The sequence below is a fragment of the Gymnogyps californianus genome, chromosome 2 (genome assembly GCF_018139145.2).
Source record: "Gymnogyps californianus isolate 813 chromosome 2, ASM1813914v2, whole genome shotgun sequence".
In the NCBI taxonomy this organism is placed as follows: Eukaryota; Metazoa; Chordata; class Aves; order Accipitriformes; family Cathartidae; genus Gymnogyps; species Gymnogyps californianus.
In genome coordinates, this window is record NC_059472.1 from 36,523,459 (window position 1) to 36,811,816 (window position 288,358).

A 288,358-nucleotide genomic window follows, 5' to 3' on the forward strand; every position below is an offset into this window, starting at 1 on the left:
AGGTTAAATGGGTAGGCATGTTTTGCTGGGTATTTTCCAAAGCAGCAATACCATTCTTTGAATCAAATGAAACAATCTTTGAAGCCAACCATCCAAGTTCCTCCTTTAGGTAACTTACATCTAGTCTCAGTTCCATACTCTCAGTTGCTATTTAAACAATTTGCTGCATCAAGAGGTTTTACTATTGCCAATGACACTGACTTTTTGGATTCATTTAATTTTTGTTCTGAATGAAATGGAAAATCCCATACAGATATGTTTATGCCCTTTATGTAAATTTATATGGGCTTGCACATGGAGTTTTAACAGAAAGTGTTGGTCAGCCTTAGCTGGAAGGGTTTGTTGCTAATGCTGTCAATACGAGTGTGTAACATACATACTGATAGGACAGGATTCAGCCCCAGCGGTGACTGTGGAGATGCTCAGCTGTGGTAGTCTGCCCAGGACTTTGCATATACCATGCTACGTAATAGTAATAGGAGGGGCTACAACTACACCTTCTTTCCAGCCTAATTCCTCATACAAATGATTTTAACTTCAGTGGAACAAAAAATCCACCCGTGTAATATAATTAACTAGTAAGCAGAACTTCATACTCTTTTTGAGGCAATGATTCACATATATTGTTCCATATCTGGCTCCAGATTTACCACTTTCCTTTTTGTTCAAGAGGTCTTACAATGAACATAGTTTCCACTATCCTGATTATCATTTCTCTGAGACTCAAAGCAGAGTGCCACTGTGATGGGAAAGCCCAGTGGGTGAAGCTCAGGCAAACCTTATATGTTTTCTGATGTTCCATAACAAAATAAAGACCTCTAGTTAATGAATTAAAGAAGCACAATGAAGTATCAAGAATCCTTTGCCAGCACTTATATTAGAGGCTAAGCATTACTCAGACTGCCTGATCTAGGAGGAAAACTTTGCTCCATTTCCATTCCTATTAACACACACAACAAATTCCCTGAGTAGAAGAGCAGGGAAGGAAGAAGACAGAAACGAAGCTAGACTGCAGTCCTATCCCCAAAGGACCAGGAGGATTTTGAGATTTATTTTCACACTTTTTTGTACTCATTGTGTTCCGAAGTTAGGAGGAATACAAAATAAAGGACCAAAATCAAGGAACTTGCTGACCAGGGATCTGTCCACTACCATGACTGTGGCTTGCCAAGGGCCAGAGATGAAGCCAATATATTAGCTAGAAATTCGTAATCCATTTGATTGCTTGACCTCTTTATAACTTGCCATCCAGTTTTACAGCCCAGCCCTTAACCTATTGCTTTAATAGAATAAGTTTGATTTAGTCTGTTCCTAGAATAACATCTAGCAATTAAGATGTTCTCAAAGTAATGTAACAAACATGATAGGAGCAGCAAATCTACAGCCAAGCTGGCCTATCCTAAACTTCCTGCCATCTAGCCTGGGGCAGAGAGAGGGACACAGCAAAACACTCTTTTTTGCATGGATGGGGGAATAACCTTATTTGTGTTCTGACAGTCACTGTGCTGCTTTTCTGGAGGGGCTGATTGCCTCTTGGTAGAGAGGCACTAAGGTCAGCAAATAACTACATTTAAATATATAGTTATTTTACATTTAAAATAATCAACATACATGTGGACAAAGCAGGCACAACAGAGGCAGTTAGCTAGCCTTAACTCTGCCCTGTTGTAATACTACACAGTAACCACAAAATCCTGACGATTGCATGGATGGATTTTTTATAATCAGTTCCTTGATTCTCAGTTTCCCGGTTTATATTGCCTGAGCTTTGGATAATTACAGTAGTCCCTTAATGTATTTTACCCTTGAATTATTGACAAGTGCTTTCAACCTTAAATCCACTTAAATGTAGAATAGATTCCTGAAGTGATCATTATACTGTCTTGTGTGTCTCTTCTATTACCCTTCAGAGACTACATAATATTTGTATATTTACATTTATATGTGAAGGAAGTGCCTGAAAAACCCCTTGGCTATGGACACATGACAAAGTATCTGAATGGGATTGTTACCCAGTCTCCTCCTCCATTTCTTCTTTTTTCTTACTCATTATATCACATCTAAACTCGTCCTGCTTTTTTCTTCCTTTTTTAATTGAAGTTTCTCTTAAGAAGGAATTTTGCACATATTTAATATGACACACCAGACATGCCATAGTAACAGGTACATAAATAAACTTGACAATTTTTATTTAGAGAGATATTTGATAGCAATACAATCATCATATTTTTCTGGCTGACAAGGGCAGGATGATTCCTCCCACAGTCTCAGGCTGGATGATTTAGTTGATTTTGATATGAGTTGTGGTCACACTAAATTTTTCCTAACCCTGTATTAATTTTAATATGGTTTTGATCTGATTTAGAAGTACTGGAAATTATTCTAAGTATCTATATTAGAGGTCTATCTGAGTCATCTCTTGGAAAAGTCACTCTCCTGCTTTGGACTATCAGGAATTTAAGATTTTACTGCTAGATATTTATAGGTAAAAAATGAGAATAACCCCAGTATTTTTGGTGCGATGACCTGTACTGCCCTGTCACTGTAAGAAAGCACCAAATAAGCACAGTGTGCTTCTTCCAGGCACAGCTACTGCCTGAGTCCTGGGGCCCCAGGAAAGGACATTTCCCTCCTCTCCTCCACAAGCTTGGAAGATGCACCTTGGCTGACCAAGCAGAGCCTTCAAGGTTTACAGCCAGGTGTGCTCCTGGGACTGACATCACGGTGCATAAAATACACTTTAGAGCTATAAATGTTCTGGACTTGCCTTCATTCAGAGGAGGGAAGCAGAGCCAGACGTGGGAGTGAGCTGAGCCCCCGCAGCCCAGCTGAGGTCCATGGATGCTCTGCCTGCTCGGCCGTGGCTCCCCGCTTATTGAGGTCTCCATGTGCAAAGAGGTCTCATCCACACATCTGGCATCCACACATCTCATCCACCCACGTCTGGCATATGCAGCCCAGGGAATACCCTACACACGTCTTGCTGTTTCCAGTATTATGTGTGAATGTAATTCCCAAAGCACTGTTTTTAAACTTAGTCCTGTGTATTTGATGCTTCAGCAGAAGCCTTTTATAGAAGTGCAGAAAATGATTTTGATGAGTGTGCTGGTTTTGGCTGGGGTAGAGTTAATTATTTTCTTCATAGCAGCTAGTATGAGGCTATGTTTTGGATTTGTGCTGGAAACAGTGTTGATAACACAGGGATGTGTTAGTTACTGCTGAGCAGTGCTTACACAGAGTCAAGGCCTCTTCTGCTTCTCGCCCCACCCCACCAGCGAGGAGGCTGGGGGTGCACAAGAAGTTGGGAGGGGACACAGCCGGGACAGCTGACCCCAACTGACCAAAGGCATGTTCCATGCCATATGACATCATGCTTGGCATATAAAGCTGGGGGAAGAAGAAGGAAGGGGGACAAATTTGGAGTGATGGCGTTTGTCTTCCCAAGTAGCCGTTACACGTGATGGAGCCCTGCTTTCCTGGAGATGGCTGAACACCTGCCTGCCGATGGGAAGGAGTGAATGAATTCCTTGTTTTGCTTTGCTTGCGCACATGGCTTTTGCTTTACCTATTAAACTGTCTTTATCTCAACCCATGAGTTTTCTCACTTTTACTCTTCTGATTGTCTCCCTCATCCTGACGCAGGGGGAGTGAGCGAGCGGCTGTGTGGTGCTTAGTTGCTGGCTGGGGTTAAACCATGACAATGGGAATAAACAGTGTTCTGTATTTTCAAGCTTAGAAGAATCTGGATTTAGACCTGGGATCATCAAATGGGTAAAACTCTTCATGTTTAGAAGCGTGCGAGTACACTTATAAAGTGGTTAATCTCCATGTCAGCTGAGTTGTTTGCTGGGAATCCTTTGACAAAGGCCTGAGGGCCATCGTGTCTCATGTTTATGCTCCTCCATAAATTGTTTTCCTCACTGTAAATGTGAGATTACATAAACCTCTGCCATTGATAACTGATTGCACCTACTCTGGGAATGCTTTTAAGGGTACATCAGGTTTTCCAAAGTTGCCTATAATGAGTGATACTTGGAAAGGAAAAGAATATTTTCTGATATCAACTACTGCAAATGATTGTTCTGAGATGTTACCTCCCAATTCACTCTTCTCCCTCCCTGCTTCCCTCCCTCCCAAAAGACCCCCAAATCATTTAAATTGCTGTGCTGGCGACCGATCCATTTGGACTACTACTTCATCTGCTTCTTTCTTCTCCCTTCCCAAGCAGTGTCAGTATCTGGATTTAGGCCTATGTTCCTTAAATGGATAAAACTCTGCACATTCAGCCACAGGCAAAAATGCATTTATAAATGGGTTAATCTCTTTGCCAGCTGAGTTTATTTTCGGGGAATCTCAGCCCTTTCCCCTCTCCTGGATTTCAATATACACAGGCCCACATAAAGCTAGTGATATAAATCAGGTCAGCTCTGAGATTAGAGGTGTGGGAGCGAGGCAGAGAGAACATAATCAGTGCCTGCACGCTGCTATGATGCTAATGTCACGGTTACAAGGAGTAACTTTAATCCCAAATGTCCTATGTATTCTGCAAAAATGTGTCAAGCCAACCTGCCAGGATTTAAGATAATTCCGCTGAAATGAAGTGAACCGTGGCCTTTGCCTTTTTTTTTAAGTGGCAGATGTGAGTTTAAAAAAAACCCAAAACTTCATTCAAACAGAGATTTAAAAATAGAAGCTAAAACAGTTTCAACTTTCTGGCTGGATGGCAGATCATCTGGCTGTAAAAAATAATAAAAAAACTATGGCCAGAATATATTTTAGAAAACAGAAAAAGTTTCATTATAGCAGTGAAGAATGAAAGCTAGAGGAAACCCATAATATTTCTGCAGTATGATCAGCATCACACAGGTTCTGGCCTTAATTGTAATTAACTATTCTAATCCAACTATTGTAATTCAGCACATGCAAAACTGTGAGCTGGCTAGCTGTGCAGTTCCATGCTGTAATTATTACAAACATGAATAATTAATATTTGGGGAGAGTATTCTTGATAAAAAGGTCTTTTTTTTAATTCTTTCCCAAGGTGCTTTGTTATGTAAGTGCACAAATCTCAGATTGGTACTTCTAATTAAATCAGAGGTTTCTTCTGAGGTGAGCATGTTAGATAACAGGGACAGAAAGCAGAGTGGCCAAGCACACAACTCTTTGAACTTATTTTTAACCTTTTCATCATATTTGGTCCACCTTTCCTCAAGTAGATCAGCTACTAATAGTAACAGTATCTCCTACTGTTTTGGGGGCTTGTTTTTGTAGGATCAGTTTGGATCAGATTGTCAGCCAGTTTACATGGGGAGTCCAAAATTTTAACACTGATGGAGGATTTGGCTTGAAAATGCCAAAGAGGCATTTAAGAGGACCAGGATTTAATCAAGTACAGTAGACAGCACAGCACAACTAACAAGCTCCCACTAGGTATTTGAACCTTACTGGATACTACCAATGTTTGGGTCCTGCTAGCTCCACCTTTCACCAGGTGCTTTTGTACTTTTGCACTTAAATTGATAGTGTATTTCTGGGTTTTACTAACAGTGTTTTACTGACTTAACATAGCAACGTAATGCAAAATTGTATTGATGGTTGTTCTCATGCTTATGGAGTTCGTGGCTTTGGATAATAACAAGATCTGTGAAACAACCTGATGTTTCACCGAAACAGGTAAACTGAAGAAACGATTTCTTAATGGGGAGAAAAAACCCCAGACAACCAGGATGCCCCTGGGGAGGAAGATTGCATGACAAGAAAACATTTAAAGAATTCACTCCTTTTATTTAGTGGCAGATTTCAGGATGGGATCCAGAGTGCACACAGCTGCCTGGGTCCTGCCTGCCTCCGGCTCTGGCCCTCTACCAAATGGGTACAAAATGGCTGGGGAGCACCAGGGGGACCACTCTGCTGCTGCAAGGTGAGAGCTGTGCTTTCGGGTCGAGACCCTGTTGCTGGTGGGGCAGTGGTTGTGGTGGTCCTAGCTGGGAGGAAGGCAGTAGGGAGTGGGGCCAGGATGCACCTCTGGGGTCAGGAGGGATCAGGAGCCGTGGGGAGAAGGTGAGTTGTGGGTCAGGCCCCTGTACCACAGTGGCAATGAGCTGGAAAGCAAAAGGCATACTGTGAAAGGAGATGATTGGAAAAGAGAAGGAATTGAGAAGGGCAAGGGAGAGGAGGACAGATATTTAGAGTTGACCGCATAACCAGGAGGTCAACAGAGGAGGGAGGAACTGTTGAAAGGTGTAGGTTAGAGGAGTGAGGTGACAAAAATTGTCTTTAGATTGATGTGTGCTTTTAGTACAGGGATACATAGGTGTAACAGTCAAGACATTCAAAAAAGGACGGCCAGTGTCCTCTACCCATTATACAGGAGGAAAGACAAAGTCCAAAGAGCTGGAACAGAGCTGCCTACTTCAATCTATAAAATAGTCAGAGGTGTAACACTTAATGCAAATGCAGATGCACTGGAAAGTACTGACTGACAGCTCCTCTTTCTTCACACTTGATGAGGATGAAGCACTCTTCCTGGGGCCAGTCTGCATTGGTTCTGCAGGGCGAAAGGAGGCAACAGGGTGGTGGAGTCTCCTGTGGAGATACACAGCCCATTTACATTACAGAACTGTGAGTCTCCTTCCAAGTCTGAGCAGGAGAATTTGGGCAAAAACACGCTGGGGAGCATACCGACAAGGTGAGCAGATCAGCATTTTCTTGTAATTTCAGTAGAAATATCAGCAAAACTTCTGGACAAATAATTTATTAATTGAAAATGCATTTGGCACACATTGTTCAGCTGAATGTAGAAAAATGATGGTGGCTGGAGAAATGAGCCCAAATTAAGCTAAGCTTGGCTTTAGTTTAAAAAGCAACTGAAATAACCACACCTTTGATTTGGAAAGGTTGACATTTTTGTTAAGTTGTTTTACTAAGGAATGGAATTTTTTTTTTTAACATGAAATAAAATATCTCTACTTGAATTTTGCCAGCTCCCCCCCCCCAAATGCTAAGCTAATTACACAGATCCTGAAAGAGTAAATCAGGCCTAAGACCTCAAACATGTCTACAGAACCTACTCAAGAAAAAGATCCTTCCAGCTCCAATAAGGAGCCATACTTACGTTAGATAACAAGACCAGTTTATTTTTTTTTTTAAAGAGGTTAAAAACCTAATATTTTCTTCTTTGCCATGTATTTTATACCAGAAATTTGTTCTTCCATGAGAACATGACCATTTATTTTTGTAATCTTTCATTTCAGCCCTGGGAGTGAAGAGATCTGAGTTTTATCTAAGTTCACAGTAGTGAAATTCTGGGAGAACTGAGAATAAATGAACATTTTTATTACAAAGTCCCCATTGGCTATAGAAGCATCCAATAGTCAAATGCTTCTTTATGCCCATAGAGTTGTTTGTAAAAGCCTATTTCTTAGCTTCCAAAAAGCACAAAAAACTCTTGGGAAGATGTTTCCTATCTCTTTTGCCCATCAGTTATGGTCTGCAAGCTTCTTAAAATTAAATTCAACTTCAAATACTCCTTACTCAAAGACATGTGCCTGAATTACATGTGCACTGCAGAACTAAGGCCATGCACGTGAAAAGAAAACCCCTGTGTTGCTTAGGCAAAGGCAATTTCACCAGCTGACGTATGTCAGCAAACTGGCAGCTACTGTGAGCGCTTGAGCGTGATGACAATGTGATTTCGTATTTATCTTATGTTTGTGCTCAGAAATCCACTTAGCTGAATTTAATTTTTTTCATGTTTCCACTGAGGTTGTGCACAGTAGGCAGGACTTGCAAAGCCTTGTGCATGAGCACGAGATTTAATGTAGGACATCATGTGTATATAGACGGAGCTTGAGTCCTGAATCAGCAGACCTGTTGAGCACATCCTAAATTCCCAGAATATGCTACAATGCTTCATTGAATAAAGACAAAACTTGTTGCATGCTTAATGGTAAATACTTTGCTGGAGGGGGACCTTACCCATCAACCTATTCCAGGCGGTATCTAATTCTGGAAATTGCTATTCCCTGAAACATCAGTGTTATGTGCTGCACAGCACATTTGACTCCTGTCTCTTCAATTCCCAATAACTTTGTGTTCTTATCTGCACACCCATGGTGAGATTCAGCACCAGATCACAGACACCTACATTTAGGTACCTAAATGTAGGTAACGACATGGGAACTAGGTGTCTAAACTTTGTTACACTCAGTGGAAACCTAACCGATGCAGCTAACAGACTGCTCACTGCTGTGAGCTCTTCAAGTCACCCTTAAACAGCAGTCTACATGAGGAGCTCCAAACTCTATTGATGGAGGAATCTAATGCCCTTTGGGTGTCCTGCCTGCTTTCCTGCTGAAGTTTGGAAAGGCATGGGTCTCCTCTGTAACTTGTGCCACATCTGCCACCGTTGTGCAGTGCTCCCAGGTGTCCTGTGACATCTCTGATGGCACTTGACATCTATACTTGGCAAATGAGTCAAGTATTTTATCTTCAGTGATTAGAGCAGGAACATCTACATTTAGATTATACATAGACACCTACATTTAGACACTAAAATGTCCTACAGGATGGAAAGTATCAACTTTTTTTAAAGTATTCTCATGTTATCCATACAAAATCTATTCCAAAATATTTATATTCTTTAATGCTAAAAGCAACAACAGAGTCTTGCCTGAGTTTTAACACAGCTGATTAAAAATCTGTGCTTCCTTACCACTCACTGAATTGGCAGCAGAGCACCGACCGTATGGTCTTCTTTCAGGGAAGATTAAGGGCTCTGTATAGCTAAGAGGTATCTGAAATTCTTCTCTGTCTACAGTGCTTTGAAGCTCTCCCTATAAGCTCTTGACTGCAACTCTTGACTGCACAGATTTTATTTTGCAGGCAAGATAGAATAAGTGACTGTAGAAAATCTCTTTCTCCCAGGGCCAGCAAGTCTGATCAAAAGAACCCAATGTATGGCCTTCTGCAAAACTAGCAAAAGATATGAGTTTTCAATACTGATGTGCCATGCATATCCTGAGCTTTAAGAAAGAGCTTCTTGCAGCTGAAGAGTGGGGGGAAAAAAAAAGAAGGAAAAAAAAAAAGATTTCTAAGCACCTTGCCCCAAATGTAAGCTTGTCTAAGGTAGGTCAGTCTGTGAAACATTCATACTATTCCCATAGTCTTAACTGGTTGTAACTTTTCATGCTTTTATTTGAATGTGCTAGGATATGGCAGCCTTCAGTCATTTCTGTTATTTTAGAGCATTGTAGATAGTGTTTTACAGCCATTAACCTCTCAGCTATTAAAGCTATTAAACTTAAGGAATTTGAAGCGTCTAAGTGCTGGGAATACTTTCTAACTTGTGCATTTCTCTTGTGTCCTGAGGTACAAGAAAGGATATAACAGAACTTGCATGTTTATCAGGTCTGTCTGTATTAAAAAAAAAAAAAAAAAAGGATGAAGAGCTCACTAATGCATTTGCTGTATCAGATGCAATACTTTGTTACATCATGATGCCTCTTTGATGACCTGACACAAGCTCTGCTTGTGTAATGTAGTTTTGCTCCAAAAGCTAGATTCAGGCCAGCTTGTTTGGCTGAACAAGATGAGGAGAGTACAAAGCTGTGCCATCACGCCAAAGTGAAGCTGGTAGGAACAATTCATCCATCTGTGGTCTGCACCCTCTCCCTTGTGATGCAGAGACCATGTGCTGCAAGAGCTGGATGTCGTCCTGCACACCTACTAGGTGACTTCCAGCATAGCTGGCAGAGTAATGGGACAGACCTTTTTGGAAGGCTGGATGAGGAAGGGGATGGGGATGGATAGGAGGAATGGAGAATATAAGCAAGTCTGACACTAATCATTGTACTTCTTTATCATTTTCTTTAGGATTTCTGACTAAATAAGAGTAGGAAAATATATAAGATGTACAAATTTTGGTTTTTTTTTTTCCCTAATAACTAAAAACTTAAGGACTTTAAAATCTCATGTATGAGAAATGTATCAACCAAGCACTAACACTGAAGGGTACAGAGATAGATGTAACGTGTCTAGATAATACAAAACAGATGACCAAAGTCTTAAGTCCTCACTCGTTTTAGTTTTGTGTAAAATCCTGCTGACACTAAGCAAAACTGTTCAGAGCTACTTCATTGTACAGATGTTCTAAGCATTTTCACACTGGAGTAACTAACTCTTCACTGTATGTACATACAGTAAAGAGCAAAAGATATCTAGAGGACAACCACTGACTTCCCTCTGTATTTGTTGAATATGGAGCCTAGTCCATGAACCCATGGATGAGTATGGATGGCCACATACTAGACAACTACAGTTAGGTGAGTTGGATCCCACTCACTGCTTTTAAAATCTCTTGGCCTGATAACGGGGAAATGAACAGAGTTGAAACATGAAACACAACATGAAACTATAATTTATCAGAGATAAACTGGTAATTTTCCTCTATGTACTTACATTTTCTGTGTCTTCTACAGCTGCAAAAAGAGTAACTAGCAAATAAGAAAAATACCACAGACTGATATCATGTGAATGATGACAGCTTCAGCTGATGAGTCTACTAATAGATAAGTTTCAAAAGAAAGAAATGAAGAAAGAAGGACAAATTTAAACAACGACCTGGCTCAACACTTGATTATATTCTATATTCTGCTTAAAATTGGGCTGAAAAGGTGTCCATTTAATGAGACAATGGACTTCCTTGCTATGCAGTGTCTGCTCCAATCTTCTCTAAATCAGTGGAGCTACATCTCTGTAACCTCATTTGGTGACAAAACACAGTGTTTATACCAGTAATATTACAAAGATGAGTATAGTGAAACTGGCAACTCAACACGAACAGTGCTGAAGGCCTTAATATGGAAATCTTCTGTTTTTCAGTATCCACAGTTTTAATTTTGCATTTTGAGGTTTTAATTCATCAGACTATTCCTTGCCTTATTCATCTGAGTCATTCTTCAATCTCCTTCCAGCATTCTGTTTCTGATTAATAGTTATTAAGTAGTAACAGCAATCATGGGAAAATTACTATTTTGTCCTGGAAAATTTAGCAGTTCTAATAACTGTTAGTATTTCCACAGTTGAATGTGAACATATAGAATACAATCTGAAGCAATGCCACCCTTTTAAAATCTCTCTCTAAAGAATATTGTGTTTCTTTTGCGTTTTCATTACAATCACGAGCTACTATGTTTTCTCAATAGTTTATTTTAATAAAGCTGATATTTCCTTATGTATGTGTAGCAAACAATAAAGCTGATCTTTCTACTGCAGAAACAATCTATGCTGTAGAAATAATTAAAGCTATAACTGTGCAATATACCAAAAAGAAGGGTAAATTGGATAATCCAAACATCTGGTTTTGTTCACAAATGCAATGCAGAGATACATAAACCCCTTCCAGGGTAAATACAGACTGCTTTGTATTTAAATTCAAATTAACTACCTACAGAAGAGAATGTCTATTTTTTTATTAGAATGGTTGGGTTTCAAGGTTCTTAACAATGAGGCTCAGTATATATTTCAGGTGAAACCATGGAAACAGCGGGAGTCATTTTACTCAAAATAGAAATACCACAAATGACCTTGACATTTAAAAGCTGATGCTGCACGTTGTCATTTAGATTGTGAACGATGGGCATATTATCATGTCCTCTGTTCCAAAATTGTTCTTGGTCTTCCATGAAGGAGTATTTGAAAGCTGGGGACTTCTCTCGTCCTCCCTTTTTATGGGTGCAAGGTAGGAAAGTAGGAAATATGCAGGAAGACATGACAAATTGTAAATGATGGCAGTGGAGCTTGAGAGAGCAGCACTGGGAGGAATTCATTTGCACCTGAAGACTGTAGTTTGAATTCTGTCTGAAGACCCAACAGGCAAAACTTCTCCCCTCAGGTAGCTGAGCATGAATGGCTTCTTGCTGTCTATGTGCATGTCTGAACAATACCAAACATTTCAAAATACTGATGAATTTAAGGATTTCATCTTTTCAAGGATTGCTGGACAATGTGATTTCTTAGTCTACAACCGCTGCATAAAAACCTAACTTATACCATCATTAAACAGTTGAAAATTGCAAAGGTATTTTGGCTTTTTGCTGTCAAGCCATCCTTCTGGGAGCCATATTTCTCTTCCTGTTTGAATGATATGCTTGTTGCTGAAACATAATTGCTGACCCAAGGCTGGCGGGGGGACAGGGGTGTCAAACTTCTCAGCACAGGGCCCTTCTTAACAGGGTCCTGCTGGAAACACATCTTCTGAGAGGGGCTGTCCACCATCACTTGTCCCTCTTGTAGGACCTGCTGCCAGGGACAGGCACTTTGAGTGGTGGTTAGCACATATGCTCTGGCATCAGTACCCTGTGCCCTGGCCCTCACCAGCGGGGAAGAGGGAGGCAATGCCGTGTTCGAGTGGGGTTGATGGTTTGAGACTGTTGAGTTAAGTTCTTTGCTGGCACTAACTTCTTCAGAGGCGTTAACTGGAGGTCATGTTTGGGAGGATGGGACTGGCACTCCCAGTTCCCCAGCCTGTTCTCCTTTGAGAAGACTGGACCATATGTTTTTTTGGCAGGTATTCAGGATCCCACAGTTATAGAGTCAAAGACGCTCCTAAAGAGGTTTCAGATGCATGTAGGTTCTTTGTTTGTCAGAAGACAATAAATGGGTTGAAGGTGGCAATAACCTGGAGGAATAAGTGCCTGGCAATGGAAATTTTACCATTGACTTTTGTGGGGCCAGGATTTTATCCTTTGACTCTGGACAGCATTTCATCTATTGGGTGTAGCTAACACTTAAAAAAAGCCCTTGTTGAATTCACCACTGCCCCCATCTACTAATTCACAGAATACAAACCAACATATGCCAGTGGGAATTTCTGTTTACACGATGAGCAGTAAAAGAGCTAGCAGTGGGCACCATATAAGGAGAGAGTTGACATGCCTACTGCAGCTTGGATTGCCTTCTCCAGTGGTTTTATAGAGGTCCATTGAATTCACACCCTTTCTTTCAGTTATCAGTTCAACTCTTTCCCTTTATTTATTACTAGTATGAGCGTAGTCTTTGTGTGCGTGTGCCTGTGTGCATGCATGTGTGCACGTAAGTAATAACAGTTTTTACTGGTCTTCCCTTTCACTTTGTTGAGTAATATTTGTACTTCTAAATAAGATTTTTAATACTTAAAGAAGCCCACTACACTGCCCTTGAAGATTTACTTACTTTGTCTTGTCCTCATGCTGGGAGCAACTCTTTCTTTAGGTGACAGATAGGAAGCCTATGTTCTGACATTTCAGATCCAACAATGTCATGGCATGAAAGGCAAAATAATAGCTGCAGGGGCAACAATGACAGACTAAAAACATCTGAGTGAAAATCTGCTTTATGAGCATCATTCTAGTCAGGACTTCCTTTTAAAACTATTTAGGATTAATTTTACATAGCAATTTTTTATGTAAAATCATTTAATTCCATTCACTACAGGTAATGTTGCATGTTGAAAGTGAATGTACCACAGCATTTCTTGTACAAACACAAGCTCTGTCCCTGTGGACCAGAAAGGTTTCTGAAGAATAGTAAAGACAATAAAAAATTCAAGGTTTGCTCCTGCTGCCAATGGGAGCAGCAGTCCCACTGATGCCGCATATGACTTCAAGCCTACCATGAGGGCCTTGAGGTCACACGCCACAGTGTGTCCTTGAGCACTACACAACACCCAGGTCTTAATGGTCCCACAGACATCTAATTATAAGTTAACAATTAATACAAAACATTTTTTAAAATAAGAAAAGAAAAGATTACCATCTGGGTGAAATGAGGGCTATAGTGCCTGGGTTTGGCTCGTGCTCCAGGGCATACTTATGTTAACAGCTTTCACACACTGCTCCACCTCTAACTTTTTTGCAAGTTGTATTATTGATCACAGATATAACAGACAAAATAACATTTAGAATAGAATAGAATAGAATAGAACAGAACAGAACAGAACAGAATTGTTGGAAGGGACCTACAATGACCATCTAGTCCAACTGCCTGACCACTTGAGGGCTGACCAAAAGTTAAAGCATATTATTAAGGGCATTGTCCAAATGCCTCTTAAACACTGACAGGCTTGGGGCATCAACCACCTCTCTAGGAAGCCTGTTCCAGTGTTTGACCACCCTCTTGGTAAAGAAATGCTTCCTTACTCAGTATCCAAGCCAGGACCCAGTTTCCAGGTGAGGTGAGTGGAGGAAGGGAGCAGACAGAGCCTCCTCCCTCCACAGCAGAGTGGAAACTGCATTTGCAGAAGAGGGAACTGCAGTCCCTCAGCCCCTCTTGCAATTCCACTCCTGGCAATGCCTTGTTCTGTATTTCTAATGAAAATCTCCCATATTCCTCCTATGATTTAATCTGCTAACTAAAGCTAAAACGAGAATAGGCCTTCCCCAAAATGTCACGACAATAAGTATCTTACAAGTATCAGTGACCCTAAGCTGAAGAGCTGCACAGGCTAGTGACTTAGCTGATAGAGAATATTATCATTTAAAGAAGCACTGCAACAGTCACTTTCCTCTTCTTGACAGCAACGAGGTAGCTGGATCATATCTGGAGGCAGCAGTAGGGCCTGCAGGAGGAGACTGAAGGCAGGAAAATCACTGGAGAAAAAAAGGGGCTGGCTTGCTTTTCCTCCTTTGAGAAGGTGTCCTCCCAGCCCAACGTAACTCCACCTGTCTCTGGTGACACCCAGGAAACGCTAGAAGCACCAACCCCGCTGCGTGCAGGACCCATCAGCTCAATGGTCACCACATCTCTGCTCTGCTGCCTCTCACTTCAGCTCCGCTGCAGCAAGTTTCCCCAGTCCCTGCCCAGCTGATGAATATTGGATTAAATTCAGTGTTCGTCCTCAGTGGCATCTGGGCAGCTGATCTCAGTCCCATGGGTAGAACAAACCCAATGGTATTTTCCTGAACCCAGGGGAATCGCTTTGTCCTATAACTCAGATGAGAATTTGGGCCACAGAAAGCTCAGGGCAATAGTAGGATGGTCCTTAACATGGAGCGGGAGGCTACAACAGTTTAAATTTACCATTGGATTTCATATATAAACCTCCCTGATTGCCATGCCTGAAAGCTTTCTCGGGTCAGCAGCTGCCAAGGCTACTGCTTGCTGAAATAAGCCTTCAGAGTGCCCACATTAAAAACTTGTTTTCAAAGATAAAAGGTGAATAATGTTTCAGCAGATGGTTCCTCTTAGACCATTTCCGTTGGTTCTTTTTTCAGCCTTATAATAATAAATACATAACTTCAGGATAATTTTGCATGCATTCCTCTAAGAGATCTGCGAGTTTTATTTGTATAGGGACCCTAAGGCCGTAAAATATGCCCTGCTGGGCAAAATATTCTTCCTAAAAAACAACAAAACCCTGCTTTCATATCTGGCTTAAATCTGTTTTGAACATTGATGCATATTTACAAGCTGCTTTCCTGGCTACTTTTTTGTATCTCTGCTTTTTACACTGTATTGCTTCAGACCAGATAATTGTAAATAGCTCACTACATTCTCTTCTGGTTTTCATATCCTAGGTAGAGAATTTGGTTTAAGTGCTGGAGATGTACAGTAGCCCCAGGGCTTTGAAATGGCTTTACTCCAGAGGTAGGGAGTAGAAGTCTTATGGAGTTATCTCAGAGTATAATTCTCCTCATTTCAGCAGTTTTCTCCCTTTTCAGGTCTACTGAAACAGGAGGAAGCTAGCTTCTGTACAGGCAATTGAAGAACGTTTTTAATATTCTCAGATTTACTGAACTGATTATATTAAATCACATTTTAGATGGCAATGTGTTTCATGAGAGTCTATTTCATCACTCCTTCTTGTGTTAGTCTTATTTTGTGCTACCTTTCTCTATATTCATCAATGTTCAATTACTTTATTGCTACTCACTAATTAAACTCGCTCATGATTTTATTTAAAGGTATTGGTTCTGAATGACATGCACTTTCCCTGGACAAATGCTCTTTCCCTTTGTGTGAAGGCACAAGTGCTGATTCCAGGTGGCACATTGCTGACTGGCTGAGATGACTGGCTGGGGTGACACCTTGGAGCACCAATTCAGACACTGGCATGGTCCAGAAAGATGTATTTGATGTGTCTACCTCTAGACACACAGTAGATTTACTTAGAAGCTGGCAATGAGATAGATTGATGTTTTTCTTGCTCTCTGTTTAATGGTGCGTTATAGATTTTGTGGGTTTTTTGGTGTTTTGTACTAAAACCCCCACATTTTGCAGTTAGTGATGTTTGTGGTCAGGCCACACTGTGGCCCACAGTAGACTAAAAGCCTATCGTGTCATGGTATCTGGAATCAGGGGATGATGACCCAGGAGTTCCCAGACATTTTTATGTTCCTGTGTACTGACTTTCGGAGAGGATATTTTTACTCGGTGGCATTTTTCCATGTTTCTTCTATTGTGGTGCTGATATTTTGTGATTTTGCCAGCGTGTTTCCCCTGAGAGAAACTAATGATCAGGTGGGGGAAAAAACAATGAGCAAATGTTCTATTTTAATATGGAATTTCGAATTTGGATATGGGCAAAGAATTCAAACAGATTCAAACTGTTATTTCAAAGTATTTTGACTTTGTCACTTAACATTTAAAACTAGCACACTTAAAGGCATGTAAGCGTAGAGAGGAGAATAATGTTTAAAGATGGTTAAGGTCACAATGCATATATTAACCAAATATAAATGCATTAGCTTATACATGAATACAGAATTCTTGCCAAAAGGCCACTGAAAGGTGACATTGAAATAAAGTGGCAGATGCTGAGAAACGAGATCTCTGTGAATGAGAGTGAGAGGGAAATCTGGTTTAGTCTTTGTTCATGGCTTTGATCCTGGGTTCAGACGATGCTTCCATAGTTTCAGATGAATGCTTATATCATTTTAAAAGCAGGATGTAGTAGAAGAACTGGGACTTTCGGGGAAAAAATGTGAACATAAAGAATGAAATGGCATAGAAAGGCACAGTACAACTCCCTTCTTCCTCTCCCATGTAGACTGTGTGAGTATCTCGTGTCTCCTTAATGCCTGATACTGCTGTGGCAGTAGGAAAAAAAAGGCTTAAAACCAGAGGTATAGATCTTAGGAAAAAATTACAGGCACTAAATGTGCCTTTGCATTCGAGGCATATAACATATCTCATCTTATTGTTTCTAGGCTACCACAGCCCTGTATACATTCCTAACAAATTATGCTGGTGTTTAATCATCTGGTATACCTTACTTGTAAATAACTTGGAAAAAAGATATCTTTGATGATTAGCTGGTGGATTATCTGCCTTTAGATATTCCTTGCTAGGGGCTAGAGTGCAGCACTTACAGCACTGCGTTGCACGATGAGCTGTGGCTCAAAGCTGCCCAGAGCCTCAGCACCCTGCGGTGCTTGAGTGAGGGGCGCCAGCCCGGCTCCAAAGTGGAGGAAAGGATCTGCTCCTCTCCTCAGTGCAGGGACAGAGGAAGCCCTCACGGCTCTCCTCAGACCTGAGAGACTGCCCATACAGAGGTCCTGTGCTGACTCTGAAAGCTTCCTGCATCCTCCCCCTTCCCTCTGCCCCGTTAGACAAATTCCTAGCACAGTCTGACATGTTGCAGGATTGGGAATTAGAGCCCCTGCCTCCTAGTTTGTCACTTAGCATTTATCAATATGATCTCCAGAGGTTAATGGTATGTAGAAAAAGAAAACACGCTTTAGTTTCTCCTTGTTTCTTCTATGCTTTCTCTTTTAGTTTTTTAAAAATTTTATTTTATTCTTTATACTCCTTATGTCTAAAAACAACTGAGACTTTTTACACTCATATTTATTTGTCAAAGTAAGAGTTTTTATGTGTGTACTTGCATAGGAGACAAACATAAATAATTGACAGTCAGTCCCATTTTTAAGATGCTCGACTAGCTTTTTCAGGCAAACGCACTTAAACATTGGGCTTTTGCTTGAGAAGGAAGGTTTAATTTTGAACACAACTGTTAAAATTATCCCAAGTAGATTCACCACAACTTACCGCCTGAGACTTGGCATCTTCTAAAACAAAACAGTAACCCCTACAGAATCATTACTATGACTCATATAGGTGGCATGGGCTTTATCCTGCTACTAGGCACTCAAAGGGGAGCCCATGTTTAGAGTCATGGTGCCAGATTCAGCCCTGTGATGGGCAAGGCATGTCAGAGCCTTCCCTGCGCTACCCTTTGCAGGCAGCCTTATCACCTGCTGCTTCCGACTGGGCCCCCTGCACTGATGCAAGCCCACCTCACCACCTCTCTGTGCCTGATGATCACTGGATGGCCAACTGAACCCATCGCTCCCACCGCCCTGGCCCTCCTGTGAATCGTAAGGCTGCTCCCCGGATGGGAGGGCATGGCACAAGGCAGACTATAATGTAGAAGAATGACCTCAGTGAGAAAAGGTAGCTCTTTCTTCTCTGATATGTACAGTTTTAATGCTGATAGCTGTCACCCCTAAGCTTAACCATTATTTCTGAGACTGTCTTTCTCTTTTCTTCCATTCTCCTATTGCTTTGCACCTCCCTTGCATTCATGGTTTCTTGATTTCACTCACGAAACTGTAGGTAGCTCTTCTCTGGAGACCGACAAACGTTAAGGTGGATTTATCTGAACGGTATCTGCGTGTCGTTAAGTTCTTTTCTTGTACTAAATGAGGTCTTTAGTTTAAGATCTGCTATTAGAAGCACTCTCTCTGACATCCCAAATAAAAATAATGAGCTGCTTTCTCCCAGCAGCGAGCTGCCCTTGGGAGTTCATTAGGACACTAGCTTGGTGAGGGTCCCTGAGGAGCTAAGTTACTTGTCCTTTCGCTTTATGCTTCCCACTGCTCACGCTCCAGGAGGACCTAAAGCCCATTAGCCTCCTAATGCACATCCTGTTTTGCTTATTGCTTTATTAGTATTGGGCTGGGAATGAAAAGCAGATGTTGCCCAAAAATGGCAGCAGTGTTAGGGAACAGGGGAAGGAAGACAAGTGTGTTGATTTGTTGCATTTGTGGCATAGCGTCAAGTGGAAAACATGGCTGGAAATGCGAAATATTGAAGGGAAAGCAGAGCCATCAACTCAGGCCACCCTTCAGCTGAGTTCTTCCCTCTCTTCATGGCCTGGAATAGACCAGGCTGAGGTACCTCATTGGGCGTCAGCAGCTCCCTGGACTAGCAAGTACATGTAAAGCCCCAAATCCATCACAACTAAAGTGTGACTTTAAAAAGATGGTGCCTTTGTAGCTCTGTTACCTTCTCCTCAGAAACTGATACAGCTCATGAGACTAAGCCAGCCTGAGCTAAGGTACAGCTCTCCCCATCCACTGATGGTTACCATCTCTCTGACAAGAGGTCGTGTCCCTCAAAGAACAGCAGTCGAGAGCACCGTCCGAGTGCTCACCACCACGGCAGCACCAGCCCACAATGGAAGGAGGTTGTCAGCTGGGAATTTAGGCAGGTGCTGTTAAGATGAAGGGCCTGTGTGCCACTAGTCCTGACTTAATGTCTTTCACTAACACAGATAAATCAAAAGCAGGATGTCAGCCCATGTCCTTAATCCAGCAAAATGGGAACTATGTTCTTTTGCAGCTGTAGCCATGAACAGACTGTTCTGCAACACCAATTGATTGCTTTGTGCTTGAGGGATACCGTATATTTTAAATTCACTATGGTGAAACTTTAAAAGCAGGAAGTTTGCATAATAAGTCTTGTACATTTATTTTTTATTCTGAACTTGGGTACCATCATTGCACCTTCTGTAATCAACCTGTCAAGTGAAGAGAGTAATATTGATTTCCCATTCATCACTTGGCACTGGATGCTCATACCCACTGCAGACTGCAAATGTTCTCTTTGCTCAGCTAACCTGTTATTTAAGTATTCAGAGCCAAAAGTAAGCTGGGAAGTCAGGCATTTTGACTGTCAGTCAGCTGGAGTAACTTCCTAAAACAAACATCTTCACCTAGTCCTAAGGACAATTTTATCTCTTGATAGGTTTGCCACTGCGGAAAGAATTGAAATTGTACCTGTTTGCAGGCTGTACTGTTTGCAACTGCTGTGACGACTGGGAATGCTGCACCCTTATATTTTCCTGTGGGACTGGAGAATGCTTTTGTGACATCTACTGTTATTCTGTGATCTCATGAAAATTATTGTTGGTTTTATACAATAATGGCTAGGAATCCTGGTCACAGAACAAGATCCCAAAGCTGATGTATAAATACATGATCCGCACAGCTCACAAACTGCAGTTATTGGTTCTTCACATACTAGTTCAAGTGCAATGAAGTTTCTGAAGTTTAAGGAGCTACTGCCTACCAGCTGAATTATATGTATGTTCTCAGGGATGGCTCAATGAGATGACCGAGTTGAATTAAGAGCTTGTCCTTCTTGAAATGGGCTATCCTGTCTTCCTCTTTCCCCATGGACCTCCCCTTTCCTTTTTTTTGCAAGCTCTTGTCCTTCCATCCTTGGTGAAGTGATCCAGCTCATAAAACCAGAAAAAAAATGTTTCTTTCTCTTGGATTGGTTTCCTGCTGAACCAGCTCGCTGAGGGCTGAGCTGAGTGCCGAGCTGAGTGCCAGAGCCGGCACGAAGGAAGCGGTGGCCATGAGGGGCTGACAGCGGAAGAGGAACAAGAAGAGAGGAGCTGCAGTAAAACACAAGCGGTGGGATGAGGAAATAGAAGAAACGGTGTTAGGGACCTTACGTAAAAAGAAAGAATCATTGACACGAGTTTTTCAGAAATCCTTGAAAACCTATCTGAATCAAAGAGAATACTAAAACTACAGGCCTAGACAACACTGAACCTGGGGTACCTTATCAACAGGAGAAATATGGTGAAAACCTAGGAAAAAAAAAAGTATTGTTTCGGCTGTGTTGAGTTTGAGCTGTTTGAGTGCTAAGCAAGCACAAAGAGGTATCAAGCACAAGCTTGATAAAAATTGAAAATGGTATCCTATGAAACTCTTATCGATCAAGATAAGCAAACAAATGTGGTGAGTCAGCCTTAAACACTTTTTTTTTTTAAAGGAGGGGAAACAAATCAAAGGTAAATCCTCTATCCTGCCAGAAAAACGCTAGCTATTCAGAAATGTGTAGGATATTATACTTCTTTGGTGTATTCCTTGGCATCATTTTATGGTAAAACTTAGGGCAAAAAGAGGAATACCTCATCAGTTCACCGCCTATCAAACCACAACAAATGTAACAATTGGCAGGACTATACTTATCTTAGTACCAGGGCTTTAAAAAACAGAGACTTGAGAGGAAAACAAACCAGTGCGATTCAAGACACTACACAAACTGGGGGAAGGGGATTAGGAGGAAACTCTGTGAGGAATAAACTCCAAACTACTTTTCCCAGGTTTTGTGCATGTTTCCCACTTCTGGAGGTGGCTCACGTTTGAGACAAGAGCCTGGACAAAACGGATCACCAAGTGGCCTGGCTTTCTAGTCTCCTAAAAAAAAAATAATTAAAATAATAAATCCCTTTGTTCTTTCTTTTCACTTTTCAGCAGACGCTGTAATTGAGGTCTCGCCTTCCGAATATTTCATTACCTTTTACAAAACACGGTGCAACACCACGGAGCATCCCAAACGCCGCCTGGGGCGGACAACCGTGCCTACATTTGGCGGGGCGCTCCGCCGACTTTCTCAGCGACGGGCGCGAAACTGCAGCCCTCGGCAGCTCCAGCGGAGAGCCAAGGCACCGGCCAGCCCCTCGCAAAGCCTGCCCCGCCGCCGGGCTCACCCTCCCGCGGGGGGTTCCGCAGGCTCTTGCGAGGGGAGGTAAACTTGGCTTATCGCGGGCTGCCGCTCTGCCCTCTCGGTGCAGGTCGTGGGGGCCTCGGGAGCCGCTCCCTGCTCGGCGGCGAGGGGACGCCGGAGGGGACGCGAGTGCCAGCCCCTATCGCCCGGCCCGGCCCGGCGGCGCCCCGGCCCGCAGGCAGCGGCGGGCGGCGGCGGGGGCGCCTGCGCTCTGCCGCGCCGCCCCGGGAGGCGGCCGAGGGGGACCTGGCGTTGGGTGACAAGCGGGACAAGGGCGCAGAGCCCGGCTGGCTCCCCGGCTCGGCCGCCGGCCAACCCCCCCCCCCGGCCCCGCAGGCACGGTGAGTAGCCCCGTCTTTCTTCTCCGCGGCGGCCGGGAGAAGGGAGCCCGGTGCGCCCCGCCGGCTCCCCCGCCCTGCTCGCTGCCCACCCTCCGGGGGTGGGGAGAGAGCCGCCGCTGGGGCGCGGTTGCCCGGGCTGCCGCTACCTCCCTCGCCCGCCCCTCCCTCTGCGGGGCCGCACCGAGCAGGCGGCGGCGGGGAAACAAAAGCGGACAAAGGAGGCAAAACGCGTGTTTCGCTGCCGGGGTAGGCAAGGCTGGGCATCGCTCGTCGCTCGGCGGTCCCGCGTGTCCGCGGGCACGGGGAGCACCCGGGCGAGCTGGGGCGGCGAGGTCGGCCCCGGGGTACCGGCTCCCGCGGTGCCCGCCGCCGCTGCTGCCTGGCATCGGCTTTGTTCCCTTCTTCTCCGCCCGCTGCCGCTCCCCGGGCCGCCGAGTTGTAGCGGAGTATTTATTTCGGCGCGTTTATTTTTAGGCTGGAAAATAAAAGGCTTGGCACGGCGACCTTTGGCTGTCGCATCCGGCGCCAAATAAAAGGGTCGCGCTCTGGCCGAGGCCCACGGACGCGTATGTCCGCCCCTGCTCTTACGTAAATCCACGTGCTGTCCCCAAGGACGCGGTCCCCGGGGCGCTCCCGCGACCCTCCCCCCCGTGGGGGCGGCGGGCGCTCCCCGGAGCTCAACGCAGACCCCGGCGTCGGGCGGGCAGAGGCCGGGGCGGCGGGGAGAGGGGCGCTGGGGCCGGCGCCGCTGACCTCCCGTGCTTGCTCTCCGCCCCGCAGATCGGCAGCAAACCCCCCCCCCTCACCCGGAGCTCTGTCACCGGCGTCGGCGGCGCGGAGAGAGGAGGATGCGGGCGGCGGAGCGGCAGCAGCAGCAGCAGCGGCGGCGGGCGGCGCTCCCCCGCGGCGGGCGGGCTGGCCGCGGGGCCCCGGCGGGCGGCTGCTGAGCGCGGCGCCGCGGGCATGCGGCGGCCGGGAGCAGGAGCCGCCGGCATCGGGGGCCGCCGGGCCGCCCCTTGAGCGAGACTGAGGGAGGATGGAGCCACAAAGGACTTTGGCTGACACGTACGGCGGGGCGGCCGGCGGCCGCGGCTAGGGCCACCCCCCTCCCCTCCCTCCTCCCCTCCCCGCTATGCTGCGCTCCCGCCGGGCCCCTCAGCGCGCTCGACGCACGGCGGCGATGGAGCCTGCCGGGCTCCTCTGAGGCCGCGGCCGGACCCAGCATGGCCTCGGCGGGGACCCCGGCGCAGCGGCGCCCCGGGGCGGAGCGGCCGGCGGCGGCGGCGGGGGCCGGGCGGAGGCGCCGCGGTGCCGCAGCCTGCCCGCGCTCGGCGGGGCGGCGCCGCGGGGCCGCGGGGCCGCGCTCGGCTCCCCCCTGGCGGCCGGGGGGGGCGGCGGCGGCGGCGCCCCGCGGAGCCCCGCCGCGGGACCGGCTGCTGAGGACGAACGGGGCGGGGGCGCCGCCGCCGCCGCCGGGGCTGCCCGGCCGCCCGCCGCCACCGCCGGCGGCGGGAGCTTCCCCCGGAGGACGGAGCGCGGCCAGCCGGCGGCGCCCGGCCGAGGGGTGTCCCCGGGCCCCCCGCTGCCGCCGCCACCGCTGCTGCTGGCGGGCCCCCCGGGCAGAGCGTGCCTGCGGGCCGTGCTGGCGGACTCGCGCTTCTTCTTGGTGTGCATGTGCTTCCTGACCTTCATCCAGTCCCTCATGGTCTCCGGCTACCTGAGCAGCGTCATCACCACCATCGAGCGGAGATACAGCCTCAAGAGCTCGGAGTCGGGGCTGCTGGTCAGCTGCTTCGACATCGGGAGCCTGGTGGTGGTGGTCTTCATCAGCTACTTCGGGGGGCGCGGACGGAGGCCGCTCTGGCTGGCTGTAGGGGGGTTTTTCATCGCCCTAGGGGCTGCGCTCTTCTCCTTACCTCATTTCATCTCTCCGCCGTACCAGATCCAGGAATTGAACTCCTCCGTCAGTAACGAGGGCTTGTGCGTGACTGGCAATGGCACCGCCAAAGAGCCGTGGGACTCGCCGGCCTGTGTCAAGGACTCCGGTGGAAACGACCACTCTCTCTATGTAGCTTTATTCATTTGTGCCCAAATCCTCATTGGCATGGGCTCGACACCCATCTATACCTTGGGACCAACCTACCTAGACGACAATGTCAAGAAAGAAAACGCCTCGCTTTACCTAGGTAAGGCATCTAAGTACCAGGGTGCTTTGAAGGCTGAACCCCCGACCTCTCTGAGGGACCAGTTACAGGTACTTCTGCCCTGTTCCTTCTGAACAACATCTGTGCTAAGCTTTCCTTCTGAAGTGAACTTTTGAAGTAAAATTGCCATGCTTTCCTATTTTAAAATGTTTTGTGGAGTGGTGAACAGCAGTAACAGGTGAAGCTAAGGTAGTGTGCGTAAAAGCGGCTGTACTCACACCCTCCTGCACGGGGAACGGGACAGCAGAGAAGGTCGGCTTCTCTAATGCTTTTCAGCACTTGGCATTAGCCAGTGACTTTTTCAGAAAGCAATGTTAAAGTTTGCCGTGCCCCTTTAAGTTTCTTCTTGCTAATACAGAAGCTATATATTTCTAAATTTTGGTCAGCATGCCTTTAGCCTAGAATCTCTATCTATAATGTTAATGTTTTATAAGCACTTTGAGAGATTTTGACATGCTTCGTTTTACTTTTCCAGCATTCATTTATCTTTAACTAGCAATAAATTTTGGCTGGCATTGATAAATCATCTGGCAATTCAAAAAGAGTTAAAGAAAAGTTGATAAAACAGCAGGTAAAACCTTCAGGGTTAAGCTCGGTTGAGCTAAATTGAGCTCGGTTACGGGAGCTCAAGGGACACAACAAAAGGGGAGTCCGATCTGGCACCTGGCTTTCAGCAGGTACAGACAGGTCTTCCTGATAGTCGTTCTTGTGGTGGGAGAAAGGGGTTTCTCAGATAACTGGGTACTAAACTTTTTTGGAGTTTGAACATGATAATGAACACCATACATTTTTGATAGTTTGTGTAACGCGTAAGAGGATTGACTGTTCTCTGACTTTGCGTTAGTATCTTACGTGATTCTGTAAGAAATGAACCTCGTGTACTCCTTCAAATTCTTTTCAAATAAGGAGAGGCACTTACGGGGCTGAGAGAGCTGCCAAGCGGTTTTGGATGCTCAGCATTACCATTTGCAGTTCAATTTACTTTGGCTTTACGATAACCGTGGAGATAATCATTCCATGTAAAATAGCCATGCATGAAAGGAATACACTCGGGCTGTGTGTGTAATTACTTCATTAAGCAAAAGTAGTGATCCGGATCAGTATTTTTATTCCTTTTGAACTGTTCTTCAGCAATTTGACTGTTCCCTGAACCGTTTAAAGCCATGCACAGTCTATGTTGCAGTGTCTTGAGAAAGCCTGAGGGACTGTTGGTTTTCAGAAGGAGGGAGAGGTATTATCTGTGTTTTTTTCTGTTGTTTTCACAGCATTGCTAATCTGCCTGATGAAATATTTGACAAAGTGTTTTCCCTCTCTTCCTCCCCTCTGAGAAAGGTCAGGTGGTATGGAAGTTCAGATTAACCTAGAATCAACTTTATTGGCAGTATAAAAAAGCAAAGCATCTTGTTGCTGAGGTTAGTAATTGTAGTTTGGAGCAGCAGAGAGGGGGCTGGAACTTTTGCAAACAGGTGATTTCATACAGTCCTCAAAAACATGGGGAAAAAAGGAAATGGAAAAGCTGTAGGTGAGGAATGAAGGATAAAAGGGACGAAGGGTACAAGAGGAGGAAGAAGTCTTCACCAAAGGGGGAAGCGAGGTCAGTGGTCGGAAATCCTCGTGGTGCGAAAGAAACGATGGCTGCCACTGAAGCGCTTCTAGCACGGGAAATCGTAATAAAGTGACTCAGGTAACTTTTAGTTGCAGCAAAGATCAGCCTTAAAGTTAACAAAGGTAAAAGACACCAGCAGCTGTTGGAAGACTGTATGTGACCCTGTACATGCCAGGCACTGAAGGCAGCTTTGATCTATACTGGGAGTACCCTCGTAGAGTTGAAGTTCATATGTAGTGATTCAGAAGAGTGAGGATGAGGTACCCAGCTACAGTGTACAAGAAAAATTTATGCCAGTGATCCGATTGTGTCCACAGGGAGAAGAATTAAAATGAACACAAAGCATGTTTAAACATCGAGTAAAATGTACCATCACCTCCTTTCAGTCTTTAAGCTACTCAGGGCTAGAAGCAATGTTGCTTGCCACTGGAAATCTTCATATTATCTTTTTTAAATAGTGTGAAATTCTGAGGAAGCTTCTGACTTATTCAGGTTTGAATATTTACCTCACTTTAGACTTAGGCTAATGACTTTTTGAGGGGCAGGAGTAAAATCGGAGTTCTGTGGAAGAAAAGAAAAAGAGCATTGTTTGGCATGTTGATGCGAGCAAACATGTTTTTTTGGAGCTTCTCAGTGGTTTGGAATGTTTCATGTCCTCGAGGAGAGGGATTTGTGGGCGGCGGGCAGCCCAGCTGGGCATGAGGATGGGATCGAGGTGGCCGGGGCATGGCTCTGCAGGCCAGCCACTGCACATCTTGCGTTACGCAATGCCTGTTTCTCAAGGCAGTATAATTTTATTACTGGGGCAAGCTATGCAAATGATGTCAAAATGTAAAATGTACGTATGCATGTAGGCATGAGCTAAGAAAAAGGCTTGGAGTGGGCCATGGGAGTTGAAGTTTTGAAAAGAGAAAGCCCGGTGAAACAGGTCTCGGTCACGCAGATACATGTGTCTGAGTGAGGACAGTTAATTTAAAAAAAAGTATCCTCTAACACAAAGTGGAAGGTCACTAAGGTGTTTGTTCGTAATCATGCTAGTATTGCATTCTATGGTTTTTTTCCCCAAAGAAAAGTAACATGTATAAAGATGTGTCCAGATGAGAAACATTTGTTTACAAACATGCACATGATAGAAGTTCCACCGAGCTGCAGAACTGAAGAGCTCTTCAACCCTGCGAGTGTGCCCACTAATAGTAGGTCAGTAAAGCCCCCCTGAGTATCACTAATCCTGATTCTGCAAAAACTCACCTTATGTGGCTGTGAAAGCTATTTTATTTATTTTCCAAGTTAATCCAGCTCACAGCTCGAGTGGCAATAGCATATCCTCTTAAGTGTAGGCATGCAAGCTCAATGTGGACAGCTGTTTTAACATTCCTGGCTGGAAGTCCTGCTCTCAAAAAACATATTTGATGCTTATACATAGTCTCTTGGCTGCCTACACTTAAGTCCATCTGTCAGGGTGGCATGGCGCCAGTTTACAAGGTGGTATGTCGTTTTTAGTAGGACAAAGGTGCCAAGAAGGGATGTGTATTTGGGCCGCCTGCATAGCGATGTGCGAGCTCATTCTTCTGCGGGATGTTTCTTCCTTGTGAAGGCAGTGCCACCTCCGGGTCCTCCTGTTCCTTAAACCTGGCGGTACTTTGATGCCCTGATGCTAACTTTGAGAAAATGTATGACATCAGGCTTGGAAACAAGTCATGATTGTAACAGGTGCCTAGGAAATATAAGAACCGGCTCCCTTAATCACAGATAATCCAAAATGGAAGTTAAACGCTTTCTGTAAAAACTGGGCAATCACTGAGTTGTCTTTGTCCTCTCTTAAAGTCTCTCCCTTCTGGGCTCAGCTGTACCGTAGCATGTCTGTCGTCAGCTGCCCAATGTGTGCAGGTTCTCCTTTTAATTAATTAATTAAATTAATTGCAGTTTAATTTGGAGTCGAACTGGACTTCACGAGTCTTGTTTTGTACTGTTGATGGTGTTTCTGCTACTTGTCAAATTCTAGCACTTAGAACACAGTGTGTTTTTTCTAAACACCGTGGGTTTTTTGTAGGGATCCAATAGTTTGTCTTGAATGTGAGTTTACCTTGTGATTGTATCATGAATTTTAAAAGCAGTTCCTTAAAATTAACTGTGGCACTTGGAAAGGGAAGTTTTATTAGTGGCATTACAGTGCCTGAATATTTTTTGTATTATTTATTGTAATAAAAAAGGAATTTACTTTGAAAATTCACACATAGAAATGCAATATTAGGTTTTACAGAAATATTGCATTAATGAAAATATTTTAGCATTCAGGAATGGCTTTCACCAGTACCCCCAAAAATGACTAGTGGATGAATTAGTCATTGTGCTAAGGATGTTTTATTTCAGTTTCCAGAATGCTATAGGCTAGTTAGGATATGATATGAGAAAAGGGTCTAAGTCAGTTTAATTTCGTGCAGACTCTCCATAGTTTTGGGAACAAACCATAATTACAAAATGCAAAGATAAAGCTTTTATGAGATAAGAGGTGAAAAATTGGATAAACCTGTGTAAATGGGGTTGTTACAGATAAAGGCTTGAGAGCCAGGGAAGTAAAATCCTTTCCTAACCTGGAAAAAGAATAAATATTTAGACTAGTTTCAAAAATATTTTTGACTGTGGCTTTGTTTTCATGAGGATCATTTGTGGGTTGCTGTTTCTAGCGTTAGGTAAACCATTTCACTGCGACTATATTCTGCTTGGAAATCACCTTCTTACAGTGTTTTACAGCTGGATGCTCTCTGTACCCCTCGTGTCTTTTACAGACTTCCCCAAAGCCTGTATGGAATCGACTGTATGTCGATTATATTTATTGTATTTCTAGTTAAATCTACTCCTATATCCACGTCCCACCTGGAAGGAGAGGGCAGGAGGAGTAGCTTCACATACTCCATCAGAAACCCACCACCTCTGCCCACTGGGTCCCGGGGCAGAGTCCAGCTGCCGAACGAGCTGGGCATCCATAACACACCGTTGCCTGGATGTTGGCACGGGAAGCACTGGATTTTTGTGTTGCTTTGATTGATTCGTTTTGGTGTGGCTACGTCTGGGGTTACGGATGCCACTGGAGGACAGGAGCTGGAGCCTGCTGAGGGCATCAGGTCCGCTGTATGGATGCTGCAGGATCACTGAGGTTTTCCAAGGCAGGATCAACTTTCTAGCTGAACAGGAGGGACCATCTGGAAGCAATGAAACGGCTGACCAGCATTTCATTTTAGTGTCATCATTCAGCCTATGACCACTTGTGGTTTACATTGAATACACTTCCTGCTACCCGATATCCAAAAAGGCTAGTTTCCTACAGGGTTTTCTCAGCATTGATGCCTGTAGTTGGTAAACACTACAGACGTAGTACATTTATTTTTACAGCATACCTGTGAGGAGGCAAGATTTTATGAATCAAAAATTGAAGCAAAAGGGCATGTTCACCAGCATTTTTTATTGCTTGCTGTATTGCCCTTGTAAAAGAGCAGCGTGCTGTATTCCTCAAATACAGGATTTTAGTTTATCTGAGTGAAAGCCACATCTTGGTTTATCCATAGGCTAACACTAAGACTTGGCCCATCAGCAGTCTTTTTTGTACAAACACGTGCTTGCTTTGTTTGCACACTCAGCTGGGCAGAGCTAGCTGCAGGCTGAGCGCATTGTGCTCTCGGCTGGGTGTAGAGAGCATCTTGGGATGCAGGTGAAGTGACTGCGGGTCTGTTTGTGCATATGGATTACACTGTTTTCCCACGCAGATGATTTAGCACTCAGGGGGTTCAGTATTGTGCTTCTCTGGCATTTCTATAACATCTTTTTTGTTAAAACGCTGATCAGGCAGCAGGCACGGTTCCTAATAATTAAAGTAGCACTGTGCAGTTTTATTGCCCTTTTCTATAGCTGAGGAAATAGATAAATTTTACTTTTCTTCTCCACTTTAGTCTCCTGCTCCATAGGTGGACTGATACTTTTTTTTTTCATAGTATAATCCTAGATATCATTTGCTTAGGCATTTAGAGGAGGTGGGGTTCTTTGTCCGTGTAAGCAGTCTGTGCATACAGTGAGTTCAATGAAAGGTGGGGGCAGCCTTTCTGAAGTTTTCTGCCTGCAGGATTTAATGTCATGAGTGATATACCTTCACTTGCCTTGCCAGTGTCATGTCCCTTAGGGATGCTTTCTGCATCTCTCCCGTTGTGTCCTTGCCATGAGCTATGTCATTGTTCACAAGCAGCTGTATTGACAAAGCATCGCTTGAAGTAACTGGCAAAATGTGCTTTGCTCTTCTTACGAGCAAGGAGCAAGCAGAGACTTATGCACATACTTTCCTGATTGTCTCTTTCCTTTTATATTAAAGGAGAAAAACTGGGTTGGATCCAGGGGTCTGAAACTCACTGAAGTCCCAGGCCCAGTTGTTTTCCTTGCTTAGCATTTGTCAAAATGCTTGGCATTTTGTTTCTGAGGCCGACAGTGCCCTTTTCACCTGCTCAAGCTTGGGAATGGTGTTTTCTTGGAGAGCAGCTCCTTTCTTCGCTGGCTAGCTCTGCTGCAGGGCTGATTTGGGCAGAGAAGTGTCTGAACCTGCTGTGATCCCTGGAGAAGCTTGGAAACTTAGACATGAAAGTGGCCTTTAAGTAACAGCTTGTTTGTACCTTCTCCCAGGAACTGAAGGCTTGGGATCTAGTGTCTGATTACCCGGGGGCTGGAAACTTTAGCTGTCTGCTGGATACCCTGGCTATTTTGTAAAGGGTCACCGTAACTACTCCTGTTGCAAGTGGATTAGAGATGCTTTGTGTTTCATGCATTTTCCCTTTCATTCAGTGGCCGCCTCACCTGGAAGGACTTAATTGCTGTGAAAGTGCTTATGCAGTCAAGAGAGAGGAGACCGGATTTCTCTCTACCATCATTCAAAGATACATAGATTTGTGTCTTGGCTGTGCAGGGAACACGAGCAATTATATAAATGAGGCTCGACCTGCTGTTTCATCCTGAAGGCCAGCATCTAAAAATTCTGATTTTTAAAGTAGGTGAATGGATTTCATCCATGGATTTTAAAAGAGCAGAAAAGTAACTCAATCATATTAAACTCTTTAGTCTCACGCTCTCTTTTTAATCCTACTTTAAGTCTTTTTCACCTTAATAGCACTTTAAAAACCCTTGTTACTTGGGAAGCATGAACTCAGTTTTCCTTTTTTGTTGTTTTTATATGCCTTTCCCATTTCTTTTGGAAACAGTTGAGAAGTTACCATGCAAAAATGGCACATACTTCAACTGGTCTCCTCTGGCAGTTGTTGCCTCTGTTGACTGTAGGGGTCAAAGTAAGTGTTATGCTGCTGATGGATGGGACAGTGCCACATGGACTCTGAGGGCAGGGCAAGCCGATCGCCTGCCTTCCTGTGAATTGTCGGCAGAGCTGTCAAAATTGCAGCTGCAAGTCCAAGGGTGCCTCTGCAGCCCCCGTCGGCAGCTACGGGAGATGCTGGGAGTCGTTAGGGCTGTAATCTGAAAGTGCTGAAGTGGCACAGTTGGAAGAGGGAAATGTTTTCCCTGGGGAACCTCTAGAAGTGAGGGCTCTGCACAAGGAGCAAACAACTCTGTTGGCCTTCTGCGTCCTGGTGTCCATGCTTTTATTCAAGCACCGTGGTGCTTTTACCATGTCTCAGTTGGACTATCTGGGCTCTATGGGCTGGAGCTAGCAGAGTTACGACAGCAGACAACGCTGCAGTGTGCATGCAAGCTAATTTCACTTGAGTCAGCCAGATCCGTACCCCAACTCCTTCCAAGTGCCCAGAAAAAAATAGGACATTTCCCGTGATGGGAAAGAATATGTCAGTGTCCGGCAGCACGGAGAAGTATGGGCTGTGTCCCGCTTTGCCGCTGAACAGTTGGGAGTTTGGGCATCTGTTGTGCTGTCACAAGGCCAGAAATTCAGACACACTGCACGGCGCTAACAGGAGAGCTAACGAACCCAGGTCTTTCCTCTTCCCTTCTCTTCTGCCACAGGGAATTTGTTCTTACTTGAAAAATCGGGAAGTGTGAACACAGAAACTCGAGTGCTATTTTATGCTGCCATTAGACCTGATAGTCTAATCCGAAAGCACTAATTCTCATGTAGGTAAACAGCTTACTTGGCAGCAGAGACAAATTACACCAGTGAAAAACATTGTACTCTGGTATGAATTACGTTTTATGGTGAGTTTGGAGGAGATGCAGTTGGAAGAAAACATGTATATTTTTACCTGTAATTTGAGCAAGCGGATACAAAAATTATTCAAAGAAAATGAAGATTAACTGTATCATGTGAAGTATTTGCAAAGCAGTACTGCATGTCTACTAATTGCATGCTCCTGTGCTGTTCCTCTTTGGTTCTCTTCTCCATTTTCAATATAGGTTCCTTTTCAGCAGCTTGCTTTCTTTTCGTTAGCTTGCCGGGATATTTTTTGGGTGCTCCCATTTTTTTCCTTGCATATATTGATGTTAACCCTTTCTTTGCATTGCACCATGCACAGTAGGACCTCAATCCGACGGTTACCCTCTGCGCCTTTTATCTTTGGTGCTTACAGGATTAGAATGAAAGCCTGAAGAGTGTCTCAGCATTGATTTTCTTAAAATCCAGTGCTGCTCTGAAACCAGCTACCAGCTCTTCATTTTTTTGAATTTAGTAAGCTTTTGTAAATTAGCAACTACTTTCCATATTTATCTGTCTGTTTTCAATCAGCTTCTTCTAAATGATAAAAAATAGATCCTGGATGGATTCTCCTGTGGTTGTATCCTTTCCTTTCTGGATTAATTGAGCTATCCTCTAGAGTCAGAATATTTCAGATAATCCATATATTAGCTAAGTGTCTCTTCTGATATCTTCTGATTTACTGTTTCATACGCAAGTTGTGGTTTACCCCGGTGTTTGTCACAGATTTGTTCACAGTGGTTGACTGCAGGTGTCATGTAGGCACTCAGAGGTGCCGGTGCGCTCCTGAAGTCAAGTGCTCTCAATCACACCTTGGTTCCCACATCTCCTTTTTTTCAGTCCCTGGTTAGATTAAAATCTGAATACTCGACCTCCCCAGAAGTCATTTTAAGTAATGCGTTTTTGTAGATAAACCAAAGTAGATAGGGAAATAGTTGTGAGCATGCTGTGGTGGCTGCTAACCTGTAATTACTCAAACAGAATGTGTCAAGCAAGCCTCATTTGCATCTAAAAATATCTAAAGGAAATACTTGTAAGATACTATCTGATGTTGCTGTGTGTTAAGCTTTCCCTATACTTAAAGAGAAATTGCTGTATTCAGCTGAGCTGTTGACTCTGTACATTTTACTATGTGTAGGACAACTGAAAACACCTTTTCCATCAAAGGTCCCAAAGGAATCGGCTCATAGGCTCAGAGTTCAAAACCACATGAAATTCATGACCAGAATACCCTGAGGGTGCTGGTTAGGTCGGTTTTTTCAGCTGAAGAAAAACCAGGAAGGTTGAAGGAGAAGGGGAGGTTTAGTGCCGGCGGCGTGGGACCGGCAGTGCCTCTCTGGTGCGGTCCGAGGCGGTGGGGGGGCAGAGCCAGAAGGGGCACCTGCTGGGGCTGGTTCCAGGTGGAGTCCATGGGAAGGGCTGAAGATGCTGCTGTAAGTGTCTGTGGAGTCCAGGAAAGCCCCTGGCAAGGCCGGGGAGTTTTGGAGATGGAGAGAACAGAGAAGCTTTGCTTCTGCTCACACTTTTCTTCCCCCCAGCCCAGCATTTCCCGCTTTTGCTCAACATGCCTCTCCACGCCGTTCATCAGCCCCTGCCATTTCAGTAGCTGGAGTTTAAAAAATAATAACAAGATAGTTTGCAACTTTGTGATTTTTAATCTGAATTTACATTTCCGTTTGTTACTTCATCCCAGTGAGTGACAGAGATGTTTAATAGGGAGTGTAACCTTCTGGAGTGCAAATAGCTTCAGTAATAGCCCTCCCATTTCAAAAAGTAAAAAATTCACAGAAGACCACTACATAATATTAGAGTCTGTAATTTCTGTAAACATGATGGGCAATTTATATGAACTGGATTTAATACAGCTGTCTAGTGACAGAAATAGTGAGGGTATCCCTAGGGAAATTCTATAGTCATGGGGGAATATAGATAACACATGAGCTTTTGAGTCTGCAATATGGTAGTGCTGATGCACACAAATTCAGGCATTTATCTGGTAAGTTATATAATTGGCCTAAAATAGGAATTTCAGAAAGCTATGTTTCTTCTGCTAATAGCATGACTGAGGGAAGGAAGTGGGATTTTGGTGTTGTCTGAAACAAGTAGGTGTTAGTTTGTTACAACACCTGCATTGTGTTATTGGAGGAATATTAGTGCCGTTACACAAGGAGAGTAAAAAGGCTCTGAACTCAGTACTACATCACTGTAATGTAATGCCATACTGTAAATGATTTTTCAAAAGCATAACTCAGGACTGAATTGATGCTTGAAGGAAGAGCTGTACTCTAAATTATAGTTCCTAAGTAGCAATTGCACTCTTTTGATATGTGGAAGCTCTGTATATTCAGTGACCTCAGTGACTGAACGTTTTAATGGGACAGTGATTATAATGGCAAAGATATAGCTGGCAGGTGTGAATTCCTTTGGCTGCAGAAGCAAAGTAGGCAATAGTATCCATATGTTTACTCCCATGGCTTCTCCAGAAGCTCTGGGAGGAGAAAGATGAGCACTTGTAAAAGAGTACCCTCTGCATTTAGGAGTACCTCTGCGACTGAGCCTATGCAGAAGTATAAAAAAAGACCTTTCCTCATTAGCTTTTGCTCGTTGCCTTACTTGATATTTGTTAGCAATTGATTTTTGCTTAGATGTGGACATTTATTGTGCTTATTGAATTTATGTGTAATTGCACTAGCTTTGGACACTCAGAAGCAAGTAGGACACAGACAGCAAGTAGGGAGGCATTTCGCCTTGAAAGGCAAAATAAAAAGAGTGGGTAAGGCTACTGCACCCATGCATTTGTGACAATTAAAAGAAGATCAGCCTTCTATGAGAAATGAGGTAAAACGGATTGACTAGTATTTGTCAGGCCAGCTAATGGGAAAGGAGTTGAAAAAAGCTTTTAAACCTGGTGAGTCAGAAGCCTTGGGTACATATGTGCCTTCTCAGCCTACAATAAGGATAAGAGATTCAATTTACCAGAGAAAAATAGAGGAATATATGAACTAATATAATTTTAAAAGTTCCGACACTGATGTCGTTAGAGCAGCTAATACTTCGTTGGGTAAGTAGTAATATTTTAAGTATTTGGATAAGGTAGAAGTGAGCTGTTTATGAACTGATAGATCTATAATTAACTTCCCTTCGTCCTTATTCCCCTCTTCATCCTCCCCTGCATTCCCACACTCCAAATTTAAATCCTACAAAAAGAAGAGCTTACAGTGGGTCTGATGCAGTGCAACGCTTTCGAGAAAGCCCCATGTTTTAATTCTCAGAGTTGTAGTGTGTATTTATACCTATCCTGAGTATTACAAAGACTGAAGAAGGGACCTACCATATGTCACAGTTTCAGGGTATGTGAGAAATGACATCTCATTGTTTGCCCAAGTTGGCATACTGAAGTCTTTTACTAACTGTTGGGTCAAGGTTGACCACTTTCCTGTGGGAGAAGATGTAACTGGTCCAGACAGTGAGAGGACTGCTGAATGGTCGTTTGACATTAGAAAGAGTTTGACAGCCATGAGGTTTATATTAGCAGATAGGCATCCTACACTATGAGCCAGCTGCTTTTTGTTTGAATTGTGCCTGACAGGAAAAAAATGTAGTGTATTAGGAATGTAGTGAATTTCCCTTGTCTAGTTTAATAAGATGCTCAGATCAGTTATTTTGTGGTCTGAGCATTAGGATTTCTCCAAAGTACAACTGCTGGGCTAAGCAACTCTTCTAGTGCTGGATTAATCCCAGTTTGCATGGCCTGTCTGGAGATATTAGAAGAATTAGTAGCATAGCATTAGAAGAGACGGTAGCGTAACCCTTGTGACTGTGTCAGAGAGTCCCTGGATGCTCTTAGGACTGCTGTCTGCTGCTTTTCTACTGAATCAGGATACGGAGTGTGAGGAGCAGCGTGGTTATTTTTGTATGCAGAGGACTGAAAAATAATACAACAATTCTGCCCTTAATTTAGACTGTATTGCACTCCTGTTAAATTGAAAACAAAAGACTTCTTGACTTTTTTGCTTTTTTCCCCTCATTTTCTTGAGTAACAAAATGGTGTGGAGCTCAGGGAACTGACAGCTGGTGGTTTTCTGATGTGGGAGATTTGACTTGAAGAATACATGTGTGGGTGTGATGATACGAGGCAGCCTCTGTACAACCCCTTGGTGATATGCTGTATACTGTTGTTATACATAGTGCCAAAATAGACAGTAATCCTCTTACGTGGGATTGTGAAGCAAGTAATAATAGAGCACAAGTCAGTGTCATCAGTTCAGAGCTGTTTTTTTGATAAACATATTTGTCATTTGTATCTCCTAGATTCTTTAGTACTTCTTAATCTTTATATTAACTAAGTCCTTCTCTCCAGCTGCAAATGTTAATGTTTCACAATTGTAATGTCAGCTGCAATCAAGACCTTTCTATTCATCTTTCTAATTGATGCACTTGCTTTAAAAAGGCCACAGAGATTTTGAGTTTTGCAATTCAGCTCATTTCCTAATATGAAAAATTCAGATGAAGAAAAAGTGTAAGATCACTTAAGTCTGCATAAAACATTTCAACTGTCTTACGAGGCACCCTGAAAAGATCTGAAGCAATCAGAGTTACTATCTGCAGGCTGTTCATCCCATTTAGAAAACATGAAGTTGGCCGCTATGCAGCAGGGCAGGCACGATAAGCGTGTGCTGGAGGAGAGAAGCAATTAGCTCTACAGCAAGTGCAGTCAGAGCAGAAAGGAAGGTCTGGAGGCGTTTAATTAATACTAATGCTTTTGTGCTTGTGGAGGCCAGAGTCATGATAGGTTACTGCTGCCTTGGTCTTGCGGTTCTCAAGTCTGGCATCTAATGAACATTAGATTCAGAAAAGATTTCCAGAAAAGTTAATAAATCACGACTAACTATGGCTCATTCATATTCCCCCTGAAGATAAAGAGGTACACCTTATATTGAATGGGAGCGGGATGAGATCTGTAAAGCTTTTTCATTTTTAAACAGATAACAAGTCCCCTTGGGATTTTTGTACCAAATTTATTCATGTAATCTGAAATAATGAAAATGCATGTCTTCTATTAAACATTTCTCAAGTCACCAAACGAATTAGGGAAAAATAAAACAGGATTTCCTCTCCATTGTGAAACCAGTTTGGGAATAGGTGTCATTTTTATTAATCTGAGTTTGATGGCAAAAGTACTTTTGATGGAAAAATGTTTAGCCATCAGTGTATATTTACTTCCATAGCTTGACATTTTGAGATGCATTTCTGCTCTTTAATTGTCAATTCTTATTATTCATATCAACTTCCATTCATTCTTGGGTGGAAAATACAAGTAATGTCCCATTTGGTTTGAAGACCACTCTCTGTGTAACTCCTCTTGCTCCTGTTTTCATCCAGTACACTGTTCAAGACATATTTAGACTCCAGGAGGCTGGAGGGTACGAATTTTTCCATTTGTTCCCACTGAGAATACCAGCTCTGTGGCTTCAGGCTTACCTATTTTGACATTTTATAAGTCTTTCCCTGATGGGTTTCAGCAGTGCGCATTAATAAAAAGATGATCTCTGTGATGATTTACTGTTATATTCGTGCAGGAGCATGAATATAATCCAGTTTGAGGCATACTTGTAATCACAGACAATTTGGGTAACTGTAAGGGGCCATCCACAGACTTTGCAGTTTTGTTTAGAGATTGCCTGTGTTTAGGTAACCCTATGTCTCCTCTTCTACTGATGGTTATCTGTACAAACAGCTTTATTGTTCCATTTTGGGGGCAAGCTTCTGTATCACATTGCATTTAATATATTGTTGTATTGCGCTGATTGCCTGTTACTACATATATTCAGATTTTGCAGGTATTGTGTGATTAAGGTATTCTTACCGTGCATTACTGCATGGTCCAGGAGTTACATGTCAAGGTAATTAGTCTATACTTTCTCCAAGGAATAAATCAAAAGCACTGGATTATAGTCACAACATTTAATGATTATTTATGTCACAAGAAAAAAGCTGAACAAAAGCATTTTGATTTCCTATTCTGATGGATTTTTAAGTGTATAGCACTTTGTTTCCTTAGTCATCTGGGACTCTCCAGCTGAACATTGTTAGTACTGTGGTAATAGCTTACAGGTCTGGTAAATGAACAGAAGGAGTTGAATTCTGAATTATGGGCTTCTGAATACCCTTAATAGCATCGATATGCTGTTAATATAATGGAGAAAAAAGGGTTAGTGTTAACTTGAATCGGATCTGGAGGCCGTTTTCCCTGAAGGCTGTCCCTCAGTTTTTGTCAGCCAGCAGATGTGTTTTCATGTCGGCGTGGCGTGCCGCCTGGAGGGAGGTCTTGCACCGCACCGCTCCTTTCCCTTCACTGTGGATGTGTGCTGCTGCCGCTTCCCTGGCGCTGGGTTCAAGGATTTTGTGACTACAGCGTGGGTCAGGCTGCTCTGACAGAAAACTCTCTCACCACTACTGGCGGGGCCAGATTCATCCCGCGTTGGCTCCCTCCCGTAGCTTGCCCGCGGCTGCCGGCCCTCGTGGGAAGGAGGGGGACAGCTGGAGCACCCAGGGAGCGAGTGAGAGGGGGACAGCCGGGGCACCCGGGGAGCGGGTGGCTCTCAGGAGCACCTGGGGTGGCAGCCTGCAGACACACGGGTGAAACCACACGCGGCGGCTGAACCGCAGGCTGCCTGCGGTGGTTTCTCTGGCAGCCTGAAGAGAGGCAGCTGCAACAAACGTCTGAATTTCTAACAACTGCCTGAAACCTTCACTCCTGTAGTCATAGACTTTCTTGAAATGAGGGGTGTTTAGCTGAATAGCTCATGTATTTTTAGTATTTTGGAAGAGTGGATTTTTCTTTAATATCATATTTGGAATTATGACTTCCTCATTGCACATCTTTCAGTGGAGTATTTTCTCTGCAGGTTTTTTCCTTCTATTATTGTGAACGTCTGAAGCTCCCACACTGTAGGTAACAGTACGTTATCCATTGATATGCTTCTTACACACTTGTAAATACAAATTTTCAAGGTAATATTGTAATTACTAATAATACCTTATTCATTAATGTGGTGCTTGTGTAGAATAGCAGCCAAATATAAAACCTATGTAGTTTTATGCAATATTGGATGTTGAAAATAAAAGATAAAATGGTAAATGAAAAAAAGATGATAGGGATTGATCACCCCCCATAATAGACATACTCCCTTTCTTGCCTCTGCAGTAGGAGTTTTTCTCCCAGCGTCTTGCACAGACAAGCAGACATCTCCCCAGGACACTGCCAAACTCACCTTGTTCTCCCTTACCTCAAACATTTCATTTTTGTTTCTGAAAACAAGGAGAAATTAAATTTGTGCTGAAGTGTCCATACTGTAATCTGCTTTCAGATACTGCGATGATGAATCTGATCTAAAAAAATAATACAATAGTGTAGAATAACCTTTGAAATTAAGTGCTGTCCTTTCACTGAGTAGCACATAGGGAGATGGATGTTACAGCTTAATAAGGTATTTCTTTTGATTCCAAATACATTATTCTTACAATGGAACGTCAAAGAATTTTCATTTAAAAATTAGTAAAATAGGAAGATAGAGAAAATACAGTAATGTATTACATTTTTTAGAAATGGCAGTAAGTGGAAGTAGGTGGTCCTGCAGAAGTGTTAGCTGGTAAAGTTGTGTGAAGGCACAAGGCAGGACACCACACACCCCTCTGCCAAAGGGAACCTCTGTTGAACCCCACCAGTGGGGAAGGACTCGGTTTCAAGCCTGACTTTTCTCTTTCCTCTCACAAACAAAACAAAATTGGTCTCTGCAGAGATCAATATCTCCAGTGTCACAGGGCGAGCTGTGAACATTTATGCATGTGCTTTTGGCTTGGTTTTATTTAATTTAATTTATTTATTTATTTATGTATTTGAAGTGCAGGAGGGGGAATAGCTTCCATTCTTTAAGGTTAAAACTTGATTGTTTGGCCTTCCTTTACATCTTGCCCAACGCAGATATCCGAAGTTGTATTGATTACATGATGACAGCCACAGCCTGAGGCACAGGAGAACCATTGTATGGGTGACTGGCAGGAGGACCTCTGGGAAGGCTGGGCAGGAGGACCTCTGGGAAGGCTGTGCAGTGATGCCCTGCTAGTGGACGACTTTGGAGAGGAAATTAAACAGACCTTTCAATAGTAATAACTACAATATTTTAGAATTGTTGCAGAAGTTTGTTTCCTAGAACAAAATCTCTGCAGAAATGAAAGCCTTCTATTTTTCTTTTGTTTTGAGTGGAATAAAGTATCAACAGTAAAGACTGCACATAAAATGTATGACTCAGGTGAGCTTACTGAATAACTAGGTGGTAAATAGTTGCTTCCCAAATCAGCGCTTCTGTTTTCCACCCGTGAGTCTTCAGGATATTCCTGAAACTGGGCAATAAGGAGAGAAAGCTGTTTTCTAATTTTGTTTCTTCCTGTGACAATCTGAAGATATTTCATTGACTTCTGTGGATTTTTTTTTTTCTGTATCATATCAATGTAAAGGAGAACATGGTGTGATCTAAGCTTTTTACGTTTTGTTTTCTTTTCGAGGCCTATACACAGTTTATTTTTTAGTTCATCTCTTGAACCAGTTCTTCTATGATTGAAACATTACATATTATCTGTGATTATATGAAAACAAAACAAAAAAACCCCTCTGTTAAATAAAAGATTTTCTTTCTGGACACTTATAAAGGTACAACTGAAATGAAGGGCTGGATTCATAAAAGTGGCTAGGGAAGACAGTGTCCATCAGCCATGTGCTAAATATCCCGAAGATAAGAGCCTGGGGTGGTACTTCTGCATTGTTCCTCCTCTGAAAAAGGAGATGCATGCTGTTAGAGGTTTCTACACATTGTTTCACACATGTGAAACTGAGAAGTAACATTTTAGTTTGATTTTTCGGCTATATTTGCTAAGAACAAGTGTCTGATTCTGCTGCCGTATCTCTGCTGGTGTTGTCACTGCAGTGTTTTGATCTTTTAGTTGCTAAGTTTTTCCCAACAGTTTTAGTGTTTGAAAAGCATAATGCTGTGTTACTATCATTTGTCTGTTTTGAAAGAAACATTTGCCTGAGTGGTTTATTATACGAGTTAGCAGATGGCGATTTAACTGCGCTTGATCCAGCAAGAGTCTTGGCTCTGTAAGTACGTCTCTGGCTCAGAAGATCTCCGCAAAGCACTTAGAAAGCGGTGAGCAAAGTAGTAGTAGCTGTGCTGTTTGGGAGCACAAATGGAGCAGCCGTGACGTGTTTGACAAGGGTTTATGCAGTTTTGGGGGTTAGAATCGGCCTCTAGACAAGGATGTGTCACTCCAGTATAACATACGGTGACCTCAGTGATGCAATGGGTGAGCTTGATTGAGGAGGAAATTACAGCAAGAGATATCTCAAAGTTGAATTTACTGTGTGATGTTTGATTCCTGTATTCTGTGTATGAGTGTTACCGTGATATACTTTATAAAACAGCTGAAGAACTTCACCTGTATAAGAGGTTACAGTAGATGAAGGTCTACATTTCTCAGAAGTTCTGCAAAGACCCTTTTTTAACTTGTTCTCTTTTGTCTGAGCCATTTGTGGTCTGAGTGCAGTGTCAGCACTGATGGCAGAAGTAGACTTGTAATCTTTGGATGTTTTTTAAAATCTATTATAGATGTGCAATTTAGATTAGGGATAGGAGTGTGTCAAATATAGTTATCTGTGTAATGATACAAAAATATGGATCTAAGCATGTTATATTAACTTATAAATAATTTGCATAACATTTTTAGTTCAAGGGAATGTGATAACCAGAAAGATTTTTGTTCTTAAGGCAAATGTTTTATTGTAGATTGTGTTTTTATTTATGGAGTTTATTAGAAGCAAGTATGATTTAAACAGTGATTGAAAATTTAGGAGTTTTATTGCTAGTGTTCTCACATTTGATTATTTTAACTTTCACATTATAACTTTAGTTGTTTTACAAGAGACAAAACTAAGGCTTACACCGCATCTTCAAATATATGTGTTTAATAAATATTTGTGAGTGCTGTATTGAAACTCAATCTATACTGTCATAAATTAATCTCATGACAATATAGTTTGTTAAAATTATCAGTACAATGGATTACAATTGCAGTTAAGTATAACATGCAATATAGAAATGTATTGCATGCTTTATATTTGCTCTTTGAAGGAGTACTAGATGTTTATGTTTTTTGGTTTTACTCTTCTTCTCTGCCTGTGAGCTGCGTGCTTCCACTTGTTTTGTTGGCAAATTTATCAGTATGAATCTCAAAATGTAGTTAAGGGTCCAGCAGCGTGTGAAGATATCTCTCTTCTGTCACATGTTGTAAAAAACTCCCATAGAGTGGAAAGATGCCAGATCGATTTTCATTAGACTTGGAAAAGCTCTGACAGCAGCAGAGACCACTGGTAACACTTGGAATCATGGTTATTCCAAGCAACTCCAGTATCATTCTTTGAGGACCTCCCTGTCAATCCCTCTCTCTCTGTCAGAATAATTTAATAGCTGAGGTTAAGATTTCCCAAGGAGCCTAAGGAAGTCAAGGGACCCGACTTTAAATGAATTTCAGTGGGATTTAGGGCTCAAATTTAATTTTCTTTACAAACATAAGCCTAAAGTTTCAACAAATAACTTGCTTGTGGTAAACTGATCGAAAGCTGTGATAGTTTGCGGATTGTGTACGTAAGTGTAATCTTCCAATTGAATCTTCCTAATGTAAATAACCAAAACCATGTTCCCTATGAGAAGGGATGCAAATGGACAAAGATATTAGAAAAAAAAGGTCACTGAATTGCTTGAGTAAGCAAAATCCAAGTCATGAAATATATTTTATTTTCATTGGTACTTAATACCTTATTTCCTAAGCCTGGCTGAGCAGTTTCTATGTGTTCAGGCATCAGTACCAGCTCCCATTTTTCTGGAGCGTTCTTGCTCTTTGGTGCTCTCAGATTCAGCCTGGCAGAGAGGGATGCCCCAGGGTGGCTCAGGACAGCCTGGAGGTTCGCTGGCTGCCGCAGCTGATACCGAGGCCACCCATTCTGGGGCTACCTCTGCTAAATGCTCAACTGATACACCAGTGAAATATGTAAAGGGCATGGGGCCAGCTCTGGTCCTTCCCTTATCTGGGTAAGGACTTTGGAGATGTTTCGAGGCAGCGTGGCCAGGAAGGAAAAGTGAAGAGGTTTCTTGTCTCTTGGCGTCCTTCTTTGCAAAGGATGATGACTCTTTCTGCAAGATCTACTGTGTTAGAGATGAAAAGAGAATTTGAGGGATAATTTAATGCTTTATTAGACCAGAAAGGACTGTTATGTTCATTTACTCTGACAGCTGTGTTGAATCAGATTTCATTACAGTGTTATCCCTATGCAAAGCTCTATTTATATAAAACCATTTAGCTTAAAATGAGCCACTCACAGTTACAGAGTCTGTCACATCCCTAGGAATATAATATAGTTAATTATCTTGTTAAAAAAGTTACTGCTATGAAAGTGTGCCTAAAGTTGGCTGAAAGTCATTTGTATATAGCCTCTAGCCACCACGTTTTTCATGTCTGTCTGCTAAATGTGAAAGCATCTTTTACTATTGGAGAATAACAATATGCTTAATAATCTGCTAATCTAAGTAGTTGAGAAACAAAGCTGTCATGTCTAATTCTACTCACAGAAGAGAGAAAGAAACAAAATGAACAGTCTTTATTTAAAACAATTGCAGACTAAATAAAAGGATATTGGCCAATTTTCTCCAAAACGTGTCAGCTGAATGATTAAATTACCTAAGTAGTGGAAGTAACTATAGCTGATTTTAAATTTTTTAGTTTTTGTAAATCAGCCATGTATGGTGTTTTGAAATATCTTGGAAGGATCCCTGTAATATAAATAATTTTCTCTTGGAAATGCTAACACTGCAAGTTAATAATACTTCTATATTTTATTATCATATTAACATATCTTACTGTGACTGGGAATGAGCTGCAAATTATGTATAAATAATGTCAAACCAAAATATTTTCATAATTTTTATTTGATTATTGACTTTGCATGTCAAAATGTACTTTTCCCTGTGAGACGTACATTCGTTTCTTTCAGGACCCTAACTAAAGCTGTCTAAGCAATCATATGTATTTATAGAATCAGTTTGTTACTAACAAATGGTGTCTGTGGTGGTTTTCTGTCCAAAGCAAAAATATGAATGAATTTCCTTCCTTTTGGTTTCTTACAAAACTGTATTCCCCTCTTTTCTCCATGACTCTCTGAGATGTCCATTTCTTTTTCTCTAAATTTCTTGTATATTTCTGACAATTCACATCCCTTGATCTGTCAGGTTTAGCAGAGCCTTTTCAGGGATCAACAGCAGCAGCTCTGTGCTTCTCTGTCCTATTTCATGGGACTGTGTCAAGAGTGCCAGGTCCTTTGGGAACAATTTGTTTCTCCATAGGACACCCGTTAGCTCCTTAACTATGGGGAAAGAAGGAAGTGCTGGGGCATTTCTTGCCGGCAGTTCGCCATAGGCTGGGATGTCTACACAAGGTGAAGATAACCCTTTCCCTAACTCAGGGTTATTTCTTCTTTAATTCAAGATATTAAATCCCAGGAGACTTTTAGTTCAGTGAATCCAAGTCAGGGCCCAGAAGCTTGCAGTGGTCCTAGTATTTGATGTTGCCACAGGGATATACAGAAGTTTCTTCTGCTTTGCTGATACTAAGGCCATGTGGGCCATGGTCAGGCATGCCATGGCCTGGGTTCCTTGCAAGACCTGTTATTTAGACAATATCCATCTAAGATCTAAGACCTGGCTATCTAGACCTGGCTATTGAAGATCTGGCTAAGCACTGTTTCCTTCCAGGTGGTTTACTTCTCCTGCCCTAATTCTATTAGATGTTGTGATTAGAGCCATTAAGAACATTTTGCTGTTGCATCAAAACCAAAAGCTTTTTTGTTGTGGGCAGTGGTAGAGAAGACAAGGCAAGCTTGTAATTTTCATCATCCGTCTGTTATTGATAAGGAGACTGTGCTTGAATGGTGAAGAAACTCATTTTGGTGCTGCAGCAAAAAACTCTGCTGTCTCCAAGCAGAACATGGAGTTGAATGAGCTCTCATGTCTGTCTTATGATCCCTCTATGGAGACACAGAGAAGGAGAGACCCCTACGCAGAAGCCAAAGCTCAAGTTTTTTTCCAGAAACAAACATTTCAGGATAATTCCAATTTCGTGAAAATACCCAAACAATGTTTGTTCCTATGAGAATAAAGAGCAAATTTTGAAACTTTGGAGATTTCCATAAAATGGTGCTGTTGTCCTATAGCCAAAATAAATAGCCTCTGCTCTTTATAACTGTTGCACATGGATGGAAGTGTTTTTCAGACTCTGACCTGTAATAGTATTTTCAGTATGGTTTCAAATATGGCTATACGGCTCTGCATTTCACTTTACCAATTGTTATTTAATATTTTTTTTTTATTGAGGCTATTGCAGCTTTCAGCCTTTCTGAATGTAGAAAAACAGCTTCTTTAGCAACACAATAAATGTTAATAAAACTAACAGGGTCATCTGCAAATTACTGGAATAATGTGCTTTTGCTTACAGGCAGATTTTCAGTCAGATATGAGTAATGAGCTGTAATTCCTGTTGTTTCGGTTGAAAGATGAAAATGTAAGTGCAATTTACAAAGAAAACAAGAAGAAATGCTATTTGGCTTGCCCTTCTTTGCAATCTGTTAGCGAGAGGTAGTCAAGGGAAATACGATCACCAACATTTTCAATAATTAACCTGTGCCTCCTAGGCAGAAACCAATTTTTAAAAGGAAATTAATTCTGAGAGAACATGATTGAAATAATTTCCCCCTTTACTTCTATGTTCTGTTGTCTTGCTGGTGGGACAAAGGAAAAGTGAATACATATAGAAATCCTTTGACTATCAGCACCTAACCTTCCCTTTCAGTAGATACTTGGTCTATCTCCGTTTCTTCCTCACAGTTTCTTTCCTAGGCACAAAGGGACTGGTTTTGGATACTGATGAAGGATACAAAATGAGCATCAAACCTGCCTCTGACAATCAGATATTTATGTGTGCCATTACCTGCTTTGTGCACAATAACCAGTAGAGCCCAGATCCATAGACATTGGATATTTAACATACGTAGATTTTGCTAAGGAGTTGGTACTTATTCCTGGTTCTTCCCGTAGTGCGTGATGGCACACTCAAATCTGGTCCTGTGCCTGATAAATCTCACCAGGCTCTTCCCTGCTTTTCCTCCGGGAGTGGGTGCGTTCTCCCAGCTCAAAGAAGTGAGAGGACCTGAACGATATATTCCTGTCTGCTTACGCTGTTAGACTGCCTGAACATGATATAAAACTAGGACAGATACAAGTATTCTCAAATACTCCTCTGGCCTAGGTTCTGCTGGTCTTGTAGCTGTGGACCTGAGCTTTCTCACTGCAATTTTAAAATCACAGAATTTAAAAATACTTCCGTCTCTTTCTTACATTTGATTATTAGTGGTCTACCTGGTGAGGTCTGCTTGCAGGCCAAATTTCAGCTTTCAGTTATGATAACCTAAGGAAAAGGGGATGAGATGCAAATGAACAACCCAGTCTTACTCCAGTTAAGTTAGAAGTAATACTAAAGAAATGAAAATTAGTTTTAAGAAGTTGAGATCACCAGTCTGTAAGCACGTGCCTAGGGATAGTCCCTAATGAAAATTAAATGTGTATGTGTAGCCTCAACTGCCAAACCATTAAAAAAAACAAAGCCAAGCAATTAAAAGGCAGAGATGAGATATTCCCATTTGACATGACTTAACGAAAAGAATGACTGAGTCAAAAGGTGGCTCCAGTATCTCTTAAAGACAACCAACAGCTTCAGTGTCCTCTTATTAGGAACACCACCAAGTAATAGGACAGAAGTGCCAAATCCTGCCTGCCTTGTGAGAGTAGCCCCACTAACTTGAAGGATCCTACTAGTGTGAGCGATGAATTTACTACTGTGGGTTTAGCTTTCAGTGTTTGAATGAATGGGAAATACGACAATGAAATTCTCTAACAAGTTATTTCTTGGATTTTGGATGTTAAGGCTTTTAAAATAATTTGGAATAGTAGTTTGCTTATGATTTAGGTTAGTGATTATATACAGTAGATAATTTTCTGTATGGAAATGAACATTACATTTATGACGTTTCATTGAAGGTAACTTTGGGATGCTGACAGATCAAGAATTCAGAAGGGACTGAGGAGTCACTTAGTAGGTATTTACATGAAGGGTCAATGTCTCTGCCTGATACCGCTATTTAAGGGTATTCGCAGAAGAAAACATCTTTAAGAAACACGCTTTTTTAAAAAGTTAGAGTCTGGAAACTCACAGACCTTCTTGGGATGTGTTAAGTTGTCTTGTGTATATAGTGCAATGTACTGACAGAGACTTGAAAAACTTGAAGGTAAGATGTGGAGCTTTGTTGAGAACTGATTTCCAGAAAATAACAGCCAAAAGCAAAGTTTTGCCTTTTGGTGCATCTTTGGACATTTTCACTGCGTTCAGCACAAGTAGTGTGTGCATCTGTCTGAGAGCTAAATTTCATAACAGTGCCTTTCCAAATCAAAATTCCCTACTTGTGGAAAAACACCTCGGAGGTTTAGGAAAGACAATTTGATTGTTTTCTTATTCGTGCATTTAAGTAGTTGTTGACACTTCTCTTTTTAAAAAAGCCAGTTCTTTAAAGGACCAATGCCTCAGTCCATGGAAAGAATGTCAGAGCATCTTTGTTTTCAGTTTAGATTCTGACCATGCAAGTATAGACAAGCTTATCTTTGGTCACATGAACGATTCACATCAGTGGGGACTTTCCAAATGCTTCAAGTCAGAGATAGCTGTATGTGCTTTTGCAGTACCATCACCAGAAGGTTCTTGCCTTCGAATTGGTTTAAGAACAGATAAAGCCGATAAAGCCTGATTTGCTTAATTATCCGATCTAAGAATTTCCTCATGCATGGTATCTAAATTCAGTTAACCACACTGATATGGAAACTGCACTCGGAAATTGCAGCTGTTTTCACTAAACTCTTACAGTAGATGTGTCTTTTTCATTTTACTTACTAACCACAAGTCATGCTTGGTAATATTATCAGCAAATGTTTATTTATAGGTGAATATAAAGAGAGAAAAGACAGATTTTGAAGAAAAAAAAGAAGTAATATTTGTGTTTCCAAATGAAACAGTTGTCTCTAAAGATTGGGACAGTCTCCGGTTGCCCCTTGGGTTTCTACTTGCACAGTTCTCAGGTTTTAGGAATAAAGAAAAGAAGACTCCATTTTAAGCACTGGAGTAGTTTATCTTGGGCCAATCTTTTCTTAAGACGAGTATCTCTAAGGCTGAAATAACATGGTACAAGTGCAAGCCTTTCTTCTTTGATATTTTCAGTGTTTTCAGATTCTGGATTGGATGCCCACATCTGTTGATAGTGTAACCTAAAGACAAGTGCTGAGTCTGTGAAATTTTGATTTAAGATGAATTGCTTTGTAGGCACTGTGGCTCCACAGCATAGCAAGGGACTTGGAGCGGCATTGCAGTGACAGTGTATATGAGACATACACTTTGGGATAGGCAGCCTATTTTAGCTTGTTTTGTTTGGGCTTATTTTCCTGTTTTTTTATGATATTAGAATTGGATACTGTGAAAATGATTGTAATGTTTTAGAATATGACCACAAATGGAGAATACAAAGTGTAAAGCAGCTTAGCTGTTTAAGCCAGGGAATGATACCTGTTTTGATACAAATGATATCTTAGTAATAAATCTTTAAGATAAAAGTAAAAATGTAATGCTTTTCATCTGGCATTGGCAAGTCACTGGACATACTTGTATTTAATTTAACTTTCAGCATTGTTTAATGGAGTAGTAAGCTGGAACATTTGTTTTAGTATGCATGGTAGGCATGTAAAATTATGCTTTGGCTATGCTTCTCTATAAATTTGTCTCCTAGATCTGTGGAATCTGCCTGTGAAAATAGTGACAAATATATTCTATACAAAGATCAAGGGAGGCTACTGGAGTAGTTTTGTTGCTCTGTTTATTGTTTTGAGTGGAGCACTGGATCTGAGAGGCTTTAAAGTCATGGTAATGCTAATACATTTTGAAAGGAAATGATTTAAAGATTTGATCTGTACATTGTTATCTGAACTGCAGTAGTGCTCAAAGCATTGTTTTTTCCTGAGCAAATAACCACATTAAAGAAGAAATCCTAAAGCATGTATAGATAGACTTGGTTGTGTGTTCATGAAGAAAAGAAGGAAGTGAACTGATTTCCTGACTTAAAAGCATTGGAGAAGTCTGCCTGGCTTCTGCTCACAACTCCTCTCAGTTTTGTGTCCTCAGGCTCAAAAGAGTGGTTAAACCTTACGTTTTTTTGGGTAGCTTCTGTGTGCGTGCGTTTAGACAGGGTGAGGTAAATACGCCTTTATGAATGGGAGCGATGTTTCTTTGGAAGCTGCTGTATGCTTGCTTGTCCCTTGTTACTGCATCACGGTGGTGGGACATGAGAGGAATGGGGGAGAGCTGAGACATGTTCCCCATTGAAACCTCTGCCTGTCAGCTTTGTTCTGTGCGGAAATTAAAACCTGCTCAGTACCTTAGAGAAATATCCTGCTGCTTATTCTCCAGTGACAGCATAGCTCAGCTTTCCAAGGAGATGTGGTGCCAGTAGGACTAGAGAGGATGCTATGGTGCCATAGCATGATGATGCTTCTCTTGCTTGCAGAATCCCAGGTGGTAACCCTGTGACTATCTTTTTTTTTTTCCTGTAGCCCCCTAAATTTCCTGACACATAGAGACACAGTCAGGATTATATAAAGTTCATCTTGCCATTTCTGTTAAAGCTCACTCCTCAGGTTGTAGACAGGTAGCCTATAAATATGGGGCTTTTCTTGCAAATTCACGTGAATGTTTTCTTTTTTTGTTGTTTTTATTCTCTCTTGTGCTGTTCTTTAAGGATGAGTATTGTTCAGCAGGTTATTGCTTTGATGAAGTAAGTTATACTCTTGGACTTCCCACTCTACTCCATGACTATGGGAGATTCATTTTATCTTTTGTATCTCTTTTTCCCAATCAATACCCTCATGGTAATGACAGTGAAGTTTTTGGAGTAAAAATTTGAAATCTACATATATAAAAGGATTATACTTCTATGTCACTAAAAAGTATCCTGCAAAATCTACTAAAAATGCCATACTATTCTGACAGGAAAAAACATGCATAAACACGCATAAACACACACACACATACACACACACACAAAAACCTCCAGAATGCTTTTGCAGGATTCTGCAAATTCTAAACTTTCATTGAAAATAGAATAAAGGTCAAATTCTGCTTGCCTTACACATGTGTGAAATGAACAGTTGTACTACGGTGACATGCTGCCAAGATTTGAACAATGGGGTCTTTCAGAAATGTTCCTCCTCATCCAGTGATAAAGTCCGTGTGGTGACATGTGTGTGGACATAGAGGAGATGAGAGGGACTGAGCAATATATGCCTTTGTTATTACTTTTTAAACCGATGTGGATTTTTTAGAACCCAGAAGCCAGACAGCCTGTTGTAGCCCGCTAATTTTGTGTACTTCCTGTTCATCTAGGCACAATATGATGCTTGCGACTTTAATTGGTACTAGCGTTACTGATAGAAAAAGGCACAGTCGGAGGGTTAACATTGTATGCATTTAAGGATGCTATAGGGACATATGTTATATATTCCCATATGCAAAACATATTGAAGTTGTCATTTGGTGTGATTAGAGGAGGAAAAGGACATTCAAAGTATTTTTATGACCTCTGTCTCAGTATATTTTTATAGTGTGGGTAGATTACAAAAAATAAAATCTTTGGCAACAAAGTTATTTTATGCATGTGGTGTGAACACAGGGATTTTCGGACCCGTAGAGGATTCAGTCCATCTTCTTGTAGTCATAGAGACTTTGCTGCAATAGGGTCTATCTAAAGCTTTCTTCTGTTGAAGAAGAATCTTCTATGAATAGAAGCAATAGACAATATTATCATTTTGTCAAATGTTGTCAAAATGGCAGCATTCATTACAACATGTCCAAAGATAAACTTTTCAGTGGAGAAGAATGACATTGCTTAATCTTGTTTCGCGTTGGTAGGTAAATTCCATGTGTAATTCAATTACTGTTGCTTTGACTCCCTTTCTCTCTCCCATCCAACATCTTCGCTGTGATGGACGTTTGTGGCTAAGCCTGGCTAGCCATAGCCAGCTGCAGTTTCGAAACTGGACAGCCTTGCTAGTATGGTATTATGCCTGAGATAATATGCCGTGCTGAGGGCATACTCAGTGAGGCAGAGAAGCTCCTCAGGTACAAAACTTCAAAGGAATGAAAATAACCATGGCTGGGTATCATGGGGGCAAATGGGCACTTAACTAACTGTGTCTGAACCAGGATATTTTTACTTATCTACAGTCTATGTCAGAGGTAGAACTACGATCTGAAAGACCAGGTTTGGGAGGGCTGGGAAAGGCTGTCCTTCGTCGCTGAAGGGAAGGTGCACCCAGAGCAAGAGGTATGCTTGCTAATGCAAACTCCTCCCCACAACACTGAGTTCTTCAGAGAAAAGGGAAACTTTAAAGAATCTGCAAGGTCTTTGGTCTTTGAAATTGTCTAGTTTAAATACCATGTAATTTTAGTAGACTAACCTGTGCTTTGGTTTGAAGACTTTAAGATGCTACATCACAGCAGCAGCAAGCTACGACAGGCTTCTGGGGAAAAACTTTTGCAAGGTCCAGCCTGAGCTGGTTGTGTTGAATGTCATGAGCAGTTCTCAGATGGCTCTAATTCAGCTAGGAGGGGGTGACCTGCAGATGCTCTTTCCTAGAGAGACCCATGTTTCCAGAGAAATGTACTCAGTGACTTGCCAGCATTGAACATGCATGGCTAATGCAGGAACTCTGAGAGGTACAATTTTTCATTTCAATGAAAACCAACCAAAAGAGAATCAAATGAATGTTGTAGCCCATATGTCTATATTAACAATAGTTTCCTCATTTTATCTTTTGAAGATGATTTATTGTTTGGAGTAGAGCTATAACTTGTAGAATGTACATCATCTCTATTTTATCATGGCAAAGGAGATATTACTGCTATTTTATAGCATAGTTTTTTATGACTTAAGAAATTTGAAGGCAACTTGCAAATCTAAGCACAGTCAAGGTTATGGCTAGGAGGTTAGAAGACAAATCCTGGATTTCCTTAAGTGCAGTTTAAAAAATCATCTGGATACCATGTGGCCTGCCTCTGCATCACAGTACTCCAGCATGTCCCCTGATAAAAATGTTTGTTAATTCTGTTGTTGAAACTTCTTAGCTATTGAATCAGTGCAACTCCCTAGATCAAGATCCCAGATCATGGCCCTAAGAGGGAGGACCAAAAAGAGCTAGCTGAAATGCCAGGTAGGAGGCTGAAAGAAACGTGCTCCTACATCATCTACGTGTTTCAGAACCTTTTTCGTCCAGAAGCTGGAGACCTTCTAATGACCCGAGTGGAAAAAATTATGGAACAGTTCTCCATAGAATTTTTTATTTGTGAAGTGGGTTCAGTTTTGATGATATCCTGATTGAATCTGTTTCCAGTTTAGTTTCCTTTCCATGTCATCCAGTAATCTTGATGGCCTGTTTGGGAAGCAGGAACCTCTTTATTCCTAGACATTGGGGTGCATAGCTGTGAGGGCTGTGACCAGAATTTCAGTGGTCCAGGACCCTGGAGCAGCCTGCTAAGGTGACTCTTAGAGATGGCTCTCCCTTTACTTCCACAGCAAGGTTTGGAGGTTTGGGGCAGATTTTTTCAAGTACCTCATTTTGAAATATCAAAATCTTTTACTTGCCATGCTCTATCTTTAGTCCTATTTAGAAGTCCAAATCAGTTTGTTGCACTTGGTGTCCAGTTTCTGATAGTGGCCATTAAGCGGTGCTGAGGGAGATGCTGCAAAGTGTCTTAAAATGGCAGTCGTGGAACTGGTGTGCTCACAGGTTTCCTCCTGCCCTGGACCAGGCACGTGGGGGCTCTCTGTTTTCTGAAAGATCCAGAAAGTTACATGTTGCCTGTAAGTTATATTAAAAAAAATCTTGAAGCCCGATTTAATTTAAAAAATTTAAAAATACTTTTGAAATGATTGACAGCATTCCCTCCTCTCATGAAGCACAATGTACACTGTTATTTTTATCTTTACTCTACAGTATTTCTGCTGATGAAGAAAAACCTCTGAAGTTACCAGGTGTACAAAATACACCGTCTGGGTAGTGCTTCTAAGGCTAAGCAGTTGCTGTATTTTGTCTATTTCAGTGGTGGAATTGAAGCTGAATAAATACGGCATAAGTATTTTTTCTGAATACTGAAATGAATGGATTAGGTCACTCTTTTACTCCCTTTATGTTTCCTCTGTAAACTTTTTAGAGACCTGAATTTGCTGTAGTTGTGTGAATCAATTTTCCAAGCAAACATTTATTGAACAGAATTTATTATAGTGGATGGAGTTTGGGATTTTTTTTCTCCTCCTCATGATGTGGATTTTGCAAATAACAGTTACTGTGGGGTTTATCTAACCACTTACTGCTAAGGAGCAGTCTTACAATGTCTGATGGAGCATTTTAGGCATACAGAGAATTGTTTACAATCAATCCAGAAGGGAACATGGCTGGAATAAATTTAAATAGTGAACACAGTTCTGGAAACCATTATGCAAAAAGGACTTCAGCAAAATCTAATTATTTGAAATTGCAGTTCCATGAAAACTAAAAATGGGTTGAAGAAAGAGTAACTTAAAAGTGATAAATCTGTTTAATCAATTTGTAGTCTGGAAGCATTTTTTACTATAGGCAGTTTACTTTTTGTGGTAGCTTCTGTGATTTTTTTTTTTTCCCTGCAATATAGCTCTCAGATAGCAGCCCCTTTTTACTCAGGAGAATGTTCTCTTTCTTCTTTCTCTTCTTTCAAAACATAAGATGAAAATATACAAGTTATTTTGGTTTGATCAGGCAGATTTAGTGATTTCTTTTTGCTTATTTTGTCCATGAGATATAATTTACTATAATTGGTAACGCAGAAACCCAAGCTCTGACAACTCAGTTATGCTTCCTCAGCTGCTGCAGTCTAGGATGCAGCATGTCTGATTGAGGATGGGACCAAAAAGGATGGAGTCTGCATACTGCCATGGAGAGTGGCTGGTCCACAGAAACCATGCGGAGATAGAGATTTTGCGGTGAAGATGATGTTTTCAGAGAATCAGATAATCAGTTGTTTTTTCATGTGCTACATAGTGAGTCTGCAGCAGCTGAGCGAGTGGTAGTGTGCTGCTGGAGCTTGGGTTTTGGTGGTACCGGACATGTGAGTGGATGGCAGAGACCATCCCTTACCACCCCTCTTGCCTTTCGTGCTTACAGCCAGACGGTATGGGAAGCAGGGCAGAAGCATCTTAGAAGGGATGAGTACTGCGGGATGCAGTAGGGGAATAAGAGAAAAATCTTTGGAAGATGGCTGTGGTCTTGATGGTGTGCTCAAGATCATATAGATCTTGTAAAAGGTGTCCGAATTTAAGGTTGTGATAACTGACCTTGGCTTAGTTCAAAAATTGATTTGGGATTGGCAGAAGCAGAAAAGGAAAGGAGTGGAATTAACAAGATTTAAGGGCAAGACAAATGACAGCCTTTAAATTATCCACCTTTCAAAACCTGGAAATGAGACCAGGATTCCTAAATCTCAGAACTCAATTCTTGTCAGCAAGAACTGAGTTCTGTCTGCTCCTGCTGGTGTCTTACAACTATACCTCTACTGGGAGATGCAGAAAGGTTTCCTGGGTCCCAGGTCCAGTTCTGTCTTGGCCCCACGCTGAGATGTAGTCTCTCTTTGCATCTGTCTCTCCCTTGCTCCTGATAGCACTGACACGCAAGCCCAAGGGGAGCTGCGATGTTTTCTCACACATACCCTGGTGTGGATGGCTGAAGGACCAGGACTGGAGACTGCACTCTGAAGAGTATCTTGTAGAAGACACAGCAGACAGGAGCCTTCTATTGGTGTCTCCTACTCTGTTATTCCAAGTGATAAGGATTGTGCTGTCACCCAATGTTCAGACAGTGATGATGATGTAAAATGTGTGTCTGTATGGTTGCACAAGAGAAACTCATTTTCATTTTAATCACTTTTTAAATTAGGAAATTTCTTTTAAAATAGCATTAAAATTTTAAATTTAAAAGATCAAATGTTCTGAACAAGGCAGGAGTCTCGCAGGAAATACAGTATATATGGTCTGCTGGTATCAGTATGTAAAACAGGGGCAAGTCCATGGCTACACAGATAAAAACATAATTCTGTCAATCTCCAGAATAGGAATATTTGATTTCTTTGATGGTTCTTTTAAATCCAGTATTAGTCTGATAGTAACTAAGCTGGAATATTGCACTTTGTTCTTTGGAGTCTTACACGATTTTTATCCTTTGCTTTTCTGTTTGCTTACCATTAATTATATTTTTTCTATTTATGTATTAAATTTTGTTTCGATTCAAAGGAAATGTTACCAAATATGAAAAATATTGTCGAAGTCAAGTATGGTTTCCATCCAAAATACCAAAGTAGTATATACTTCCATCCATGATTTGACTGAAAACGTACAGAAAGCAGTAATTTTCTTACCAATTTGTTACTTATGCAGAAGTTGCTGCCTTTGAAGGTTGCAAAAAAGGGCTCTGAAGGTTTTGCGGTATGAAACTCCCTGCTTTAAGAGGCATCTTTTACTTTTGGATTTTACGTGTAAATAACTAATGACCTTTTATTTCCTCAGCCATCATGTACGTAATGGGAGCACTTGGTCCTGCAGCTGGATACTTACTAGGAGGACTTCTTATTGGTTTCTATGTTGATCCTAGGACAACTGTTTATATTGACCAGAGTGATCCCCGATTCATTGGAAACTGGTAAGGGTCAACCATTTTTCAAAACTACTCTCTAAATTGCTGGTAGGGAATTGAGACAAGTTGTGCAATTGTATCCCTTGAGGGCTAGTTTAAGGTTGTAGAAGGAGGCCAAGGAAGGGGAGGTTTCTGTTGATTACTACACACTAGCCTCTGACAGAGAAGGAACGCTTCCGCAGATGCGCGTGGGCACATTGCATGGAAAACCTCCTGCTTTTGGCTGCTCCAGGACTCGCTCTGACCACTGTGGGCGCTGACTGACAGCGCTCAGCACGGGGATGGTAGGACAGAATAGCCATGTTGCAGGAGGCTATCAAGGATTACAGCTGCCCAGGGCTGAGCCCTTCCTGCTGGAAGGTGGATTAATCCCTTCTTTGGTTTTCCAAAGCAGGCACCACGAAATGCTGAGCTCTGCTGCCCAGATGAGAAATGGTAGACTTCATTTACCCTGGTCTAGGAGAAGGAGATAGAATGGGGTCAGAACATGGCCTTTCCAGTCTTGATTCTCAGGGTGATGGCTCGTATTTAGGCGGCAGATGATGTAAACCATCACATTATTCTCTAGTAAATAGTAGGCTTCCAGCAGCGCTGAGATGTAATGGCCATAATTGTTAGCTGATACCTTTGGGCAGTTTGATATGTGGCCTCCTTGGAAAATACCTCTTTGAGGAAGCAGGTCTTGAGGAGGCTTTAACTGGCTTTTCTCAGATAATTCATAAATCTGCCTTGAAATTTTCATGCAAGCCCAGAAAAGACTTAAGTTCATTATCCCAGGAGGAGACCTCTGCTTCGTAGGTGTAGGGTGCAGTGTCAGTTCTTGTGCGCTGAATTAGTGTTTGTCACTGCACCATTGCAGTCAGATCGTATCCATTTCTACTTATCCTGCAGTGATCTCTCCTGGCAGTTTGATGTGAAAAATTCTCCCTTTCGAGTGTTCTTAAACCTTTGGAGATTTATTTCTGCTTTATTTGTCTTACTCAGTCCAAAAGCATTGCTGCACAGGACTGTCTAGCCGAATTTTCATCGAGAAAAAGGCAAACCTGAGTGCTCATTTAACCTTGGGGTTAAAGACTGTGCTCTCATTGATATACTGACTTATCTCACAGAAAAGATTTGTCATGTGAATGTGCGGCAGTGTTAAAAACGTGCTTTGACTATTCTTGAATAAAAGATTTGAAATCAAAGCAAAATATTATACGTTCTTCATAAAACTCTTATGTGTCGTGTTTTTAAGGACATCAGAACTGGTAGTCAGCATCTGCTCAGTACTTTTCAACCGAAATCTTGAACAGGCCCATAAATATATTTGTTAATTGAAATCAGTGGGGCTATATGAATGTGGGGTGAGCTTTACTTTTGACTTTATCTATAATGGAACCACTGATGTAGCTGCCTTGTAATGTGCGCATATCTGTGTGAGTTTTAACTTAAACAGCTCAGGTGAAGGTAAAATAACCAAAGCAGCATGAACACATCAGTTTGCTGCTTCTCAGGCCGTTTGCACCATGCTCTGTGCTGCAGCAGATGGATGGCCACGACTGCTCGTTTAAAGCTGGCTTGGATACATGTGCAAGGTTGTTATAGCCAAATGTGTAAGGGAGATCAGGCAAAAAAAAGCCTGTCCTTGCTCATGAATTATAAGTTTAACTAGCCTCTCTCAAAAGAGTGAGTGGCAGGGCTGGATGCCCAGTGCCAGGGATGGATCCTCAGCATCCTGTGTGAATGCTGTAACCGCTGAGCTCCATGGCAAAAGTGGTGAGAAGTCACCTATTAGAACCATTTCTGTGGGCAGGCTTTGAGGACATCTACTGTACCAAGCCTTGCAAGCAAAATTGGGAAAAGAGCCTAGTTTGGGCATCCAGAAGACTTTATGTTAAATTGCTAAATGCATTTTATGTGTCATCTCCAGTGTTTAATGTCACCTGAACAAAGTATCTTGGTGATTTCAATTTTGCACAGGGATGCCAGCAGAAGTGATGCATATATGACTGAAGCAAGGGCAGGAAATCAGCTGTTGTAGGATCTCAGCTGGCAAGTCGTGTTCTAGCCGGCATAGAAAAGTCATTCAAAGTTTCCTTTTTCCATCATGTTGATTAAATCTGTAGAGATTGGCTTTCCCTGAAGGATGTTCCAGGTCCTTGTATTACTCTTTCATTTTTGTCTCTCTCAATTTTTTCTCTCTTTGCTTTCTAAAGGGAAAAATACCCTGCTATCTGATATCTGGTAATTTGTTTCACAATCTATCTGTGGTGGCCTCTCATAAAAGTTTGGTGGTGTTCATAGCATCTGCGCCTCATTCTCTTTTCTCTTTCTGAAGCTTTATCTACCCATTAAAATGAAGACTCTCACGATGTGAGGATTGATCCTTTGTCCCTTGCTACTCACTGAGTGCCCGGTTGCAGAGAGCTCTGGAAGTGTAGACTTTCATTCCAATGGAATCTATTTTCTGGGACCATGACATTTTCTCCTTGCAGGGAAGTGCCACGTAGCCAAGTTTATTTTTATTTATGTAATCTAACAATTTGAAATATAAGAGTAGTCTAGCACTTACTTCAGCTGACAGGCTTTTTAAAAGTAGGGTGCAGTTGAGATAAGTTAATGGGCAGTCATATTTGAGATTTCTCAGCCTTGTCTCCTTTGAAGTGAATTAGTGTCTTTGATTCCCATCTTTCCTTTATTATAGTTGTAACGTTTCTAACTTAACTTATCACAGGGACCCTGTGAAAAAATTCCATTATTAAAGGAGGTAATGATTATAGACAAAATAGTGAGTTCAGCAACTATGATATATGGCAACAAAAATTGCAGTAAAGCCTATTTTTTACTTAAGCTGTTCCTTTCTAAGGGGTATATTACATATATGCAGGACAGGTAACTTGGTTTCTCTCTTGTGAAACCTGATAAACAAGGTAAGTGGTTATTTCTCAGGGTTTTTTCTGATCTGGTTCTTCCTTCAGTTTCACAGAACTTGGGTTTGTGCTCCTGGGTTTTGCACACCTGGGCTTTCTGTAGGTGCTCTGGGCTAAATTACAGGCCAGCTGTCTATGCCAGTCCATCAAATGTTTAAAACTGCTTTTTATTCAAATGTGGTAACTGTAGGGATATCTGTTAGAAATCATCCATCATGTTGTTGTCTTTGAGAACTGTTAATGTGCTATATAGGGATCTCATTAGTTGTGGAGTAGCCCTTGGCGGTCTGTCAGGTGCTTTGAATCAAATTTTCTTTTGCTGACACTTTTCTCAGTGTTTGCCTAGTTCTGAATCTGTTTAATACTTGGATCATCCCATATAGCCTTTCATCGGCATTCCACACAAGAAGTTTAAAGGAATTCCTCCAGCACTGTCTGGTCCTTCCTTAGCTCTAATTGCTTTTATTTGAGGTCCTAGGGCTTGTGCAGATGCCTTTGAGGTATTTTCCTGCATATATTCTTTGACTTTAGAAGACAGAAAATCAAAGGCTATTTAATTAATACAGATCCTGTTCTGACCTCTCATTTCCCATTGTAGGTGTCCTTATTATTTTTTGTATCGTCTTTTGTCTGTTTTCCAATTCTTTGATATTTCTCCAGGAAGACGTGAAGTGTAGATGGTGCAGATAATTGCATCCAGTGCTGCATTTGTGACATCTCCAGCACTCGGTATGCTGCCGTAATGGTCCCTTTGGATTTCAGTTTCATCTCATGCTATATCACAGGCCCTGTCTCCTTTGCTATTTCCCACTGAGTGGGTGGTTTCAGATTTCTGCGTATTATTGCCACAGATAGTTTCTTTGATCAGTGCCTTTTCAGCTTCTGCCTTTGAGATCCTAAAAGGGATGTTACTACATTTTTATACAGCCTGCCGATTTATTCCCTGTCTGGTAGTGCTGACTAATCCTCCTAAAAGTCTGGTTTCTAATCCATGTATGTTATCAGCTAAAATGAATGAACAGAGGATTTTCTGTTTACATAATATCAAAACCAGTCAAAACTTTCAGTCACTTAGATTTGCCTCACAGAAGCTTCCCGCACAATCTTTCTAACAAAAATGGTGTTACGCGTGGCTTTTTGTTTGGTGTTTGCCTTTGCATAAGCATTTACCACACAAACCATTACACATGCATATGAATTTGTCTTCATTTAAAAATGCAATTTGCAATATCTTTGCATTACAAATATGAGGCCAAATGTTTTTGTTTCTTGTGCGGGTAATCCTGTCTACTCAATACTTTTAAATGTGTAAATTTTGAACAAATATATAATTAGTAGCTTCCTGTTGTAGCTTCCTTTTCTAAGTGTAAAGGACATACAAAAAATGTAAAAATTGTTCTGTAAACTGTGATTTGAAAGCAAAGAGCTTCAGTCTTTCATTGTCATGGTTTGATATTGCAGTAACATAATTGACTTCACTGAAACTTCCAAACTCTAGTGTAGTGTGATGGGTTGACCTAGGCGGCTGCCAGGTGCCCACCCAGCTGCTCTCTCAATCCCCCTCCTCAGCAGGACAGGGGGAGAAAATATGATGAAAAGCTTGTGGGTCGAGATAAGGACAGGGAGAACACTCACCAATTACCATCATGCACAAAACAGACTTGACTTAGGGAAATTAATTTAATTTATTGCCAATTAATAACAGAGTAGGATAGTAGGAATTAAAAACAAAACTACAAACACTTTCTGCCCACCCCTCCGTTCTTCCAAGGCTCGAATTCACTTCCAACTCTTCTACCTCCTCTGCCCCAAGTGGTGCAGGGGGACGGGGAATGGGGATTGCGGTCAGTTCATAACACTTCCTCTCTGCCACTCCTTCCTTCTCACATTCTTCCCTTGCTTCAGTGTGGGGCCCCTCCCATGGGAGACAGTCTTTCATTAACTGCTCCAGCGTGGGTCCCTTCCACAGGGTGCAGTCCTTCAGGAACAGACTGCTCCAGCACGGGTCCCCCGTGGGGTCACAAGTCCTGCCAGAAAACCTGCTCCAGCATGGGCTCCTCTCTCCACAGGTCCACAGGTCCTGCCAGGAGCCTGCTCCAGCATGGGCTCTCCACAGGCTGCAGGGTGGATAGCTGCTCCACTGTGGTCCTCCATGGGCTGCAGGGGAACAACCTGCTTTACCATGGTCTTATCCTGGGCCTGCAGGGGACTTTCTGCTCCGGCACCTGGAGCACCTCCTCCCCCTCCTTCTTCTCTCACCTTGGTGTCTGAAGGGCTGTTTCTCTCATGTTTTCTCACTCCCTCACACAGCTGCTGTGCAGCGTTTTTTATCCTTTCTTAAATAAGTTACCACAGAGGTGCCACCAGCATCACTGATGGGCTCAGCTTTGGGCAGTGGTGGATCTGTTTTGGAGCTGGCTGGAGCTGGCTCTGTCCGACATGGGGGCAGCTCATGGTGTCTTCTCACAGAAGCACCGCTGCAGCCCCCACCCTGCTACCAAAGCCTTGCCACATAAACCCAGTACAATTAGATAAGTATATAGTGAGAATTGCACTTTCAGTACATAGGAAGAACTCTGTGGGTGAATTCTGAGGTTGTCCTTCTTTATGGAAGCATCTATGTGAGTTTATTCATGTTTCCCTGTGGTCTTTCATTGCAGGATGAACTTAGAGGAGAAATTATGTTATCTAATACTCTACTGTCAGCCTTCTGACTGGAGAAGGTTAACTCTAGAGTACTTTCTAGTAAGGCCCCTTTGCCCATCTGTGTTGCTGTGGTAAAGTTCATTAAGCTTCTTAGCCTCAGGGAGGATAACTGTATGCCTGCAGCCTGAAGGGCACTTTTCTGCCATCCCATACATTGCCCCGTTTGTGGGTGTGTCCCAAGTCATTCCGTGTGAGCCAAGGGATCATTGCAGGGTTGTTTATGTTCTGTTCTTATAAGACAGAGGAAGAGAAGAGGGAATTCTTTGTGAAGGGATATTTCAGGTTGTGGTCACAGAACAGAGCTGTAAAGTTTTAGGCATAAACCCTGTCATGAACTGCAACACATCAGTTGTTTACAATCAGGCTTTGGGAACTCTTCATTGGGAAGGGAGAGAATTGGACAGTCAGGGCAGTGAGAGGTAGGCACTGGAAAGCAGAACAGATTTAGCCCTGATGTATCCATCTGGACATTTTATCTTCTCACGCTGTGGATAACTTTTTTCATGTTCTCCAGACGAATACTGTATTGCTTTACTGGGAATTATCCAAGAAAGGCAAAGTAAAAGTGAGTACCTTTTTCTCAGCACTCAGTACTGAATAATTACCAAAAGTGAAAATTTATGGGAACTCAAAGCTGGCACTGTTTCATAATATTTGGTGGGTTCTGGATAAATACCTTTATCAGTAGACAAGCGAAGAGAAACATCTCCTAATTAAGGGGTTTAGTGCAGCGAAGGCTCTCCCCCACTCCAATCCTTTACTTTTAATGTCAGTGTTCCATATTTTGCAAATATGCCTTTCCAGCCAGTACAGCCTGTAATAATCACTTTGGTTTTTTTATTCAATGTAATGTGTTAGCTTTCATTTCTGTTCCTGTCTCCTGGCATTAGGTGGAGTGGATTTCTCCTTTGTGCCATTGCAATGCTCCTTGTGATATTTCCCATGTTTACCTTTCCGAAAAAGCTCCCTCCTCGACATAAAAAAAGGAAAAAGAAAAAGAAGATGAACTCTGATGATGTTTCAAGTGATGATGAAGTGATGAAAGAGAAAACAAATAGCAAAATACAAGCAGACAGTGCAGTTCCTGCCTCCATGGGATTTGGAAAGAATGTTAAAGGTGAAGTTTGTTTTTAATTTTTAAATGCTTTAAATTTTGTATACAAGGTCATCTAGGATTGTATGAGTGTAATTGAAGGCAGAGTTTTGACATCCTGTATTTAATATTATGTTTTGCTATTGGGTTTTTAATAGATGGTAGTCCTCTAAAATTACAAAATGCAGTGATGAGTGTAAGAAGACAGACATCCATTTACTTAAATTATTGAAGTGTTTATTGTGCACCTGTAACAAACAGGTGGCCAATTTCCTATAGTTATAGGACCTCTATTACCAGACATATTTGTGCACCTTACAGTTTGTAACTGTCATACTTGGTTTAAGCTGTCCTTCATAGAATAAAGTGCTCTTCTAAAATATAAGTGAAACAAGTAAAAGAATTCTAGTATGTGAGTTCAATTACATTCATGCATTTGCATAAGTTAATTGAGAAAGATTGTTTGTTTCATGTGCCTTTCCTGGCTATTTTGTACTGCAAGCTATTTATTTTCAGAAGATTAGGACAAATGAAACCGTGCTAATTTTGAAACAAGAAGAGATCAAAAGATTGACAAGTAATAGGGATTTTTATTTTATTCAAGAGGTAAACCATTAATGTGAAATCTAACAGCGAGTAGTAATCATTGATAAAATGCCGTGGGAAGAAGGGCAGTGTTGTTAAAAATGAATTGGTGTGAAGCATATATATTTGGAGTTGACAGTATAGGCTTAACAGTGTCATGATACTGAATAGTATAGGACAAGAATGAATGTGCCTTAATGCTATTGTGTTGTCAATGCTGTTGTGTCCTCCTTGGATTCCATGATATGAATGCTGGTTGTGCATTTTGTGGTAGCCTGATGAATGCAATGGGACTAGGAGAAACCATGAAACATTATTTGTACCATTAGATGTAATTTGAACTCAAAAGTTTAAGTGTTTGTTTGTTGACATGAACATTAGTGTTACTTTTTCATTGGATATCAGTCCAAGATATAATGATTGGCAGCTTTTTTTAATGACACATTTATGATCACTCTTTATATTTAGTAGGCAAGGCTTAGCAAAACCAGTGTGCTGGTTTTAGACTAAAACCAGTGTAATTCTAAGTAATGTTTGCCCACAGGCATATTGATTTGCTCTGCATTGCGTTTACATCTGTACTCTCAGGGTATCTAAAGTTACTGTTAATTTCTATGGAAGTAAAAAAAACCCAGGAGACCAGAATTTGCTTGTGGTGATTTTATTAGCTTACAAAACAGCATCTTAATGAAGACACAAAGTAAGCAAGGTAAACCTGCAATATCAGGTCTTTCAGAACCATGTTCTCCCTTTGTTTGCGAAGTAGCTAAAAAAGTGATGGAGAAGCAAGAAAAGCATGTTGTCTACTTCCTTCTTTGAAGACTCTCTATTCCCCATATTTGTAAGTCCTCGTACATAATGTTTTCACCTAAATCCTTAAAGCTAGTTGTGGGTTTTTTTGGCCTTCAAACCTGTTGGCCTCTGATTAGCAAAAGTAGTTCAGGGCTACTCCTCTCAAGATTTTCTCACTAACTTAGGGCAGTGGGAAAGGGGAGTTCAGTCTTTGCTGGGCTCCTTCCTAATCATAGCAGGCAATGTCACAGCAGAGGGACTGCTTCATCCTGTAGGTGTGCCTGGAAAAGATACAGGTGTTCAGACAAACTCTGCATCTGGATGAGTTTGCTGATGCTGGTTCTCTGTTTCTGTACATAATTTCACCTTCCAGGTCATGCTGTGTCACTACAGGCACAGCAGATGATACACAGAAAACAAGTATTCTCTTAGGAGAATGTTTCCTAGTACTTTTTTTCGCAGAAATGAAAACCTCTGTATATCTCATTTTAGCATGTGTTTCTTTGATATGTATCTGACTAAATGTGTACCATACCTTCTACAAAATCCTATATTAATATATTAATGGAGCTGCCGAATTAGAGCTTTTCTTGTAAAAAACTTTTCATTTTCTCTGGAGGAGAAACTTCACCATGTGGAACAGTGAAAAGCAGCATTGTATTCCACATGTCAGAAAGATACCAAGCGAGTCAAGATAACGCAGAGAAAAGTATTTTGCTCTAAGCTGATAATAGCTTTCCCATTAGGTGTCATTTACCCTAGTAAAGAGGGCCTGCAGCAGGAATGCACTATCATTTAATTATTTTTCAAGTTTAAGTGGGCTTTATGGAATGAGATCATGCCTCAAGCTTCTCAGTTGAGGTAATTTTGTTTATAATGGGAAGGAAAAAAGGATCACATGTGTCTAAGTCATTTAGCATTGCTTCTTCTGAGATGCAATGTACATTTTATACTTCCCATTGAATTTCAGGGCTTCATCTTTTTATAGCACGATGGGCAGAAACTCCACTTAGGCAGTAGCCGGGAGACTGATGATTTAGTAGGTCATGTCTTCTGTTCGGTACTAATAAATATCAGTGATGTCATAGTCTGCCATGACAGAGGTTAGTGCCATTAAATCTGTAAAATCCATGCAGCTTTGGTAAGGAAAGTCTTAGGAAAGAAACTGTTTTGATCTTCTGATATGATGTTGTCTTACCTGGGAAGCCTGGCAAAATGATTCTTGTCCTGCTGTAACTTGTCCTAATTTCACCTAAGTTACTTCTCTAGATGAATGAAAAGGAATCAAAAAGGCATGATGGGAGAGGGCCGGGATCCCTTTTCCTGCAATGGCTGCCAGTATAGGCTGAAGAAATAAACCAAAACGGGCTCCATCTGCAAGTAGCCTCCAACTTCAGTGACCCGAGTTTTATTTTGGCCCACAGTAGAGCTGAGATCAGATAAAAATACAGATACATCTTTGCTGTTTCTCATGTTTTGAGATGCAAAGGCTTGGAATTCAGTCTTTTCTTATTTATGTTGCAAGTAAAAAACGTGAGAGGGAGAATGCTTCTGAGGCAGGTATCAAAAGTACTAAATAAAACATTAAATAGGTCACAGGAGGAAGAAAATTGGATGTAGTTTATTGGGAGAAATAGAGGTAGTGTAGATAACATGAGCTAGAGGAAATTTGTAATGAAGAAGCCATGGTTCAATCCTATAGAAGCAGATAAATCATGAACCTGAGCAGACAAAACCACTGTTTTAATTTATTACATGGATACCCTTAGGGTTTTGTACCATGGAAATAGTATCTGTAGTCCCTTTCACTTACCACTATAATGAAACTTGCTGTGCAATTGAAGAAAGGAGCAGTGTAAAGAAAGCAAATGTATGTATTACCTAAAATGTACTGATCTAATCTGAAGGATGTTAATTAATTACATGTATTTTGTAGTCTTTGGGTTTTTTTTTAATGTTTTGAGTTTTGTCCCTATGTGCAGCCCTTTCTTAAATGTGGAGTATTCCTGTCTGCCTTTTCATGTCTACCACCTGTCATGTGCCCTTCCCAGTCAGTCCCTGCCGGGGATGGAGACAGGATAATAACGCTTGTCAGGGCATCAGCAGAGGTAAAAGAAACTCCTGAGGGGCTCGTGGCTGTAGGGTAAGCCCACTGCAGTACTTCCCCAGGGATCCGAATTGGAGTTTCTGCAGTACCCGCAGATTAGTTGGCAGGGATCAGAAGAGGAGGAGGAGACAGTGGTCTGGGGGGGGGGGAGCACTTGGTGAGCACTGTAAATGTCAGAGAGTTCAGCAGACCGTGGGCTGGAGATCCGGCTGTGCTGCTGACCTTGAGCGAGTTGCTCCCCCCTCGTCCTTTCTTAGGCCATCTTGAAGAGCTCAAAATAGAAAAGGTTGGCATGGCCCTGTGCAGTGATAAGCTGTGTTAGCTGGAGCCTTGAGGAGCTGCTCTAAATCAAGTTAAAAAAAGCAATAATCAAATCAAACTTGCTCTGAACCTCCCTACTCTTGATGGGATATTAGGGGCTGTTCAGTGATCTGGCCACCACCCAGGTACTTAAGGCATGTCCTGAAAATGCTTGAGGAATCAAGTTGAATGAAGCTGTTTAAATGGTATGTGAGTAGATAATGAAATGAAATACATGGCAAAATACTAGTCTAGAATTTAATGATTAGCTCCATGCAGAACATATTTGAAGTCGTTGTGTGTGACTGAAAATGCTCATTTCTCATTTCTGATAAACCAGAAATTCTGTCTCAAATCTTGGCTCTGCTTTGTACTGCATGAGAGCAGAAGCTGCCTCTGAGACCGCGGTGTGGAGGCAGACTCCTTCAAAGCTGCAGACTTGGATAGTGCTGTCCAGGCTTGGAGCACCAGCAGAAAGGAGGTCCTTTAGCTAGTATCTGCACCACCCTTACAAGGGGCTTCGCTGATGGACTGCAAGAGGACAGTGCTATAGACTGGGATGGTTTATTCCCCTAGTTGTATTCATTGCATTGCCTTGGGCTAAATGCACAGGAACAGGGATAAAAGAAAATATATTAAATGATGAAAAAGGAGGTGAAGTCAGAAATATTTGAGTTTTTATTGAAATTCTGTTTACAGTGCTTTAAGAGTTTTGCTTAGAGCAGTATTTACGAATATTTGTATTGCTTGCAGATTTTTCTTATGCTTTTCCCTTACCATGAATCAAGCAGTGGTCCAGCACACGAGTGAAAGAAAATGAATACTGACTAGAGAAAAAATACTCTCAAAGACCATGAAGGGAAGAAAATTGCCAGTAGACTAGCAAACCACTCCAGCAAGGCAGGTTTCAATTTACTCTTAGTTACTGCTAAAATTTCAGTTTTAGGAATGTAATCAACAGAGATTTATTTGTTCAAATGACAGAATGAGGGAAACTGCAAGTTCTCATAGGTTTGTTTCTGATGCACACTTGCAAAAAACAAGAGGTGTTTTTTGAAGACCTCCTAAAAATCAGAACCTGACAGATTTAATAATGGCCTTGAAATCAAAGCCTAGGCCTATGGCTAGTCAAACAACAATAATATGACATTGAAACGTTTTAAATGCATGATTGATTATGTAGTACAAAGGATCCTTAAAGTTTTTAGAATTCTTGCTTTTTACTAGAATTAATGTGGTTGAAAGATATGAGATACTTATAGTGCCTTTTTATTATAGGTTTTTAAATTCAGAAGTGCAATACAAAGTCTATCACACAGGATTTGACTATAATCATAGGAGGAAATCAGGCAAAACCTAATTCTGAATATATATTTTTATTTGCAAATTTCTTACTATGTAGCAACTTTTCCTTGTATGCCAGACAGTTGCTCTTTATAAATCACAAAGAGCTTCAACCCTCAACTGCTCCAGGTGGTATGTATTAGTGCAGCATGCAGGAATAATCTCTGTTTTATTTCATGCCAAAAATTACAGTAATCAGCAGAGCTGTTCCCTGAAGAGTCCTTCACATGGGTGTAAGAGAACTTGTGCTTATTCCAAGACACTGAGTTTTATCTATTTATCAGTAGAAATCCAATTTCAAAATACTAATTAGTTTTGAAATTAATGACCTTTAGACTGAGTGCTCAGATGAGATGCAAGTAGGAGTCAACAGAAAGTACAGCTCTGCATCCAAACACCAGAGCAAAATGTTCATTATCTCTGCAGTTCTTTACCTAATTAGTTCTTCAGTATCTTTAGATCAAAAATTTTTAACCAGACATTTTCCTGAAGCTCAGTTTTACCAGGAAGAGCTGAACTTTACGAGGTATTATGATATTTGGACCAGGCCCTTTAAAATAATGGATTTAGGAAAGATCTTGGACTCAGCCCTTGGCCAAGGACTTCCAGTTCATTTCTACAAAGAGCAGATTAGTTCATCATCCTAATAGAATATTTCTCTCTGTGATGTCCAGTCTTCTGAAAGTTACTGTCTTACTATTTTCTTCCACATGTTTTCAGCACAGGTGAGCAGCTGCCACCAAATAGCTCAGATTGCAGCAGGACCAGTCCTCGCACCCGCTCTTTCTGTTTCCTGAATCCTTTCTCACAGCAGCAGCAGCACGGTCATAACCGCTTGCTCTTGTTGCAGGGGGAGAAGCACTCAATCCTGCACCTTGTCCCCGGGGAAGTCCTGCTACAGCTGCCTCGCTGCAGCCCTGCAGCAGATGTTTTCTTAAACTGCATCATCTAGCCCCATGAGAGGCTTTGCAAAAGCTGGGTTAGAGTGTCTTGGCTCTTGCCCTTTGGTTTCTTTTTGCATCTAAGCCGCCATCGGCTAACCCAACCCAAGCCAACCCAAAAATAGACACAGAGCCAAAGGTGATGAGGTTTGAGGGCTGACAGCTGATGGTATTGTAGATCTTTCATTTTTTTCTCTCTTTCATTTCCTTTTGAACAATGAGATAAATTTTGATCAGCTGTGCATTAAACATGCAGCATATTTGCCACTAAACACTGATACTATTTTATCTTTGTACTTGCTACTGTAATGTAGTTTCTGAAGGTGTACAGTTGCATTACAGTTTCCATATATTCATGTTGATATTATATTGTCTCATACTCCTGTTACCTTGTTTCTTTCTGTCCTTCTGCTGCAAACAGTGCCACATTTTTTTAAAAAAAGCTGTAGGTGGTAAAAACCATTAAGATTCAAATATATGAGTGCTTCTTAATATGATTTATTTATTAATTATTTCCACCAAATTTTGTATTTAACATTTAATATGTTTCTTCATAGAAGCAGCGAGAAAGCATTTGACTACATTAAAATTAGAAACCCTGTACTCATAATAAATTCAGTATAAATTTTGACGACTGGCATAAGCTAAGACTAGATGCAGTCAGACAACTTAGGTGCTAATTTGCAACCTGACAAGTTTTGACGTGACAAGAGTCTAAATTCTGTTTGCTTTTATACAGATAACCTATTAGAGTCAATGCAGAAAGTGAGACAGATTGCTGACTTGATAGCTTTTTAACATCAATAAAATTCTCACTCAGGAGTTCTTACTCAACACGTATTTCGAATGGGTACTCTTGTCATTGAATTCAATGAGCTTTGATTCAAGCAGCATTCAATTTCTATATGAAGTGAAAAGCAAATGAAACAACCCAAACCATAGTAGGTTAGATATAATACTTGAACAGAAAATCTGATCTTGGTAGAAGCCCCAAGGAAAAAAGAACATATTTAAAATCACACGGTCTAATTTGAAAAAATTAAGTCTTGAATAGAGTTATCATCATCTTGTGATGATAATTTGACATCACTACAGGACTGAATTAAAAGTATTTAAGTGTTTCTTTTAACTACAGTGCTGAATTTCATGGGGTTTTGATATTTGAGGATAATTGCAACATCTATGAGTACTTTTTCAATTTAAGTTAATGATGTGCTCTCATTTTTAATTGATTGTTTTATCGCTTCTGAGAACAGTAAATGAGTTGTATGTAAGGTATGTTGAGATTCATTCATATCATTGACATAATTTTTTCAGTATGCTTTGTCTGCATCTATTGTAAATACTTTTAAATCATGTAGAAAAATGTTTAATTAAAAATCTTTTAGTTCCCTTTTCAAATTATAGTATTATTATCCCAGCTTTCCAAGCGTGGTCCTTGAAGCAGAGAGTTACAGGGGGAGTATGTGATCTGTTTTCCTCCTGTGGAGTGCAAAACTCAGTACTGCTCGTTCAGCAGTGTGATATGTGTTACCTCATAGAAAATTTCAAAATAAGACATCAGAATAATTCCAAGATCGCTACAATTTATTGCTGTTTTTCTTTCCTTTATAGTGTTACTACGTAGACCCTGTTTCTTCAGTTGGTTTTGTTAAAACAGACCTCAGTTGTGTTTGTGCAAAGTGGGACTGCAGCCCCAGGGCGATGCAGTGAGATAGGGTAAGAGTAGACAGCGAAGACTGCAATCCCAAATATACACTCTCCCTTCCACTTAGCAAATGTAACCAGATGCTAGCAAGCCATTATTACCAGTCCATCTCAAAGAAAATCAATTTGTTTTGCTTCAGTTTACTTTTGTTTCTCGCTCATTATTTATAACATTCGTTTGTCATTTTTGTCATTTTATAGAGCTTCCAAGAGCAGCTGTCAGGATCTTAAGCAACATGACATTCCTTTTTGTGAGTTTGTCATACACAGCTGAGAGTGCCATTGTCACAGCTTTTATTACCTTCATTCCCAAGTTCATCGAGTCACAGTTTGGCATCCCAGCTTCCAATGCCAGCATCTACACTGGTAAGGCATTGCCACATAGTGTAACCTTGCAAGGGTTGGCGTTCTTTGACTGATGAAATGAATCAATGTAGGAATGAACCAAAAACGTGCTTGTTAGAACAGGTAATTGGATCCAGTTTTGTGCATTTGGTTAGATATTCAGGCCATTTTTTGATGTTTGCTATATGTGTTTAGTAAAATGTGAACCCATTTATATTGTTAAAGGGCTGGGGTTTTTTACATAAGCCTAGACAGACATTTTCTAATATGTTAATGGTCTTCAAGGGGGAAAAAAGCAACAAAAACAAGCTAGAAAACCCATAGGTGTTACTGCAATTTATGTGCCTTAAAAGATCTTTTAAAGCTGTTCTTATTTGCTGTGAATTTGACTTCCTCTTTGATCTTTAAAATATCCTAATCTTTCTTTTTTCCCTAGTGACAAGTTGTTTATCTGTCCCATCCTTCAGTTATGTCTCCCCTCCAGGCTGGTGGTTTTCTCCTTATTTATTTATTAACTCTGAGCACACAACAATCTAGTCTAGTCAGGAGAGCTCCCCAAATCCTCTCCCACCTGTCATTTCAGGTCTGAGACCCCTCTTTTGCAGGTGTGGCACTTTCCCTGCTGCCGCAGCGATGTACAGCCAAGTCCAACTTCTAACAGAGCTACAAACCACAAAATTTTAAGCTTCGTACTGCTCTGCGGGAGGGAAAGATGGGAACTTCCCTAGGGGAAGGGGCCAAAATGTTGTGCAGAATTGGGGCCCATGTCATGCAGATCATCTCCCTTCTCTCCTAGCTGCATCAAAGACACTTGTCTTTATAAGCATGTTTTTGACTTCTCTATAGTGCTTCCCATGTAGAATAGCTGCTAATTGCTAGGCAGGTTAGTTCTTTGCTCACCCATGCAGATATTGCGCCTGAGGAGTGATGGAGTGAAGAGTGAGTTGTGGGAACAGGGGTGAAGGGTGGGGTGAAGCTGCCCAGGGGCATCAGTCAAGGAAAAGACAAAAAGTAGCAGAAGAAAGAGAGAAGACACAGAGACCTCACATGGGAATCATTTGTCACCTGCAGTGGCTGGAAGAAGCGCGAGGAGACTTTGTAGAGTGCAGAGGGGAAACGTCAGAGAAGCACCACGTGGTGACTTCTATTTGAGAGCTTGCTGGGATGAGATTTTCTTCAGGGCATGAAATCCCTGTGTTCTGTATATAAGGAGGAAACATTGATTGATGGGACCGTGATTCTATCTGAAGCTTAGGGTAGCTACACATGCATAGGAGTTTTACTGTGATGAGTCTTGATGGGATTGCTACTCCCTAACTTGCTTCGTTCTCAGGGTAAACCAGAAACATTCTTGCCAGACAAAATATTCAACAGCCAGTACATTAAAAGAGGAGAAAACGATGTGACCCTGTCCAGGGTGTGAAGCTATTAACGTCTTTTGTGCTCCCTGTTATAAATTACTTGATAAAGACTATTATAATGAACCAGAAGAAGAAGATGAAATAGCTCAGGCTGGATGTGCAACATGGACGAGTGAGCACTGCTTCCACAACCCCAACTCCTAAACTTAGCATTGAAGTCAACAGTTATTATTAATTTTATGAATTCTTTTTGTAGGAAAAAAGGGAAAAGGAAACTTGGAGATTCTGTATTAGACTACTCCTGGCTAATCTAGGAAAAGACATGTCCAGTTTACAAACTTCTGGTTAGCAAAAGGAGGACTTACACATTACTTATGTTACTACATCTATGTTTCATATGTACATTGCCAGCTGAGTACACATGCTTGCTGAATCTCTTCATGTGACTGATGTAAAGTTTTTATTGGTCATTTCCTGTCTCAATTCATAAGCAGCAATTCTTTAATTAAGTCTCAATTTCTTTCTGTTTTTAAATAAAGCTGGCATTAATCATCAGCAAAAACGCCATGTGCCAAACTTCATGTCTTGAGCTGGTGCAGCTTGTGCTGCAGTCTTGTCTTAGTTGGAGTTTTGTTTTCTGTGTGTAGAGCAGGTGGCATTTAGCCTCCAGGCTTTCTTAAGTCCAAAAAAAAAAAAAAGAACTTTGACTTTAGGTTACAGGTAAATCTTACACAAATCCAGGTTAAAATTTCATGTGCTTTGCTAGCAGATTTATTTGTGAAAAAGAGAGTTACAATTCAAGTAATTTGTAACTGGAAGAACTGCACACTATATATTATAAAGCACTGTTCTGGTAACTTCTGCTAAAACGATTACAAATGCATTGGATCTAGCTTTAGTTTTAGAAAAGGTATAATATGTATCCCAGGCAGAATTGGTTTGAAAATCTGCACGGTATTCCCTTTGGAAGTGTAGCCTGCTTAGCAGATATTGCAGTTTTCTGTTCTCAGACTATTAGTAGCTGTTAAGATCATCTTTTGCCACTACGGAAAGCCTCAAGTGCTGCAGCATCCTGACAACAGCAAAAAGGACAAAGCTTGAAAATTGCTGACTGAAAGCTGATACTGCCTTGGAGCACTGTACCCAGGAGTGTATTTAGCACACGCACAATTCCTATAAGCCAAACTGTCATTATAAAATGAAGGAGAGTGCAGTGCAACAGCTTAGTATCAGATCTTCAGCTTTATTCCTCTAAATGCCTTTGAAAAAGAAGAATGCATGTCCTGATTAGATGTACATGCTTTGCTTTGCCCTGGAAGTGCACTGTAGTAGCTATGTTTCTTTGACAGTACATCACTTCTGATTTCACATCCCCTGCAGAAAGAGAGGGGCATAAGGGTGAAGAGTTTGAGGTGAAGAGTTTGAGATGAAGAGTACTTAGGGCAAAAGAACCTGTCAGGCTTCCTGACACGTAGGAGGGAACGAGCACTTCTGTCTGGTTCCTTCACTACAAACAGCGAAATCTGCTCCTGCCCTTCCAGTTTCTCCCAGAGAGAGAGTTTTTCAATCCCCAGCTCCACTTTGCAGGGAGGAATTGGTCTTTATACTTCTTCTGTGTAGGCTTTCCTTTACCTTTCCCTCCTCCTGAATGAGAGTGAGCCTTGGTGGGCAATTTGCTCATGTTCTTCTCATTTTTAATGTTCTGATCTTCATGGTGTGGCAGAGGATGGAGGAAAACAGCAGCGCAGTATAACTCACTAATGGAAGAACCACTAACCTAATGCCTCACAAAATATTTACATGCTCAGTTTTGACAAGGTACTAGACATAGACACACAGTGTCTCAGTTCTAGTGAAGGGCTTTTCCAATATCTATGCCCTCAAGAGAATAAGAAAGAAAAGGTAAATTCAGGTCCAAAAGAGGTTAAGAACTCAAAGCTAAGCTATAAGATGGAAGGAAGAAGAGCAAAATACTGAGGTTAATTTATAGTCAGTAAGCCCTTACCTTGGGCTAAATCCTCAGTTCGTATAACTGATGTAGCCACGGATTTGATCCATGGAATTTGGTTCATCTGACAGGGGTGTTTTAGAAGGCATTGCAAGTGATCCCAGTCTGCCTTCAGCGGGGATGTGGGCTTCTCTGACACAGATTTCGTAGAGCAGGGCATGCCTGGTAGACTCAGATGGCTGAGTTACAATTTTCACCCAGAGAGAACATTTTCAGTGCAAGTGAACGGATTTGCATTATTTCTTTCCCTCGTTCATATTCAGTCATTGAAAGTGAAAGATAGAACAGCTTGAGAGAGAACAGCTTTGAACTTTGTGAAAATCATTTAATTCTCCTAGAAGGACTTATACGTTTAATTTCTGCTCTTATCAGAAAGACTGGTTTTGATTCTGTGAAGGGTTATTATTAAGAATCTTCCTCATGAAATGACATTTTATTTTAGAATGCCATTGGTGATGGCAGTATAATGAAGGTGGCAACTATTTTTGCCCCTTACTTTTACTTTCACGATCTCAACATTTTGATAAATATAATGTCCCCTTCACCTTTAGACAAATTAGCAGAGAATGAAAATGCTTTGCAATAATAGTAAAGATATTTGCAAGTGATAGTCTTCCCAGCTTCTGTAAAAAGAAGACCAACATCTTTAAGAATTTGGATTATAAAGTTTAGCTCCTTCTCTGTAGATGCAGCTGCCAAAATTTGTTCAAATTCCATATTTAAGTGGAATACATCTTTATTAGCAAAGACCTAATTTAAAGACCTTCTCACACGTCAGTGAGAAGCAAAAGCCAAGGGAAGCGAAGAAGTGCAAGACATTCGCTGACTTAACACCACCTCAAACCCTGACAAGTGAGGACAGCCCGGTGATGTGTTGCTGAACTGCCACCTTGTAACTGCAGCAGCAGAGCAACAGAAATTTCATAGGCTCGTCTTTTGTGTCTTAAACTTACCCTAGTATTAATTCTAGTATCTTAATTTCTTTAATCATGTTTGATCAGTTTACACTCCACGTGGCTGTGCTGAGATGAATCGGGGTGCCGATGTAGGAAAGTGCTATTCAGCATGAGTGAAGTATCCAGAAGGCAGAATTTGCAGCCAGGCTCACACGTGCACTCCCAGGTGGGCAGGCTTCTGGGATCTTGCCTGAGGTTAGCACTGGTGCTTCAATGGAATTAATCATGAGAGTAGGAAGAGGGAGATTCATGTCCGAATCTGGATTTCTTCAAATTTTCAGTAGTTAAACTGGAGCAATATGTGGCCCTTCTCCCCGTTCTAAAATAAATACAAAGCAATGTTTCTGCTTGTAAGTACAATAGTTCTCTTCTAGTGCTTTGGCTGCTGGTAATATCATAAGGAGGCTTTTATTAATTCTTTGACAACACTCCAGAGGTTTGAAAAGTCTGACTCAGTTTGCTAGCAGAGAATCAGACAATGGAGATCTTAGTGCAGCATTTGCAGTCATCTAATTAGGGAGTGAAACCAATATTTATGTTTTATACCATTTCTATAGGTCCTGCTTTAATGTTGCTCAAATTTCTTCCTGGCAGGCGTGATTATTGTCCCAAGTGCTGGTGTTGGTATTGTCCTAGGCGGCTACATTATAAAAAAGCTGAAACTCGGTGCAAGGGAGTCTGCAAAGTTGGCTATGATCTGCAGTGGTGTCTCTCTGCTGTGCTTTTCAACTCTCTTCATTGTTGGATGTGAAAGCATTAATCTAGGGGGAATAAATATACCTTACACGACTGGGTAAGTATCTTGGAATCATCTGTGGCAAAACCAGCTTTTTCTAATAAGCCTGATAAAGAAATGTAAAAAATGCTCATGGCTGATGTGCTGAAGAAGCCACATGTTCAAATGAGAATTCGGTGAGTATTGTGATATAAACACACGCTGTTACTATGTGGCCCTTTGGTTTTACATCTAGTTTATAATGAAGCTTATGTAATAACTCACCTTTTCAAGGGACGGGAAAATGCATTAGAATGGACTTCAGTGATTTTTACAGGAAAATAAGAATAGTATCCTCTGTAGATTGCTCAGAGTTTAGTTGATGTTTCAAAATGTTTTCTTTTCTGCTCATGAAAATTGTGAAAATACTAAAGGGATTACAAAGATTTATGAATAGGTTTGTTTATTATCACCATAGTAGTGTCTTAGGTCTACAGTCCCTATTTGAGAGGAATCACTGGGGCATGTGCTACCGACATTAGTGGTGTGTGCTGCTTCTGAACCCCTTACTAGTTGTATGAATGCCCTCCAGCACTTGCTGGATCATCATCAAGGCAGCGACTAGATCATAACCCTTAAAGATATGTTGAGAATGAAGAAGGCTGTCATGAAAAAGAAGGTGTGGATGTAGGAAGGTATTGGGAGTGAGGGATTTAGGCTGTGACATTAAGAAATGCATGGAAGGACATTTTAAAAAAATGAGGGATATTTGGAAGGAAGACAGTGTGGTAAAAGTTGTGAGAAAGTGTTTCACTGGAAGGTAATTCCTCAGAAGCCTGATCATGAGCTTTTATTTTCTTTCTTATTTTGTACATTAGCTTTTCCCCAAAATTGCCTTCTTCATGTAGCTTAAACACAAGAACAGAGTAAGCGTTCGAAGAGCGCGAAGTTATCTGAAGCAGTGTTTTTCTCTTTGCTTTTACATCTGAGACAATGTCTGCCTTTTGTTTACGGCCAGGTGCTGGGTATCAGATCCATTTAAATACCTTGCTTTTAAGGATCAGCTCTGGACTCTTAACATTTTGAGGTTTGGAAGAGAGTGTAGAAGAAGTGGAAAGCAGGAAAAGAGATGATCAAATGGGGAAAAAAAGAACTACAGTGGGACAGTGAGCGAGCCAAGTGAAAAACAAAGAGGAAAAATGGGAAGCAAGGGAGGAAGAAAATAGGCACTGTTTACACAGAGAATATTTTGCATTGCGTGTTGCTGGGTGTTACTACATTGCTGTCAAACCCTAATCCTGGAGCAAGGAAAACCAGCAACTGAAAGTCATGAGCTGATGGAAAGCTGGTTTACTCCTTTGTATTCTTAATACCTAGAGTTAAAGCTTGGTACTGAGGGGCTGACTGTAGAGGGGAGTAGCGTGGTGATACATCCTTGTCTGAGCATAGTGGGCTGAAGAAGGAGAGAACAGGGATCAGAAGGGGATGGGATGCTTTGATTGTCCACCTTCAACTGATATTTGTGACAGCCTGTGGGCGTAGATGAAGCAATGAAAATTATCAGGATTGAAACATAGATTTCAGATAGCAATTAATTGAACAGTGTGGCAAGTCAGAATGTCCCCGCCTGGCTAATGAGAAGGCTGTAGTTTTCTGTTTGTGAAAAAGTGCTATTTGATTTCAATCTATTTCTAAATTGAAGACAAGGCAAACTATTGCTATGTAACACATACCCTTCACACTGGAATTGTAAGAGTATCTAATTTTTTTTTGCAGTAAGTAATAACATTTGTAGTAAATACATGGCATGAATTGAAATAGGCATCTATTCATAGCTGTTCTGAAAGTCTGCAGTAGTATTACTTCTTTACCACCTTCATCTAATTGTTCTTATTGAGAAAAGAGATGAGAGATGGTAATGGCAAAATTCTTGAAAGTATTGAGTATCAACTCTTTGAAATCAGTATAAAAATCAGTATGCTTAGACTGTAATGTCATCAGAAATTGAGAATTACCAGCATGTTATAAAGCATGGTTCAGGAGTTTGCAGCCCCAGCCCTATATGATTTTTTTAGTGCAGAGATCAAATCCAAATTTATTATCAAAATGATAATAAAGAAGCAGCACTACACATAAATTCATCTTGAATATCTGACATGATAAACGTTCTCTTAATCCTCATGGTCAGTCATTTGATAGCTTCAAATCGTTTACTTGGTAGGCAACTCTTTAACTCAGACATCAAAGAATGTTATTGTTCATGTAACAAAAAAGCATGCTTTCATTTTGAGGTTTAATAAAACACATACTTCATTCTCTAGTTCCAATGCAGTACAGTATATGGACATCAAAGCCAGTTCAACAGGCTAGATCGGATAGGAGAAGCAGTACAGCTACTTGGTTCAGAGTAAATGTCTTGCATGATGCGCTACCTTCACATGGCTATGCCGGGTCTGATGTCTGAGCCACGTGCGCTGGCAGCAGCCCAGAGATCTCAGCTGCATTGGGCAGTGTAGACATACCCTGCAGGAGAATCTTCTGTGGACAAACATGTTCAGTTCTACTGTTCTTTTCTTTCCCATTTAAAAAGTAGTTTTTTTTCTTTGATAAACTGAGCCATAAACCACTACAGAGGAGAAGGATAAGCTGGGTTTTAGTTAACAGAGGTATGTGCTCATCAAAGTAGGCAATGCTATTTCATAATTCAGTATGTTTTGTAACTCAGTATTTTTCTAACTGTACCAGCTGTGAGGAAGTGGATGGGACCTGGAGGCGTGCACAGATTAGAATACATTTGCAAGGATTTTCTGCTGTTTTGTGTTGGGCAAAAGCAGTTTTGCCATTGTTGGTGTGTCATCAGCAGTTCTGTTATGAGGAAGGTCAAGGGCACCTCTGTATTATACATCTCAGCATTTTAGCACCTGTTGTTCTTGCCCCAGCCTTGTCTCTGAAGGCATGTTTGATATTTGAACACAGTGTAAGGAGCCTTATGTCAAACCATGATATGGCATCCCTTCTCTTGCACCATAACCAGCATCCAAATGGGAAGTCCTGAATTAGTGAATTGTCTCCTTATCCAGACAGCTTTTGAATATCTCCAAGGAGGGAAGCTCCACAGCCTGTCTGGGCAACCTGTGCCAGTGCTTGGTCACCCTCACAGTGAAAAAGTGTTTCCTGACGTTCAGAGGGAACCTCCTGTGTTTCAGTTTGTGCCCATTGCCTCTGGTCCTGTCACTGGGCACCACTGAAAAGAGCCTGGCTCTGTCCTCTTTGCACCTCCCCTTCAGGTATTTATATATGTTGATGAGATCCCCTGAGCCTTCTCTTCTCCAGGCTGGGCAGTCCCAGCTCTCTCAGCCTTCCCTCAGAGGAGAGATGCTCCAGTCCCTTCATCACCTTAGTGGCCCTTCACTGAATTCTCTCCAGTATGTGCATGTCTGTTTTACTGGGGAGCCCAGATCTGGACCCAGCACTGCAGATGTGGCCTCACCAGTGCTGAATAAAGGGGAAATAGCAGAGATCAGCTGCTTTTGTTGTTTGTGGACCTGTCTCTTCCATGTTTTGTAGTATAAGGCAACTAAAACAGGCTCCATGGGGAGCTTGCTCATAGTGACAGATTCCTGGATTAGTTCAGTTCCATCTCTCACATTTCTGGCATGTAATGAATCAAAACAGACCCTTTTTGATTGCTTTCTTCTTCCTCTTGTACCACCAGTTTGGGTTTCTGTTATTCTTGTCTCTTTCAGTCCAATCAGCCAGTTGGATCCCTTAACTTGAAAGCAGTGACTAGTTGGATCAGAACAATAACAGCAAAGAAGGAATCCAGCTAACACAGTGAGAGGGTCCCTTGTTTGACAGCTACACAAAAATTGCATCATTGCTGCGATTCCAGCTGCTTGCCAACAAGGAGACTGCAGATCTCTGCCATCCAGAATGTCCTTCAATAGCAAGCCAAAAATACTGCTGGCAAATTAAGATAATCCTTTTTATCATGTAGTCCAATGTTAAGATTATAGAAATTATGTGGTAAGGGGTTATCTCCTTTCCTTTGTATTTCCTTGGTCCTGTAGGTTACTACAGCGATCTAAATAAATATGAATAAAACCATGTGCAAACCAATTCTTTGTTTAGATGCTACCAAAATATAGTCAGGCACTGTTTTTTTTTTAAACTGCATTTCATTTAGATTGTAGCCTCATGGGAAGAGTGTCCACCTTTTTTTTCCAATGCGTGTGCATTGACTGCCAGCACAATGAGGTTTCAGTCCAAGCCTGGGTATCTGAAATAACAGGTCACAGCTCTAAAAACTCCAGGCAATAAATCTCGCCTTATACTTTCCCTTTTCTTCCTTTACTCCTATACCACAAGCCTTCCACAGAGTAATTGTTGGAGAGGAGAACAGGATTTAGAAAAAAAAATATTAGGAACTAGAGTCCCTTTTATCGTTAGTCACATCTAATAAAGGTCTCCTCTTTATTAGCTTTACTAGCGTTGTGTCATGGAGGCACAGAACAGCGTCCTGAGAAGTGAACAAATGCAGTTTGTCAGATGGGATTCTGGGTTTTGTCCCAGCACATGTTGAGCAAACTTGCAGTTGAATCTTATTAATGAAAGGAGCAGCATCATTGTAATTGAAAGAATAGTTCAGGAAATGCTGTCGTTTGGGGCTGGTTTCTGTTAGAGTGCTCGTGCATGATGGGTGTCCTTGGCAGCTCAGGTGCAGCAGTGCTGCAAGTTGACAGCATCTGCCCCTGCTGAAACAAGCGGGGCGGCTGTTTCTCAGATACCCTGTGTGTCTACAGCAGTGGATGCATTGAAACTAAGCTACCTTTCCTACAGGCCAGCTCACGAGCAGGACTTACTAGCCTCGGTTCAATTTCCGTAAGAGCCTGCTCTTTCTGACCGATGCAGGTAAATCTGCGATGTGCTGTGCAGTAATTCAAGGATCAACGCTCTGTTTTCCTTTGTGGAGAGTAGGCAGCCTCCCGCTGTCAGAAGGCAGGATTAGTAGAGTACTTTGGTTAAGCTTACTGCTGGAAAAATACATACCTTCAAGAAAAAATGATCCCCTCCTGGGATAGGTGTTCATAGAAATCTGTTATAATATGTCCTATATGGTAGATCACATGTGATGAAAATGGGGTTACATAGATATGTGTCAGTAGAGATTTCATGTCTCCAGCATCTGAATTCCTTCATCCTTCATTAGTTTCCCATCTCTGAAAGAGGAGTAAACAAAGAGTAAACAGTGAGGGTAATAAAGATGAAAGCATGAACCTCTTACAACTGTCTGATAATGAGCTTTTGGAAGCAGAGTTAATAGATTATTTTGTGTATCACGTGTTCTTGAAAGGATGAAAAAAGTCTCTTTGCGTGCAAAGCATTTGCTGTAAACAGCAAAAAAAATCCCCCAAATAAACCTTACAGTGATATGCTGAGGTACAAAAGGTGATGAAAGCTGGAGAGACACAGCTTGCAGTAGCTTGTTATTAATTTGAGCATATTTGCTTTGCGTATCTGTAAACTTAAGGCTTTTTCCGGGGCAAACAAAAAAATGCCCCTGAGATTGAATTATCACAGTGGTCTCAGTTCAGTTTCCAGTTTCATGCTTCTCATTTCTCGCATGCCTGATTTAATTCACCTTTATTTTTAAGCTGATTTCCTAAGCTCTGTGTCATGGTAATGTTCAGCAATGCAGCTGAAGCGAGTTAGCTACGTAAGCGGAGCGAGCCTGAGAGCGGGCTCTCCTGCCTGTGGAACAACACGACCCATCTGCTGCTGAGAAGGATTTTAGGTGGTGGAGGGATAAGAGGTCAGAAGAATGCGTTTCACAGGGCGGGAGAGGTTGGGGAGGGGAACCTGAGCTGTGCCTTTCCCAGCAGCCTGGGCTGTCCCTGGACCTGTCTGTGTGCAGGGTGGCAGAGCCCTGCTGGCAGCCGGGACGTGGGTGTGAGGGTCTCCCAGGCAGGTTGAGGAGTCCCTGCTTACCCCAAGTATTCAGGCATCTGGGACATCCAGCTCAGCAGGCTGCCAAGGAGCTCGTGAAACTCCAAAAATGCTGCCTCTCCTGTTTGTGTGAAAAACTTCTGTCACTGTGCTGCTGAAATCAGTATGTTCTTGAGGAATGTTTTGATGATTTGGTGTTTTCCATCAGAGAAAAGGTTCTGTTGAGAGATTACTGGAAAAGTCTGCCTGTTGCTATATGACGTGTTGCTGCATATTGCTTTCTGGAATCCAGTGTGATATAATAAGGCAAGTTTCAGCTGATAGCTGAGAAGGCGACAGAACCAATATCGGTCCTGGATATTTAATTTCCTGCTCAAGCTGCAACTTGTTTCTAAAACTGTGCCTTGTTTGTTTATGGTGCAAGAAAGGAAACACTCAGAAAGGCTTTGGTTAACATCCAACTAGACCATAAAGTGTAAAGTAGCTCCAAGAGCTAAATTTGTGAACCTGATTTGTGTGATCAGTAGACAGTCAATAAATATTTAAGAGCTACTTAGTAACATTTGATCGGCTGCAAAAGTGCCCAGCTGGAAAGACAAGTATATTCAGCAAAAGCAAATAGTGGTGTATAAATACATTAAAAATGAGTCAAGTGGAAGCCACTAAGCAGCAGTTGTACTGCTTAGTGTCACTAATGACAGGAGGTGAGGTGACGGACGACACGGGTGACAGTCGCTGTGTGTAGAGTGGCTCCCGAGCCGAGTCTCTGACCTAGTTGGGCGTACAAGATGGGAACAGAACATCCCTTGTGGTCCGTGGAGTAGCTGGGATGCAGTAAGTCTGATGCTAGCTGTTTACCTTTACAGTGGTCCTGCCCACGCATTACAGATGTGAAGACATGCAAACAGCAGCCCTCGTGGGGCTCTGCAGTCATGACAGTCTGTGAGTGTGTGTACAGCATCTTGAGGACGCAGCCACAAACCCAATCCCGATTCCTGTTCAGCTCCTGCCTGGCTGAGGAGGTGCTAAAATTCCCTGTGTATCTACTGATCTGCGTAGAGCAGAGATACTTGAGCTAGTTTTAAACAGCAGTGGCCATTGAGCAATACTGAGAGCAGGGCAAACAAGGCAGCACAGTTAATTCAATATTACGCTGTGGTGCCCAGCGTGGAGACGTTGTGCATACCAACATAATGCCCAAGGCAAGATTTTTGCTTACGGTGCATGTGCAAATACTCATGCCCCAACAGAGCTCAGTACTTGGCTCTGTCTGGTTTTGCAGATTCTGCAGGGGTCGTACTGGCATTTGTCCTCAGAAATTCAGGTCTTCTGGACTGAACTGCACACGGACCACAGGCAGAAATAGGATGGTGCCTGCAGCTCCGCTTGCCACTCAGGTGTGAGAAGGCAAAGGGCACAGTCTTCTCCTGGAGTTGGGGGTTTTCATAAGTATATTCTAGTCTCTGGAAAAGGCCTTTAAATTTCGCTCCTTCAACCTCTTCCTCTTTATCACATTCAACCTTGCATGGATTGTTTCAATATTCTTTGGAACTGGGTTTTCATATCTGATCAGTGGACTACTGGATAAATGATGCGATGAAGGACATTTTTCGCGTCCATTTGTGAAAAAAACTGTCAGCTAGTTTAGAAGTATCAGGCAGGAAGAGGAAGGAGGGACAGCCTTGTGTCATGGAGCTAGGCAGATCCAACCTCTTGGGAGAGGATCCGGAAGCTGTGCCCCTCTGTGGATTGAGGCCAGAGTGACTGTAGCCATGAGCTGCAGCATCTTGCAGTCTGTGAAACACTGGTGAAAGGTGGCACATGGAGTACTCAAAGTCATCTTCCAAACTAAGCTAATGACACACCAAAGGGTTCTGGTACCACTGTAATAAAACCCACAAGAAAAAAAATTATCCAAAACTGTGTTCTCAAAGCACCACCGTTCTTCACTGTTCAGCTACCATGCACTCTGGCTATGAAGAGTCACAAAACCATGCAGATGCCAGACTGCAGATTTCCCTTGGAAGAAATGGCTTCAGTCCTGGACCCTGCTCCAGGTTTTGCTTGTAGATACAGAAGTAAAGAGTTATTGATGAGGAGACATGGACAGGATTGAGATCATGTTCACCTTTGGCAGGAAGGATGGAAAGAGACGCCATTCTGGAGCTTGCTGATAAGAACACCATCAAGGAGATGTAGGTTTGAACCCCTTCAGGTTGAGGAGGACCTGGAACCCCAGTGTTCCCTCCTCAGGCAACTGCAGAGCCGATGAAGAAGAGGAAGCTTCCTCCTCCACTTCAGAAGAGATCTATTGTAAATCCATGAAGTGTGATGTGTCTAGAGAAGGCTATCAGCACAAAGGGGCAGCTTTTTGCTCCGTGTGTAGGAACTCACTGAGCTGTCTGTAGCAGGCATAGGTATTCCTGTACCATGTCAGGGTGCAGCGTGTGTCCCCCCGACTTCTAGGAGCTTGGTCACCTGAGATAAGGAGTTCAGCTGGCTGAGTCCAGGGTCAGCTCCGTCACTGCCAAGAGCTGTTGTGAAGACAGCTGGAGGTGAGGGCCTGCCCCTCCTTTCTCTTGGACTTGCTGCACGATCACTGGACTGAGTCTGGCTGTGATCAGTCTAGATTGGTCTCTAGACCCAATTCTGATCTGGTCCTGCCGTCACTTTCAACTCCCATCTCACCTTCCCTGGCCAGAGTGCCAGTCTGAAAGTCATTGGAGGGAGGCTCTCATTTCCATGTTCTGAATTTTTGGAGATGTTCAGAAGTGCCAGCTGTCTTGATTCCTTACAGAACCTCCCTTTCTGATTTTGGCACCTGGAAGGACTAAAAACTTTCAGGTTTATGTATTGCAAATTACAGCCCATAAAATAAGTGGTTTGAAACTGGCCCTCTATCTTCCAAAAAATTTATGCATTGCAATACTGAATATTCGGGTACTAACACTCGGGTACTTGAGACACAAAATAGCACTTACAAGCCTAGAGTGCAGCTATGACAGAAAGTAACATAATAAAATGAGGGTTTTCCTAAGTAACAGGAGAAGCTTCAGGTGAAAATGTTGATAACAGCTGCTTTTCAGTTTTCAGTGGCTTGGAATCACCTTATGCAGTGAAGAGGGAGAGTGGGTGCAGAATTCAGGAACCGTGATTTCTTTAGACAGAAAGGTATTTAGGAAATAAGAGCTAGGGTCTCTAGCCTCAGCCAGCCCTATCACTTGGAAATAGATTGGTATGAATAGGGTCATTCAGGTAACTTTTCTGTTGCCTTAATGCATTCATGTAGCTGGCAGTATTTTAAACCCGGATGAAATTCCAAATGAGATGCAGCAAAATTGAACCAGCAATAAACCACACTGCAGACTGTTGCTTTTCCACTTATTAAATTAATTTAACAACCTGAAACAAGACAGAGAGCATGGCAAGTGTAGTAAAAATAGGTATAAATATAATATGGGCCATTTAAAAGTTCATGCTTGTTATAATTTGGCTGCATAATGAAAGCAGGAAATAACTTACATTTCAAGGTGTGTCTGCATATATATCTAAGTGAAACAGTTATTTTCTTTTTGGTACCTGAGCTAGCATGTTCAGTAATAGCATAGATAAAAGGTAATACTTTATGCCTTTCAGGTACCTTCTGGCAATACTAGATGTGATTAGATTAGATTAGTTAATATTAGATGTGGTTTATTTAATAGCAACTACAAGATTTCACTAGAGCTTGCAAATCTTTTCATGTTGGCCATGGGAACCCCTTAAGTTTATTTTTTTCAGGAGCCTTCATGTGTTCAGAATTTACAAGCAAAGTATTAGAAGTGGGAGCTGTCAGATAAAGCTAGTAAGAGCCAGATTCAGAACAAACAACAGCTCATGTAACAGGCTGTGGACTGTCGAAAAATCCTTGCTGTTGGATATTGTAGATGCAAAAAATTTAATCTCAATGGGAGAAGTACAGGGAAAAAAAATTGGGGTTTATTAACTAAAAAACCACATCAGACTTAGAAAATATTTTGGGCTGAGACTCATTAGAGGCTGAGGGAATACTTTTCTAGGGGAAGTTATTTGCCCTGTTCTTGCTCTTCCCTAGTTCTCTTTGTATGGCTACTGTTAGAGACAGGATACTGCTGAAGAGACAATAGCCATTTTCATGTATTTCTAAAGGTTTTCACAGAAAATGTACACATACAAAAATAAGTTTTCAATTAGTCTTTAGCCAGCCAAGGAAAAAAAGCAATGCTACAAAACTCATCTGAGCAATCCTAGTAACTGAAAGGGCCAAAGGTAGTATAGTAGCTTTTTATAAACTAGTCTGAGGTTTTCAAGAAAATATGCCCATTAAAAGTAAATGGCTTTTCAGACCAGTTATTTGTCAGAAAAATATGATATGGTCATCAACTACTTCCTCATTAATGAGGAGCTTCTAGATAATAAAGATTGACACCTTACATTCTCTGATATTAGCTCTATGTACACTGGATCCAGTTATGCCAGTCTGTTTTTAATTTGGGAACAAACAAACTAGTATCCATTTTCTCTTTCTTTAACTCTTTCATTTTAACTCTCTCTCTTTCTCTATAATCAGAATTTGTATATACAGTTATGTAGGGGTTTTTACTACTCTTTTGTTTCAGTGAGGTTGCCTTTGTGCCTGCTAACGCTTTTCCTCCTTTGTTTTGTACTCCAAGTCCTTACCCTACCCATGAATGTTAAAAGTCCAGTGTCACCTTAGGCTTTCCTTCAGTGCAGGGAGTAGCTGGGTGTCTCCTCCAGGGTTTGTGCCCAAAGCTGGGCATTTTTAAGTGACCTGAGAGTTGTTTTGGGCACGGCTGAAGTGATATGGTATGTAAGACAGGAGCTGGTTAATTTGGTGACTGTGTGGCTTAGTCAACCTGAGCCAAAACGTGTGATGATGACAGCTGGCTGTCACTTGTAACCAGAGTTGATTCCTTTCTACTGGTAGCAAAAAGCACCATTTGATCAGTGGGGTTTTTTTCCTTATCATCTTCTGATGAAGAGTCTGTGATCACACAGATATAGACGCTGCTATTACTATTTGTCACTTCTGGATTGAGCTGCAATGGTACAACTGATATGGTAAAGTAGAGCCACAGTGGGATTATATGTTTATAAAACCTTGATTCCAGCCATGAGTTGCGCACTGGCACTCAGTGGTATGTACTGGCTGCCCCTTGGCAGCTCAGTATATCAGGTATTGGTTCTGTCTTAGGAATTTGTCTTGCTTTGGGACTCCCAGCACCCAGGGCAGTGCCATTTGAGGGGACCAAAACTGCTTCCGAATGACCTACTCTCTCCAGACTGGTCCCAGACATGCCATGCAGACATGTTAGCTGGAGGAGAGGGTGCATCGGGCGAGACCTGTAGCTGTCTCAGTGCAGTGCTTCATTCAGGCCTTGTTACATGAGCCACGGAGCTCAGATGAGTGCCGTGAGCTGCTGCCTTGGTTGGGGTCCCTTTGCGCATTCATCCCGTGGTGAGGACGTGCCGCGGCTGGCGTGGCGCTTGCCAGTGAAGAGTTGATGCGGTTCCCTGCTGTGGCAGTTGAGATCTGTTCAACCACCTGTTTAGAGCAGCAGTGATAGATAGTGCAGAGCCTGCTTTTTGGTGTGTGCGTGTCCTTCAGCTTTGAAATTCCCTTTAGTTCCTTCTGAGCATACCACCAAACCCTTCTGGGAGGACCTAGAAAGTTGGGCTTTGGCAAGATTTTGGGGAATGGTCCAGCAAAGCGGAGTAGTGGTTCTTTTACAGACTTTTATTAAAGCACAGCACTCCTCCAGATCTGGAGAGCTTCCTGTAGATTTCACATATACATATAAATAATACAAGCATTAAGTTTTCTGAACGGTTGTTGGTATGTGGGAAGAGATGCCTATTAGTTTACATAATGCTTATATCTCATCACTGAGCCCTTCACTAGTAAGCAACAACAAATTGCTGCAGCTTAGGATAGACATATAAAATAGTGGTGTCTTAACTCTTAAAGGAAAAAAAAAACAGGGGAAAAATACAACTATTACCTAGACAAATAAGATACAAGTTTTAAACTTTGGTATTATTTTTGTATTGTGTTTTTAGTTGATGGCAGGGATGCCTTGGCTGTTCTTCTATATTGTTTCAGTCATGTACATAACCTAGCGTTAATGCAGTCTTTCTCTGATAATCAACTCTCAGTTCCAGAGTTAATGAGTAGTATGTTTTCTCCCTCTGAACAGCAGGATATCTGTGCTTGCTCTACTAGCATGTTCTTTTTCCTTTCTTCAGTCCCACTCTTGCCATGGCCCACAGGAATCTGACTGGGAGCTGTAATGTTAACTGTGGATGTAAGATTCATGAGTACGAGCCTGTCTGTGGATCAGATGGAATAACATATTTTAATCCTTGCCTAGCTGGCTGCATCAATGGTGGAAACCATAGCACAGGGGTAAGTGCTTCACCCACCCACCCACATACAACCCGCGAGTAGCCCCTCGGGACTGATGCAGATCAAAGACTGCTCTGTTTCTAGTGCAAGCATCCCCCCGCTAAGCTTCAGAGAGCTTCCCCCTCTGCAGCTGACTCATGCATGAGTCCTTCCATGTTTTGAAAGGCTGGTAGTGCTACCATTGCATGGTCCCACCCCCCTTCCTTTCAGTTATGTACAAATTTGAGGCACAAGTTCATTTGTACCAAGTGAATCTTCCAACTGAGTGCAAAGTGCCACGGGGTAGAGAGGGCTGATATTTCCAGTACAGACTCTGAAGTCCCCGATGGCGGTGGCCTGTGTGTCTGCTGTTCCTGCAGGGCTCGGAGCAGGGACCTTGAGTCAGTGTCATCTAATTCAGCTTTCTGCTAACATAGGCAGCCATGTCATACTGTCTTTCTGCAAGCTCATCAGTGTTACTCTTAAGAGCAGTTTGGGGTATTTTCTGGCTCCCTCTCTGAATGGAGGGAAGAACTTAACTCTTCAGGTAGTTGGAAGTGTTTTAAACTCCTGTTTAAATTTAGTTATGGCCTGTTTGAAGTCATTGGTGTTTGTGTCAGCCTCGTCATTTTGCGTAAGTAGCTGTTGCACCTGCACCAGTCTATTGATAGGTCTTTTGTTTGCGTGGCTAGGTAAAGACTGCCCGTGTATTCTGCTCTTGTAAAATAGTTTGGCCATTCTCATAGCCTTTCTCTAAACCTCTGTCAAGCTAAATGAAGTGATTGTCATTGAACTCAAGTAACCAGAACTTAAAGGATGTTAATAATCCACTTTCTTGGAAATACATTGCCTGTTACAGCCCAGTCTTCCAGTTATGCTGGACTGGGGAAGGGCATCCTGCTGGTAAAATCACACCATGGAAATTTGGCAGTTTCCAGAACTAGGCACGAGAAAACAGTTGAAAAGTAGAATCTGACCTAAATATCAACAGAGCATTATAGTCATGCTCATTTCATACAAAAAACGAACTCTTAAATTCTTCTGTTACAGAACTGTCCTTTAAAAAAGGATAATTAAGAAAGACAGGAAGTAATGTAAGCATTAATTTTCTCAGGACTTGATTGTGCTTTCCAGAAAGCTTGTTTATAATGTATCAGTCTCCTGATTTGCAGTCTTGAGCCAGCCTGTGAAGCAGAAGGATGTTAGGTCCAGCGCTGTGCTTTCTCAGGTTGCCTGGATAATGGTCTGAAAATGCAGGTTCCTACATAGATGCCACTGAGAACAGATTAGTTTCCTTTATAGTTTTTTTTTTTTAGAGTATCTTGCTGGGTTTTAGTAGAAGATTGCTTTGGCCCAGTTGGAAAAGCCTCTGATGTAAGCCTGTGGTTAGCTTTCAGTGTCTACATAAATCTTACTTGGGCTTTGCTGGATTGAGACATAGGTTTGATCTTTACTGCATTTCACCTGATATCAAACTGGCACTATTAATTCATTTAGTAGGGAGGTACTTTGGGAGTATGTGCTCTTCACTACGGATTTTGAAATATACTATCTCCTCTTACGATTTAAGAAAAGGTCTTTCATGGCCCGAAGTTTTAACTCAGTAGCTAATGGTGAATAGAATAGGGCTGACATTGGTAGGAAAATGCGTTTCTTCATCAAATAATGCTTTATGTAGGGTACTTTTAAAAACAACAAACGTAAGCTTGTGCCACTGTATAACACACAAAATGTTGCTAACCTATAACATTCAGATTTAAGTTGATAACATATAGTGTTTTCAAAGTTAACCATTTAAAAATTGGAAGTAGGAGAAAAGGATGCCAGTGTACAGTTCATACCTGTTTTTTATATATATTCCTATACTCTAGCATTTCTGTTGTGTCATGGCTGTCTCAGTACACAGACGGTTTCTCTGGTGATGAACCAAGATTGTGTAGTAAAGAGGACTATTTTCTGTAGGATGCCTATTTGGCATTTGCATTTGGAAGCAATAAGGAGATTAAGGTGAGGGACTGTAGGAAGAAAGCAGATACTCGTGATATTAGAGAGTGGAGTGCTGCCTTGGGAAACTGAATTCGGTCATTGCCTTCGTTCCTAAGCGATGTCGGGCAAGTCACTTAAACAAAACTTCTCCCAGTTGGTCATTAATCTTGTTTTCTTCATATTCTGGATGATGGACATGAGCAATAACCAGAAGTGCCATTTGTAAAAGCACTGAGTGCCTAAACCTGTATCTGAAGGAATGAAAGGTTACATTTAGAATATATTAAGTTCTATATAATTGAAAATGATCTGAAAAAAAGGATCCCGATTGTCTCAAATTAGTCACCCACATTTGTGAAACTTTTGGTCTGTTTTAGTTACTTAGCTACAAAACAGAGATATCAACATCAGTGCCTCATCTCATAACTGTTTTGAAGATAAATTACTCCTTTTTGAAAGAGTTAAGCTATAATGGTGAGTGTGATAGAAAAATCCGTATGAAATATGAGTCATTCTGTCTTTGTAGTGGAATGAAAATGGGAGGTAAAATACTGGATAAATTGATGTGTTATTAAGATCTTCAGCTAAATCCCATGGGAAAAAAATGTAAGCCTATGTCATAGCACAAACACATACAAAGGTATACATTAAAGTTGACAAGCAACCATAATTTGGATATATTCTGATGTCCAAGTGCTTAAATTTGCAACCTTAAGAAGGTCTTGTAATATAGCTTCTGTGCATGTGTGGTCCTAGGTTTTATGAATGCAAACATTGAAACCAAAAACTCCTTCCTGTAACATCACGAGTCCTGACCTGTTTCTTCTCTAGCGCCGGAGTATTCTGATCTGCTGCATAACCCTCTGCCATTAGATTAGTTGAAAACAGTAGTAGAATAAATATGACAGGAGGCTATTTCTGATCTAGCTCTTCCTCACCTTGCTCAAATCACGGTCCCCTTTGCCTATGAAATGCCACTTCTTTATTCAGTCTCTGCATCCTAATTTTAGCCTCTTTGTTCATTCAGGAATCCCTCGTGTCCTCCAGTTTCACTGTTTAAGTCTCTGCTTTCCCCTTATTCTCTGATTTTGCTCCTGTCCACTCCACATCTGCATCCAGCTGGAAGGTCCTGGGCTCCAAGCGTTAAGTGCAGCTTGTTGCTCTTTAGCCGAATCTGGGTAGACTTCCATTGAGACGGCAGAAGACATCTCCTGAATATGAAAGTCAACAGCCTGCCAAATTCCAGAATATGCCATTGTCAGTGCTGCTTAAAGAGTGTTTTGTCACAGTTTTTGTAACACAATAGAAACAATCTTTTTCTCCAGCCTCCCTGTCAGAAGTGATTGAATTGTTTCGGCAGAATTTTCCAGAAATATTCCAGAATTTTTTTAAAACTCAGCCTAAATAAAGCAATGGAAAGGCAATCTCATCATGGAGAGTCCTGGCCTGCTTTAAAAATACTTGGAGCGGTAACTTCACTTGTACTTGGGGTAATGATGGTAGAGGCAGAAGATTCCTGATTGAGAAGTACCATGGGACTGTCATACCACGTCTTTGTGCAATGTCTTTCTCGCACGGGTTTTTCATGTGGAAATGTTCTTTTTTGCTCTCCCCAGGTAAGAAATTACACAGAATGTGCCTGTGTCCAGAGTCGCCAGGTGATCACTCCACCGACGGTGGGCCAGCGCAGTCAGCTCCGGCTGGTTATTGTCAAAACCTACCTGAATGAGAACGGCTACGCTGTTTCTGGGAAGTGTGATCGAACCTGCAACACACTTATCCCATTCCTGATATTTCTCTTCATTGTTACACTTATAACAGCATGCGCCCAGCCATCAGCAATCATAGTGACACTCAGGTGAGAACTCAGTTATGGTTTTTTAAGTATTTTTGCTTTGCCCGCTATCACCAGTGCCTGTATCAGAAGAGGCTGGGGCAATGCAGCCAAACTCCTTCAAACTTATGTATCCTTAAAAAGTGAATAGAATAGGGCTGACCTGGATAGGGTGGAACTTGCTTGTATTTCGAACATGTAACATGATAATCCACTTTAGGAAACATGAAGCGCCCAGTGATTTCCAGGCGATATAAAGAGAGAACAAGTAAAAGCATCATGTAAGAAAATGATTACTCCTGAAGAAATTTTCAGCCTTCTTAGAGCAATGGTTTGGATTTTCAAATGTAAATGAAAAAAAGTTAGTATTTAAAATTATCCTTTTCTCTTTCTTAAAATTGTTCATTCCTGCCACATGCCTGTTTTTGAATCTTTCCTTTTTTTCTTCACAAGAATTTTGAACTTGTACTGCAGTAGTGTTGTCACCGTGGTCGTTTAAGGATAGAGAACAACACAGTCTTTGTAGGGAAAGGTAGTGTCATTTATTTGTCCATTTGGAAAAAAGTTCAGGTTTTTGGATTGTCTTTTCCCACCTCTGCCATCTGGTCTGATAAACATTGTCACTCCCTGTAACATCTTTGTCCATTTAAAGTATAGCTTCTGTAAGTGACCTTCAGTCTGATTTTTAAAGAAAAATGAGCTGAAAAAACAGAATATGGTCTACTGCTAAAATAAATTTGTATTTGTGTAATATATGTTGCTGTTGTTAGGAGGAGGAGGAAGAATTAGAGGAAAATGAGATAATTATTTGCTAGGATTTACAAAGCACACCCATAGGTATTGGTTCTACTGGTAACAGAAGAACAAAGAGAATGGTTTAAAGATGTCAGTTTAGTTTGGAATCTGAAGCTTAAGAGCTCTCAGAGTTCAAGAAGTAAGTTCCTTTTGGACAGAGAAGAGCTGGAAGATGGAAAAAATAGAACAGAACAGAACAGAGCAGAATAGAAGAGAAGAGAAGAGAATAGAATAGTTCGGCTGGAAGGGACCTACAATGATTGTCTAGTCCAACTGCCTGACCACTTCAGGGCTGACCAAAAATGAAAGCCTGTTATTACGGGCATTGTCCAAACACTGACAGGCATGGGGCATCGACCACCTCTCTAGGAAGCCTGTTCCAGTGTTTGAGATGCTCTTCAGAAGCACACCCAAAATGATCCAGATGCAAATGGGCATTCAGTCCCTGGGACCAGGTTAGAGCTGATCTGAAGTAAATCCCTACAAAATGTGAAATGCTTGTGCTGTAGATGTCGGGTCCTCAGCACGAGCTGTTTAGCTGTATAAATCTGCTTCTCTTGAGCTGCATTAATTGCTAACACAGAGACACCTTTTGACCTGGTTTTGTGTAAAATCTGTCTCCAAATTGAGCTTTTTTAAACCAGTCTCGGGCCGTTTCTTTCTGTGAGAGTGGTCCTCCCAACCAAGTGGGATTTTCTCCTGGTAGTGTGGTCTTTATATCTTCACTCTTTATATCTTCACTCTTTGTATCTTCACTCTGGTATTCTGAGACTACTGATGTTCTGCTGCTGCTCACAGTTAGCACCCTATAAAAATAATAATGGCAAATCTTTGTAATAGGTCATGGAGCCTTAGAAAACATGAGGCAGATCAGGACTTGGCTTCGCTATCCTTAGGCTCAGCCGTGAGCACAGCTCTGAAACCGTCTGGCAGGCATCTGTGTCTCATCCCCAGCAAGGATGAGCACTCTCTTGCTGTCATTTTCTCAGCTCAAGTGGCTGAGGTTTATGCAGGAGCCTGCTGCTGACACATGGAGGACTGTGCCGTACATATAGTAGAATTTGTCTTCCAGTTTGCTTTTCAAAAAATCTACAAAATGGGTGCAAGGATCACTGTTAGGACTGTGAAGCCAAGCGCTTGGGAGTGGGCACATCAGACTTCCAGTTGCTCATGCAGCCTTAGCTCAACTAGTGTGTCCACAGCACCATTACAAGTCAGAGACTTCTGACCTTACTCCTTCTGTCTGCAGGTTTTCCACCTGTACCATAATAATAATAAAAAACCATTGTCATTGCACTGCAGTTACGCAAAAGTAAACTACAATCAATGAACATTAATATTGCAGTGAGCCTCAGAATAGTGAGGTGCATAAGGGACATCTCCAGCAGGATTTGGTAATGTTCGGTTAAAACAAGGGTGGCCCACACACATGAACAGTGACACCCACTGTCCCAAACCACGTATTGTGCACAGTGCATCGGTCCAAGATTTGTGGCCCAAGTTGGTTCTCCAATTTCTCAATTTCTGAGTGAGTCCTTGACTTCAAAACCTTGATTTTACAGCTGCACCCCTTTGACTGCAGTCTTTTTGTGTGTTTTTATCTTATATTTCAATGTCATTAGAAGCTGCCTATCTCAATTTCAGACCTTTAGGTTAAGATTTAAAAATATTTTTTAAATCAGAAGAAAATCTGTGGTTTATGAAAATTGTCATTGCATTGTGGAATATCATTACTTTGTAGTTAGTCTTTTGAAAGCTTGACATTTTTCCTTTGAAACCAATGGAAGAAATCTTGTATTACTTGTATTGAAAAGGAACAGTGTTTAAAGAGGCTGTTTGGATGTTTCTACTGATATTTTTCCTAAAGTAGCTCCAAAGTGCTTATGCTACGCAGAGATCTGTTAAAATCAGAATCTGAATGCAGCTTTCAGCAACTTAATTCTCCATTAATTTTAATTTATCTGAAAAAGATTAAGAAAATAAAGCAAGACATTATATGAAATAATAGGAAACTATCATGAGAAGCCATAAACATTTTGGATGGATTCTCTAAATTTCCTTAATGGGTTTGGATCAAATTCTTCAGGCCTTACACAGATAAAGAAACGTTAGAAGACATGATTGAGATTTTGATTAAACAAGGGCAGGAGGGGCTGGCTATATTTTTTCCTAGCAATAAGAGTTAACAATATTAGAAGCTAAATGGAAGAAATTTAGACAAAGATTTTTTTATAGCTCAGAAACAAGGCAGGAGGTAGAGCCAGAACATAGCACAATGATTATCTTTTATCACTGTTTCTTTAGAGGAGTTTTCTTTTTGCCTGCTAGGTCTGTGGAAGATGGGGAGCGGCCCTTTGCACTAGGAATGCAGTTTGTTTTATTACGAACTCTTGGTAAGTCTTACAGTTACTCAGCATTTCCATAAAGGCTCACCATGTTCAACTTAAGTGTACCACAAAAGTACTAAAATCCCATAAATCTCCAACTATAATTGCCTGACTAATTGTATTGGGAACCTAAAATTAATAGCTTCTGAAAATGTCGTAGCTGAGAATGTATTTAATTTTCTTTTTTTTTACTGACTTTCTAGAACAACATTTTTGTCCCAGAAAGAGATATTTTTACAGTTTCAAATTTTATTTAAAAATTAATAGTTACTAAGTATTATTTTATATGGATTTTTTCTTTTTTAGAAACAGATTTTTATTGCTTTCAGCAGTAACAATAGCTTTTTGCATTTTTCAAATAAGAAGCAATTGTTACTTAATGTCTATTTTCAAATGTTTCAAAGCAAAAAGGGTACATGTTAAAAGTCTTTATTCCACAAAGTAGTTTCTTTCAAGCTGTTGAACTTCTAAAATCCTGCCTATAAAGAACACTCCAGGTGTTCAGCTACTATGAAACATATTACTAGAGTGAGCAAGGACTGTTCTAAGAGAACAAGAGGAGAAGGCCATATAGTTGCATCTGGAAGTTTTCTTTGAGGAAGGATGTTTCTGACTTGTCTGAAAGGTGTTGTATTTCTGGAGAAAGCAGGAGCATTCAATGGGCTGGCTGCATTTTTAGCAGCCTTAGAAGTTAAGGTCTGTTTCTGAGGAAGATCTATTCAAAAGAAAATTTGCAATTTTAGCGGTCTCACCGCTTCCATCCATGTTCAGTAAGAGAAACATTTTGCGGTCTTTGGGGCTTTTTCTCCTTAATCTAAAGCAGCAACCGCCGCCCTTTTCCAGGTCATGGGCAGTGGATGTTCAGCAAGTAACACTCTGGAGATAACATTGTATTTTGTTCCTCTCCTGTATTTTGTTTCCTGAGAGCAACGTTGGATTTTCTTTTGGGGGACACGTAGTTCAAGAAGACCTGTCATGGGACGGCAGACTGAAGCAGTACCTGTTGTAAGGTGCTGCTGCATTGTCTTCTTTGCTTGAATTCTTTCCTATTTGTGGTATGTTTCATGTGTGGGATAAGTAGAATTGGTGGGAAGATCGGCTGACCAGTTTTCCATATTTTACATTTCATGTGAGAGCTGCGGTGTAGAAATCTCAAAAATTCTCGACCTACCCTGTTTGTCTAAGGCATATAGCTTCTTTAGAAGTTTTCCACTCTATGCTAACACATATTATTTCTGTTGCAATTTTTATTTCAGCTTACATTCCCACCCCAATTTATTTTGGGGCTGTTATTGACACCACGTGCATGCTTTGGCAACAGGATTGTGGCGTACAAGGATCTTGTTGGGAATACGATGTCACCTCGTTTCGTTTTGTCTACTTTGGGTTGGCAGCTGCTCTCAAGTTTGTGGGATTCTTTTTTATTTTCCTGGCCTGGTATTCCATTAAGTGTAAAGAAGAGCAACTGCAGAGACGGAGATGGGGGGCTTCGCCGGTGAACACTGTGAGTGAGATGGTTGGCCAAGATGGACCCCAACAAAACTATGCACGGACTAGATCCTGCCCTACCTTCAGTTCCCGAGGAGACATCAGTGTGGCACAAGGAATGAACTGCGTAGCACAGACATACCCCGGCCCTTTTTCAGAAGCAATAAATTCCTCAAATGAAAATGCATTGGAAGAAGTCACTGCTGAGATATAGACCCCTGGCTTGGTAATGTAATATTTAGTTTTGTTGGTTGACTTAATTACGGCGCCTTGTAAAACACCTGTGCCTTCTATTTTTAATCTAAATGTAACATGTGATAAAACCAACAAAGCTTAATGCAAACAACCATAGTATGTTCCTGAGGGCTGGATACCTCAAACCAACCCAAGTTCTTATTTCTCCCTTCCTGACAATGGAGTTTTAAAAATTGTGTTGGTAATTATTTCAGATGTGTCCATTAAATGTCCATGCTCTGATCTAATATCAATGTAAGGGTGAGGTATTATGAACAGCAGAAGTCAGTGGAAGAGTGACAAAAACTCATATCGTTGATGTCTAGACGTCACAAAAATGCTTAAATGTATCGTCAACTTCATATCTGCAAATTGTATTTTTAAGAGATGAGTAATTACTGTGAGTTCTGCTACAAAGCACAACTGAACTTGTTTAAACTATGCAACTTATTTGGATAATTGTATGTGCAGCAAATTAAGTTTAAAGTTTGCTTTTAAAGACATTACTGCAACTGAATTTGAAAGGGGCTATTTTCAGACATAAGCATTAAATTAAAGAAGAGCATAAGATTTAAAGTACTGTTAATAACATGTTAAGCCATACAAAAGTTATGCATCAGGTAATGTTTGCAAATGTTGAGTCGTAATATCTTTATCCTGTCAAAATGTGCATTAATTTTCATTTGATGGGATGTAGTCATTCTTCACAAAGTACACAGGCTAGGAAAGTATAATGCTTGGAGTAAAAAACTTCAGTATTAATTTATAACAACATTAAGATGTAGGAATCATACACACATACCAGAGCGGATACGTGCATATTTCTGTAACATTATTTGGGTGGCTGTTACTAGCACCAAATCCATACTTTTCCTGAAGAAGAAAATAACCAGTTGTAGCTTGATAGGAAGAGCTTGGCAGTCCTTCAGAAACGCGTGCCAGTCTAGTTCAGCTTCAGTGAAAAAATCTCGAGGGAGAGCTAATGGCCTCGTTTCATGTCTGAGTGGCCGCCTGGGACCCGGCGGGCCCCTCGCAGCCAGCGACGGCGCGGGGTTCGGGCTGGCGCCGCTTGCTGCCGGCTGCAGGAGTGAGCAGAGAGACCCTTCAGGTGGGCTGCAAGCAGCCTGCCCACCACGGTGCCTGGTACAAGGCTTTCCCCTCCACTGCTGGCACCGCCGGGGTCCTGTGCTCCCTGCCACAGAGGACAGCTGGGGAAGGGGTGCCGGCTCAGACCCCGGGTCCCTCTCGTTTCTGCCCCACTTATGCCTCTCCGGCTGCCCAGTGCTGGGCAGGCTGGTGGGACAGGTCTGGAGGTCCCAGTTGTGTGGTTTGTCCCACGCGTGGCTGCCTTTCCTTTTCTCAGCTTCATTGAAAGCTTCTGTGAAGGGAAAGGGCAAGTCATCTCTCCTTTGCCCTTCCAGGGGAAGAGCTAAGAATAGAAATTGTGTGCAAGCGTGGACCCACAGGATGTGATGTGGCCTTTGCTTATTCCAAATTACTGCAGTGCGTTTTCTCCCCAGGAGACGCTGAGACTTTCTAATCAAATGTACTTGGCATTTCATTTCTTGCTCTGGAGGCTTTGTAGTGCCATGCTTATGATGTACTAATGATGTCTCAAAGGGCAAAGAATGATTTCAGGTGGACACTAGGAAGTCAAAGCTGTATTTTGCCCTGCAGGGAAGGTCTTAGAAGTTTAGGAAATTAAAAGCACTCTTTCAAGAGGACTCAGTGATAGTCAGGTTTGGATTGTGCCACGTAGAGAGCTTGCTTGAAAATAAATAGGAAAGAGCAGAACTTCTGCATATTTTTGAACAGCGTTATTCCTGGTTTAATTTTTAATTTATAATATGTAAGTTGATCAGACATTATATGGAACCAAGTCCTTGAAATTAAAGGCAGTACTCTCCTTGGCATCCATTGAGTTGTCCTGGGAAGAGCAGATTTCCATCTTCTCCTTTGCCAGCTGTCTTTCGTCTTCTCCTGGCTCTTCTTGACCAGCACATGGGACTACCCACGGGGCTGGTTCCCCTGCTTGACGTGGTGGCTGCTTCTTTCAGAATGGCTCAGTCCATTTACGTGGCTTGTAATGACTCCCACTTTCTCTGTCTCCAAACTCAGATGGTTCTACCCCAGCCTACAATGTAGAGGAAGATTGTTTTAATCACTTCCTGCTATTCTATACATATTAATAGCTTTTTGGGGTCAAGCCTGAGAATTACTTTCTTCCCTTGTGCAGCCACCAGGTACAATACATCCTCAGTCAGCATGTGCCACCTGAGATGTTAGCTTCTACACTTCTCATCCTGAGGAATAAATTTCCGTGGCTCAAAGGTACTGGGTATATTTTTTTGCCATAGGGGATTAGAATAGATGACAAAAATACCTCCTTTTGCTCCAGTTCAAATGCTTCTTGCACCAAGAAATTCCTGCCATGGCAAAAACTGAGGCAAAGTAGTAGGACAAAGTGTAATTGCAGCCCATCACCCATCCATTTTAATCACTCACCCACTTTAATCAGCACGGGGTGAGGTGAAGAGCGACAATCTTTTCAAATACCTCAGAAACAGAGCATTTAGGGAATTGTAAAAGGCTGGAGATGAATCATCTATCCTGATCTATTCTGTTTCATGCCTCGTGTGCGTTTCTGTTCCATGTGAATAACAAGGGAGAGCAGATTAGGCTTGTAGGATTGTCAGGAGCTGACACTGATGGCAGAGAATGAGAGTGATGATAGAAGTGACACATCTGCAACTGCTGTCGCTTCTGAGCTGATTTCAAGGGAATTCAGAGCTTGTTGGAATGGAGACCACCTGCTTTTTAGGAAAACCTGACACTTCTAAAAACATTAATTTTTTGACATGTTTGAGAAACTGGAATGTAGAGGGAAAGATGTCACTTTGGAAATACTGAAAAAGCCTTGTTTACATACTTTCAATAGCCTTTTAATTGTCCTTTCAAAATTATATGCAAAACATCATAGCATTAAAAATTGTTAGTATTTTTTGATATAGATAATTTTGACAATATGAATATATTTCTACAAAATCACTTAATTAAATCAGCATCCTCTGAAAGAACGAAAACCCAAACTCTAGCCAGTTTTTGATTGATTCCTGACAGAGGCTTTATTGTGAGTAAGCTGTAACAGTCTGAACTAAGCCAATAAAGGCATGCAGGGGAAACACATTAACTTCCTAGAGAAGTCAATTCTAACATTGACAACATTGACTGAAATATGGACTGAGACCTGTTGAACAAACACTATTTTCTGAGGTTGTCATTGCTGAAGGAAGCAGAATCACCAGAGAAATTATGTGCATCCCTAGCAGTAGTCATGATCGACGTGTGGTGTTAAACCAACGCACAAGAAGAAAAAAGGAGCTTTATCTATCACCCAGTGAAGATGGCCATGCTGTCTTCCTGCTGTGAAATCCTCTGACCATAGAATATAAAATTCCATTAACTTGTAATTTCTACCACCTTCCCTCTCTACCCCCAAACACTGAAGTCTGGTTAGCAGCGAGCACAAGAAAAGGTAAAGCAAGGGTCCTGTTCATGCATAGGCTGCTGTTGGTAGCAAACCCAAGTCATCTACTTGCAGTTAACCAGCCAAGGATAATATGGAGCAACGACAACCCACAATTAACTACAAGTCCGCAAAGTGCCATGATACCATCACAAGGACAGACTAATTTCATCTTACACCACTTATTCCTGATTTAGAGTGAGGAACACGAGAGGAGAAGTAACCCAATATATGGACTTGACTGAACAGGTAATCCTCCCTGCTTAGCCTCCGATTCATCCTTGTTTCCTCAAAAAGGGGAAGACTTCAGAAAGGGTGTAGCTGTGGCCTTGGGTGCTTATGAGCATAGCACCCTCAGGAGATGGTTCGTAGAGCTTTCGAGGGCTGTGGTCTTGGCTGGAATATCTGGAGAGTGGGACACGCTATCTTTCTAATTCTAGGCAAAAGCCCTGTGGTTTTGGTCCCCCTTTTTCCTCATGAGCATACTGGATATAATGTGGTATAATTTGGAACTGGTGGCATTTTATATCCTTTCAGTACAGTGTGAGAAGCTGCAAGAAAAGTGTTGAATATTATGGTGCAATTTGTATTTAATTGGAAACTTTCAGTTCTTTGACCAGCCATTGTATCTTTAAAAGTGCGTGTAGTAACATGCAGTTCCTCAGAACTTGCTGTTCTGTTAGTGAAGTAGGGGCACAGATCTCCTCCTAGGTATTAGAAATGTAACTCTGAAAGTCCGTAAATTAGTTACAAACACTTGAGTGTAGTGTTTTCAAAAATACGTTTTCTTTTTGTTAAATATAGCTTATTAATTTGTAGCATTAACTGTTCATTCATTATGTCTCTGATCCAGCAGAACACTTAAATATGTGTGTAAGTTTATATACTTAAGTAATGCACTTAAAAATAATGCATGTATGTAAGTATTGGACTGAATCCCATCTGCATTCAAAAAGGAGTTCCTTCACCCAAAGAGTAATTTCCATACTGAGTTTTTTTCCCCGTGGATTCAGTGATCATTGTAACCAGAATAGCACAAAGTAGCACTCGAGTACTCCCCTGTGGCATTCACGTGTGGCTACTTATATATCTGGCAATGGAGGAAAGCTTTTATTTTCAAATAGAATTCCAATTCAAAGTCTTTTGTGGACATGCTCAAAGATACATTCTAGCTCTTCCTGCCATTCACTTATTTTATGAATTTCTGGCTGAAAATCCGTGCGTTGTGTGGGGAGATAGATTAAATAAGGACATCTTTCTGATCTTAAAGCCAATGAAATTGCTCAAGTAATGCTGTAGGTTGGGATTGTGCCCTTTCACAGAATTTGGACATCAAGGTTCAGATGACAAATTTTCAGTATCCCGCACAAACAGAGCAGAGCACTGCCTGCTTTATGTAACTCCAGACAGCATGGCTGGGAGACGGGTCAGCACCTTCTGTTCTGTTCTTGCGGGTTTTCCCCCCAAATGCCTGAATTATTGCTGCCTTACTACACTTCCTGTGTGTGTAATACCACAGCTCTTCGTGGTGTTATGTTGACATAAAACTGATGATAAATAGGTCCAAAGTGTCTTACTGCTATTTTGGAGCCAGATTCTCAGCCTCGTCAGTCCGATGATGAGGCTGAAGAACTGGGCCAGTACCTTGGGTTGGACGTTAACAAGCTGGCGCTTTAGCAAGCGTCTGTGAACTAAGTGATATCAAGTGCTTGTTTAGCTTTTGTACCGTGTTCACTGGTTACTACTACTGTTTTTGGAGATCAAAGGCAAAATATTTCTTAAACAAGTTTATCTTTTTCTGTTTTCTCAATAATGTGTCTTTTATAACAGCATAGGAGATGCCATGCTGCATGCTGCAGTGTCTGGGTTTCCCCAGCTGAAGCCATCGAGCTGTGGTTGCTTTCCAGGGGCATAAAACACCTGGTAACAGAGATTTACCTGGACTGCAATCTGAATCGGCATTGCTTTGGGCAGAGTGTTTGCCCCTTGTAGATTAAACCTGTATTAACACATTTCAGGTTCTTCACATATTGGACTTGGATTTTATAGACATTTTTATCCTTTAGAGTGCTTAGAAGATGGACAGTCGACATCATGGTGGTAGATGCATTCTTTGGTATAGAATTAGGGCTTTCTTTTTTTCTTACAACATTTTACAAATAACAATTCAAAAAGGTTACACGTAAACACTGTCACAGAGTAACGATGCGTGGCCTTCAGCATGGGGACTAGGTCTGGCCAGGGTTCACGTGATTTGTCTTCTTCACACTGAATATCACTAATGCATGTTATTATGTGGCCAAAGGTTTGAAAGCCTACCTGATCCTCAGGAAGGAAATTTTCCCTATGCTTTCCACAGAATATGTTACATAAATTAAGAAGGACAGCTAACACTATCCATATCCCATAGCCGTATCCATCACATTAACTACAGTTAATAACTGTAGTTTTTAGCAATGCCCCCCCAGTCCTTCAGGTAAGCTATTTTCTTTTGACTTAATATAGCCTTTTAAACACAGATGTAGCTCTGTAAGTTCAAAGTAGCTCCAAACTTTTCTTGGTTTCAAGTGTTATGAAATAGATGCTTATTTATTCAGGTTCCATTCTACTCATCTAATTATTACATTATCTGTTGTGTGTACTGTATTTTCTTATTTTTTCTATCTCAAACCAGTTGTCACAATGTTATCCTGTAACATTTTGTTCATGGTACAGAATAGGTGAAAAGCTGTGGAATTCATGAAGGGCTACAAAAAGCATCCAAAACATTGTTCACCTTGAAGAAGGGTGAGACAACTTGATAATCTTTGGACAAATGACTAAACAACACTGTGGTGCTAATAGGTACTGAAGTATTTTATGATGTATTCACTATGACTTAAACGACATATTGAAGGCATGTCAATGATGCGACCGCATGTGTTTTTGTTCTTAAAGTCTGGACTATTCCAGCAAGGACAGTGTTTGTAATTCCTGGTGGGCCAACTCCTACCTAGCTCTTCTGTGGGAAAGTCATTTCAGGAGGCGGTATAGGATTTGGCCCAGCGCTAACAGCTGAGGTAAAAGCTATACAGACCACAGAAATCTCATGTAGGATGTATTCATCCTGCTGTACCATGTCACTTGATTTGGTGGCTTTGCTTAAGCAGAGGCTGAAAATAAATTCCATAGTAATGACAAGAAACACTGGGCTAAATTCTGGGACCCCTTAACCAAGCAACATTAATAAGCATTTGAATTAAATTGAGGATTCAGATCCAAATATTAATGTTCTTCCATGGAATACCAGAAAGAGAGAGGTAGAATAAGAGCAAATTCTACCTCTAGGAATGGAAAAAGGCCAAATCTGGTCAACTTTAAAGTGAGCTACAATTTGAAACAGAGAGTTTTGGTTTTAAAATCCTGAAGACAAAATTTTTCCCTTCCATTTTGAATTCTGAAAGGTAATTATTTTGTGTTACTGTGCCTGGACTGCTCATGCAGAGGAGGCGTCTGTATCCTAAATAGTGCTAAGAGGTACACCTCCAACTGACAGGTCAGAAATTTTACCTCTGTAACAAACTCCATATTTGAAAACATGGAGGGAAATTTCAAAACAAAAAAAATGCACAAAATCATCCGGAACTGAGTTTCGGTACCAAAAAAAAAAAAAAGAACTTGGAGTCAGTGAGATCCATGGTTGAGTGAAGGCTTTCCTCAAAGAAGACCTGCTCTTTTCCCCAGTTGAGCAATCGGGAGTTTTGCCCTTAGCTGCAGTGCATACCTCTACCAAATGATTTAAGCAGAACAGCAACAGTCTGGGTAGTATGTTAGGAGCATGGAGTGGGCACACTGCCTGTAACTGTTTAGTTTTTAAAAAACTCATTATTAAGCAAATGTGTAGAGTATTAAGGAAATTTGTAGAGTATGTCTGACCGTATGAGTGTGTGGGTGCTGTGCTGTGGTAAAAAGAGACTAATTGGTTTATGCGGTTTGTTTTGCATACTTTAGGCTCCTGTATGGGGTTTTTTTAATTGATATTTATTTCTCAGCAGAGCTTAGAATAATTTTAAAGCTGTGTAACACATCATTTAATGAAATCTATTGTCGGCATCTGTTGTAAACATGTGTTTACAAAACAAACTCTTGAATACTTGATATTTGGAAATAAAAAATAGCATATCAAGTGTGTTTTATTTCTAACAAAAAAAAAGCGACAAAAAAGGTATGTGGGTTGCTGTGCAATCATTCTGGATCAGGTGATGAATTATTTCATCTTTTAGTGCATATTCAAACAAAACCAAATCTTTCCACTGAATTCAGTGACCGCCGAATCACAACCAAGTATTGATCGTGCAGAAATAAAATGTAAAATTCCACCATTTCCTCTAGCACTAAATTTGATTGGTATTAGTTTTATGCTAAGAAATACAAATTTGTTTGAAGTAGATATTGACAGTTGGAAAAAACACATCGGGTACAAGTCTATGTGCATCTACGCTGCTCAATAAAAGAAGGCCAGGGCATGAACCCAAGGACTGGACTGCTGATGTCCACACTGCTTAGTGCTTAGTTCACTCCTTGGCTCTGATTTGGACCATGTCAACAAACTACCTCCATGTAGTTTGTGAAGAATGGCTATGCCACAGAGACCTACCACGTCAGAAGTGGCTGAGCCAGGTTTGGTTCCCCCCATTCCTGCAGCCCCCTAAAACCACAGGCTGTGTGCATCAGGGACCCCCGTGTCTTCATGCAACACCACAGGGGCTGCATTAGACACCGCAGTACCATGCCGTAAGAGCTCTAGTGGTTGCAACACAGGCCTTGTATTACCACAGACATTTAAAAATGAAAACAAATGGAAATTATATTTTGGGTCCACAGGAACATCAGCACAGAGCCAAGGGGAGACCGAGGGCTAAGTGCTACATAATGTGGATGGGGCCAGCCTGGTCTAGCAGTGTGGATGTGACCTTGTTTGTACAATTTGGTTTTGGAGCTAGGTTTTCTACTCTCTGGACTCACTTTAATTTAAAAGTATAGGTGTATCCATGGATGGAAATTCTGTCCCAAGGCAGCCTGGTCTTTCAAGATCAAATGAACAGCAGATTGAAGTTGAATATATTTTTCTAGACATGTTTCATTACTGAGCCTTTATACTCCAAGTGTTTTGACCTGTAGTGCATGTTTCATGGCTGGATGAGCTGTGGCTTGTTTCTATGAAACTTCCTCACTGCTTGGTGTACTGTGACTACTACAAGCCCCCACACCCCAGCAATGACCAAACAAAACTTTGCTGCCACAGAGCAGCTGCATTCACATTGATTCAGGACATGGCTTGTCTTTCTGAGGTATCTAAGTGCATTTGGTTTCAGACCACAGTCAGAAACTGCAGTGGTGTGCACAGCACCTACCAGATTCAAGCCCTCAGCCAGCAGCACAGCTTCAGCTGATGTGCGCAACGAGGGAGGAGATACTGTTTCATGGACGGCAGAGAAATCTATGGGGTCCAGATCCTGTCTGACTTCCAAGTTCAAAGTAAGACTTACCGTTTTCATTTCCAATACATATAACCACACAAAAAAGCATCTTGGAGATCCCCCTGAATGTCACCAGTGTCCAAGACTAGAACTGTTAAACCAAGGAATGTGCTGTGGATTAAATTATCATCAGTAGATTTCTAGCACATCAAGGGTATCGTTGCTAGTTGAAAACTGAATAAATGAGCTACCTTGGCAGGGGTTGGAAGCACAGCAGGGTGGTGCAGGGGGCCAAGGAGAGGCACTGTTGTGTGGCTCTGCGCTGACATCTGCTGCCAGAGTGGGAGTAAAATTACCCCAGGCAGCTCCAAGGTGGCTCAAGGCTGCGACTGCATCCCTTCAGGTGCAACATATGTTTTTGAAATTACTCTCCAGCTTGTACCCCACTTACTGCACATCAGTTCTCACTGAAAAATAGTGTCAGAGCACACCAACTGGATTGCTTTTTGCTGAAACTTAAGGGAGGAAGTTTTATTACAGCATCAGACCTAGTGGGCACCAGCCACCCACGGGTGCTCAGGCCTCGAGACTAGTCCTGAGCAGATCCTCCCTGAACAGGGCTGTTGCAGCTCTTGGCTTCTCAGCCCTGAATGTTTTACACACAGATCCTCTCCCACTGTGCCTGCATGACTTCCAACATAGACAGCTGCAGACATCCAAAGGGATTTTGGTGGGGAGAGTGGGGGTGGTCTATGCCCAGACCTGCACTCTGAAAAAAACTTCACTCGACTGTCACATAAACCTAGAGGTGGCTGAACTCCAGAATGATGCTATGATCCAAATGGTTTTTTTTATAGCTGTTTGTGTGCATTAACATCTCAGGAACAACAGGATGTACCTACCCATAACTGCAACTAAAAGTCATGTCTGAAGTTCTGGAAATGAAGCATTACCCATCTTTGCTTTTCTTGAGGGCTTTCAGTTGGTAGGAGGTCTCAGAAAGTGTCTCACAGTCCAAGGGTGTGAGGGCAGTACTGGTTGCCGCCTTCTAAATCCCAGAAGGAACATTTCACATAACGTTGGCATCTCCCAGAGATGTGCAAGCCTTAAAGTTATTCCTGTCCAGCTCCAGGCCCTCTTCAGAAAGTAAATAACTCTGTACTGCCTTTCAAAATAGACACACCTACAACTACTTTGCAGATCAGAAAAAGCCAAGAAGGTCCTCCTCTCGGCCCTCCCCTTGCCTGCTGTGAGGAGCGCTTGCCGATGAAGTCAGATTTAGACGTTTGTTGTCTTCCTGAGCCTGCAACTGCCTGATGCCTGTAAGAGCTTCCTGACAGTCACACCATGTGCTGCCCATGGACTCGACTGCCTCAGCTACGGGACAAGAAGTACTGTACAGAAAGAAATGCAAAATGTGTTGGGATAACAGCACACTGCTTAGGACACCTACTTGGGGATATGACAGCTTTTGGCCTCTTTCTTTTGGTCTGGTTTTATATTCGATGCATGTTGCCAGAGAGCAAGGATCAGAGCTCATTGCTGTGTGTACCTCTTAGCTACAGAAAGAGTCTCCTTTGTATTTTTTTTCCTCCACACTCCTATAAAAGAGCTATAAAAAGAAGATAGGGCGCTGTCTAAGCTTCTGATGATAGTTTAGAAGACAGGGCACTGTCCTGGTAGAAGGAAGGTTGACCACTTTCAAGCTGAGGAAGATGCGATCTCTTCCATTTCCAAAGTACTTTAACGTAAGAAGGAAGGACAAGTGGGGTGAATGTGTGGACCACACTATTGCACCATTCCCTTCTCTATCTCTACCCATGTGTTAAGAGAGAAGAAAGCATCTTGCTTGTTTCTTTCAAAGAAATGCACTTTCAAACAATGGTGGGCACATGGCTGGTACTGGATAATTCCTTGCACGAAGATATGAGAGGTAATTGTATGGGACCTTGCTTCAACCTGCCTTTGTCCTTAAAGTTCTCCCAAATTTGCTGGCTCAGCCTGCTCGGCACCCCGTTTTGAAATACATCCTGTGTTTGCCACTGTGCTTTCCAGGGGTAGACATCTCTCAGGGGTCTATCTAGCATTGCAACGACTGATTTTGAACATTTAGGTTAACGATTGATCCCCTTTCCTGATTCCCACAAATATCCCCTGTAACTTCACGTCTGCAGGAGCATCAGTGTCTGAGGACTGTGTAGAAGAAAGAAGAGTTCAAGAAGCATAGCTTCAGAGGCTGATTTTAGCTATGAAGCTAATCTTATTCACAGGCCACTGAACAAACATAGAGTGCAAGTAAGAGAGTTGTTTACCTTGAAACCTAAATTCCCTTTTGTGACGACTCTTGTGCAAGGAGACACCCTCCTGACTAGAGATCTGTGGTCCACTCTCGTTAAGCCCTGTGTGTCTGGTCTGCTGCGCTTTGCTGTCACAGGGAGAGCTCTGCAGGGAGGAGGGAAAGCGGCAAAGCAGGGGGTGGCACCGTGTAACATACTGCTTTACTTCTGGGAACCGCTGGTTGTACAGCTCCGTGCATCGATTTCAAGGAAGAAAGGATCAGATGAACTGGGAATTAAAAAAAAAAATTCACAGCATGTCTTAAACAAAAAATATATATTATACATATCTCCAGGAATAATTTATAACTAACAGAATGTAGTGTGTTATTTCGTTACCCATTGCTTTAAATGTGGATGGATTCTTAAAACTGAAACTGTTAACATATTTTTAAAATAAATCTTAATTAGGAGGAAAACTGGATCATCTGGACTTCTCTGAAGCAGGTAAAGTAAAACACTTTTTATTTCAAGAAATATTGCTTCTAGACTTTCCCGAAGCCAGAATTGTACTATAAAAGTATCACAGAAATATTATACAAGATTTAAAAACACAGTCTGTATCCTAGTAACTTAAAATCTATGTACAAATAGCATCATTCATGACCATAAATACGTTTTTCTATCAATCAGCCCATGACACATACATCAGATAGAGCTAGTAATTTTAACATATGTACAGAGTCCATCAAAAAGACTGCTTCTTAAAATTGTTAAAATCCTACTAAAAGAATCTCCTTTTTAAAAAGTTTCAACTTAAAATACAATGCAATGAATGTAAGTTTAATCTGCAGTGCCTGCAATAGCCAAAAAATACTCACTACACTAAATAACATGTAACAGATAGGAAACACACCCGTGAATTGGACACTATGGAATTACATCTGTTTGAGGTAATTCTTTTTTGTTGTTGTTGTGCTAATTATTTAGAAATTTACAAAAAAGCAAGGGAAGATATTATGTTTCGAGTAATACAGATTTTCAAAGTCATTTTTGTATTATACTTTATAAAATTTAAAGTTTGGTAAAGTTCAAGAAAAAATTTAGAATACAACAACAAAAATTATCTAAACTACTATTTTTTACCTCATGTGCCTTTTGTATCTAAAATAATGTAAATCTAACGTGATTTTATCATTCCCTTTAATGCCTGTTCAAAACAGAAAGAATTTAAATCTCAAAATGATAATAATGCTTTCAAGAAATTGTTCAGGATAATAAAAATGAGATGTGGTGACAAAAGCATATATGTATTGATGTAAACCTTTCTACCAGTATCAGCAAAAAAAAAAAAAAAAGTCAAAAAACCTAATGGATTTTTAATACTGACAATATCAACATGTAGGGAAACAATCCAATTTAAACAACTCCTCCTACAGTTAACAATCATTAGCCATACCTTTCTGAGAGTAAATTTAATTAAATCAAAGTAACAAAAACATGCAATATTTTTGCTAAAATAATATTCAAAGTGTCTGTTTCCACAATCCATGCTGATTACCTCTTTCCTGTCAATCTATTTATTGGTTTCACAATTACATGAGACAATAAGCAAACTAAGAACATGTAAGGTATTAGATTCATAAATGGTATGGCATACAGATTTTAAAAGTGCATTTTACTCAAAAGCGTGACATTAGGGATTTCCAGTGGTTAAAATAATTTAAGAAAAAGACATTATGCAGACAGATTGGGTGGACTGAAACATTCATTCATGGTGGGATCAATTGGAAATAGAGAAAGTAACTTGAACACCTTCTTCAAAGAAGTAATTTTAGCTTTCGGAGAATGTGCTACTGCATTTAAAAGTTAACACTGTTTCTTTTCATTAAAAACTGGAAATCTTGCTTCCCAGTGGGGAGAATTACTATGAAAGTATGTGTGTGTGAATAAAAAAAATGCACACAGACAAATACTGACCTGGGCTCAATTTAGCTGCAAAACGGATCTACAATAAACATGGAATGTCAGTTGTCATGATTACCTTTATTAGTTTGCTAATAAGAAAAAGGAGAACTTATTTAATGGTTTACAACTTGATCTAATCCAAGGAGAGTGGAGCTGAGGCACTGCCTTCTACATTTAGGATTTGTGAAGTTTCCCCCGCAAGACTCTGTTCCGTTTTTTTCAAGAAAGTTCCTGTTTTCTGGGTACCGATAGATGAATCCATAATGGATACGTTTACAGCCTGATGAACGAGGGATTCATCGGACCTCACGGGAAGATACATTTGATCTTCAAATATATCTTCTACAGCATCACTGTCCTGATGAGTGTCTTTTTGAGGAATGCTGATGGGTTGTAACAGGAAGCTATGCCGTGACTCCAACTCTATGAAACCGTTTCCACTGAAATCCGTATCAAAACGGTCCAATTCTTTATCCTCCATCCATTTTTCAGCTTGATGATTATTTCTCCAGTGTACGTCATTCAAACTACTTTTCTCAGGAATATCATTGTTTAATTCAAGTTTCCTCTCCTGACTTAAATTCACTGTGCTCAAAGCGAGGGCTGCAAAGTCCGTAGGCACAATAAGCTGCACCTCTTTTGCAGGCAGGCCGCTTGATTCTTCAGCAGAAGTCATTTCCACCAAGGTAAACGGTGTGGATGATTCATCCCCGTCCCCGTCACTTCGAGCAGTGTTAGCCTTGTCTGTTTTATTTTGCTGGTAGTAACTGTTCAGCAGTGCAAACATTCTATCTACATCCTTCAAGTAATTAGTCCAGTCAGCCAGACTAAGTCTATAGTTGTATCTGTATTCATATACACTTTCATTCACACTGTACAAGTCTTCCAGTCCTTGCCAGTCGATGTCGCCAGTGAAATTGGGCAGGTTAGCCTTCCCATCCATCCCATAACTGTCCTCTGTTGAAAGAAAGAATAAAGCCTAATGGTGAACATCAGCTTAAAAGTGCAAGCAAAGCTTCCACATGTGTTTCTACTCCAATTTGCTTGAAAGCACCACTATTCATAACGTATGTAGCTCAAAATGTAAGACACTCCATATCTTCTGTCATCATATTAATGATTCTTAAAACACACCAAGAAACTCCCTGTCTTCTGCTACATCCTTGGACTGAGTAAAAAAGAGGAAAATCTGGTCTAATGGGACGTTGTGGTGACAGAGATAAATCTTTCCTCTGATATTTCAAGGCAGGAAAGGTGCTTCAATACACGAATAATCCATTTGCCTTTCCTGAACACTCCACCAAAATATGGAATAAACAACAGTTAAGTATAAAAGATGGGACTGACTCTGAAAGCCATTAGTGACCTGAACTTCAACAACACCCACAGGAATTTGGTGTCTGGGTAGCTCAAGACGTATGGTCTACAAACCAACCAGCCACATTTTATTTAATAAATGATAGCCAAAGGTAGTATTTTATTTACTTTGTAAACATTCATTTTAATTTACATGTAGCAATTAGGAGAAATAAAAGCTGTAAAAACTTGGTGTGAATTAATTTATAGGACTGCACGATTCTGTAAAATAGTGTTAAAATATACATAGATCTAGAACATGCTAAAGGTTTTCTTTTTTTTTTAATTAAAAAAAAGGTTTCAAAGAAAATGTTTAACAGCTTTATCAAATAATGTTTGAACAAAGCACATACAGGAGTCTATAAGTAGCAATGGAGCTGCATTTATATTGATCACAGCCAGAAAAAACAAAGACATGAAGGAAACCCATTTCCAAAAGATTTTTAAAAGTCACTACAGTGACTATAGTGACCCAGATTATCAAATGTAGTGTAAATTTCAGTTATATTGACTGAACACCACTATTTCATTTAATTCACTGTGCAGACTCTGTTCAGTCCAAACAAAGTGGACTACAAGGAAAAACTAATCAGGTGATGCAAAAGCCTGTCAGGGAAAGTGGCAAATTTATCCTTACAAATTATGTTGTAGGCAATATTTAGTAAACAGTTCACTGAGATGACTTATTCTCTTTCTGAAAATTATACAGACAGGTAGGCTAGTAGTAATTACCTTGGAAGTTCAAGTGGCTATAGTCCAACAGTGTGAACTGAGCACAAATATTTATCTATATTGAGCCCTTCATCCCTACAGCGGGTTCTTGGCATCTCCATTAATTTGTTTGCGTTTTAACTTGGCCTTTCTCATTGTTCAAGTAAAACAGAAGACACAACTTGTATCTATCATAGCTTATATTCTTTGCTTCTTTACTAGCTTGGGATTTCACAGTGGAAAGAATTTCTCCACTATTTAGTCCATCATATGGAAAGTCAGAAAAATACCATTATGGTCAGAAAAAACCTTGAGATTTTCTTATGATGAGGGGCCTTATTCTGCACCAAAGGGAGACCACTTTCCTTACTTGGAAACACCTGAGTCTTTGATCTTAATTGATATTTCTTCACTTAATACAACAGCTGTAAATATTTTACAATGTAAAATCTACATATCTTATTTTTTTAAAGCAAGTTCTAGAAATATTTTTTTTTGCAAACACTTGGCAAACTCCGTATTACAGGAGGCAACACAAGCTTTTTGGATCCAATAGGACAGCTATGACAGAGTGTCTTCCTTCTTTCTTTTCCTGAAGTAGACAAGAGAAATGAAATCATGACATGGCCACGAGAGCCATCTTTGTAAGACAAATTATGGATAATTTGTTTCCTGAAACAAAAAATAATTAAATACTGCAGAGTTTTCCAGGAAGAAGTCTTACTATTCTAGCACTTAGAGGCATAAAGTGCCCTAGAAAACATCATAGGAAGGGATGCATTTTTGAGGAATTTAGTCACTGAACCCTGTAAGATATTAACCACACTGCAAATGTGACAATATTTAAATTTTGCTCTGTTAGTATTTGTATTGATAGTTTCGTTTTTTTTTCTTTGCCAGATTTGAGCCTGTATAGGAAAACAAACTGCTCTAGGAACAGTCAGTGGCCAAAGTGGTTTGGTATGTGATGGCAGAAACTGAAACAGGAGTGCTGCCGTTTGACCAGTAACAGGTTTGGGGATGGACCAGGGCAGTGGGGGGCAAAGCGGGAGCCAGAAAAGTGCCTTTGGGCCCAGAAGAGCCTCTGCTGCCTGTCCCAGGCAGTGGGACAGAGGGCTGAGCTGAGCAAGCTGGGGTGGCAGGGTGGGCAGCGGGAAAGTCTGGGGGCCAGTGAAGAGGAGCAGGGTTTCTCATCAGCCTCAGCAGTGGGGCAACGGGGCTGTGCTGCAGAGAAGTAAGATCAGCAAGGAGTTTGCTGTATTCCTACAAAATAGCTCAAAGGCTGAGTCAGAGCTACATGGACCTTCATGCTGGATCTGTTTTTTCCCCTCCAGCTGTGGCACTGTTTCTGCAGTCTCAGAGGAGTTTCACACTGGGAAGGCACTGAGAATTGTTCAATGATCTTCATATCAAGCAGAAAAAAATAACTTGTTTAAATACATGGGACAGAGGTAACTTGTATTCACACATGTTAAATAGGAAAGCAAAGTCTTAAGGTCCTAGAGCTGGCTGTATGTTGGTTGACTGAGTGAGTCACCTCACAGCTTAATTCCACAACATAGCAGTAAGCATGAAAAGTTTCCCACTGAAATCAAAGCATACAGTGGGAAGGACAGAGGAAAGAAAAGGTTTTCCCCTGTAAGAAATCTCATTACAAATAAGTGTGAAATGCGAAAGTGCAGATGAGTTGCATTTGAGTAACAGCATGGCAGTGGTTTCCTTGATCAATATTTTGGAATCTCTCAGCTGTGTCATAGACCCAAAAGAGAGAAAAATTGTTGCTAACTGTTCACAGTAAAACATCTTCCGATTTTTAAAAATCAAGCATTAGCTAAGCTTCACTCTCCAGTTATCATACCCCGGAGTCCCATGATGCTATCCGTGGCTGTGTTGCCTCAAAACTAATAAGGGATCTGGATATATCTCCATTGAGACTAAAGACAAGTAGGTACAATCATGTCCTTGGTGGCTTTGAAAAACCTCAGACAAGCAGGAGAGGAGAGAGTAGTGTGCAGTTCCCACATCCTGTTATCAGCCATGTCTGCAGAGTTGTTCTGTCCATCAAAGGACATAGGTGACACGAGTTCTTCCCTGTTGAAGCTCTCTCCCTACACGTTAAGCAAACGGCACTATACTGGCTGTTTCCATACAGGCCTGTTGTCTCAATATTGTACTTGTAATGCCTGTAGCGCTGCACTAACTCAGGACATTTTGAAATGGAAACAGGTCTGAGTAGATGAACTACACGATCTGAAGGAAGCCTAAGGGGTAGTTCGGATGGCTTCACAGCATAGGGCTTTCCCTTTCTTATTCTGCTGGTTTCTCTACAAGCATCAAGAAAAGGATCCTCTAAGAGATCGTTTTAATGGTTCCTGATAAATGGTTTTTGTTCATTTAAATTTTTTTTTGTTTTAGAAAAGAAAACTGATTTCCCAAGATGGGGCTTGAACCAAAATGCTGAACTCAGGCATCTGTGTATATTGAGAAACTGGGTGTCTGGAATGTAATGGCACAGAGCAATATCACTTGTGCTATACCATACCTGCTATTTATCCTGGTAGGATAATGTTTATTGACTTGGTATCAGAAGTTAAAATGTTTTCACTACTAAACAGTGTAGCAAGATATAATTTAAAGATCAATCTCGTGCGCTCTACTATTTCATGCAATCCTACAATTCAAAAATGCCATTTCTGTTAGATCTGTAGTTAAAATGAGGGGTGCTTACAAGGATGTCTTCTAATGAAAGACTTAAAAGCATAATTACAGGGATTACTTTCTATCATTGTAGTAACCAGTTCCCACCAGGCTGTAATGAGCAATGCAAACAACTGGGATATAACCAAATGAAAGGGTATCATTTTCCTAGGTCCCAAAACTACTCAAGTGAGAAAATACAAAATTGGCTGCAAGGAAAAATTAGCTGCTTAAATTGGAGATCTATAGAACATTAAAATACATTATCTTAATTATTCCCTGGCTGCTGGGAGCTAATGACAAGGTTCTTTTCAGAAGACCCTGTGAAAAAAAGTTTAATGTAGACTTGTATACTCCTTGGACCCAATTTACATCTCAGGTAAACAATGTATAACAGGAGCTAATCCACCAAAGCGCATGGAGAAGAAAATGTATAAAACTGATATACCATGAGAAGACATCAAGTCTAAATATGACACTTGACAGACTTTAATCTGTTTTTTATCCTGAGTACAAGTATTGCTCAATGAACAGCAAGTACAAGATTGTTAAGACCTGAGGTTTTTCAGTCTCTTCAGGCTTTTGCTTTATGTTTGACTGGTTCCTCCACCAGGAGAAACTGGACTCTGCATGATAAACATGTAGGTATGATAAATATACTTGCAAACAGATAAATATGCTTGCAAACATCAGTCTTTCATGTATTCCTCAGGTTCAAGCATTGGGTATAAAAAACCTCACCTGGTGCCCTTCCTCAGTTCAAATATTACAATCTTTTGAAGAAATTTTGTTTCATGCGTGCGTGATCTGGTCTGAAAGCATTGGCCCTCCTACCCAAAGGAGCCTCATCTTTCTGCCATACTTATATTGAGCTGCCTCCTGCTGGCTTCTGAGCACATGCTGCTCACATTGAGCACTGCTTCTGCTTAAAGCAGCATCTGCCAACATTTCTTAAAGCCACTGAGACGATTTTACTTTACTTCCATAGGTTTGATTAGGCTCTTTGGATACACGTACCTCAGAAAGCTTTTTAAGCACATTTGGTTTACTTTTAAAAAGCAGCTGTACAGACTTCCTAAATAAAACCAGAAAAAAACCCCCAACCCATTCAAAATCAACCCAACAACAGGAAAACAACCCAAAAGAAGTGATTCTTTTTGTGTCATTTTCCCTGTGTAAACATCTGAGAAATACAGGCATGGAATATCAGCTGTATGAAGTCTTGCTATGACAATGAGCTACGTTAAATGCAGAATGGTAGATCTAAAAAACAATGGCCAAGTTCAGTGTAAAGTAGTTAGAAAATGCATGCATCAAAAGCTATGCTGTGTGCAACATGGCAGGGTACAGACATTAGTTGAAATGGACTGGAGTCATGCAATTATTTGGAAAGAAGCTGCTGAGGAGAATAAAAAAGTGTGGATACCTGTGTGGATCATAGCTTCCTCCATCTTTATTTCCTGATATAGGAAAATACAAGAGTAACTTTTGTTAGTGTTTAGAACTTGTAAAACCATTCACAATGTAGTTTTCCATGCACAGCATCTAATTCCTAAAAAGAAATGTACTGTGTTAAATAAAGACAGAGCTGCAGTCCAACAAAGATTTCCTGGAAGTTTTATATAAAAGAACTGAAAAACCACAGTTTTTCAAAAATAATAAAACCCCCAAACAATTAGATACTGTAAAAAAGAGAAATATTTGTAGCTGAAGAAAGAGATACAAAGATGCAACACCACAAATTATGTAGAAGGGAATATTCCTGTAAAAAAAATCACAACATTCCATCAACCAAATTTAAGTGCAATGAATTCCAGAGTTATGAAGTATAAATACCAGCTATTTTTCTACTCAGAGACTATTGTAAAGAAATACTGCTTTCCTCAAAAATGGAGGGGACTACTGCTGATTGGAAGTTTGCGATGTTAAGTCTCAGTTGTGGTGTAGAGCCTGAGGTTGTTTGTATAGACAGACAGCAATTGGAATAAACACAGGATTTAGTACCTCACCTGCTACTGGGAGGCAAAAACTAACCAAATAAACCCTGCAAGAGAGAAAAGAGTTATGACTATGAAAGATTTGCATATGCTTGTTATTGCTTAGTGCAAATAACGTGATAACCTTTCTGCAGAATTTCTGTCAAATGTTGTTGTTTCCATCAAGATCTGTCTAGAATAACCTGTGCAAACTTGCAAAGAAGCTTCCTGGTCATGCAGTTATGCAGGATGGTGTATGTGGATCATTCCAAACTATTCAGAGCAAGACTTAGAAGAGCAACACTTCATGGATATAATTAGTACTTAAGCAGATGGAAAAAACCCAAATAAAATGGAGATAAACACTTTTATTTTTCTTATACCTGTTTCAAGTCCCTTTGGCCTTGGATTGCACTGCTTATAACCTTGACAACTTCGCAGTTCCATTAGCTGTATGTGTAATTGATTCAAAATGCCTCTTTCCACTGTGTGTACTGTATTCGTCAGCTGAGAAAAAGAGGAATGGAGGGAAAATATACTTGTTAATAGAAATAAAAAACCCCTAGAGGAGTCTGGCGTACAACATTTTGTAACAGGGAAGGAGGTTTACCTGATAGGGATCAGTGTTCATATCAAAATATTCCAAGAATCCAGTCGCAAACTCACAAAAGAGGAAATTGTGGGTGTCATTAACTGTTCGCAAACACCAGTAAGTGTTGTTATTCGAGCTTGTGCAAGCACAGAAAGAGCCCACTGTAATTAAAGAAACAAGTTATTAGTTTTCAGTGGAAAATAATCTGTTTCTTCTGCTAGTGAAACTTCTGTAGATCTTCATGTACTTAAGTTCTAGATCAATTTTTTTAAAAAATCTATTTGAATAATGTTAGATTCTCATCTAAAACAGAATAAATGTTGCTCACATGCAATTTTCACAAACATACAGTTAAAGAAAGCAGAAGATAGTGAATCCTGTAGTTAATGAGGCATATTCTGTTCTGAGTTATATATGGTTTATTGGGGTTGAGCAGAATTCAGACTTTACAAAACAACAGCACAAATCCTGATCCTTAAGATTTGTATACAACAAGATTCATTGGAATTGCTTACTATATGTAAGGGTACCATTTCCCCCAACAGTAAGTAACCTCAACCTAATAGAGCCTCTGAGATACAAGTACAAGAGAAAATTACAGAAGTGTAAGCACTACAGAGGAAGGTCAAATTGCTAGTTGATATCATATGTGAGATGGAAATGACACAGCAGTCAAGAAAGCGTGAGGCAGTGTACAGGAATGAGGCAAGTGAGAGACATTAGGCAACGAAGAGATGGGTTTGCAAGCAGGGAGCTTGCCTGGCACATTGAATGCAGGAGAGACGGAAGAAGCAAGGTGGGAAGGAAGACCAATGGATAATCCTATGCCTCATTATAAGCAGCTCTCCCTTACTGGCTTGAGTTTTCCTAAGGTAACCACTTAAGTATTATTTTGAACTGCAATCCCTCGTTTTGTTTATTTGATACACAAATAAGAGGGAAATTGAATCGTTCAGTCAGGCCTTTGTAGGACAATCCCAAGCAGTGTAACTGGATTACACCTTGGTTTCACTTTTCAGCCTGGGGAAACCTAGAGCAGGCTTCCACTCCAGACTGAAGACACCTGGATCCAGGTGTCACAGTGATGGGAGCAGCCATAGAGGAGGCTTGGGTGTATGCTGTCTATAATCTTGTTCTGCCAGCAGAAAAGGCTGTAAGAGAGGTACCTCTTAATTTTCAAATGAACTGCTAACAAAGTTTTGCTGTAGAAGAAGGTCTCTTTGATTCCAATAATAAAATATTAATATTGCCTTAGATTTTTATTTAGATTTATTTAGATTTGTTATTAGTAATGCGACTAGCTGTAAGAGTATCAATGTTTTGAACAAACATCATAAAAATAGTAATGGTATTACAATACATTAGCTCTTCTTTAAGTTATGGACTGTGTCAAAGGGACATTTTTTTACCCCATGACTGTTGCTGGAGCATTGCCAGAATGCACTGCAATATGAGAATGCTTTTCATAACTGTTTGTTACTCCACAGTTAAAAAGTAATAAGCCAATTTAATTGTTGTCTTTAAAACAAAAATCATGCATATGGCTACTTTAGGAACATCTTAAAATGTAAAAAGCGTATTAGCAGAAGTCCTAGTGCAATCAGAACAGATTATCACTAGGAGACAAAATCTTTCTCCAAATGAAAAATTGCTCTTAGCAAATTTTCTGCTTGGAGTCAAATATGTTGTAACTTAATCATCATTTGCTTTCAAAGTTTTTGAAAGTAAAGTTTTCAATCACTTTTCTTCCTCCACCACCAAAGATGAGAAAAGGGTTATTTTGTTAATGCTGAATACTGAGAAATGTTGAAGCATGCCTCAACAGGACAGTTATCTATAAACCCTGAAGTTTAAAGGAACTTAAAATATTTTCTAGCTATAATGTTTTGTTCTTATACACCAAGTAAGCATTCCACAGTTGTGATTTTTAAATTCTTTTAGAATATAAAAAATGGGAATAATGGGAAGAATTCATAAGGGAAAGTATCTGTATTTTCTTCACAATAAGGTAAGTTGTTTATGATACACTTTGAAATCAAAATGATAAAATTAAAGTAGACCTTTTGTGTGCTGAAGTTTGTGACAACATTAAAGGTCAAGTCCCAAAAACGATTTGTGACAATTGGAAGAATAAGGTTATTATTAATAACCGGAACCCCAATTAAAATTCCTATGAAATATTTGGTCATCTTGATCTCCAAGAAATGACACAAATCTCAGTGGCTGGTTACGAAAGTCTATGTTTTAGAGGCCAATTCTCCTTTTTGTTTCTCTAGAGTTTAATATCGAGCCTCTTGTGATAATTTCATATAAATAAATAATGCAACAATTACAAGCATACTCAAGTGACATTCTTCCTTCATACTTCAGAATAACGGCAGCAGCAGCATTACTAAGTGCCAGTTCTTCAAAATAATGCTCTAATTGCATGAAGTGGAAACTCTGTAACACAGCAGAATAACCTAGATCACATCTGCATGTGGACATAAGTCTTACAGTTCCAGAATGGTGCTGTTTGCCAGTGGTTGTTGTCATGGGTAAAACACGTCAGTCCAGGAAGGCTACACTCATCTCCTTTCTTCTGGCGCTTTTTCCCCTTCCTTTCTTTCTTCCTTCTCCTGTTCTCTTTGAACAGCTGCAGTTTGCCATCCACTTCCTGTGCTGCTTCTCTGTTCAGAGAGAAAGTTGGGCATGGCTGACAGAGAACAGTCTCTATTTGGTTAACAACAGCACTAGCAGTTTTTACATCTTTCTGGCTTTTGTAAAGATGAGAGAATGAGAATATGCACTTCTGCTAGCTCAGCTTCCACCCTGGCTGTTATGACAAGGTCTTCTCTTCAGTAAGCATGAGAAATGATGCACTGTTGCATTTAGGTTTAACTGGATCTTTTTAACAATCTTGAAGTCAATTAGCTTCTGAAATGATTAATTTCATCCACTTTCTATCAATAGGTTCTAAAAATATTATCCGTAAACTTTCACAAGTCTGTCCAAAACTACTGAAGGTTTCTTGTGAGAGCTTGCTGTATGTGACCTTTTCTTTCCCTTGCCTCCTCCCTTCCCCTCTCCACAAAAAAAACCCCAAACCCAAAAAATTATATTTCTCAAGTCACCAAAAAGCCAACTGAGAGAGTGAGAGGATGTCGTGGTTTAACCCCAGCCAGCAACTAAGCACCACGCAGCCGCTTCCCCCTCCCCCCTCCTAGTGGGGTGGGGAGGAGGAGGGAAAAAAAAAGGTAAAACTCGTGGGTTGAGATAAGAACAGTTTAATAACTAAAGTAAAATAAAATACACTAATAATAATAATAATAATATAATAATTGTAATGAAAAGGAATATAACAAAAAAAAAAACAACCCACCCAAGAAAAGACAAGTGATGCACAATGCAATTGCTCACCACCTGCTGACCGATGCCCGAGCAGCAATCCGTGCCTCCCAGCCAACTCCCCCCTGTTTATATACTGGGCATGAGGTTCCATGGTATGGAATACCCCTTTGGCTAGTTCAGGTCAGCTGCCCCGGCTCTGCTCCCTCCCAGCTTCTTGCACACCTGCTTGCTAGCAGAGCATGGGAAACTGAAAAATCCTTGACTTAAGATAAGCGCTACTTAGCACCAACTAAAACATCAGCGTGTTATCAACATTATTCTCACACTAAATCCAAAACACAGCACTGTACCAGCTACTAAGAAGAAAACTAACTCTATCCCAGCCAGAACCAGGACAGAGGATAATAACAGTCTTACTTGAAGGGATGAAGATGGCTCTTGAGTTTCTCTTGGGCCTTTACCCCTTTCTCTTTGTTGTAATAGCTACAGGGAAAATTATTAGGAATTATCAAGTCATGAAACCATTCTTAACACAAAAACAAACCAGAAACATATCATCTTTGACATTTTCTTAAGGAACTACACAGAATGACTTATGATTTTAACTTCATTTAAAGAAGTTATATCTGTGTGAGTGATCCTATGCTAGATTATAGCAAAACTACAACCAGGTTCAAATACATTAGTAGAATACAAGCATATTTACTCTTAAAATTTGAACATTTATCTTCTTTTGATTCACAGTAGCTTCTACTCTTCAAAGGCATCTAACTAACATGAGTACCTACAGTGGTTATAAGTATCAATAAGGCTTCTGTTCTTTCTTTTCCATCTCAAAAACCTTGGAAAATGTGTAAGCCTTAGCAATCCGTGTAGCTTTCAGTGTTGAATGCTGTCTCTCTTACCTCTGTTTACTACAATCACATTCATCTGGTTTTCTTCTTTTTAGGTGTCCTCTAACTTCCCTCAAATTCTTAATTTTGTCTTGGAGAGCTTCGATCTGCGGAGATATTTCTGAGTCAGAATTATTCTTTGAAAAGGTAGCAGTGCAAAGACTTCACTCAGATTTTGAAATACCTCTCACCTCCTTATCAATGTAAGCCTTGTGGTCCTTCCAGGCTCTGGCGGATTGGTACAGCTCCCTCTCACAGTGAATAGTGTCATTTGGAAGAATAAAACATCTGTAGACGTGAGTTTAACAAATAAGAAAAAGAAGGTTAGTGGTTTCCCAATTGCCTACTAATTTCTTCTCTTGCTTCTAACATTCCGAATCAATTCTTTGTTATAGTCTATTAAGAAATAAATAAACTCTACAAGGTCTTCTCCTGTTGACTTAGTAATGTTAATAATTGCTTCAATTGCTTCAATCTATTTTCTCTGCAAAATAAAAAAAAAAAAATCCTCATCCTTGACAGATGCTCTGGGCCTGCTAAGCAAAAATGCAATGGCAATGCCATCTTAATGAGATTCTTAATCCAATCAGAAATGAAATTGAAACTGAAATAAAAATCTGTTCAGAATTTAAAGCCTCTTGTTAACCAAACGTGCCATTTCCTATTTAACCACCAGCTGCTGAGAAATATATTGCTCTTGCACATGAATGTGACTGATCTTCCAAGTACGCAAAACAGTCAAGAACAGAACATACAGTCAATGGGCTAAAGATCAATACAATCAATAAAGATCAATAAGAATCAAAGTTAGAGCAAAGAGTTCAAATAAGTGGTTAAAAAAAAAGCCAACAGAACACTCAAGTTAAAAAGTGGTGCAATGACAAAAACATTCATACCAGTGTTTGAAAAAACAGCTCTACCAAGAGAAAAAAAAACACATGGAAGGCCAAGGAGGTGGACTGAGATAGAAAATCCAGCAGACTACAGGCTGGGCTTTCAAAGTCTCCATGCTGACACACAGAAATTCCTTATAGAAATATTCCAATTTTATAGACACAACCTTTCTTGGGTCCTGCTTCATCAGAACCCTTCTTTTAATTTTTGAGAAGAATAGCAGAAAGGAAGATTTAGATGCTTATCTCTTCCCTTGTTATCCCATTATGTTTTTTTCTTCACTCAAAGAATTCTGAAAGCAATACAGTATTCAGTAAAAGTCAAAACACTTTATGAAGAAATAATAACTTTTCCAGAAAGCTATTTAAGGCTTTATTAATGCCATGGTTGGAAATTATCAATGTAAAAAAAAGAATATTTTTTACTTATTCAAAATTAACTTTTATGTTTTCCTTGATTATTTTTTTAAAAAGAAGAAAATAAAAGAGAGAAATGCTATTTTTATTTTAAACACAATAAAAAGGATAAAATAGAAGATTTTTGTTGCCTGCATCTGCCTGGCTTTTCAGATCAATCATATTAGCTTTTTTAAACTAAAAAATATTTTGAGATTTTTGCCTTTTATTCAGATTTAGTGTAGGGCTAAAAATTGAAATCTAAGCATCTTCCAGGATGGAAAAATGATTGCGGGTCTCTTCAGGGATAAACAGGTCTAATGTATCTTAGCTAATGTTAGTGGCTGCAAACAACTAAGCATTAAGAAAGATGATGTAACTGATCTAATCTGTCCTCATTTAGAGTGGGATTTCAGTCGTCTCAAATTTAGGCCTCTATGCCAAGCTGGTACCCTAGACTTTATAAAGAACAGCAGGAGTGTCAGCTTCACAGGGTGATTAATCCATCATAAGATGCATGTTTTGATACGGAGGATGAATCTCCCTCTGGAGATGCCTACTCCTCCTGAGAAATAAAACCTAAAGTAGATGCCTCCCTTTAAAATACACATAGTAAAGTTAAATGATTCCACCTACTAACAAATACAACTCAGGTTTATCTAAATCTACAACGATAGTTTTGAGTTCTTAAATATTGTAACTATAAAATCATAAAAAATGGAGAGAGGGAAAATATAATTAGAAAATGAAGAAGATTTCATTTTAAGAAAAAAACCACAGAAAAACCAATTGTACTTGTGCGTCACTCTGACAGAGTTGGGTTGACCTATAGCGTCAGTGCCATCAGCGATCATCGTGTCACCAGGAGCACCATCGGTTTCCTCTGCTTCTTCCTCATTTTCAGCATTGTGACGCTTGGTGATACTTTTGGTCTTTAACACCTGCAGTTCTTCCTCTTCCAGATTTATGTCATATATTTCACCTTCAAATTCCACAGACAAGGACCGGGTTTGGCGAGTGTGAACAAATCGAGGTTTGTATTCTGAAGCAGAAGAAAGACACATTCCCAGTTGCATATACATATCTACATGACCCATGCCATGACCACAAAACATATTCCAAAGAGCAAGAATGCTCTTCAGTAAAAACAGCTTTTTTTTTTCCTGTGGCTTTACAGAAACTTATTTAATGATTTTTTGATACGTCAGGGCCCACACTTTCATGAGTAGCATGCAATTTCGATTGCTTCAAGGTTTGCATTTCATCCTAGTCTGACCTTATGCCACAGTTAGCACCTATATCTCCAAATAAAATCAGTATCTCAGAAATCAGATATCTAGAGACACTAAAAAAAATCAGAGACCACAGGATTAGAAACCACTTTAGAAAATTAAACCATTCAGTACTGTGAAAAAAGTCACCACCTGTAAATTGGCATGTGACATGTTTGACATGCTTTAGAATAAAAATGACTTTTTGAAAGGATAACACCTTTTCCTTTATAAAGGTAGGCATTAAAAGGGCAAGAATCCTTCATATGTCAGTGTATATGTATCTATGTGTATATATATATATATACTTCGACACACACATCATCCGTATTTGTAAGTCACAGACCACCAAAAACTTGTTGCATTGTAGAGCTACAGTGAGATTGATTGTGTCACTTCTACCCCTTGAAAGCTCTGAGCTTAGTAGGGTTACAGCTCTTTTAGTTACTGTGTATATGAGTGAGATTAACTAAGACAATTAACTCTTTGAGAGTTTTTTAATGTTATGTACAGGAATACCTGTGTTTGGACTCAGTCTGGAAGACTTCACACTTTCTACTTCTTTTGCTAAATGTACTTGTCCCAAATCAAGCTGTTACAACCCACAGTCAATACCACACCAAAGCATGTTCTGTCTAGCAAAACCATACACACAGAGCCCTAGAAATACATAATTCAGCTTGTAAAAATCAGTTGTAGGGCATTTCCGTTTGTTACATCTATGCTCAGCACACCTTTGTCACCTAACAGTTAATAATTCATGTAGCAGAATAAAATGGGAGCTGTAAGAAAGACCTGCCTTTGGCAGGTAGTGTCAGTTATACTGCAGTTTTTATGTTAGTGTCTTTGAGAGACTCACACTGAACCTTTCCCGCAAGAATCTTTTAGAAGTGCAGATAGTGAGCCTCATTCAACTCTTCATTCCAACCACCCTGTCCTAAACTGTTTCAGTGGTTGCCTGCTGTCAGGTGAAAAGAGGCTTCCCAGTCAAGTCAATGAAGACATTCATCTTCTTGACGAGAAAACCCCCAGTTTCAAAGCATCTTTCTGATTTATAACCATATTACTCTTTAATAAAATAACGCAGAAAGATTAATAGGGTCAGATGGGACTATTTCTGGCATTTTAACAGCCTCTGATGATACTACTTATTAATCAAGTGACTGAAAGAGTGGAATATATAAGCATCTTAACCAAGTGTCATCTAAAAACTGAGGTCTGAACTAGTAATTCCCTTAACAATGTCTCCTCATCATGAGTCTTTCCCTGCTCCACTCAGAGGAGTGCTAAGGCAGATTTGGAGGAGGAGGAGGAGGAGGAGGAGGAGGAGGAGGGAAGAGGTGTAAGAAAGTTGTGAAGGAGAAAAGCATAGCAAACAGACGTTTTCTAATGCCTCCTTCAGATGTTTTCCATCCTTTCCCCACTTTCTCTCCCCAAGTCACTTCCCCCAGTTGCAGTCCCCATTCAGGCCTTGCTGGTGCCCTGGCAACACTTTCTCTTTCCAAGGTACACAGCAGGTATTTCCCCTTAAGAATATCACTTGGGGGAACATTGCCCAGTTTGAGAATCACCCTGGCAGTCTGTGACATGTAGACTTTTCAGCAGAGGTCTGCCTGTACACATTGTGAAGTTCCTTAGATCATACTAAACAAATGGAAGAAGTTATATCAAGGCAGCATTTAGTCTGAACAATGAGACAACTCAAGACAGACAATATTGTGGTTGAATGTACAAAGAATACCAGGGATTCTTGTTCGCATCCAGAGTGGGGGAGGCTTTAAATCAGGAAATATTTTGAATTATACTGACATTATTTTCTTATTCCATAGACATCTGTGCAGTTTCTTCTAACAACTTGTGTGTTTTTCATACGACTTCACTATCTTCCTGTTTTAAAGACCCATCTTTATTTCATTCCCCGGTCTAGTGTTCTAGAAGGAGAGCAGGAGAATACAGCCTGCTCTTGAACAAAGTCTGAAATCCAGGTCCGCTTGTATTGCTATGGCTGCAGAACTTTGCTTTCATCGCTGGGCAGATAGATGAAAATACTTGTTCCATTTAAAATAATGGCTTCTTTAAATAGGCTTATTTTGTAGAAATCATTAGCGGAAATAAATCCAAGTACTGCTGTTCCAGAAACCCTCTTGCACATTCCCTTCAGCCCACAGTCCACTAGAGGACACTGCAATCTCACTCGTGTCCCTGCGGGCATCCCGGTACGGACTTGCAGGAAAGTTACAGCTAAATGTATTTCAGTCCGAGAGCAGTCACAGCACTGCAGCCCCTCATGTAAAAGACGTCTGTGGGATCTCACCAAACGGCATGCGAATTCGGTGCTAACGATGCAAGAAAACACTTGCACTGGCCGTCGTAGCAAATAACGGCACCGGCTGATCCGCAGCCGCCACCGGGCTGTCATGTCTCAGCGGCGCGATAGGTGGCACCAGAGCGCCACCGCCGCCACCGCCGCCATCACCGCCGCCATCAGCACCGCCGCCATCACCGTCGCTACCGCCGCGCCACCGCCACCAGCCTAAAGACTGTTCCTCGCTTGTGATCCGAAAGATAAATATTGTCGTTCCTATTACTGTTATTACAGAGGCAATTATGTAGAACCTGACTGCCAACTGCGGATGTATTCATTAGACACGAGGGTGAAAGCAGGAGTATACCGGTAAGCCAACACGCCGCTAGCCGTTTCCCCCTGCCCTTTGCCTCGGAGTCCAAGAGATCAGATAACACTTACTTTGCGCATTAGGGTTTCTCAAGAACTGTCTTTGATTTTTTCTTTGGGCCCTGCTGTTTCGGTAATCAGTGTCTCCACAGTTGCAGTCTTTGTCTTTGCCGCTGTATCCCCGGGAGTGTATGCTGCGGGTCCTTTTTCTGATGGCAAGTATGTCGCTAGATACCTTACACTTGTGAATTCGAAGTTTGCCGGAAGCATCCTCTGTGCACTGCCACTTCTGTGAGAGAGAGAAATGAAGATGATTTCCCAGCAGCCTTCCAAACCCCTGCTACTTTCAGGTGGATTGTAAAACAAGACAGGCAAATTTCTTTAAAAATTAAGCAGTCCCTTAAATAACAAACTGAGAAGGGAAACATTTTAGGGACTAAATTCACTCGCATTCTTCTCAACATCTCTCTCATGCTAGGCAAACGTAAGCTTGAATGAAATCACTGCAAATCTGCATAAAAAAATACAACCCGGCCAAAAAAGATACATAAATCAAGAGTATCTAGACTAAACACATCCCTGAAAGGAGCAAGTAAAAAGTCTTAATTTACTGAGCCACAGAGTACAGCTGTCAGGGCTGTTTTCACCAACTCTTTTTTTTTCTTTGAAAAAACAAACTTTTTTTCTTTGTTCTGTGACTTGGAATTTCTAACATGATTCAGGGGAAAATAAAAAATCCCTACAGATGAAGAAGAACTGGTCCAAGGCTTCCTTGGAAAGAGAAGGACAAACTGTGGAGGTGATTTATAGAAAAATACATAAACCACTAACAACATGTAATTTATTTCCTTACTGGTCGCCAGAGTTAGGATCTGCACCCTAAGACATGCCCCTGCAAACCACGCCACTCAGACTTGCAAACATTGCTGGTTCTTTATATTTTACATGAGAAGGGAAAAGCCTGAAAGCGCGATACCCCCAGCCAGCCTCCCTACACCCAGCAGGTACAAGTGAGGGGAAGAACCTAGGGACAGTAAACAAATTAATAAGCTTGGATAAACTCCTTTGGATACCTAAGTCTTGAGATTTGTATTAGACTTGGGAGAAAAAGGTGCAATCTGGAAGGAGTACCTGTAAAAGGCATTGTATGCGTGCTGAATAACAGAGCAAGTGCGGGAGGATGAGAGGAAACAGAGTTTTTTCCAGCTTGTCTGCACAATATCTGTCTGACTTGATTATCAACATCACTGAACCAAATGGAAGATTCCAGGTGGATTCTTCCAGTGGATCCCACTGTCTTCACTTTTCAAATTAAAAAGCAACTGGGATTTTAATTCCCTTTCCACACTGAACTGTCTTAAAAAAGCTAAATGTCATTTTTTTAAAAACATGGGTAGGTGCTGACAGATCAGAGCTCCTTTGCCCATGCCCAAAGCTTGCCATACATGGCACTCATAACACCCTACACAGGCTAAGAAGTCTGTGAAGATTTTAAGTCAGTTGTAGTCCGAATAACAATAGGGAGAACTAGAAATAGCTATGGTTATTTATAATTTTAATACAACTAGAAACAACTATTACCCACTGAGTTTTGTTCACTTGTGCATCTTAAGCCACAATAACCAGAGTTTGCATACAAAGCAATTAAGTTTGGCTGGATAGTGCAGAGAGCAAAACTCAATAATGCTATTGATAACTGGAACCTTTTAGTTGCAGTTTCAGCGAAGTTTCCTTATAATGTGTCCTGTTTTGGTTCCCGTGACTGAATAGCGTAGCTTTCTCTTGCCTCGTTAATAACAGCAAGACAGATAGATGCCGGTCCTAATGGAGTCCCCAACTTAATTTTTGAAATGGACACTAATATGAGACCATACATATTTCGGTAAGTCTCTTCCATTAACTAATGGCTGTTCTGGACTGTTTTGGGGGTGCTGTCAAGCTGACTGAAGAATGAAGAAAGAAAACTAAGCCTCAGGTAGATTTGCTGACCTGATAACCTGAGGAGCGAGCTGATGTGGCTCTGAACTGCAGCACCGTGAGAGCACTCTCTGGCTTAACATGTGGGCTGAGCTAAAAGATGGATTCCCATGCTCAGAGACCTTGCCTGTGGATTGGCATGACTCTGATCCCAGAACAGTAAACCATGTGTAAAAGGCCCTAGACTTGCACAAGTCTGATGGCTGCCTGAGAAACACTGCCCAGACTTTCAGTGTAAACATATACATACAAGTGACAAGGTGACTTTCTACAAGTAAAGGTGTCTGAGAGATGTAACGCTTTGCAGGATTTTATTCTGCAATAGCATGTGCACTCTTCCTACCACAGCAAGAGAAGATTGTTACAGGGTAAGAACTGACTGCACCACTGTATTTCCTGTGTTTATTGAGTACATGTTACATTTATAAACATATGGCACTAGTTTTTAACGAGTCTCAAAAGTGCCATTTTAATGTAAAATAAGTATTCTCTTTGTCTAACATTAATTATAGCAAGAGGTTCCAGGAGTGACTTCAATAGCCATTTAGATCATTTTTAACAGTATTATGACTAACATTGAAACAAGACTCTCTGTGTCTAGTACAAGCCAATAATAGTTCTCTATTTAAAACAGGGATTAAATATGATTCAGTTTCTCTTTTTTTTTTTTAAATTTTATTTTAAAAAGTGTCATTATAAAGATGCTTCAGAGTTCTAAGATGGAATTTTTAGATTAACTTCCCTGAATCCCTGCCCATGCCAGTGTAATCGGGCACTGAGCATGCATTATGCAGTAAGTCATAATGGTCCGTCTGCTCATCTTTAGATCTATAAAATGCATTAATGCACATAAAAGAAGATTCTGACTGATGCACTGCCCCTTCCCCTCCCCTGTTTTCTACCTTCCTTCCCACTATGAATATCAAACTATTCTTTGAAGTCCAGGACTATTAAGTTTGGTTTCTGGGTCCCCATTTCTCCATCAATAAAAAAAAATTGGCGCATACACAAGCTAAATATGTCTTCATTAAATTTTAATTTGTATATGTTTTCTTATTTTCCCCGTTTATCTTCCTTCTCACGGTGATGTTTCACAAGACACCTAAGCCAATCTAACAATTCACTGTTGCCATAGGAATACAAGATAGTCCTTGCTTCTGTCTGCATGCTGACTTAGGGACCCCTGCGCTGATTTATTCTCTCCTCAGTAGGAGAAAAGAGGACTAACTCAGAATTAAAAAACCAAAGCTAATAGTAGAGAAAAAGCAGGACCCTGCCATTTGGCTGCAACAAGCTGTTCTATTGTTTCAGTCATGTTGTGAAACTTAGCCTGTGTCAGCCTTTTTCCCTGTCATTGACTCATCTTTTCCTTCTTTCATCTCATTTCATCACCTACCCGCCAACGACTATTTCCCTCTCACCTCAGCTCCGCACTTCCAGTTTTCCTTCTGCCTCAATTTAACTTCAGAGGAGATGCAAACATGGAAGAGGATCCTTAATATGCCCGCACCAATGGAGTCCTGAAGCCCCCCACCTGAAAGCTGGTGGGACTATCCCGCTGTGAGGGGCTTTGCTGGTTTACAGCCACCCTGAACCGAGCAGGGTCTGCTCTGCACACGCGCTTGGGGCCCTGGCTGGCTCCGCCTGTGCTGGCTGCCAGCTCTTCCCAGAGCCCTCCCTGCCGCTGGCAACAAATTGCAGAGGCAGCTTAGGAGGGGTAAAGGTGTAAAAGCATCCTGTGAGGAGTGGCTAAGGACTTCGGGTTTGTCTAGTTTGAGAAAAGGAGGCTGAGGGACAACCTCGTTGCTCTCTACAGCTTCCTGAGGAGGGGAAGTGGAGAGAGAGGTGCTGATCTCTTCTCCCTGGTATTCAGTGATAGGACGCGTGGGAATGGTACAAAGATGCACCAGGGGAGGTTCAGACTTGACATTAGGAAGCATTTCTTTATCGAGAGGGTGGTCAAACACTGGAACAGGCTTCTCAGGGAGGTGGTCGATGCCCCAAGCCTGTCAGTGTTTAAGAGGCATTTGGACAATGCCTTTAATAACATGCTTTAACTTCTGGTCAGCCCTCAAGTGGTCAGGCAGTTGGACTTAATGGTAGGTCCCTTCCAACTGAACTATTCTATTCTATTCTATTCTGTTCTGTTCTGTTCTGTTCTACCCTATCCTATCGTATCCTATTCTATCCTATCATTCAGAAGCTCGAGCTGCTTTAATCTCTGCCAAACCTGAAGTTTAAACATGTAAGTACACATGCCTGCTCCTCAGTGGGGAGGCAAGCACCGGACTGTAGCAGGACTGCAGCAGGAGCTTTTCCTCAGATGATGTCATTGGCATGATGCATTTTCTTCTCGGGGGTAGAAGTTTGCCCTTATAAAGTCATTTCAAAGGCAAAGGGGAGCAAATGGACTGGTTAAAAGGGTATTGTTTGTACTTGGTGGCTTTGCTTTGTGTTGCTACTGGAATGGCTCCAGTAGTGACTTAGAACTACATGAGCAAGACAACAGCAGATGACTTCGTAACTACCTTGGGTCTCAAGTTTCCTGGTATTAATCAGTTTGTGCCAAAGGCTTAAAATTAAGTAAGTTTATTTCATTAGTGAATATATTAAGGCATAAAAATATACATTCAGCATGAATCATTGTGATGTGCTGCACTGTAAATATCTACTTAAGCAGGATTTCAAATCAGCTTTGTTTAGTTAATAGACTGTGACAGCTTTGAGAGAGTTGCTGCCCCCTTGTATAGAGGGGAAATTAATTAGACAATTCATGAAAGGTGTCTTAACAGTAGGCAAGCTAAGGGTTTCTATGAAATGTAATTACCCGGTATTTGCAGTAGACACTTCAGTGTTAAATATCTTGTCAGATTTTATCACAAAGCTATGAAACCCTCATAAACATGCAACTGGAAATATAACACAGCAACAGTATTTTTACAGGTGCTTTTTCATTTTGATAATGTATGACTGACTTTAAGTATCATTGCTCAGCCTAGGGAATGTTAAGATAAGGCATGAAAAGGAAGACTCCATGAATTTAAACATGTCCTCAAGATCTCATTTCCCTTTTTTCCTGTTTCGAAAGGTATGATCTAAATTTGAAAACAGTTTAGATGAAAATACCATCATGGGCTGTGCATGTGTGGACCATTTTCCTCTATTAGCAGTAACCAGATCTGGGTGAGCGTCAGGGGACCTGATGTGATAATACTGGTAAGGGAGCCTGGTTTAGGGCTGTGCTACCGCAAAAAGAACTGAGTCCTCTTTTGCTTTCTCTGTATTATTCAAAGAGGCCAGGTCACACAGCATATTGAAAAGTGCCCTGTAATTAGTTGGCTATGGTAAATAGTCCAGAGCAGCAGCAGTTTATTTCTGCTGAACTGGACCTGAATAATTAGAAATGTTTACAGACTAAGGCCGTGTCCTCTACACATTCCCACAGAGCAGTCATGAACCCTGGTCCTGACTGGGGCTCCTAAATGCTCCTGGAAATATTAATCTGTGTTGTTACATCTCAGCAGTATTTGAACATTGCACACGAGTGCAGCTGTTTAACAGGAATGGTATGCCAGGTTCCTTCAGGGAATTTGGAATTGCTACATTTTTGTGGAACAAAAATCTCCTCCTTCATTTTAGAACTGTATTGACGCTGCCCGTAAGGGCAGATCCCAATTTTTGCACCGCTCCCTCATAACTGGACCACCTTCTATTGAATCATGCACACCTCCAGAGTCTACAGACATGAATATATACAAAGATGGTTATTTATATACAGCCTTAACCCCTGAGAAAGTGTTCCTGAAAAGTGCAATAGTCAGTGGTTCAACAGATAGGGAAGCAATTTGTCCTATAAGAACTGATGTAATATAGGGGGAAATGTGTGACAGCCTTTAGAAACACATTCAGTTAAATGCACAGGGACAGAACTGGAGGGAAAAAAGAATGAAGAAATTAATCACTGTATAACAGAAATAACTATATGAAAATTGCCAATTTTGAGCTACTTCACAGCATTTAAGAAATGGAAGAAAGATAAGACAACCTAGGAAGTTTACAGACTACACAATTTCACATTCTTGATGTATAGACAAGATTGATTTTAAGTGTCACCATTGTAGCAGTTCTCCAGTTTATAAAAAATGCATGAACTGCATTGTCAGCTCTAGAAGTGTAGGCACTTAGGTTGAGACATCAAATATTTCATCTCTGTAGCATTCTCTACCAAATCTATTAGCTTGTCTGTAGTTACAACTCAACATCAACAGACTTCTGTTATTATCCAATAAATGTCCACTCTCAGGTGCAAATAAATAGGAGCCAATGAAAAGGACAAATTTAGTCTTTCAGTTATAAATAGCAATACCGATAATAATCTGTTACTATTGGGTCATATGCATTTAATTTGCAGAGGACTTAGTTTATACTGTATTTCACTGGATACTTTAAAATGGAAACTCTGCAAAAAGAGAACCTCAAAGGAGTACTACAGAAAGTGCTAAAAATGATTTTTGCATAATCTGTGTTTTCTGTCTAAACATTTTTGGTACATAAAATTGCTTTTTAAGGTGCCATTCTAACAAAAAGTCTTTCTGTTAGAGAACACTGATAAGATGGTGGTAAAAATGCTGAACACAGTCGTGCATTGAAAGAGATGAAACCAGTGAAACCAGTGATCTTCCCAGACTGGAACATCTCTGGATTTTATCCAGACTAGAGCTAGTACTTCAGATTAAAAATTGCTTAAATTTAAAGAATTGTCAAATCTGGAAAGAGTTGCCCTCTGTTTAATAGGAAACTTAAATATTTAGGCTGAAGTGTGAAATATTTAGGCTGAAATACGAAATACCATGCTTTGAAGCATTATTTTTACAGATAAAGGAACTTATCTTCATATTTGGTTTTAACTCATAAACAGAGTAGTATTTTAACAAGGGATATCATAATTTCTGGCAATTCCTATGAACTCTTGAGCAACTAAGTTGCAGGCATGTTTCTGTCAACTATGAGGGATGACTCTGCAGGGTCTGAAGTGAGCAATAGCTGCAAGAGCTGTTCGTGAAAGCACTGAAGTATGTACTTAGTTTTAAGCACATGACTGGTCCCAAACACATATGCTTCCAGTTAAGCCTGTGTACAGATGCTCTGCTGAATTATGACTAAGAAAAGGTGGTATCAATGGGCAGACAGCAAAGAAGAGCCAGCTTTAAACTGATGTTCTGGTAAAACAGGTTGATCACCAGTGCCTTTTGACTCCTGCAAGCGTCAGGAGGTTGTTCTGAAACCGGGAGGATCCGTGAGTGATGTTTATATGCCATAACATAATTTTAGTTGGGTTTTAGTGGGTGCTCGGGGTCTGGCTGTCAGTGGCTGGCTAGCCATCTGACACTTCTGGCCAGCTCTTACCGGCTTATGTGTTTTTATTCATACTCCACAGCTGGTCATAAAGCTGACCTTTACAAATGTATGGTCTGTGATATTTATTTTATGAGAACATAGATACTTGAGCCAAACCAGACTACACCTAATAAGCCCTATTCTAATTTCCTTTACAATATTATCTGTAAGCTGATTGATGGCAAGTGTTCTTTTAGCATTACAAATAGATGTGCTTTCAACTGAATGCTGATATGATAATGTGATAAATATGAATATGAACAATAAAATTAAATTCTTATGCTAGATTTTTAAATGGCAAAGGATACGTGAGAAATAAGAGGTATGTACAGACTACATAACATGCTCTTTGGATCAGAGCCAGAAGAATCTTGCACATTTACCGCAGAGCTGATGCTTGGATTCAGCAACATGTCTCCAGTGACTACCTGTAAAGCCTTAAATCACGGTAAAATACGTTGAGACCTAATCTAACTAAAATCTCACTGTACAGTCTTCAGGCATATTCTCCAAACGGAACATTATTTCTTTAGGGCGGTTTTGGGATATACTTCCTCAGGAGGAAACACAATATTCTGCATCTCCAAAGCTGAGGTGTATGAAAAAAGAGCACAAGGAAGGTTAGTGGCTACAGCATTATATCTGTCTAGCTCGGTTTGAGTTCATGGGCATGAATGTCATACAAACACGGGCAGCACAACGCATTTTTCCGTTCCGCCCACTGTCAGTGCTCATTGGAGCTGGCAGCAGACCACAGATCTTTACAACTTTCAGACCTTTGCTGTTCACAAACTGGCAGGTAGTGCCGAGCAGATGGTAGGAGATGTATGCCCATAAAATAAACAACAGGCCTGTGTCTGGGTTTGGTTGCTGAGTCATCCAACCTAAGAGCTGAAATTTTAAACACAAAGCTTCACAGTCCTCATTTTGGGAGGGTAGCGCTTTTTTTTTCCCCTGTTGGGAAAATTTTAAAATAAGGTTGTGGTTTGTGTAATTTTTGTAAGAGGATAAAAATGCATGTTTGGCTATGGATTTGATACTGATTATAAATAATGGATTGAACAGTACACTGGAGACACCCAGCCTATCAGTCACAAGACCTCAAAACTGCTATCTGGGAAACAGTGTTAAGTCCCAGAAGTCAAAATTATGCCTCAGGAAAATTCCTATGACTCAGACTGGTGGAGAGAAAAACAATAAATACTTATGAATTAACTCAACTCATTAATTACACATTTAGGTAAGGGAAGAGAGAAAGAAAAAGTATAAATGAAAACAGTTAACATGCTTTCATTTGATATTTGCTAAGTATCCAGAAGAATTTCATGGGTGAGAAGATGGAGTGAGTTCAACAAAAATAACCTGCCAGAGGATTTAAGAGCAGCTTGCCTCTAAACCTCCTGAACTAACATATATTCTCATCTCAGGTTATTGCAGTGGAAATCTGAGAGGAGATTTGTGTCATGATAAGGTTGTATTAATCCAGAGAAACATTTGTTCATATGCTATTATTTCTGCTCTGTTGGAAATTTAACGAAGTTTTAGTTAATAGTTCGCACTAATTGTTTCCCATTTTAAAACAACAGCAGGGATAGCAATGTTGCAGATGAATAGATATTTCTATACTGTGTACCTTATTACAGTAAAGCTGAGAGGGGAAATATGTATCAATGAAATATAAAAAAAACCTGCAAACCTCAGGTGCTAAAATTTAAGTGCTAAAACCCATCAATAGTCACTACTAAACCAACTGGGCTCAATCAGGTGACCTCAGTAAGTTACATCACATAAACTGGTGACAAATTTGGCATATAAACTATGAAGGAAACCTCCCGTTCCCATCATAATTTCTTAAGCACTCTCTGCAATGTGAAGGACGGTCTGCAAAGGAAACTTCTATCCTGCCCCAAGCCCCAAAGCTGAGCAGAGAGCCCACCCCGCTGCAGCTCCCTTTGCAGGGGGAGTGAACCTGGCCTGGGTGTGATGGGACCGGCCGCGCTGCGGGTAAGCGCAGGTCAACAGCTGGGTCAGGGTGGGAGCCGAAATCTAGTCTGTATCCAAACACGATATGGGCAGGTGACCCGTATCTCACTTACAAGATGGATAAAATTAACAGCACTTCCCAAGTTACGAAGCTGAGGAGGAAGAAGAAAACATGAAATCCTCAAGTCCAGGTATTAAGCAAGCAAAAAATTAAGAGCATGTGCAATTGCTGGAAGGAACATCTGGAGGTCATTTAGTCCAACCTCCTCCTCAAAGTAGGAACAACATTATTAAGTTTTGAACGTATCCCTGGATGGGCCTTCCACAGCCTCTTTGGGTTCCAGTGCTTAATCACTCTTATGGTAACATTTTTTTCCACACACCTAGTCAGACTTTCCCTTGCTGCAACTTGTCTGTTGCTGATAGCCATTTTGCTGTGCACCTCCAAGAAGTGCCTTGGTCTGTCTTCTCTCTAATTAGCCATTAGTTAGTTGAAGGAAGCAATTAGTTTCCCCCTTTGCCTTCTGTTCTCCTGGCTAAACAAACCTCTGCCCCTCCTCAGTACTTCCTCACCATCTCTGGGGTCCTCCACTGGACTTGCTCCAGCTTACCAAAGTCCCTCTGCTAATGGAGGTCCTAACCTGAATGCAGCACTCCAGCTGCAGCCCACAAGCACCAAGGAGAAGAGAGTACTCACTTCCCATGACCTGTTAGCTGTGCTCTTGCTAATGCAGCTCAGCAGGCACGGTCCTCTCCTCCGCAAGGGCTCACTGCTGACCCAAGTTAATGACTGGCTGCACATAACTCAAAAGTGAACATACCCTTGCAGTTGTGCACATCTCATTTCTGATATGTACTCAAGGAGGTGAGGGAACGTTTGGAAACTGTCCTCCCATAAAGGGGATTATGAAAACATAGCAAGGGGTGGGTGCTCTACAATGAAATTGATGCAATCTGTCAATGGTGCTAAAAAATTAAAATAAAAAAAAAAATCATGGTGAAGTAGTTTAACTCAATTTTGCATATGCATTTTATAACTATTTTTTCTTAATGAAACAAAACTTTTTTTTTTAATAACCCAAAGCCTTGCTGATTTGCAGCTAAATGTAATCTGTAATCTAAATTTCCTATCTCTTTTTGGCAAACAGTCACTTAGAACTTAAAAAAATATGGAATAATTATAGCAATTATAGAGATGTTTAATATTTGCTTTTTTTTCCATTTTTTAGTTTTACCTACTTTCAGATAGACACTAGACATAGAAAAAATTGAAATTTTGAAACTTTTAATTGAAAAAGTGTCTTTACTATGCCAGGTTCTTTTTTTTTTTCTTTTTTCTTTTTTTATTTAGAGGTTACTTATTAAATAGAAAATAAGCTGAAGCAATTATTTTCCTGAGTACCACATCCTTGGAGATTTTGGAACTAGCAGGTCTCAGGATCACACCTCATTTCAATACAGGAAAAACAAATGCTCTTCTTTTTCAACTTCCAACTGTGTTCTCCATTTCAAATGAACTAGATATTGACTAAATTAAATTAAAATGAAGAACAAGTTCTAAATGTACTAGACAGTACATTGGTGTATTAATTCCCCAAATGCTTATTCTTAGTTCCAGACATTTAGCAGCAACTTCCCACAGACCAGTAATTTAGTTATTTAAAAATCTGTCAGCAATCACTCATTCTGTGAAGGCAATTTTAATTTAAGTGATGTTAACTGCAACTGATTAGAGTAAATGTAGGAAGTGTTATAAACCATAATAATTAAAATGAAGATTTTTTCTATATATGCACCTATATAATTGAAATTAAAGATACTAATCTCAAAAGATAAAAATATTAAGACCCACACAACAATATTTCCTCTTTCTCTTTTCCAACAGGTGCAAAATGACTAGGGAAAATCTGCTGGAGGAACCTCATATTAAGCTATGATGCCCCATATTGCACATTGGAAACCATCTGGACTAAGGTAAAATTATTTGGCCTATTAACTTTTAATATTCTTTAAGAACTTTTCTACATGGAAAAAATCCTGTGGACACTTATTTCACACCGCAATGCCTCACTGAAGTTCATGTTATTCCAGTGTCGTTCTTCAAATTCACACCCTTCCTATTCTACGTTGACTTCCCTGTGAGCACCACATGTAGTCCATCCCTGAGAGAGAAACTGCCCTTGCTTCTCAGGGCTGGCACGGGAGTGAATGGGGCGGGAGAAGTGGGTCCATCCACCACGGGCTGAACGAGCCCAGAGGATGCGTTACCTCCCTCATGATGCTCTGTCTGATGGGAGGTTTCTGTAGGCACATTTAACTTCAGCATCCCTGCAGGAAGCCTTCAGGATGTTAGAAGTATCAGGGACAACTTTGGTCTCTTTGTTTAAGAAAATAATTTATATACACCAATGGCTAGGTCTGAAAATGGGCCTTAAAACGGTCAGTTCAGCCCTGTCCTTCATTCAGCCATGAGGGACGGCTGCTGGGTTTTGTGGAGCCAACATATCTTCTGCATTTAAAGGACCTCAATGGGAGGTTGTACATGGGAGAGCCACTATCAAACACCATTGCTCTCGTAAGCTCCTTGCTGGCTCAAGGCCTTCTACCTCTGCCCTTTGATCAAACAGGATTCACCAATGTGGGATGGAAAGACAAATCTACTGTAGTGGGCTGGGAACAGAGCTGTGAGCAGCGTTTCCTACTGCTTCAGGTGTGATATCTGGTCAGGACACTTAACCTTTTCTATTCACATGTGGAAAAGTAAAGTTATTCCAAACCTGGATTTTGGCATAAGAGGTAATAAACATAAGAAATAATTGCAAAGAAAATATTTTGGTATTTTAAAACTAAACATTTTAGCGTCTAACAGTCTAAATGACTCCATTGATCTCCTTTAGTTTTTATAAAAATGTTCAACTTTTCAAATTTAATCTCTGTTTACAATGGCAGTGTTTGAACTCATGAAAACTTTGCCCTTGGGTGAGACTGCGATACTGTGTATATCCCGTCAAAAGTGGCGGCATTTAAGGAGCATGTGAGAGGTGAGAGCTGTGGCAGAGGACCTGACCAAGGATGTGCCAGCCAAAACATGTTCCAGTCCAATCTGGGATTAACTGAGATTTACTGTAACACTACACTCTAATGAACGAGAAGGGAAAGGTAGGGACGGAGCATTTCTCTAAGTGAGCAAGCTCTCCCCAGCGCCCTCCAGTTTGCTCTGTAGAGCTCTACCTGCCCTGGGTGAAGCACCATGGGTGGCTCCAGATGGAAGCAGAGCACAGTGAAGGCTTTATGCCCCTGTTCAAAACAGCTTACCGATATTTCAGCGCCAGGCCTACGGCCGGCTGCGGTGGTCTGAGCAAACATCTGAGGGAAAGGCACAAGCACCTGCCTGGGAGAAATCGCCTCACACTCCTCCGGGGAGGTGTGTGGGGACGGGGACGGAGGGGGAGGGTGGCAGGGCAGGCGTGAGCTGCTGCCTGGGGCCCCCAGCGTGTGCCTGTTTGGAGGTGGTGTCAGTGGGAAGGCATACAGCTCCCTTACACCTCTCCCCAGTAAATTAATCTTCATATGTTACCGTAGGTATAGCATTAATTCAGAACGGATTGAAGAGAATTTGGAGTCAGACTCACTTTTTCTTAATTTAGCTCCCTCCCTGTATACGCACTACAGAGCTGCAAGAGTAAGCATGCTAATCAGGGGTGCAGTAACTTCTGGTTTTATGAGCAGGCAATTAGATCTTTGTATCAGAGAGTCAGGCGTTATATCGAAATCATTAAGGCCGTGAGAAGAAAAAGTAACGCTTCGGTATGGGTATCACTCTCTGAATCCTTACAGTGACCTTAAACAGCAAGTGTTTCTGAGCAAGGGGTCCCTTCTATTAAAGGTGTTTCAGTAAATAATAAAGCATGATGATTACCAAGTGTGTTGTCCAGTTGTTCATCCCAGCAAATGAACTCCCGTGTAACCGTAGGACTAACCAGTCTGCTTCAGTAATTCTGAATTAGCCCAGTGAGTACAAGCTTTCACTGTTCAAAAAGATCTCTCCCGTATTCATAGTTATCATTGAATTATCTTGCATATTTAGCAATTCACTGAATTAAAGAAAAAGTAGTCATCTAACGCTAGATTTAAGCATGGGAGTTTTACCATAAGCCCTGTACTGAGACAGCAAACTAAGGACCAGCCCTCCAATGCCTTAAATTAGATCATTGCTTAGACCAATTTGTGTCTGGTTTTCTTTGCTCTGGAGATACTCAGAATAATAGTCTATTCCAAATGCCGTATTCTTCACATTCTTTTGACCTATAGTGAAAAATAGGTATTTCCCTGTGGCACATAGAAGACTGCAGTTGTTTGTGGCTCACCTGTCCTGGTTGTTCACAGGCTGTCTGGTATCTTGCTTGCTGGCATAATTCTTTTACTCTCTCATATTTTGGTAGTTGATTAGACTGCTGAGTGTTTTTGTTGGGTTCCTCCTTCTTGCGTAGAAATTTGCTTTAAAAAAAATAAAGTTGAATATTTTAGACACATTCTTCTAAAATCTGGAGATGATGAATTCAACTAGAAAAGCAAAGCTACCTGAAGATTTAATGTATTCTCAGGGAAAAAAATTTCCCCCATTTCTGTTACTGACCTTCAATGTAGGTCATGTAGTGAAAAAAAGGCTCAGGTGATTTGCTGGAAATTACCCAAAGAGAAACAAGGGCTGCTGAAATATGTCTAGCTGATAGAGTTCAGCACCATTCAAACATAAATGTATGTTCTTTCACAAAGCAAAACATACTGAAGTAGTACTCGCCCGGCTGAAAAGCCCAGCTGAAGACACTACAGGGCTTCCATACTCATTCAGCACTAGCTTGGCTATATCTTATATATTACAATGTGTCTTATATGCACTATTTTGTACTACATCACACAAGATTTCCATAATCTGTAAAGCCATAAAGTGCCATAAGGAAATTGCTGTAAAATTTTTACCCAGAGTAAATTTTCACAGCAGTAATTGGCAAGGTGAGAGGGTATAAAGAGGTGTCAGTGGAAAGAGGAGTAGTTATAGTCATAAATCTCGTTTACACGTAAGTCTTTTCTTAGCTAGAACAAAAATGAAGAATGCTTCCGATATGTGATGGAAAATAGAAAATCAGTTGATAAGAGGATTCTGCACAGCTGGATTTGAAACAGAGATTTGGTAAGAAAATGAGTCAGATGATGACATATGTGGGCACAAGTACAATGTTAGAGAAAGAGGAGGTACAGGCTAGGAGAGTCACCAGAAAAGCATGCTTTCAAATTTCTTCTGAGGTAGGCATTTGGGAGCACGGCAGCTTGCAAAGCCAGTGGTGGGGAACTAGGAAACAAGTCAGGCCTGTAAGTTTGCTTGCAAAATTTACTACTTTGCTGACCATAAAAAGGAAGAGGAGGGAGCAGAAAGGAAAGCAGGTAAAAGAGAGTGTTCCCAGCAGGCAGGCTCTCCCAAAACTCTCTCACCCCTAATAATTACCCTCTTTCCACCAGAAATGTGTCACGCCAAATTTTGGTCTTCTTGTTTGTTCGAAACCTGAAAGCAAAATAACAATATTTACTGCTGGCACCTATGTATAGCACTGCTAGTGTTAACAATTTATTTTTGAAAAACACCTCTCCACTTATATATACCTGCAATTTTATAGATGTGCTATTTAAGAGACTCTTCAAACGTGAAAGCTGTGGTCGTTGGCATGACACAGCTCATTTTCACAGAATCTCTTTTTCCACTCAGTTGTTGACTTAAATATTTGCTTCTGAACTGGCTAAAAAAAAAAATGCTGGGACCCACCTGTTTCCTGGTCTCTCCAAGTCCAGAAGTTTTAGAACAGATTTGCCATCCATATCTGGAGGCGTGTCAAGTCCTGCTATATCCAGAATTGTTGGAGCAAGATCAATATTCAGAACTATCTGAGGCACTCTGCAAATCAACGGAAAAGGTCATAGTTGTCATGTGTTCGATATATAAGTCTTCACATTCTCTTGGAAATAGAATAGTAATTAATGTTTATCAGGGCTTTGAAGATGTAAAGCTCTAGAGAAGTGCTAGGTTTAGAAAATCCCCTTTGAAGTCTACAACTCAGAACGACAGGCCAGTACTGCAGACTGTCATCACAAAGAAAAAGCTAAGCACAATAAAACAAGGAGGTGCAGTAGCCACACTACTCTTATCTCATTGACAATGAGGGCATGACGCCATCCATTCTGCTAAACCAGAAGGTGAGCAGCAAAGATGAGCACCTACTTTTTAAAAGCAAACCCCAAAGCATAACCCTACAGGACTACGCATTATACAATTTTCTCATTTGCATTATAACTTATTAATAATACGCAAAATGAAAGACGTGCCTCTTTATAAGACACATTGCTCTGCAATAATAGGGCATCCTTTATGAAATGAAACTAGACAGAGTGATAATTACATGCTCTTAGAAACACTTTACATTAGGTTCAACAGCTGTGCTAGAGACATAAGAGAACGTACACTGATCCCGGCTCTACACTTGGACCACGAATAAAGAAAGGAACTCGAATATCAAAGTCATATGGCATTGACTTCCCCTTGACCAGTCCGAACTGCCCGATATGGTAACCATGGTCAGCAGTGTAAATAATGTAGGTATTCTCCAGTTCTCCCATCTCTGCAAGCATTTGGTATAACTGCAACACAGCATAGGAAAAACTCTGAATTAAATGTAGCAAAACATGTTTTGTGCATAATCATGTATAACCATCATTTTGCTCCCTTAAATTCACAGAACCAAACGTTACACCGATGAGGTTGTTGAAACAGACATTCTGGCGATGGACATTTTTACATCTCATCTTTACTGCGCTGCTAAAAAATTCAACTTACAAGTTAAATTTCACATTTGACAGAGGGGAAAATCAAACAGGTCCAGAAAATTAAATAGCAAAATATGGTACTACTAATGTAGTTGCATTAGTGTGTCCAAAAGTCATTGTGTACTTAAACACAGCTTGGAAAAAAAGTCTGCTACAGCTTTATGGCAAATGGTACTCAGATTTGATTTACCGTGTTAGTCTACAACTTTCTCATTCCTTACAGTTGTGGGCTTGGGAAAAGGCTGTAAATTTTTATTAAAGTTTAAAGAAATCTCTCTGGGGGAAGATCTTTGGTCATGGTGCTTGATTTCTGAACAAAAAGTCATGCAAAGTACACCTAATAGTTCAGGTATCACATTACCTATAATTAGCAGTACACTGCATTGCCCAACTTCTGCAAACACTAGCAGACTGACACCTGAGTTGCTGTGATTTGCCAATTCCCAGATTTCAGCTGAAGGATGAACTGTGAAGGGAGTGTGTGAAATGAATAGAAGTTGTCATGTGCGCACCTGTGTCTATCCATGTGTACACGCAGGTGATGCATCTTCTGTTAATACCAGGCTTTATATTACGCCCAGTGACTTTTCCCTTTAAAAAAAATCATCAGTTTATTCAAGCAGCAATTAAAAGAAGCAAGCGAGGAGCTTGGCACTATGTTACAGAGAACCAGAATTCATTTCTACTGCGGATATGTGGAGTAATTCTTTGTAGCCCAAGGGCTTTCCCCAGGCTGTGGTTGGTGAAGGTAAAGAAGGAATTAATTTAATTTTGTTACCGACTAATAAGATTGTATTCACAGTAGTTTCTTGAACTCACTCTTTCCATAGAGTCATCAACTGACATCAGGGTCTGAAGTCTTTTGCGCTGCAAGACGTTTGTAAACTCCATGTGGATAGGCAGCATGGGCCCTGTGTACTGCATGATCCAGTGCTTATCCATGTTTGGTGCATAGTTATAGCTGGGAGTGCTGGGAGGAAAAGAAAGGATCTGAAAAGTTGTGCAGCATCACAGGCATTGGAGGAAGGTGGGAACTCCTCTAACACAGGAATAGCCAACAAACAGTTGAATCACGTGTTCCATGTGGTAGCTGGTATTTCTAATATCAAATATCAACAAACATCACGTCAGTGGCTTCCAAGCTTCATTGGTTCATACACCACTTCCTCAACATTTTTTAACCACTTGCTTTCTGAGCTTTCTTTCAGGCTCAAAGACCACTACCAGATCTATGTTAATATTTGGGATATGCCAAAATGTATTTCTCAGAAGGATCTAATAGTTAAAAATGCTTATCTGAATGATGCATCCCATAAAGATAAGTAGAAAAATGAAGAAAGTCAGAGATCATAGATGAATACTTCCCCTTAATATTAATGTAAATTGCCCTGATGCTTCCAGTGGGGAAATTACCTTTATATTAGCACAAGTTAAATGAAACTCACAAGAAGATATTTTTCTGTGGGATAAAGAAATTTAGTAGTCAGTACTAAGATAAGAACAGTAACACTGGTGTTACCAGCTTTTAAGACGCCCCAAAGAGCAAAAGCACTGACTTTTTTCCCCTCCCCATCACCAAAGGCGAGTGCCGGCATAGCCAGGACCCTGAGTGCAATCCCCTGGGGCTGGCTACCTGGGTGCAGGGTCAGCTCTGACATGAAGCCATGCTGTGGCCTTGAAGGAGAGAGCTGAGAAAGTGCTGCAACCAGCGGCTTTGACTCCAGACCCACGTTCAGTCTCCATCATTTGCTCTTGGCCCTCACCTGAGCTACATCCCAGTGACACCCAGTGATGTGGTAGATGTGCCATTTCTGCCCATACCAAAATATTATTTATGTATACACTAAATACTGTCGAGGTGTTATTTTTTTTAATGTGAATACAGAGCACAGTGCATTACCAGCAAAACATGAACTATGACAACAATATTGAACTAATACTGCTATTGATACTAATACTAAGAAGAAGTATGGCACAGAGTCCTACTGAAGCAAAAAAGGATGCTTTAGGAGTTCGCATAAACAACAAAGGAAAGATTTAAGACAGGTGTTCTATCCACAGCCAGTGAATTTTTGAAGGGTATCATATATGAAACAAAAATACATTCACAGATACATCACCTCTGGAGAAAAGGTACTGCAAAAAATATGCCAAGTAAATTTGCTGTACAGATATGCACGGTATAAAAGCTCTCCATCAATCCTGCTTTTATACCTAGCATACATGACAACTAAAAGGTGAAGAGAAACCAGACAAAATCCATGTCCCGTAATGGTTTCACCTACATATGAGCATTTTCCTTCTCTAACACTTGCAGAATCTAGGCTTTGCCATTTTGATGAAGTTCTTGGGGTTTTATTTTTTCCCTGTTTCCAATACACTGCAGTACATGATACATGTATTGCAGCATTACCTTTGAAAAATAAATGTAAATAGAAAATGAAAAAATGCTGTTGTGTGATTGGATTAATTTGATTCCTATGGTTCTCTTTTCAATTTATAACAAAAATGCAGTTCAATATTAATTTACTCTTTAGGTACTGATAATTTTAATATATGCGTTGCCCAAAGCTACATTTTCCCCGCAGAAACATTTATGTGTAGTTGTCCTTTCATAAGAGGTAGCACTGAACAATATCAGAACATTGTATACTGATAACTTAAAGTCACACCTTTGACCAGTCCTTCATTTAGCTTTCATTTTTCTTGACATCGTTGTATGTGATCACAGAACGGTGGAAGCAGTTGATTTTACTGAAGCAGCTGATTTTACTGTATCAGCTATAGTATGTCTAACCTACGACTATATATTCTGAGGACAGAAATTGGCTGAATGGACAATGTAATAGACTGATAGTCAACTGCAATAAATTAATGGAGTCCACATTTTAATTGGAGACCATTTTTGAGAATTTAGGTAGAAACTGAGAAGTACATATGCCTCTATTACATACAGCTAGTTTTGACTAACCTACTTAACCATTAGCCTCAAGGGAAAATAGAAGTGAGACAATGGTATCACAGGATTTGTGAACCTTTGATTGAGATTAAGAAGTATGGAAAGGTTAGTTCCCTACTAAGCAAAGACAAATATAAACTAGAATTCTTTTTCTGCTGGAAATTCTTTTATTTCAGGTTGAAAAGTCAAACTTTTTGACATTTCCCATGGTTGAAGCCTGATTTTTAAAAGGAATGTTTATACTACCACAAAATTAATGAAATTGAGCCCAGGAGCACAGCCCTCTAGGTTGTTGGCTAGCCAGCAGCCCTAGCAGATGGACCGATGGAGCCCTAGACCTTGAAGAAGCAAGTCTTAGGTGTTTTGGTCACCTATCGGGTATTAGGTACATTGACAGAAAAGAAGGATACTTCCAGTGCAAACTTTCCGCTGCTTCTTTGGAAGTTTGTCAAACGAGATGTTTTCCCATGAAAGAGCTCAGTTTTGATTAATCAGCATTTTCCAGCAAAACCCTGCTTTTTTTCAGCGGACTCCTGAGTGCCCCCGCCACGGAGGGATGAGGTGGCTGTGAGCCACGCTCAGCCGGCAGCGCCGTGACAGCCTGCTGCTGTGCCAGGAAGGAGAGCCAGCTGCTGAGGCAGGCTCAGGTCTCATGTTCCCAGGCCATTGTCAGAAGCCTCCTCCACATAATGGATAGTCTTTAAAAGCAGCACTCAGGGGTTTAGCAGGGTGGTTAAAACCTTTCACAGACACTTTCCAAATGCATTTTGAATTTTCTGGGTGAGAAATGCAGTAGACAGAGAGGGAGCAGAATTTTCCTCCCAGACAATTCAAGGAACAGCACCTTCTGTGAAATATCCAATACCAGTGGCTGATGGAGAAATGTGAAACGGGAGTCCAAAGTGGACAGGACAGAGTACTAGGGAAGAGACAGAAAGGAATCAAAAACCCCCACAACTTCTCTCTGTTCCCTGCATACTGCTCTTTGTTGTGACTTGCAGAAATCCACCAGAACAGCACTGCTTGCCAGGCACAAGACCTGACATTGCCCTCAGATCTGTCTCCCTTTTTTGGGGGTAAAAAATCCCCAAACAAATGCGACAGAGGTGAATTCTGAGGAGAACATTGCTGATTTCTAAAAACCTTTCCAAGTAGACAGACCTCTTCCCTGTCAGTAATAACTGTTTATCACAACATTTTTTTCTTGAAGCAGTTGGAGATATCAACTAAATGTTCAGCTGTTATAAGCCCTTGAAAGTCATCATGGCACAGTCTGTCACTGTTTCTATTCCATTTCCGAGAATGGCTTTGCTCTGTATCGACAAGTACTGCTGTAAAGTAACGCCGACATCTACATTTCCTTGATTCCTCTTAGCACTGGGAATATAAGGTTGAAGATATGTACCATGTCTTCTATTGCCTCTTCTCAGTCATGGAGGCTATCTTGTCTTGAGCACATTTGTTGATTCATGATCAGCAGACAGTGCCAGGTACCCCATTATTTTCAGGTTGTCCATGGCCTCTAAGTCTGGCAAGGAGCTACTGCTCACCTGCCTGTCGGTCTTTGCTGGGCTGCTCCTGAACAGCTCAGATGCTGCCCCAGAGCACAGTAAGGAGCAGTTTCTGATTTCAAGGTCATTCTTGCTAGTTGATCAGCAAATAGTAAAGCACTTAAACTTCTGAATGTGTGCCCAGAGACTGACTGAGACTTCATTTGACATGTTACAAAAACAGATAACATGAAAAAGTGCCCCTCTTCATGTAGGTCTGTTCTAAAATGACCAGCAACGTACTACATGAATATTAAATCTGTAGAAAGGGTAAGGATTGAGAGAGCAAATGATTACTCTGCTAAAAAGGTATAGTATTTGTCATTCTTGTAGGCTGCACTAGCTTGGGCAAATCTAGATCGCTCAGTTGCTCACTTACATTTGTCCAACACATACTATGCAGAACTTACTACACCGAGACTTGGCATTCCATGACAGGTCTGTTCTGGCACTGGGCAGGACACTGGAAGATGTCAGGTTCATGAAATTTCAAACTGATACTCCCAGTTTAACTAAAAAATCCCAAATACTTAACAATAACAAACGCTGAACCCAGTCAGGCACTTTCCTATAAACACATTCTCAGAATGAGAACAATAATTCACCCTGAGATTTCGTAATCATTCACCTATGTGAATAAATTTACAGAGAAATCATCCCATTTTACGTGCACGTTTGCAAAAACCAAAAAAGTAAATTAGTATCAGGACTTGTGGTTTGGGTTCTGTTAGCGTTTAATGTCTCTGCATCAACATGCATTGTTTTGTTCATGCTACATCATGGAAATTGCATTCACTGTCTATTTACCACCTGTTAAACTGCAACAGGAAAGCCCACAGTGGTGATAACAAAGTGTTCTATAGATTATGGAAGGAGTAAATATCTATAAGCACTAGTGCACTTTTCTCTTTAAAGAAAGGTTCACCATGAAATCTATCTTTTATTTATCTGTAAGCATCAGTTCAGATAGATACTTAAAGTTATGTTGAGGGGAAAAGAATTATATTAGCATTCAGCTTTGTGGCCTGAATCCCAAAGGCCTCAATAACCTTCAGCTACATGAACAATCAGCATTTCATATCACACATTTTAATCACTCTTACTGACAACATATTTACTATATTTGTATATTTAAATTTGAACTTCAAAATAGAGAATGCATCTTATTTGGCTTCCAAGTTACCATAATAACTTTTTTTTACAAGAAATAAAAAAACCCAACAACCCAAAACAACGGATGCTTGTACTTGAGGACCTATTGAAATGGGGTCCTCAAATAGCAAATCATTCAGAAATGAATTACACTATCTTCTACTAGTAACTGAACTGCTTTTTGTGTGATATCCAATGAAACAAATGGAATACAGCCCCTCTGCAAATCATTATTACAAAAAGATATTTTACATGTTAAGAAAAGAATGGGAGATTCAGCTTGGCTAATGCTGTTTACACAGTTGTGGTATAAAGCAGAGTACAGCATGTTTTAAAGAGCTCCCAGAATCCAGTGCAACTTTAAATTAACATTTGTTTTCTAAAAATTTGATCTGAATATATACATGTCCATTACAGATGGGTTAACGTGAAAAGAAACAAGCACGTTTACAAACATTTGTTCAATTGCTCATACTAAAAATCTGTGTTTGCCTCTATTTACAATCTCCTAATTCCCTCCTGTTTCTATTCAACAAAAGAGAATTATGTTCACAAAAATACTGCCTAAAAATGTTGGGTTTGAATAATTCCATAGAGTTCTCGGGCGTTTTTATCCCAAAAGTGTTTGGCTAATCTTGTGTTTGGATTGGAAGTCCTCCAGTTAGTGAAAATAATGCAGTACTTATATGCCCCAGGAACATTTTCATTTCATAAAAATAAAAGTCAACAACACATTAAAATAATACCTATGGTAAAATTCATTGTGAAAAATGAATCATTTCTGTACAAAATTAACACCTATATTATTCTTTGAAATGTGATTAGCAAACACTGCATAAGTGGTCATGTTTCTTCAGAAAAAGTGTAAATAAACAAAGGAAGCAAATCCTTTGTTTCCAGGGAAAGTAGACTTCCAGGTTTAGACACTGTTCTTGGAAAGCAGGAAGCCTAGGTTCTGGGCCAAACTAAAAGTCAAAAAACTATGACCAGTGGCATAGTCAGTATTAATGTGAAGTTGAATTTCACCATTCCGGGTCTACTTTCGCTGCCTTTTAAAAGGAGAATCTTTTAAACCCAGGGATATTTATATATCTGGGGATGTGAGGTGTGAAATTTTCACTCCTGAAGTGTAACACAACTGCTATATTTTGGAATAAAGAAGAAAAAAAAGTTGTTACCTGTTAAATATAACACCTTTTTATTTTAGGAAAAGTTATTTGTTGCCGCTGCAGAAGTTAATTGTGTAACTAGAATCTTAATGCTTTTCTGTATCACACTATTTCTTCTAGTCCTGTTTAAAGTCACACTCGCAATGATGTGTATGATGATGTGCATGATGATTTTGATCATTTATCTCTAAGTCAGGAGTCCAAGCAGGCCTCAGGCCAGCAGTGACAAAACACACTGACATGTCAAGCTTTATTACTGATGCAAATGTATGATCCCACTCTAATGGGTAAGTGTCCACATTACAAGAAATACCATCATAACTGGCAGATATTTGAGACTCAGCCTCAGTGACTAGAAGGCACCCTGAATGCAGCCATCTGACACCCCAAATTCACAGTTAAGACTGCTCTGGGGATCCAGGGGCGCAACAGCATTGCTCTTCATGCTTCACTACTGCAAACACACCACTACTGCCAGACCTGGTCGTTCAGCACCTTTCATATTATCTTTAAATGGAAATTTAAAGGTCTGCCTTTCATATCATCTACCTTTTCTCATATTACTTTGGGAAGCTTTCTGATCTCTTCCCAGATACCATCTCTAGCTGCTTCTCCTAAGATATTTAGCCTGGCAATAGGATTGCTTCCAGGTAACCATAAAATCTGGTTGTCCGTCCTCCTGCCAGCCCAAGGATCTTTAACTCAGCACAGCCAGCAGTGTTTCAGATTTCTATTTTTTATATTCTTCAGTAAACCTGCCTCCTGCAGATTTTTGCTTCTAATGTTTGTTTACTTCACAGCTTGTAAACAGCTTAGGTCTGATTCACAGTTCCCCTAGGACTGGTTCATACTGGAAGGTAAAGGGAAGTTAAAGTGCCAGAGGCCCTGAGCATAACTGAGAATTCAGGCTTTCATTAGAGCATCCTTTGAGTCAGAGCTTTCCTGCTCAGCTGTCTGATGGAACAAGATTCCCCTGTAACGGCTGCCAGGGACACCTAGAGAGCCATCTCTTCTGTCATAACTTCATATTTAACAACAACATTTCCAAAGGTCTACCAACCTCACTCCCCAACAGATGATGTTCATTACCACAGCAAAGATCTATGTATTGCTTTCATCTGAGTACATCTTCTTGAGTCCCATTTTCTTCCACAGAAATAACTTCTGGGCATAGCTAGAGTACATGCATTAGTATGATTTATTTTCAGAAAATATATCACTAATTATGCTGATAGCAGCCAGCATAAACTTTCAGAAATATTTTTAGGTGTCAGAAATAGGACATATTTTAAGGAGAGGAGAGGTGGGAGAGTGGGAGGGAGAATGGATGCTTAAAAACAATAGAATGTCTGCTGCTTCCAGCATGATACAGTCTATGTTTCATGTTAAACTGGAGCTAATGGGAATTAACAGGGATCACTTAAAATTAATGATTAAACAGTGTACACATCATTACCTTTCTTGTCCTTGTAAGACTTTTCATGCCACTCCAGCAGGCTGTTTGTGCTGAGGAGGACAGGACTGTAAGGTAACAATGGCATGTAATTCTTCCTTTTCTTTTTGGCTTTGATGGGTTTTTCATAAATCTTATGGACTTTGTTGCTGCATTCGATTTTCTTCTTTCCATATCGTTAAGCGGGGAAATGAGACCAACAGACACCCACATTTGAGGGCAGAACTCTCCCTGAACTGCAGTATTTCCTGCCATAACTGCTCCCCTCTTCATATGTGCAAGTGGAAAACTTCTTCAAAACAAACTTTTGGTTTGTGTTTTTTTAAAATTTATAAAGGCAATATTTCAATCAAATGACAGGCACTTTACCAGCAAAGAAATGTCACGTAATTTAAGGGTCTGCTTCAGTTGCTGTCCTTTTAAGCAAAACTTCCCCTCACATGTGGTTGACAGGCTATCCTAATCCTTGGTTTGTAGGTATAACCTTCCATCTCAGTTTGTAAAGCCAGCAAGCAGCTTTTGACCTGATTTCCCTTCTTTGTTGGAGGTAGGCGTTACAGTAACATGATATAGCAACTACATTTTTAAAAACAAAATCCAAGGTCAGATGGCTGTCACCCAAGGTCAGAAAGAAAGAGATTCAAATGGTGCTTGACCACCAAGGAAGAAAACCTAAGGGTTAAACGTTCAAATTACACAAACCTTGGCAGGAGGGATTTTATTGTTCTTGTGCTGTTTTCACAGGGAGCACCAAATATTTCTGTGAGAACTGGACTTCTTATACCTTTTAGAGCATGTTGCTAATATTTTTGCTAAAGAAATCAGTTATTTGGAGGCTTCAGCCACCCAAATTGGCAGTTTATCTTCAGTTTGTCTCATTTCTTAGTCTGCAGAATGAACTCTAACACATGCAGTCAGTCAGTGCAATAAACACAGAACAACCCAGCAAGGATCTCTTGAGGTCACTAGAGAGAAAACTCTGTGCAAGAAGGTTGCCAAGAAATCAACAACACCAGAAGACAAGAAGAAGCACAGCTGAGTCTTATATTCTGGGCTATGTCACAAGTAGCCTAGCACAGCAAGGTATTTAGATCCCAGGAGTCCATGCAAATAAAGATTAATTTACACAAGTACTCAAATGAAACTAAGTCTGCAGACAGATAACTAGGATCTTCACTTGATCTTTGCAGGTAACATGCAATCTGTATAAGGTGGAGAGGTGGTTAAAATTTTGGAGACTAACTAAAGCCATTGGTTCTAGCAGCATAAGCTAGAAAACAAGTAGGCTGAAAACACCAAGCAGTAGAAAGTGTCAGGAGCATGACAAACCAATGCAAGCTCCTACAAGCACTCTTTTATCAGAAGACAGTGAGCATGGAGCCTAAAATGAGTTGCTTTGGCCTGGGGAGAGGTAGAGTGAGATACAATGATTCAGTGCTTTTCTTCCAGACAAGGTCCCCACAGCTAAGCGGAAACAGTTTGAATCCTACCCTCCTGTATGATGGATAGTCCCCCAGCAGACAGGATGGCTTGCCTGAGGCCAGGCAATCTGTGTCACTAAACGGGAAGCAATCTGTTGAACAGAGTGAGAACAAATAGGTATAACTCTCATGTTATGAAAAGGGGTGATTGAAAGAAGACCTGGGAGAGGTCCATTAAATTTTGATGTAGTGACCATTCATTATTCCTCACAGGATGGGAAGTAGGGGACGCTGTTGGCATGGGCAAGCTCCAGGTTTAGAAGGAAAGAAAAGGTGGTCCTTTGTCCCCACCGCACAGGGTGACACTGTGGAACTTGTTGCCACAAGATGGTGGGGCTGCCACCACGGTTCAAAAAGAGATCAGACTGATGCAAAGAGAATGGGGCACAGTGGCCTGTATGCTCCACCTAAACTGGTGATTTTCAGAAGCTGAAAAAACAGGGAAAAGGAATCTCTCTTGTTTTTTTTTTTTCCCCTAAGCATTCCCTGCTGCTTTCTGCTGGAGCACATAATTCAGGATACTGAGTTAGAAAGTTCTTCCATACAAGCCCATACAACAGGTTTTATGTGTTCATGTCTATCTTATTTTACCTTTAGGACATAAAAGGTGATAATAATTCTTCAGGATGATTACTTGAGAACCAATTTCAAGTGAATATTTACAAACTAAAATCTCAATATCTCATCACTTCTGTATACAGGTAGAAATTACCCTGAATATCTAAATAACTATGAAACATTGCTGACTGGTTTGCATTACTTGCAAAGTCTAGTCTCAGGAATGTGTGATTGCTGAGAATATAGGATAAGAAAAATACAGTTAAGAATGTAAGGTCAGGGGAAGTGGCATATCTAGAAAGTAGCAGCCAGTAAGAGGATAAAAAAATACAAACTAACAAATATTTAACCATGTGCCATGAACAGCAAATCTCTTTCTGGCCCCAACTAGTGATCAGTTTATGCATGCAGTTTATGCAGTAACTGCTACTCCTTGCAATTTTAAAGTAGTTAATGTAACTACAGAAAACATCCCTGTGTGTGAGCTACTGCAGAGTGTCCAAAATGCAATTTGTAGACCAAGAGGCTTTTCCACTGTGTGATGAAGTTGATTCCTCCTCATTTTCAGAGGCCAAATCAATGTACAATCCAGCTAACATATTTTATTAATTTTTTTTCTGTGTGGAAAGAGGTGCAAAGACATTGTTTAAGCACAAATGGAAAGAGTGGTCTACATGCCCATGGTAGACAGAACGGCAATGGAAAGCTTCCGTAACACCTTACTATGAGGAAAAGGACCCAGAATATTCAAGGTATAAAGCAAGATGTGGAATCCAGGACTATCTCGAGATTTTTACCTGGAGTTGGTTTCTGTTCTAGAAAAAAAATGAAGAGTTCTTTTTTTTTGTTAAAGTATAATCACCAGAAAAGATTAAGCATGTTATTTAAAAATGCAGTCTAATAGACTATTTTGGGAATGTGCCAGTATCTAGTCTGTAAACAAATCTGGTGCACTCAAAAGCTACAAAAGGGTGTTTTTACTCTCAATGCATTCAGTTAGTTGGAGCCCAGGAAGTGCATATCTTAGAGGAAGACGAAGGAAGTAATATCCTTCCAACAGATCCTGACCTGTGTCTACATATTTTCAGGGTATTGTAAGAAGCTGCCCTTACAAAGCCAAATACTGACCTTTTAATCTCCCACAACTTCCCAGGAGGAAAAGAGCTTCTTTCTGCTTTAATAATGGTCAGAGCTGTCACTCTCCTCCCCGAAAGGAGCAAGCACGGCAAAAGAAACAAGCAAACATTCACCGCTTACTATGAGTTTCTTATATTTGAATTCCCTGTTCCTGCAATGTCTCCATAAACAAATACCTCACAAGAAGCAGACACAAGGAGTGAGTCTGGCAGCGTGTGATTTTGACTTACATATGCTGTGAAGCATTGGGGTAGAGCTCTGAGAACTGCGGTGCTGAATCCTCGGGGCCATGGGGCGCAGCGTGGCTGATGACCATCATTATGGGCCTATGGGGATATATCCTCTTAGACATTCTGAAGTAATTAATGCTCTCATTAGTGATTAGGTCTGTGAAGTAGTCCTGGAACATATGATTAACACAAAGCAAAAGTTACAAAGTGCATGATTAATTAGATCACATACTATCATGTTATTATGTTATTCTCAAGTCCTCATTAAAACTCAGATCAGGAAGTAAAAACATACCATCAAAGAGATGTATGATTCGAGGGAGCATAGGGGAGACTGAGCAGTAATTACTTTCTTAAGCAGGCAATGCCACATAAAATGAGACAGTATTTTGCAAATCAGATACAACAGAAGGCATTATGTAAATATGATTACCAGATTTTGTAATATAATGCTAAGTAAAATTTAAAATGACAGACTATGCTGACAAAGATATGTTTCTTGAATTTCACTGATAAAACACTTTCACGAGGTAATGGCTCCTAACTGCAAGAAATCATTGACTCTTAAGTTGGTTTTCTGTTTACATAAACATTTCTTGCATACTCTTTGTTCAGAGTATACTTTTGCATATGTACAAAGTGGAAGAAAGCTACAACAGGCAACAGATTGCAAAAATCTTTATCAAAGAAATTGCAAATGCGAATGCAGGGAGCAGTTGAATTCCTGCAGGCTCTGTTCATTTAATTGTGCAACTTTAAGCAGTGCAGCTGCTGAGATTAAGGTTGTGACTCGCTAATAAACTGGCTTAACCCACAGCCAAGGTGGCAAATGGAAGCCTACAAGGGGAAGGGAGGAAATGGAACTAAGAAAAAAAGATGAAAACTTAAATTAAACCACCTGCCACCTTGGAGTATTCACTGTTGGCCTGGAGGTCTAGTGCGAGCTTCATTGAGAAAGTGCTGAGACAATGTTTGTAATTTCAAGCACTTCCAGGCATGACTAATCATATGTTGTGGATTCGAGGCCCCAAACAGCTGCAAAAGCAGAGCCTGAGGGACAAGGTCTGTGTCGCATGCCAGTGCTAGGACAAGCCAACCAACTGTGACCTCCGCACTCGCTCCCTGTCCCCCCTGCCCCTTCCCCTCTCCTGTAGCACACTCGGAGCACACATGGTAGCCCTGGCTGCTGAAATCCCTGCAAGGATATGGAAGAGACAGCGAGTGACCTTTTGATTTCCAAAATGGGTAGTGAGCGCGAGGCACCAGGGTTGTGATAATTTCTGGGTTTGTGGCCTGTTCAAGTGAGATGCCTGTATGACGGCTCTCCCAAAGCATCCACTCCCATCCTATTTCCCTATTTATTCTAGCTACATACGCAGGGTGTGTAAGGAATGTATAACTAACCAATACTCTTTATTTTCTTTTTTTTTTACTCTCCATAAATATATAATCAGTATCATGTAATTTCTATGGGTGGGAAAATCAGAAACAGGCATCGCAAGCTTCCAATAAAATCTCATTACATGGGTCAGAAACCACAGCTGCAACATCTGTATCATCTTCCGTGAGCTACAGTCTGAGGAAATTCCAGATTGCTTTCTGCAGGCTGGAAAGTCTGCAATCTGCGCTCCTAAGCCTTTCCGAGAAACTTCACGGCAGTGGGCAGGTCACCTTGGCATACTTTCCAAACTTTGTCAAGAGCACAAACAAGCTCTGAGGTTTTCCAACGGCTGTGTTCTCGCGCTTATCTATTCTCATAGTCATATCCGGAGTCTGACACCACAGGCGCACAGCCTTTTTTTGGTGTGCACTGCATAATGGAAAACAGCATTAACTAAGGTTTCTTATGTGGGTAATAACTGACAACACTCAGCTAACTTTAAAGTTCAGTAGCGCAAGAGGCACAATTATTTTGGGGAAAGGCCTTTATTTACTATTTGCTTCTGCCACTGAACCATCACTTTCTAGCAGAGGGAGGGAGGGAGGGAGGGAGGAATCACCCCGCTCCACTGAAGAGCCCTTGGAAACTTTCTTCTGTTGCGCAATTAATATTCTCTCGTGGAAATTGATCTGCAATGCCCTGGAGAAAAAATGACATCTCAATTTCTTGGTTCTAGTTGGTTAATTAATTAATTATCTGGTCAATTAATTATCTGAAAGTTATTTTTATATGGATTAATGATGCAGCATTTGTGTGTCTGGAAAATACCTTTGCATAATCAAATCCATGCTTTTCTTTGTTACCATTGCGAGAAATGGTGTAATTATAGAAGCGAGAGTTCTTCACTAATCCAACCCACTCTCTCCACCCAGGAGGGATGTAGCTGCCATTGTATTCATTGAGGTATTTCCCAAAAAAAGCTGTGAAGGTAAAAAAAAAAAAAAGAACACACACACACACACATGAGGCTTTGCAATCCAAGTCTTTTAGTCTGAGTCAAAAGCATGCATGAATGAAAATAAAATGTGTTAGAAAGAGTCAGAGTTGCTTTATCAAAAATGTTCCTTTTATACCTTAGAGGGTTTTGAAATTAAAATAAGTTATTTCCAGAGTTTTTATGAGAGTTGAAAGCCTTTGTGACTTTAGATTTTCTTCTTAATCTTTTGGCATCTAGTGCTCACATGAAATATTTTCAGGTTTTTTTTAGAATGAGTATGTTTCTCTTGGTTTCCACTTGAAAATGGAATAGAAATTCAGTGCCCAGAGGAAACATCTGAGAAACACCTTGTGGTTTTAAGCAAGTCCTGTGATGTTTTGGATCTTGGCTTCTGACTTTTGAAAGTTTGGGCTTGGCAATCTGGCTACATTTGCTGGTTTGATAAAAGGTCTGGGAAGTCCAGATCTCCAACCCATTGGGCCATGTTTGGGTAGAGCAAGAGGGAATCCCCCCCTTGCTTTGCTGCCACAGCTTCTCTGTGGCAAAAAGAACGAAGAGACAAAGACTTGGAGGTCAAGCACCTCTACTTGGCCTGCCAAACTAAGTGTATTTTTTTCCATTAGCTCCAGCTGACAAGTCAGAACCCACTCAGACTGAAACTTTCAGCCTTTGCCGTCGGGCCCAGGAGGGTTTGCAGGTGCTCCTGACAATTCCTCTGGAAGGAACTAAAAAGAGAAACAATCACACAATGCAGTGGGCTCCCAGCTATCTGGGAATTGTGAATTGCTTATGCCAAAGATACACAGACACCAAAAGCCGGCCAACTGGCTTTGGGAGGGAGGATTAATGCTGGCATGGCACCCTGGCAAATGCAGCCGTGTTGCTTCTAGGGACAGATGGGTATGGTAGCTCTTCAGCTGCTTGTGTATGGTCTTTGGCCTGGATAAAAAAGTCAGTTTGGATGGCTCTGCCCTGCTTTTCCACTGCCTGGGAAATGTGGTGACAAAACACCTGACCGGGCATGCAACTTGGGTTTTTAGGGATTTATTAGCTCCAGCTCAGTTCCAGCAAGTTACTAGGGTGTCTGAGTAACTTCACTGTTTGCATTTTTAATTTTCTTGAGGTTTACAAGCCCCAGGAGGGTCACCTGTGCCAGCAGTTCTGCTGCCCGTGTCCCCACCAGTCAGCACGAAGGTACTCCCGGTGCTCACAAAATAAGACACCCCTGAAGAGGAGGGAATGACAGAGACATCTCCCTTTCCATGGACAGAGCTCCTCTGGGTGATAGCCCCCCACCTCACTGCACCCCTTCATGGTGCGCAGCCCCTGCCCTCGCTGCTGGCCCCAGCTCAGCCAGCCGGGCCTGCCTGCGGAGAGCTGCTGCCCAGCGTCACTTCCTCGGCTGGGCTTCGGGACACACGTCAAATCCCCATATTTGTTTTCTAGTAGGAAATGAAGTCACTTTGGAAAACCTCACATTTAACCTAGACACATTCAGTTGAACCAAAAAAGCACATTTGTGGAAGGGCTTAAATAATTCAGATCTGATTGATGTGGGCATGGTGAACTTCCTGGGAAAACTGGTGGAAAAATCAAAATGTTCATAATTAAGACTTGCCTGAGGCAACATAAATATGGTGCAATCACATCATGTAACTGCCAAATGTCACTAACCAGAGATTACAGTCATATATAATGTTACTTTCCTATACCACGTGGAATGTGACATATAAACAAGTCCTACAGACACTAGACCAGGCTTCTAGCTTTTCCTCCCACAGCCACCAAGAAAGCAACCCAGCCTCTCTCCTTTTCTCTCCTGAGGCCAACCAGAAGTCAAGAAGCTTGAGGTGAAGAGGGTGACCATGGGGAGGGAATATGTGCCCAGCACTGTTGCCTCCCAGAATGGAAACCATACCTCTCCTCGAAGGCAGCCAAACTGGGTTAAACTTTTAGGGAGTCAGATGTCCAGGGAAAGTGTAAGGGTAAAGGCTGAAATACTGTGGGAAGGGAAGCCAAGGAAAGAGTAGAAGGGGAAGAGAAGTCAGAGAGAGACAACAGTGAACAAAAGTATGGGAGAGAGGAAGCATTACCGAGCCAAGCAAAACCAAGGACAGTCTGTGGTTACAGAGGAGATCTGAGGTCAGCCCTTCTGAATGCCATCCCAGATCCACCAGCAGCTACTGCGTGACCTTGGGAAATCTCTGCGTGCTGTGCTCATCTGTAAAGGACTCTACTGCCAACCTGCCTCCCACAAAGATCAGAGGCTTTCAAGCTGTGAAATGGAAGTTATGGCAATTTATCATGTAGGATGGTTTGATAGCCCCACCTATAATTATGATTGACTAATACTGAGACCTGAACTCTGCTATTCACAGTCTTGCCAAACTTCAATCATTAGTGATGATAGTTTCCATGCTATCTGACTCAGGCTGCATTTTACTTTATGGAACATTTTAGCCAAACAGTTCAGCAATTTCCAAGAAAAAGGCTAGGGAAAAATAAATGGGTTTGCCCATTTAAAAATCTTTGGCAAGCTTTTCTCTAAGAAGTTCTAGTGTCTGTAGGTTTTGATGTAGTGCCTTTGTAAATAACAGAGGTGGCTATGAAAATCTGTCTTAAAATGGCCAATCTCTGAAAAACTGTAGCACACAGATGATCAGGAAAGACTTACTACAGCTGCTCAGTTTAATGTCACCATAGGGTGTTCCTTTATGGACCTGAGAAAGTCCCCACAGTTTCAGTTTTGGCACTAAAACAAAGAACAGTCAGCTTTTTTCTCTCCTTTCTCTTTTGATATTCAGGCATTACCTGAGAGAAAGCCACCAGCATAAAATGCAGAGATGAAATGACCTGGGGCATAAGGATAAGAAAAGATAAACTGAATTTAGAAAAGGAAAGGGAGGCTTGGAGCTGGTGGGGGCCAATTCATCCTGGAATTTCCTTGCTTTAGATTACTTAATTTTCTAACTTTAATAATGTTTTGTTAGCTCCCCTTTGGCCCCCTGAACCCCATATTTTGGTGCATGTTATGAGACTTCAGATTGACAGCCTGAACCATTCACCTTTGTGTTGGCAATGATTTAGTATTTTATCATAAAAATAATCTCAGAGCTGTCAAGTTTTAAGCAGCTCCTTGAGTGACAGTTTGCAGAAATAGATGTTTCCCCCTGTTGTAGAATAAAGCAGTTCCCATGTCAAATGTATAGCAAAGCCCTGAATACTAGTAGAAGCAGCGGTAGCCGTGATAATGGATCACATTTGCCAAATTGCTTTAACCAAGAGTGGTTTGTTGGTCAAAAGCTCAGGAGGATACGAGTAATTAGACAGATGAAGGGAAAAGCCAGGCTTTTACTGAAACACAAGAGTTCAGTCCCTTCACTGTGGGATTTTCTGAGTACCACTGAGTATAGGATAGGGTAAGTGAGTCAGAGCTGGAGCCCAGCGCCAGCAGTTAGTGTCTGGCTCTTCATGCCCTGAATGAAGACAAGTGCCAGAGTAAAAGGAGAGCACAGTAGTGTCCATGGGGCCAAATAATAATCAGCAATTAATCACGACAGGTGTCCTAGTTGTTTTTTGTTAACCAGAGGACTGTAAACAAATAAAGCACTATGGAATATGTCATGGAACTGCCCAGGAGCTGACACCGTGAAGTGCAAATGTCCTTGCTGGATCTTCACATGCTTGGCTTGTAGAGTCAACCCACATCCTTAACTTTTAGCTGTAGCCCAACACTTGCTGAATTGCCCAAGTATGAGTAGTGACTGGGAATGCTCAGCTTTAGAAGCTGCTTGTACTCAGCAGTTACAGGGTTTAGGAAGCCATTTCTGCTTGTAATTAATAAAACGGAGATTATGACTTAATCGGTAAAAGCCTCATTAAAAAGTAATGCCATTTCAAGGGACATCTTTTCATTATTGTGTGTAATGGCCCCCACAGGGATAACAGGAAAGATAAATGCCGATTTTTGCATTTTAATAAGACAGTTTTTATCTGCATTCTGGCAGTTTTGCTAACTGTTCCCAGGACACATTGTTATTTTTTAATCACATGTAGAGTAGCTTAGTATATCAGAATAATTGTATTCTGTATGAGTATGTTCAATTAAGTTTATGCAAACAACACATGGCATGGTGAACAGTTATACAGACATCTATGTGTTTCAGGCGTGGCTGTAGAATATACATGTTTGGTACCTAACATAAATAGTGCCTTAATACAGGTTTTTGTTTTCCCTTTAGCAATTAGCTAATGATTCCTGAACTGGACTGAGGGATCTAGAGGATTGCAATGGGTGCAAGACAAGGAGAATTTGACCCAGGGGATCTCTGGAGTTTGAAGCCAGGATATTTATAGCTGAATGTGATTCAGATTCTCATAATTCCCAGTACTTTTTTCCCCAGTATTTTCTACAAGCATTTATGACTAACATTTACAGAATTACACAATAGAATTAGTCCCCTAACTCCTGTCAGCATTAGTGGGTTAGCGTACAGGTGAACTGGCCTACAACTACTGGCAAGACATCTCTGCACTTCCAAGGATCAAAGGACATGTATTACATTCTACACCCGTGTTATTTGTTGAGGCTTATGGGAATGTTTCCGATTTAAAACAAACCCAAACCTTTAAAAAGGCATGCTGCAGTAAGGTTTAGTCACCGTGACCCAGACAAGAGCTTTAAGTAGACAGCCCACTTCCTTTAACAAAGTCAGGAAACCATTTACAGGAGTTGCGAAGCACTGTTTATATGACATTTCAGGGCTGACACACAGTGATTCTGTGCTTCTGGGGACAGAGCCCAAGAAAACTGCAACTTCCGGATTATTCCAGTAAATTCCTCCTTGTTTTCTTCCCATTATGCAAGCAACAGATTCAAACCTGAGAAGTTTGATTTTTCCCTTCTGTTGAAAAATTACAGAGGATTAGTATATCACGTCATTAAAGTGCAGAAAGCCAGTTCAGTATGCCAGCACTGCCTAGGAAATGAAATAAGCACTGTCCCAAAAATGTGGTGAGGAAACTGAGGCACCAAGAGGTTAACCTTCAGCTAGACCTAAGTCACGCAGGAAGCCTGTGGCATTGCCAAGAATATTATTCAGATTTCGCAGTTCCCAGTCTTGTAACTTAACCGCAGCAGAAAACCTCAGGTTTTCTACTTTTTCTCCAGCTTTGTGGGTCTTTCCCAGTTGCTGCCAGGTTTACCATTGTAACCAAAAAGAGCATTAAAGATTTTATAACTCAGCAGTTGCAAAAGGCATTAGCCTATAACTTGATATAGCAATCGTTAGCCTGGGCGATGTCTTTAACAAAGCCTGTATTATGGGCCAGGCTGGTAGCACTTTCCAGTATTGATGTTGTCTGACACTTCTCATTATAAGACCCTGTTTTCAGTTGCTCATAACTTTCTTATACTTGGACTGAAATTTTCCACACTGGATGTCTGCCTCAGGCTGAATTTTTTGAAACTTCTTAGCCCGAACAGTAGCCATCTTTGAGAACCGCAGTAATGGAAAAGGAATTACGTTTAACATCTGAAAAAAATTATGCGAGCTTTCATTTGATAGCACTTCCATGCTCTGCAGTGAGAGCACGAACTCTGTCAAAGACATGATGGACTCTCTGTCAAGGAGGCATCTTTTATCATCCTGGTGAAAATCTGTCCAAAGTTTGCCCTGCAGTTAGCGTGGGCTGGAGATCTGAGCACCTCAGGACTTTATTCCCTGTCCTCTTGTGAGTGGTGTCAGTAGGTGGGAGAAAGTTGATTGAAATACAGAGGGCAGGAGGTGACCAGATAAGGACAAGCAGTTTGGGGAACGGCTGGAGATCCAGCAAAGGAGCTGAGGGGGGGGAAAGCAGTGGGGGCTTGAGGGCCCAGGATGGCAATGTCAACCAAGAAACTGGACGGTGAATGCAGAAAGGAGAAAGAAGCTGACTGACAAGGCAAGGGGGGTGGGAGAAGCAGATTTGCTGATCAGTCTGGGAAAGGAGATCGCTAACGGTAAATGGTGGGAACAGGACGTGTCTGTCAAGGACTGACTGGACCCAGGACGGGAGGGAGGGTGGGAACGACTTGAGGACAGACAGGCTGGGGGACAAAGCTCAGAGCAGAGGCCGAGGTGAGGACTTGCAGGGTCAGAAAACTGGGATGAGAAAACTGAAGAGTGGAGACTGCTCCGCCTAACGGGGTAGGATGAAGGGAGCCAGAAGTGCTTTTGGACAGTGGGGAGGACACAACAATGCCTGAAAGAACTCCTGAGTCTCACTGGTACCTTCCTTTCAGCAGACATCTGAAAACCTATAGCTGCCACCCCCAGCCCCCATATATGTGACAAAAACCCACTCTGCTTAGTAACTCAGGAAGAAAGCAGTAGAGTTTTGCAGAGGGGATCTGAGACCCTCATCCTTGCTGATGCAGTTGCCGGCATCATGCCACTTGATAGAACCGGTCTACCTTTTTAAACCGAGGAAATTTCACCCTCCAAAAAGCAATGTTATTATGTAGTTAAACATTATCATTTGGCCACATGAACAAGAGAGATGAAATAGTTGCACAGGCACTGTTCTACCCAGATTTTCCTAAAGGAAGCACTTGAATGAGTAAACTTGCTAAAAATCTTTTAGTATACAGTTTTCTGTGCAATATTTAATAGCACAGAATTCTGTTTTAAGCATAAGTAGGCAAACATGCTGTGGTTTTTGATGAAGTCTTGGACAGAAACCAAAAAAAGTTTCACTTCACATAATACCATAGAACTAGAAAATCCTGCATGTTATCCTTTTCGGCCTTTTCCCTCTTCTACATTTCTCTTTTTGTGGACTATTTGAATATATTAAGCATATTTCACTTTTATTTATACATTTCTTAGTTTGACTGAAAGTGCAATTTTATTCTGAAAAGTGAGGTATATTTTCAATTATTTAAAATATTTATGAGTTAAATTATGTTTGATGCTCCCCAGCCTCTTTTATACCAGTTAAGAAAGAACCTGAATGCTTGGAGTTCTCCCTCTCTCTTCCTTTGTTTTCACTTTAGAAATAGTTTGAAAACCAGGACTCATTCCCTGCTCACTCATTCCCACCCCTGTATCATATTCTGTCACCTCTCTGTTTTGAAAGAGTGCATAAGGCAGGATACAAATTAGGTCACTGAAATGATGCAGATTAAAAATAGCGTGTGCTGGCAGTGAATTGTACTGTAAGGCTGTGAACAGGAAACACACTGGCTTTGCCTCCAGAGGAAACGTATTGTCTGCCCACACCTTCAGGAGGCACAGCTTTTGCTCCCTTTATGAAAGATTAACTTGTTCCTATGTGTCAGAAGGGAATGGTGCACAGTTTAAATGCTCCTTAGCTTTCAGACTCTTGTCATCTCAGCATTTTATTAGTTCTTTGGTCACTACACTAAGAAATGTACCCGTAAGTGACAGATGTCAACTGTCAGGCGTCAGAAGCTGACGTGAACTGTTGAACATATTAAATAGATGTCAAGCAAGTGACCATTTCTGTTCATCACTACACAGAAGTCTGTGATTAATTTCAAAACATGCCAGATGATAGTGACATCTTGATGTCCAGTTACTTCTTCAGTTTTGAGTTTTACAAATGCAAGCATTTAGAAATTAACGTTTAAGTTGCTTAACTTTGCTATGTTACCATTTTTGTCCCATGAAAGGCTGAGAATGCCGTCAGGACACCTGCATGCATGAATCCTGAGTGTTAGTCTGATTGGTTGATACTTCTGAGCAAGCAATAAAATATTGGGAAATACAGCTTCCCAAAGACAATTTTAAAAAATGTAAGCAAATAATTGCATAATTCAGTGATCTCTGTTCTTTCAGGTGAGATTCCATAAGGGGAGAGCCTGGTCCTGAGTTTGGCGTGTTGCTGTGAGGCTGTCAGCAGTTGCTGAGCCAGGGCAGAATCCTGTTCTCTCCTGCATAGTTATGCTGGCTGTGAAGGGCTAAAAGGAGCAAGGATTAGAAGGTAGTAATTCTACAAAGTAACACTAAGCAGAGAGGGCTCTGAATGCATATGCATGTTAAGTCAGGGTGAGAATTTTAAACTTACATTTTTCTTCATATTTGCAAAGGGATGAAAATTCAGCTGGTAAAAATGTAAAATCCTACAGTATACAAAGTGTGACACACAATTTAACAATAAAGTGATTGTTATGTCTCCCGGATATTGGCTGTGCTGCTGTCATGGCTCTGTCTTCTAAAATACTAAGATAATGCTCGGCTACTGCTCGGTTATTAAGATGTAGCACAATCCTCCTTTCCTACTGGAGGAAGCCAAGGTTGAGGTAGTGCACTCCTGGAGTTTTCCTTTGTGTTTGTGTAGGTGGATGGCAGTGTGAACTGACAACACTGAAGGGAACATCTGAGAGGCAAGGCTACGTGCTGTAGGGCTGGGACAGAACAGTAGAAGGTAAAGAAAGTAAGAGACTTCAACAGTACCACAGGGAGGACTGAAAGAACAGCAAATAACCACCCAATACTTTGGAAAGTGCAAAGCAAAATCTCTAACTCCTGCATCTAATAATCTTACGAATAAAATTTCTGAATCTAAATAGCTGAAGGGATGTCTACTGACATTAAAAACTATGAGATGAAAGAAAATTTCTCAAGCTTTTTTCACAGTTTCCACAAAATTTGAAAGTGATTACAGAGTGACCCTTTTTCCTCCCCCGTATGAGCAGCTGGAGCCTATGTAATTAAAACAAATGTCTCATCTCTCTGAAGCTCTCCAGAGTTGCTTTGTTTTCTTTTTCTACCTAGTTACTGTGTCTTCGCTGCTATTTCCTACAAATTCTAGTTTAATATTACCAATTTTGTGGACTTTCAACAATCAGGAAGCTGTGCTGTTGACTCATTGCTGCATTAGCATACAGCTTGTCAGTAAGGGAAATCGTAAACATTGAAACATCCTTAAATGTTTTGGGATTTTTTTTTATGATAATTAGAAGCAAAAGTGATTTTAGTTTGGCAGTGTGGTTTCTGAATATTGTCTGCCTTGCTAGCACCCAGCACAGTTCCTGCCTATGATTTAGCACTGATGTATAATCTTCAAAAAGGGATGTTTCCATGAAATGCAACATCTCCATTAGGTCACATCAGAGTAGAATAGGAGTAGAAGGGTAAAATAGAAAAAGCAAAGAAAAAATTCTGTTCTTTGCCAGGTTTTCCCAGTGGGCTCTAATTATGACTGCAGTTTCTTTGAGCACATTTCAGACCTCTCTTTAAATGGCCTGCTGTGCTTGCATGGAGTCCTCGTGGCTTCAGCAGGACTCCCCTCATAAGCAATCCGTCCGCATGTGATCAATTGCAGTATAGAGAGTTTAGTTAAGGCTGCGGCAGGTTTAGACAGCGGATGCTTTATAGATGTTGGAAACTATTTGGAGCGAACAGAAGTAAGGACATTATATAAACACTTCCCTCCCCCCCCTTTATTTCCACCGACTTATATAATAATTTGATCCTATGCAAAAAGTGAGAGCTAAATTGTCATAGTTTCAAATAGAGAACCAGGTTGCACATTGTCTCATCTGGACTGGAGCTCTCTGGACCAGTGCCTTATCAGGACTGTCACTAAACTGTGAGTGGCCTCGGGGTACTCACTTCTCTTTCTCTGCCTCAGTTTCCCATTGAGGAGGATACTGATTTCCTCTCAAACCAAGTAGAAATGCACAGGGTAAATACCCACAGCATCTGCAATATCAGCACAGAGTCACAACTAGTCTACGTGGCACGTAGCCACTCTCTCTCCCCAGTTCCCTCTTTTTACTCCCAATTATTCTTGACTCCCAGGTATTCTTGAGTCATTACAATTTTGCTAAACTTTTAGCTGTGATGTGTAGATTATTAGTTGGTTAGTGGACTTTTGATGACTTTTTAATGAGGCAACACTGTCCTTGAAAAATATATTATAAGATCTGCTTTTAATTAAGCTTCCAGTTCAAAAAATAATTGTTGGGTAATTAGAAGGTAGGCTTATCTTACAAGGAGTAAATGGATAAATTCTTTGGGACCATATTATTACAGGGTCAAACAATGTACCTTGGTCAGAATCGGAATTTCATACAAGTATTTTCATTTGTTTCCATTTCCTTTTTCTCCTTCCTGCCCCTTGTTAAAACTCACCTACCCTGACAGTTTTAGGACTGATGTTCTCTCTGCCTGCCGTTGGAAAGGGATTTTTTTTCCTTTTCCTTTTCTTTTGACCCCTTTTTCCTTTCCATTTAATAGGGCCAAGTCTGCATTTAGTAGACATCTCCACATACCTTCATAATACAAGGCAGTGCAGAAGATATACCCAAAGCAGAGTGTTTACCCCCAGAAGGGCAGAGAGGGCTAGTGACAGAGCTATCCAGTTTACACATGAGGCATTTAGTTGTGCAAGTATTAGATTACAAATCAATAAGATAGATACTAAATTTTTTAAGAACAGCAGGTCCTGCATGAAGCAGCCATAGATCAAGCAGAAAGGATTTCTGAGACATAAGCCATGAGACAAAGCTTACATTTTAGGGCGAATTCAGCACCTTTTCTAGCAGTGATTGTCAATTCTCTCTCCCCTCTTTTTCTCCTCCAAAGCCTTGATGCTGACCCTTACTCAGGTTTAGTAGCACTGTACTCAGATGGCAACTTCACTGAAACCAGCTTAATAGAGACTAAAGTACTATTCAGCGCACGTGTCAGAGCCAACACCAGGTCCAAAGAAGTTAAATATTTGTCTGTTTTTGCTTTTTAAACAGGATGCAGAAGCTTTCCAGAACTACAGATACAGAGAGACAGAAGAAAAAATAACAAGCTGTCTGTGTAGTGAAGAAAAGATGGCAAACAGGCAGATAAATTTAAGGCATGGGATATAGCGGCATCAAGAGAATTAGGACAAGCAGACAGCATGGAGACACTCGCCTGCTATATGTTTTGAAAGTGATCCGTTCTTGTGCCTAAGCCGCTGATAGAGACAAATTTTTTTGCTGCCAATTACATTGTAAGGAACGCAGTTGGCACCGAAATCTGTGCCTCATTGGTCCTGTAAAGGGGGGTCTTTGTAGTCGAACGACACTTCTGGACAAATTGCACCCTGATGACCTCGCACAACTCCTGTACCTTGCGAAGGGGAAGTCAGGCTGGAGCCTAATGTGTCTACAGATTGAATCTTAGGGGATAGGTGATGCAGAAATGAATCAGGTTTTACATCAAGCTGAAGCACAGACGAGAGGAATAAGAAGAGTTCTTTGTAGACAGGAAAGGGATCTCCTGACTACAGAAAACCACCAGGAATTTACAAGAAAACTGTCAAATCTTATTGGTGCACAGCAGAACAATCCTTCTTAAAGGCATGTTTCTATTCCTTTTCAGAAAATGCAAATGAAATATCGCCCCATGGCAAAGTTTAAATTATACTATTCACCTTGTTTCACTCCCATGACGGGCACTTTGCTCCTGTGAGGTCTTTGGCACCAGTCCCCAGCCTGGCCCTGACATCTTCTTCCATAACGGTTAGCAGCTGTCCACAAGCAGGCCATAATACTGACCATAATCACAGCTGGAACTGCCAGTTCAGACCCACAATGCCACTAACATGCACCTCTTTTGCACTAGGTGTAACTACCCAACAGCTTATTTCCCACCTGGGACATCGAAATGTGAAAATATGCTGTTCCATTACAAGTGAGTTTCTTTACGTGGGCGTTAGCTGCAGATGTGGACCAGCAGTCAGTACTACTCTCCCTCTCCAGGATGCTAAACCTCTGCTCTGTAAACCCAATTTGGGACAATAGTCACTTCATTTTAGGCAGTGATTTGAGACCCATTGCTGAATATCTGTCATCTTCACTTTAAACAAAGAACTACTGTTGATTGGTCTCTTACCTGTTCTATACCCAGTGTTATTGAGATACACGGCGAAGGTACGTGGCTCGTGAGTAGCCTGCCATGAGGGAGAAGAGCAGTTTTCGTTGTTGGTGTATATGTTGTGGTTGTGCACATACTTCCCAGTCAGCATGGAGGAACGCGACGGGCAGCACATTGGGGTGGTTACAAACGCATTGATAAAAGAAGCCCCTCCATTCTCCATAATCCTTCTGGTTTTATTCATCACTTGTAAGGACCCTGCAATAAGAGGTACTGATCATCACTGTGCTGCAAAAAATAGTTAGAATATATTGGCTGCTACTATGCCATTAAAAGTAAAGTATCAGTGATCAGCTTGCCTTTGGACATCAGTCTGTACTACTCCATAGCTTAGGTAATTTTAGGAGAAAAGATTTTTATTATATCACCAAAAATATTTTTCAGGATTACAGAAATACATTGTTCTCAGGCTTCAAAACAAAATTAAAATACAGACTAATCTAGAAATGCAATGTTAAAGCTTTAGAGCTGTATCAAATTTATAGATCAATAGTTCTTCAAACACTGCTGTAGGAAAACAGCATGTTACACAGACTACATCATTAGTCAATGTGCCAGTAAAATATGTAAAATTCTGAGATTACCAATAATCTGTTATAATTCTTTCCATTTTATCAGATAATCAGAGAGAGAGAATGAGAGAGAGGAAGAAGGTAGGGGAGGGAGTGAGAGGGGAGAAGAGAGAGACAATTTGGTAGCAATTTTTCTAGAGGAAAGTTTCTCTGGACACAGGATGAGCATGTCTGGCTCCAATACTGAAGCACTATGCTCAAAATCAAAATCAGCATTTGGGGATGAATCTGTATGCAAAAAAATACTGGCAAAATTCAGCACCTTTCTCAAGAAACTGTATTAATCCAGTTTAAAGAACAAAGACATTTTGTGTATCCTTCAAAACGTCTTCATGAACAACAAGGTGAGATAGGCAGAGCTTGCAGATTTCAGATTGCAGAAAGACTGAGCAGCTCCTGATAGGGTCTGTCAGTATTTGCTGACAGCTGTCAAAGTTTGCTCTTTCTATTATCCAACAGAGCAGAGATTGAAGGGTGAGGGTGAACCGTGGGTATGGCAGTATGTGTCCAGGAAGCAAGTTTGTGAATTGTAATGCTCACACAATTTTGATGGTAAAAAGAGGTTTCTGGAATTCTACTTTCTTTTTTTCCTTTGTTTTTACAATTAATTTCGCACAGTTGACAGCAGTGGGCTTAAATTTAAATTCGTTGATTCCACTGATACACTAAGAGTTTTTCTTGGTGTTTTTGTTTGGGTCACTTGGAAACCAAATTAAAAAAAATAATGTGCTGTAAAACCACAAAACTGCCAAGGAGGCTCAACTTTAAGTGTAAGCGTAAAATCTTACAAAAGATTTTACTAGTTAAAGTTAAGCATGCTCTGTGTTATTTTAAGGCTAAGGAGTCAGTGCTGACTATGAAATCTTTTGCATCAAAATTGTTTGATTAAAAAAAGGAAGAGGCAGTTAGCTCTTCAGCATTTCCTGGTGCAGTGCCAATGTCTGTGTCTTTAAGATACATTTAATACCCTGCATATAAGTCACAATCATTTTGGACTCTTCCTCTTTCACAGCCCCTTTTTTCTAAATGCAGAACATCTGCATTCGTGCTTTCCTGAACTCAATACAGACAAAACCCATGTGTTTAGAGATATAGAGAAGTAGAAGAGTAACTGAGAGGTCTCTGAACACAAAAGGTCTCCATTTGTATGAGTGGGAGCATTTCACTGAGTTGTTGAGTAAAAGTCAAATGAGAGATCATCCTCACTCTCCATGTGTGTATCTTGGATGCCAGGCTGGCTTTTTCTTTTTAGTTTTTGTTTTGGTTTGGTTCGGTTTTGCCATAGCTCTCCTGTTTTTGAAATGTCACAGTTGATTCCTGAGAGGTCAGCTGTAAAATGCTTCAAGGTCCTCAGATGGAAAGTGCACCGTTCAGGTACACTAATGCACGGTAACAGCAGCAGAGCTGATGTGCACTTTCATGCCTCTATGCATTATAAATGAGTAGCTGTTAGAGCGCTTCCTCATTCCTCTGCTTGGTCAGCCCTCTGCTCTTGCAAACCTGCTGTTTATGAGTAAGTTTTTCCTCCAGGTATGCACTTACTGACACTGATAATAGATTTAGGCCCTCTGGAAATTCTGGAATAGGCACTTCAAAGCAGGTGAGACTTCCTCATTTAGAAAACAAAACATAAGTAGGAGATAAAACTTGCTGATATAAGTTATAATCCTTTGCTGTCTGTAGCTCTCCTCACAGCTTGTGCTCTTTACCATCTGGCCCACAGTCTTCAGGGCACACGTACTCAGGCGCTGTCTGACAGCAGGACACTCACACTCTACGTGACCGATTGGGGAGCACCTGAGGGGAACCAGATAACTGGGAACAGCCCCTTTGGACACAGAAGTTAGCAAGTTTTGTCCGGCAAGAAATTCAGTGTCACTTCTCAGTCTATTCTCATATTTCAAGAAATATGTTTCATAACCAAGGTTTCATAACAAGTCTTAAAGTTGCTATGGATTTTCATCCAGGTGTATCGCAGGTGGGCATCTCTACAAAGGGATAGCTAGAGCCACCTTGTCTTTATATGGGTTGTACATAAGGCCCCAGGAAGGTGATGGACTTTCTCAGATCTCAGCACATATCCCCATTTTTTCAGCTTATGTTTTTTAGTGCTTTAGTTCTAGTGAAGATGGAAAGTAAACCAGGCAAGTTATGCCTGATGTGGTGTATCCAGATGATGCTGTGATCTCTTCACCCAGTGCTGTACTCAGTGGATGGTTTATATGGATTTCACTGGGTGGTGCATTAGGCTGTAAACAAGGGTACAGAAAAAAGTAATTGTTTCAAATGGATTTTTTCCTTTTTTTTTTTTTAACCTTTTCCCACATCTCTGACATCTCAAAGGCCTCTGGGTTAGAAACAGTGGAACTAACAACGTATTCATTAGTTTTGACTCCTTTCTGACATTATGCAAGATATTATTTACAGTGAGGATTATGAGATTGATTGGGCGGGGTCATGGTTTGAGGTACTGATGTGTGCAAGTGATAGAGTATCTGGAGGACAAGGGAAGTGACTAAAGAGTGAGCAAAAAGTTGGAAATACCTGTACTCATGCCTGAACAGAGTACAGACCTGTCCCCAGTGGGAGCTCGGGCCACTACCCTGAAGAGCAGCAGTATGTTGTCTCCAGGGGGGCAGTAGTTCTGGGCAGTTCTGGGTTCTGGGAGCTGGTGCTTTGTCTTGAGCAAGATGCCCATTTGCCTCAGCGTTGGGCAGTTATTTCTCTATCCTCAGGATCTTGGTGGGGGAAAGAAAGTACACAGAGGCACAATTTAACCAGTCATTTCCCAGCTTCTGGGCCCAAGCATTTGCTGAGTTTCTTCAGGAGCTGTGGGCCAGGCTGCTTCACACCGCTTAAGTTGCCATCCACCAGCTGATCTGTAATATCCTTCCACTGTGACACATTCCTCCCAGCATAGATAGGAATTAACTGGAGTTGTGGAGCAACTTGTGGGTTTTATCTGATAAGTTGAATGAGACATCAGCTCTGCTGAACTTTGCATTCAGAACACAAAACTCAGGAGGATTGGTGCAGATCGATAGAAAGAAGCGCATACTCTTATGCTTTGAGCACTAACTAAATGCAAGCTCCCTGCCTCTTGCAAATTTTGCTTTGGATAACTCCCCTGTATATCATTTGCACTCAGGCAGCTGAATATTTTGATTCAATGCTTATACATGCTCTGGAGACAAATCCTGCCTGATTGAAGTCTATAACGTACCTTATATGCTTTTATGTTAAAGCATTCATTTAGAACAGCTTTTAGAAATGTTCGTGCTGGGAATACAATAGCAAATAATCCATATTGAGACACTTTCAGTCTTGTGATTTTTGGATACCAATGCCTAAGTTTTATTCTGTTTGTGGCAGAAAGTGTTACTTCCCATTGACCTTTGGGAAACTTAAGATTTTTCTCAGGAATCACTGAAGGGTGAGGGGATAATTCACACATGGAAAACAGTCTGGCTTTACTTTTCAAATAAGCGGAATGATTTATTAGCAGAAGTGTGAATAATGCAGTACAGTAAGTCTTGGGGCTGAATCCTGTTTCCTGTGAAATGATCTATGAAAAGGGGAAACCTGTGTCTTCCTTCAATGCAGTGGGAATGCATACACATCCAGGCTATTGCCTGCTAATAGGAGCCAGAGTGCCCTGCGAACATTGAGAGCAGCTTTCAAAGAGAGGAGATCCACAATATGAACAAAGTGGCTTGCCACATCCTTCCTCCTGTTTCACCACTTGCAAACCTTCTCGCAAGACTGAAGACAGCAAGTCAGTAACATTGTTCAGACATGTGTCTGCTGACCTACCTTCCCCAGTGCCCTGGAGAAAGTAGGCTCTTTCAGACCACAAAAAGGAAGACATGACTTGACCCTTTTAACGAAATTTTCAGAATGACTCTATCAAGAAGAAATGCACTCCTATTGTAATAGCTGTATTTTAGGCCAAAAATAGAGCTGGGAAAAGCCATTCATTATGCAGCATGGCTAAACAAAGCGGACGTTTGAAAGAGTGAGAAATAAAAAAGGTAAGATGTGCTCAGATCTAAAGGCCTGGTCTTGGAGCTCGGCTGCATAAAAGCATAATCTCTCAGTCACGAAATGTAGTTTATTAATTATGTTCTCACAACCCTGAAGGACTGTGTAAATTATTATTGCATCATGACAGATACAAAATGCTAGCAACTAAAGAATTGCTTTTAGATCTAGACCACTTTTTGTCTACAACTTTCTGGCTGAAAGTATGTGATTTTAGAACAAATGAACTATTTTGTTATAAGTTTTCTGGAATGAAGCATTTTGATTTTTCAATGTCATATGGCATTTTGTTTAGAAATTCACTATACGTTTATTAAAAACATGTCTTTCATTAAAAAACACTAAGAATGCAAGATTTCATTTCAAATTGATTTGCCAATTTTTCACCTTTTTGATCTTACCTCCTACCCCCGAAACTAAAATATTTGCTTGGGGGTAACCTAAAATGATCCTCTTTCTCTCCTTGCTTTTTCACTTTGGGCAGTGAACCAAAAAATCAGTTATATGCATAAGTACCATTAATATCTTTCTAACTTACTTAATGGAAAACATTCAAAGGCCTCCTGGAACATCATCCAAGTGTTTTAACTTTTTCCACCCTAAGAAAAATATGTGAAAATCACTTCTGGCTGGTATGTCCAGGTTGTGCTCAGATATTTAGTATACTTGTAAAAGCAAAACTATCTTATTTTTATACCTATAGCATAGTTTTAAAGCAGAAGGATTTTAAACACTTCAATAATTCATAGAAATATTAAGCTTATGTCCTGAAACCAGACCAGTTTGTGTGCATAAACATGTCAGATGACATACATGCATGTGACAAATATGTGGAGAATATAGATACCTATACAGCACTGAGGGAAAGGTTAACCTCATGAGGCTCAAATTTTTAAATACTACAGAAAGTCACAAAGTGAAAAAGGGCTTTTGATGCAAGTTTTTTACCTGTATGTCCTTGCACATATTATTAAATCCTTCTATGGTGGTGATTAAAACCTTCCATGACAGATTTTGATAAGCATATATTTCCTAAAGTCTGTAATTAAATGTGATGAATGCTATTAAATAATATTTGCTAACTCATTTTCCAAACTTGTCCCACATTCTGATATTGTTCCAGGACCCGTACCTTCTCTGAATTTACAGTACTTTCTGCTTGGCAGAAATTACTGAAAGACACATGACGAAATGAAGTAGCAAGTAACAATTATTTCTCACCTAGCTCCACATCTTGATCATCTGTGAGTACAAGGATGATATTTGGTCTGATATTTTTTCGCTCCTGCTGCACACGTCCTCTGAACCTCGGGGACTTGACGGTGGAACAGTGACTTGTTAGCAATTCAGTACTGAGCACTGCCAAGATGAGTGCAAACCAAGAAGACTTCATAGTAGTTCCAGAATTTCAATGAAAAGACTGATCCAGAAGTGCCTGAGCTCTAGTTTTCAAGACCTGTAGGGAGGAAAAGAAATTCTGTTCAAGCAATAAATAAACTTCCAGTCACACAGTGAAAGGATGACACTTAGGGAAGTCAAGCCTGACACATACCATTTAACATGATTATAAGCCATATTGTTGAATAAGAGCTTTATTCTGTCATTTTCTAAAAATAAACTCGGTCATTCTGCAACTACGCTTTCTCAAATAATCTTTGCTTGAAGTCATGCCACTGCCTGCATTTTGTATATACATGACTTCTGGTATACTCCTCACAGTGCTCCTTCTCCTACACCCCACGCTTCTTTTTATGCAGCTTGTTCCTTACATTCAGTACCTGGGCGCAGTAAAAAATTGCCGGGATGCAGACGTGTTCAGAACATCTGTAGGAGGAGCCCTGTAAGAAGGAGAAAGCAGAAGGCTTGTCAGTCAAAGACCTCAGTACTGTGGCTGTGCTTCAAAGTCTCCAGAACTGTTCGTTACAGCTTCTTTCTCTGTCCTGAAAGAAAAGAGTAGAAAAAATTTGCATTGCCCCCAGCTCCCCTACTTAATTTAATACCATACCTACGCAGTGGTTAGATGGCACCTTGGCTGCTAGAGATAAAGGACATATATCTCACGTCATCAGATGCAGGTGCTTTTCCAACATTTATAGTCAGTCTGAGATTCTGAGAATAAGAGTTAATTCCAGCATATGGCACCTGGCAAGCGATAAATCTATTTTAGGTTAACTCACCTGCATGAGCAACTAAGCCCTTACAAAGCAGGGGGGAGAGCATGGCTGTCATTTGCAATCTGCATTGGATCACTACGTGAAAAGTCATCTTCCCACTGTCAAGAAAGCTCATATTAAGTGACAGTCCAGATGATCTTACCCAGCATTGTGAAAGAGCGTAACTGTCCCTCAATCAGTCAACGATGGACCCGAGTGCCTCATCCATAATGCACAGTACCTCTGGCACAGCCTTGTCCTTGATACTCCGCTTCCAGACTCAGCTCAGTACGTTATCAGAACCCCCTCTCCGTGCCTGTCAGTCAAACAGCCTTGCTTTTGTAAGACCTGATGCAAGCACAGAGGCTTGGCTTTGCTGCAGCAGATTTAAACCTGTGACTGAAAATGACTGATTGGCCCGGGGAGGAATGGGTAGCCACTTACACTTTAACATTTTTGGCATTACCGACTGAAGCTCTGCAAAACTGTCCTGTTACACAAGGGAAGGGAGGGGATATCTGGGGGCAAAAAGCAAGAGGGTTGGAAAGAAACCGCGGAGTCATGCCTGCTGCCTCCAGGGTATTGACCTGCCACATATGTTCCTTCTGTTTTTATTTTGGAACTATAGATAAAGCACAGTGACACTGGTCAATAAAAAACCCCCACAAAACCACCGAAGCCCAAGAACATTCAAGAGGTCTGCCCAAGGGGAAGCCTGCATGGGAACTGGGGTGCACATTATATAATTAGACTGGAGCATAATTCATGAGGAGATCTGTGCACCCACACCTGAGACTTCATATTCAGACATGCAACATGAACTACAAACAGATTAATAAGCAGAAATAATTTAATGAGAGCAACACAGAAGACAAAAAGGGCCCCATCACTCACCTAAAAATGCGTTAATAGGAAGGTGCTCTAAATTTCAGGGGAAGAAGCCACAGTAGAGGGAGGGGATGGGACTTGGTGCTGGACTGCTAGAAAAAGGATCGTGTTCTTGTTTTCACATACACCTTTTATTTTAAGCTTCACAAGCTAAACAGTTTCATGCTCCTCACTCTGGCAGGCTGTAATTACACCAGAAGAGTGTGAACATCTTTAAAAGGAAAATTCAAGTGTCTGTTGCAGAGAAATCTTGTCTTTCATTGTCTCTGCACCAACAAACAGTCCAGCCTCCAACTAACGTTAGAGCACTGCAAAGCCAATACAGGGGATCGGCATTTAATGTTAAACGCCATTTCGGTGATTACACAACATTCAGAAAAGTAGACTGGAAGTCTGTAATTAGTCTGGACTGACTTTTAAAAATAGTTCAATTTCCATGTATTTGTTCTAAGTCACATAAAAGCTGACAAAAGCCCCGAAGACCAGGGTTACTGGAGAAGTCAGCCTTCCTCTGACAGACACCAGACACAACATGCTCTTGGTGCAAAAGCAGAAATACAATTTCTCTAAATGTCTGATCTTTAAATAGCAAAACTTTGACTCACCTCACAAAGCACGAAAGGCTACGTGAAGTGAGACTCAATGTTTAGTTTCTTACCTCAGTTGTACCATACAGCAAACTTTTTCAGACAATGTTGACCCAGAAAGCACAGTCATCCTGACTGCGCTGAGCAAACATTGGCACCAACGTGTTTGAATAATCCCCCACAGTACGAAACTGCAGGTTCCTGACAATTACACCTCAGTGCTAATAAAATTTACACTAATGCAAACGAACGTTAACAAGTATTCTTCATTTCACCCTCTTTGGGCTATTAGTTTCAAGAAATCCTTTTGCTTTAGCAAGTTAGGGCCACCTTAGGCAAGTCTTTTCTAGGAAAAAGAGCATGAATGATTTCTTTTCCAACTCTAGTTTTTTCCCCTTGATGGATAAAGGAAAATATCAGGACTGATTTACACATATAAAATTAATTATCCAAGTTTCATTGTATGGTTCTTGCACAAGAGCACAGTAATACCACTTTTTGTTGCCCATAACTATTTCAGTTTTGCATAGGACAAATCTTTATTAAAAGGTGATCTTTGACAACTTGTCCTTTTACAGCCTATTTCCCAGTCCTAGAAGGAAATGAAGTAAAGAAAACTGTCAAAATACAGGCTTGATAGGGAAGACAAGGCTGCAATGTTTGTGTTGGATACTGGCTGGTAGTCTACAAGTGCCCCTGCAGACACTGTAATTTGTCTTGAGAAATCGACAAAAGTAGGAGAAATTCTAAAAGGGACCTTTTCAAAATCACATGGGGAAGTAAACTTAAAATTTTTCATGCAGTGTTCAGAAATCAAGACAGTACTGTAAAATGCTTTTCTTTAGCCAATTAAACAAGTGCTGATCATAAATTCTATATGTGCTATTTGGAAAATTTAAATGATATTTTTCCTGTAGAACATACCTATGACAACTGAAATGTAGTCAGTAAATAAATGAAACCAGAGAAATCCAAAGTAACTATTTTTCCTCATCTGGATGTAATTTTTTCCTTCATTCATTTTTTTTTTTTCACAGGAGCACAAATTCATAGTTTGTACTCACCTTTCATGGGATAAACTCTGAAAGCTTCGATCTTTAGTTGGTTCTATGCTGCTAGTATTATAACAGGCAGTTCAAGGACTCGTTGGCATGGAGAATTAATTACCCGTGAAACTTGAATTACATTGGCAGGCCACTGCAAAGAAGGGCTACAGTGCCACTTCATGTGATGTGGCATAAAAACTAGGAGGACTTTATTTCTAGATCTCTTAAGAGAATATCTTTCAGTGACGAGAAAGAAAATCAAAAGGTAGAATAGTATCTTTTGAAACTATTTGTAGATTTTAGATTCATGTTGGCCAAGAAGTATTTAAGATTTTTCAGCGCATTGGCTGAAAGTGCTTAATTTGGAACACAACAAAAGACAGCTGGTTTTCAAAAAAGAGCATTTTCGCTTTGAAAAACCATTTTGTTTTCATGTCCACATTTTTTACTATGTTCACTTAAAGTGACAGGTTGTGTTTGGCCAATAAAAATCTGTCCAGAATCATACACTTTGTTTATGAAACAGGGCACTGAGTATCCACAACTATACTGCATTATAAGCTTTAAAGATGTATGGACTTCTTCATATTTAATATTCTACAAATGTGGCTTCCACATAACATTGCACAGGGAATCTAGCTTACATGAACAGATTTCTTTCTTGTTTGTAAATCTGAAATCAAATGTGGGGATAATGAGTAAGGATACTGGACGTATGTCCGTCCCCGATACCATGGGCTATGCATTGCCCCACATCGGTAATTCATGGCCAAGTGGTAACAAAGGGCAGACAACTTTGTCTTCTCTGCACCAAAGTGTTGGTGTTTTCTTTTGAGCATGAGCAGTGAGGACAGCACATCATCCAAAGTCATAGGTTAAGGCCTGCTGTTCTGGTGGCCTTTCCTTAGCAACAAAAATGGATCAACTCTGGCCAATAAAGGAAACAACAGTAATAATAATGATATTAGTAATAATGTGGACTGTGATTGTGGAGCTTGAGAACCAGAATTGCGGTTTCTGTTCTGCTGATATTAGCAATAAATGTGCCCAGTGAATTGAGAAGGTAAGGTACCATAGGGATCCTAAATCAAGAAACTCCTAAAGCGGTAGCAATTTTGTGGTTAACTAAGTGTTTTGTTCCTCATTACTATCCAGTATCCTACTGATTATTTCTGTGTACTTAGATTTCCCTGCCTCCAAAAATTGACATGGTTGTATATAATTAAGATATTGTCCACAAACGTTTTGCTACTTAGGACATTTTTGAGATTTCCTGACAAGTGCTAGGAACTTGCACAAAAATATATCAAAAACACGGAAAAGAAGCAGAAGGCCTTGTCATTGCAAGTGATCAGTTGCCTCATTTCCTTTATGCAAAACGTCATCTTGGATAATTTCTTCTTACAGGTTTCTCTGATAAATAAGTGGATAAAGCCTCTCAAACAAACAAAACCTCAGATATCAATCACCACAAGAAAATGAGCTTTCCTTCCTCACCCCAAGCAGAGGAGCATTATCTTCCTATGTATTTTACCTATGACCTGCTGACTTGACAGTTTTAGCTTTGATGAATGTTTTTTACAGGAATATGACCCCAGTGTTCTCTGTTTCCTTAAAATCAGACTCTCCATAAGAAAAGTAGAAAGGCAAAGTACAACAAGGAGAATTCTCATCATTCATAAAAAGCAGAGTAGGGATTTGCTATTGACAGCATTTTGTAATTTCCAATATGACCTTGGAGGCTGGTCACATTGGTGGGCACCTGGTCAGCAGCATTTCAAAAACCTGCCAGTCTGCTTGTAGTGCCAGAAATCGCTATCATTGGCATCATGTTAACTGGAAGTGGCTTCACCCACCAGTGTCCCTGCAAAGGTCAGATTCGGTGGTTTACGCCTACCATTTTCAGTTCTTTTTTGCTTTAAAGTGAAATGTGTCCACCTAGCAATGCTGCTGTACTCAAGAACATTTTGCATACACGGAAACTCCAAGGTGAAAGGGAGTTAAAGGCGTTTTCTCAGCAACATGCGTACAGTTTCTGTGAATCTTTGATGTTTATGTCAAAGGGTAGATAGACCTCTTAAAGGCTCACATAGTCTATGCTATGAATCATAACAGGTGTGCGGTTAGAGACCCAACAGAATTAGTAATTTCATGAGTTCAGTAATTTCATGAGATTAGTAATTTCATGAAGATTGTGCAGACAGATTGAAATTACATAATAAAAGGTCAGGGAGGCGAGATGTTCATCTGCACCAAAGCAACCTAGCGGTTCAGAAGTCTTAAATCTCTCCTTAAATCACATTGCCTTGATGACTAGAGGGTTGTAACACCCTACAACAACAATAACAACTCTCAATTTCACTAATACAGTGAAGCACTTAAGTGGAAAAAACAGTTGACAGATGACTGTTTTAAGAGTAGTAATGTTAATGCTCTTCTCACATCTTACACTTCTGTCTTGTATTTAAAAGGCAAACACTGCAATCTCAGACTACCAGGCACGACCGCGTAAATCTGAGGGTCAGTTTCCTGTGGGAATATCGAGCCTGCAGCCATGGGAAACACATTTACAGTACAGCAGAAGTCAGGAAAAAGCAAGACCTACCATCTCTTCTTAAAGGTTAATCCCCTAATCTTAGTTGTAAAGTATAGGATTTACAGTGAACACAAAGAATGTAGTTCCTATCTGGGTCTAATCTAATCATTACCTATTGAATTTCCAACACACTTTACTAATCAATCAGTTATCTGCTCACCTTCCAAATGTAATCTGTGTATTATAATGATGTATCATCAGTGCCTCAGGCTAGATTAATTTAAAGTAACTATAATTTAAAGTAATTGCAGGCAGGGAGAATCATAACCTTATATTACGTTTTTACATTGTAATTTTGCAAACAGTTACAGACAGGAAAGGAAAAAGCCTGCAGTGACTTGAAAGTATAATGCACACTTGCTAACCCACTTTTATAACTTTGTACAGGTTAAGGGATATTCTTAGTAGGTAAAAGTTTCCAACACTTCATATGTCAGAGTAAAACAACAAACTCCAATAACATTTTAAAAATACATAATTGTAGAAGAAATGATCTGTCTTTGAGAAAAGGAAAATATGTCTTTGATTTTAATGCTGTTAATATAGTTGAACAAAACATTAAAGAAAATTAAAAATAATATTTTTATATTAACTTCAAAACTGTGAAAGTTTTAAAAGAAAATTCCCATGTATTTTTCAGTAAGAAGAGTGCCTACTGCTGAGTTACAAACTTCTAATAATATACAGTTACTTAAATTTATTTCTCACCATCTGATTTACTTTGTTTTAGAATTTCATATTTCAACACAGCCAAGAAGTGCACTTGTCATACAAAAGAGCCTGGTATAATTGAGCCAGATGACGTGCCCCACAAGTAAAATCAGCCATTCATGAAAGCTGGTCACCAGAGGCCATTTCAAACAATGCACATTTCAAAGTAATCTAAAGTAATCCCTTTTCTCTACTGATTTGGTTTCCAGGCAGTCTTAAGCACATGTGTGCAGCAAAGAGGAGGCTTATTAAAACCTGATGTTATATTGGAAGTTATAATGCCATTGCCTTGTGATTGAATTCCGTGTCTGTTAGTCTTCAAAGAGAGGGAAAAAAATCAATTAAATTTATATGCTTATTAAACATGAGTGTCATGATACGTGCAGTTTATTAGCACTTGCTAAATAATTAAGACTGAGAAAGATAATTAGATGTGCACTAGGCTCCAAACAGGCTTCTGATATCAGGGTTTTTTTGTCTTTGAAGAATGTGGCTTTCCAGCTACCAGGTAATATAAATGCTAAAAGACTCCAAGTATTTTTCAAATATAAAGAGTAAACTCTGTGTATGAAGGAATTTCAGGTAATTTAAAAATTCCGTTTTAAAACCACATATCTTTGCTATATCCCTGCTCACTTCAGCAGTGTGGGGCATTATGAAAACATACCGTACAATAACACACTGACAGTTCAGTGATGAGTAAGTAGTCTTGAGTTGGGAGATCATATCACAGAGGTGAACAACAGTGACACAGTTTGCACGTTTCTTTAAATTCCTATTTAAGTCCATCGGCTTTAGAAACTGTGCAAGAGCATAGCTTTTCACATCTCCTTTCACATCACTCTTTCAATTTAAAAAGCTTCCTTCCTAGACATGTTTAGTTCCCCTCAAAGATCTGCAACTCACTTTGAAAGAGGGATTTTTGATTTGGTAAACAGTTTGTTTTCCTAAATAAATGGACATGATTAACTTGAATATCAATACAGCATCTTTAGCACAGAATATCTAAGGATCTACATATATAGGAGAAGATAGAGAACATGCCCATTTCCTCATGGTAACGCACACACCTCCATTATCACAGAAGAGGTTAAGGTAGGTTGTGCCGTCATATGGGTGGGTGGGTGGTCTTGGGTGGAAGCTGAGCCTAATGCACGGCTGTTCTGGCCACTCTCCTTGCTGACTGCACAGGGGAAGTGGCAGGAGCGCATGAGGATGAGAAGAGTCTGTGTAAGGACTGAAGCATGAGGAACTGGCAGTATAAAGCTATATAAGTGTATGTCTGTAAACAGATAGAGCACCTGTACTCCTAGGAGAGGATCTCAGATATACTTTTAGCTATAACACAGAAGGATTGACTACTCAGAAACACCACAGGAATTTAGATAGGTGCCATCCCCTGACTAACCAGGAGAGTCAGGCAGTTGCTGTAAGTGCTTTTGCAAAACTTTCTCTATTATACTACAGTGCAGAAAGTGAATTTATTCATAGCATCAGTACTTTGTGTGCTTACATGCACAGTGAGTGTGCTTATGTGCACGTAGATCCACTACAGACTGCATATGGTGTCTGTTGACTTTCTCTTTCACTTCCAGGTCTGGAGATTAGGCCTAATAATTTTTTTTTTTTTTTTTTGGAGTAGTTCCATTATATTCAAATGAGTTTTACTCCCAATACATTCAAAGTGAATTTAATAGGACTACTAAAATAGACTCAATGGATCAGGTCCTGAGTACCATTTTTTAAGCAAGATCTTCCTTACTAGGTTGCTTCTCTTTGTCAAGCAGCTTTTCTAGTCCTGGCACAGTATAAATTTTACCTTCACTGATATACATGTAAAAGCTCCTTGACAGACCAAGAAATGTGTTTTTAAATAAGTTCCTCCCTGACAAACCTGTACTATAGAGAAACCAGCCTACTAATAATAGTAAACAGACAGTCAGACCAAACAAAACAATCTATTACAAAAAACCAGATGCTTCATATCCTTCTCCATAAAGACTAGTCAGCGAGGAAGGTGCACTGACTTGAGGCACTGCTGAGAAGCACATCACCTCTGCTATTTATCCTACTGCTAATTGCCTTTGTAATCAGGAGGCCCCCGGTGTTCCCCAAGCTGCATTACCTGAGGGGGGACACAAGGTACAGCCCTGGCCCAGGAACACAGGGGACTTGTGTCTGCTATCACGGTAAACTTTCCAGTCCCCTCGCCTCCCGTCACCTCGCTGTCCCACAGTCCCCACTCAAGCACACGCCTGCGTACGCTTGGGGGGATTCCCGGAGTGACCTGCAGCTAACCCACCATGGGGAAACTCAGAAAGTCATCTCTGCATGGCCATGTCCTACCAGGTGAAAAAACTTCTGCACAGGAATGGCAGCAAACATGAGCAAGGAATACAACTGATGGATTTTACTGCCAAATCAGGTGTCCAAGTCCCTGCTTAGACCCTGATACATGTGTTCTGCTGTGCAAAATAAATATGTCTGCTGGATTCAACAGGAGTGCTCAGCTCCTTAAAACAACCTCCTGCAGGCTTTTCAATATATCCCTGGTGCAAAGATGCTTTAAGATCTTTGCTGAATATTTCAAAAAAAGCTAATCATCAGTGGCGCATAAGGAAAGGCCAAAATGTACGAAGCATCTGGATACTGAATTTCATCTGAAAATTAGTATTCCTATCAAAAAAGCCTGAAATTAAAGTCACACTTGCCTATTCAAGGACAAAATATACCATATATGGCTTATGTGTCCGAGGAATACCAATTCTCTCAGCCTGAATTCTGGAAAACTGTTCTCAAAGAACTGTTAGAAAATAATCCTCAGTTTGAGATCTAAGAGACTCAAGAATGACTTGTTGAAATTATTCTGTGAATACCTTTATCTCAGAAAACATTTTGAAAGGGTAGCACATATAAATGTGCCTTCATTTTCCAAGTGAAAATGCCTGCAGAAAGACTTTCTTCATCTTTCAAGCACACATACAGGTACTTTCAATTTCACAGTCCTAGCTTCTGTAGATGAGAGAGCAGTTTTAAAGCATAGAGGATGAAGCTGAATACATTCAAGCACACATATTTTTATTTCCAATGAACTTCTTATTAAGCAAAGTTCTTATTTAGCAATGAAGAGACATGATTTTATATCATCTTTATAAATGAGATATATATATATCTTGTATCTTTATAGATAGTTAATTGTAAGCCTGCTCATGAGCCAAGATTGTACTAAGATGCCTGACACAGCACATACTGAATTATTTTCTCTAGCAGTGATGGAGCTTGCAGTCAACCTTATGTCCCAGCACCTGACTGTGCATTATGCACAGAGAGGGAAGACAGGAATGGAAATTGGTAATCTTTAGGTGGAAACTTCTGAATAATATGGAACGGATCAGGAATGGGAAAGACCAGGATGTATCAGAAATCACTCCCAGATAACAGAGAGGAGATAGAAAGGCAAAGGACAGAACTGCAGTGCTTTTCTTCATTTTGTGTAGGAAGGAATTTGGGAGGCATTCCAGTTTACAGTGATTATTGTGGAGAAACCATCAATGCTTGCTTTACTGGATGTTTTTTTCCTAAATATAGATGAGATGTTCTTATATGAAAGGTGTTTCATAAACTGTGTCAATGACCCAATTCAGGAATGCTTAGACCAACATATAGAGAATCCACTTCTTTGTCCTTAGCAGGCTCAGCTGTGAGGTCAGACCAGGCTGCTCAGGGCTTTACCAAGTCAAGCCTTGAAAACCCCCAAGGATGGACACTGCCCAAATGTTCTGGGGCCCTGTTCCACTGCTTGACTGTCCTGAGGGTGAAATTTGTTTTTCCTTATATCCAGTCTGAACCTCTTTTGTTTCAATTTATGTCCATTGTCTCTTGTCCTCCTGCCATGCATGACTGTCAAGAATGGGGCTCCATCTTCTCAGTGACCTCCCTGTAGGCACTGGGGGGCTGCTGTTAGACCCTCCAAAGCTGTCTTTGCTCCACGCTGAACAACCCAGCTCCCACAGGCTCTTCACACAGGGCAAGGGCTCTAACCCCCAACCATCTTGATGGTCATCGGCTGAACTGACCCCAGTTTATTGTTGTCTTTCCCATATTGGGGGCCCAGAACTGGACATAGTATTTTAGATGCTGTCTAGCAAGTGCTGTGTCAAATACATTTTAATATTTGTTTAAAGAGGTTTTGCTATTAGGGAAAAGTGAGCTGAACTAAGTGAAACAAACGTTTCACAGAGCCTTTCCTTGTAAAGTGAATGAATCAATGAAGATTTTCAAGTAGTTGGATTGACTGAAAACATGATTTTTCTACTTCTGATTATTTCTGAACTTTTTTGTGTTATTCTCAGGACCAGAAATAGATAGTGCCATAAAAAAGCTATTTTTGCTATAGTTACAGGCTGACCAAAGTCCTTTGAACTGGGAGAAGTCCTCCAATTATTTCAGTGGTCACTGCTTCAGCAGAAATGAAAACGGATTTAGACATCATTTTGTAGGGGTTTTTTTGTTTGTTAATAGAACAGAGTGATTAAAGCAGTCAGGATTTGGAAAAGAAGTGCAACTTTATATATGAGAAAAGAGAGATTTGAAATCCCCTCTGCCCCAGGCCCCATGTAAATGTAAGAGCACAGCTGGAATGAAACAAATGATCTGACTGGTTTCTGATGAGCTGGGTGGTGTAAATGTTTCACACTAACCACACTGCACACTCATAATATAGGAGCTAATTCATCTGCCATGAATACATTCCTGTGTATGTTGTCCTTTAAAATAAACAAGCAAAAATGAGTAATTTATCAGGAGTTAAACGAATATTTTTCCAGAGGGACCCCATCTGTCCCATATGGCTGATTTTAAAGTCTAAATGCAGGCAGTTTAAATGCTACATCCTCTGTCTCACTATGTGAAACAGTTATTGCTTTAAAATATGGAATTTCAAATTTTTAGCACTGTCAACAAGTTCCAATTGTTCCCGAAAATATCATTCAGGCTGCTTATTAGTTTCTTAGAAGACTGCAAAACTCTAAACACAGAGTTGCAGACGGTGAATAATGATAATTTTCCAAAGCCTCTATTTACAATGGCATTGCATTTACAAAATATGTTTATTTCTAGATTTAATTTAAGAATTTTGACGGAAGGTTTATAACCACGAAAAAGCAGTTTTATAGGAAAAGTGTCCTGGAAAAACAGGCTAATCATAACCAGCCCTGCATGTTTTAAATTTTACAAATCCTTTTTATTTATTAATACCTTAAAATCAATAAAAAACCAGATTATTCTTGAAGATATCTTTATGATCTATTAACATCACAATGATGAATGTATTTCCCAGAGTTTCTCTATAGTAGGAATGAAGTTATTAACTTGCATTTGATCCTGCAGAATCTTCCCCGTAGTAAGGGTTACTCATGTAGGGCAGCCCTGATCATAAGCTCTTAGCAATAGATACTCTGACACCGAGGGTCACAGGTTTCTTAGACTAACACAGCCTCCAGATAACTTCCTCCAAAATTAGAGGTGCTTTCCATGCCTTACAGTGATGAGCAAATGCCTTTTGGACAGAAGATACTGAAAAACTCTACAAGGAGGCTCATAGCATAATCTCCCCCTGTTTTCTGCCCAGACGTTTTCCTTTATGGCAGAAGAACTCAACGCTGAACGTTAACATAGAAAAACTTCCAGACTGAAAATGCTCTGTTATTTGTGTGTAGTGTCCTGATGCATATCTGGAAACTGTAACTTGCACCTAAAGAAAAGCATGAACACTGTTTGGAAAAACACTAACTTGTGGTGGTGTTGTTAAACAGAGAGGCAGTGCAAAAGACTTCCAAGCTACAGAAAGGAGGATACCCTAAAAATACAATATTTTCCTGTCTCTGTTCTTTTATTCAATTTTATAATGGGCTTTTATAAAATTCCTAACTGTCCTTAGCATCTCCTTTAAAAGCAGAGTGGTTTCAAGCAGATGATATGCCCTAAATCCTGTCCCCAGACCTGCAGGATGGGGATCACAGCACCCATATAGCACATAGCATAATCCATGGCTTGGTCGCCTGCTCAGGTTACTCCACCTTCTTGTTTCTCCATTTTACGGAAAGCTCCTAGAAACTTACCTGTTCCCTAGCTGGTAAAGTATCTTTAGATTATAGATATGTTAAAATTTGGACAAAAATATACCAAACATTTCAGGGTATAAAGAGAGAGAAATGATCTGAAATGAAAAATGCATTATGCTAAAGTATCTTATGGCACTGGATTATGTTTCCATTATCTCCTACATTTAAAACTCTGTTGACCCCTGATCAGAGGCATTTATCTTAACATTGCGACTATTTGTAAAACTCTTACACATTTCTTTGCATGATTTTCTCTCCCAAAACTAGGCCTTTATTACAATATTGAGTTACATACTCAGCTTTTCACAGAATAGAGCTGGGAAAGAGATATAGCGAAATGTCTGAGCGTTGGCATGTGTTTCCTATGTTCACTAATGTAAATTTTATGTATCTGCAAATGAAATCCTCCTGTATTTCAAGTAACACCTATAACCACATTTTCAGGGCACAGTGTGGACCCTGTGGGCCATGACCGGGACCGGCTGGGCAGGGTCTAGCAGCCTGTCCTGTCCCACTCCCTGGCCAGGAGCAGGGCACCAGGGGGGGCCCTGGGGAAGCCCCAGGCATTGGGCACCCCCATGGGGACAAGGACAGGCCCAGGCCGGGCTGGGACATGGGTGGGCCGGGCTCAACAGGGCCCATGGCCTGGCAGGGCTGGGAGGAGCCCAGGGGGCTGAAATGGGGTCCTGTGCCATGGGCAGGTCAGGGGGAGCCCTGGGGGGCTGAAATGGGGTCCTGTGCCATGGGCAGGTCAGGGGGAGCCCTGGGGGGCTGGAATGGGGTCCTGTGCCGTAGGCAGGGAGGTGAAGGCCCCAGGGGGTGGGCAGGGGCAGACAGGGCCAGCGGTGCCTCATGGCCTTGATACGCACAGGCACCAACAGCATCAGTTGTAAATGACTGAAAGAGTATCTATCCAGCTGAATGAGAATCAAAACCCATTATCTATAACTACAGAAAAGTTGCCCTAAAAGTTGCAATGGACAAGTACATTTCACCAGGAAATTGTTACAGATAAATCCACAGAATTGGCTATTCTGTGGGGAAAGGTGTAAACAACAACAACCAAACAAAAATTGTGATACAGTAGAATGGAGCATGTCATAAATCATCACCTTTAGTAGTATGATAAAGAGGGGTCTATTATAAATTATCCTATCTTCTATGGTTTAACATTCAGTTCAGCAGTCTATACAAAATATATAGCAACTGTTAACGGTGAAATGATACAGGTTTTAGCTTACAGGTGAGGACACAGTGGGAAGGCAATTTTAGGAAGCAAATAACCGTAACCAAATAGCAAAGAGCTTTTGCTAATACATTTTCTTTTTAGTGTGAAATTGCTTAAAACCAAGGCAGCTGATTGACTAGTGTGAATCATATGCACCTCCTAGACAGTGTGATGAATGTCACAAGTTAGCATCTTATAACTGCCTAAAGCTTATAGCTGAAAAACTACTCCTTATGCCATATATTATGGAGATATCCTGTTGAATAGGACTTCTGGACAAATTTTTAATATGTCATTCTCTGTTTGTAAACTGTATGTTGGATATAACACTTTCAGTATTTTTGCGTATTTTCTTACGTAGTATCTTTCATCTAAGTTCCTTGATTCACTGTGCAAAGAATTAGCTAATTGATTATCACTGGTATCAACGAAATAGCACTGAAACTAAAACAGAGAAGGATCAGCTTGACTACTCTGAGTCCAGGCTAAGCTTTCTGCTTACTCCCAGACTTGAGGCTCAGATGGAAAACCTTAACTTTTCAATCTGAAAATAAATTTCCATACAATTTCATGTTGTGGAAAGAAAAACAGAAGACACTGGAAGGCTTTTGTTTTCATTGCAGTGTGAAATGAAAAAATCTGAATCATTGAAAGCTAAACTGTCATCCTCTGGCCAGCTCTACCTTTAATGAAAGACGTAGTGCAGATCATACACCCCTACGATATTAAATGACAACAGTCATAAGTACAAGGCCTCCCTTAAAACCCGATGATATTACTACTGAGTATGTTATGCCAGAAGGACTTTCCAAAATTAACACCATTCTGTAATTTTTTATGGATCATGACATGTCAAGCTAGACTGGACCATGAGCTTGGATCCTTAATGATCATCCAGGTAAGCCTCCTTGAAGAAGTATTCCTGACTTGTTTCCATTCATCAACCTTGCATTTGAGCTAAGACTGTCTTACACTTAATTCATCTCTTGTAAACTAATCACACACTATTCAGAAATTATTTAGAGAAATGATAAGCCAACAATGCCATATTTGGGTCAATGTTCAAAGTAAAACCATGGTTTCACTTACTGCTCTATACTTAAGGAATATAAGACAGACTGTGTTTCTTTAGTAACGTATGGTGCGTGTTACCTTAGGAGCTAAGGGAACTGGAAAAGATTTATTGGTATTTACTTATTTACTAATATGAAATTTTCAGACAGGTTCATGTTACAGTCTTCATCTGTGTTATGGTTCTCTGCCATATATAAATATGCAACTGTCAGACATTCTACATTTAAATGCTCCTCAACACCATGCCTTTTCTCTCTTTGAAGAGAGAGAGTATTTAAATTGCATAATCTGCAGGGCCTTCAGACTTAAGTAATGATACCACTGGGGACTAAAATATGACATATTACTTGCTGCTGTGTTGTGGACGATCATGGCAGATGCATCATCTGTTAACTGGGCATGTCATCCGTTGCGGCAAGCACAGCACATCTTGAACAACTGTAAGTTAGCACAGTTGTGCCAGTAGATGAACTTGCTGATCCCATGGCCAGGCTATTGTTATTATCCTGATACTTTGTTCACAGGTCCCTAGACTACATGGTCACACAGAAAAAAAGTCCTCACAACATGCTTGTGCCTCAAGGAACAGCACTTGCTGGTATTTGAACAGTAGTCACCATCTGTTGATGTTTTGGTTCATTACCGGCACAGACACAGATAAGATGTTCTCTTCTATCCACCATTACTACAATTGGTTTTGAATCTACGGACATCTGAACCTAATTTTTGCTCAAGCACCTTCCCCCTGCCCTAGCAGCAGGAAAGGAGCTTAAAGTGACTGTCAGCATAGAGGCAATGTTCCTTATTAGAAAGGAAGCCATATTGCAGATGGGAGGAACCAGGAATTACTATTCTAGTGAAAATGTTTGTTAAGTATCATTTTCCCAAGTCTTTTTTACACATGTAACACACTGAAACTTGGTCTAGTCATGGTCTAGTAATCAAAGTTTTCTCTACTTCCACAGCCAACTATTATTACTGCTGTTGTCAGCTGTGCTGCCAATGAACTATCGCCCTATAACTTTTGGGAATTATTCTGTACCTTGCAATAACCAGTTGATTAGCATATTATTCTTATTAACCGGCCTTCTAGGAAAGGAGGTTGACAGTTGAAGATGGGATACAGCCATTAATAAGCACGCAGCCTTCTTTATTTACAAATGTTTCCTGAGTTCCGCAGTTTTTCTCTGACACTCAGTGGTTATTCATTCAGTAAACATTTCTTGCCTTTTCCCTTCCCTGCCTCCAAGAAAATCACATAATGTAAGCACATCAAAGCTGTTGGCTATAAGGAATTAGCAAGTGATCACTCTGTGGAGGGTCTCTCAGTCTATGAATACTACTAATAAGGCAATAAGTATGAGAGTTTCCTCAATGTGTAATTGCTTACTCTTCATCTCAGCAGGTTTTTTTTTACTTAATCATCAGCAAAATAACCCATGTAAATCACAAAATAGTCTAGTTGTTTGATCATTCCCTTTCTTTGTGTTAGCCCTTTGATATTTAACCTCCCATTTCAGTCAGCTTTACAAGGATGTTTTCCAGAGAAACAGTATGTCTCATTTGATGCTATATTAATCATTTGAAGAGAACATGTATGTTGCTAGGTTGGCAGTAAGTGTATGCATATGAAAGCAGGCCCAGTTGTGGGCCACAATGAGTTCCTTCTGCAACAGACCAAGAGCCCTTCATCTTTATTGACCTAGGGAGCAGGTCAGATATGATGGCTGCTATAACAAAGACATTTCTTGAATACAAAAATGCCTTTGCAGTCACACCAGCTAATCAGTCTGAAAATCTCAATTTTATTTGGCTTTAAAATACTTCAAGATAACAGCACAATACGGCTGACATGCTAGAAGAAAGGCTAATACTTAATCTTTTCCAAGCCATGACAGACATGCAAATTAACATCTGACTGGAGATCGTAAGCCTTTTGGCAAACTCTAAGTATCTTTTCACCTACCAACTAAAGCAACAACTAACTCCGGAAGAAAGTAACTTCACCAGGTAAATAAAACACTTGTGTCTCTATTACAAAAAAAAAAAAGAAAAAGTCTTTGCGGTAAGCAACGGGCTATGTTGTCCCTGTTTTGCTCTGCAAACATTTTTCTTTTCACCCAGCTTGTGAGAGAGCAAGTGAACTGCATGCTAACTATAGCACATTTACCTGTTATTTTCTATGATCAAGCAGATGGTTGTGAACTGTGGGCAAGAGGATGCTGAAAAGTAGTAAATTAGGATCCACCTGGATTCAGGTAAAGGGTAGAAACTTTCACGTGGATCACAACAAAAGAAAGATAATACTTTCACCTTTTCCCTGTCATGTGGCACCTTACCCAGCCTGACCTGAAGAATAAAACTTCTAAGGCCACCATACTGGAGAATTAATACCCTTACACATAGGTATGTGTTACATTGGAGTTAAAAACTTAATACTTAAAATAACATTTAAAATTAAATTTTATATGACAATTTCAAAAGAAGGAAAACCTAACACAATGAATACTCTTTTCAACAACAGAATAATCTCTTACCCATAGAGATACACAACACTGTAAAACTGCTCAGAGATTAAGGTATGTAAGTTATGTGGCAAATATTATAGGGATCTTAGTTTCTATCCTGCTTCATGGTATGAAAAGGAGCATTTAACTGCTTGGCTCCTGCTGTTTTTGAATGAAAATCCAATGCTTCATTAATATTTATCCCTTTTTCTTCTAACCCTACTATACATGCTCTCTTTCGGAGTTTCAGGAAAACCAGCAATTATCACATCAAAGGTCATCAGTCCACCAGGGAAACTTCAATCCTTAACTGGTGGAGAATTGCTGCAGCTTTTGCAAACATCTCAGATCAGGCAAGCAAGTGTTTTCACTCCTCCCCTTGCTCCTGTGACTCTTGTTGGTTTTATTTAATCAGCTTAGAAGACCTTCTTAGTTTTCCTGTGATGCCATACACTATCCTAGACATCAAAAAGATTTTTATACTGCTGTTATATTTATACAGAGGGAATAAAAGAATAACAATGATTTACCCATGCTGCACAATAGGTCCAGTCTGAAACAGTCTGAAGGACTCTGCTTAAATTTCCCAAAAGATATTTTTGTTAAGCTCCATTCTGAAGTTATTGGCAACACTCTCACTTACTTCAATAGTAGCAGTAGCATTAAAGAAAGGTGATCCGTGCAGATGAAAATGACAGAGATGTTCAAGTTACTGAACAGCAGAAATCAGGAGAACCACTAAAAACTGAAGAGACTCTACTCCTGCCAACAGCAAGCATTAAATAAAAAAGGTATGAGTCAAACCCCCAAGATAAATCAAGAAACTGTTCTCAAAATAATGATATTTTAAAAAATAATAAATGCTGTGTTCGTGTTACTTATCTTTTGGCTTCATAGCCATTATGGTTGTGCATTTTGAAAGTTTTTTTGGCGATCCTAAGTCCTAAAGAACATTTATTTTTTCTTCCGAATGAGAGGTAAGTTTTCCTAGAATCATATGATGCCAAAAATGAGATGTCTGATAAAGCAGAGAGAGTTGGCAATGCTAAAAATGTGTTTTCTTCAGGGCTGAGGAAGACAGAGTTCTGATGACACGCAATGGGAAGGGCACCACGCTCATCTGTGTTTCCAGCCTCACTGGAGAGTGGATGACCAAACATCATTAATTCTGAGTACTACTTTTTTTGGCTCTTGTACCTTTGCACAATGAATTGATTTAGGCATGTAGGAATCTTGATGCTAATCAAAACATGACTTCAGTGTCATGTAGCCTGCTAGCTTGGGCAGGTTACCTCGGCTAAAACAAAGTATCATTCAGTACTTAAAAAAATCATTAAAATAAATCAACAAATTTGGCAGAACTGTCAGGGAATACTGCTCCACTTTGTCTGAAGTATCATTTCTTTCTGACTGCTATTTCTGGCTCTGATCCTTTGCACAACTCCTGTGGCCAAGTCCCATTAAATAAGAGTCTTTCCTACTTCATGTGTGAAGCTGTGCAGGTGTCCTGGTTTTGGCTGGGATAGAGTTAATTTTCTTCCTAGTAGCTGGTATAGTGTTATGTTTTGGATTTAGTATGAGAATAATGTTGATAACACACTGACGTTTTTAGTTGTTGCTAAGTAGTGTTTATACTGAGTCAGGGATTTTTCAGCTTCTCATGCCCAGCCAGCAAGAAGGCTGGAGTGGCGCAAGAAGTTGGGAGGGGACACAGCCAGGACAGCTGACCCAAACTGGCCAAGGGGATATTCCATACCATATGACATCATGCCCAGTATATAAACTGGGGGGAGTTGGCTGGGAGGGGTGGATCGCTGCTCAGGAACTAACTGGGCATCTGCCAGCGAGTGGTGAGCAATTGCATTGTGCATCACTTGTTTTGTGTATTCTAATTGTTTTAGTATTATTATTGTCATTTTATTATTATTATTATTATCATTATTATTATTTTCTTTCTTTCTGTCCTATTAAACTTTCTTTATCTCAACCCACGAGTTTGGGGTTTGGTTTTTTTTTTATTCTCTCCCCCATCCCACTGGGTGGGGGGAGTGAGCGAACGGCTGCATAGTGCTTAGTTGCCAGCTGGGGTTAAACCATGACAGCAGGGAATTTGCCTTCACCATATTGTAAAGCAAAACTGAATAATTTTATCCAACTTACTGCTTTAATATAATTAGTTAATTGATTTGATTTAATAATTTAATCCATGCTCCCCAGTGCCTCCTTTAAAGATAGAGAGTAGGAGGGAACACTCCTATGTACTAAGCCAAGCCGGCTATATGTTTCTGAAGCATGGTTTTCATTTTGATAGAATTGCAAGTTTGTAGTTCTATGTTTCTCTTCTTTACAATAAACTAATCTCATGTCTGTAAGGGTGGGGACCCATCTAAGAAGCCACAGAACCAAAGCTGAAATTTCAGCCTTTCCCAGCTCTGCAGCCCTCCTTACCAAGACATGAGCTGGTATGTCCCTCCTGCATGAGAGACTTCCCTCACCATGCACTACCTCATGTAACAGTTTTGGTGAGGATCCTGTTCTTGTACTCATTTTGATAGGGCAGAAGGGGAGAAGAAGGAAAGAGACAGAAAAGTTGTTTCCTCTCCCAGACAACAGAAAGACCTGCTGTCTTCTTACTGTCTGCTGGCAAGGTTGGGAACATTGGTATTGCTACTACAGCTTTGCATCACATAATTGCCTTAAGTTTCTTGGACACCCTGCTAATGCAGGCCCTCCTATACAGTTAATTTGCTTAGGGTAAATATAGTAATGTGCTTTTACTGTACTTTCGTATTACTGCACCTACTCCTTGGGTGTTCAAGAGTTCAGTGTGGTTGGCCTAGCAAAGTAAACTCAAGAATTAACTAGGAGCATTTTTGTGTAGAAATGGACTTTGTTAAAAAGTGACTTGAAATGTTAAGCAATTGGTTTGTTCAAATAGCTAAAGTGACTGAACATTTGAGCTTGACTTCAGAACATGAATATTATCACAGCAAAATACAGCGCGCTGAGGAATTTTGCCTACAGCTATGGTATGAATGAATTGAATCATCCCCTGAAAAAGAGACATTTCTTTGATCTTCAACTGAGCATGTAAAATACAGGAACTGGTATAGTATAGCAAACAAGCTGCCATTCGAGCAGTGAAATTTTACTGTTTTGTTTTATGATTAGTACATTTGGCCACATTGATATTATCAGCTTCTTAATTCCTAGTTACTGCTCTGTTTTTAGCCCTCTTAACTTTGGTACAATTCAGATAGATTTGACAAGCACAGTAGAAAGCAGCCACAGAAGCAGCTGAAAGAGTTTCACTCAGGTGCAACGAAAGTCCACTCACATGAGCTGAAAGGAGTTTCCCAGGTAGGTAAGCGCTGGCGGCGGACAAAGGACACATCACGGGTCTGCTATGTCAAAGCTAAGTATGCTGAACTGCCGCTAAGTTAGATCCTTCAAGGTGAAAATAACAGTGGAGACTACAAAGGCTTTTTTAAAGCTTTCTGTTATAAAATGAGTGACACTATTCCTCTTGGATAAAACCCCACTATCGATATCAAAACCTTTGTCACATCAACACTCAGCTACAGTACTACATCATGCGTGGCTATGAGTTGTTAGAAACACACTAAGGCTCTGAAGCTGCTGCAGAACATTCGACTCTAGGAGAGTTACAAGACAGAAATGATGTGCTAACAAAAGCTGCTCTGGTTAGCTGTTTCTGGATGATGTGATAAGCACTGATTTTTATTTACAAAGAAATAGTTCTGAGCATTGTACCCAACAGATCACCTCTTTTGCTGAATTACAGTTCTGCAATGGGGACGCCTTGAAGATAGATTAGTTTACCTCCTGGATACACTTAAAGTTTCTGAAGCTTTAGGGAAAGATGCAAGTTTATGAAACAGAGAATAGGCAGTGTGCTTGTGGCACAGGGACTTCTGCAGTCTGGGCTTTCTCTTTCCAACAGGCTGAGGAAATTCAGTTGAAGAATACAGTGTCATCTGGATTACACCACTGGAAGGGCAGAGGTTGTACAAAACATATTGGGTTTTGCATTTCAATGACTTTATAGTATGTCTATAGGCTAGCACAATCACAGTGAGATAAAAAAGAAATGCCCCCAAAGCTTCATGTGAGATACAGAATTCTTACTTATTCCCCCCAGGCACTGCATATTGCAAGACTGCTGCTTGTCTAGATACAAGGCCGTGACTAACTGATGATTAATTAGTTTAACCTATACTCTCATCAAATTCACTACTTTTGTAAGTAGTTTCTTAAATGACTTAGCTCATGTAGACAAACTCTGGCAATTATTGACATAGTTCAAATAATTCAACACTTCTAGCAGAAAGGCTCAAAGAAATACAAGCACACTGAAGTCTTACCAAATGTCCTTAAAGAAGTTTTCTCTGGGGTCACAGGCAATGGATATTTTTGGCTCCAGAGAGCTTTCAGAATCTGTTCCACATGGCATGTCTTTGGTCCTTGTTTTGATAAGAAAAGATTAAGGGACTTGCCCAGGCAAATACCAAGACATGGTTGGAACTACCTGTATTTATGGGAGCTCCCAGTGCATTTAACAGACAATACCGACACTAGTGTCTTTCTCAGTTTAGGCAGTGTCTTAATTTTGCCACTGTTTACATTAAATGTCTAGGAAGTTTTGGTCAGAATCTTGTCTACAGTTACAATCTAGAAATACTTGCTGTATATGATTGTTGCCATCTTGGTCAACAGGGGTATATGCTGTCAAACATCAACCACAAATGGATCAGACTGTATTCTAATGATAAACAGAACCATCCCAATATATCTCTTATTTACCTTTTAAATTGTGAGGCTTAATTAATTAATATTTTTTAGAAAGTTCTTGATGATAAGTTGCTATAGAAATTAAAAATATTTGCAGCCCATAGAAACCTTTGCTTCAGCACAATTAAGATGTTTTTCTTGTTACGTTTTCTCTAATTATGTTTCAGTCTTGTCCATGAATTTTAGTTTTCCATTGTCTAACAGCATGTTTGAGGTTTCTGGATTTCATTTATACACAAGCTAACATTATAGTTTCAGAACCCCCACTACTTGAAATAGGACTTTTGAAAAGAAAAGTAAAAATAAAGAAATGAATATACAATCATAAAGAAGCTGGGGGAATATCCCAAAAGTTTATTGTCCAGAACGCTCTGCTTTTGGCAAGGCAAAATCAAGGGCAACTAAGAACAACTTCATTTGGAAGTGCCTCCATCAGGTATGGAAACAGCATGCTTCAACTGCAGCAACTTTCACAGCCATCATAAACCACTAAGATTTTAATAAATCTGTGGCTAGGCTTTCAAGATTACTCTACAACATATGTGTCTCACTGTCATATGAAGAAAGTACATGTGTATGAATGTTAAAAGTTTAGAGAAACTGAAAGAATCAGTGCTGGAGCGTTATTTCATGCCACAGGCTTTCAAGAGCTGCCCAGGTCACAGTGCCAGTGTCAGTCTAGGATTGATGCATTAGAGTCTCCTGATATGAAGTACAGTTTAGAGATGAATACACATCCTTAAAATCAATCTCTGATTGACAACTTAAAAACATCTATCCTACTAAACCTAAGTAAGCACTAAAACCCCCTCAATCTATAGATATCCAGAGCGGGTTTTGGAACACATGGACTGCTCTGACTGAACACAGGTCCGTGCAACCCCTCCTGGCACTTCAGAAAGACACATTAGTTCAAATAAAAAAAACCTGAACAGCTGTCTGAAATCTTGTGGTACTGTGCCTCCACTAACAAACTGCAAACCATTTTTTTAGAAAAATGGACCATGATATAGAAGCAACTGCTTCACTACCCCCACTCTTTGTCACCTGCCAGCCTCAGGGTTGCCATCAATGCCAGCTCCACTGTGGGCTTGGCAGAGCAGCATTGAGCCCAAATTAATAAAGCCCAGCTGGATACAGGTTTACACCATCAAGAGCTTCTGTGTTTCCCAGGGAACTGGCTTACTATGGAGCCAGATAAGATTCATATGGGCTTATTAACTCCAGCTCTGTGTAATGCAAAAGCAATTCTACTGATTACGGAGTGGAGATGCTCCTGGAAGCAGTGTAGCCACATTCATGTGGCTCTGAGCTTCAGCTAATATCTGTGGCATGAATAATCTGCAACACATGGGTAATCAAGTGCTGACTGTATCCTGCTTCTGAATGGGTGCACAACCAACGTATCTAGTGAGGCAGTGCTGAGACAGAAGAATTTAAGAGCTCTGCGTCTAAAAGAAATTCAAACCCTTCTTTATTTCTAGGCTGTCAGCAACTTGTTTTGCACAGAAAAACAAGACTGAATCTTATTATTTAAAGGAAGGAATTTTATTACTTATAGTCAGATTCACCTTCATGCACAGGATCAAGCACAAAAATCTATGAATCACTTCAGGTCTGTTTTGATGACTTGTCAGTACTTCTTAGGTCTTAGGCTGAGCCTCTCTTGAGGTATGAATGTGCCCCTGAGGACTCCACCCTACTTAATGCTAAACAACTTCTGAAGGTGATGAGTGCTCTTACTTTATGGTACTAATCATTATTTGGAATTGTTCGGACTCTACAGGACTAGCTCTCTAACTTCTGGTTTTAATATTTTCATTGGAAATGAATAAGTGTAATTGACTTATGTAATGCTTAATGGGAGTTAGCATTAGTAAATGCTTACTGAGCACCCTGAATATCTTAATCATGAGAAAGATACTCTAGAGTTACTTGCTTCATGAATACAGGCATATATATCCCTCTTGTGATAGATAAATGCATATAAAAGTAAGTTAGCCATACACTGGATTTTAATTACCCCCGAGGGCCACATAACAGAATAGGTTGGAATTTATTCATGTTAAAATCACAGCAGTTTTAATCCAATCGCCGTCTTTACTTCACACATACATCTGCATCTACTTAAATAATTACACTGGGTGGGATTCACCTCCAGGTTGTAGACACCTAGATTTAATTGTCAAAATGTTGGTGTCACTACATGAGGTAGGTGTCTAAGCTCCCGCAACAGTCAGAGGGGAATCTAGTCTGTACAGTTAGGGGAACCTCGAAAGTATTTGGCTGTCCCGGTGCAGCTCTCCAGGCCCCACTGGCGGTACTGACTCAAATGCTATTACCTATAATGGGAGACCAGATATTCACATACTAACACCTGCATCTAGGCCTCTGAATCCCACCCAGTAGATGAGGTAATTGGTGTCATTTCTGAGCTAGTGCCTAACCCCTTCTACTGAAAATATATCGAAAAGCACAAATTTGAAAGAGTTTTAGGATATAATCAACCTACTGTACATACATAGACTAATATCTCCCTGGAGATGCTCCTTCGAGTTGTACTTAAAGGTACAACTATTGTACAACTACAAAAGGTACAGAGAAAGAGTAAGAGGATGAAAGAGTCACACTTGGGAGGGTTTCTTAAATTTTCATGATTTCCCAGCTTGTGTCTGGGGAGTCAACGATCACCACAACGAAACAAGGCTAGAGATTATATCTATGTCTTTATCTATATCTACCTACAGGTGCACGCACACACACACATATATGTATTATTTTCCTTTCTTATACATGCATTTAAAACTCAGTACACTTATTTCCTCATAAGGGTAGAGAAAGCATATTAGTGTCCTATAATTTGCAGTTGGGAGGAAAACTAGAGACTTCTGTTCAGAAGCATCAGTTGTAATCCTGAATTTTAACAATATAAGCCAATATAATACTGTTGCCTTTGGAAGAGTGACACTGACATAAGACTTCACTTGCAACACTAAAAATACTTGCTTACTGCTTTTCCTTATGCTTTAGGGAAGCTGTGCCTGAGTTCCCAGTGCTACTGTGAGGGAAAGCCTGGCACAATTTTGCCCTTTAATGCTTTTTTATTTTCTCCTGAAGCCTAATATACCATCATACTCGACAGTGCCCTGTTCCCCTTCCTCTGCTCAGCTGTGCTAAGCAAGCTAAGGAAGCTGTCGAGATCCCAAATCTTGCTGTGAAGAGCTTGGTGGCAAACTATATTGCATTTTCAGATCATATTTAGTCTCATCTTCCATCTGCCATTTTTACATCTTCCACAGCTTTCTACAAAGATAAAAAGGCAACTGGGAAGAGAATAAAAAGGAAAAGGTTCATGGAAGTGTTTAAAGTTAGGGAAACTTTGATAAGGAAAAATGTGACGAGAGGAAAGAGAGAAGGGAGGCAGTGAAACAAATGGCACAGATGTGAGAAAGGCACGTCCATGCACAAGTCTGTGCTGATTAAGCTAATCAGGTTCAGTTAAAACCCTGCCTGGATGCTTCTGGGAACTGTGACACATGCGAAAAAACGAACAATCTCTAACAATACTTGGGTCACTATAGCATGAACCAATGTGCTTTTCAGCAAGCATGCAACAAATCACATCAGTGCCCTTTCAGAGAAACTTAGGAGCTTAACTTCAGAAGAGCAATTAAAATAATCCATACCTATCGTGCTGCACAGCTTAAGATACCTCAAGTTCCTTGGAGATCTAATGCTAGGCTTCTGGGTCTGCTCAGTTGTCACCCTGTCTTTGTTGCACTAATTGCCTAAGATCCTGCCTTTTAGCTAAAGCTGTTTGGGAAATGCAAAACAGGCATAAATCTCCAAAGGAGCCCAATTTGTGAGGTGCACATTGGCCATGGAAAATTCACGGGATGTTTGGGATCCACCAGAAAACTGGAAGTCTGAGATTCAAGCCCTCCTCCTCATGATGACATCTGGAGCTCCAGCTCCAGTCCCAGGAGAGTTCCTCAGTCACCAGGCAATGGTGACAAAAGGTTCAGTCTCCCTGTCCTGGGAAAGCTGCTCCAGGCCAGATCCATATGCTGGGGAGGAGGAGGAGGGGGGTTTGGTTCTGCAGGTTAGATCACTTGATGTGGAGATGGAGTGCTGGCATTCTTGAGACCTTTCTGCTCTTTATCAAATGACAATTTTGGGATAATGTATAAACAGTCTAGGAGCAAGCACTGAGACTGAGAACATGAATTCAGGCTCCAAGTATCTGCTTCCCAGAGAAGCCTGACTGTAGCCCTGACCTAGGTTTGTGCATTTGTGCAAGAGACAGATGTCTAGGGTATCCATCGCTTTGCCATCCCCTAATAAGCTGTTTCCATTTCCCCTTGCTCAGATCCCAGTCTGGGAGAAAAAAGATCTACCACACAGACTGTAGGTGTCTGATGATAATACTTAGAAAATTCTACTCCCAGAGCATCATAACCTTAACCCTCTTTGTGGCCTTTTGCCTTAGAGAACAAAACTTTTCTCCAAGCATTCTTCACCACTAAAATGTACAGGAGAAGCCATGTGCAGTCTGTGACTGTTTGGGAAATGTCAGGCTCCCATCTGAGTGGCTTAATGCATTTTCTGATTACCTGTTAAAGATGACTCACAACATTGTGTAAATCTTGGTATTGTTACATGACTTGCTTGGTCACTCAACAACCCGGGAAGGAGCCAGGAAAGCAGCACTTCAGCTCTGCTCCTGAGTTTCAGCTATTTGATCAGGCTTCCTTCCTTAGGACCGATGCTTGCAAAGTTTCACAGAGGCTGTTGTTTTTTGTAGCTGCAGTTGCAAGGCTAGTTTGACCTACCGTACGTAAATATATTTAAACAAAAAATGTGCTTAAAAACCAATAAATATAGAAATTATTCTTTCCATTTCTTTTTATGATCAAGAAGAAATTTGCTACCTAGGTCAAGTCAGCTTCAAAATTGTTTGCTATTTAGCTAAAGGCATAAAAATTCCTTTGGGAGGTCTGAACTAAATGAAGCTATAGATTTCAGAGCTGGAGGTTTAATAATTCCCTCTGCTGTATACTGAAAGGCACAGAGCCCTCTTGGGCAGAGGCTACAGTTTGCCAAATTCATTGAATGAATGCTAAAAAGACCCTGATCCACTCAAACACAGAAACAACTTGTCATTACTTGCACTGTCAATACCTGAAAACATGTGACCTTTGCTGCTGGCAAAGTAACATCTTATAGCCCAGAGGTACATTAAATGAGCTTAACGTAGAATCAGTTTGACACTAACATTAATCTAGGGCATGTGGACTTAGGAGAATCACAAATCTTCCTTTATAGCTTGAAGCAGGTCAAACATCTCCCTTTATAGAAACAGCATTTGAGTTCATACAGCTAAAGAAAATACCCGTTATTTAAAATAAACATCTCTAAGACATACACAAAATATTTTAATTAAGTTGCTGCATTCTATCCTGCTTATTTTTTCTCTGCAGTTTTAACAGCACATATTATTTTACTCCTCACTAAACTCTTGTTTAGTTTGCTAGCACCAATAAAATTCCACATCCCTGAAATGGCTGCATTTCAATGATGGGTGAAATGATTCCTCTTATTTTCTTCATATAGTGAAGTAACAGTGCTACTTGAAAATGTATTTCTTTATTTATACTTACTGAAAAGACATAAGTCTGCAAAAAGAAAAAAAAAAGTCAGTGAAACATAAAAGCCAGAAATCTCTTCTATTGTTATTTAGATAGAAGGCGCACACATTTCAAGTTTGTATTTTAAAACTCTGATCTATGGAAGTATTTTGTTGCTATTCAATGTACTGATCAAGAATGCACATCAATGGTTGTGCTGCACTGAAAATTCAGCTTGCAAAGTCACACCTTCTTTTTCAGCAATATTTGCTTAGTGAATAACAAACTTCAGAACTAATCCAACAGCAAAAAAAGAAGAAAAGTTTAGTCTTTTTTTTCGCCTGTTATCTCTTTCTGGTCAATGATGTTAAAAAAGTAAACAGGTTTTTATGTCACCTTGTGTATTAACTCAATAGTTAATTACATTCCTGTCAGATACAGTGGGGCAAGTCCTACAGAGGTAAATGCCTTGTTCAGGTGTTATAATGATGATAATCTAATGAGTAACTCTATATAGTGCATCTAAAGCTTGTAGCCAGCAAATCTTTGCTAAAGGAATATGTCTAATGTAGCCTATATACCTTTATTACTAGTGATTTATAAGATAGAAGTTATGTTTGTAAAATTGCTTGCTAGATAGCAGAAGATGTATAACTTTAAAACACTCACTGTAACCATCATGAATCACAGAAGACGTGGCAACCTCATGACACTGGTCTTACAACAGAGTTGCACATCGATAAAAATCACCACAAATTTTTCAGAAGTCTGAAAGCCTGAATAGAACAGCTCTACCTTTGATATGTTCCTGGAATGAGGCAGATCCACTCAGCTCTCTCTCATCACCTTTTTTTCCAGCAAACACCTATAAGCATCCCTGTGCCATCTATTCCAGTTAATACCCTTTGAGTTAATAGTTAGATCTTTGTTGCTGTTGTATTTCAGCATCATGCTTCACCTTCACCTCTGTATCACCTCTCTTTATTTTTATCCCAGCCCATGCCATATGTGTGATACAATATTCAAAGTGGGAGAAAAGTCTCTCAGCAGAGACCCAGCAGAAAATTTCAGTGCACCCAAGAATCAGACCATGCGTTCAGAAAGTGGTACAACAGCACTTGGTAGCAACTAGAAGGGAAATCATGGGAAAAAGATAAAAATCACCAACACCACCCCAAAATATTATCAAAATACTTCTCTTCTTTCATACTGTTAAAAATTCATCATGATTCAGCTGAGTACCTTGAGGTGTAAAGGCCATCCACTATGTTTGTTCTGAGCATCGCAGAATATAATCCTTCTAGAATATTAAGTGTAACTTAAGCACAAAGCCCTGCAAAAACAGTTCACCACTTCCATGGCATCATGGCCACTAGTTGGGATATTTACAAATCTATCTAAATCACAACCTAAATTCAAAGTCCAAGTTTCCATAGAAAAACTGTATTCTTTTGTTGTCTTATGGTATTCCAGATTATTTCAATAGTTATGAATAGTTTTACATATCCAGGAACACACAGTGTACTTGATGGTTTAATTTGGTACTATTTAAACTATGAACAGTTGTGGGGAAGGCCTCCTACCTAAAAGAAAAGGTTAATGTGTGTGGAAGAATCTAAAAATGCTGGTGAAGAATGTTTTCATTTCAGTTACAATTACTGTGTCATCATATCTTTATTTGCTTTCAATTAGTTGCATGGTTGAACATCGTCACTCAGTCATGTCTCCGGCTATTTATAAATATAGAATTAATGGCTATAAAGACCTGCTTTGTTAATCAGTGGTTATATTTTGTTGCCTTAGTCATCTTAATTTACATCTCACAGGATTTCAAAATCCCATAGAAGCTCTGGACATGATCACCGAGCGGTCTGAGAATGCCTTCAGTGGGAACCGCCGTGGCCTGCAGCTTCCAGGATCAGTTCCTAGAGATAAACATGCCCACTGTGTGAGACACAGCTGCTGAGCCGTGAAGCCCGGGATTTCTCTATGGCATTTATGAGCATCCCATTACTGCATTATCTAAGCACTCCGTAATCTTAAATGTATCTATCTCCACAGCTCTCCTGTGAGATGGTGAAGCAATGTTTTCCCTGTGGCACTGACTGTAGCGCTGTCGTACAGGAAGTCTTGACTGGAGCAAGGAGGTGAGACTAAATTGCTCTAAATACTGGGTTAATCAACTAACTGGTGCACCAGCTTTCTCACTGCAGTGTAGCGCCAAAGGGGCTGAGAAGGCGGTGATGACTTATTTACAGAATCTCTCATGTACACCTCATCTCTCGTCTGTACACACTCCTATATATTAAGAACTGCAAAACTGGCTGGAAACCCATGCATTTTAATTCCACATGAAGAATAAAGTGTAAAACATGGTGGAATTCTTCCCCAGAAGTGATATCCTCACTCTCAACCTTTCTTTAGGTGAAAGCCTGCACTTCACTAGTATATAATCTGGTTGCTTGTCAAGACCAAAACCTACCAGGCCTTCATGTGACACAGATAATAGGCCATTTTCTTCTTCCTTCTGGGAACAGATTGAGGAGGCAGTAGGGAAAATGATTACAACTTGAGGCAACAATGAGCAAAGAAATGTTGTCTTACATCTGTAAAACTGCAAGGCAACAACAAATGCTGGAAAGTTTTCCCGTTAGTGTTTCTTGGCCCCGAGTCAGTAAGCTGCTTCATTGCTATGTCAATAGCACATATACATATATAAACACATGTCCAAGTGCTTTTCTCACTGCAAGTAGATTTAAGCAGTTGCAGATATGTCATTTTTTTCTAGATGACCAAAAAAGTCCTCTGTGAAGAAATGTTAATCTTATCCATACACTTCACTCAAAAAGCATTTACAGTTTTAATATTACTGTATCTCACCACTGATGTCACATTAGGCAGTTCTGTTTGTATGGTTTTGCTTTAGCTGTTTTCTTTTGTCATTCTGGTCTTAATACATAAAGCCAGAAAAGAGTTTTCTTTCTAGTATTCTTTTTTTCCATTCCCTGACTATATCATTACAATCTTAATGATGTTATAGGTTTGCTTCCTAATAAAGACATTTTGTATTTTTGCAAGAAAAACAGTGAGAAAATTTTGGATCGAGTTACTGGCAGAAGTGTGTGGCTGAAAAAAATCTCCATTCTTCTTAAACATCCATCTGAATGGAAATATTTGGGAGGGGTAGAGGAAATAATGACACATACAATTCTTTTACAAAATCCACTTTAAAAACATTCCTTACATGAAATATTAGAAGTATTTTTATCAGACTATGTGTGTCTTATTTTGATGCCCTCGCATAGCACCAATTCTCCATTAAGGCATGATAATATGACTGATACTGGATAGGAAGGAAATGACTTGGCTCTTACAGGAAAAAACACCACCTAAATGTGGGAAAATGTTCATAAATACTTCCAGAGACTGGCATTTTGAAAGCTTGATCTTGAAATCTTAAGAGTACACTTAAACACAAGTTTCTGCCTTCAGTTGGTGCAGGCTGGGAAGGAAATTTTTTGGATCTATTTTTCTCTTGCCCGTCTCTCTTTTCCTGAGCATACTCTCAGCATACTGCCCACCAAACTGCTGACCGCCTGTTCCTCATTAAGGCATGCAGTGCGGAGAAACACGCCAGTAAGAAAACCAATGAAGCAACTTAATCAGCAGCTGAGAACCCCTTCCACTAAGTAGCAGGAGGAAACGAAGGAGAAAAACCTCATACTTCCTCTTTGGAGCTCTACTGGTGTGAACAAATTTAATAGGGATGAGCAGCCACAAAGGCAAACAAGTGCCTGTTGCTTCGTATAAGTGACATATGGTAGGTTATGGATATACTAAAAGTGAATCCCAGAATCTTCACTTTCACAGCTTCTAAAGGGAAAACTCCAAGATCACAGACTTTCTACTGTATTGACAGGCTGTAAAAAACTCCCTCTGGATCTTAATCAATGGTGTATATAGAAAAACACAGAAAAGGTTTATGTGTGAGGGGGTGATGGAAAAGAAAACCAAATGGAAAGGGCACTCGTTTACCAGGTCAGATCAGAAATGTGCTGTGGGCAAGAAAGCCACAAAATAGAGAGGAAATGAAAGGGCAAAGTTGTGTCTTCTTGGAATATCTCATTTTATCAGCTATATCTGTGGTAGTTAAAGGCCATTTAGCGTAATGCATTTAGGGGGAAAACCCCTTATCTTTCAGCTAATAATCCCCTTCTACGTAATCCTCTTTTCCAAACCGAGAAACTTGACAGCATGAGAGGAAAAAAGAGTTGAGAAAGAATCAGTTTTGTTTCCAAAAGTGGAATATACTAATGAGATAGAACACTGATGGCAGAGATCACTTGGGAGGGATGCAGAAGCAAATGGTTTAGCACATGCTTCTTAGCGGATAATCTTCATGTGGGTGCGTGTTGGAACGTGTATGTGTATGCAACACAGAGCTGTACCTCTGTGTTAGAGGATTTTTCCCATGGGACTGCCCTATTTTTGGTAGGTGTTTCCTTGTGACCTTTTAGCAGGAGAGAAAGAAAAAGCCTCTAGACAAGGAGATGAAAACACTTGACAAGATCCTGGCTAGAGAAAGGCTGCCTGATTACAGATTCAGCATGACTTGGCTGCATCCTGTGTAGACAACTAATAACAATGAAATATCACAGCACAGAAAGAGAATCCCTACGAAAAGATCATAGTTCTGCTGTACACCTTCTAGCAGGATGCTCAGCAATACCTTCTGCTGATAGACCAGTGGCTGTGCCCTCATTGTGCATACAGTAAAATGAAGGCTGATGTAGTGAACTGTAAAAAAATGTTACTTGCACTTGCTGTATGTCTCTGTTCCTCAGCTTCCCAGCCTCTCCTAACAATCTCCTTCCTGTTGGGATTTTCCGAGTTATTCTGTGAGACCCATCTGACCATCTACCCAGGTTTCTTTCTTGGAGACACCACTGGTCAGCCCAGTACTCTTGACCTATCAATCCCTCATGCAGATTCACTCTCCTAAGCCCTGTAACCTGTGCATTGAAATACTGTAATGCATGCCTCTCCAGTTCTTGTTTCAAGATCATGCTCATTTCAGATGAAGTGAAATGGGTTTTTCAAGCTCTTACACTTCCCAAAAATAAACTGGGATCCAAAAGCGTGTTTGGAACTGGGACTGTGTGCAGTAATGAAACTACATTTCTAAAAAACCTGACCCCAGGGGTTAAGTTGTATTCGACTTAATTAACTGAAGTTGGCTTTTGGAATGTCAGCGGATAATGTGCCAGGAAAGTCTTTGCACTGAGAGTGTCATTAATAGATTATATACATTAGAGACATGATTTTTAAGCTTCAGGTCAAAAAGCCGCCTTTTCATTTTTCTTGGAACTTTCTAACTATTTTATCCATGGTGCAAGTGATAACACTTTATTTCATAATAAATATTCTGAAGGCATTCCTAATACTGACAAATATGAATTACATTTATGCATACTTCACAGTTATAGTTTCATTGTATGAGAAACCATGATCCTAATTCTGTAGAGAAAAAGTATGTTTATAAATTTTTCTTGTGAAATCTCTCTACAACAGCAGATGATGTAGTCAACAAAGAGTGACCCTCTAAAGTTTCAGGTTAGACGAACACTGTCCAAGCTTTTTTTAAAAAAAATATTAACCTTTGGATCTGCAAAAATTGCTTGGAAATCTTCCAATATAAAGTCCTTCATAAGATTATTTGTACTTCCTTCCTTTGGTAGACTGGGAACGTCACCAAAATGATCACTTGTCATTTCATTGAGTAGAACTGGAAGGTACTGCAAATAATAATCCAATTCATTCCCTTCAACAAAAGCAAGATCACTTCTTGGCCCTACTCTAGTTAACCTCTTTAAGAGCAACCTAGGAAAAATATAGATAAACCTACAGATAAACCTAGTAAAAATTTAGATAAAGTTGGGAGAGAGCATTAAGATGGAACTGGAGATAATGACTAGATTGATGGTATAGGACAGCCTGAATATCCTGATATGCTGTATGCAAGCAAACAATATGTGCTTTATATGGGACCAATATACAGCCACACATCTGGAGGGAAAATAAAGCAGATTGAATAATCTTATATTAATTCTAATTGTTACGAAACATTATCTGAAGATCTGGTAATTTAGATATTCTGTAATTAAAATAAACTATGAGCTAACATGTCAAATAGTAACTGGTTCCAAACAAAATTCCATACAAAGACTCGCACGTGAAATAAGCTTGATGTGTACCAGCTGTCTTTCATTGCTAGTAATGTCTTAATTTTAAATCCAAATTTACCTCTGCCACACATATACCTGCTATTAAATCACACGCATTTGCAAATTGTTTAACCAGAAATATTTTATGTAAATGAGGTGACAGAAAATAATACAGATGAGGGAAAAAATGAATCTCAGAACATTTCAAGCTTCCTGCTCTGTGCTCTGTCAAGTGGCTTTATATTTTTATTTGTTGAGACGTATGATTTGATACTCAGCCTAGTGCCATAATTCTCACATCACAAGGTCACCACACAACTTGCTGTGACCTCCTAATTCCACCTAAAAGTCAGCCAGGCCTTGAAAGCACATTACTAGTGCAGATCTTTTGGAATTGGTTTGGCAGAGTTGCAAAAGACAGCTTGCATAGTGCTTTTCTTTACCATGACCAGCTGCATACAGTGAGATTAGCTTCAAGTTTTCATAATCATCATGTTCACATAAACAAGGGAAAATTCCAAACCATTACTTTTAGCTTAATGTATATCTTTCCTTGCAGGAAAAGTGCACTTTTATCTTGACATAACTCAAGCCTATAAAATATTTTTTTCATAGGCTCAAGAAAGGCATATGTTTTGTTCACAGGATATTATTCAACAACCACAAAACATACAATTTCTGGATGTCTTAAAAAATAGAAAGTTAGTAGTAGCAAACTTTGGATTGAGAAGCTATCTGTGTAATCATTTACTGGCTCACTAACATGTTAAGGGTCTTTGGGTTAGTCTTGAGCCTTTAAAGTTTGGCAGGATAGAACCTCCAGAAGATTTACTACAGCTTAATTATTGACCTGACATAATACTTGGGCTATGTAACACATGCTGATGGCTTGTTTGGTTTAATTAATTAATGAATAAGCATTTTATTTTTGTACCTTTGAAGATTTCCTGCAGTTAATGTGCCTTGGTTAATTTTCATAGCATTGGACAGAAGTCTGTATGTCTTGCTCAGTGAATTTATTATAGGCAAAACCTGCAAAAAGGGCAAAACACATTAATACTTATAGCTGCTAGGAATCACACATTTTAGTTGTAACACAAGCTCTGTTCATGCTGGATTTAGAATTTGTTTGCAAAACTAAACTTATTCATTCCTATTTACTTTGCTGAATCACTCTGAAGAACCAAGTTTATCCATGTCTAATTACCTTGCTTACAAGTCAGCAAGCTGCCATAGCTAAAATAATTGAAACATTAGGGAGCATACATCATTTTTTAAAGATCCTGACTTCCTTGTGCTTTGCTTATTATTAAAGTACCTATCAATGTGTACCTGCTTTTTCAGTGCCGTAATACAGTAAAAAAAAACTTATGGCAGATGTTCTACGTGAGGAAAAAAAAAAAAATAATTTCTAGTATTGTAAAATAACTGTACAGAAATGATAAGCTGTATTTTATTTAGCTGTCAAAAGCAAATGAAAGTGCTTTCCTTTTGTATCGCCTGTGGGAAAGCTCTATCAAATTTAACAGAAATGTATATCTTCAAGTTAAGAGTAGTCTTACTGTTTGGCTAAGGAAATTTTTACATCTCCAGCCTCAGATTCTAATGGATGGTTCAAATAGCTAGATGCCCATCACTAAGTTCTGTAACTTGTCAGGATATTTTCTGAGAATATTTGTAATATTTTAATAGAATTTTCAGTTTTGGCGATACTTGTCTTGGTTTTCAGAATTGTTCATTCATTTATTTTTTCTTTTCTAAAATAAGGTAATAATGAAATCATGTATAAATTAGCACAGACAAGTCCATTTTGTCTTTAGGCAACTGAAATGTAACTACCAGTATCTGCTATATTAATCTAAATTCCTCACTCTTCTTCCTTTGACAAGAACCAAGCAGTTCATATCTACTTTCTCCTCTTCTGACCTGAGCTACTACTAAGATGCAAGATCTCATAGGTGACTCCAGTCAGGAAAAAGTTTCACTGATGGAAAAAGAGCTCTGTTTTGTTTATTTTCATGAACACAGGAAATATTTTGTTGACATGAGCTGTAGCCTCAACTAGTCACAAGCTTTGACAGAAGAGATATCACCTTCTCCTCCTGCCCTGGCGGCATGTCTCTCCAGTGTGTGCCAGCACACATGCTCCTGGGGTTGAGGGGAGCCAGGTGAAAGAACTAATCTGACCAAGTATAAATCCTGCCAGCCAAAAACATACCAGCAAACCAGCAAGCAGGTTAGTTTTCAGATGGGTCAGCTCTGTCATCTGGCTCCCTGTGTTGTCACACCGCTGCCAGTGCTATCACAAGAAAGGAGCAGAACTGGGGGCCACCACCCCAGCAGTCAGCACGTACATCGTGAAACCCTCGCCTTGGACACGGGGGCACTAAAACCACCGGACAGGGTTTTCCTGCCTAAGCCAGCCCATCAGTTAAAAGGGCTTCTCTCCAGGTTTTAGTTTCCTCTGTTATGAAGTCTCTTTCTCTGTCAGTCTGTCTGCTCCTTTTCTTCAGGATCTCTCTCCATCTGGCGCACCACCCTTCTGGGAATGGCCAGCCAAAGCCTGATTGCCTAATGCTTACGCACTTTTGAACAGCTCTGGGGCTTGACTTTGATTTTGGAACAAGCATGCTTTACTGTTTCTCACAGCTGTTTTATAAGGGCAGTGGCAAGGAAGTCTATCTGTTTTGAGGGTAATGAACGCAGTTAGATTCTTCATTTGAGAACTTCTGAAAGGTCAAACCCAACCTTATTAGGAAAACTCTGGTGACTTGCACAGACACCAGCAACGGGAACAATGAACACATATGGGGAGCATTATTTCATGCACAGCTGGGTACCTGGGACCAAAAAAAAAAAGAAATCCCAGGAAAAACTGGGGCATTTATAGCTTCCAGGGAATGGAGTGGGAGGAAAAAAAAGAAGAAAGAATGAACCCTCCCTTCAACAAACCCAAAATGGAGATAGTGTAAATCAAGGAACCTGATACACCCCTAATATGCTGCTACAAAATGAAATGTGACTTTTGCTTCTCTAATGTAGAACAGGTCAATACAGTGGCATATACAGTGCCTGGCAGTGGACTTATTGTCTCAGTTAATCAGAAAGGATTGTGAATTTTAAATCACCAGCTTTTAGGCAGCCAAGACTGTGAAGGTCTGAATAAGTTTAAATAAAAAGCTGCCAGTATTTGAGAACTTACAAATTACCTCATAGTTATTATTATGCTATAAATAGGTACTTGCAATATTATGGTCCTCTAAATCTTACCTTTTTCTTATGCAAGAAAGAAATATTGTCATTATTTTTCCACTCTTCCTCAGTTCAGTCTTTTTTTTTGCTGTAATAAATAAACCAATAGAAAGTTATAACAATTTCTAAGCAATAAATCTAATAATATTTTTAAAGAAAAAAAACCAAACAAATCACTTGTATTTATCTATACATTATTTCTAGGAATATATTCCAGCACAATAAGAAAGACATTGCATAGAGTAATGGTTTTTTGAGCTGTCCCATAAGCCTCACCGGGACCATTGCCTCTAATTTCAGCAGGGAAGGGTTACAGCAAAGTACATTGCTACTGCGTGTACTTCATTGTACTGCAATGATGTACTTCATTTATCAACAATTCTCTTTCTTCTTTAATTCTTTTCTTGAGAAGGTTATACCGATAGCGTGCAGTATCTACAGAGGGCAGTAGCTCTCTAAAGCTTCTTCCACGGGTGCAAAGCAGAAATCCAGCAAGACTTATTTAGATTCCGGTCAGTAAGTTCAGTTAAGCCTGCTTCCTAATAAATCAAAAAAACAAACCAATGTGCTGTTAGGTTTTCAAGTTGGTAGTGGCTGTGAAAACCAGTAGGTGTTCTGGGATTTCACCCTGAAAATTTAAGCCCAGAATCTAGATTGAACACTCTTACTGTACAGCAAAAATACACAGCTATGAAATAATTGGAGATGTGAAAAATAATGTTATTATTGTATTACCTAATACAATGCGGTTTTGGCTCTCCTTCTTTGAGAGATTGGTCTCTCCGGCTTTTAATAATGTATTTTTTGTTGATTGGTTTCCAATTTTTTAGCAGTGCTGTAACAGCTAGGATAATCAGACTGAAGGGTTTCTTTGTCATTCTCACTAGCTACCATTGAACCTTTTTGCTCACCATTAATGTCACAGACAGTTATGGGCAAATAATAAAGACTGGCCTTTCTCTCTGGTTACCCTCAGCACTCTTGGGCATGTATATTGCTTGGGCCAAGAGGCTAGGAATTAAAAAAAGCACTCTCATAGTCAATCACACTCAACACAACTTATCTGTCCCAATGGCCACATAAGCCCTCCTTTGACCACATCATAGGAGCCAGCAATGCCCTGCTGACCTTCCGAGTGCAATAACTCCTAGGTGATCAGTGCCAGGGATGGGTGAGTGCACCAGGCCCCTTCCCACAGAAGCTGGTTGAATGCACAGTAGTGTTACAGCAATTTTTTCCCCCAGCAAAATCTGTAATATAATGAAAGGCCAAGAAGTCACAACTGACATGGTTTTTCCTCTTACTGTGTTAACTAGACCAAGTCTCAAGCACATGATGCAATGAAAGATTAGCTATCAGTCACAGTACGAGAGGATGTGAAGAAGGGATAGGTATGCAAACAGTAGAAGATGATTAATCAAATTATTCCCTCAATTTAGAAACATAAACGAAGTCTTACTATGTTACAGTTACTAGTAACGGTACAACTGTTACAAGTTACAGTCACTTGTTATAGTTACGTGGAGGGGTGGGCTGTGATGCACAGGCCAGCTTTTTAGCTTCAGTTATGTGAGTGCAAATCCCTCTGAAAGGGTGACTGCACGTAAATACCATAGGATGGATTTCGGCCCTTAACTTGCTATAAAAAAGAGTATTTTTTTCCTATTATTGTTGTTGTTATGGGAAACAAATTGGGCAAAGAACTTTTGGAAGGAAAGTGTTTTCTAATGGCCAAGAATGTAATAGCAAAGAAAATAAAGAAAACAAATGATCAAGATGAAAATAAGCTAATGAAGACATCAATGGTTAGAACAGCAAATCAAAAAGAGGGAAGATGCTTAAAAAACAATCCTCAAATCATCTCTGTTCACAATCAATAAGCTGACTGCATGTGTACAACAAAAGCTCTTTTTTTCCCTGTTTAAAATATCTCCTTTTTTCATTGTGAGAGATCCATGATTTTTTTACTTCTTCTTTCTTGCTCACCACTGCACTTAATATGCTAGTTTCAAGTACATGTGATAAGACGAAATCAAGAAAAACCTAATAGCACCAACTGGAGTGAAACATTGGCTTTAGGAACCTCTTTATCTACACATATGAAAGGGTAAAAATATCGGATGATGAAGCAGAGTGACGACGAAATAAGCCATTGGATGATATACAGAAGAATGAATCCAATAGCACTGGAATCAACAGGAATCTTTCCATTTACTTTAGTAGGCATTACAGAGCAGAAAAATACACATGGAGATGGTAGCTACCATTGTCAAAGTTTCCAGATCCCTGTTTTCCACATTCATGAGCATATGAAAATACAATACTTTCCAGTAGGTGCACAAATGAGTTCATTATGACTTAACATTAGAGAGGATGTTATGCCATAATTTTATTCTATGGAAAAAGGACCCATTATTTTCTTTAAATGCTGCTGTGTTTAAAGAAATTGCAGGAGCATTTTCTTTTTTCTTCTTTCTTTCATTTTTCTTCTTCAGGTTTCTGTGCACCATTTACTACCTAAATTCTGAATACAGCCTTAGTCAGGAACCTTGCCACAACACACTTCCAACCTGTGGTACAGATGGAGACTTAACAGTGTCCCACGATGAGAAAGGCTTCCAGCATGCTGTAATGCAAGATTAGTATTTACTGTTCTGCCTTTGAACAGCAGGTGTTTAGATACTGCTGGATGGTGTATTGTTTGGGAATTTGGGGGAGTGTAGGTGTATGTGTGACAGTGAGAGAAATCCTTCCTATACAACACAGATAACCAATAAAACATAGGAAAGTTTACTATGTGCAGGACTTTTTCCATACCTGGGATATATCGGTGATAAAGGGTTTTCTGAATCATTCCAGAAGTGGTAATACAAGACTGTTACCATGTCCTGGGGCTGCAATGATCTTATTTAAGTTCACAAAAGAAACACGGTCACAAAGCCTTCAAGGAGGACCCAAAGGACTGCGGAGAGTGTTGTGTGTGATTCACTCCACCTCTGAGTCAGTCCTGAATTTACATACTTAGTTTCATACCAGAAGGGAAGTCTTTCAGAAAACAGGAAAGTACTAGACCCACATCTTTCTACAGACTCAGCCAGAGACATGTTCATTACTTCCTCAGACCAACACTGTATAAAGAATGCCCTTATGCAGCAGCTTCCCATTTCACTCAGAAACAACTTTATTCCAGTGGACAACTCAGTGATTTCTGTGTGCATAAAGTGCTTTTGCATTTCCAGGGTTTAAATATTCTATACATAAGTTACAAGTGCAAGATGATTGCAGTTGTAACTCACTGAAAACAGGATGACCTGGAAAACATTTTGGTGACTGACTTTACAAATGTCAATAAATGGACAAGAGAATCCGATTCCAGTTATCCAATACTTTTTTGCTGGACCATCTATAGGAATGATCGCAGAGCAGTCTGAGCAACCACAATTTATGTAAGTGTTCAATTATCCTTTGGCCTTGTATTTCTCATTGCCTTCAGTAGGCACTGTAAGAAGTATTTCTGAATAAGGATATATCCTAATATTTCTCAGAACTGCAGCTCCATTATCGACACATAAGGGAGCTCCAGCATACACAGAGCGCTCCCATTGCCTGGCACTGTTATCATGCCGTCTAGTCTTGCTCATAATAGATTCAGAAGACAGAGTAGTAAAAACGCACCAAATGCCAGCAACTTATGAACATTACTGACTTCACCACTTGTTCAGCAGTATTGCTATAACAATGGAAACATCTATTGTTTAAAAAAACAATGAATCAGCCTATGCAGATCAATACAACATCTATTTCTATTTGCAAAACAGTGACAGTTAAAAATGATCTCATATGCTTATGGATATTCATAACTCAGTGGGATTATCTCAGCAGAGTAATTTCTAAAGGGCTTCTATCACTTACTGCTAAAGATTCCTTGCTAAAAGAACTTCCATCATCAATATACTGGACATTCAAGGAGTAATTCAGCACCAGTCATAAAATGACCCCTGCCCTGCATTTCTGGGTGAAACAGTGCAGAAGAAAACTTCTTGGTGTCACCTTTTTGAAGTGTGAAATACTGCTTTAACAGTCATGAGCAAAACTGTTAAATTAAATAAAACTAATCTATATACATCTTTTTTCCTGATACAAGAGACTCTGCACATTTAATTTTTCACCATGATTTTCATGGATAGGACTAAAAGTTTACCATAGTATTTGATCCTCCATTTGGAAAAATGTGTTAGCCTGATGCATGAATCTATTTTGCTACGTTGTAAAAATGCACTGGCTATAGGATTCAAGTCTGCTTCCAAGTGCTTAGCTAGCTAGCTAGTGACAAAACTGGACATAACTCATACACTTCAAAAGAACAAAGGGCAAATTCTGCTTTCTAAATTACAAGTAGAAAGCCAAACTAAAATTTTGACCATTGAGTGAAGTAAAAATACAATAAAGCCAAAGTACTAGGCAATAAAAATATGATAAATATTCTAAAATAAGAGAAAAGATTCAATTCAGCTCTGACATAGCAAGCCACTTTACATTTAACTTGCAATATTTCCCACTTTGATTTAACCAAAAGGTTTGATTTGGTAAGTGTACCAATACTGAATAGATGTACAGGCTTGGGGGATATTTCCATTATCATTATTCCAGTGGAATTAATCACTGAGGAAAGTGGAAGCAATATGACTGATCTTAGAAACAGCAAAAAGGTGGCAGAATCTTCTTGAAATAGACTGAACCTGACAGGCAGTTATTCCTCAAAAACGACTTTTATACAAACTCTTATAACTCCTCAGGATGTAAGGTATTCGCAATTGTGGGAGAAGAAAACAAATAATTTGCATTTAAAAGGATATCTATCTCAGTTTGGGTATTTGGGAGACTCTAGGAGCCCCAAAATAGACTTAAAATGTTAACTGACACTCAAAATACATGAAGGGGGAGGTGGAGCAGGAAATTTCTCAGATGTGACTTGACTTTGTGAGGATTAATGAGCCTGCAATTATGTGTGTGCTTTCTTAGTTGATAAAATATCAGCATCTCCCTTTGCCTTACTGTTCTGGCAGATTTGTTTTTTCAGCAGCCAAATACAGTCTTTTGTTTAGCGAGAAACACAAACTACAAACAAGGTTGCTTCAGAGAGAAAAATAACGCAGGGGTTTAATAAAGCAGACTTTTCCTATATTTCAGCACTTAAAATAACAAAGTCACTGTGACTTGAAACCTGATTACTCCTTATCGCCTTCTGAACATAAAGAACAATGTCACTACAATCAATGAATCAAAAAGCAAGATGACCTTAATTTAAATATTTAAGAAGCAATTTAAGAAGACTACTTGCTGGAAACTTTGCCTCTCTGATTTTGAGAACACACAAGTTTACTTGAAAAAGAAATGAAAATAATTGTAAGTAATAAATCTTTTGTGTTATCTTGTTAATGTCATTGCTTTATTTATTTTTTTTTTTTTTGAGAAATGTGGAACCATTCCATAGACACAACTGAGCTCTGCCTTCTGTTAAGGGTTGCAGCACCATTGAAGTTTGGACTCATTTAAGCAGTTCTGTTGTGCTTTCAATTCCCCCTACCTTCTTTTTTTCTTCCAGTGGATTGAAATGTGACCAAATAGCAGCATGACTGTGAATGGAAAAGATAATTCTCACACGACATTCTTCTCAGTGCTTTGGGAAAAACACAGACATACAAACGCATTTGCTCATGTCTGATTCAAGATGTGAAAAAAAAAAAAATAAGGCAAATCTATGAGAATTTTTTCTAAAATTGGAAACACACTTAAAAACTCTCCTATGTATTTGTTTTGTTTAGACTAATTAAGACTTCTGCTTTATGTTACCACAATAGACACTAAACATTTGCAATATATTTACTGAGGTTAAAGGAATTATGGGATGAATTTGTATCTATTACACCATTATCCTTAAGCAACACTGCTTTAGTAATCAGTTGGAATATATTTTTATCAGTCAAAAAGGTGACTTGTCAGTCTAACCAGAGACATTTTGCATCCTCAGTACATTATATAATACAGAATGCTAGTAAATTTTGTTTCTCAGGAAAAAAAATCCTCTTTTGTTGAAATCTTATATTACCATATTGGCATAGCTAGATTAAAGATGGAGGCAAAAGAACTCGTGGATTGCTGGGAGCTATAGTTTGCACTGCTTCTCTCATACCTGTGTGATTTGTTATACTAATGGAAGTCCTTATCATGAACTGAAAAATGGGCAATTCCTGAAGTAAAATATGTCCGAAAGAGTGAAAACTAAGTTAAAAATTCTAATGCTAGGGATACAGGGATCTACTTCTGTTGGTGTGCCTCCCACGCACGCACACACACACATACAGAGAACAAATATTCACTTCCCTTATTAAAACATGATGGTGGAACTAGGTCTTACTAACACAATTTTTTTCCATGTCCTACTCACAAAATCTAAATTAGATTAGAGTCAAGCTTCAACTACATTAAGTCTCCTTTTCCAAGGAGATTTTTTTAAAACATATATCTTTTGGATTTCTCCAGCAATATGAAGGACTGTGAAAGCTTTTAGTTATAAAAGCTATTTTAGATCTTAAAAAACTTGGGTCTACTTTCTGTCATTCAGCTTTTGTACTGTACATTGTTAACTTTTCCTGAAGCGTAAAAGCTGGAAAATTGGTATCAGCAGTCTTCCCTTAATATCTCGGTAAAAAGGATAGCACAATATCAAGACACCAGTAAAACTCAAGGCCCTGATGCATGATTTTGGAAATTTGTACTCTGTTAAATTAAGAAGTTAGTTCTTCCAGCAGTTCCATTTTCTATATCCCCATCTCTGGCCAAGGTAACTGACCCTCCAACAGAGACAGCAGAATGGGAGGTCTGTCCCGATGGGAGAGCTCCTCAGTGCTTCTTGTTTATAGCCCGGCATATTAACTAACATTTAAAAATGGCTACTTCAATTTACATCAAGATGCAGAGCTATGGATTGGAGTAGTTGAGGAGATGCTATGGAGCACATTCAGCTTTATTTGCAATGGGACCTCTAATCTCCAGGAGATCAACGGAGCAACAGCTGGGAGGAGTGATTCTGAAATCTCTCCGAGGATCAGAGATCACAGATCAGTGCAGAATAAAGATCCATATTGAGGCTCCAAGCTGCAAGTGAGGAGTCTAAGACTGCATTTCAGACCCATCGCCCTGCTAAGCAAAGAGTAGACCTAATTAGCTAGCAAGAAGGAAACCTCTGCCTTCTCAGATCTTGGGTGTCTAAAATATCCTGCTCAGGAATAGACAATTCATTCTTTTGAGGAGGTTCTAGGAGGTGCTCAAGCATTATATGGTCAAAGCTCTTGTGGTTGAAAGAGCACTGCCAAAGAAATTAGAAACATCCTCCAGATGAGAGTGGTCACACACACTTCTGTTCTACTGGAGTACCTTTACCACACAGCTGCAAAGCTGGTGTGGGTCCAATGTTACATTTGTTTGAGGAATGCTGAGCCAGTTTCAATGCGTCTATACAAGCGAGTTTGCACTGATTTAAAAAGTCAATAAATGTCATTGTAGACAAGCCGCTAGTTTCAGAGACATGTACAGGTTTGCGGTGATGACTGCTATCACATATTGGTTACCTATGAGAAGTTACAAGATGATGGATAGTGAAGAAGGGTGGAAAAAAACTGAATCAGACCATGATTGCTAGCAACTCAATTCAGTGAAAAGGTCAAAAATAGCAGGACAATAACCAGGTTTTAAGAAGTAAATGTTACTGAAGTTTAGGTTATTTTGAGTATTTTCAGTGCTAAACCTTATAAACAAGTATGCGAAACAAGTTTTCCCCTTTACTGCAATCCTATAAAAATCCATGAAAGTTCCTTTCTCTTCATTTCCTCACACTGTGAAACTCTGACAAAGATAGCTCAGATGTGGACTGAGCTTCAAGAAATATGTATTCCACTCTAAATATTCAAGAATTGGCTGAATGGTGCAGGTGGTCACATCACTTGCATAACATAGGAGTCAACAGTTGATCTCCTCTCTTACATGCCCAACAATCTTCTCACTAAAAAAGTGATCAGATATTTTGCCCCAAAACTATGACAGGAGATATTAAAATTATGTTTCCTAGAATACTACCAGAGGTTGGTAGAAGTGATATGTTCCTAATTAAATGCTTGGCATTGAATGTATTGAATTTTCAGTGCCATTCACAAAGTTCTTAAACTCAGACAGCAGGGAGCTGTTTAAGAGGGCAGGTATGAACAAACTCAGGTAGAAATCAGACAAGCTGACTGGGAAATGAAATTACCCAGAGTAATCACTGACCTAGGATGGCTTTGGACTTTGTGTGTTTTAAATTCATAAATTTCAGCTCTGTTGGTTAACTCCTTATCTGGCAGCAAATTGAATTTTAAAATAACTTTATAAAGACAATACACGCATCAATAAGATATGCATGTTGGACTAAAACTGGATTGTTTTAATTAGCCATTCTAAAGTTACAGAGACATATAAGAACCACCATTACTGAGAATCGACAATGAAGTTATGGGAGAAACTTCAAGCAACATGAAGATAAGGGAAGGCAGCATTGCCAGAGCAGCAAGAAACTCAGAGGAAACAATACCACTGATGAAAAGAGATGCAAAATTTTAAAGGTTGTTTTCAGGGCTCCAGATTGTGGGCTGCAGTTGTTTGAAACTGATCTATTTCAGGACTCACAAAGTTCAGTTAAAGTCCTCTCAAACTTCTGAAAAAGGCAACAAAAATCCATAACTGAAAATAAAGCTTAAACTCAAAACAAAAATCTTGCATGGTTTTAGCTTATATGTTTTAAATAGTAGTCTTCAACATTATGTTTAGTTGGGCTGCAGAGAAACCCACTGAATTTGAAAGAGATTTTTTGAAAGACATCTTCTTAAAGATGTCTACTGTGACAGACCTGGACAAAAACAGGAAGAGGACCATCCCATGTGAATATATTTTGGAGAAATATTTGTTCTGCAGCTCCTTGTGACTGGAAGAACTATTGAAATGTGAATTAAGAACAAATGCATGTATAAGCAACAGATTACAAGCTGGAATGGAGGGTTGCTTTAATATACTGCTTTTTAGAAATATCCAGTCTATTCAGAGCCACTGAGAACCCAGGACAAAAATCAAGAATAAAACGTAATTCAAAGTAAATAATCATAGAATCATAGAATGGTTTGGGTTGGAAGGGACCTGAAAGATCATCTAGTTCCAACACCCCTGCCATGGGCAGGGACACCTTCCACTAGACCAGGTTGCTCAAAGCCCCATCCAACCTGGCCTTGAACGCTTCCAGGGATGGGGCGTCCACAACTTTTCTGGGCAACCTGTTCCAGTGCCTCACCACCCTGATAGTGAAGAACTTCTTCCTTACATCTAATCTAAATCTACCCTCTTTCAGTTTAAAACCATTACCCCTCGTCCTATCACTACACTCCCTGATAAAGAATCCCTCCCCAGCTTTCCTGTAGGCCCCCTTTAGGTACTGGAAGGCTGCTATAAGGTCTCCCTTGAGCCTTCTCTTCTCCAGGCTGAACAACCCCAACTCTCTCAGCCTGTCCTCATAGGGGAGGTGCTCCAGCCCCCTGATCGTTTTCAAATAATGAAAACAACAGCTTGAGGGCAAGTGTTTTTAGCAAAATAAGCAACTGTCATCAAGTCTGAGGATGACACCAAACTGAGGGGAGCAGTGGATCCCCTCGAGAGAGGGCTGCCTTTCAGAGGGACCTAGATGGACTGGAGCAATGGGCCAGAAGGAACCTCATGGAATTCAGCGAGGACAGATTCTAAGTCCTGCATCTGGGAAGGAAGAGCCCCTTGCAATGATACAGGCTGGGGATAGACTGGCTGGGGAGCAGCTCTACTGAGGAGGACCTGGGGGTCATGTTAGACAGCAAGCTGAACCTGAGCCTGCAGTGTGCTCAGGGAGCACAGAAGGCCAACAGCATCCTGGGCTGTATGAACAGCCGTATAGCAAGCAGATTGAGAGAAGTGATCATCTTTTGCTCAGAACTCATTAGATGGCACCTAGAGTACTGTGCCCACTTTTGGGACCCACAATACAAGAACAGCAATGATAAACTGGAACAAGTTCAGTGGAGGGCCATCAAGATAGTTGAGGGATGGAGCACTTGCCCTGCAGCGAGAACCTGTGGTAATTGGGCTTGTCCAGCCTGGAGATGAGCTGGCTGTGGGGGGACTTCACAGTAACTGTCCAGTAGCTGTAATGAGGTTATAAAGGAGATAGAGTCAGGCTCTGTCAGGAAACTGCGGTGCATGACAGGAGTACAAGAGATAATGGGCATAAACTGAAACGAAAGAGAGTTAAACCGGATATAAATAAAAGCAAGCTTCTTCCCTGTGGCAAAGTCAAGTAGCAGAACAAGTTGCCCAAGACATTGTGCACTCTCCATCTTCTGGGATTTTCAAGATCCAACTGGATAAAGCCCTGGATCTAATCTCATAGCTGAGACTAGTTTGAGCAGGACCTGAGACCTCCTGAGTCCCTTCCAACCTGAATTTTCCTATGATCATTCTGTGAGTATATGAAATGTTTAATATGTTTGTGAGGAGCCTGGTTGAGAATGTCTTCTATTCACAGGAAAGGGTAACTTTCCTTATTCTTGATAGAGGGATAAAGAATTGCCTTGAACATCCCTATTCAGATTATTTGTGGAAGAACATAGTGCTAATCATGTGATTGTGTTTTGTGGGGGGAAGAAGTGGCTCGATTAAATTGAGAACTAAACCAAAATGAAATTTGAGGTTAAAGAATGGCTGGTTCTTTCCCTGCACTACACTATCAGCTCTCACACTGTCTCTGCACATTGTGGTGTCTCTCATAACAAAGCTCCATGAAGCACAATTTGCTATGGAATAACAAATGGAGACATCCCAAACTGCAAAATTCTGCAATGGGTACTGCTGGGACTGAAGGCAAGAGAGAGGTTCAGACCTAGCTCTTCTCTCAAGAGTATGACAACTGAAGAACACAACAGCCTTTCCATTAAAAGCAGCAGTGTCCTGAGGACATAGATCCTGCTCTCTCTGAAACTCTTTTACAGGGAGACTGCCAAAGTATTTTGAAGCCAGCACACCAAGGACAGGCAATAGCCCCCTCACTAGCTGAGAGCATTCTGTCTCACTCTGTGTATGTTACAGTAGGCACAAAAGATGCCCAGATAGAGATGGAAAATATGGCAATATTTCTAGGTTTTTGCAGAAGCAATGCAATCAATGTTCATACATTGCAAATGTAGGAATTCTTTATATTTGTTCTGAATGCCAATAAAGAAGATGCTTGGGAGGAACCCATTAACCAAACCAAGATTTGCTCCTGAGATTTGTTAATCTTTAACAAGAGGACTGGCAAAATCATCACTAGCAAAACAGAGCTAGAGACATGAGAGATGAAGGCTTGTCACTTCATCATCATTGCCACAATTATTAATTTTTCCCTGAAAATCCAGTTTAACAATTTTGATTCAGGAAAGATGAATGCCCATAGCAGGGAAAGTAAACATGAACTATGGAAAGTCTTTCTGGTTAAGCTGGAAAGGCTGCAGACAAGATATTTCCCACTTAACCTTCATCAAGGAAAATGTCAAAAAAGGCCAATGTGTTTAAGCAGGGCACAGGACGGAACAGAACAAAACTTCCTATAAAAAAAGATTAACTTCTCATTCTTTTGGCTTTCATTAAAACTATTCCACATCACTCCACACTTTTGTTTAAAGCAGTTTCCTGACAGCATTGAACACAAGATCTTAAAGTAGGAAAATCAAAAGACAGAAGCATAAATGGAAAACAGTTAGTGTACTGTATACAAAATAGGGAAAAATATGAAGGACACATAAGAAACAGCAAAAAAGAAATAACACCTTTAGCCTTTGCAAATTATTTAATTTGTGGTGCCCAAGGTAATCTTCCATCCCGTGTACTTCCATGTATATATACTTTAAGCTGAACAGTTCCCAGGGCATATGTGGCTTTACCAGAGTAGCAGATTTTTGTTTTACATGAGGCTTCTGAGGAAGAAAGAATTTTCTTCCAGTACTACAAAAAAAGTAAGATCAAAATTAAGGTCTCCAGGTATGTCGTTTCCAAACTGCTGAAAAAACAGATTAGCTCCTCTTTGACATGACCACCTCCTCATGTCCATTACAGCAGCTATAGGTATTGGACAATAGAATATGATACATGGCCTAGAAATGTTTGTGCAATACAGAGCTCAGGATTTCTCCTGGAAGAAAAGATACGTATACCTTTAAGCAAACTGATATGTGGATGGATCAACAGATATGTGCAAGAAGCACACTGAAATGCCACTGAGAGAGGGAGAGAATGTATTTTCTTTCCATTCTCCACTTGCGAAATCTGGTCTACATTCCTTTGGGAGATCTATCAGCCATGATTCAGACTCCTACTCTGTCTGTTTTAGAGGTTGCCTATTCACTCAGACTCATTTGTGATGCCTGTATCTACAGTATTGGCATGGCAGTTTATTGCCCACCTGAATTTTCATCCTCCATTGTTCAGTAACATTGTTCCTATTAAGTGTAGATGTTGATGATTCATGATGAAGAGTTACTTGAAACAATGAGAGTGGTCCACGCAGAGCTTTGAAGATAAGGGCTGAGACATGGGCTCCTCATTTCATATCAGATGTGACTCAGCAAGGTGTCTGGAAGAGAGGGGTGAGGCATTCTTGGAGACCTGCTCTGCCCTGTGTTAGGCTCTAATCCAAACTAACTGCAACACTTTTTCTAAAAATGAGTTGTTTGACAGTAAGGTATGACTTCAAAAAAACCCAGACCCATAAATACACGCATTACTGAGATCAGTTCCAAACTGAAAAGTCCAGCATATTCTTCTACTGCAGGCAGGGGAAAAGTAGCAGTTCTGGCAGCTATAGGTGGCTGGAGACTGAAAAAACAGTCAATAGTTCAAATAGCTACCAGATTGAACACACTGGTGCTCCATATGTCTGTGTCTCTTTTCCACTGTCATGGTAGCACTAGTGTCACGGTTCAGGCTTCAGTACAGGGCTGTATTAGTGCAGCAAATGTAGAATGGCTTAATCACTGTTGCTTGTTATCTGAACTGTCTCTGACTGAAGGGCAAATATTCTTGTGGCAAATAAAAATTTGCTCTGCACTGGACTTTGCACTAGAGCTCCTGAGATGTGTGCATGCACTCCATTAGTAATGTCCAGCAGAGGAGTGAAGCAGACAGGTCACAGCAGTAGTGTCACTCGTCCCAACTGGAGCTGCTGATGCTCATGTCAATGACCTCAGTAAACAGTGCACAGTATGTAGAAAACAGCCTTATTCAAAGCAGCCTTGAACCAGGACCCAAAGGGAGAACCTACAGAAAGCCAGCAGTGTGGTAGGTATACTCCTGAGTATGATCGCAGAACTCACTCAACACAGGGATACGTTCCAGCTCCTCGGCACATGATTCTCTCCAACAACCCTGTGGGTTTCTGACAATGATCAAGGATTCTTACACGGCACACAAAAGGAGGAATACACAAAGTACACATGATATTCTCACACTACTCATGCTGTACAGCTGCCAGAAAAAGCAGTGAATTCTCAGGCTTACATACAAGGTAGACAGGATTCCTCAAAATGGACAATGTCAAGATAGGGTTGCACGATGTCACTTGTCCAAGACAGCATGGACATCAGTTCTAGCTAGCCATGCCCTTCTTTTACCTGGCTTTTGCAGACCATGCTGGCAACTATTCTCTACTCTAAAGGATTCACAGGATTTGATAGACTTCTTTTTCACATTAAAGGTATCCATGGTACCCAAGACCAAAACAAGTATCTGTAACACAGACCTATTTCTTGAGATATGGTTATATTGAATCTCAAACACTTCACAAGTTGCTGAGGTGCAAAAAGGTGCAAAATTTGTGGAGAGGAAAAGTTTGCAGAGCAATTTAGTGAAAGGGAAAATTGGATGTGAGCTGCATAGGATGGAACAGACCTAAAAAAGGGACATACCTGTTTCAACACCTCTTTGTGGTTGCACATGTTCCTATGTTGAACTATTTTTAATTTTTTTGAGGAGCCTGGTGATCTCTGACTATGCATACCTCAAAGTGTGTTCATTTGACCCATCCTCACTTCAGAGGATCCATGCTTTAGAGGAATTCTCCATACCAAGCAGAAGGAAACCAAAAAACTAACTCAGTGGCCTTTTGTGCTTAGGATTTGAGTTGCAGAGCAGTAGAGCACAGGAAGCCTTCCTGTGTGAGCCTATATACCAGCAATGGACTGAAGTTTACAGTGAGATAAGAAATGCCAACCCTCTACCAATATAGAGATAAAAGAAACTACCAGAATGCCTGGCAGATAAATTTGTGTTAACTTCAGAACATTTTTATTGGTCTAACTGCGGTAATGGTCTCCCTAAATCCTACATGATGGTGGCCAAGCAGATAGTCTTACAGTCTCTGTTCATAAAGTGGCTCTGGATGTAAAATAGGTAACAACAAGGTAAATTCACATGTGCTTTACTAGGAACACATTCAGGAATTCCGGTATTATAGCTGTTCTCTTCAATAAAATAGTGGGGAGTGACACCAAGGGTAACTTTGCTAAAAATGACTACAAAGGTTGGGTTAATGCACACTTTATTGCTACCAAGTTACCAAAACCCAAATATTATTCTAAAATCTACTACTGTTAGCATTTTTGCAGTCCTTAGAAAAAGTGATAGTTAAAAGGTATCTTGTGCTGCTTATTTACAGCATGTTCAGTTTATTATTGCACTACTGTTCTCTAATTTGTGACTGGCATGCCCTGAGGCAGCCAAGTCAGTGGGAGATAATCCTCAAAAGATTTAGCATAACTAAATCCAGAAACACGGGTGCTGAACCTTTTACAATTCTATCTTTCTCCCATTCTTTGTCCAGCATCATACCCCTGTAAGATCATCCATTGTTCCTCACTATACCTCTAGTGCCTGCAGGCACAAACATCTCTGATCCCCCTAAGCTTTATCTGCCCCACAGGCCTTTGAGACATTCCTTCAAGTAACAACAGTGGGTGATTTTTAAAACATTTTCCTGTAACTTATATAATTTACAAAGAAAAGGCTATGCATTTTTCTTGTCGGCATACCCCAGCACTGAAATGGATGACACTTTGGAGGAGTACAGTGTTCCATTTCTACAGTCAGTACCACAATTACATGTAATCTAAAATGACCATCCTAGTATCTTCAAGTGAATCACAGCTCCTGCTGTGCAAATGAAAGACCTTCTTCATGCTTTGTTCTGTGGAAAGTATAGGAGACACCTTAAAGAGATGCGTAGGAATTATATCACAGCTGTTCAAATACAGACAGTGTTTATCCATGGCATTGTTCATCTGTGGGCCAACCAAGAAACTCAAGATGATATCAAGTCTCTCCAGGTTAAGCTACTTAGCAATCCTTGTAAAGCAAGTGAGTAAGCTCCATCCCTACATGTGCAACTGAAAGAGGCAGGTGCCTTTGAAGGTTTCCAAGAGGAAATCCTGCCTGCCTAACCACAATGCCTGGAGGCTTTCAGAGGGACTCTCTTCATTGGTCAGAGAGAGAACATGCCTTTAGGTAGCTGCTGCATAAGTATTTAAGACCCAGGGGCACCTCAAGTGCCTTGGCTATGCAGACTGGATCCCACCCTCAGAATCTCATTCACCTTTTTAAAGCAGGAGCTCAGCAGGCACTTGTGTTTCTTTCCTCTTTTCTCCCCACACTTCTTATTAGCCCTTCTCTAAAGCCTATTTGTTGATTTAAAAAGTCAGAAACAGTAAGCAAGGCCTTTCCATATTCTGAGTTACACTGCAGCAATCCTCTCCATAAAAACAGATAGGCTTTCATTAAAAGTGCACATTTAGCCTTCTGCTCATGGTGACACTGGCACAGTCGCACATGTCTGTTATCACACCTTTTCCTGTAGACACACACTGTGCCCTGGTTCGCAGGGTGAGGTGTCACCAGGTAGCTGAGTGATCTTACAGCTCACACTCCCCTACAGGGGTGGCCACTTTTCTCCCTCTCACCCCAAGCCACCAGATCCAACCGCTTCCCTTGCACCATGCGGACCCTCTGTCCACTTGCTAAGCTGGACCAACTCACTAGGCAGGCAGCCAAACGCAGCTTCCCACTGCTCCGGTGAACTCATTCAGCATGCCAGGAGGTGAGCCAAGAGCCAAACCTTGCACGAGGGAGGAGATGGGAACACACTGCTGGAGGCAGAGGATGGGAGGATCAAGGATGGGTTTCTCCAGGGCAGCAAGCTATTCCACCAGCTGAGAGGAGTCAAGGAGCCTCACCCTCTGTTGCAATAAAACCTCTTTAACAAAATGGGAGTTACCAGACAAATGATCAGAAATTTCAGGGGGAGCTGATTATGGTAAACCTCAGGAAAAATAAGTTGGGGGTTTTTTTAATTGCCAGGTGTGACATACACAAACTCACCTTATTCACAAAGTTTGCATGCATTTACATAGTGAGATTTGGGATTTCTGTTAGTTTCCTTCACGTTTCTGGAGTTACATGCAAGCCGGCTTCCTCAGCAACCAGGAGGATTTGGTTTAAAAAAACAGAAAGGAGAGATCTGAACTTCTCACGTTATATCTTGACTCTAACACTTGAAGCTTTACAAAGGAGGCTAAATATCATGAGACTACTGATAAAAGTCAGGACAGTTGGCAGTTCTGCAGACATTTATGGGCTTGGTAACACATTTTTCTGGTTTTAAGTGAAAACAGACAAAACAGTGCACATGCTAGAATAATGAACATCTTGGCACATTGCAATTACAATACTGGAACAGACCACTATTCTGTTTTTATGGATGCATTTGAGAAAAACAGTCCCTATGTTCAGCTCCCTGTTACATTTATTCTCCAGAACTCTAGTGCCAAAAGCTTCCCCATCTTCTCTGTGGGCTTTCCAAACAGAGTTCACCTCCTGTGAAGCACCACAAAAATACAGCTGCTGTGGAGCAGCTCCTCTCCTTGCTAAGATGGGTTAGAGTCACATCATAGAGAAATGGCAACATGCAGTGCCATAATTACACTCAGACGGCATCAGGAGAGGGGTTTTTTTTAGCACATAAAATTATTGACTTTCAGTGTTTAGCTTCCATTTAGAAACTCCATGAAATAGTCTATGGATAATCTAGCATTGATCTACAAAGCAATCTGGATGTCCATAGCACGGTACCACATCTAGAAATCTTCCAGAATATGATGGTGGTATTGTCACGCTAGCCTGTGATAAAATTGGTGAAAAAGAGTATTTTTGTTTGGAGTTCCAGCAACATTATCAACTTTGCAGGGAGCTATAAAAATTACAAGGTAGAATTATAGTCAACTGCAGTTGTAAATTAATTTTTGCTACAACATAACTCAAAACAAAATTTTAAGAAAGTCATGACAAAATCTTGGGTGAAAAGGTCAACTATTACAAAAATGTTTCACTGTAACCAAATCACTGGTGATGGTTAGGGCTACGAAGGCTCAGAGCTCCAGGATTAATAGAGCACACACAGTAACAAAGGCTTACCAAAACTTTTAAGCAGATTCTGAAAGTGGGAATTAAAGTTCTGGGAAATCACTGATACCAAATCTGCTGTGTGCAATGCATAAACCAGCAGATGAAACAAGTATTACTTTTCTCAGAAAATAAAAGTCTTTAGACATCAAAAATTACAAAGGAATTAATCTCACCAGTTAACAATAAATTTTGAGCATGAACAAGCAATACTAAAGCAAAGATCTTACAGGGGCTCTCAAAAGGAGTCTACTGACATAACTGAAATATGCTAAAATAATTCAGCTAAGAAGTGTCTGGTTTGGCAATTCATATATTACTGTGTTGCATTCTGAGGTGACACTAGTGAAGGCCTTGAGTCTTTCCACTTTAGAGTGTCCTCTACAAGCACATGACAGTGTGGAACGTGCACTGCTTGGTAAGAACAACAGGAGTTACTGCACTCTGATCATGTGGAAATGGTGAATTAGTGTTGCAGCAAGAAAAGTGAAAGAAAAAAAGCGGGGGGGGGGGGAATATTATGTTGCTGCTCTAGCTGGGAAGAGAGAGTGATGATTTAGGACTTGTTAAAGGGAGAAGCAGGCTGACTTGCTGCCACTATGGGGGCACAGCAAAGGGGACTGTATCACCTCCCACTCCCTTCTCCCACTGCTTTCCATACGTGTAGCTGCGTAGGGACAAGGTCTACAGGTAATTGCAATGCAGGGACAGCCACAACTCAATGGATTATTCACTAGATACATACAGCCCCCTTACTCCATCTGTAGCCCTCTTACAGCAGCTCTACCTGTGATGGAGGTGTTAGGAAAATCTAGTATGAGAAAGACAACTACTGGGTGACACGTGTCATGTAGCTCTCTTGTGAGCTGTGCTACTCAGTGCCTTCTAATTTAATATCCTCAGAATCTCCTAAGACAGCAGTTAAAATTTAAACAGGCATTCTGAAAACACACTCTTGATGCCATTATCACTGTCGTGGATGGGATTACAATGAGGGTGGTAATGGCGGAAATTTTTTAGGAGAGATCTAGTATCAACAGCAGGAGTGGCCACTAATTGGATTCTTTCTGTGTCACCGCAGAGTTGTCACGGGACCCTCGTTCTCTGTTGAACACTGCAGCTCTCAAGGCACTCAGAAAGGAGCTTTCTCAATTGTTATCGCATCAGTCTGCCTTTCCACTCAAACACAAATCCCCCAAAGCCCTTTCTAATGCTAAGGAAATCATGGAACCCACGACTCCCATGACATCTGCGACAAGTGTCCAGCCTCGCCTGGGTAAGAATGAGTCCTGCCATTACACAAGGCTCAAACTTCTGATCCTGCATGAACAAACATATAACATCGAGTGCAGTTAAGTTAAACAAAGCTAGATAATAAACTGCAAACTGTCAAAATAGTCTGCAATAAAGTGATCTAGTCAGAACAGAATTTGCAAATCTTTCAAAATATTTTTTTCCACAGCTACCTAAGTTCCACTGAGTGTGGGTTTTATAATGGCTTCCACATTTGGAAACACTGTCCCCAGCATCACAACATTTTTATTAAACTGTTTTTATCAGTTCCTGACTGGAATGAGAGCTGTTACAATAATTTTCACACTGATACTTGCCATCTCTAGGATGATTCTGGATTCCTACATACATTTTTTTTCCCTAATGACCTCTCATTTAGCCTACTTTTTGAAGATGTATTTACATGCCACTTGGAAATTCACCACTTTTTTTTTTTTTTCAACATAAAATTACACCAATCATAATTAATTTTTTTTTCTTCTGAAATGGAGACAAAAATCAATGAAAGGCCAAGAAGACATGCCAAGCAGCAGAAATTGAAGTTGCGTATTATGATGGAAGAAGCTCACCCACCTCGATTATAGAGTGCTAAGAAGAGGAAGCCCCTGACAAGCAATAAACTGACACATAATTAAGACAATTCAGGGCAGAACACTTTCTGGCTGGAAAACGTTTTCCTGGGCTCTGTCTCACTGCTCGGAGCAGTGAGGGGAAAAAAAAAAAAGGTGACACTTTGAAAACAACTCTATGAAGACAATCGGTATACCACCTAGTCTTCACTAGCTGTGGGAAAAAGAAACCCACCAGCTTTTGTGCAGTGCAGATTCTCTCACATCACAAACACAGTTGGTAGTACAGACATGCCTGGTATGTTCAGCATTCCATATCAAGCAAAGATGAATTAGCCGCAACAAAAACGTATTACAGCTTTCATGCAGCAGTTTATGGATCTTTTTGTACCTCTGGAATTTTTCACCTTGAGCGTATCGTGGATCTACTGAGGTTTGTACTGGTCTCAGATCTTTTCCTCAGATTATTTTTATCTCACTGTGAGGAACATCTTTGTGAGTTCTGAACACTTTTACAGCTGCTAGGATGCTAATGGGAACTTCATGTGTGTACCCAGTACAAGTGCTCTCAGGGAAAAAAAAAGCCAATGTCAAAGGAAGGTATGTAGAAGTCACCATAAATATGTCTTTGAATGTTTACCATCTGGAACAGTAGATTACATTTTGACAAGAAGCTGGACTGCCCCGTGGGCATTGTCTTTTAAACAGCCCCATCATTATAAAGGAAGGAAAAACATGATTTGCTGTTCCTAGTTTCTCAGCAAGATTTTCTGGCAGTGCTAGAGAAACTCGTTTTTTTTCCTAGTAAAACAATAACAAGCTGGGCATGTGTAGTTAGCTATGCAGTTTCTTGAAAAATATGTTTTCTTATAGATCATCTGATCTGTGATCTGACGATACCCACAGAGAGGGATGTGTTTCAGTTAGGCTGTGACAGCAGCAGGCTGTGCAAATCACAGTGCTGCACCTTAGCTTTGCTGGAAGACTAAGCCTCTGTGCACCGAAGCTGGCTTACTGGGCTCCTCGCAGGACAGACTGGGAAGAGGGAAGAGGAGAAATCCAATATACAAGGCATACAAGGTTTTAACATAGGGTCATAGTGAGGATTCTCTTTGGTTTTGTTTTTCTTTTTTGAGCTTGTGAAAGTTTCCATCACTGTTCACAATGAGAAAGAGTGGACTGAGAGAAAAATCAAAACAGTCAAATTTATTCACATACATCCTGGTCTGGTCATGCAATCATATTAGGGACTTAGCTAATTCTCTGTTTCAAATTGCTGTGGGTCACTTCTGAGGACACATTCTTAGTGAAGAGTGTGTTTGAAAATACAAGCTGAGAACAACCTGTAAAGGGGCCAAATAGCCTGCTCAAAAAAAAAAAATTTTTAACAAAAATGTTGGTTTGAGGCAAAAATATATGTGCAACCTGAAACATGGGTTTATGGGCATCATTACACAGTTGAATGCCAAAATCACAAAGCACCAGCTATAAATCCCCTTGCTCAGCCTACTAAACAGATCTTATTTCAGAACACATTATATACAGCATTATTTATAGAATATCTCACCTGTAAATGGTGAGGACAGTGTTAGATTTCTTTCGCAAGTAGGAGGCCAATAATTCATAAGCACCACAGGTATGTGAGAGTTAGTGTGAAGATCTGTTATAGTGCGAAAGAAACAAATCATTTTGTTACTCTGCACAGGAAGAGAGTATATATACACAGCAAATCTTTTATTAAAAAAAAACAAAGGAAAATAACCCACCCTCTAGTTTCTCCATCTAGATCATTTAGAGTAAAACAATGAGAACACCTTAATTCTTTGATAAGCCAACATACTGTAATTAGTGATAACATTTCTGACTTCTTAGTTAATTTGCTGGGCTTCCCCTGCTCCAGACATCAATGAACTTAATAGTTGAATTAAATGAAAATGATAGCAGAGTACTTCCATAACTAATTTCTAATTACATTTCTGCCGGTGTTCCTTCCTAAACATAAATTTTTGCTTACTTCTAATTAACACTTCAGATCGCTAGTTTAGAACCTATAAATATAGCGAGACTTTAACGATCCATTATAGTGATGCTACTTAGTTTTCAATGACTTGTAAAACTTTCACAAACAGATCTGCAAATGAATTACATCCATCTGCTCTGCTGCAGCTGCAAGAGCAGCGTTACATTGTACGCTGCCTTTCCCTACTTCCCTGATTTTCTCTTAACTTTAAGCCCATGTGTAAGCCAAACCATCTCTACACCGATCATCAGAAGCCCAGCCAGGTCTCTATAAAGGAGTCTTCAAACTTTACAGACATCTCAAATGCACTTTCAAAACACTCTGGTTTGCCTCCCAGCTGAGCCCCAGACAGGCTGCACGCTGCTCAAGCATCCTCCTCAAAACCTAGGCAATGCTCTGCCGCGATTCCTTCCCCCGCCGGACCACGCAGTTTCCACGGCTCGACCGAAACACGGAGGCATTTATACCCGCAGGCACAGCAACAAACACTATCTGGCTGCCGCCCCCCCTGCGCTGGAGCTCTGGGCACAGCACGTGTGTGCGGGAGAGGAGAGCAGCGCCTGCCAGAGAGGGGGAGAGGAGGCACCCGCGGTGGTACGATACGCCGCTCCAGAAAAGATTGGCTAATCTACGCCTTCAAAAGCGTGACCTTAGCTGCGTTAAGAGTGTCAGCTCTATGAAGACAGCCAAGTATCAGGCTATGCTCGCTGTTATCTGTCAGCCGTACAATCGCAGCATTGATAAGGCAGCAGCAACTGGCTTTGACAAGTGTGCTGTGCTAGCATTCCTCTGAAAAGCGTGAAGGAAAAAGAAAAAGAGAGAGAGAGGCATGAGGTGCCTTTTACTTTACCTGAACAAAGTGTGGGGTTTTATTTTTCCCTCTGAGCTGCTGGAAACGATTCCTCCCTCTTCTCCCCCAAAGCTAGGTAGTTCTTCTTTTGCTTGCAGCTCACACTTGGGGAAGACCACACAGCTCCAGCAAGGCTGCCTCTCTCCCCTAATCCCCACTCGAGTGTGATGACACACACTAACCCCAACCATCTGTTGAAACACGTCCTCAAGCACTCAGCACAGTGGTGTGTCAAGACGGGCTGCCCAATCCAATCGCTGGGGCTGGGTGGCTCTTCAGGAGCTGGAGGCAGAGACAAGGGCAGAAACTACAGGGCTGAGAACTCTTTAGCAAAGTAACCTGAGATTTTGAGAAAGGGCTGCTATTGAAAAAAAGAGCAGAAGGGGGAGGTACTAGCGGGAAGGTAGAGGGAGTGGATTAGTCTGGTGGCCAGTTGTGTTACTTCTCGCAACTCCTTGTATTCCCAGGGGACCACTGGGACCCCCTCACAGTGGGATGCACAGAAGCACAAGAGCTACACTAAAATCTTTTTTATGGCGGGTCTATTGAGGGCAATCTCCTCCGAGAGACGCTTTTCTAAAAGAGATAAAAGATGTAGTTTGAAATCCCGATAAAGTGCTAATGCGGGAGTCGTTTGCACTGCAATGTGACATTTGCATCCCCGAAATCCCAACTCCTTACCGTGCCGTGATCACCCCGTGGCTGCCTCCAGCCTTCCTGGGGGAACGGCGGAGAGAGGCAGAAGGAAAACCGCGGGGCGAGGCGGGGAGAAGAGGGGAGATCCAAAGGGCAAGGATTTCTACTTCTGCGCAGATATCTGCAAGTCCTTCCCGCCACCCCGCGCTTCCCCGGGCTCGGTGTAAACGCCCGGGCTCCCCGGCGTGCCCAGCGGCGCACTCGCCGCCCGCGCCGTGGCTGCTGCAGCCGCTCCGCGCCCGCCGCGTTGCTGTGACAGCTCCGGCCGCCGCGCCGCGCCGCGCCCCGGCCCCGCGCCGGCCTCCCCGCGCCGGGCTCGGCACCGGGCTCGGCACCGGGCTCGGCACCGGGTCCCCGCGGCTCCCCCCCCGCCACCTCCCCGGGAAACGGTGCCACCAGCCTGTTGCTTCCCCGCTTCCGCCACCGCCGCGCTCCCTCGGACTTTCTTGCGGGATGCAGCCCGCGAGTTTAAGGCTCCCTGCCCTTCCCCTCGGGACCCGCCACCCCCCCCAGCCGGGGCTGGGGTCTCTGGGCAGTGCCTCGGCGGGTCTGGACTGTGTCTAGTCTGTACCTCAGTTTCCCTCGGCCACAAAGCAAGCATTATCACACCTTCCTCCCGCTCGGGGGCACTGCCAGGAAAAATATACTAATTTACAGAAGATGTCCGGGAAGGATAGATAAGGGACGCAGAAAAGCTGCTAAGTGCCAAAGAAGCAGTTCTTTCCTTTCCCCTCCCTGTAATAGGATAGCGTGGAAGAGAGACTTAAAATCTCAGGGGTTTCTACCTCATTACCAAGTGCCTGACTTGACACTTGCATTAAATCTACATTTCACATTATGACAGATGTTGTGTTTTCTTTGAACTGAAAGGGAGGAACGTCGTTTTGGCATTAAAAGTTACTCTGAAAGTGTTAACATCCAACTTGAAGAAAGGTTTGCAATTGTGAAAAGACACGCTCTACGCAGCTATATGAAAGCCATATGAGAGTCTTGAAATGTTGATTTGGCTTACTTGTTCTTTAATACCTTACACAAGGCTATTTCTGAATCACTAGTGGCGCAAAGTGAATACTTAATAAAAATTGAGATTAAAGAGCTGTCGTTTGTGCCCAGTTAGCGGTTTTCAGAGCTGACCTGGAGAAGAAAGGAAAAAGAAGAAGAAACTGTAGTCACAGTTGCATTTGCCCAAATTCTTCCCAAAAGTCATGATGTGGTGTCTGTTTCAGCCTATTAAACTGAAACTGCATTCACAGATGTTGGGTATTCACTAAAACACTACTCCCTAATCTGCTAATTCCAGATAAATAAACAACTAAACGATATTTTTGACAATAACATGTGGTGAAATAGGGATGCAACTACTGTCCCTGGGGTATTGTAAGATTCTTAACATGGCCAATTATGTCTTCAGGGCAAGGGTTTGGTTTGATTTTGTTTTATTCTAGCGGATCGCGGTCTGTAAACAGGCTGGATAACCTTACATACTCAGAAAGCCCTGGAGACATTATTAAACTCGTTTGCATTTTCTTTAGCTGTACTTCTTACCAGTATTGTATTAGTAACTCTACATCAAAAAAGTATAGTGGTCAGAGATGTGGCATATCAAAAAGCCCCCAAAATTGTGCTGTATCATCCTGTGTACTCACTCATTGTCTAAAATGCAGCTCAGCTCCCGACTGCTCTATTTGATATTGGTCAGATGAGACGCAAACTCAACAAGGTTCAACCTCTAGATACTTCTAACCAACATGAATGACAGTTATGTGCAGTACAATTATTTTATGTTGTGTTGTGTGTATGCTTACACAATGTTGTGTATTGTATCTGTGTATAAATATACATAAACAAGATACTGAGCATTCATATGATGTACAGGCCCAGTTCTGTTATTTTTTATGCTTGTGCAAGTCAAGGATGCTTCTGCTGATGCCTGTCAAGTCACAATAGTGTAAAATTGACATGGTTAAAAGGACCCCTAATTGTGTGTTTTGTACACAGAGACACATGCACGCACGCACTTATCTTCAAAGACTCTTCAACAACTTGAAATACAAACTTCCATCTCCAAAACCAATATTAGCAATAGCCCTCAAACATTGCGCATGACCATGTTTTCGCATAAAAGCTACTGCTGATGTTGCGGGATAATTTAACTGCTACTCTTATGACTACAGCCAGATTTAGTTTGCTGTGACAGTTTATAACAGATTTTTCCTCCACTTCTCCTCTATCCAGACTGCCATCTGCTAAGAATTTAGGTTTTAAAGGCTGAAATGAAAGCTGCACTGGAAGAGCTGTACCTGAAATACTGTTAAAATAATGCATCATAAAACAGGTTCTCAAGTTGACTATCAAACCCATGAACTCCTGCTAAGGTCAGACTGACACCACTCAGATAAGACTTGTAACAAACTGAATAACGCTTTACGCAAGTAACTCAGGACTATCCTGATATGCAAGATTAGTTGTAGGTAACTGTGATATTGAGAAATAGTCACTCCTGTTTTGTTCCCACAGTTAGCATGTCCCTTACTTATTAGCTCCAATTAGTTTCCATGGTAGCCAGCAGCATCTTTAAGCCAGGGCACTGAGCTTCACTCAGCGTTGCCTAGACTAAACTCACCACCTTTCCTCCAGACAAATGGCCTTGGCAGTTTTGTGTGTTTGTGCGGACGTATGTACACATTCACACACGCGCACTTCAGCTCAAGAACCTCATGTACTTCTCAACTCCGGCATTTTCGGCTCTTGAATGTAATTAAAGGGGATTTTTCATGGTTCTTGCAGCAACCTCAGTCTATCTCCGCTGCCAATATGAATAGAATCTGCTTTTTTATTTCCTTGAATCATTGTAAGTCTACCCTGGATTCAATTAGTTTTGAAGAGTTTATATGGGAACAGGAGAGGTTCTAGAACATGACTATAAATCCACGGTCAAATTCTAGCCTAAAATGTACACATGCAGAGGCTCATGTTGAGCTTGGGTGTGTTATATTGGTGAGATATAATAAAAAGGCCTCTAAAATCCTGAGTGGCAAAGAAAAGGTAAATAAGGAATTACCAACAAATGTTTCTCTCTGAAGATCCCAGCAAATGGCAGGTTCAAAGAAGCACAGAAAGATATGCTTCTTCATATGGAACACAGTGAAGACTTGGAACTCCTTGCTGCAGGATGCAGTAGAGGAAAAAAAATTACATGTATTCAAGTGTTTGGGCAAGTTCATGGAAAAAAAAATAATCTATTCACAGCAATTAAATACAAATACAGAACTTCTGGTACAAGGAATCCCTGAATTGCCTGGAGAGGATCCTGGATAAGTATCGTTCTGTGCTTGTCCTATTCTTACACTTTACCACAAGCATCTACTATTTTCCACTACTGGAGGGTGCCAAGCCTAGTATACCCATGATTTAGTGTGGTATAGCTGTTCTTTCTTTCTTAAAGAATTTAGCCATTGGTAGTTTTTGGGCCTCATCATGGGTAGTATAAGAGAGATAAATTCCTCTTAAGAACTTCAGCCAAGATTTTTAAGTTGGCTCATAAATCCATATTTAGGAATCTAAGTAAAAATGGTCTGATCAAAAGTATTGAGCATACAGCAGCTGCTACTGAAGTCAGTAGTTAATTTTTTTTTCTCCATATGTAGGCATTCCAAAGTCAGACATAGGCTCATGTAAAATTTGGGTGCTAAACCCCAAAGTATATTCTGTGCAAAACTCTGCTCAGCTGTTTCCTAACCTGGAGTCACCTAAATTCCACAGACACATGGTCTTTTAGAAACGTTCCCCTGGCACCTCTGTGCATTCCTCCATGCTGAAAGCCCGTGCCCAAGGCCAAGCAAGATTCAGGAGTCAGGCATTCCTTCACTTCAGTTCTCTGAATTGCTTCATTGGGCTCTCAGAGTGCACCTACCAAACTTGGAGAGCTTTAAGTGGCATAGTTAAAGATCAACTCTTTCTTCTAAAACCTGGCCAGAGGAAAAAGAAATAGATAACTTGTAGGACATGCAACCAAATACCCACTGGGGTAGCTTTGTCCTCACTGTGCCTGTTCAAACACATTCATTTGAACATAATATTCCAACAATGATTATTCTGTGTAAAAATATTGTAAGGTTAATGTGCAAAAAATACTGAAAGATTCAGTGAGTTACATACAGTGCAAGTACAGGAAAATGCAGGATTCTGTATCCTGGAAGTGTGGATGTTAGTTCAGGTGTCCCAGAACAATTTCCATATTTTCTGGAGTAATGTATATGGGCATATACATGTACTCTCTCAGTATGAATCTGTATATATGCTAGGTACAAAAGGACTGCTTTAGAAATGCATTAAGGGTGCAGTTCCAGACTCACGATTACCTGCCTGAGCATAGCTGTTGTGGGATGGAAGAGTCAAGCCTTCTTCAATTTTTAAAGAAAGCTCTCCTGCCCTCCTCCATCTTCCCTGCAACGGAATTGGATGGTATGGAAGTTATACCCAACTACAATTTATCTCAGGTCTGCAATGCTAAAAATAGTTCCCCTGAGGGGTAACTAGAACAGAGGATAGAGTGCAGGTGAGACAGACAAAAGTTCATAATTGACTCAATTTATCACAGGGCTTTACAATTTGTCAGATTGTTGTCATCGCTATCACTTGCCCCCAAAAGAAGATTAATGGTTGCAATGATCGTCAGTCCCAAATTTGTGTTGCTTCACTTACATCCCCTCCCAAAATACTCATTCTCCTCAATTACTGCTTCTTCTAAGGTAGCTCCCTTATTAGTGGTTGCATAGTAATTCAGTACCAAGCAAGGCCATTGCAGTAATGAAAAAAAGACATATTTCTTACACTAGCAGGAGAGCTGGTTAGATTTGTCATAGCTAAACTTTTTTTTAAATATCCCAAAATAAAAAAGAAGAAGAAAAAAACCAACAAATGAAAACCCCACATATCTGTCGTGTCATGCTTAGGGAAAAAGAAAACAAAGCCAGCAAAAGTTTTTCCAAGCTAGAGCCTAATATGACTATTTAATGCACTGAGAAGCTGTGGTTCTTGCCTTCTCAGCTGCCAGTTGGCCAAGAATTCCAACTCCAGCACAGTAAACAAGTGATCAGTGAGTCTGGGAAGAGCTCAACACACCAGACAGCTGGAAAATAGGGGCAAATAAAGGGAGAAAAATCAACAGACTTAACCACTCAGCACAAGGTAGGTGATTCCATGCTCAGCAGCAGGGAAAGCGCTAAGGGGAGAGTATATATGGAGTCTATAAGGCTTTAAAGTGTGAGAACTCAGCGAGCAATGTGCTCTCAGAACTTGTGCTGACTTCACATTTTTGGACAGTGTTCAATTTCATTACTGAAAAAATTTGAGGTAAACCATCCAATACTTAACAAAAATTGAAAAAATGCCAAAAATTTAGAAGCCAGAATGTCTCATAGCTTTTAATGTTAATTATTAGTAAACTGATGACCAATGGTCATCTTTAAGTCCCTCCCTCTTACATAATTCTCATCTTTGCCCTTACTCAAAACTTCCAGCCTGAAAAATCTGCAATGACAAAGAATGAAGGACTTGAATGACTCCTAGGTTTAACTCACCAAAATCAGTAAAACTTTCATTATGAAGGTTCAATCTTACCATTTCCCTCTTTGAGTATGCCTCTAATATTGCACATAGTCAAGGTAGCACTTGCCTAAAAAAACAACTATGTTCATGATGTTCTGGACAGAGCGTGGGAATACGCATAGTTTAACATACAGATTCATTTTTTCCTAGAGAGTCAAGGAAGCAACAGCCCCTGTAGCCCTTTTATTTTTATAACAACAAAGCATTAGCAAATCCCATAACAGTTTAGGAAAATATTTCGTTTAACCCTTTTGTGATCTCATCTCAGACATAATGATGAGAATATTTGGGAGCAGAAAGACCAGACACATTGCAGGACCAGCTATACCTCTGTCTAGCAATTTTTATATGGTAGCAGGGACCTTTCAGTCTCACTTCTTCTGTTCTCACTGAGAAAACAGACCAATGTGCTTAGGTTGCCTCTTATATATAATTACCATCAGAGTTGCACCTGCTAAGACAATTAACTGCAAGGAAATTGGCACATAACGTAAGCACCTACAAGTAAACAGGTAGGCTAATGCAGCTGTAATAGCTGGCAGACTCACTTAAGGCCCTCTTGACCATAAATCTTGACATAGTCATAACACCTAAGGTAAGCACATACTAAAGTCATAATACAGTCCCAAGTCATCAGAAGAATGATAAGGCAATATTCATTGCATGGGAGAATGCATTTGCTGGAGCCAAGTTTTCCTAGTGTTGTCTTGTGTGCCACTAGTACCTTCTCCTACACATGGGAATGACTTAAACGCCAATAATCATCCCTAAAAAAGTATATGTAGACATGTATAGGTAATATTCATATGTAGAATTGAATATATATGCATATATAAAATATATGTATGTATAGGATTATATGTATATAATTCTACATCTAAATTCTTGTTGCTGGGCCTAAATTGAGGATATCATAGATTGAAAAACAAATACAAACCATAAAACAGTATGTTTATAAACATGACCTTTAGATAACAATTCAAATGTAGCCAGCTACCTTAAGAAAAAAAAAGAAAAAAAGAAAGTTAATATGCTTATCCCACCGACCCAAACCACTTGTCATTCCCTTTCTAGATGCCAAAAGCCCAGAATGTCCTCACTCTACTGCCAAAACCTCTAGTTCACCTCCTGAAAACTTCTATGCCTCACATCTTGTGTCAGTAAAAAAAATTCATTGTAGAGAAAACTGAAAAAGTGAGGACAGAGTAAAAACTGGAATGTAATATTGAAAAAGGCCAAGAGGGAACTGTTAATGTGGGATGGAGAGTTGCTGGAAGACATCATGATTACTCTGCGCATCAGAACAATCCCTCTGGATGTATAAAAAGTCCCAAGAACAGGTGCGGGTCCTGTATCAATGTTGATGGGGGTCTTCAGTGATAAAGAGAAGAGAGATGTCATTTCTTTCCAAGCAGAGCTAGTTTAGGCAGGCATGAGTGATGCCACCTGAGGGGCCTACTGAGCAACAGATTGTTCGGCTGTATTGACTAGATGTGATTGTGTTGTCCCAAGGATGACGAAAGGATAGGTAAAATTCAGTGTTGTAGTAGTGACAGAAAGATTTGGGGGAGAAAGGATGGAAAAAGTCATGGTGTTTTGGAGAACGAGAAGGTATTAGTCGAATTCAGGAAAGCAAAAGAGGTTGAAGGCATTCAAGCTGGGCAGCAAGGAGTTGGAGGGTCTTCAAAGAAGGGGAAAGGTTTTGGAGAGGTTAGTGAAAGGTTTTAGGGGAATAGTTGCAGGAAAGGGGTGCTAGTAGGGTTTGATGCATTTCAGGGGGGTTTTCACAAAAGACAGTTTGCAAAAAAGACATTGGGCTGCAGAGCCTGCTGGCTGTGGCATTTCTGAAAGGCTGTGGGTGAGAAAAGAGATTCCTGACCCTTCTGGCAGTCTGCCCCTCTCTGCACTTTCTCTTCAACTCTTGTGGCACAGGAGGATCTTGTTCCTCATCCTCATGGCTTCCCCCTTTCTCTCTCAGTACCCACAGCTCTCCCCCACTGCCCTTTAACACAGCAGTCACACTCCCTGTCTCTACTTAGGCACTTCCCTTGGCACTTCCCAGACTGCGACCACTAAAGGGGAAGGGACACAGGAGAGAGGAAAGGGGCAGGACTGAAAGGGGCAAAATGGAAGTCTGGCTGGAAAAACGTTTGCTGCTCCTGATGCCACTGTGGGCCTGAGTAGCTCTCCCTCCCTCCCTCCTCTCCTCTCCTCTCCTCTCCTCTCCTCTCCTCTCCTCTCCTCTCCTCTCCTCTCCCCCCTTCTCCCCCTCTCCCTGTCTCCTCCTCTCTTCTCTCTGTCCAAGCAAAACCTACCACAGCAGCAAAGGGAAACTCCCAACAGATAGTCCCATCTGCTGTCCTTAGGCTGACACTTACCCAAAACCTCCTCTTATGGCAAATATAATTATTATTTACTCTCAGTGGTAGTTTAGGGCACTGAATCTTTTCCAAGCTTGTGTCAGTGAAGTTGAATTTTAAAAGGACTGGAGCAGGAAGTTGTAATATTTGCCTGGCTGGTTTATTTTGTTTTTATTTGAATTCCACATTTGGTTGAAGGGAGTGAAAAACATTTTTCCTCTTCCTTCATTCTGGTATCGATCAGTGGGAAGGTGGAACCTGGTTAGTTAGCCTAGTATAAAAGGCAGAGCCATTCCTACTTCTGCACGGTCCTAGGGAATTTGGAGTATTTTTTACAGTTGGCTCATTCTCTCCCAAGGCTGTACACATGGTTCTAAAAAAAGGACAGAAATGCCATTTTGCAACTAGTTTTGAAATTTGTTTTCATTCCACACTTTAACAAATGCAAGGCCTTTCTAACATTTTCTTCAAACTGAATGCTATCAGAGAGTCACTTTTACACAGAAAAATCAGAATTTGCAAAAGAATTGTAGTAAGGGCTGTGGTCTGACATGCAGTCCAACACCTGGCTCCACAGAGGCAGCTAGGAGCTGCACTCCAACTGCAGATGGTGCAGCTTCAGAGGGCAGGTTCACATCCAGCAAAAACCACTGGAAGCAACAATCCATCCTTTTCCCTTGCTCTGCTCCTCCCGGTTCTTGTTCCTGCTGACTCCTTTACATAAACATTAGCTGACCACTTTCTTTTTTTTTTAAATGGCTAAATTTCAGTCAGGTTCAATCAGACCATAAAGCTATGAAAATGCTAGTGCTGACACAAGAAAAGGCACAGAAACGTACAGCCAAGGGAGAGAAGGAAGATAATATGTTTCCTTTCAGAGACAGTCTCATCTTAAATGGGCTTAACCTGATCTTAAAATCAAATTTTGGAACTCACACAAACTCCAGGCAAGTCAGACCGGAGAAGCTTTACAACTGTAATCTACTGAAGGATGGCACTAGGGACAGAAAGCACTCTACTAATGGACAGTTGTCCTACTACAGGAGATGAGACCTGTCCCTGAGATGCTGAATTACCTCAAGAGGCAATCACCAGAAAAGAAGCACTTTTTTTAGGCACTAGCCCAGGTGCTATTTAAACCAGTCTCATCAACAATAAAGAAGTTTTCAGTGGAGTTGAGTTTGATTTCCTCATAGTGATAGACTTAGACTGAGGTTAGTGTCTCTGCCATATTTGTTTGAGAGACATGAGGAGGCTGACCTTTCCTGTCAGGAAGATAGCCTGACATGGGAACTCCATAAATAGCCTTGACTTGTGCTGGAGATGTATTCTGCTGAAGAGTGCCCTTTTGAAGTTGTCTTCTTTGGGTCTCAAGAAGGCCAAGATGGTATTTTCCAGATAAATGAATATAGAGGTTTTTAAACCTGCTGCAAGGGTTTTAAAAATGACTGCACCCACTATGTGCTATCATGACTTTGCTCCATAGGTGGTAAAATGGTCTACCTGAACATTTTGAGAAGAAAAAGAAATTATATTTTATATATATGTAAATACATATATACATATACACACCATCTTTTATTGCATTTAAGATTTTCCCTTTTTGTTGAGAATCTCTGAGCAAAAGAAAAAAGCTTTTGACCTGTAGTCTTTCCAGAAGCAGCTGACAGCCTGAACTAAGCTTCGTGCTTTCACAGCCTGGCCCTGCAGTGGGACCAAGCAGACAGATCATTTCACTGAAATGAATCACACTTACCCTTCTACAAAGTACCCTTTCACGCAAATGAATCCACAGCTAAGTTTTAAGGCAGCAGTACCTGAATCATACGTAGTAATGTGATAGCTGATCAATAGCTGTGTCACAGCACTAATAATAATAACATGCTAACAAACCACGCGTTAGAGCTAATTGCAGATCTTGATCCCTGCCTGTCTGTCTCATGCACTGATGTAAAAACCCAACAAGTGAAAGTAGTGGAGTCTGTTGACTATTTTAGAAGTAGTTTGAGCTAAAGATCTGATCTGCTCTCTTGTGATCTTTCTTTCACTTAAGAAAATCAAGAGAGAGGTATTTGATCACTGAATGACGGTAATCGTTGGCATATCATCTGTCATTTTTAACAATAAACCTTTCCACTTGTGGTGAGTTACTTATTAAAATACAATAAACCTTTCCACTTGTGGTGAGTTACTTATTAAAATAAAAATTGGTCATTTTTATTGGGACAGCATAGTTTTCTGCAGATTTTTTCCCATTCGAGTATTATTCCTGAAATTAGCACAACCTAAGGCAGCTTGTGTTAACTCTTTCTTATGCTAAACAGCCCTTGTTAGTTTAACAGAACAAAAGCTTTGATTGTAAGTGCAAATATGTGTGAGAATCTAGAGTCAAAGCACATTGGTGGCTTTTTTCTGAATGACTTGCTTTGGTGCAAGTTTCCAAATAAAGATTTAATTGCACCCACTTGCATCAATTACAATATCAAAGTGCAGAAGTTATAAAAACAGAAGGTGCATACACAATGGCTATTTCACAGTCTGTTTTGAAAACAGATTAAACACAGTTATAATGATCATTTCTTCAAAAGAATTTAGAGATTATCAGAAACAGAACAGACCGTGGATTTTAATTGAAAACTGTCCGAATTCATTGTATCCCTCTGCCCCAGGCTGGTCTCCTTCACAGCATTCAACAGAATAGTTAATGAGTGGTTTTAACAGGGGGAGTTTTGAAACCAGGAGATAAATACGGTTGCAGTACCCAGTTCTTAATATTGCAGTGCCTGTGGTACCTGTGGGTGATCTCATTTCCTGCACTTATGCTTTGACGTAATAACACTTAGCACCTGTAGGTATAACTTAGCAATTCATTCTAACAACCCAGACACTCTTCACAGGCCCCTCGGATTTGAAAATAACTATCTGTACATTTCCAAGGAGAAATCTGACTCCCATATACTTGAAAGCTCTTTGTGACTCTGAAATTTCAATATCTCTTTCAAGAGAATAAAAAAAAAAAAGGCAAAAAGAACAGAGCATCTTTTTACATTTTTAATATTAATAATCACAAAGACCTTTGTTTAGACCATAGAAAATCCCTGGAAAGTGTTCTGATACTGATTGTACAATACAGTACATATTAAAAACAAGTGATATCAATAACACTTTTGAGAAACATAGGCCTAAATTTGAACCTCACCTAGGCAAATTAAAAATGTTTAATTAATACACCTCAATAGTTATTAGATCAAGATATGAACATATATAAGTTCCACTACATATTGATTGGTGAAAAGTCAGGAATATATTGAAAAATGTGGAGAAAGTTGATATAATGATTAACAAAAAGAATTCCTTTATGAATATAATGTATTGGTTAGGTCATTTCATCTTTTTTACACAAAGATTGTATTCTCTGAGGTTCTTTATTTCCACAAGCAGAATGACGTTACAGACCTCCCAGGCAAGGCCCTTCATATACCGGGTTTTCTGAAGACTGTTTCATTGGACTTTAATTCTGATAATTTTGCCAAAGCAGCGGTCACTGCTGAGAGTGCTTCCCATCCCGAACTAAGCCTCAGGTCTTGTCCACAGGGTGAGATCTGGGCCACTTTGACTCTTCCTAAACACATGCATGCAGTCTCTCAACTGTCCCCAGCGCCAGGTCAGGGCACACCACTGCTTTGCTGTCATAGTCCCTTCAGCTGCTTAGAAACTCTCTGCTGGCCTGGGACCCCACTCCTGGGGCACCCCAGTTTTATGAATGCAGAAGACATCCTCCCGTATCCGTACAGCACTTGCATCGAGTTTGCCTCTGGAAAGAATCTGTCCCAATATTTTAGGAGAGTGAAAAAAACCTTTTGGAAAAATTGCTGCCTCCTAAATTTACTTGGCTTTTTACTCTCCTAAATCTTGAAGCTGAATTCTAACAGTAGTTTAAATCATTGCAAATTTCTCTGAGGGGATTAAGCGTTTTAATCATACTGACATGAAAAATATCCGGTGATATATCCATTGCATAATCGAAAATAAAAATTAAAATCTTCTAAAAATATTACCTAATTTAGAGTCTCAAGGACAGCAGTTAAGGACACTGAAGGATTAGCAATCGCAGCCAAAGATAGCCAGGTGGCCAATTCAAACACATTACAAAACCTTTCTAAAAAGTAGAAAACCACTGTGGTTTTACATCAGATCGTATTTCCATGCAGTTCTGTCACTGTCTTTTTTTATATTGCAAGCAGTCTCAGAAACAAATCTAGCAATCACCTACATCTCACACAAGTCCAAGTGCTGGCCTGACAGGAACTGTGATGGACGTCCTCTCCGCGGTCCCTGCGGAGCTGCTTCGCATCCTTTGCCGGGCAGAGCTGGCGGCTCTGGCACACGGCGGCAGCCTGCACACAGCCGGGGTGGGCCGTGCGCGGGGAGATCAGCCGCCTCTCACAGCAAATGTTACTGCGGGAGAGATAGGCAGAAAAACCTCCTGTGTGCATATTTTGTTCACAATAGACTTATCCCCGGTTTCAGGCAAAAAAAAATATCTCCCTATATAATCCTAATTCACCTACTGTCACAAAGGGGAAGCACGTGAGGTGCCCTAGATGACAAGGGCCATGATGACACCTAGCAATTTCTCTTAACTTCAGTGCATGGCAGGGAAGCTAAATGGGTCTCGGACGTAGGGTGGTGTGAGGAACAGGGTGCCTGTCACACTGATGTCCCCCCCTCAGGGTCAATGAGCATGGGCCAGGCAAGTGCCTTATGTCTAGCGTTACCAGTGAGATCACGACTTCTAATCGTTTCCCTCCACTTCCATACTCTTCCCAAAGCATCTCACTATTGTTTTCCTTGTTTTAGATGCATATGCTTTAGCCTTGAAATAATAAACAGACACCGGGAGAAGGATACACTGGTTTAGAGAGGAGATGATTGAGTAACTCAGAAACCTTTGAACAAAAGAGCAGAAATTCCATGAAATCTTCTATTTGTTTTAATTACCTGGTATTCTGGGGCCAAGATGTTTCGAAGTCAAATGACTATAATAAGCCTTTAAAATCTATATTTGGATAGATAAACAAATAGTGCTGAGCAGTGCTGTTGCCTCCACTGTGTAGGGGATGAGCAAATGGCTTCCAGGAGATGTGCAGCCACTTACTCAGGCAAGCGAGTCAGTGGCTCTGGTGAGCCACCAGTGTAAATGAAAAGCGGGGATGAGAACTAGCTCTGGGAAAGACCCTGGCATAGAAAAGTTACACAGTTTATGCCTGCACGTTTCCAGAAAGAGCACTGAAAACTGTGTTTACCCCCCCCGCCAAGTAATGCTTAATTTCTTCTTTAAAACAGAACTAATGAAACTTGAAGGAAAAGTATCTGAATTAATAAAGGCTATTGGCAGAAGAGGAAGAATGTTTTTGGGCTGCAGCAGAATAGAAATGAGCACAGAGACATTTTGCTAACCAAACAGTGCAGCTAACCTCAGGGGCAGAAGAGTGAAGTGCTACACTTAGAAACTGCACTGTAGAGGTTTTCTCATTTTACACATTTAGGGACAAGCCCAGCAGGACAACGCTGGTGTGCAGCCAGGAGATTTACTCTGAAATCACACCAGCGCCACACAGCAGAAGTAGCATCGCAGCCTCTGGGGAACAGCTCCCTTTTGGTCAAAGTATTTTACAGATAGGTTGCCAGGAACTGCAATCCAGTGGAAACAGCAGTCCCACTAGGACTCACCCTCTGGGAAAGAAGGGTGGGGTATGAGAGATACTGGCAGGGCTGCAAGCTGAGATGAGCGGCTGTAATCCTGAATGCTGGACGCTGGAAGAGTTGGGGAGGAAAGGGGGAGAGAAGGGTCACGAATGGTAGAGTTCACTTGGGAGAGGGGCACGGGAAAAATAGTTTGGGCAATGCTGCGGCAGAAGCCTTTTTTTTTCAAATCCCTTCTTTTCCATTGTTGCTTCCTTGAACAAAAGCAGCCCATGCAAACACAAAGGCTTAAAACTAAAAGGCCTGACACATATTTCCTCATCTCGGTATCAAATATCTCCTGCGATATTTACAATTCTTATACCATAAATAGAAATGCTTGAACGCAGAGCTCATTTCCTGGTTTCTCAGAAAATGACATCCTCTTCCTACTTGCCAATTTCCCGCATCTCTCCGTGCTTAGCACTGGTGGCCTGCCTTTCCCCACCATTGTAGTGGTTGTTCTCTTTTCCAGCAGCCACAGCCTCACATTCGGTAACCTTTGCCCTTCCATTCGATCGGAGCCAAAATGCCACCTTTAGAAAACTAACGTACCAGAGAAAATGGAAATATGAAGCTGGGCAACCCAACATGCTGTTATCTTACCCTGTTTCTCACTGAGATTTATTTTCTGGAATTCACCTGTGGATTTTAAATTCAGGAAAGGTTTTTCTAAAGGAACCGGACCATCTGAAGACTCAGGATCTCCTTACCAGCACAGCCCCCTTTAAAACTGAACCTCTACCAATGTGGTAAATTTGAGGCAGAACAAATATTTACTGAAAAAGAATAGTACTTTACCTGCAGGCTTCTTTGAAGTCTTCTTGGCATTACTAGAAATTTCACTGAATTATCTTGCCATCCCCCAAATCAGCTTTCTGCTGACACAAGAGAGCTTCACCTTCTTTTTGATCCTACAAGTGAAGCCATGTGGAAAAGATTGAAAGTGACGTCACGAGTTCAGCATTATGATTTAAATTTGGGATCAAGCAGGAGGAGGGGAAAAAAATTACACACATCCATGATTACTGTGTTTGGGTCATTCAGATGCAGGCTTAAAAAAATAAGGTCTTGTCTCAGTGAATATGAAAAGTACCATGGGATCTTTTCATAGGAACTATTACTTGCCCTCATATATATCTCCAATATTTCAGCTTCTTCCCCAGTCTTCCATTGTTTTTGTGACTTTTTGATCGCTGTTGTCAGTACCAAAGGTAACTGTCTTTCAGTGATGCTGTATGTAAATAAGTTTTAGACCTTTCAAAAGGAGAAGCACATGTTTCCATAAGATCCAGGGCCCTTCTGGCCTTTCAAGTTGAGCACCCAGAGCATGAAACACTCAAAACCACTGAGTTTAAAACACTCACCCACAATTATTACTAATTATAGTAAAATTCAGGTAAGTGTCTGGAAGGTGACCTTTTTAGAAAGGACATTTACATACACAAAAAGTTGAACAAGTAAATCAAGGGTCAGAGAAAACAGCTTGCAGGGAGAAACTTAAGGAACTCTGTCTGCTTAGCTTATTACAACAGAAGACTAAGAGGGGACTGGACAATTTTGCATCAGGAGTTCACCAGGAAGAAAGCTCCTCAGTTCCCTAGCAGAATCAGGAGCAGTGCTGGAGGCTGACGCTGGAGGCAAAATGGCAAGGTGCCACCTACGTGTTTTCTGAGCTGAAGTAATGCTCCACTGGAACTCACTACCAAGGACATACCATCTCCTCATGTCACGAAGAACACAAGTGGCCCCTTTTAGGAGACTTGCTTTAGCCAGTCTCGGATTCTGCTTTATTCTGTGCTTTTTACTGCATTCAGATCAGAGGAAGCTGGGAAGAATGTGATACACAGGACTGTTAGTTCACTTTGAATTGTATAAATCTAGAAAGGCCTTGGGAATTTCTTTTCTTTTTTTTTTTTTTTTTTTAAACCAGAGGTCATTAGAATGTGAAGAAGAGTTTTCCTGTAACAGTTTTATAGCAACGTGAGCAGTGAGGGTTGAGGATAGAACAGGGCCTAAGGTAGGGTATGAGGGGACATCCAGAAGCGTTATAGCAGGCACAAAAGTGACCTGGGATCTACACAGGGAATTCAATCCTTTGAGTTTTCAAGCAAGACAGTAGATACATATGTTTTCTTAAATTGAGGTCGATATCTTTTGCCACCAATGAATAATATTAATCTCTAACCTCTGATTCAAGAGTAAGCTCATACTAGAAGTATATAAATATTTCTCTGTATGTGAATACCTAGATTCGTATACAATCTCTGACTTGCAATATTCATTAAATCTCCCTTGTACCACACACACAACACCAGCAAATAAATGAATGAGACAAGAACTTTCAGCCCCAAGCCTCATTTCAATATTTCAGCTTTTCCGTGCTCCTCCAGGGATATTCATGTCAATGTCTTAATAAAGCAAGGACAGCCATTTCCATGCCTGAAAACACATGCTCAAACTCAGGAAACCATGCATGAAGTGGGATAGAAGTTGTATGTTTTCTCAGAGGGAAAAAGTGGAATAGTTCTCTATTGTACAGCACAAGGCTCAGTCCACAGTTAACTTTAACAAAAGCACTGCCGTGATCAGTTCAAGAAAACAAACAAACAAACACACATTAGCCAAAAAGACAAACATATCACAAAATAATTATACGACTTTGGAAGTACCTGTTGTACTAATTCATAGCTGATATTGTTGCTACCGTGGAAAAGCTTCCTCAGCTTCAGAGTTTTCTGCTGTAGAGCACAAGATGTTGACAACTCCAAAGGTGATTTACAGTTAAGATCCTGGTTAATCCATCTGACTGCAAGTGTTTACTGTCTTCCCCAAGTAGTCCTTTAACTTGAGCATTAAAGAAGAACCTAAACTGAGATGAGGTCTTTATGAAAGCAGTGCTTCCAAATGGAGTCATTTGGGAAGAGTTATATAATAAGCACAAGTTTTAAAAAAGAAAGACATGTATTATATATGATATATGAAAAATAACGTGGATATTTGCATTAGTCTCCTATTCTAGTAAATATAACAGATCGTATGCAAACTTATTTTCAGAAAATTTTCGTAATTTACAGAAGATGAGGTTAATAACAATTATAATGTTTAGATGATTATACATATCATCAGTTTTATTTCTCTGTTAATTGAATTGATTCTCTTTATAAATTGCTCTCCATGGTGTAAAATGGCAAAGAGCTATTGCTTACCATGGCAGTGAATATCTGTTCTCATATTGTAGGCACGGCTTTTATATTATGGTGTTAAATATAATCTGCTGAGTGAAACGCATTTGAAACACAGAGTTACTGTCTAAGCAAAGAACTGCAGGGAAATGTATCTAGGAGTTTACTGCCCTGAAGGAGAGATGAAACTGCCTCCTCCACCCAGGAATTTCCAGGGCGAAGGCAGAGAATGGGCAGTGCAGGCAGCTGCCTTGGGCAGCAGCCTGCAGGGAGAAACTACAGCGGGTCCATGCTTCGTCTGCCTAGCTCACAGTCCCGTGTAGGAGGGAAAACTCACTTTCATCATGGTCATGGGCTAATACGTTGAATCACTTTCACCATGTGCTTGGCATAATATGCTGGATTAGGATTTATTCCCCATTCATTATTCCAACAACTTTAGATCCAAACAGCAAATGTGGGAAGAGGCTATTTCCAGCAGACATGGAGACTAGGTAGCTACAGGCAGTCATAGGGTAGCATCTTAGCAGGCTGCAGCTAAATCCTCTCTGCTGAAGGCATTACAAATTCTAGCTATATCCAGCTTCCCTGCAAGACATTCATGATGGCGGAGTGCAGCTGGGGAGAACACGATGCACATGTCCGCTTTCCAGGCACCTCTTGGTACCCTTAGTTAGAGGGATGACAACCTGTCAGTCTTCAGGGCCAAAAGCTGGCCAGAGAATGAGGTCCTTTATTTTCTTTGCTAAGCAAATGGAAACACTTGCCTTGCTGCAGTTGCAGTAACCTTTCAGTGAGCATTTCTGTACAGCTTCAGCCCAACACAGAGTATATACTATGTGTAGTTGCTTCTACACAATGTGAAGTTTTCTGGAAGTCAAAGTCCAGGGCCGCCTTTGCATTGCTTCTAAACCACCACAATGGCACCCAAGTTTCTTTCCTTACTGCCAGTTTTCTTCCACACCTACCCTGGCTTTCTTAAGCTTCCCAGACCATATGGCTCTGATGGACCCACCCAGTCATAAATCGCACCAGTCCCCAGGCTGTAGCCCCTGAACCTAACTGCTGTAGCAATTTAATTTGAGCCATATACTTTCTGGGACAGCAATTCCATACTTCTTTAAAGCGATCCAGTGAAAAGGAACTCTCTGAACTTAGATACTGACTTCAATGAGGATTTTGCCTGCGTGTGCACAGCAGAACTGAGCTATTAACTGCTGATAAAGGACTGGCTCTTTGAAATATGTTTTGTTCTTTGATGTTTTTTTAAGAAGGAAGTTAAGAGAAGTTAAAAGAACATTTAGATTCAGTGATCAAGTATTCAAAGCACTTAGAAGTTCTCACATTAAGGTGTCATTTAATAAGGCATGGGTCACATACAAGTTTAAGACTATAGTTGGGGATATACAAGAGAATCCTGAAGTTTCTCAGATTATCATCGTTCTGGCTGAAGCCATTGGCCTGAGATTTTATGTGGTTTCAACTGTTTTGGTAACATCTACCTGGTTTTTTGCCCACTTTTTGAAAAAAGGAAAATTGAAAAACTGACAACATCTTGATGTTCCCCAGCAGAAGTCTATAGCAGATTTGGGTTCCCAGCTTCTTGAATAAAATGAAGCAGGATATCATGCCCTTTGTAGACCAGCTACTAAGGGATGGAGAAGAGAAACATACTCTGATGGTTATTTATTTCCTGGTCAGGGGTGGAACGTTCATAGCAATTCCATTTTAAAAATCACTTTTCTGTTTCTAAGCTATCCCAGTGTCCTTTGACTCCTATAAATCCCATTCATCTACATGCCTGCTTTGCATGTTTATTCCTGCCTCTTTCAAAATCTGCAGCTTTCTATATTAGTTAGGTTGTTTTTTCCTCCTCCTGTTTTATGGCAAACAACATGTTAAATTCATACACAATCTTTTTTCCAGTCTAGTAAATATCAAGTAATGTCAGGGGGGGACCTGTACCTCTCTCGCAGCTCTGGGAAGGTACACGATCGACCCAGCCGACATATCAGAGCTGTATGAGGATGGAGCATGTTCAGTGCACTGGAAATTTTTGCAACTCTGCAATTTTCAAATAGATATACTTCAGCCAGTTGTGGATAGATTTTCAAAAGCATGTCAAGGAATAATACATTTTTATTCTCTGTTGCCAAGTTTTTAGTCTCTTCTTGGGAATATTCTATTTTGTATAAATAATTAAATATCCAAGCGAAAGCAAGACTGGTTTTATAGCCCCAATGGTTATCGCATTTCTCCGACCCATTGTTCATATCCCTGTTTCAAATTGGATAGCATAGCAATTTTTAATCTGGTGTTCTAGATTTCAGGTAAATGGTGTAACCAGCAGGCTTTTCTCACTTTTCCATGAAAAAAATTCCAAGAGATCGTTTGTTTTTTCTAATGTCAACCAAGCAAATTTTCATTTCTCGGCCACATGTAACCTTGAAAAGTGTGCCTTCTATAAATACAACTGGTACAGACTAATATTAGTAGGAATAGTTTGAAATAATTCTTGTAATTTTACTAGAAGAAACAAAGAGCCTTTACTCCTTAAATGTCTGAAAACCTAAATTAAAATCCTTGTTTCACAAACACTTGTATGTCTGGGGCTTTAATCTGCTCCTGTTAAGCATTTCTTTTTTTTTTTTCTTTTTTCCACTGCTGCACACATCAGGCTTCAAGTTCATTATAGAAGATCAGTACGCTATATCATAAGACAACAAAACACTATACTACAGCCATCAGTGTTTGTTCCATGATAAACAGGCAGAGGTTTTTAACCAAGACTTTTGTAATTCAAAGGAAATTCTCGGCTGAAAACATGATTAATCTCCCGATGCTCTGCTGATGACATATAGAATAACAGAGGATAACCAGCCTCTCTTCTCTTTTGGACACACACAGATGCCGTCCAGGATGCTCTGCTGGTCGCCCTATCTTTCCCTCTGCATTTAGCCTCCTGTGTAAGAGGGAAATCAAGAGCAATGATCACCTGAGAAATGACTGCACTATGTGTGGTGCCACCATCACCATGCACTTTGGGGACAGGCCGACTGAGCTCTTACAACATCTAGGTTTGTCAGATGACATCAAGCACAGAAAGAAGCAGGCATTTGCAAGGGCAATCTTCTAGTCCTGCTTAACTTATTTGAGGTGAAACTCTCAAAATGTTGGGGAACAGAGGAAGGAGGTGAAGGGAGAAGGAGAAAGTGAATGTTATACCTCCCACATCAGTTTTACCATTTGTTTCATAAAAAGATGTTAAAGCACAAGTCACTTGATTTTACAATTTTTGTACCCCACATTCTTTGGGGAAAACACTGCAAGACCTAGAAGCTTTTGGGAATAATATAGCATAATCTGTAGAAAAGTTGGTGTGTTTATGCTGTGTTTTGTAACTGACCACTAATTCCCTAAATTAGTTTGTAGTTAACTCTCTCTTTGTGTAAGTGTGTAATGGGCTGCTGAGTCAAATATTTTACTGACTTCAATTTGTGATAAGTACGCTAGTCAAATGCTGTGGTGATGTGCATTAAATGAGTTGCAAAGCAATGACTGAGTTATGCCGTCTTCCCAATGGAGTGCTAATAAAAAACTTTATACCTTACAAACCATCATAACTCTGTATATGCCACATGAAATAAGGTATTAAAATGTTTTAGAGAGCTTTAAAAAATTTATTGGTACTTTTTTGGTATTGCTCCACCTATAAAGCTGGACTTCCTTAATTAGTAAGGACCTAGGCTCAGGGAAAAAAAAAAAAGTCTGGGAAATACTGGACCCTTTAAATTTTAAGTACTCCAGCTATAGTAGGTTTTGCTGTCATACAGTTAATGAAGTATGCTCAGACCAACTGGTCATCCATCCTAGGCAGAACATTCATACAGATCAGTCAGTACATTCATTTGGGGTTTCTGATTTAATTTCAAAGAGAGTTAAGTTCTTGGTTTGGAGGAATTATTTTCTTCTTCCCAGGATCTTGCTGCTTATTGAAAGATCACTGCAGACAGAAGAGTCATTAGCTATTCTATACATCATAACAGTATCCAGTCAAAGCGTTCCTAGCTGCAGACGGATGGGTCAGCAATGCTCGTGTCAGAAAACATTTCTCATGAAAGGAAGCAGTTGGACATTCCAACTAATTTAAAACTCACAGAGAAGCATATGAATCCTATGTCCCAGAAAAATCAGGCAGTCATATTTTTTGCAAATGCTGGCTTCCCCTCCTCTGGTAGTTTGTCTGATGGACATGTGCTTGAACAGAGTACTCAGAGCCCTGCACACTTCCAAGTGAGGCCTGGAACCATAGATGTCTGTGATGATCTGCTGTTTAACCCTTTCTTGCAGCTGAATTTTTCTACCTTGGCAAGTACCCAACTTGCAATGTATAGATTTCTTAGGTTGTACCAGGAACTTAGTTATGCTTACCTTAATGCACAAAATTTATGACCCTGGAGACCTCCATAAAACAGCTTCTGCTTTACAGGTCCATGAGTGGAATGAGGAGGGGGCCAACAGCTGTGCCAGCCCCTGCTGAGGGGGGCAGCTGACTGGGATGAGGCTGCTGAATAATGGGGAAAGTGTAGCTAGGACCACCTCCCACCGCAACACCCTAATCCCACTGGAGCACTGTTGTAGAAGCTTCTCTTGGCTCTGATCCCAAAGAGCTGTGTCTCAACTGTGGTTTGTTTTCACATATTAATGATACAACTTACGTTACAGTCCCACAATGGTGTTTTACCGCTATGCATTTAAATAAATGTATCTTGTTCTTTTCTTCACTAAATCAGCTAGCTACCATGGTCTCAGTAACAGCTACTCAGTTTTCTCCTTCTTTCTGCCTGTGGGTTATTTTCTTCGGCTAAACCAGATAGATAGGCAAATTCAGGGGGATGGGAAAAGGCGCAGGGTACCCTTTCTGCTTCCCTGTGCAAAGAGCAGCAGGTGACTTCTCACAGCTGCCTCTGCACTTGCTCCTTACCCATTTTTAAGGCTGAGATGTTACAGAGACTCTGAAGTGTCACCCAGTTTTCCCAACAGTGTGCCATCTGAAAGGCATCTAGGCAGATGCTGAGGACGATTTCTTGCTTAGGATATCACTGCAGTGCAAACTACCCTGAGGAAAAGCTACTAGGGCAGTGGGAGCAGGACTTTAAACAGGCTACATCTGCACTACAGCTGGAGGTTCAACAGCAGAATACCAAATAAATTTAAAGTCGCTGGTGAGAGGGGGATGGTACTTACTGCAGCAATGAGATACCAGGACTTTGCCTATTTGGTTGCTGCCAGCAATACTCCACTGTTATCAGGACCTGAGATTAACTCTAGCTCTAATATATGTACATACCTCTGATTGCAATGTGGACAGTAAGTAAATGGCAGGACCTGAGACTGGTTTAGCACTAGTCTACTGCTCTCTGAATATCTCTGTAGGAAAAGGGAACCAGCAAGTTTTCTGTGGAGATTATGGTGGAAGCTAGTCAGATTTTCCTCCCACTAGATCTATGGAGAAGGATCTTCAGCCTAATTTATCTGCAACTGTTAAATTTAACCCTTAAGATCTCACAGTATTTTACCTCTGCATGTAAGTCTTGCTAACAGCTAAATATCAGGGCCTGACAAGAACCACCACACAAGTACTTTGTGGATAACTGATGGTATAAGAAATAAGCAAAGCATTTTTAATAGTGACTTAAATACCAATACGTATTTTTAAGATTTGGTGACTAGGCCATAAGGATCTCAATATAATCCCTCTGTCTGGGACTTCGAACTTCAGTTGCTGCTTATCCAATATACATTCATGGAACGTAAATATGATTTGAAACATCTGCATCACACTTGTGGAGTGTCAGCTGGACACTTACACTTTTCTGCGTGCAGTTCATAAGTTTTCCCCTGCAGCCTCTTCCAGAGACTGTCTTTAAGTCAGGTGAAAAGGAGAATATGGTAGCTTCAAAAGGCATTAGGAATGGCTGCCTTAGTCCATAGCGTAGCAAGAAGCAGCATATCATACAAATCTTCAAAAACAGAAATATCCCTCAAATAAACACCCACATCCTGTCTGCAGGATGAACCAAAATTTCCTTTTTCCTTGTCCCAGATCCAAATTACTCATCTTTTTGAAAAAAGAGATGTTATTAATAAAGTATAAATGTTCCCGACACAGTGGCAGATTTTCTAAGCAGAGGCTCTTTTTTCAGGTCAATGAAGCTGGGCAGAGCATTGTGTGGTGGTACTTCTCTGCCTCCAGCACATGTTCCTGCTGTGGTTTCACGTGGTAAGCTGGCATCACCTCCTGCTTGCTCTCCTTTGCCCCACTCCTTCCAATGCCTGGCCCTCTGCCTCTTTCCTTCTTCATCTCTTGCCTTCCTCTCACACTTGCCTTGTGGCACAGTCCATTAGCTGAGAGATTTAACTCACCAAAGCCAGAAGAGAATTGCCCATGCTTTTGCTGCCTTTCCTGTCAGCTTGGGGAGTTGAGCTGGCTCATTGGGAGTGGTGCCAAAATGAAGCAGTGGGAGAAAGTGGTGGAGAGCGGGCAAGGAGGGAGATTTGCAAAGGGAGACTAGGATCTTCCCCCTTGGTAGTGGTGAGAAATTTTGCACCTACCTCCATGCCTTCAGGTCTGTCTCCATCAGATGCAGCAACCATGATGGAATCATGTCCTCGCTGGATTTTACATATCTTATGCTCCAATTCATTAACCAAGACAAGATCTCAGTTTCAACAAGCAGCTGCTAACTAAAGCTACCGTCTGAGTGCCCAGGAAGCAATAAAATTTCTTTTTTTCAGTGTTCCCTCTAGAGTTATTAGGTATTTCACAGTGGCTCCGTGGAGTAATAATAGTATCTAGACAAAACATCATAGATTTTTAAGTGCACACCTGAGAGCAAATATGTCAACCTTCCCTTCTAAGTTTCCTCAACATGCCAAACCTTTCTAGCCACTTTTCTGTTAGCTGCCAGTATCACAGGCAGCTAGCAGAATCACAGGCATCACATGGCATGTGTTGAACTTACCATTACCTCCCATTTTTAACTCTGGAAATTCTAAATGACCCCCATCATTGTTGAACACCATTTGGGAAGCCAGTGCACAATTAACTTTAGTGATTAACCAAGTCTGTGGTAAAGCAGGAAATTTAAGCCTGTGTCATGTAAAATCCTAATTATATATTTAACTGCACAAGTGCAGATGGCAGAAGTGTAGATACCAGATTACAAGGCATATATTCATAATTTCCAAACCTAACCCTAAGCCATAGTTACCCCTGCACTTGGAAAATATAAACCAAGAATGATTATCATTTTTGTTATCTTCCTTGCAAGCCATGAGATACTTTGGGAAAGAAAGTAGTGAACTAAATGAAATAATTTAATTCCACTTAAAATGCACCATATAGTGCCATAGATACTTACTAGGAGAAAATCCCAAATGGAGAAAAATTAATTTAGAAATCTTTTCTAACGGGATTTGTTAGAGGAATGTAAAAAGATTGCCACTTAACAACTCTCAGTTGTAAAAATATGATGGGTTAAAGTTTGATAGTCAGCTGCAAAGTGACTTTAGTGCTTTTGGGTAGCCCAGCAGTCTGTAAATAGGACGCATAAATGCTTAGGCATCCCAGTATCTCCAGGTATCCTCTGTTTCTGTCTAAAGGACCCATTTCATGCAAGATTGCCTTTCCTATGTTAGACAAACTTACTGTCTTTCTGCAGCTCAGAGTTCTGGTTTTCCAGTCCATTGGATATTTGGAGATCCTGTCGACATCTCCGGCTCTTCAGCACTGCCTGTCACCACATCTTACTCCTGTTGTGGAGCTGTCAGAATGGCTCTGACCCTCTGTCAAGTTACGCAGAGGAACCACAGGCTAAGTGGGTAACACTGACAGATATGCATTGATGTGAATCTCGCTGGCAAAGTTAAGAACTATTTTTGGCTTTTCATTTTTAATATCCACAAATCAGCAAGAAGTGAACTGGAAAGTGAGTAGCCTTCTCCAGTAACATTAAGAGGTTATACTCCTTAAAATGTTTTCTCTTTTGGAAATGTGAGTACATACAATTGGATGACTTAGCTCATAATACCCCATATGTTAGCTCAAAGTTGGGAGCATCGATAAAGCCATTGTCCATTAAAACTAAAAGTGCTTTCTTGCTTTCTTTTGGCATCTGTCCTACAATAAAGTACCTTACCTCGAAATAATCTCCCTTATACTCATGGAGACCACCACATTGGCTGGGAGGATGGAGTCACTCAGTAGGAGAGAAAGCAGTACCAAAGCCTATGGCCAGCTTAAGCATATTTGTATATTTGCATATTTAGACAGAGAGAGGAATGGAAAGCATTCCCCCGCCCCCCCTTTTCGGTGGCTGTCATTTTGAGCATGGCTAGAGGTAGGATGAGGTTAAAAGTTCAGGAAAAAGAGAGAACACAGAACAAGATCCTATGCATTCACTGTAACTGCGACAAGGGGCTTAAAACCCTTCCCACGTATTGCCATATATAGTACTTACCGCAAGTAGTCCCCCTATACTGTCTGGCTGTGATTACAGCTCATTTCTCAGCCAGGAGCGGGGTAGGACGGTCCCAAGCCCAGGCAGGCGACTGTGCTTTCAGCACGCTTTGCTGGATGGATGAGACCTGGCATTCCCAATTAGGGCACTCACACAATGCAGCGGCCAGGCCGTGGCATTGCCATGCAGCCCAGCTCCTCAGCGCAGGCTCCCTCCCGCAGCCCCGCTCCGCCGGCATGGCAGCTCCAAGGTAAGGATTGTGCTCCCTGCCCTGTATTTGGGTGCAATAACCACGAGAAAAATTATACTTATTTTCGGTATACATGCTCCTCCTCACAGGGAAGTGCAGACCAGGATTTCTGTACAGCACCATATTGAAAGGATGAGGAAGGACTGCTGGTTTCTCCTAGGCTTGTGAGCTGCCGTCAGAAAGCAGCACTTCAAAATGGAAGGGGTAAGTAACAGCCCATCAGCCAACAGCAAGCAGATCGCCCCAGGGAGGCAGGGAGATGCCTGCCTGCAGAGCCAGCAGGTATTTGAGACTGCTTGTCGTGGAAAACGGATCTGCTTTTACTTTGGTTGGGGTAGACTCATCCTTTATTCTGATACGGCCAGAGTAGATTTAATAATGCTCATCAGAAATGACAAATGATTTACGCAGCAAATTTGTTTGTGGCTGAATGACATTTAAACACAGGATTAGACAATTGGCTTGCCCCAGATTTGCTAGCCTTGGGTTTCTGAGGTTAGAAATAAAACAATTAGCATACATTGGCAGCGAGGGGGGCCAGAGCACAGACTCTGTGCATTCCTGAGTTTCAACGTTCCCACTTCAACAGCACAAACAATAACCCCAGAGACCCCTGCCTTTTATTTCTGCTTAATCTGTATGGGAGGGAATAATTTTTGATTCCAGTTGCTGTTGGGGATTTGTATAGTATCTTAATTCACTGGCTGAATCTAATCCTTATCTCAAAACTTTGCATGGTAGTATGTAACTACTGCCACTCAAAGTCTTCTTGAGGCTATCAAGAAAACTGCTCTGGGCTCATGAATATCGCCAGCTTTGGGGATGACTGGGAGGAGCCTCATATTCTAGAGAGATCTATTAAAAATAATTTAATCACTTTCATCTCCAGCTCCCCACCTGCAACCTGCCACATTTTAGTGGGCACTTTATCTGTTACACTGCTCCCCGACTTCTTTACCACAGTAGGGAATCTGCCAGCATTCTTTATTTTAGTCAATATTATTGAGGTTTTTGTTCATTGATAAGAGGAGATTTGCTGTACTGAAATAACAACAGAAAGCTTCTAACAGGTGCTGTGATAATTGTTCCTTCTAGCAAAGATCTAATTCATATGATAATCTGTCATCGTCTGGCATTTCATCCTAACTGATTTTTAATGCTATATTGATCTCAGCTTCCATAATTGGCCTCTTCAAATAGTTCACTTTCTTCTTTTCAGAGAAAGGGAAATTGCAGGTTTTGTTTCTTTTAGCCTCTTTTACTAACTGGTATATGCTGTCATGGAATTTAATTCTCTATAACTCTTTTTTTTTTTTTTTTAAAGCAGAATCTACATTTCTGGAGCCTAAATAAAATATAGTAAACTTGCATTTGATCTTGAAATCCTTATGGAAGTCAAGATTTCTTACTTGAGAAAAGAAATGATAACTAAAGAAATTGAATGGTTGTAATTTGCCTATCTTTAAAAAGCAATGATTTGATTACTTCACACACAGGGTGTCACTCCTCATAATATCTCAGCTGGAAAAAAAAGATGAAGAATTATCAATAAAAAAAAGAAAAAGAGATGCTTGCAGGCTTTTGTGAATATCTTTCTGAATGGTTGTATTCTAACCTATGTAAATCAGCAGCCACGGATGCAGTAGCTAAGCTAACAAAGACGTATGGTGCTCTGTGACCCTCATCATCCCTGTGCATCTGAAAACAGAACTCAGAACTACAAGGTTACTGTGAATGTGGAAAATGGCAGGCAGTCAGCTCTTTCACCAGATTTAGCAAAAACGTAAGAATAAACAAAAAATAAAGACATGTAACCAGTTCTTTGCACAGGGATGGGGGAAAGGGGAGAATTTTAGGTCATCTAACAGCTAACGTAAACTACATGGTGTATTCCTTCTGGAGCTAAGCTTGTGATTACATTAATCATACAGACTAGAGCTAATGCTATACATTACGCTTCCAGGATTTCAATAGCGGGTTAGAGCTATAAAAGAGGGAAACAGTCTCCAATATTGTGCACACCATTAACAGAAATAAAGAACAGTAAAATAATTGCTGAAACAGCTAGCTGGCCGAATACTGAGGAAATAGTGAGTGAGCAGTTGTCAGTTTGTAATCAATGTGACCATTACCCTCTTCTGTAGTCTCTTTTTGAGCACATCTTTTGCACCTGGCACTTCAGCAAAACAGCAGCTGAAAGAGGACTCTAACATGTCCATAATAGACTGCTCCCCTGCCTTCAGGAGCAAGTGGCCATTTCAATGGCTGCAGATGTTAATGTAAGAATGGACACTGCTAGGTACCATTCTCTAGTAATGTCGGAGCCCTTGTAGTCAACAGCTTGAGCTCTTTAATTCATGATACAGTCTTTGTGCTAAAAGGTCTCAAGGAACACTGATAGCTTCTGCTTCAGATGTTCTCAGCAGACTGTGTAAATGATGTGTTGGTTTAGAAGGTCACATAGATGTCCTATATTTACTTACAGTAAAGGCCTTCATTGGATTTTTCTGATGCGTCTGCCGAAATCGATATGCATGTCAGCTGGGTAGCTTGCTGAATTCTGAACACAGAAAAACCCCCAACTATATTATAACTGGTTCTCATTAAACTGCTAAATGGAATACTAAAAGGTAGCTTAAAATCAGGTGCGTTTAATAAAGCTGTATTTGAATTGGCACACATACGGGTCCCATGTGTTTTTCAGTTTGCTAGTGTTACAAGTTTATCATCTGTATTACCTATGCTTAAATGTTACTTCACTCCAATATAAACAGGTATCATTTACAATTTCTATCAAGCATTGCTAAGTAAGTCCATGACCAGATTCGTTAGCTAACCGTTTGAGGCAGCATAACACATCCGTTGAATTTACTGTATCTTGGAAAGGGACTTATGCCTTTAGATTAGATATGGGTTTGGAGGATTAAAAAAAAACAACACAGGGGCACGAAGAGGGGATTTTCTGTAGAAGATACATTTTTAGTTGGAACAAAGCTGTACAGAGCACTCATTCACCACAGTTCACTTTCCTTGTTAAACCTGCAGAAGTCCCAGAAAATAAATCACAGGAAGGAGTTTCATCAGTGCAATTATAAAAAAATTCCACGTTGAAGAAAACGGTGTGATGGGATCTGTTGTGAGAAAGAGTGTTTCCCTGCTTCTTCATCAAAATTTCTTTGGAGGGAGAGAGTTCGGGGACCTCTGCGGCAAGCCTCTCCTGAGGGCTCCCTGCCCAGCCCAGGACGGGGGCTGACACCCTTCCAGGTCTGGCCTCTTCTGACTCCTCAGTGCTGCTGTTATGACTCAGGCAAGGGCAAGTCCTGACTCCGACACAGATCCCAAAACAGATTGGTATCCCAGCAAGACTGTGTAATACACATTCATAGCCAGACTGCCAAAACTAACCTTGGCCGTAGGAATTTGGTGTCCTTGCAACTCCGGAGACATTGCATTCCTCAGATATGACAGATTTTTTGAAATATGAATAGTAGTTTTACAGATTTGCCTTAAACCGCCTTTCACATTCACAGTCATAGAAGCCACTCCTCTGATTGGGACTCCACCATACCTCCATAGAACTTTGTTTGGTTGCTTACATGGAAACACAACAGTAGGAAACTATTTTATGTCATTTAGCAGTGAGAAAGAGAGCAAAGGAGCCAGCATCATGTGATCATCCAGCTCTCCAGACCACCGTCGGGTAGCGCATAGAATAAAATTTGGCACCAAAGTGCAACAGGTTTCTACCTATCCTTTTTCAGATTATGAAGCTGAAAAAACTTACTAGAAAAAAGAATCTGAATTTTAATTAATAATCATGCCCATGGTAAGATAAATTTATGCTTGCAAAGGCTTCAACAGATGTTTTTCATTGTAATGGCTGAGATCCAGAACCTTTTTACATTCTTATTTTCTTTCCTCAAACTGAAATAAAACCGGAGGTCACTCCAATTCTTTTTTGTGTGTGTGGGTCTGTGTGTGAAGAAAGTGGACACATGTAGAAAAAAAAGAGCCCTCTAAATAGGAAAAATAAATCGGAAATACCACAAACCAGGATAAACTCAGATTTTCTGAGTGATGCAGACATTTGGAAATAAAAGACATCTGAAACAGTAATTTAAAAAACATCACAACTTCTTTTGAAGTGAGATTTCTCAATGAGGAAAGCAACTTCTTTGGCTCAAGGAAGGTGCAGTGGCACCACGAAGCTCATGCAACTTTCCCAAATACTTCAGAAACCCATATAAACTCATCCAAACCAAAAAGGAAAACATAAAAGAAGATATTTGACTCACAAACTAGCCACTAAAATGTCAACTGGTTACAGAGTGCTCCACCTGCCAAGGCTGAAATCTAGGACAAAGATCCCAGAGGGGTCAAAATCCTGTAATCCTTACTCAGACCAAAGTCCTATTAACTCTAAAACTTCCCTAAAAATGAGAGAAAATACCTATATTATACAATGAGACTAGAGTTAAATGTTTTTTATGAAAACAACATGCTTGTGGAAGATGCCAGGCTGCTAGTCCCAGAAAATAGAAGGCAGCTATAGTTGAGGCAGAAGTAGGACTCGCTTGTTCATCAACCTGCCGTGACCTGAGGCCAGGACAAAGAGTTCAGTCTCCCTGCCTGCTTAAATCCTTGGCTCAGGAGCTTTTGTAGCCAGCAAGGGTGCTAATTAGAGTCAACTGTGGTGTTGACACACGTGTACTGGGAACCGGGAGGAGACCAACCTCATTTTTACAACAGCATCGCACAGAAAGAAGTTTTGGTTGGTTTGATTTAATGGCTTGATTAGAATTTGAGCCGATAATTTACAAGGGATAGGTGTTGTATCCACTGCCAGTCGTCTAAACCAGCCAGCTTCATACAGGATCAGATTTATATAACAGTCCAGACGCAGCAGTGACATAAATAAGGGTATAAATTTCATGCCAAGTGTAAATGAGTAATAAAGTAGTTACAAAGTAGTATGCCTGTATGCTGATTTGGCATTCCATGTGTGTGCAGAAGCAATTTGGTATGCTATGGGGACAAAATTCAGTCCTGGCATAAATCAATGGGACTCACATCTATTGAACACTAGAACTGAAATAGGACTCAAAAGCATTTTAGACGGTGTAGGAATTAGTGATGGGAGGGATATGTGAAGGGCGTATGGATTGGGAACAGCACAGTAGGGGAAAAGAGCAGGAAAAAAGCAAGGAGAGAGGAGGGTAGAAGGTGAACAGGACCTTCTCTGTTCTTTTTACTGTTCCTTTTCTTCAACTGGAACTTGAATTTTTTTTTTTTTTCCCTTGCATCCAAACTGTGCGATAAATTGTGGAACAGCTTGGAAACACTTAAAAGCCTTTTAATGATCAGTTACACCTGATGAGTAACAATCATTCAGGTCAGTTCTGAACGAGGTCCAGAGACCTCTGCGGAATTTCCATCTGCTCGCCACAAACAGCTTCAGGGGAATTTGGCCACCAAATATGCTTGAAACCATAGTGTTATAGTCGAGGTGAACTGAGCCCAATGTATACAGTTTTCTAGACCTAGTTTCCCGCAGCAAACAGACCTCGAGTGATAAAACTACAGTAATACAAACACCCAGACACATGGAATGAAGGATACTGCAAATCTGGGTGAAAACAGTGAACTACTAAGATGTAAGACTGGTAGCTGAAAGCAGGCATGGTTTTACCAGGTGGCTGAGGCAGTTCAATTGCGACTCATTTTATCAGGCACACTTGCATCACAAAAAGCGAAGGAGAGCTGCATGTCTCTGCCGCTCCCCTACATAAACTGAAGCATTCCTTGCAGTGTTTATTATTGCGCTGTGCAAGCCTAGAGGAGACCAGCAAACAATGGTATATGGTATTGCCTAACAGGTTCCAGATTATCCAAATAGTTTGTAAGTGGGCATGAGGGAGCAATGCAGAAGTTCTGCAAATTGTCACCATACATTTCAGACATTTATAAGCTCTCAGGTGTTGATCACAGTGGTTTATTTATATACTATGTGCGCAGTGCTAAGGTCCTCAGCACTAACAGGGAACAGAAAGCAGCTTTTTGTTATTTTTTGCTTAGATTTTTTTCAGACTGAGCACTTGCTACCAGTTTTAGACAGCAGGTTTTGATATTTTAGTAAAAACTTATACTGATGTCACTTTTGAACAAACTTCCTCTGTGCAAAGTTCTACAGACATTGTCTCATCATTATGTATAAATGCACTTGGATTATCAAAATACTCTCTAATACATTTTTTGAGGCTTCCCAGAACAGGAAACAATAAAATTCAGGGTAAGGTATGGGTATGTGAAATCTCCACTGTCAGCAAGCTGTATGATTTCACTACATCTTTTTTGTGCATATCACCTGCATTTTGTTACCAAACCCAGCAGAATCTACTTAACTGTATTCAAATCACATTTAAATTAAGTGGCACAGTTTCTGAAAAGATTTCTTCTGAAAGGATGCTTATAATTGATGTGGTAAGTGTAAATTTATTACAATTATTAATCTATTTGATCAACATCCACCCACATACTGTCACTCTTTGCTGGAATTTTCATCCACATATACTTTGAGAAGCACATTTAAAACCACAAAATGGTGTCATGCTTTGTCCCAGTGCAAAAGCTCTTTTCTTCTACACTACTGTAGCAAGTTGTAGAACAAATAAAATTGCTCTTGGGTTCTTAAAAATGCTCAGGCATAGGCTTCCAAAGACTATCAGAAACATAAACACACATCACAGCACATCACCATCACCCACCAAAACATTGATTGTTGAGAATTATGAATACTTCCATGGCAATGGGTAAAAATTAATAACAGAGAGTGAAATGGTGATAAATACTTTCCCATTGGTATATAGACCCTTAAGAATTTTTTTCAGATCCTTCCCTGAGAACAGAGAGGATGGAAACTCCAGGGGAAGCTTGTCTCTCTTGTGGACTACACTTACCAGCATAAGGCTGATGACGTTGCCTTTGATTAAACTCAGGACTTTTCCAAGCCAGCTTCAAATAACATCCAGTGTATCTAGCTCCTGGCTAGACTCCGTCAGAGGGCAAAGGCTGGGTTAAATGGTGGGTTATCTAACCACCGGCTTGAATTAGACAGATCTAGGTTAAAACATGCACTTACAGTAATCACAAGCTTTTAGTTCATTAGAGTCTAGGGCAAGGCTTATGCACGAGCACACAGTAAAGCACGTGCCTTGTCAGAGCCAGGCTAGGAAATGTTGCAGGGCTGCCTTGACTCCCAGAAGGCTCCATATATTCTTGACCTTTCTGCCATCAAGCAATCTAAGCAGTCACACCAATTCACAGAGCCAGAGGTAATTGGGACGAGAGAAGGATCCCACAGGATCCCTGACCAGCTCAGTTCTGCACAGCACAAGTTCTTCTGTGCAAGAGTAGACATGATCCCCCTGCCAGTCTCACAGGTGGTATTGAAGTTTAGTCATAATACATAGAACAGGGGATAAGAAGAAATTGATTGGCATATAATTATGTTAATCGTGGCATCCATGCTCTTCATTCAAGATTGAAGCTCAGCAGCTGTACAAATTAGGTGTTTGAAAAGAAAAGAATTTGGTGACTAATCGTGAATCTACTGTTGTTAAGAAAACAGAGATTTACTTATCAGAGACACACTATCATTTGTTGGAGAATGTCATTAAGAGGTGAGAATTCAATATTTTAAAGCCCATGTGCAGCATCTTAATACAATATTCTGCCAACCATGCAGCAAAGTTCAAGCATCCTCTTTAGATCAGACTGGATTTACCCAAGGCTAACAGTTGGTTGGTTTTCCTTCATCAAACAAATTTATGCACTACAGCTGTCTGGAAGCAACCTCCTGGGTCACCAGTTTAGTCACTTGCTCCCAGATCATGAAATTCTTTCACGTACACACTGTCCCTAAAATCAGAAATATTTTTCCCCTCTGCCCCTCCCTCCTCACCTTACTCAGACTGAAAGTTTGTTCCAGAAGCTGACTGCTCAGATTTATGCCGGACTTGTCCATACCTGGCAGAGAGCAGTGAAGGAGTGTACGTAACAGTTAGTTTGGCTTTAGAGCACGTGAAGTTATGCCACTGGTGGTTGGGACCCACCAGATAAGACAGCCCAACTGTTGTTCTTGAAATAGCTGTGAAAATGGTGAAAATCCTTTTCTTGCTACCATCTCACACAGTATCCTTGTGAAGATCACAGGACAGATGAGATGCAGTATCCAGTTTTACATTACTGCAGTGGGGCGTAGTTTGTCGAAGTCTCCCAGGAATCCCTGACTTAGTTTCCCAGGAGCGATCAGTAGCATGTTCCAGAGAAAATCTTATTTGCTCCTGGCTAGCTAGCATCAAGCTGAGGAACAGATGGTATGAACCTTTAGGAAAATGGAAATAGATGGGCTGAAGGCGAATTAGACCATTTGGATCTATTTATCTGATGAGAAATGAAGCCCTGAGCTGGCATCGCCTTTTCCTGAGGTGGCAGGGGCAGCAGCAGATGTGAAGATGAGCAGGTGAGATGATGAGATCAGAAGGCACCTGGTGCTGAGATGTACATCTCCTTTACAGCAAGCTTGTATGATGCTGGCCAGCTGTCTAGCTAAAATTAGCACCTTTTTGAGGTTTAACTATCAAAGCAGGAAGCTAGGTAAGACTGGGTGATGCTGACAGAAGAGGGAGAAGTTTCTGTTAGAGTACCTTTCCAGGGATTATCCACTAACAGGGTTTTGTTAATCTTTTTTGGATTCTTGCCTGTAGCCACAGCAACTGAGAAATCACCGCTCCTGTGACCAGGCAAAATGCTGTTCACCCTTTGTTAACAGAGGTCTGGCAACAGCCTTTATGATTTGATTATTTCAGTTCGTACTGTCGAGCAATCCAGTCTTTCTGAAAAAGCTCCATTGAATAAGGAAGTAACAGCCTGACTGAGGTGTTCCCAAAACCATCTTCACCCTCTGAAGTGCCTGTTCAAGAGATCTTCAAAGACCTCTGCAGAAATAGTCCTTAGCACCCGCTGTAGGTGTTTGTTATACAGAGAGGCTCCTCAGGTGGTTCCTGTCTCTTCGTCCTGGCAAGGCAGAGTGGTATGTGCAGGTATGGGATCAGACCTTGGAGGCTGCACGACAGCCATGTTCCTTCAGAGCTAGATAGCCATGTAGAGCGTTGCACCAGCAAAGCTCCTGCCAGTCCATGAACCAACATGTGCGTCTGGGCTTGGGACTGCTGTTTTGTCAGAAGTACCTTGCTTTTGCATTCATATGGATTTAGTTGTGCCCATGAGAAGGGTGGCTGGGGGGCACGCTGGATCAGGCCCTGTCCCCTTTGCTCTAGGAACTTTCCCTTTCTGCCTGCCCAGCTGGGTAAATGGAAGGAAAACACAGGGGCAGAGGCAGGTTTCTCCCAAACGGTCTCACTCCTCTCCCCACTTCTATGGAGAACTAAAACAATTTAAAAAAAAAGAAAAAAAAAAAAAAGAAGGAGAAAAAAAGCAGTTGTCTTCTCCCCACAGCAGGAATCACAGTGTGAACAGCCACTGAGTGACAGAGTATGAGTAGGAGGTTGGGCTTCGCTGCCTTTATTCCTCGGTGCATGTGGCTCACAACAAAGGCCATATGCCCTGATCCTAGACATCTTTAGTCTTTTAAGCAGTCTTCAGCATGCAAGTAGCTCTATTAAGCAGTAATAATTATTCCAGCATATGGCTGTAAAGATAAAAATGAGAAATATCTTATCGGTCCTTTAATTAAAATAGCTATACAGCTAACCTCTTAGACAAAGTTTGTAGACAGGAAGAAAAGACAAATTAATAGTCTTTTTTGGTGGGTGAGTTATTTGCAAGGCACTCCTGATTTCTGCACAAGCACTCATTCTTCATAGAGATTGGAAAAAAAATGTTTGGAATAATACCTGTCAAACTATGAGGTTATCTGTGAATTGTTCATTTTGACCATTCACTATCAATGACATGCAATTTGTCCCATGAAAAATTTTCTGCTATCTCAATGGGTGAGATAGTTTTATACAAGAAAAACAGCTGAAGAAGCCTAGGACAGGTTTGTGAATGCCACCAAGTGAACTGCTATTCAACAAAAGACATGAGACAGATTCTGCTCCTATTACTCTCGTATTTCTAAGGGACTATTCAATGTAAGATTGATCAAGTTGTCAGTTACAAATGACATCAAACAAAAACCTGTGTGGCTTATTGATGAGTTTATTTGCAATGCTGTGTTTTCTGTTCTTTGCTTTTGCTGAAAACCAAAGCATATTGAATTTGCTTGACATAATGAAGCTGATTCTTTATCTGCCATATTCTGGTACTGAGCAATTTTATATACATTTACAAATAAAGCTCTAAGGTATAGTTCATTTCACATTTTTCCTCCTCGAAAACAGTAGAAGTCTGCATACTTCTTAGAATTCAGCTATACCACTGAGCAACAGAAATGTCTGATGGGATCTTTTCCATTTAAAAAAAAGATAGTGGCTCAAGAAACAAACCCTTGACATAGAAAAGTAATTTTATTCCATATATACATTTTGGCAGAGGCAGCCCAGTTGATTAGCAAAACCAGTTGTTTAAAATATTAATCTTATTAGTAAAAATAAAGGAAACTCCATTACTTCTTACCCTTGCACTTTAAGAAAACTGCTCAATTTAATATAAGAAGACAGAGACCTGAACAATTCAGTAGAAGCAAATGAAAAAAAAGCAAGCCTTATTTTGAAATGTGCCTCAAATTTTGGAAAGAAAATACAGCTGGGCCCTCTTCAGTCTAGTCTGTTAACTAACCTCATCAGGTTGAAATCCAGCCCTTTCCTATAAGCACCAGGCTTTTGTAGTGTTTTCTCGACCCACAGTCAGCCGCCCAGCTCACTAAGTGCTTGCATATGCATAAACAGAACAAGGCATCCTTCCCCTGTCTGCCCCCTGAAAGCCTCAAATGCTGAAGTAAAGGGGAACCTTTTAAGCAGGGTTTTAATTAGCACCCATTGTTCCTTGGCTGGCAGGACAGGCAGAAAGGCCCAGTGGTTTGAACACTGCCATCACAGTGGGAATCTAACTTTGCAATTGAATCAATCTGTAAACTCCACGGGACTTGTACACTGAAAATAAAAAAAGAGGGAGTAGACCAGGGCATTAATTATAGTGGTGTACTCATACTGCTACATTTAAGGGTCTGTGAGCATTTCTCTTGTATATTTTTAAGAGGAAAATAGAATCATATAAATCCACTAGAGAATGAGACCTGGTCACACAAGTCTAAACATAAAAGTGAAATTCAGCATTAAGTCTACCACTTGATCTTTAACTTGTAGCATCTGTACTACAGATGGTTATTTCTGAAGATGTCTGAAATGGCTAACTGGGAAAAGGGAATTTCAGGAGAAAGATATTCTTTGGCTTTAGTAGGCTTGGTATATAATAAGCAGGGGTTTAGGTTTAACAGAAATTCCTCCGCCTTCAGTAGAGAGGTGCGTGTGTGATGATGCATGACATGATGCAGCTGTTTCAAGAAACCCAGGCTGCAATCATTGACTTGAATACCCCAGATAAGCACTTGTACTGGAGGCTGTCTTTTCAAATTTGCACAGGTAAAAGCTGACTGACTTTTTTGTGGTTCTGCACCAGCCCAGGCAGGGCTCACCCCCAGTCATTCTGGTTACCCTTGTGGCAGGTGGGCAATTCACCTCATCATATCAGCTAGTTATTTCTGCAGAGGGCTTCTCCCTGCCTTTTCAGGGACCAAAGAGAAGTTTATCTTTGACTCTTACTTAAAAAAAGATGGAAAATAAACAAGACCAGTGAAAGCAAACTATACTCAAGCTCATTTATCAGTACCTATTTTACAGCTCTATGGAGAATGCGACGATTTCTATCTAAATAGAAGGTAGAAGAGAATGACATGAAATGACATCTCACCTTGCTGTAGTTATGTTTTTGAAAGATTCATTCTGTGTATTTGTTTTATTTCTTTGCTGTGTTTTAGGAACAATAGGTCCTCTATTTCACGTGAGACAATGCACCATGAACAGTACTGTTTTCAGGACAATGGTCACTATAACTCAGAGACAAGAGAACACTCCAAGCAAAAACTTTTAAGTTAAACTTTGGAGTGAATAAAATAATTTTAAATACTAAAATAAAAGATGTTGGGGAATAAAAAAGTGTTCTTCAAAAATCTATTTTATGTTAATTTAAGCAGTCAGTTCTAGGAGGAATTGTATCTACTTTCAGTGCCAAAAAATACAGTAAGGTTTTCTTATCAGCACAAGTTTTCTTACCGATGGCAGCTGAGATTCCCTGACATGAAGATGGGGGAGCAGTGAAAAGGCTCGCTCTGAGGAACAGATATATTTATGGACCCTTTTCAGCTGCCTAGAATCTGATCTGAATCAAAATACGGATGTAGCCAGGAGCAATTTGGGAGCTACATGCAAAGCAAACCTCCTGCTGATTTGAAGAACGCTCTTTTAATTGCATGTTAAATATATCAAGGCAAGCTTTCAGAAGCCGAGAAGTATCAAAAGTAAAATTGTCTAAAAGTAAAAGCAAATATAAAAAGTAAAACCAGCTTTTTTCTCCTTTCCTCTCTTCTCATTCAATGCACAGGATGGGCAGAGTTCAAATATGAGCAGCTACGCAGTATTTGTGCCTGCAGGCCTTATTTACTATACACAATTCATATCCTGCTCTGAAGACAGAGTTATTAAATTCCCCACAAACTTTTTCATGGCTCTACTCACAATATTGTATCTAAGGGCTTTGTGAACAAAATGAATTTATTTTTACAGCATGTTTCTGAGGACAGGGACACATTGCAAGAGGCAAGTGTTATCATCATTTCATAGAGGGGGAACTTAAGGTCAAAAGGCCAAAAGTATTTTGGGTGTGTAATTTAAAGAACCAGGAACTGATATTTTTAAGAGTACTTCACATTGAGAAGAGCTTCATCTATTCAAAGCATGAATAACTTTGTTTACTTCAGCTCCAAGAGTGAGTATTTTTTTTCTCTACATATCTGCCCACATCCCTCCAGAAAGGCATGCCAAAAATAAGTGACCATCTGAAAAATTTTGGTTTCATGGAATGGCCACAAATCACAAAGCAACCCAAAATTTAATGACAAGATTCATTTTCCCCTTCTCGCCATTCCTACCCAATTTGTCCTTAGCAAACAGAGGAGTCCCACAAACACCAGTGTCTTTGTTAAACAACTTTGACTATTTCTCAGAAAAGGTCTAGCTTTTCTATATAGTGAAGATGATGTCCTGTGGGATAACAGCAGAGTCAAGATGATCTGGATGCCTTCACACTTGAGCATCTACCTTACAGTTGGGAGCCAAGCTCCTGCATAGTCAAGGAAGAGAGGTAAGTGCCTCCAAAGAGCAATTCTGAACACCTTAGTGGGGTGGACGGCTAGTGTCAGTCAGTGTGACTCCCTCTGGACGCCCCTATGAGCCCTTTGAATCAGGGGAGGATGGATTTGTATAGGCAAGGGGCCATGGTATGGTGCACAAGAGAAAGAAATTTTGCAGGCAAACTACCTTCTGGCATTTTTTGTCTTTCTTTGCTTAGCTTTGCAACATTATATTCTTCCAAGCTGGTACTTAAAAAAGAAAATACCTTGGGAATTTACTCACAAAACTTTTGATTGAAAATAGAAGGCTTCCCTTCTGTTCTCATATCAAAACCTGTGCTGGACATCCCCAGAGCTGGAAGGCTTAGTGCCATCACAATAACTTCTGATACTTGTGGGTATGGAAAACTGCTTGCTGCGATGGGATCTGCACAAGCTGGAGCATATCCAGCATGGACAGCTGTGCTGTGGGGTGTAAGAGCTGTGTCCTGCCTGGAGACAAGTGAGACAGAAGCACTGTGATCTTTTCTTATCCTCTAGAGAAAGATGTGCTGGGGCATGCACAGACCTCTGTCTATTCCCCACAGTGTTATCTACCCTGCATCCCAGTCAGGCCCAGTTACGTTAGTCCAAATCCCCTTCCCACCCCAATTCCTCTTGCAGTATTATTTTCCAACCAATCTCTTTCCCTCTTTAATTCCTATTGCCATCTCTTTCTAGTTTTCCCGTTGCTGCTCAGCTGTACAAGCCTTGTTTCTTTTTCATTCAAATACAACACCTTCTTTTTCCATGTTGCCAGGACCTGGCAGGAAATCCTTAAGGACATGGTTAAATGGATTTGATAGCCTGAACAGCCCAAAACAGTCCATTTCAATTACACATCCAACTCAAATGTAAAAATATTCTTTGGAAACAGAGTTGCCAAAAGCTTACAAAGTTTCAACTGAGAGTGTTCAAACTACAATTTAAAAAGGCTTAAAAATTGGCCAGATTTGGGTAACAGAATAGCAGAGCCCTTTTCTGACACAAGGCTAGCCTGAGTCACTCCCACCTTGTGTCAGAAATGCGCGTTCTTTTGTATTATACAGGAAGGGATCATTTCATATGGACAACTGAGGGGTGTTTACCTGAGAATACCCTATATGAGAAGCGTAATTGTTTTAGCAAGGTAGAAAACTTTTAGCTGAAGAACATCCCATCTCTAGTGTTTGATGGCTGGGACATTGCTCTAGAAAATGGGACACATATGTTAAAATTCTCTGGAGGATCAGAAAATTGATTCCAGCTTTCCAGTTCTGGAAGAAAGACCTAACCGGTAGGCTCTCTGGAAAAAAATGGGAAGTTACCAACCATTAACTTTCTTAAAATTCCCCTGCATTGACTTTCATTTTCTTGAAAGCTTTCCCTAATTAAATGCTAAGCGGGGAAAAAAAAGGGGGGAAAAGGAAAAAAAAAGCATTTTTGGGTTACCTTCAGTCCAAACCCCAAAGGTTTTTCCTTTCCTTTTTCCCCTCTTTCCAGGTAATTTGAATCTTGGGGGTCCCTGTGATTGCTCGCAGGAGGTGACATCTGGCTGCAAACCTGGTTCATATGGGACACAAGAGACTTGAACAGCAGTTCCAGTGAACCTGATTTGGAAAATGGATTCTAACTCAATACTTGAGAACCTTAAAAAAAGAGGGGTGGAGAGAATTTTATAAAAAGGGAATACTTCAGGCACAAAAAATTTGTTAAAAACCTATTTTCCATAGAAAAACAGTATCAATGGAAAGTGTTTGAACAATCCTAATAACTACCCTAGTAAAATATGCCTTAACATTGACTTTGACTTTTCATGCCTTAAACACAAATGCACCTCTTTTCTTTCTGTCTTATTTTTAATTAAATAGAATTTTCCTACCACATTGTCCAAAGGTAGAGGAAATCACATAATACCCCTACCTTTCCTTTGGGAGAAAAAATGCTAAGGAGTTTTTCATCTTTAGCTCTCTTTTACTACAGATGGCAACACATGGTTTTACAAGTCAAGGTCACATTTAGCTAGTTGTCATGGTGAATGAAAACACATGGGAAATCGGGCATATAGCATTTAGTTTGGCTTTCTGGGAGAAGTAACATACAAGAAACCCTGTCATGAAAAGGCTGTGTTTAGCCAACCTCCGGTACCTTTAACTGTCATCTTTTTGGCACTCATTTTTAAACAGAGTAATGAACCTTTTCCTCTCCTCAGCTGTAAATCAATACCACCAATGTGTCCCTTAAGAAAATCATTAACAAATTGTATAAATGCCTGACCAGTCAATAGAAGGATTTCCATTTCAATTGTCCATGGAAAGAAAAGAAACTCTTTTTGTAACATATTCAGAGCAAGATCTGGTTGTGCATTGCAACCATTTTCAAGACAAATATTTCAAAAGACATAACGGACTCAGTGCTAAATGTTTTCTGGGAAAAATAATAAACATATATGTATCTATGAGCTCTTAATGACTATTTTCTCCAAAGCAGGAACTGAAAGAAGCTGAAAAAATAATGGAAAATGCAATTTTAAAACTAATCTTTCTTCTTTCTAAGTATCTTGAAAGGGTACCTGAGAAAAGCTTTCTTAGCAAAGCAGCTGAACTACTGTAGATGAGGTTTCCCTAGAGAAACTCTTCTGGAAACTGCCTGCTCTAGGTACAAATTAAAAAGCCGGCCTGGAGAGCGCGGGAGTAGCAGTATGAGGAAAGGGCAGTGATAGGCATCAGCTGAGGAAAGACCAATATACAGTTGCTGTTTGAGCTTTCTCTAGAGGCTAAAAACCATTTGAAGACATCTTAAATTGGAAAGCAAGACAGTTTGAATTTTCACTAGTAAAGTGGAGAAAAAGTTGCTGAAAAAAAAGACAGAAGAGTGAAATTTTTATAGAGCTGTGCTGCAGTTCGCAATAACATCCTTTCAAATCAGGATATTTTGGGTGGAAATGATGTGATCTATCACTTTCGATCACCAGTGAAAACTCCTAATACCTTCCCTAAATCTAGCTTGGAATCATACCAGGCACTTGAATGTGCTTTGACCTGGATAAGAATATCACCAGCTCTTCCCTCTGCCCTAGCCCATCCCTGTGGCAACCACTACATACATTCCCACAGAAGTCTGGGCTCAGCAGTTCAAAACTTTCCATTGAAAACCTGGCTGTATTTATTGAAAAATGGAGCAGTAATGTCACCTCCATAGCTTACCCTTTTTGTAAAGGGAAAGTGGTCCTAGGAAAGAAAGATTAGCATTTCTTTGCTGTTAGGTAATGGGAGAAAAATAGAACCAGGAAAAAAAAAAATTACTCATAAAACTAACACTTGAATAGCTACTTCAGGTTACATGTTTGTTTTGCCCAGCCACTCTGAGTCAGAAGGGTTCCCCCTCACTCCCGTATCCTCCTCCCAAATCCTCCCATTTTTCCCTCTGTCCTCAGGAAGGAGTGCGTTCCAACTCTGTGAGGAGGATGGCTCCTTCCAACTCCCTTTTACACTTTGGGTTTTCCCCTGCTGTTTAAAAAACAGTGATTTAAGGGATAATCCGACATGATATCTATGTAGGGGCATGGTAGGGATAAAGGGACCCTGATTACTGTGAGTACTTCTTAAAAAAATAAAACTCAGTATTCCTCAATGGAGCAAAACAGGGAATGAAGAGAGAAAGTGTAATAGAAAAGCAAACACCAAGGTGCAGTTTATGATGAGACTGTTTCAGAAAATACTACTTTCCAATGCAGGCTCACAGTTATTTATCTAGCTCAGTATTTTTTATATAGAAGTGATGAATCCCATGTTTTTTTCCTGGTTGCAAGGAGTGCCACGGCTGACCCATGGCTGTGCAAGAGAAATAACAAAGCTGGTGTTCACATGAATTCCCTGAGCATGCAGAGGGATGGTGCAAAGAATGAGTGGGTTTAAATGATAACATCTATTGACCCCAGAGCTCAGTAAGCACAAAAAAAAAAAAAAAGAATGAGAACAAGGATTTCTAACAGTAGTGGCAAATTCCTTATTAATGTGTGCAGACAGCCTCACGTGCAGTAGTGACTTTGGTGCACTGCTTTCTGACAGCTCATGCCAGAGCCACTTTGTAATGTTAAAAGGCTAAGTAGTCAAGAGGAGCGAGAAGGGAGCCAAGCGGACTATTATAATAATTCATATTAGCCTTGTAATACTTTCTATCATGTGCTGTTCATAAATCACAAAAGAAGAAAGTTTGTCACATTGTCCTGTGTTATATGATCACTCAGAGAGAAACTCTTATCAGATTTGTAAGCACAGAGGGTAGCCCAATGGCTGCTGCTGGAAACAACTACCTAAGCCTTTTGGTTTGGGTATACTGGACATATCAATAGTCAGGGTCAGGATGCCTCAGGAATCTTTATTTTGTGCCTAATACATGTAACACTGCATAGCTACCTAGTTATTTCAGTGTTACAGAAAGTGTAGGAAAAAAATCCTGTATGCAAAGACAAAAAGAACAATTAATTTCTTCTAAACGGTAAAAATCTCATCTCTCTCCATATTTTTGTTATGCTGAAATAATGACAGAGCAGAGACAGAGAAATCATTACAACTCTGCCCATGTGGTGGTGTCCTGGTTTCGGCTGGAAGAGAGTTAATTTCGTCTTAGTAGCTGGTACAGTGCTGTGTTTTGGATTTAGTGTGAGAATAATGTTGATAACACGCTGATGTTTTAGTTGTGCTAAGTAGGGCTTAAGTTAAGGATTTTCAGTTTCCCATGCTCTGTCAGCAAGTAGGTGTACAAGAAGCTGGGAGGGAGCACAGCTGGGACAGCTGACCCGAAGTAGCCAAAGGGGTATTCCATACCGTAGAATGTCATGCCCAGTATATAAATCGGGGGGAGTTGGCCAGGAGGGGTGGATTGCTGCTCGGGCATCGGTCAGCAGGTGGTGAGCAATTGCATTGTGCATCACTTGTCTTTTCTTGGGTTTTATTTATCTTTTTTTCTGTTATATTCCTTTTCATTACAATTATTAGTATTATTATATTTCATTATTATTATTGTTAGTATTATATTTTACTTTAGTTATTAAACCGTTCTTATCTCAACCCACGAGTTTTACCTTCTTTCCTGATTGTCCTCCCCGTCCCACTGGGAGCAGGGGTGGGAGTGAGGGAGCGGCTGCATGGTGCTTGGCTGCTGGCTGGGGTTAAAGCACGACAAATGTTCAGGCAAGGGCCCAGATTCTCGAAGGACAATGTGCTTCAGGTGTTTAAGTGTGACCAGAGGACATAGCCCTGATATTAATTGCACCTCCAAAGTGACTACTTCTTCCAGCAGCTGCAAAAGGAGATAGTTAAGCCTCATTAGCTAAATCCCAGTTCTACTTTGGATGCTAATAAAGGACGTGGTATAGCTGTCAGACAGTAATTCTTCCTCCTTGGAATCAATACAGCGTAAATTGCCCAACACAGGGGCTCCTTGCTGAGGGGAAAGTCTTTATAGGTGAAGCGTGAGATCAGTGCACAACTTTTCATCCTTCATCCCAGCAATACTATTTCTATATTGTACTTTCAACTGTAGGTCAGGGCAGGTATCTCAAAAACCATCAAGAGAAAAAAGTAAGAGAATTTGTGTTGAAAATGGAGCTGAGATGAAGAGTTTGTGGAGGAGACAAGAACCTGAGGATAACACGAGTAATGAATCAGAGAGCATGGGATAGGGAACACATCTCATGGAGAGACAAGGAGGGCTGGGGAAAAGGATGCAGAAGCAGCAGCAGTTGTATTGGGATTAAATATACATGTGTAAAGAAAACAAAGTATGTAACCTTCTTGTTCCTAATCTCAAATACTTATTGATAAAAAATCTTCACTGAATGGGCATGTTTCTGGTCACGTTAGCATGAAGCCTAAATCCAATTACTGCTTCAATTAATAATTTGCAAATGCAAAGTATTGCAGATAAAATTTGCACACACCACCAATGTTAGCATATATTAATGAAGGCAGAGCATGTGTACAAAGTGATCTCAACTGCTGGATAAGACAATCTTTTCAAAAGACAAAATTGCTATGAGTTTTGGCTATTGCAGACTTATAAATCTAGGGCATACGTTAGAATGGCATTCTGAAATTTATTTAGAGTAGTATGCTGAAAAGCAACCTTTCTGAAATGATTTAGGGTCAAAACAGGCAAGCAATAGAACATAAGCTTCCACTACGATGCTATGGCCAAAGGGCTAATATAATCCGTGGATGTATAAATGTAGGAAAATGGGTGACGACTTCATTTTTCTCTATAGCGACGATGAATTCCTTAGAAAGGTAGATATATTGCAAAAATTGGAGCTCTTAAAAGCAGAGTCACAGACTTGTTCAAGAGCCACAGAAAATACCCTACTAGGAGAGACTTAAATACGTCAACAGATTTAGTCCATTAAAAAGAAAATTGAGAGTCACTTGACTACAGTGCATAAGTACATTTATGAGAAGAAAATAGAGGGCCCTTTAACACTCAAGAAGGTATGATAGAGGTTGAATGCTGAAGCCAGACATATTTATATAAGAAATTATGCACTTTGGGTTTTCTTACAGAATGGATGATCAGCCTCTGAAACAAGAGAAGTTTTAGAAACTTCTGTTGTTTGAAATCCTCATGCTAAAACTGGGTGTTTTTCTGAGGGGTATGATTTTGACGTGTGCATTGCGGACTAAGTCTAGAACAAAGAAAACAGACACGCCATTTTCACAGATAAACCAAAATACAGTACATTTAGCCAAAACTGAAAAACTGGGGAAAATGGCACTTCAATTTGAGTTGTTCTCTCTATTTTTAAAACTAAAGGAAGGTAGATTTGACCCAAAGCTATAAAGCTTCTGTCAAGCTGAATTGCAGCTTTTGTTTCATGTACTGCTTTACCAACAAGTTTTGTCTAGCTCTATTCAGCTCAGAGGTAATACTGTGAGATTTAATGGCTTTGATTTATAGGTCTGAAGAGACAATCAAATGATCTCGCCAGAATTTAAAGTCTATAAATCTATCAATTTACTCTTATTAACAAAAGAACTTTGCATGCTGATGTTTATCTACTGCAGTTTAATAACTTCTTTTCCTAACAATAATCAATGAATATGTTCTCTCATATATTTCGCTTCATTAAAAAAAACCCTATCTTTATCTGCTTATCTGAACTGCTGAAAAAGCACATCCATTCATGCATAAGCTATTCAATGAATTTGAAAATAAAGCTTTATGTTTAAATTAGCATCCCATAGTCTGCTCCTGATGATTCCCTGTCTTCCCCATAAGTGACATGAATTGTGATACTGGGTAGTGTGCAGTAGTCTTTCAACGACACTGCGTCCTTTGAAGCAAAAACAGTTGACAAAAGCATCATCAGAGTTGTGGGTACCCTGGCAGCAAATACTGAGGATTCTCATGAGAAATTTTCTTAGGAACCTGAAAAGCAACAGGAAGAATTTGAAAGTTGGGGGAGGCAACGCAAAACACTTGGCAAAGTTCTCTTTTTATACTTAAATTCTGCTCTTCAAGATACCCCTCTGTGAGACAATGCAGGCGTCAGACTTCTCTGTCTGTTATTGGAAAACCGGACTGCCTAATCTGTATAGGCAGAAGACAGAGCAGAGTCACGGAGTTTCTATGGAGATGGGAATTGGTGAGGAAGTGCATTTTGCCCCGATTCATCCAGTCTTCCTGATCTTATAAGGGGCCATTATAGCCATTTATCTCTCTCCGAAGAAATGATGACGTCTTTGGGAGCAATTGCAAAAGCAAGGTTAAGTTTGGCCTCAGATGAGGATATCTGGTATATTTTCACCAGGTCCCTCATCTCAAAGTATAATTCACAACAGTTTTTGGTTCTTAGACCTGACAGTATGTGCCAAGTATAGATAAGCTAGTAGGCTGGTTTTGACACTCAGTAAGAGGTAATAGAGAATAAGAAGCATTTCTTAAGTAACAGTAATCTCATTAACACTAACTATGCTATCAAACAATCGTACACTACTCAAACTCTCTGCAGAGCAAGCCTGTCGAACACTACTGGATCTTTGACAAGCATGTGTAGATGCCAAAACTGTCTGAGTTACTGACTAGGACACACAAGCAGGCAAATTAGAGGTGCTTTACATGATCATCTGTACACCTGAGAGATGCCTGGAAAATTTGAGTTTCTCCACGTTCAGAATACATAGGGTTACTCAAACTCTGTTTATCTCCCTGTCTCCTCTGCATCTTCCAGGGAATTTTTTTTAGGAGGTGAAATTTATAACTGGAAAAGGAAATTGTTTGCAGGAAGAGAGAGCTACAAAGCTGGATTTTTCTTTTTAAAGCCACTTGTTTGGCTGCTGTTACTTTGCATGGGTTTGAGGCTGCTCCCTTATCTACACATGTATCTTTTGAGAGGCTAAAAGACTGGGGGAGAGGAGTTAAAACATACCTTGATGGAGTCATCAAAGAGAAATATATGTCTGGCTTCAATTTAGCTCAGTTCAGGGACATAATGTATGTGGTGGGTGACACTCATTTTCAAGGGCTTGTAAAGAAATATGTTTTCCAATTTGTATTCTTATGTAAAAGAAAAGTTTTTCCTTTCAAATCTGTAAAGACCAGATGTTTTTACAGGCTTTGTAGCACCAGCTGAAGAGGTTGAAGGGAGCCCTTTGCCTTCCTCCCCCCGCACTCTCCCTCAGCGGCGGCGGTGCAGCACAGCGGTACGTGAGGCTGACCAGTTACCTGTCCTCCCCACAGAGAGCACCATTGCTGCCCCGCACACCCGCAGGCTCCTTTATTAGCACTCCCAGCTTTGCGAACACGTTTTGATACACATATGAATCTAAGCTTGATTTATTTAATAAAACAGGCTTTATAAAAGAAAATGTGAAAGTCCCAGGGGGAAGGAGGCAGGCGAGGGGAGGAAGCCCACAGAATTGCAAATTCTGGTCCACCGCTCTGAAAACTCTCACGGGAGCTCAGGGAAGGTAAAGGGCCGTCATAGAAAACAAGTTCCTCAAAAACCAGAAGGAGTGAGGGGTAGGAATTTCCTTAAAGCCATGTAAATCTTGAGGACAGGAACACATATGTGTATATATATACACATACCTCACAATGACAGATAACCTGATCACAGTAGTTTCTTCTGAGCTTATTCTTAACTTGCAGATCCGCTCTGGTTTTAACCTTTTGCAGTTTTGGTTCATTTCCGATAGGAGCAGGGTTGTAAAATTAGTGTTTAGATAATACAAAAAAATCCATATATATTTCAAGGAATATAATTTCATAATTTACTTCAGCGTACAGGAAAAAATAAAACTATGGAGCATTCAGCTCATACCAGTAGCAACTAATACTTCATTAATATTTTCAGTAAAACAGATCCTTTTGTTAACGTAGAGAAACGTTTAGGTACTGAGGCATTTTCAAAAGCAGAAAAGAAACAAAGAATATGACTAGTGATCTTACTACTAGTTCACAGGTTCAGAAGATATTATTTGCAGTGTAATATTCTGTGTGTTTTGTAACACATAATAAATCACTTATTATTTACTTAGTAACAGATTTTTCTTTTTGGATCTATTTAACTCAGATTTTTAGAATTACTCAATAAGATTTTGAAGCTTTTCTAAATTACATTGCTACCTTTCTCTGCTTTTTAGTAAATCAGAGATATTTCAACTGTGGTAGACATACAGTGATTTGTTTGCCAGATCCATTCTGCCTTCTTCCCCTCTCCTCACAAGTTAATTCCTTGGTTTGCTTGCCAGGAAAATTCAGGAGCCATGTTCTCCTTGTGCGATGTGTATCACCTCAGCATTTTGTGGTTATACACATTTTGTAAACCAAAAGATGCCAAGTGAAAATACTGAGCCACCACTAGAAGTTTTTTCTTGTGAAACAGGGACAGCAGGCCTAAACTTATTAAAAGTTACACAAAAATCAGCAGGTCAGCAGAAGAAAAACAGTATGCAGGAAAATGTGGCCTCTAGTAGATACAGACTGTAGTATTTTAATCTTTTCCAAGGCAGATATTCACAGTAATATCACAACACCTTTAAAGAACAGCACAAGGCATTTCCTTTAAAGAAAACAAGGTGTCCCTGTGGTCTTCAAACGTTGCTTTTGCAACCCACATGCCTCCACATTTGTGGCAGCTCTAGTTTGCTACAATGCACCTGGGAGAAGGCTGAGGGAAGAGCATGGTCCATTTCCAGACCTGCTCTCCACTCCTTCCAGAGAGCTGCAGCTGTGGGGCAGCAAGACCCCCAGTCGGAGGCAGAAAGTGGTGGAAGAAGGTAAGGGAAGAGAAGCCCAGAACAGGGCAGAAGATGGATACTGCAGATGACAGAGCTGTATGATAGTGCTTAGTAATCTTGATATCAGATGATACCACACCCATTTAGAATCACCCTACTTGTTGTAATAGGTTTCTGTATACAGATGCATACACATTGCTGTCTTCTAGTTTTTACAGGAAATACTAATGTTGGATCTTGACACAGCAGCCAAAACACATGTCACTAATCCAAACTTTTATAATCAGATTGAAGGAGCTGGAGGGCGTAATAATAATTATTACTGCCAATAATTTCTTCATGGTGTGACACTAGATAAGCCAAAACAATAACAATTTTTCTAATCTACATGCAGGAACCATCAATGGAAAAAAAATTAAACCAGTCCATACTCCAGTCTGATTAAAGATGTATGACATGTGAAAACATACTGTAAATAAGCCAAACTCTGCTATGCATGACTGAGTGCAGTAAATTTGACACATCTTAACTATATGTGTAAATATTTGTAACGAGAACTAATGTCATCAAGTTCTGCATTTCTGCTAAGGTGTCAGTTTTAGAAGACAGAGTAGCTCACCCTTTTGTGATGAGTAAACTCTTCAGGCAGCTGCTGTCCTTTATGCCTTCCTCATCTCCACCAGACTAGAGGAGGGTTTGTAAGAACCAGCAAAGACCACCAAGAAGAGTAGATCAAAGGAGGGACTGCAGCTCTGGATGTGGCAGAGGCTGGTTCCTGAGACTCAGCGAGGTACTTCTGTTACCCATGAGCAAGAGGAGTGCCTTCTGGGTCCTCTTCCAGGAAGGTATCGGGGGAAACCCAGAGCGGAGAAGCCAAGAAGCTGCAGCCAAATGCAGAGAGAAGCAAAAGCAGCCCAAGCAGGAGATATGCACTGTACAGCAACTTTCCATAGTTACGCCCAGGCTTTCCAGTTCCCTTCTGATTGTCTCTTTCTTCCCTCTCTTTTTCAGCCAGATCTTTTAACAACTTCACCATCCACCTCTCTTTTCTTATTTCTCCTTGCTTTTCTGTGTCCTCACCCTCCCTTACCTTTCCATGTGTGGCGATGAGTGGATTGAGAGCAGCCCTGAGGAGAAGGACTTGGTGTTGATTGATGAGAAGCTCAACATGAGCTGGCAATGTGCGTTGGCAGCCCAGAAAGCCAACCATATCCTGGGCTGCATCAAAAGAAGCATAACCAGCAGGTCGAGGGAGGTGATTCTCCCCCTCTACTCCGCTCTCCTGAGACCCCACCTGGAGTACTGCGTTCAGCTCTGGGGCCCCCAACACAAGAAGGACACGGACCTGTTGGAGTGAGTCCAGAGGAGGGCCATGAAGATGATCAGAGGGCTGGAGCACCTCTCCTATGAAGACAAGCTCAGAGAGTTGGGGCCGTTCAGCCTGGAGAAGAGAAGGCTCAAGGGAGACCTTATAGCAGCCTTCCAGTACCTAAAGGGGGCCTACAAGAAAGCTGGAGAGGGACTTTTTACAAGGGCATGTAGTGATAGGACAAGGCGTAATGGCTTTAAACTGAAAGAGGGTAGATTTAGAGGGTAGATTTAGATTAGATGTAAGGAAGAAATTCTTCACTATGAGGGTGGTGAGGCCCAGAGAAGTTGTGGACGCCCCATCCCTGGAAATGTTTAAGGCCAGGTTCAACAGGGCTTTGAGCAACCTGGTCTAGTGGAAGGTGTCCCTGCCCATGGCAGGGGGGTTGGAACTAGATGATCTTTAAGGTCCCTTCCAACGCAAACCATTCTATGATTCTATGGTTCTATGATTCTCCTTACAGTCTTTTACTCCTTCTTCACTGCCCCTCCAAAAATGACCAATGAGTTTTGCTGTCATCTTTCTGTCCCTTTCGCTTTTCCATTCAACCTTTTCTCTGACAGCTGTCTTGCCTGTGTAGTTAGCAAGCTATTCAGGAGAAAACCACTGGATTTTCTGAGACTATGTTGCCGTGAAAACTAACACCAGATCTGTGAGCCGTAAAGATTTGACCCAGAAGAGGTCACACAACTGCGCTTCAGGAGCACGTGCTCTGGGGTTTATGCTGACTCTGTGCCAGTGCTGAGAAAACAGGCTGCAGTTGGTTTGGTACAATGTTGGATGGCTGGGAGGAAGATGATACCGAAGCTGGCACAAAGCCAACCAATATAAAGCTAAATTACCAACATTTAAAAATACAGTTGAATTTGCAGAATTATTTCATACAGCGTCAGCATTTTGGCTCATGTGGCTTTGGTGCTTTTGATCCAGTAGTGGGAGCCCTGAAGCAAGATTTATTGTGTTCTTGAATGACAGCCCAAAGTTGCAGAGCACCTAGCAAGATGAAGCTTACCTTAGCTTGCTCCTTAGGCGCTTTTGGAAGAAGCACTATTTTATTATTAATAGTAATAGTAGTAATAATACTAATAATTACTTTGTGCATTAAGCCAACAGCCATTCAGGTGGTGCCTAAGTTATTGAAAATAACCTGGAAACCTAATCAACTCGAACCACTCTCTCTGCTTCCTGGAGGGGAAGGCTTCTACCTCCAGCATGGTGCTAGAGAAGGTGAAGAAGTCTCTGTGCCTGAGCTGCTTTTCTCTACCAAGCACTCTTGAGGAGAGCAGGGCCACTCTCACGTCGAAATCACCCAGGCCGCATATTTGTCCCAATATGCCTTGAAATTGTCAGGAAAATAAAGGTAGAAGATTGCTCCCTGTCTGGAGCTGCTTCATTACCCAGCAGTCTCTAGATCAAAATTTCACCATCGTTTCTCTGCAATAAATACTTAAAGCCTATAAAATGCTCCAAACATTGCGTAACAGGAATAAACTTGAACCGAGAGCCCTGCAAGATTAGCTGGACTGACACTGTGCTTGGAAATCAAGCTTCTGACTAGGTGACAGAGCATCCTGTGGTTTCAGCCTGTTGGGATTTGATATTTGTTGTCTGAACACACAGCTGACCATGTAGCTTACTGCTTTCAGCACGTCTCCTTTTCTCTAGACTCCCGTACTTCTGCCCAGGGTCACCCAACAGAGCTGTACCCATGTGTGCCCTGCAAGGTCTGCAATGTACCTGTGACATGCCAGGCATGTGGTCCTTGCAATGTACAGCTGGTCAGTGATAAGCAATGGTGTTAGCTAAGAGACCTTGACAGAGGGCCAAAGTCTCCTTTCTCCATTCAGACAATATTTCTACATGGGGGAAAAAAAAAGAGCAAAAAATAGATTGTACACAGGGTAGCCCTAATTCTACGAGTCTAATCTGCTGCTGTGTCA

At 40.7% G+C, this 288,358-nt stretch overlaps 2 protein-coding genes across 4 annotated transcripts; one reads left to right on the plus strand and one right to left on the minus strand.

Annotated features, from left to right (window-relative positions):
• Nucleotides 1-23,347: 23,347 nt before the first annotated feature.
• SLCO5A1 (solute carrier organic anion transporter family member 5A1) lies at nt 23,348-97,036 on the plus strand. The gene is given in 10 exon segments (XM_050892457.1): nt 23,348-23,405; nt 23,408-24,310; nt 55,964-56,096; nt 62,599-62,825; nt 70,779-70,943; nt 75,842-76,040; nt 88,194-88,353; nt 91,935-92,176; nt 95,276-95,340; nt 96,591-97,036. Coding segments are annotated over 10 exon segments (2,598 nt in total).
• Nucleotides 97,037-109,694: 12,658 nt separating this feature from the next.
• Nucleotides 109,695-212,816, minus strand: SULF1 (sulfatase 1). 3 transcript variants are annotated; one of them, XM_050892294.1, is made up of 22 exons: nt 212,754-212,816; nt 210,418-210,515; nt 175,687-175,746; nt 175,130-175,364; nt 169,254-169,493; nt 157,203-157,354; nt 154,994-155,163; nt 144,124-144,274; nt 142,943-143,118; nt 142,250-142,378; nt 141,935-141,991; nt 140,799-140,928; nt 127,147-127,363; nt 123,925-124,171; nt 122,032-122,128; nt 121,853-121,947; nt 121,365-121,430; nt 120,114-120,286; nt 117,636-117,778; nt 117,409-117,532; nt 116,476-116,509; nt 111,152-111,242 (listed from the first exon to the last, which is right to left on the minus strand). In XM_050892294.1, exons 4-22 carry the CDS (start codon nt 175,299-175,301, stop codon nt 111,212-111,214), a joined length of 2,604 nt encoding a protein of 867 aa, XP_050748251.1. In that variant the 5' UTR covers nt 175,302-175,364; nt 175,687-175,746; nt 210,418-210,515; nt 212,754-212,816; the 3' UTR covers nt 111,152-111,211. The 3 variants fall into 3 exon arrangements, with proteins under 3 accessions (XP_050748249.1, XP_050748250.1, XP_050748251.1); XM_050892292.1 differs by lacking the exon at nt 116,476-116,509 and having other exon boundaries at nt 109,695-111,242; XM_050892293.1 differs by lacking the exons at nt 116,476-116,509; nt 210,418-210,515; nt 212,754-212,816 and having other exon boundaries at nt 109,695-111,242; nt 175,678-175,702.
• Nucleotides 212,817-288,358: the final 75,542 nt, after the last annotated feature.

Coding starts and splice junctions, on each gene's coding strand:
- SULF1 (XM_050892292.1), bottom strand. CDS start 175,301: ATGAAGTCTTCTTGGTTTGCACTCATCTTGGCAGTGCTCAGTACTGAA. Junction 141,992..142,249: donor TTGGAGAGACCAGGAAACAG/GTGGGTCCCAGC, acceptor TTTTGCTTTCAG/GTTTCGAACAAACAAGAAGA. Junction 127,364..140,798: donor CCTGTGAACAACCAGGACAG/GTGAGCCACAAA, acceptor TCTCTCTCACAG/AAGTGGCAGTGCACAGAGGA.